General features: G+C 42.9%; 33 protein-coding genes, 2 non-coding genes and 2 pseudogenes across 51 annotated transcripts; 22 read left to right on the top strand and 15 right to left on the bottom strand.

The window, feature by feature from the left end:
• Positions 1 to 1,956: 1,956 nt before the first annotated feature.
• On the top strand, positions 1,957 to 2,044 carry TRNAY-GUA (transfer RNA tyrosine (anticodon GUA)). The gene is given in 2 exon segments: positions 1,957 to 1,993; positions 2,009 to 2,044. It is a non-coding gene; the product is annotated as a tRNA-Tyr (tRNA).
• Positions 2,045 to 5,105: 3,061 nt separating this feature from the next.
• On the top strand, positions 5,106 to 16,396 carry LOC115665589 (ATP-dependent helicase BRM). Of its 2 annotated transcripts, XM_056318520.1 has the most exons (15): positions 5,106 to 5,351; positions 5,382 to 5,394; positions 6,665 to 7,984; positions 8,155 to 9,486; positions 9,638 to 9,750; positions 10,003 to 10,090; positions 10,216 to 10,302; positions 10,519 to 10,611; positions 10,691 to 10,774; positions 10,853 to 11,056; positions 11,778 to 12,020; positions 12,104 to 13,663; positions 13,770 to 14,312; positions 14,594 to 14,845; positions 15,441 to 16,396. In XM_056318520.1, exons 1-15 carry the CDS (start codon positions 5,188 to 5,190, stop codon positions 16,077 to 16,079), a joined length of 6,735 nt encoding a protein of 2,244 aa, XP_056174495.1. In that variant the 5' UTR covers positions 5,106 to 5,187; the 3' UTR covers positions 16,080 to 16,396. The 2 variants fall into 2 exon arrangements, with proteins under 2 accessions (XP_056174495.1, XP_056174494.1); XM_056318519.1 differs by having other exon boundaries at positions 5,106 to 5,394.
• A 1,649-nt stretch (positions 16,397 to 18,045) lies between these two features.
• On the bottom strand, positions 18,046 to 23,179 carry LOC115678156 (AT-rich interactive domain-containing protein 1-like). 4 transcript variants are annotated; one of them, XM_056318476.1, is made up of 4 exons: positions 22,998 to 23,179; positions 22,665 to 22,907; positions 21,226 to 22,443; positions 18,046 to 19,275 (listed from the first exon to the last, which is right to left on the bottom strand). In XM_056318476.1, exons 3-4 carry the CDS (start codon positions 21,943 to 21,945, stop codon positions 18,418 to 18,420), a joined length of 1,578 nt encoding a protein of 525 aa, XP_056174451.1. In that variant the 5' UTR covers positions 21,946 to 22,443; positions 22,665 to 22,907; positions 22,998 to 23,179; the 3' UTR covers positions 18,046 to 18,417. The 4 variants fall into 4 exon arrangements, with proteins under 4 accessions (XP_056174451.1, XP_030457338.1, XP_056174450.1 ...); XM_030601478.2 differs by lacking the exon at positions 22,665 to 22,907; XM_056318475.1 differs by lacking the exon at positions 22,998 to 23,179 and having other exon boundaries at positions 22,665 to 22,981.
• An 8,510-nt stretch (positions 23,180 to 31,689) lies between these two features.
• Positions 31,690 to 33,588, bottom strand: LOC130140066 (uncharacterized). Its single transcript, XM_056318427.1, has 2 exons — positions 33,241 to 33,588; positions 31,690 to 33,198 (listed from the first exon to the last, which is right to left on the bottom strand). Exons 1-2 carry the CDS (start codon positions 33,586 to 33,588, stop codon positions 31,708 to 31,710), a joined length of 1,839 nt encoding a protein of 612 aa, XP_056174402.1. The 3' UTR covers positions 31,690 to 31,707.
• A 9,717-nt stretch (positions 33,589 to 43,305) lies between these two features.
• On the bottom strand, positions 43,306 to 46,415 carry LOC115678151 (G-type lectin S-receptor-like serine/threonine-protein kinase SD2-2). Its single transcript, XM_030601470.2, has one exon. The coding sequence runs from the start codon at positions 46,233 to 46,235 to the stop codon at positions 43,491 to 43,493; it is 2,745 nt and encodes a 914-aa protein (XP_030457330.1). The 5' UTR covers positions 46,236 to 46,415; the 3' UTR covers positions 43,306 to 43,490.
• A 4,099-nt stretch (positions 46,416 to 50,514) lies between these two features.
• On the top strand, positions 50,515 to 53,293 carry LOC115678221 (pentatricopeptide repeat-containing protein At2g46050, mitochondrial). The gene has a single exon (XM_030601565.2). It carries the CDS (start codon positions 50,596 to 50,598, stop codon positions 52,570 to 52,572), a length of 1,977 nt encoding a protein of 658 aa, XP_030457425.1. The 5' UTR covers positions 50,515 to 50,595; the 3' UTR covers positions 52,573 to 53,293.
• Positions 53,294 to 54,235: 942 nt separating this feature from the next.
• Positions 54,236 to 57,032, top strand: LOC115678064 (uncharacterized). The gene is made up of 8 exons (XM_030601368.2): positions 54,236 to 54,489; positions 54,676 to 54,697; positions 55,457 to 55,513; positions 55,600 to 55,681; positions 55,844 to 55,939; positions 56,023 to 56,147; positions 56,239 to 56,257; positions 56,576 to 57,032. Exons 1-8 carry the CDS (start codon positions 54,390 to 54,392, stop codon positions 56,816 to 56,818), a joined length of 744 nt encoding a protein of 247 aa, XP_030457228.1. The 5' UTR covers positions 54,236 to 54,389; the 3' UTR covers positions 56,819 to 57,032.
• Positions 57,033 to 57,157: 125 nt separating this feature from the next.
• On the bottom strand, positions 57,158 to 58,627 carry LOC115678063 (uncharacterized; annotated as a pseudogene).
• Positions 58,628 to 61,022: 2,395 nt separating this feature from the next.
• LOC115678062 (brassinosteroid-responsive RING protein 1-like) lies at positions 61,023 to 61,963 on the bottom strand. The gene has a single exon (XM_056318254.1). The coding sequence runs from the start codon at positions 61,698 to 61,700 to the stop codon at positions 61,224 to 61,226; it is 477 nt and encodes a 158-aa protein (XP_056174229.1). The 5' UTR covers positions 61,701 to 61,963; the 3' UTR covers positions 61,023 to 61,223.
• Positions 61,964 to 64,234: 2,271 nt separating this feature from the next.
• On the bottom strand, positions 64,235 to 66,259 carry LOC115678054 (probable receptor-like protein kinase At5g24010). The gene has a single exon (XM_030601355.2). It carries the CDS (start codon positions 66,242 to 66,244, stop codon positions 64,634 to 64,636), a length of 1,611 nt encoding a protein of 536 aa, XP_030457215.1. The 5' UTR covers positions 66,245 to 66,259; the 3' UTR covers positions 64,235 to 64,633.
• A 706-nt stretch (positions 66,260 to 66,965) lies between these two features.
• Positions 66,966 to 70,883, top strand: LOC115678053 (mechanosensitive ion channel protein 1, mitochondrial-like). 6 transcript variants are annotated; one of them, XM_030601350.2, is made up of 7 exons: positions 66,967 to 68,117; positions 68,218 to 68,495; positions 68,843 to 68,943; positions 69,284 to 69,391; positions 70,035 to 70,256; positions 70,571 to 70,718; positions 70,829 to 70,883. In XM_030601350.2, the coding sequence occupies exons 1-6, from the start codon at positions 67,306 to 67,308 to the stop codon at positions 70,682 to 70,684; spliced, it is 1,635 nt and encodes a 544-aa protein (XP_030457210.1). In that variant the 5' UTR covers positions 66,967 to 67,305; the 3' UTR covers positions 70,685 to 70,718; positions 70,829 to 70,883. The 6 variants fall into 6 exon arrangements, with proteins under 6 accessions (XP_056174173.1, XP_030457210.1, XP_030457211.1 ...); XM_030601351.2 differs by having other exon boundaries at positions 70,812 to 70,883; XM_056318196.1 differs by having other exon boundaries at positions 70,571 to 70,883.
• Positions 70,884 to 72,342: 1,459 nt separating this feature from the next.
• LOC115678059 (protein BPS1, chloroplastic-like) lies at positions 72,343 to 74,831 on the bottom strand. 3 transcript variants are annotated; one of them, XM_030601362.2, is made up of 2 exons: positions 74,691 to 74,831; positions 72,343 to 73,633 (listed from the first exon to the last, which is right to left on the bottom strand). In XM_030601362.2, exon 2 carries the CDS (start codon positions 73,618 to 73,620, stop codon positions 72,577 to 72,579), a length of 1,044 nt encoding a protein of 347 aa, XP_030457222.1. In that variant the 5' UTR covers positions 73,621 to 73,633; positions 74,691 to 74,831; the 3' UTR covers positions 72,343 to 72,576. The 3 variants fall into 3 exon arrangements, with proteins under 3 accessions (XP_030457222.1, XP_030457223.1, XP_056174174.1); XM_030601363.2 differs by lacking the exon at positions 74,691 to 74,831 and adding an exon at positions 74,483 to 74,609; XM_056318199.1 differs by lacking the exon at positions 74,691 to 74,831 and adding an exon at positions 74,235 to 74,380.
• A 2,730-nt stretch (positions 74,832 to 77,561) lies between these two features.
• Positions 77,562 to 80,864, bottom strand: LOC115678057 (probable serine/threonine-protein kinase At1g01540). Its single transcript, XM_056318575.1, has 7 exons — positions 80,029 to 80,864; positions 79,051 to 79,155; positions 78,841 to 78,963; positions 78,554 to 78,724; positions 78,337 to 78,466; positions 78,025 to 78,234; positions 77,562 to 77,905 (listed from the first exon to the last, which is right to left on the bottom strand). The coding sequence occupies exons 1-7, from the start codon at positions 80,649 to 80,651 to the stop codon at positions 77,744 to 77,746; spliced, it is 1,524 nt and encodes a 507-aa protein (XP_056174550.1). The 5' UTR covers positions 80,652 to 80,864; the 3' UTR covers positions 77,562 to 77,743.
• Positions 80,865 to 82,347: 1,483 nt separating this feature from the next.
• On the bottom strand, positions 82,348 to 88,994 carry LOC115678056 (CAAX prenyl protease 1 homolog). The gene is made up of 14 exons (XM_030601357.2): positions 88,863 to 88,994; positions 88,061 to 88,208; positions 87,822 to 87,906; positions 87,650 to 87,745; positions 86,663 to 86,728; positions 86,441 to 86,539; positions 86,143 to 86,256; positions 85,949 to 86,059; positions 85,147 to 85,209; positions 84,592 to 84,681; positions 83,457 to 83,570; positions 83,108 to 83,179; positions 82,942 to 83,007; positions 82,348 to 82,708 (listed from the first exon to the last, which is right to left on the bottom strand). Exons 1-14 carry the CDS (start codon positions 88,891 to 88,893, stop codon positions 82,592 to 82,594), a joined length of 1,272 nt encoding a protein of 423 aa, XP_030457217.1. The 5' UTR covers positions 88,894 to 88,994; the 3' UTR covers positions 82,348 to 82,591.
• Positions 88,995 to 91,312: 2,318 nt separating this feature from the next.
• Positions 91,313 to 95,160, bottom strand: LOC115678058 (sphingoid long-chain bases kinase 2, mitochondrial). The gene is made up of 12 exons (XM_030601360.2): positions 94,628 to 95,160; positions 94,425 to 94,501; positions 94,041 to 94,094; positions 93,893 to 93,952; positions 93,313 to 93,390; positions 93,176 to 93,222; positions 92,998 to 93,038; positions 92,751 to 92,835; positions 92,543 to 92,657; positions 92,277 to 92,399; positions 92,079 to 92,179; positions 91,313 to 91,842 (listed from the first exon to the last, which is right to left on the bottom strand). Exons 1-12 carry the CDS (start codon positions 94,821 to 94,823, stop codon positions 91,713 to 91,715), a joined length of 1,107 nt encoding a protein of 368 aa, XP_030457220.1. The 5' UTR covers positions 94,824 to 95,160; the 3' UTR covers positions 91,313 to 91,712.
• A 492-nt stretch (positions 95,161 to 95,652) lies between these two features.
• On the bottom strand, positions 95,653 to 98,047 carry LOC115678220 (50S ribosomal protein L5, chloroplastic). The gene is made up of 3 exons (XM_030601563.2): positions 97,697 to 98,047; positions 97,104 to 97,304; positions 95,653 to 96,268 (listed from the first exon to the last, which is right to left on the bottom strand). Exons 1-3 carry the CDS (start codon positions 97,955 to 97,957, stop codon positions 95,927 to 95,929), a joined length of 804 nt encoding a protein of 267 aa, XP_030457423.2. The 5' UTR covers positions 97,958 to 98,047; the 3' UTR covers positions 95,653 to 95,926.
• An 899-nt stretch (positions 98,048 to 98,946) lies between these two features.
• On the bottom strand, positions 98,947 to 103,807 carry LOC115667277 (protein REVEILLE 5-like). Of its 3 annotated transcripts, none has more exons than XM_056318589.1 (8): positions 103,394 to 103,807; positions 102,477 to 102,534; positions 102,065 to 102,185; positions 101,818 to 101,985; positions 101,565 to 101,690; positions 100,577 to 100,686; positions 99,571 to 99,630; positions 98,947 to 99,463 (listed from the first exon to the last, which is right to left on the bottom strand). In XM_056318589.1, exons 1-8 carry the CDS (start codon positions 103,645 to 103,647, stop codon positions 99,356 to 99,358), a joined length of 1,005 nt encoding a protein of 334 aa, XP_056174564.1. In that variant the 5' UTR covers positions 103,648 to 103,807; the 3' UTR covers positions 98,947 to 99,355. The 3 variants fall into 3 exon arrangements, with proteins under 3 accessions (XP_056174564.1, XP_056174563.1, XP_030444740.2); XM_056318588.1 differs by having other exon boundaries at positions 101,809 to 101,979; positions 103,394 to 103,806; XM_030588880.2 differs by having other exon boundaries at positions 101,809 to 101,985; positions 103,394 to 103,805.
• A 656-nt stretch (positions 103,808 to 104,463) lies between these two features.
• LOC115678049 (C-terminal binding protein AN) lies at positions 104,464 to 109,826 on the bottom strand. 3 transcript variants are annotated; one of them, XM_056318586.1, is made up of 8 exons: positions 109,054 to 109,826; positions 107,978 to 108,146; positions 107,763 to 107,893; positions 106,438 to 107,238; positions 106,215 to 106,262; positions 105,573 to 105,686; positions 105,234 to 105,307; positions 104,464 to 104,690 (listed from the first exon to the last, which is right to left on the bottom strand). In XM_056318586.1, coding segments are annotated over exons 1-8 (1,932 nt in total). In that variant the 5' UTR covers positions 109,648 to 109,826; the 3' UTR covers positions 104,464 to 104,689. The 3 variants fall into 3 exon arrangements, with proteins under 3 accessions (XP_056174561.1, XP_056174562.1, XP_030457206.1); XM_056318587.1 differs by lacking the exon at positions 104,464 to 104,690 and adding an exon at positions 104,973 to 105,148; XM_030601346.2 differs by lacking the exon at positions 104,464 to 104,690 and having other exon boundaries at positions 104,973 to 105,307; positions 109,054 to 109,825.
• Positions 109,827 to 110,606: 780 nt separating this feature from the next.
• On the bottom strand, positions 110,607 to 113,210 carry LOC115678061 (uncharacterized protein At1g01500). The gene is made up of 2 exons (XM_030601364.2): positions 112,301 to 113,210; positions 110,607 to 111,598 (listed from the first exon to the last, which is right to left on the bottom strand). Exons 1-2 carry the CDS (start codon positions 112,979 to 112,981, stop codon positions 111,368 to 111,370), a joined length of 912 nt encoding a protein of 303 aa, XP_030457224.1. The 5' UTR covers positions 112,982 to 113,210; the 3' UTR covers positions 110,607 to 111,367.
• Positions 113,211 to 113,911: 701 nt separating this feature from the next.
• On the bottom strand, positions 113,912 to 118,162 carry LOC115678050 (uncharacterized). The gene is made up of 9 exons (XM_030601347.2): positions 117,856 to 118,162; positions 117,439 to 117,718; positions 116,600 to 116,701; positions 116,423 to 116,505; positions 116,213 to 116,329; positions 115,932 to 116,034; positions 115,255 to 115,843; positions 114,898 to 115,097; positions 113,912 to 114,538 (listed from the first exon to the last, which is right to left on the bottom strand). Exons 1-9 carry the CDS (start codon positions 117,987 to 117,989, stop codon positions 114,428 to 114,430), a joined length of 1,719 nt encoding a protein of 572 aa, XP_030457207.1. The 5' UTR covers positions 117,990 to 118,162; the 3' UTR covers positions 113,912 to 114,427.
• A 9,003-nt stretch (positions 118,163 to 127,165) lies between these two features.
• On the top strand, positions 127,166 to 128,825 carry LOC115678055 (WRKY transcription factor 22-like). 2 transcript variants are annotated; one of them, XM_056318343.1, is made up of 3 exons: positions 127,166 to 127,820; positions 127,903 to 128,013; positions 128,114 to 128,825. In XM_056318343.1, exons 1-3 carry the CDS (start codon positions 127,168 to 127,170, stop codon positions 128,595 to 128,597), a joined length of 1,248 nt encoding a protein of 415 aa, XP_056174318.1. In that variant the 5' UTR covers positions 127,166 to 127,167; the 3' UTR covers positions 128,598 to 128,825. The 2 variants fall into 2 exon arrangements, with proteins under 2 accessions (XP_056174318.1, XP_030457216.1); XM_030601356.2 differs by having other exon boundaries at positions 127,195 to 127,820; positions 128,102 to 128,825.
• Positions 128,826 to 129,289: 464 nt separating this feature from the next.
• On the top strand, positions 129,290 to 133,200 carry LOC115678051 (uncharacterized). Its single transcript, XM_030601349.2, has 10 exons — positions 129,290 to 129,822; positions 130,879 to 131,015; positions 131,093 to 131,266; positions 131,480 to 131,716; positions 131,797 to 131,897; positions 131,998 to 132,070; positions 132,157 to 132,225; positions 132,407 to 132,514; positions 132,647 to 132,772; positions 132,895 to 133,200. The coding sequence occupies exons 1-10, from the start codon at positions 129,339 to 129,341 to the stop codon at positions 133,087 to 133,089; spliced, it is 1,704 nt and encodes a 567-aa protein (XP_030457209.1). The 5' UTR covers positions 129,290 to 129,338; the 3' UTR covers positions 133,090 to 133,200.
• A 152-nt stretch (positions 133,201 to 133,352) lies between these two features.
• On the top strand, positions 133,353 to 135,727 carry LOC115678219 (probable WRKY transcription factor 24). The gene is made up of 2 exons (XM_030601562.2): positions 133,353 to 134,317; positions 135,429 to 135,727. The coding sequence occupies exons 1-2, from the start codon at positions 133,869 to 133,871 to the stop codon at positions 135,619 to 135,621; spliced, it is 642 nt and encodes a 213-aa protein (XP_030457422.2). The 5' UTR covers positions 133,353 to 133,868; the 3' UTR covers positions 135,622 to 135,727.
• Positions 135,728 to 137,312: 1,585 nt separating this feature from the next.
• Positions 137,313 to 137,985, top strand: LOC115678065 (late embryogenesis abundant protein Lea14-A-like). The gene is made up of 2 exons (XM_030601369.2): positions 137,313 to 137,607; positions 137,682 to 137,985. The coding sequence occupies exons 1-2, from the start codon at positions 137,402 to 137,404 to the stop codon at positions 137,929 to 137,931; spliced, it is 456 nt and encodes a 151-aa protein (XP_030457229.1). The 5' UTR covers positions 137,313 to 137,401; the 3' UTR covers positions 137,932 to 137,985.
• Positions 137,986 to 139,343: 1,358 nt separating this feature from the next.
• TRNAA-AGC (transfer RNA alanine (anticodon AGC)) lies at positions 139,344 to 139,416 on the top strand. The gene has a single exon. It is a non-coding gene; the product is annotated as a tRNA-Ala (tRNA).
• Positions 139,417 to 140,038: 622 nt separating this feature from the next.
• On the top strand, positions 140,039 to 141,035 carry LOC115678215 (RING-H2 finger protein ATL67). The gene has a single exon (XM_056318598.1). The coding sequence runs from the start codon at positions 140,039 to 140,041 to the stop codon at positions 140,711 to 140,713; it is 675 nt and encodes a 224-aa protein (XP_056174573.1). The 3' UTR covers positions 140,714 to 141,035.
• Positions 141,036 to 141,185: 150 nt separating this feature from the next.
• Positions 141,186 to 143,869, top strand: LOC115678214 (probable methyltransferase At1g29790). The gene has a single exon (XM_030601557.2). It carries the CDS (start codon positions 142,283 to 142,285, stop codon positions 143,690 to 143,692), a length of 1,410 nt encoding a protein of 469 aa, XP_030457417.1. The 5' UTR covers positions 141,186 to 142,282; the 3' UTR covers positions 143,693 to 143,869.
• A 4,103-nt stretch (positions 143,870 to 147,972) lies between these two features.
• On the top strand, positions 147,973 to 157,909 carry LOC115678117 (golgin candidate 3-like). The gene is made up of 15 exons (XM_030601423.2): positions 147,973 to 148,433; positions 149,344 to 149,442; positions 150,112 to 150,231; positions 151,087 to 151,251; positions 151,412 to 151,550; positions 151,641 to 151,705; positions 152,297 to 152,464; positions 152,554 to 152,637; positions 152,758 to 152,904; positions 154,555 to 154,851; positions 154,955 to 155,020; positions 155,450 to 155,652; positions 156,193 to 156,247; positions 156,507 to 156,692; positions 157,389 to 157,909. The coding sequence occupies exons 1-15, from the start codon at positions 148,206 to 148,208 to the stop codon at positions 157,725 to 157,727; spliced, it is 2,361 nt and encodes a 786-aa protein (XP_030457283.1). The 5' UTR covers positions 147,973 to 148,205; the 3' UTR covers positions 157,728 to 157,909.
• Positions 157,910 to 158,351: 442 nt separating this feature from the next.
• Positions 158,352 to 159,005, top strand: LOC130140065 (hevamine-A-like; annotated as a pseudogene).
• A 5,688-nt stretch (positions 159,006 to 164,693) lies between these two features.
• On the top strand, positions 164,694 to 166,540 carry LOC115678133 (delta(8)-fatty-acid desaturase 2-like). The gene has a single exon (XM_030601448.2). It carries the CDS (start codon positions 164,982 to 164,984, stop codon positions 166,323 to 166,325), a length of 1,344 nt encoding a protein of 447 aa, XP_030457308.1. The 5' UTR covers positions 164,694 to 164,981; the 3' UTR covers positions 166,326 to 166,540.
• Positions 166,541 to 168,700: 2,160 nt separating this feature from the next.
• On the top strand, positions 168,701 to 172,262 carry LOC115667186 (protein ABIL1). The gene is made up of 10 exons (XM_056318606.1): positions 168,701 to 169,114; positions 169,360 to 169,442; positions 170,548 to 170,698; positions 170,788 to 170,887; positions 171,029 to 171,121; positions 171,226 to 171,310; positions 171,387 to 171,430; positions 171,543 to 171,676; positions 171,768 to 171,824; positions 171,894 to 172,262. Exons 1-10 carry the CDS (start codon positions 169,022 to 169,024, stop codon positions 172,050 to 172,052), a joined length of 999 nt encoding a protein of 332 aa, XP_056174581.1. The 5' UTR covers positions 168,701 to 169,021; the 3' UTR covers positions 172,053 to 172,262.
• A 1,246-nt stretch (positions 172,263 to 173,508) lies between these two features.
• On the top strand, positions 173,509 to 178,829 carry LOC130140064 (BAG family molecular chaperone regulator 6-like). The gene is made up of 4 exons (XM_056318426.1): positions 173,509 to 173,784; positions 174,775 to 176,647; positions 177,090 to 178,295; positions 178,395 to 178,829. The coding sequence occupies exons 2-4, from the start codon at positions 174,917 to 174,919 to the stop codon at positions 178,827 to 178,829; spliced, it is 3,372 nt and encodes a 1,123-aa protein (XP_056174401.1). The 5' UTR covers positions 173,509 to 173,784; positions 174,775 to 174,916.
• An 11,495-nt stretch (positions 178,830 to 190,324) lies between these two features.
• LOC115662940 (uncharacterized) lies at positions 190,325 to 191,266 on the top strand. Its single transcript, XM_030585027.2, has one exon. It carries the CDS (start codon positions 190,325 to 190,327, stop codon positions 191,264 to 191,266), a length of 942 nt encoding a protein of 313 aa, XP_030440887.2.
• A 3,505-nt stretch (positions 191,267 to 194,771) lies between these two features.
• LOC130140063 (BAG family molecular chaperone regulator 6-like) lies at positions 194,772 to 198,778 on the top strand. The gene is made up of 3 exons (XM_056318425.1): positions 194,772 to 195,891; positions 196,051 to 196,430; positions 196,872 to 198,778. The coding sequence occupies exons 1-3, from the start codon at positions 194,772 to 194,774 to the stop codon at positions 198,609 to 198,611; spliced, it is 3,240 nt and encodes a 1,079-aa protein (XP_056174400.1). The 3' UTR covers positions 198,612 to 198,778.
• Positions 198,779 to 210,758: 11,980 nt separating this feature from the next.
• Positions 210,759 to 211,703, top strand: LOC115678218 (F-box/kelch-repeat protein At1g57790-like). The gene has a single exon (XM_030601561.1). The coding sequence runs from the start codon at positions 210,759 to 210,761 to the stop codon at positions 211,701 to 211,703; it is 945 nt and encodes a 314-aa protein (XP_030457421.1).
• Positions 211,704 to 220,929: 9,226 nt separating this feature from the next.
• Positions 220,930 to 221,901, top strand: LOC115662939 (uncharacterized). Its single transcript, XM_030585025.2, has one exon. It carries the CDS (start codon positions 220,930 to 220,932, stop codon positions 221,899 to 221,901), a length of 972 nt encoding a protein of 323 aa, XP_030440885.2.
• A 3,324-nt stretch (positions 221,902 to 225,225) lies between these two features.
• On the top strand, positions 225,226 to 229,376 carry LOC115662941 (BAG family molecular chaperone regulator 6). Its single transcript, XM_030585028.2, has 2 exons — positions 225,226 to 227,019; positions 227,470 to 229,376. The coding sequence occupies exons 1-2, from the start codon at positions 225,226 to 225,228 to the stop codon at positions 229,207 to 229,209; spliced, it is 3,534 nt and encodes a 1,177-aa protein (XP_030440888.2). The 3' UTR covers positions 229,210 to 229,376.
• The last annotated feature ends 2,580 nt before the right edge of the window (positions 229,377 to 231,956 follow it).

Below are 231,956 nucleotides of genomic sequence, written 5' to 3'. Positions count from 1 at the left end.
TAGGATATGGCTTGAGTTTCTTCCATAGTAGTATTTGAAAGGTATATTCTCATTGAAATTTTCTCAATTGTTGAATTCATATCTTACAGGTAAAGGGCAAGATGATTGTGATCAAAACTTTTGGATTGAGCGTGTGGCTTTTTTAGTAATGGAGAAACAAGTCACATTTCTGGGACAGTTTTGTTATCCCTTCGAATCCAGCATAAGCAATTTAGTCACAAGTGAAGGAAACTAAGACTTTGTCCATGAATAATTTGATGTTAAGTGGATCATGCACTACTACAATTTTGGTCAGTTGAATTGTTGACTAGATGAAGAAGAGAAGTGCCTTCTTTTTATTTGTTCTAGTTTCTGTTTTGCTGATTTCTTTCTTCTGTTATTGGCAAGCATATCAAACTCTTACCTTGTCTGTCTCATTATCATTACATCAAGATATGGTATGGTTTTGGGGCTTTATCAGGCACAGTTGATGATTAGGTGGCTCCTATTTAGGTGAAAATGACAATTCTCTTGCAAGAGTTTCTAGGAAATAGGAAGCATGACAAAGAAATGATGTCGCAGCAAGCTGTTTGCAAGTGGAAAGAGAGCAGCATCCATCAGAACGTCCGAGGAAAAAACCCTTCAAGAAGATGCTTACTTTTAGCCAGCATGAGTGACTCAACCAAACCCAATTTCAGGAGAATACTAACCATGTCTTTCTTCGGCTTCCTGGATCTGAGCGGCTTGTAAATTAAAATGAGAAAACCTATGATCAAATGGATGTCGCACCGCCAGTAGACTTCGAGGCTTAATGCGATCCTATCCCAGCTCATAGGAAAAGCTCCTTTTGGCTATGATCCTTTTCTGCATCAAGGATCATGACCAAGGGAGGCCTGCCAAGATACATCAGCGAATAATACCCAGCGCAAATTCATCGTGTTATGAAATGCAATGACGTAGTATTTTTTCGATAATGAATTGGTAAATGCATACTGCAAACAACACAGTCATCGTGTGTGTACAATACCGTTGACAGAGCCGACTTCAGGGAAAATGGGGATTAGCATGGCGTTTATGGCAGCCCTGAAAGGATACAATATGACTCACTGTGCCGTCTTACACAAGCTTGGACCAGGAGGGCAACGATGAGAGCATTTGGCACCGATTTAGTCCTCACCAATCCGACCAAGGGCATGGGAGGAACTGTGAAGAAGGCTTATGAACTTTTGGACACCGGAAACTTTCATTCTTCAACCATTCTCGAACCCAGCCAAAACTCAGCGCTCAGGTAAGGATCAAGCTCCCATAATTTTCAACTCACGTCTGTCAATGACCCTTTTGCTAGAAAAGGGCACAGCAAGAAGATTAAGGAGGTAACCACATATTCATATACTCAACATTCACATAAGAAGGTACCGAAGCAGGAAAGCATGCTCAAACAGGAAATTCTTCCAAAGCATGTTTAAACACGGTCTCCGTGATACCATCAATTGTTCTGGCTATATATATCGAGATAAAACTCTCTTCGTCTGACCGCATATTTCTCCGCAATGCTCGAACTTCTCTTGCCGTATGAATGCCTTTGATTCACGCTCTATATAAGTCTCCTGATCAACAAGTCTTATTGCCTTGCACTTCTGTTCCAGAGAGTTTCTTGTTACTGATGGAGTTGCTTGACATGACAAAATCGAAATTGCATGTTACAGTTTTGAGCACTGAAACCATGATCAATCCTCAACACAAATGAAAATTCTCCAATGATTGATTTACGGTAGTCTTAAGCTGATGCAAGTGGGTTATTCTATCTGATTCATCAACTCACAACAGAAACTAATGTCAACCTTCTTTCGATTCTTACTAAGCTTCAAAAGGACAGACAGACAGACAGAGACAGGTCATGAATTAACAGTTGGCTTCGTCTGATTGGCCAGATCAAAGTAAATATAAAATTAAATAATTGATAGGAAGAGACAAAAACCGGCTTTAGCTCAGTTGGTAGAGCGGAGGACTGTAGTCGTCGAAAGCTGTCATCCTTAGGTCGCTGGTTCGAATCCGGCAAGCCGGAATTTCTTTTTCTGAAAATCAAATTTTAATTTTTTTATCTGTTATCTTTTTGTATTTACTGTTTTTTTTTTTGTCTTTCACTTCCACGCTTTGCTTTGGTATTGCATATGCGCATAGTTCTTTCCATTTTTGTGGAAAAGCCTAAAATATTTCGAAGAGGCTTACCAAAATCGGCATGCTAAATTGGCTTGCTAAGTAATTTGGCTGATTATAATTAGATTTTCAAACAAAGGAGAAAAACCGTAATTTGAATAAGTATAGAAAAACCTTTCTTATTCTTCGACCTCGATAATGCTTTTATATAATTTGAATAAGTATAGAAGAACCGTAAATTTTAAAAGGATGAGCTTAACCAATGTTCCGATGACCAAAGATTGGGTCAAATTTTCATTATTTTTTTCATAGCGACATACATAACATCTCATTTTATTAAAAATTAACCTTTGTATGGATGAATCTACTGGGCTCGCTAGGCGATAGAAGAATGAGTCCGTGACCGCACCTCTGACCGTTCAAGATGCAATTCAATCCCAACTGTACAATATATGCAGAGCATAACAATTGAATCGTTCGATTTTTTTAAATTTCAAACAACAGATCGGTATAAAATTTCCACTTACCATTTGACTTCAAAAATGTTGTATTTTGTAAAAATGAAAGATAATTTAGACAGTATAAAAAACAATCGAGCTATTTCATTTTTCTCCTCTCCCATTAAATCACGTCCTTTCGTCTTTTTCTCTGAATCTCGTTTTAATCGTCTCATAATTAATTGGTACGACTCCTTAAATTTTTTTTTTTTGGTCCAAAGGAAATTTTCCATTTCACATGAAAGAAAATTACATAACTTCAAGATAAAAATACAAATTCCACAAAGCTAAGTTAATTTAAAATATAAATCAACTTGGTACAGCCTGCAGAAACTCGCTTGGTGCCCAAAGTCGGGTTTGTCATAGTATCAAAGCACAACCGGCGGCCAATCACCTAATCTCGCATCATGATCAATGATGAGCGCACGCCGAGATTTCCTTATCCGGTAGCTGCAGCTTTGTCAAAAGTTGGTGCGCGCTTAGATTCGGTGTCCCCAGCACCATCGCCATAAATAGATAACACCAACATCAACATGTTGAAAGTGCATAGAAATCGCCTTGTGAATCTAAATTTATATCTAGTTCGGAATAGAAGAGCATCCAAATCTAGATCTGGCTCTAGATCTGAAGCGAAGACTCGCAAAAGAGATACCGATGGATAACAAAATCACTTTCAAGTAAGCTGATCACAAAGTCAGTTTCAAATAAGCAGGTGGCTAAAGGCCGCGGAAAAGAAAAGGCCTTGGAGACTCGCGGAGCGCTCGACTATGTGGAGCAAGCATTGAAGTAGGAGCGAGCGAGCAAATTCGGAAGAGCATATTCTTCCGAGGCGCTCGTGCTCCGAACTTCTGAGCTCATAAGACAAAACTCTCCACTTTCGTGAAGGATGCCGACCGCAAATCAACGAAAAAGTCTTAAATATGAGGAGATAGACGAATGTCGCTACAGAAAGAGGGGTGGGCGGCGGCTTTAGGAGAAGAGAGGAAACCGTAAAGGAGAGAAATCCTTGTTTTTCTCATTCGACTTCTTAATTGAGTTGCTAAGATCTGAAGCTTAATTTTCAATTTGACACAATCTATTACATTTGGCCTACCTACGGAAGTAAATCCAGTACCTACGGAAGTAAATCTGGTCCAATATGACAATTTTAGGTCGAAATATAATTACAATACGATTTCAGCTCGCAATATTATTGTTTTCCCTGATATCGTAATTCGCTAACTTCCCATTTAGAGAAAAAAGTCACAAAAATCCTAAACTATGTCCATCGTGACACATTTGTCCTAAACTTTTCTTTGTGATATCAAAACTCCTAAACTATGTCCGCTGCGACACGTTTCCCCTAAAAATTTTTATGCGACACAAAAAATCCTAATTTCGTACCTACGCGACACATTTACCCTCTGTTAATGTTCCGTTAGATAATTTTTCATCCAAAATAATGTCGTTTTTATTTCGCTTAATCCGTGTGGGCGTTATATCAACACCGTGTGCTCTCCGGTATCCGTGTAGATAGACGAAGGATAAATGTGTTATGTGGATACAAATTCGGGATTTCTTGTGCAGTAGAAAAAGTGTTTGGGGGCAAATGCATCGTAACGGGCATAATTGAGGGCTTTCGGTACCTTTCGCCGTCGCGCGGGGGGGGGGGGGGGGGAAAAACGGAGCAGCAATGGGCCCGTGGAGCAGGCCCATGCCCCGCGCGCACACGTGGCGGGACGCTATTGGGTGGCGCGCATGGAGAGAGAGGCGGGGTCGTCCTGCGATTGGAGGGAGGGAGTGAGTTGGGGTGGGGGGTTCACGCGTTACGGTGGCCCTCCCGTAGCTTAGCGCGGCTCCGGAGGCATATATCTCAGCAACCAGGGCCCCCACCCATCCCCATGCCCCATGCCCCATGCCCCATCCCCATCCCCATGCCCCATCCCCATCTCTGTCGACGGGAAAAAAAAAAGAAAATCAGGGCTTGGCAAAAGAAAGCAAAAGAGAAAGCGGAGGAAAAGTTCGAGCCTGAAAAAAAAAAAACAAATCCTCCCCCCCACCCCCCCTTAGGGTTCCAGCTTTTGACTGCCCAGACGCAATTCACCCCTCGCGTGACAGAGAGAGAGAGAGAGAGAGAGAGAGAGGAGAGACAGTCAAGTGCCTGTGCGCCCGCGCGCTCGCTTCCTTCCTCGGCCAATTGCCTGTCGTCTCTCTCTTTCTCTTACTGACGGAGGGAACTCGCAAATGCCCCCGTAAATATCGCCCCCTTTGAGGAGAGAGAGAGAGAGGGAGAGAGAGGGAGAGAGAGAGGGAGAGGGGGAGGTGTGTTGGGTGTCGGGCGTTTGGGATCGGGGCTCGAGTGGGGTCGTCCGCTCGAGATTTTGTGGTGGGGGGGATTTGAGGATTCTTTGGGTGGGTGGGAGGGTTTTTGCGGGTTTTTTTCTTTTTTTTTTTTGGTTTTTCTTCTCTTTTTTTTCTCTCTCGTCTCGTCTCGTTTGGGTTGCCCTTTTTGGGGGAATTGATGTGGGGAGTTTCGGGTTTTTAGGATTTTTGAATTTACCCGGGGGAATTGTGCATGCAACAACCGATTGGCGGAGGCGGCGGCGGGGGGCCCGGCCGGGGAACGGCCGGGCGCCCGCCGCCGTCCACGTCGGCCGCCGGGTCCCCGTCCTCCTCCTCCTCGGCCGTGTCCGCCTCGCATTTGGGATTCGACCCGGCGCAGCAGCAGCAGCAGCAGCAACAGCAGCATCAGCAGCATCAGCAGCAGCAGCAGCCTAGACAGGTATGGGCTTTTTATCCGTTGTCGTCGTGGTTATATCGGGCGCTTAGGAAACGGGGTTGAATTCTGCGCACCGAATGCTCCAGTTGGTGGGAGGGAGCGGTTTTGTCATGTTACGAATTGGGTGTCTAGACGTGAATTTTGGTGGGAGAATGGGGCAAAGCTACGTGGTGTTTGGCAAGTGGGATGTTGTGTGCGATTGGATCGGGCAATTAATGCACTTCCTTTGTTTCTGATGGCATTAAGTGTAGCTGTTGGTTTATCGGTTCAGTAGGTTATTTAAATCTCTGATGATCAAGCGAACTGAGGAACTGCCTGTTGTGAAATTTCGTCTTTATATTGTTTATGTCTTTATTGAGGAGAAATGACATATGCAAGAACCCTTTTTATGATTTGCTGTCGCTTGCCACTTGGCAGTTATTGATGACATTGTATACTCCATGCTTTTGGCTATTTGCTCCCTTTCTATCTTGCACTTGTGGATTTTGAGAATCTTCTGGGTATGGACCGAATGAGATGGGATATGTAGCTCTCAGAGCTCTTGCAATTTGTTGAGGGGGGGGGGGGGGGGAAATGGTGCTTTGTGTTAGATACCTTAATGATCTTGGAACTTTTTCTTCTTTGTTAATCGCCAGGGGGGAACTCTTTGTTTTAATGTATCTGTTAAGATTTTTCAATCACTTTTAGATGGTGTATATTGCATGATTCTGTTTTCTTTATTAAGAGGACTTAGTTACGCACACAGTGAATTTGTATGACTGCTGTGAGGTTACTTGTTTCTACAGGACAAAACTTGGTGATATGTGATTTAGTCATGGTAATTGATAAACTTCTACATCCTTGTCAGTGAATCTTTGGGGTGGCTAGTGTTAAAAGCTTTTGATGCATCATTGTGGAAGATGTATTTTGAATTGTTTCCAGTAATGAAATTGTGTTATGCCTTTTCCCGTGTTATTGGGCCTTTTACTTTTCTAAGCTTCAACGCTCCGCGTTGGAAGCTTCAATATGATGAATGAGAAATATTGATACTTAAACTCTGAGATATATGTTGTAAACCGTATATAACATTTTGCTATAGTTTTGTTTTCGGATCTCTTTTATTTCTCTTAGCTTGCAAAGTAAGAGCTAGTTTCTGGATCTGTAACTTGCACCTGAAAAAACAGGTTTTCTATATCTGGGTAGTAGCTTTTTCTGCCATTGTTGTGACTGTCTAGTGTCTACTGCATGCTGAAAATGTATTTTACTTCTTTGCTACATTTTTTTGTGTTTGCAGTTATTGCAGCAGCAGTTCATGCGAAGACCTGAAGGGAATGAAGTCCTTCTAGCATATCAAACAGGTGGACTCCAAGGAACTGGGGGAGGTAGCATGTTTTCTCCATCACCAGGCTCCATGCAATTTCCTCAACAATCTAGAAAGTTTGTAGATTTGGCACAGCAACATGGTTCCTCCCAGGATGGACAGAATAAAAAGCAGGGTGTTGAGCAACAAGTCCTCAATCCCCTTCATCAAGCTTATCTCCAATATGGTTTTCAAGATCCACAAAAGTCTGCTTTAATGATGCAAGCAGCTCAACAAGCTAAACTGGAGATGATGGGGCATGGATCAGGGAAGGATCAAGACATGCGGATGGGCAATATGAAAATGCAGGAGCTTATGTCCGCTCAGGCATCTAAACAGGCTCAGGCATCATCCTCCAAGAGTTTGTCTGAACAGTTTGCTTCTGGTGAAAAGCGCTTGGGACAAGTGTTTCAGCCAGGCTCTGAACAAAGGCTTGAGCCAAGGCCACTTAGCCAGCCAAATGCTACAGGACAGTTTCCTCATGCAAGTACTGCAAGACCTTTACAAGCACTGCCGACTCAGCAAAGCTCGCAAAACGTGCCTCACCAGCTGATGGCTTCCCAGGTGCAAGCAGTGCATGCATGGGCAATGGAGAATAACATTGATCTTTCACTACCTGGAAATGCCAACATGATGGCACAGCTCATACCACTCATGCAGGCTAGGATGGCTGCCCAGCAGAAAGCAAACGAAAGTAATCTTGGTGCACAATCATCAAGCACACCTGTCTCAAAACCACAAGCTGCTTCTCCATCAGTCGTAAGTGAGAATTCTTCCCATGCTAATTCTCCCAATGAAGTATCTGGTCAACCTGGCTCAGCAAAGGCCAAGCAGAACATTCCTGCTGGTCCTTCTGGCCCTGGGGCAGTCAGCAACAGTAATAACATTATGATGCAGCAATTTCCTACTCATGGAAGGGAGAACCAAGTGTCTTCGGGAAAATCTCCCGTCTTTGAGAACGGAATGCTCCCTATGCGTCCCCCTCAACTATCTGCAAGTGCAGTTCAGGGTGTGGATTCATCTTTACAGAATAAGAAGTCATTCAGTGGCCAAGAATCCTTGCAGATGCAATATCTTAAACAGATAAATCGGTCGTCACCTCAGTCTCCGGTTCCTTCTAGCAGCGGGGCCCCAAATAGCCATCCTTCCTCCCATGGTGGGGTAGCTGTGCAGATGTCACAACAACATTGTGGTTTTACAAAACAGCAACTGCATGTGCTTAAAGCTCAGATATTGGCATTTAGGCGGCTGAAAGTACCAATCTCTCTCTCTCTCTCTCTCTCACACGCACGCATGCACGCACGCATGCACACGCACACACCCACGCACATGCACTCATACACACAACCACAAGTGAATGTCAGAAGAAGTTATAAGCATATGCTACTTTTTCATATGTACCAACTTGTATGTATCTCTTGTAGAAAGGAGAAGGAACTCTACCACAAGAACTACTCCGAGCTATTGTCCCACCACCCCTTGAGTTGCAGTTGCAGCAGCAAATCCTCCCTACTGGAGGGAACGGTTTGGAAAAGGCTGCTACAAAGGTTGTAGAAGATGGTGTGAGGTCTTCACATACGGGTGAGAAAGATGCTCGGCCTGTGCCACCACCTAGTGCACAAATTTCTTTAAGAGAGCAAGCTGTTACAGTGGAGGAAAAGGCAACTGTTTCAGCAGTTCACTTCCAAGGTCCACCACCTGCTTTGAAGGATCATCCTCCATCCGTATCTGCTGTCAAGGATGATCAGCAGACTGCTGTCCTCTCAGTCAAGGTGGAGCAAGATGCCGAACGTGTGGCTCAGAAAACTCCTGCCGGAAATGATCTTCCTATTGATAAAGGAAAGGGTGTTGCAGGCCAAGCTGCAATCTCTGAGGCAGTGCAGGTTAAGAAACCTGTGCAAGCAAGTGCAGCGACCCAGCCAAAAGACGCAGGCTCTGCCAGAAAGTATCATGGACCACTTTTTGATTTCCCCTTCTTCACAAGGAAATATGACTCTTTTGGGTCGGCACCGGTGCTTAACAGCAATAACAATCTCACGCTAGCATATGATATCAAGGACCTGCTTCTTGAGGAAGGGCTTGAAGTGCTCAACAAGAAGAGGATGGAAAATCTGAAGAAGATTGGCGGTTTACTGGCTGTGAATCTGGAGAGGAAAAGGATCAGGCCTGATCTTGTACTTCGCTTGCAAATTGAAGAGAAGAAGCTTCGCCTTTTAGATCTACAGGCACGCTTGAGGGATGAAGTTGATCAGCAGCAACAGGAAATAATGCAGATGCCTGATAGGCCATATCGGAAATTTGTTCGCCTGTGTGAGCGTCAAAGGATGGAGCTAACTCGTCAATTGCAAGCTTCTCAAAAAGCTTTGCGTGAGAAGCAACTCAAATCAATCTTTCAATGGCGTAAGAAGCTTCTTGAAGCTCATTGGGCCATCCGTGATGCACGGACTGCACGTAACAGAGGCGTTGCCAAATATCACGAGAGAATGTTGAGGGAATTTTCTAAAAGAAAGGATGATGATAGGAATAGAAGGATGGAGGCATTGAAGAATAATGATGTGGAAAGATACAGAGAGATGTTGCTGGAGCAGCAGACCACCATTCCAGGTGATGCTGCTGAGAGGTATGCTGTCCTGTCATCATTTTTGACTCAGACAGAAGAATATCTTCAGAAGCTGGGAAATAAAATAACTGCCGCCAAGAACCAGCAGGAAGTAGAAGAGGCTGCAAATGCTGCTGCAGCAGCTGCAAGGTTGCAGGTATTTTGTCCCTTCTTTATTTGTTGAATTTTCCTTTTGCATTGTTTGATCTACTAAGCTCTGTACCTCCTTTTGCAACAAAGTCATATTATTTAATTGTGGCTATCCTCTTGATAACTGATCTTTGTTGTCGTTAATCTACTGAATGAAGGGACTCTCTGAAGAAGAAGTGAGGGCAGCAGCATCTTGTGCTGGAGAAGAAGTAATGATACGGAATCATTTCATGGAAATGAATGCACCTAAGGAGGCTTCATCTGTGAGCAAGTAAGGCATTGTTCAACTAAATCATGCTTTAGCTTTCACTCTTCAGAAGTTATGACCCTTCGTAGTTCATATTGTTCTTTATCCTATGCATTTAATGGGGTTCATAGCTTTATGAACATAAAAGTCTTTTTCCAGCAGTAGGTTGGAATGTATCAATGTAATCCGTATCTTTGTCATTGTCCGATTGATCACCCTGCTCAGCTCTTTTTATAGATTTCTTGGGTAATTTTTGTTTCTCGCTGTTGTTTACAGGTATTATACCCTTGCACATGCTGTGAATGAAAGGGTTATGAGGCAACCCTCAATGTTGCGGGCTGGAACTTTACGAGATTATCAACTTGTATGTCTAATCCTGAAATCCGACATGTTGGGTTTTTTATTTTATTTTTTATTTTAATTTAAGCATGTAGCTGTAGTGTTCACATTTGAAGCCAAGTCTTTGATAACCATCTTTGAGTTCTGCAGGTTGGTTTGCAGTGGATGCTTTCTTTGTACAACAACAAGCTAAATGGAATCTTGGCAGATGAGATGGGTCTTGGAAAAACTGTGCAGGTGAACTTTTAGGTCCTTAAAGTTGAAATATCTACTTTAAAGTGTGGAAAAGAGATCCTTAGTTGTGGCGATCTAGCATTCACAGCCTAATTTTATATAGCAGTGCTCATTTGAGACTTTAGTTTTTTTTTTTTAATCTTAGATTGCAGTACAATAAATACTCGAGAACCAATCAAGATTTTTCAGTTGTTTGACTAGCTTGTGTTGTGAGAGCAGGTAATGGCACTGATTGCTTATCTAATGGAGTTTAAGAGTAACTATGGACCTCATCTTATTATAGTACCCAACGCTGTCTTGGTCAACTGGAAGGTTGGTATCATTTGGTTGATCATATGGTTGTCCTTTTATCCTGTTCTCAAGTGTGCTCAATATCTATTTTTTTTTCCAGAGTGAATTCTATAATTGGTTGCCATCAGCTTCATGCATTTTTTACGTGGGTAATAAGGACCAAAGGTCGAAATTGTTTTCTCAGGTGAGTTTTGCTATTTTTTTACATGTAATTTTGAGTTCAATTGCTTCATTGAGCTTAATTATGGTAATTGTGATACAGGAGGTGTGTGCAATGAAATTCAATGTTCTTGTGACTACTTATGAGTTTATTATGTACGACCGGTCAAAACTTTCAAAAGTTGATTGGAAATATATCATAATTGATGAGGCTCAAAGAATGAAGGACAGAGAATCAGTTTTAGCACGGGATCTTGACAGATATCGGTGCCAGAGGCGTCTGCTTCTCACAGGAACTCCATTACAGGTATGTCAAGATATAAAGCAGACGACGTCACATGAAATTTTCCTATGGGAATTTTTGAATTATTTGAAAGTTTATAATGAAAATGTCACTTCTGCTCTTGGGTAGATTATATTTGGCCACATTCCCTCATATTTTTATTTTGATGCGCGGACGTAGTTGGCAGATGGCCCAATGATACAGGCTTTCTGTAGCAAAGAAAATATTCTGTTGTTTTCTTTGACCAACAATAGACAGTAATGTTGCTTATTAATTATGATATTATTGGGCGAAGAAACACAGCCAGGTTCTTTTGTTTGGCATCCTTGTTTTTGACAGCCTCCTTGTATAGCACAGTCCCTTTGGTTTATTACTACCTGTCAGATTATTGAAGCATGATAGCTAGTTAGTTCTTGGGAAATAATAGCTAGTTAACTCCCAATACTTAAAACTTATACTTTTGCTTTGAGAGCAAGGACACTTTTTCATTCTCACATTTTGCATAATTTAGCGATCAGATTTGCTACTTTGAGGGAAAGAGTTTGATATGGTAAAGCTTTAATCAGTTAGCCACTATTTGGTAACATTTGAAAATAGGCGTCAGAAAATAACGGAAGAAGGGCAATTGCTTATCTTAAATATGCATATTTTTGGAAATTTTTCATAAATATAAGCTCCTGCTTGTCTTATGCTTGATATTGCACTATTCTCTATAAGTGTTTAGCATGATATATATTTGTTGCAGAATGATTTGAAGGAACTCTGGTCACTTCTAAATCTACTTCTTCCTGAGGTTTTTGATAATCGAAAGGTGTTCCATGATTGGTTTTCGAAACCCTTCCAAAAGGAAGGCCCTCCTCAAAATGCAGAGGATGACTGGCTTGAGACTGAAAAGAAAGTCATCATTATCCATCGACTTCATCAAATTCTGGAGCCATTTATGCTTAGGCGTCGTGTTGAAGATGTGGAAGGTTCGCTTCCTCCAAAGGTACGGGATGATCAAAAGTGGGTTACTTAATAATGTTTTATTTGTTTGTGGTGGCCTATAAGTGATAGCACCTTTGGTTGCAGGTGTCCATAGTCCTAAGATGCAGAATGTCTGCTATTCAGAGTGTCATCTATGATTGGATCAAATCTACTGGTACTCTTCGAGTTGACCCTGAAGATGAGCAACGCAGAGTTCAGAAGAATCCGATTTATCAAGCTAGGATTTTTAGAACTTTAAATAATAGATGTATGGAACTTCGAAAAGCTTGCAATCATCCTTTGCTGAACTACCCCTACTTTAACGATTTTTCGAAGGACTTCCTTGTAAGATCATGTGGCAAATTGTGGATCTTAGATAGGATCCTTATTAAGCTGCAGAGAACTGGGCACCGGGTACTACTCTTTAGTACCATGACCAAATTGCTGGATATACTAGAGGAGTACTTGCAGTGGAGGAGACTTCTCTATAGGCGAATTGATGGAACAACAAGCTTAGAAGATCGTGAATCAGCTATCGTGGACTTCAATAGCCCTAATTCAGATTGCTTCATATTTCTGTTGAGCATTCGTGCAGCTGGTCGGGGTCTTAATCTTCAGTCTGCCGATACAGTTGTTATATATGATCCTGATCCTAACCCCAAAAATGAAGAGCAGGCTGTTGCGAGAGCCCACCGCATTGGGCAGACGAGAGAAGTCAAAGTTATTTATATGGAAGCAGTTGTTGACAAAATTCCAAGTCATCAGAAGGAGGACGAACTAAGGAGTGGCGGTACAATTGATATGGAAGATGATCTTGCAGGTAAGGATCGTTATATGGGATCCATCGAGAGCCTGATCAGGAATAACATTCAACAATATAAAATTGACATGGCTGATGAGGTGATCAATGCTGGTCGCTTTGACCAGAGAACAACGCACGAAGAGAGACGGTTGACTCTGGAAACATTATTACATGATGAGGAAAGGTATCAAGAAACTTTGCATGACGTTCCCTCTCTGCAGGAGGTAAATCGAATGATTGCTAGGAGTGAAGAAGAAGTCGAGCTATTTGATCAGATGGATGAAGAACTGGATTGGACGGAGGAGATGACCAATTATGAACGAGTGCCAAAATGGCTTCGGGCAAGTACAAAAGAGGTCAATGCTGCTATTGCCACTCTATCAAAGAAGCCATCGAAAAATGCTTTGTTTGCTGGCACAATAACGGAACCCAATGAGCCGGGATCTGAATCAGTGAGAAAGAGGGGGCGGCCCAAGAGTAAAAAGCATCCTAATTACAAGGAACTAGATGATGACAATGAAGAATATTCTGAAGCAAGTTCAGATGAGCAAAATCGGTATTCTACACGTGAAGAAGAGGGAGAGATTGAGGAGTTTGAGGAGGACACTTACAGTGGTGCTCCTGGGGCACTACCAATCAACAAAGACCAATCTGATGAGGATGTTCCGGCTGAAGAAGGTGATGAGTATCCATCGACATCAGAGAGGACTAGGAACAATCATTTGCCTGAAGAAGCCGGTTTCTCCGGATCATCGGCAGACAGTCAGAGAGGAATCAGGACGGCATCTCCTTCTGTTTCTTCACAGAAATTTGGATCTTTGTCTGCATTAGATTCCAGGCCAAGTTCTCTTTCAAGAAGGATGGTCTGTACTGTTTCCCAGATTTTTCTTCTTTTTCTTTGTGATTGTCATGTTTTTTGAGAAAGTTGTTTTGGTTTACTTCAAATTTCAATCTGTTGATGTTTGCCAGCCTGACGAACTTGAAGAGGGAGAAATTGCTCTGTCTGGAGATTCTCACATGGATCATCAACAATCTGAAAGTTGGGTTCATGAACGTGAAGAAGGTGAAGATGAGCAGGTCTTGCAGCCCAAGATCAAGCGGAAGCGCAGTCTCAGGATGCGCCCTCGTCACACTATGGAAAGGCCAGAGGAAAAGTCTAGCAATGGGGCACTACCTGTACAATGTGGAGATTCTGCTTTCTTGCCACTCCAAATGGACCACAAGTATCAACCCCAGTCAAGGACTGCATCTGAGACCAGTCCATTTGGAGAACCTACTGCTCCCAAGCATGGTCATGGTGGTCCATCCATGAAAAGTAGGAGACAAACATCTCTACGGAGAATAAGTGAACCATCAAAGCTACATTCCTTGCCAAAATCTAGCAGATCAAATCAAATTTCGTCATCAGATACTGCTGCGGAACGCTTGAGAGAAAACTGGAATGGCAGAGTTGCAAATCCCTCTGGAAATTCTAGTGTTGGTGCCGGTTTATCTGAAATCATTCAGAGAAAGGTATTTAGTTAGTGTCTTCTATTTCTTCGTTTTCTCTCTTTTCCTTTCTGGGTAGAGGGGGGAGGGGGGGTGGGGCAGTTGTTTTGTCATGGTCTTGAGTCCTTGCCCTAGTCCTATGATTCCATACTGGGAATCTTGTGTCATGGGGATCCACAAGCGATGGATATATTGAGCTTCTCTTACACATGCATGTGACACCGGAACTTTTTGTCTTATTGGTTCATGCTGTTTGATTTCATTCATCTTTCTGTGATTGACTCAACATATATATATATTTTTAGTGCAAGAATGTAGTAAGCAAGCTCCAGAGGAGGATAGATAAGGAAGGGCATCACATTGTTCCGCTGCTAACTGATCTTTGGAAGAGGATGGGAAGTCCTGGTCATATGGGTGTTGTTGGAAGTAACCTTTTGGATTTGCGGAAAATTGATCAGCGCATTGAGAAATTGGAGTATGCTGATGTGATGGATCTTGTGCTTGACGTGCAACTGATGTTAAAAGGTGCCATGCAGTTCTATGGGTTTTCTCATGAGGTATGGTGTATAATTGTGTAGATCTGATGTATTAAACAAATGATCCTGATCTTGCCAATCCAGATAATCATTTGAGCTTGATTTATGCCTTTGAGATTGCTGGGGTACTTGCTGGAACCGCACAATTATAATTTGGATTGAAGATTTTGTTTGATGGACTGTGTTTATTGTGATTTTTTCTGTTTTAATATAGGCGGAGTTGAGTCGTGGATTTTACTTTGCACTTTTTATTTTTGCTAAAGGGATTTTGAAATTGCACTTACGTAGACATTGCATCAAATAATTGATTGACAGAAATTTTGTGCACCTTTAAAGTATTGACTTCATCTTAGACTCAGTTCAGTGGCTATTTATCAGCTTCACACGAACTTATCAATAGCATGGAAGTAAGGATAATACTGATCAGTACTTCGTTATGGGAGTTCAGTACTCAGATCTGAAGCTTTCTAAAGCTAAATTTTTAACTTCTATGTGGTCAATTTATTTGTGAATACTAACTCTCATGCACCTGTATTAATCTTCAATTGAATGCTCTACTTGTTGCTTCTTTTATTTGCTACAAACAGAATCTCAGGTTTTCATTGCATTTTTGCAGGTTAGATCTGAAGCGAGAAAAGTTCATGATCTCTTCTTTGACATATTAAAGATTGCATTTCCAGACACAGATTTTGAAGAAGTGAGAAATGCTTTATCTTTCTCGGGCCCCGGTGCTGCATCCCAATCTGCTCCATCACCGAAACAGCCATCCGCTGGCCAAAGCAAGAGACACAGGGCTATAAATGAGGTCGATGCTGATAAAGACCCTGCCCTTAAGCCAGTGCGACGCGGAGAAGACACTAGGATCAGAGTCAGCTTGCATCCAAAGGAAACTGGCATGGCCAGTGGAAACTTCAACACCCGGGAACAGTCTCAGCGTGATGATTCTCCACTGCTTGCTCACCCAGGGGACTTGGTCATCTGCAAGAAGAAGAGGAAGGACCGAGAGAAAGTGGTGGTAAAATCTAGGACTGGATCATCTGTTCCTGTTTCACCTGCTGCAGTGGCTCGTGGTATTAGGAGTCCTGGTCCATCAGCTCTGAAGGATGCAAAATCAACTCAACAGACCCTCCATCAGCAAGGGTGGATCAATAACTCGGGCCAGCCGTCTAATAGCAGCGGTGGGGACGTTGGTTGGGCCAATCCAGTGAAGAGGTTGAGAACAGATTCCGGCAGAAGGCGGCCGAGCCATTTGTGATTTTTTTTGTGCTGTTTTGTGGTGTGATGGAAAATTCACAGCCATTGTTCAACCCCATGGGAGAGAGGTGACCACCGCCCATGGATAGCTTAGTGTAGGCCTTTGATCCTCGAATTATATTTTCTCGTGCGCAGATTGATATGTGCGGACGCGGTAAAGAAGGGGCAGAATAGAGTAAGAAGATTTATCTCCCTTTTGTATGTACACCTGATAGGAAAGTTTCACTTCCCTCCTGACTCATTTGACTGCGTTGGATGGACAGCCGGGTCTGCAAGAAATCTGTACATGAGTTATGAGATCACATTGCATAGGACAAACTCTTCCTTTGTCTTTTTATATGCCAGTGCTGATACAATGCCTTTGCATGCTTCTTGAGACTTTTAGGAATATGAGGCCATTCAACGAGTCTCGTCACACCTGAACTTTTACATCATCTCGAGCTAAATGTCTTCGTTGCAGCGCATGTCAGACAACTGGAATAGTGACAACCTTCGACGTTTTTAAAGGGGCAAAACGAAAACCTCTGGCGTTACAGTTGCGATGGAATGGAATTAGAATTTATCTATTTGGTTTTTTTTTTGTAATAAAATAAAAAAACATTTCCATCTTACTCACCACGGCTGGAATCTCCAAGTTGTAATTTCATACCAAGGGTTTCAACAGAATTTAGTTTAGACTTTCAAAATAGTGCATTTGTTGGTACAATGTAAATTTCAATGAAATGACAACTTAAAAACATTTTTCTTAACGTATGATAATTTAAGAAAAGGAAAAAGTCACTAAAAACCTCAAACTTTGCCCACTGACACATATTTACCTTGTGCCCTCTGTGACGCAAAAACCCAAACTTGTACTTATAAGACATATTTACGCTCAGTCAAAATTCTGTAAGATATTTTTTTAGCCATAATGACATCTTTTTTATTTTACTTATGCTAAATGAGTACCATTTCAACACCATTTGCTTTCTAGTGTTCATGAAGGTAGACTTTTAACGGTTTTCATTGATGAAATTTTGACGAAAGGTAAATGTGTAATGCAAGTACATGTTTGAAATTTTTAGTGTCAGAAAAAAGTTTAGGGTAATGACACAGTGGACATAGTTTACGATTTTTGTTGGCTTTTGCCCTTTAAAAATCATACAAGTTAAAACTAATATTAATTAGTTTATAAAAATTTATAATCACACTTTCAATGTCCATAACTATAACATATAATCTCATAGATTAGCTTATTAAATTAAGGCTCCGTTCGTTTGGCGGAAAATATTCTCCTTTTGGAAAATATTTTCCCGGAACATAATTTTCCGGTGTTCGGCAACCAATATGAAAAAGTTTTGGAAAATATTTTTCGCCGGCGACCGGCGGCGGCGACCGGCGGGGGCGGCGGCGGCGATCGGCGGCGGCCGGCAACCTTAGTGAAGAAGAAGAAGAAGCTCCGGAAAATGATTTCCGCTTTTGAAGAAGCGGAAGTCATTTTCCGTAGACTTAGGCTATTTTGTGAGGGGGGAAGGAAAATATTTTCCCACGGAAAACATTTTCCGCCCCCCGAACATCGGAAAACCCGGAAAATATTTTCCGGGAGAATATTTTCCGCCAAACGAACGGAGCCTAAGCATCCATGATTATTCTAAGCATACTCAGGGCAACGCAATGAGTAGAATTTTATCTTGGCAAACTGCCATGCTGAAGCTCAACATTGTCACACATCATATAACAGCTTCGATTTGCTCTTGGCTCTTCACATCGAATTAAGAAACCGCATAATAAACATGAAACGATAGCTACAAGCTAGACGCATAAAAATGCTGATGGCGAAGCAAATTCCAAATGGCGTGTGTTTTGCTGAATCTATACAATTAGAAGGAAATCTGCAGATGAGATCAAACATTTGGAAATGAAAATTCGCTTGTTTCCATATCAGTCTCCAACACTTTGCTTAACAAAGCTTTCTTTCATCATCTAGCTAAGGCCAGAAACAAAGCGAACAAGTATATTGAAAAAACAGAAGAAGAAGAAACAGAAAGATCTGTATCCAGTGTTGGTAGTCATGAGAAATCAACAGGAAGTATACCTTAAAGAGCTGTACGCTGGAAAAACAAAATGACTTGACTGCAACATAACTTCTTGCGCTATACAGCTAATACCCATATATCAATACTTCACTTTTTTTTTTCTCTACCAGAGCTAAGCATGATTATCCTGTAATAATACATCATAGCTATGACCCAAAAGAAAAAAATTGTTCTCCAGAAAATTTTTGCCGAGGCACTGAACTGCAGAAGAACAACCAGATTGGCAGCTCTCGGCAAAGTGTATGCTTCAGAAGAAACTTACCATCATCTAAACCTAGAATGTGGCTTTGTTGGTGAATAAAATATGGAGCCCGACGACCTGATCTCTTGATGGCCAACTCCACGAACAACAGAACCAGGTTCCCATTCATCGTCATCACTATCAATATTAAGGGGAGTGAAACTGTTCTGGTTTCTCCTTCGTAGCATGAGAAAGACATTAAAATAGTAGCTCACCAATTCAACCCTGCTTTTGGTCGGAAGATCCTTGAACATTTGATCCCAGAAACACTTACCTTGAGAAGGGGGATTTGACCTCACTATGGCAGCAAATTTCTCCTGCTCTTCGCTTGTCCAGGAATGTTTAACTTCTTCGCCCATTTTGTCAAACTTGAAAATGTGGAAAGCTGGGCCAAGTTCCAGGTTCAGTCTTTTGCTTTTCTCGGCAATGTGAAATCTAACACATTCAGCAGAGCCTCGAACTTGACATCCACATGAATCTTGTCTTCCCTTTCCCATAGGTTCCCTCTCAATCAGAGATCTTCTCTGTGTATTTTTCAAAGGCCAAATTGGGGTTCCCAGCCATTTAGAGTCACTTTCAAAAGTTACCCCAGACCACTCTGGCACTTCAGCTTGAAATTCAGAACCCAGAGGTACTTCCTCTTGTCCCTGATAGTCAAATAGAGAACCTGCAGATGAGGAACTGGAGTCTCCATCCTTGATATTGTTATCAATGTTATCTTTAGTATCCAAGTAACCATGACATCCTGACAAGAAAGTATCTGAACCACTTTTCACCTTCTTGCTTTTGAGGAGAAAACTCTCCTCACACTGTCTCTCTCTCAGTTTATAACCGGATCCATCACGATCTTCATACAAGCTTGGGTGCATCCTCTGATTTTTCTACGAAATAAAACACCAATTATAATTACATGATGTATGAGATTAATATTAAAATGCAATCTTTTCTCACTTAGAATTTTCAACTTTTAATTTAGTCAAAGTCTGAATTCATACGAACCTATAACTTGAACCATTAATATTCCAGAAATCGATGGATTCACCAATGTAACTGAAAAAATCAATGCATCACACGACTTCCCAAGCCATATGTAAAAGAGATGGTCCCAGAAAATATTCCAAAACCTTTTCTCATGGAGACCAATACCAAAAAAATTATCGTCTCACCAATATCGTAAACTGGTACCGGTGACCCAAAAGTACCTTCGTCAGACTTCTGCCCATAATGACTGTTAAAAATCCAATGTAACGGCATTCGTTGACAACGCCAGACAAAAGGATCTGATGTGGCAATGGACTCATGCTACCATGTCGAACAAGAGCGTAGCCACAGCACATTTTTCACGGCTATGTATGCTGCCATGTTGGATATTTAACAGCCATATGGAAGGCATTTTTGGATCATTGGTATACATGGGGGATTGGTGAGACATCAAAGAGTTTGGGGTGTTGGTGTCTCACAGGGAAAAAATTAGGATTTTTTGTGGAATTATCCCAATTTAAAATTGGATATCACATGTCAGTATTCTATGCCAATACAAACTAATTCTTTGTATTGTGGTTGTGCGATCCTACTGTATAGAAGTGCTACATCTCGAACCCTTTATCTATAATCACACTACCACTTGAAAAAGATGACATATTCAAATGTTTTTTCTAGTAAACGGTTTAAAATTAATTGTGAATGGCTAGTACCATCCATGTATTATGTTCTACTTAATTTACATGTGCCTATGCCATGGAACATAGCTCTAGACATTATACTAGATATTAGGATTGAACATGAATGATTAGACAAGACAATAGTAGTGCATAAGTGATGAAGTCTTTATATGTGGCATATACATGCTGAGATACAGCTTATGCAGACGATTTAGGAATTTTCCGCTCCTCTCACTAGTAACTAAGCCCCCACAAAACGAATATAGGAAATAGTTCGGGACACAATGTAGGGGAACTGATTTATCACCAATGATCGACAATCTCTTATTCATATTATGCTTGCATCTACCCCATCCATGAAGTTAGAGGAAGTATACTATATGCCCGAGTGTCAAAGTTGAATTCATTTTTAATTCCTATCTTTCCTTAAGTGTCCCCACATCCATCATCCAACTAAGCATTCTCATGTTTTCTACACTCATTTTGTGCACATTATTTATAACTAATTTAGTTTCAGTTTGATCTCAGAGGGTTTCCAATTTTCTTTATGCATAAAGATTACAATAGAAACAATTTGCTTTGTCATTATTCTATTTTCTTGAAAATGCATTTGATAAACGACAATTAAAACTCTCTTGAGTTAAAAAGTTCCGGTTTGATCTTAGAGGATGTTTCCAAATTTCTTTATGCGTAAAAATTACAATAAAAACAATTTTCTTTTTCATTATGCTATTTTCTTGAAAATGCATTCGATAAATGACAATTAAAACTCTCTTCGAGTCAAAAAGTTCAGATATCATGTTTGGTTGTGGTATTTCTCGATAGAAGTTGTATCTCAATTAAACGCAATAGAAGTTATAGTTTTGACAACTATTGTATTTTATATGAAAGTTAGATAAAACATTTCTTCCATAAAGAATTGCATTGCGTAATGTGATCATTAAACTAGCACCTTAATTTATCAAACACCAAAAGAACTAAAAAAACAAGATACATCCTACGCCGCTATATACTATACATATAGAAGTCATGCACAATTCTAGTTCTACCCATGTAATAAGCCTGTGCAAAGATAAACATTAATATCAGCCAACCCAACTCGGAAATGAAAGAGCAAAGACTGATGCTTTTGGTTTAGTCAAATAGCATTGAGATTTGGCAACCACATACCTGCCAGACTAATCTTTTGGCACTCAGAGATTTGTGTTTATCCAATAAGAGAGCCTCCCGAGACAACAAAACCTGTTTCCACAATTTGTCACTTCCATAGAGGTTCCATTTGGACAGGTCTGGTAAAGATCCAATTTCTGGATCACATGGGTTGTTTGCAATCCCATTGAGCCAGTTAAGCATTGCCCGTAATGGACTCTGGTCCACAACACAAGCAGATTCCTCTCCAGATACTTCAGGATCCAGAATTACGAAATCACCCTGACTGCTATATATGTTGCCTCCATCTGATTCAGCAACTACGCCAATCGACTCGTCATCCCGTTGCCCTACTGGACTCTTCTTTTTCCAATTCGACCCCACTGAATCTTCTTCGTAAATACCGTCACGAGCTCGTTTGAAGGAAGCTCTGGATTTCCTATTCACTGCATCTCCCTCCACTACTTCACTCTCTGCATCGCCTTCATTTCGTGTTCCGCCACCTGCAGAACATGCCGCACTTTCCTTCGAGTCTGAAATCATCAGGTCTTCATCCTCTACACTGATCTTGCTTCCATTGGATTCTAGCTCCATGCTCTCGGTCTCGTCCACATCCCCCATGCCATCATCATCCCCAGAGTTGATCTTGAACGTCAATACAGAGGGCATGCATTCCTCGTCATTATTCTTTTGATTCAAAGTCTCCATGAAATTTCCTCTAAAATCCTTGTCCACCACCATGACCGCTGCAGGCACAACTCTTCTAAACTGCACTAGATATGTTGACCTTCCAAAGCCGTCTTTTACCACCTCTTTAGCAAATCCAAAAACCTTTTTTTTCCCTATGAGAACTCTGAAGCCGAGACGACAAGTTTTGAACAGAGCACTAGAAATTTAGCCACCAAATCACTCAACCCAGTCTCCGGAGAGGAATTATAGCGGTCCTTCTCGGCATGCTGCAATGAAGAGGTTAAGCCACCTACGATAGCTCCGAACCAACATAATGTATCTGTCCAAGCATTCGAGGCAGAGACGGGTCAAGACCATTAGATCAAGTAGCAGATCGCCTGGAAAAAAAAAAAAACCACGAAATCGATTGCAAAAACACGTTGAACTCGCCTTCAGAGGGTTTGTTCCCGGGACAGCTTAAAGCGGGATCTAAATGGTTGCGAAACTCGTTCACCCGGAGCTTGTTTATGTCAGCGCAATCTGGAACCCCATCAGCTACCATCAAACACCCTGCCATTGAATCCCGAATTCACTCAAAAACCCTAGAAGCACATAAAATGTTCGACACTGTCGCATTCTCTTCACCACTCCAAACACACAAGAAAAAACAACCTAAGACAAAAGACGAACAAAAAACGACCAAACCCCGGAACGCAAAGAAAGCCGAAAGCGGTAAATAGAAACAGCCGCGCGACGAACGTGGTAACAAATCAAAAGATCCAGAAGGGTACCGACTCGAAGATGACACCGACTCATGCGTGCTTGTGTTCGTGCGTTTGGCGGGAGAAGTGAGCCCGGTTGAAGTTTCGGGTCGCGCTCATTTCTCGCACCCTGTTCCGTGGATTGCAGGTATTTAAGAATGGGGAGACAAGGGAAATGAAGTAACAGGACAGAGGACAGAGGGACATGTTTGACAAGAATAAGGAAAAAGGAGAGGCCTTTCCAACAGATGCAGACACCCAATGATTAGAACTCTGCCAATATACAATGCAAACACACTAGTATAGAGGGAACAAAGATGTATATGAACTAGAGAGAGAATCTAGAGAGAAATTGTATTGTACCAGTGAGGAGTAGAAGAATGTTGTTGCCTGTGTGTGTGTTTTGGGGCTTTGGGGGCTTACAATTCACCTTCTTGTTGACCTCATCTGGCCTACAATTCCACTACCCACACCACTTTGCCCCCCCCATCCTCTCTCTGTCCCCTCTTTTGTGACCTTTTTCTTTGAAGGGGTGGCTGTGGAGAGGGTATTTTGTACAGGGTGTGTTTTGTGTAGGTATGTTGAGTTTTTTAAGGGCCATCTCTCACACCCCCCACATCATCATTTTTATAGGGGAAATGATTGGCTAACCTTGGGTTAATATATGACTAGAGTCAAGGCTGGGTTAGGTTTGAATTTTTGAGTTATCCTTCTCTTTCCTTTTTTTCTTTTCCTTCCCTTTTCTTTTCTCGAGATATCTCATTAATATCGTCCTGACTCTAATCATGGCGTGCGGTTATCAGATGTAAGATTTGACGAGAATATCTCGCAAAGGTTGATGAATAGATTTCCGAGAATAGGAAGCGATATAACCTTCAACCTATCGAAAATTTTAAGATTTTTTAATATAGGTAATTAATGAACTTTCCTAAATCCAGAACCGAAAGCCGTAGCATTTACTATTAATATTGAGGAAGAGATTTCCTTTCGGTGTCCGTCCCTCTAAAACCATTATTTTTTGAATTTATCAATGAAAAAAAGCTTCCACCGACCTGATGTTTTGATAACCATCATTTGCTATTTCCTAAATTTATATACGTATGCTTGACCAAAAAGAAATTTATATATGGATGTGCGAAAGTTATTACTTACGTAGCAACTGCTATAGTTTAATTCCTTGTGTGTAGCGTGAAAGTGGAGAAAAATTCTTTTAAAAGGACATATTATATAGATCTGATGTGTATGTGAGTCTGCTTGAGAGAGAGAGAGAGAGAGAGAGAGAGAGAGAGAGATGGGGGAGCTCTGGTACATGAGAGTTGGGAGGGCCAAAGGAGGAGGACGAGGATGGAGATAATGGGGTGACACAGGAAAAAGAATCATTATCTGTAGTAATTTGTTAAAATTAGCCTTTAAACAAATTACATATATCCATATATAGAATTTAGATTTTTCTAATGGATGATAAATGGAGTGAAACAATTTTCCTCCATAATAACCCTCCATCTACTTTTCACTTTACAATGTTCATCTGTCAAAAAAAAAAGTACCCCTTATTTGAAATTCAAAAAATGAAGTTCTATATAAAAAAAAGTAGAGACATTTCTTTAACAAAATCGTCATATGTACACACATTACTAAAAATATCTCTCTCTTTCTATCTCTCAACAACCACTCGCCCACTTTAAGAAGGTTGCTTAGCCCATTAAGCCGAGTAGGAAAAGGCTTTCGGCCTAGTAGAGAAATAGAGAGAGAAAGAGACTTGTAGGTATTCCAAGAGGATTACTACTGCCTTTAATCTTAGGAACAAATACATTGAAAATCTTAAAATTTATTACGAAATGTAATTGAGTCATGAAACTTTTAAAAAGTGCAATCAAGTATTGAAATTTATGAAAGTGCAATCGAGTACTAAAACTTTCAAAAAATGTAATCAAGTCCTAAAACTTGTAGCGAAAATATAATCATATCCTAAAACTTTCAAAAGGTACAATTAACGGAATGACTTGCTTGGACTAATTTAACAAGTTTTAAGATTGTTAATATAATTGCATTGCATTTTTAAAAGTTTTAGTACTTAATTGCACTTTTAAAAATTTGAAGAGTTGAACTTTCACAACAAGTTTTAGGACTTCTAATGCACTTATTCCTTACTCTTATGCATTTCATTACTTACTATCCAAAACATGCTATAAGTAGAAAGGATTGGTGGTTACATATATAGAAGGGATAATGTTCTAGTGATAAGTATTGGGATGTGCATGTGAGCAAGGCAATTCTACAAAAACACATACATTTTACAAGCTGAAAAATTACTGTCACCTGCTAAAATATTACCTTTCTTCTTGATTTGGATAATGAACCCCTACAACTCTTCATGTATGAAATGTTAAGAGAAAGAATGAATAAAAAAGGATGCTAGGTGAGAGGCGAAAGATTGTTGTGTTGAGTAGGTTTGTTTGAAGAAAATATTCCATGTGACGGTCCGAATCCTCAAAAAAATAAAATGATAGATCATCGCTTGTCATAATCGCTCAAGCCTATACATCGAATCCATTCGAGAAGTTAGGGAGAACTGGCCTCCCCAACGGTTCTCACTCCGATTTCCCCAAATTTGATCTGTCTAAAACATCTCGAATAGAGAAAAGCCCGAGATTCTCTTACCTATCCCAACTCAAATTTGCACGTAGTTCAACTTGCAAGAACTTTGGAACCTGAGTCTCTATTAATGAGTTAGAGTCATTCTTACTGAGAGAAAAGGGTTACACATTATGCAATTGTCACGACTCGTGATAAAGCCAATGGGTTAGTGTTTGCATGCTGGACAATTGGGAAAGAGAAGGAAAGAGAAAACAAAGCCAAAGTACTTTTGTCTTTAATGTAGTTGCCGCGACTAGTGAACTACCAAGAGAAAACTAATGGACTAGTAAGGCTAAAAATGATCGTTTGTATCACTGGAAATAGATAATTAATGAAGAATATTTTCATTATCGATAATAATTTATTTTTAAATATTTTCATGGATATTGAAAATATTTATCGTTTATTCATTTTTGTAATCGATATAAGCGATCATTTTTAAGAAAATAGTTTTTAAATCAACCATTTTTCACGAAACATATGGAGTCTAAGCAAATACTTAGCACAGACTCTCCTAAGCTCATACCAATCGCAACTTTAGGGTTTTACTTAAATTATTTAAATATGCAATTTAATTTATTTTGGACTTGCCACTAATTTATTATGGGTCAATTAGAAACCTAAGTAAAATATGGAGGAACATTTTACTTTTGCAAACTAGAGATTTCATGGATATGAAGACTTGATTACGCTGGATAAATCTAACTCCCTTTAGGTACATTTTCTCTTTATTTCAAAAATATTTTGTAAGCAGTCTTGGTCAATTTTAATTCTAAACCATTTACATGTGAAGGTTGATCACGTAGGTGTACAAACAAGAATTTAACGCTCAATATATCGGAGCGATAAATGAATTGCTTAGCGAGATAGAAAAACCTTGATACGGCTAAGCAATTTAAAAGCATAGATTTGTTATTGTCCAACACATCAAATGTTATGCAAAACGTTAAGTAGAAACCAAACAATATATGCATGACCTAAACATAATTTGTAAATGCAATGGTGATTAATTCTTTTTTGGTTTTTTTCTTTTATTCAAAATAAACATGAGTTAACTTAAATACTATGACTAGGTGAGTTCTAATCTAGCATGCACGAATGGTCCGTGTATGCTTCTAAATGACATGCAAACTATATTAATAACTTAATATAACTATATGGAATTCTAATGACATGAATTAAAATCAACCGTAAATTAACCCTATTCTTAAACTATATGAGAGATTTTGTGTCACGTCTCGGCCCTTACCGTGACCCGTGGGCTCACTTTGTGACATCCCGATCAATTCTATCTTATCATTATGAACAAGCGGAAACATAAACTGGGGACAATCATAACAACATCAATTAAACAACGCGGTTAAGACAAGCACACAATGAGCAAACCTTATATTTACATGATGTCATATATTTTACAAGCTAAACATTTTTACATGCCCCTTTTTCTTATGAGCCTATTCACATAAGTGTATCCGCTATAACATACACAGTCAGGTTACCCTATCCATGTTACCGTGGTTTCCTCCAAAAAGGTTTCCTTCAAACACGCTCGGTCCCTCCCGAGTTGAATCCACCGCTTAGGCTCTGTTTGCGGCATTTCCGGGCGCCGGTCTATTGGCACCTCCAAAAGGGCCATTGAACCCGCGGAGGAGTCCGAATAGTTTGCCTTCCGTCCACAAATACCAAGCTTTGTACTTATGAGGAACGGGGCCGTCAAGTCCTTCATCAACCATGACTTGAGAAATGACTTTTCGGTAGGCTCTACCTTCCTCCGCATCTATCATGTCCATAACACCAACTATTAATTCTATCGGGGTACCGAAGTGCACAAGCGGAGCCGCCATCCTACAAATCTGAGGAAAAATATGGGGAGTGAGTCATAGACTCAATAAGTAAATTTACTAATTTCAAGTTAGGAGGAAACAATCGTCGTAAGACATGCGTCCGACCTTACCGCCCCAGTGTCGATGGCAAATCAATAGCAAAGATGCATTTACCTTGCCTATGTGCTATCATGGCACACGCATCAACCAAGAAAACATCAAGCATGGTACACAAGCGATGCATGCAAGAACAAAACACACGGGATTCATTTATTCTTAACCAAAATTCATCGGGCATCCGGAATTCACCGGGCATCCAAAATCCATCGGACAACGTCTCGAAATCCATCATAGACGGCTTTAGTCTCTCGTGTGTCCATGCATCACAAACATCAAGCAAACCGATTTCTTATCTTTCTTTAGTAGCCCATGCAAACAAGAGTGCCCGAAAGCGTGGGTGCAAGTGTGAATAATGGACAATAAGCCTTAATCATCTAGTATGTCGGCCATGGTCCAGGGCCCGTGACTTGATCTGACACGCCAAACGTTGAACGATACCGTACTTAGCTCGAATCTGATACGCCTTAATATCGAACCTTTGCCAAGCAAGTCTCGGTCCAAGTGCTATAACGTGCGTACAAGACATATGTTCCCTTTTTCACGATCGAATCGTGCTCAACTTATGACTATGTCTCACAAACAACAAAGTACACAAGCACACAACTAGCAAGTCCCGATTTTTTTTTTTGGTAAGGTAAGTATTGATATAACTTTTCAACGCAATTTACAAAGAATAGCCGAACACAAAAAACCCCGCACATGAAGAGACACAGAAGTGTGTCCCGACTGGTGCAAGGGTGTACCGACTAGCCAACGTAAAGCAATAACACAAGCGTTGCAAAACAAGGCCAAACAATAGCCCACAGAAACGAAAGGACAATAATCTAAACCACCGCACAGGGGTTATACAAAAATAGAAGGCGAGATGCCCCAATTAGATTGGATCGTTCTGTTGCGGGGGGAGTCTTGTACAGTCTTGAAGGACAGTCCTCTGTCCCTAACGAGCTTAGAAAGATGCGCACGAAGAGCCGGCATAAACAGGGGTTTATTCTTGAAGAGAATATGGTTACGTTCTGACCAAATGATATGGCAAATCGCCCCAAGGGAAAAGCGAGCAATACGCTGGCAAAAGCTATTTCCACTTAAGGATCTGACCGCCCACTGTAGGTTCTCTTGCCACGATCTATTGCGCTAAGAGAGATTACAGTTTCTAGCCCAGAAAAGAGCAAGGGAACCCGTGATTGCACATCCAAAAAAAAATGATCGATAGAATCCGGTCTACATCTACAGAATGCACAAAGACCTTCCGAAATTCTACGATAATTCAGCAACACAATCTGAGTTGGGAGCCTGTCTAGAGCCATAAGCCAAAGTAGAAACCCATACCTTGGCGCAATATTGTGATCCCATATGAACGAGCTCCATGGAACACTCGGGCTTTTGATCCTAATCAATTCCCAAGCCGAGGCCGTCGAGAAAATACCTGAGGAATGTCCTTGCCAGATTAAAAGATCCGGCCTCTCCCCGTGAAGAATAGGGATAGGATCTGACCAAGAGTTAAAAGATTGCAGTATATTAGAAGGCTGCCAGTCGGAGGAAAGGAATTCCTGGACTGAGGCATTTCTGGGGATACCAGAACAATATATATCTCTATTAGAGAAGAGCTCATAAAGGGGTCCTTTGGGATGCCAATAATCGAACCAGAAAGATGTTGACATACCATCCCCAATCCGCCATTTAAACTGTAAACGGTATTCCCTTCAAAGGTCGAGGATTTTCTTCCACGCCCAGGAACAAAAGGTTGGCTTAGGCGCAACCCAGAAATTGTTATTCTTGAGAAAGGTGGAATGGATCCACTTATGCCATAAAGATTCTTTGTCCGTGAAAAGGATCCAAATGTGCTTGAGCATAGCCGCCCTGTTGCAGTCAATGAGTCTACGTATACCCAGGCCACCTTCCTTTTTTGGTCGGCATACTTCGGACCAAGGGACTTTAGCCCCGCCAACACCCAGGTCTGGTCCCTTCCATAGGAATTGCCTTAGAATTAATTCGATCCTCACTAAGACAGAGAGGGGGATAGTGAAGACACTAGCCCAGAAAACATGAATGGAGTGGAGGACCGATTTAATAAGTTGTAAGCGGCCGGCAAAGGAAAGAAAACGTTGAGACCAAGACCGAGCTCGCGCAGTAATGGAATTTACTAGAGAGCTACAATCAGTCTTACTTAGCCTGGACGCAGTAACAGGCACTCCTAGGTACCGAAAAGGGAGCGTACCTTCATTAAAGCCAAAGATAAGCCGAATCTGTTCCCGGAGCTCTGTCGACCCACCAGATATAAACATCTCACTTTTGTTGGCATTTGGAATAAGCCCAGACCAACGAGAAAACAAGGTTAGGCCTTCCTTCAAAAGGGTAGCTGAAGTCGCATTTGCCTCCACAAAGAGAAGGACGTCATCCGCAAAGAAGAGGTCGGAAAGGCAAATAGATTTACACCTCCAATAAAATTTGAAGCCCGGGAGCCGAGCCTAAGCATTAAGGATTCCAGAGAGTACCTCTATGACCAATGTAAATAGATAGGGCGACAAAGGGTCCCCTTGGCGGATACCTCTTCCACTAGCAAAGAAGCCATGAAGTTCCCCATTAATGGCTACAGAGAATTTAGGGGATGTAACACATTCCATAATGAGTTTAATGAGCATCAGAGGAAAACGAAAAGTTTCCAGAACCGATTCCAAAAAAACCCAATCAACAGTATCGTAGGCCTTTTGAAAATCCACCTTAATGGCACATTTAGGCGAGTAAGGCTCATGGTGGAAGCCAGCAAAAAGCTCTTGAGCAAGTAGGATATTATCACTTATCCTACGTCCTTTTACAAAGGCATTCTGGGGAGGGCTAACAATCGACGGAAGTACTGATGCAACTCTATTTGCCATAATCTTGGTTATGCATTTATAAACCGTATTACAGCACGCGATGGGGCGAAAATCACTCATAGAAGAGGCATTAGGTACCTTCGGTACAAGTGTGAGAATAGTGGCGCTTACCTCCTTCAGTAAAGAGCCCGAGCGGAAGAAATCCTTGATTGCCGCAATAATAGAGGAGCCCACCGTATCCCAAGATGAAATAAAGAAATTCACATTGAACCCATCGGGGCCAGGAGCTTTTCCTTTAGCAAGGGAAAACATAGTGTTGCGAATCTCAATATCTGTGACTTCCCGAGAGAGGAAAAGTATCTGATCATCAGTAAGGACTCGCTCCACTACAGGGCTGATTTCCGCAGGGGAAGGCCGAATGGTTGTAGAGTTAGCCACGAAAAGATTCTCAAAATGGGAAACAATATGTCTACTAACCATAGGCGGGTCATTAAGGACAACACCATCATTATCAGAAACCGAGAGGATACGATTATGCAGTTGCCTCTTCTTGACAAAATGATGGAAATATTTCGTGTTCCTATCCTCATCATGAAGCCATCTAATCCTGGATTTTTGTTTTAGAAAAGCTTCCTCCTGAAGTCTGAGCGAGGAGAACTCCTGAAGTTGTTCCTTTTCCAAGATTGCCAGTCCTGGATTAAAAGGATCAGAGGAAAGAGCTTGCTGAGTAGAGTTAAGATCTAACCTGGCCTGAACAACACGGGTAGAGATATCTGAATAAGAATCCCTGTTGAGTTGTTTGAGGCGTCCTTTGAGAAGCCGAAGTTTCCGGCACAAGACAAACATGGGTGAGCCAGCAATTTGGGAACTCCATACCTGGGATACAATATCCGAGAAAGATGGGTGTGTCATCCAAAAATTAAAGAATTTGAATGGCTTCCTGGACGGAATAGCAGGAGCGATTCTGATTAGCATAGGAGTATGATCCGATACACCCGGTGCTAGAAAGCTTGCCTCCGAGAAGGAGAAGGTACTGGCCCACTGGTCATTGATTAACACTCTATCAATTTTTCCTAGTTTGCGAGTGAGACCTGACGATGTCGACCATGTGAATCTATGGCCAATATATCTCAAGTCCTCCAGATTGGACTGGTCTAGGCAAATGCCAAATTCATCGAAAGCCGAAATCCAAGCATTGGAGCTACCCAATCTATCCGAGTTACACCGAATAGCATTAAAATCCCCTGCCACCAACCAAGGATCAGACTTAGAGAGATCACTAGATCTTACAAGATTCTCCCAAAGAGAACGTCGAGCAATAAAGGTATGTTCTCCATATACTACCGAAAAGATACATGTCATATTCAGAGCTAAGAGATGAGCACGGTAGTGAATTACTTGGGAAGACATAGAGAGAACTCCCAGATCCATCTCCTGAGGTTTCCAACCGATCCAAATCCTACCCCGAGGAGAAAAATTATAATTGGCAATCCATGTCCAACCCGGTAAGAGACTAGGGGACATATTTTCAAAAAGAGACGGTCTAACCTTCGTCTCAAGGATGCCAAGGCACAAGATATTGTGAGATCTAACAAAATTCCTGATCTCAGCTTGTTTAAGGGGGGCAACGAGGCCCCTAATGTTCCATACCCCAAAAAACATATAAAAACGGGAAAGAGATTACCGCCTCCTTGTGCCGCCCCGTTTTTTAGGTTTCAGTTTGGCCAACTTGGCAGCGGACGAGCTGCTTATGAGGGCAGGATCCATCACCATTGGGGCGAGCAGGAGAGAGTCCTGATTAGGTTCACCAAGGGGGGGCTGAAAGCACACCGTGGGAGGGCCTACGAGACTTGGGATAGGCAGGCCAGGATCCCGACCAACAGATTCAGGGATACCACCCTTATTCACAGGAATTCTCCGACGGGTGCTAAGGGAGGCAGGGGGATCTGAATCCTCCTCCGAGCCACTGCCTATATTGCTCGCCGAACCATCAATTGCAGCATCTGAATCTGAGGAACTTATAGAGGTTGCCGAGGAAGATAAAGCACGGTCAGTGGGCACAAGATGGCCATCCTTCCCAAGATCAGGGAGAGGATCTAAAGGATCAACAATCAAAGCAGGAGCTACAATGCTCGTTGAGGTCTTAGAGCGCCCAGAAGGCAGCGAATGCTGAGAAATCGCTACATCATACGTGGGTTTGATAAGATCAGGTCTTATAGCAGGAGAGGCCGACTTGGCCAAGTTCCGCGAATGCTGTCCAGATTGCTTCTTACGAACAGTTTCCCATTGGCCGCCTTCCGGAAGAGGTTCATTCCCAGCAACACCAACTGGCACGGGGGCCTTATTGACAGCAGAGGAGGTACCAATGGCCGGAGCACATCTATGGCCAAAAGTTCCGCACTTCAGACACGCCATCGGTCTCCATTCATATTCAACCAAGACTGCCCATTTTTCGCCATTCAGAATGATTTCTACAGCCTCTAGCATGGTCTGTGATGCCTTAATCTCAATGCATACCCTAGCATAAGAGATCATTCGCATTCTCTCGGTTTGGATGTCCACATGAAGGGGTCTACCAATAGCACTTGCCACCGCACTTATACCCAAAGCAGACCAAAGAGCAATAGGTATGTTTTTCAATCTAACCCATACAGGTAGAGTTTCATGTTGATTTTTCTCTAGCTTGATTGCCGGGTGCCATTGTTGCAAAATCATAGGAACCCGAAGAATGGTAATGGGGCCCCCATCCACAATTTTACGACGAAACGAATCATCGGGAATATGGAAAAAAAAGAAACCATCACCATTAGCAAGAATATCAACGACTTGAGTACCCCATATATTTTTGACAGCAGACTCCGTCAATTTGAAGGGCAATTTTTTACCAACAAAGTAACCAACAAGGCATTCCTTCCACTTAGGATCGGCGTCCTGGAGGATTTCATCCGAAATTTCGACAGTAGGTTTTCCATCAATCAAAGAGGGGGGAATGTAAGAAAGGGAATAACCTTTCTCTGCAGATTTTGCAATGGCAGCCCATGAACGTTGTGTTTGTTGCTGAACCAACTTATCAGCACCATCTCTCAGTCCTTGATTCACCCGAATAATAGAAGGGTCTCTACGAGTCAATCTGGGAGCGGAGCTTCCTTGGTTACGACCTCTATCATGAGGCTACAAACCTTCCTGAGTCAGAGGACCAGAATTTGTGGTCACTGCTTCAACAGGACCAGTAGTGAGCTTCGAGGGCTCTATAACATTGGGATTACTCCCATTTCCAGCTTCAATCCGACCAGACTTGGAAGAAAATCGACCCCTGCTTCTTCCACGACTACCGGTGCGCTGTGACGGACGGCCTCTAGCAGCGAAACTACCAGCATCCATTGAAGCACTAGGGATATCCACAGAAGGGGCGTTTCTCTGAAAGGCTCTCGAGGGGCCAGCATTAGCGACAGAAGGATGCTTAGGGAGCTTAGGGAGTACCTTGCCTTGCACAGGTTCCACCCCTCCCATAGGTTCCTTCGATTGAGGAATAGCCTCCTCAAAGCTCTGATTTCCAGCCATGGCGGATTTTAAAACAGACGTGCCATGAGCAATCCAAATGGCAAGGCAGTAAGCAGACAATCGAATAGCAAAAAACCCAGATATAGGCGACCACCCACAGCAAAGCTCAGGTTAAATCAGACAGTTAAAATCTACGCACAGTAGAAGCACCAAACAGAAGTGTTCCAGCGAAAACCCAGAAACCCAGCCAAACTAGATCTGTTCGTCCTACCAGGAGAGAGCACCGAATGAAGAGCCCAGAGAGTAAGTTGGGTGGAGTACCTGGCGACCCTAGCCTCAAGTTTCCAGTAGAATCGGACCAGCAAAACACCCTGAATCGCAAAAGCTCCAATCGGGTGTACAGTGGCATCGAGCAAAAAAACCAGAACTGCTCAATAGGCCCAGAGAGAGCACCGAAACCAGAATCCAGAGAGTATGATTGGGAGGAGAACCAGGCGATCCTATCCTCCAATTTTCAGAAGAAACCAACCAGCAAAACGTCCAGAATCGCAAGAATTCCAGCCGGGTGAACAGTATTTCGAGCACCACAACGAGAGAGAACAAGGGAGACTGTAATGAACAGTACCCGGGTTTGAGTGAAAAGTTAGACTCAGCAAGTCCCTATTTTGGCTTGGGTAAAGACACAAGTCAACAATGCATTGTAACATCCTATCCCGAGATCAGGGAATCTACTTACTTTACTTAGATCAAGAAGTGGTCCCAAAAAATGGTGGGGAACAAAAGCCAACAAAGTGGTTAGCGTGAAGGAGAAGGAGTGTGGCGTGAGAGAGGAAGAGAGTGGCGTGAGCAAGGGGTTAGTCGAATGGTGGGGTTGGCGTGGGAGATAGTGATGGTGTGAGGAAAAAGGGAAGACTAAGTGGGGACACTCCTATTTATAGTATGGCCTACCAATCCCCTTTTATGAATAATAAGCCAAAGTCCAAGCTAATAATGGTTGTTGTCTTGAAAGTCTTTAATCTTCATCTACAAGCTTCAATCAAGGCCATTCATTTTTAAACTTGGCCTCCAAGTCTCTAATCTAGGGTCATTATACCCTACTAAGTCATTATGGCTAAAGCTCTCATTATGGCCTATGGTCCTCTCTCTCTTGGCTTGGGCGTGACTCACCTTGTCACCATTATTCTTCCTCAAGACACCTCAATTATTGGCTTTGTGTCATTGGTGCATTCTATGCGAAGTTCAATTATTGGGCAACTTACAAAGGAAATTGTCAATTTGTCTTCTAGCCCATGAAATCCCTTTTGGGCGTGAATCACCTCTCTCATCCCTTTGTCTTCTCATTCAAGACTCCTCAATTATTGGTTCATGATCTCTATTATTGGTTCTTGCAAGATAAGTCCCATTATTGGTGTCTTGAGGGCTAAACTCCATTATTGGCCAACTTGCCCAAGAAATTGCCAATAATGCCATTGACTAGCTAAGTCAACTTGTCCTCTTGTTCAAGAAGCCTTCTAGGCGTGAACTATGCGGTCTACTCAAGGACACTCAATAATTTGGGGTTCTTACTAATTCTAATGGGACATTTTCCTTAAATCTTCACTAAGGCTTAACTTAATAAGCAACTAAGGTAATTAGGGGTTTCAAGTGCCATAAATGATTGACTATCACATTTGGAACCGAGATTCAGTGTAAAAATATGTCCGAGTATGATTGGACACCACCTAGCCAAAGATCGGGCTGAACGGCGCAAGGCCGGACCAGCCAAACTGACCAGGCACAAGGCCTGTTCTGTCGGGTCTGACCGGGCGCAAGGCTTAGCACACGGCCATGCCATACAGGCATAGGGCCAGGCACACGGGTGTGGTGCCGAGCTATATGGGTACAGTGCCAAGCACTTGGACGGGATGCACAAGCGAGGGGCTGGCACATGGACCGAACATATACATTGGCACACGGACGGGCACAATGCCTGTTCTACAGCCAAGTCTGATCGACATTGGACCAGGTTTTAGCCGGTACTGACGGGTACAAGGCCTGGCATAAGTGTCAGGCACGATGATTGGCATACGGCCGGGCACAGGACCGGCTCGTGGCCTGACTGATAGGCACAAGGGCCGGTCCATGACCTGGCACAAGGTCTGGCTTGCACGGCCGGCACAAAGCCTGGTTTGCGACCAAGCAACTAGGTCCTTGACCTGGCTTACCCGACTTAACGCAACGATCTATGGCCGATTAGCGATCGATCTATGTTCAAGCATCAACGATCCATGGTTGACCCTTGGTTGTCATGTAGCCGCGTGGAATCGAACACAACAGAATCGGTTCATGGACGCCCGCGACCGGTGCATGGTTGAGCGAAATCACCCGCGACCGATACATATCCAGGCGGCATCGATCCCTGGCTGTTCGAGATCGTTCCACTGCTAACCCTTATGGTCGAGCGATCGATCTATGGTCGAATCACTCTAATCAACTTGCATGATTGGGGAGTCATTTCACTATCAATCCCTTGGCCTACCCGTGGACGATCCTTCGACTAAACCATGACCAATTCTTTAAATACCCGTTCTGACTAAACCAATAGGTCCATGACCAACCCTCGGATCGATTCACATACCAATTCCCTAGCCAGTTTCCTTGATTGATTCAGGGTTCAAATCGTGGATGTCACATTTATTTTCCCATTTTATAAAAATAAAAGACTAAACTCTAGGACACTAACATGACCTAATGACTTTTAAAGATGATCTAATATACAATGCTAATTATTTTTTTGTATTTTATTTATATGATTCAATGTAAGACATTGCTTAAAATGACTTTAACCAATTAGAAAATACTCTATATCAAATCCTAATTATGCACCACATGAAGTTTATGCTATTACTACATGATTCTTAATGCATCTAAGATATGAATTTCTGAATTAGGAAACATGCATAAATGCAACCTAAGCTAAATGATGTGCAATCTTTTTGACATTTATTTTACATGATGTACATGATTGATATTAATATTAGCACGCATAAATAAGAAAAAAACTTAATTGAGAGTCCAAATGTTTAGTCTGAAAGATCGAATCCCCAATTATCAAACATATATATGAAATGATTCAACTAAGGAAACTGCCTATTGGTAATGCTTAACAATAAAATCAAATCCAATTAGAATCAAATAATACCAATTTAGGTAGTTAATATTCAAATCAAGTGTAGTTTAGAAAACCATATAAATTGGGATTTTTTAATTTAACAAAACCAACACCAAGGGAAAGGTTGTGAAGCATTTGATCACGTAGGTTGCTCCGAGGGTTGATGCTCACCGGGAAAGCTAAGCATTACTATAAGGTTGGAGAGGCCGGTCGCATGCTGCAAGCAACTTCTAGGAGGCGTCGGAGATGCTGTGGTGTTGCGATAGAAGCTAGAGTTGCTAGACTGGTGTCGACGTGGTTGTTAGGGACTCGACGGAGATCGTTGGAGGTGCAACAGTTGTGGCGGCATGAAACTAGGTTGTAGTGGAGGATTGGACAACAATGGAAAACTATATGAACACCGGGAATAGTTAGAGGCTACAGAAGTAAGTGACGAAACTTCGTTGGTTTGCGACAAGGCTCGGTGCAGCTCAATTAGTGTGGGCTAGCTTGCGGGCACGATGTCGAGAAGCTGCTGGTTGCTTAGTATTAATTGGAGACTCACAAACGTCAAGCGGACGTTGCAGTGAGGCACCAAACGGCGAGGCAGCAATAGCAGTGCATGGAGGTGAGGCACGACTCTTGAAAAGAAAGAGAGTGACATCCATAATTTTCTATATGAGGTAGCAACATAAAGTTAAGTATTATTTAGCTTGGAATCTCATATGGCAAGAACGACATTAACCTTGTGCAGTTCATAAGTGTGACGGATGATTTTCCGCAACCGTAGTCACTTAGAGTCTGATGGTTTAAAATTAAAAGAATAGATGTTGACATGTACGATGAGGATGTCAAGTAACGGTAATTAATTTTCCGCCATAGTAGTTGTAGAAAAAGGGTCGATACACTCCATATTTCATATTTACTGATATTCAAATTCTAAATTTACTGAATTGAGATTTTCCTAGTCATCAATATTGTTCATTAATAGTTTCAGCGGGTTCAAAACATTTTTCAAACTTATCTGAATTTAGAACGGGCCTCGATTTCCTTGTTTACATACTAATTTACAAATATTTTGATAACTTAACAAAATATCTACTTAGAAATGAGCTTTTTGTCTCTCTTTAATTGATACACACACCTCTTCATCTTTCTACCGAGTATTTTAAGCAACATGTCCTTAGTTTGTCACATTGAACTTAGTCTAGTGTTGATATCATGCATTTCATCATATATATATTTTTAACTTAGTCAATTAATACTCTTGATAAGCTTAACTCTCAACCATTCATTTCACCTGGTCAATAAGAGCTAATCTTATTAGGCCACTTGTTCCGTAACTACTCATTTAGCGCAACTTGAAGCATTTTTATTGGAATACGTACCTTTTTACTTTTTAGACCTCATGATTTTGACCCAAGAAAATTTATTATTTTAACCTTTATTCATTTCCTTGGCCGAATAAATGGGTTTTTGGAGGTCTTCGAATTTCAAAGTGGGAGTCCGTACTTCATTAACTTCCAATTTGACTCTTCAATCTTTCGTTTTCAAATCTCGCGAGTAAAAGTGAAGGTCTCATACTCGTATTATTAAAGTTTATATCTCAATATTTTCGATGCTGATGAGGTGATTTTTTATTTCACAGTGGGTTTTGTTCTTTTAAAGACAAAAATTGTTAACTTTTGGTTTTGTTTATTTTACTTGAAGGAAAATTAAAGTTTTGAGTTGTCCAGGTATTTAATGAGATAAGTGAAAACTCTAAGGGCTAAGTTAAACTGATCTACTTAGTACTCTTGACTTGGTTGGTTGGTTGATGTTTGTTTAATTTTGCTTTTAGTTGAATTTGATGGTAAGTGTGAGCAAGTTTTAGTAATGGTATGTTGAGATATTGTAATGATGTGATTTGTTTCGATGAGTTCTTACATGCATAAAAGGTGTATGATTAATTTCGTAATGTGTGATGATATGTAGGATGTTAAAAATGTGAAAATTACGAAACTGAGCTTGAAAGCGTTATTTTCGTAAATTATGACTCACTAATCACTGATCATATTTACCTTATACTCAGCACAGCTGCTCATATTTGCCTTATATTTACTGGTGCTGCTCATATTCACCTTATACTCACCAATTGCTGCTTATATTTACTTGCCGGTGCTCCTATTCACTTGCTGAGAATGACCACTTACGACTTATATTCACTTGCTCGAGTATGACCACTTACTGCTCATATCCACTAGTCAAGTATACCATTTGCCGAGTACATCCTCTTACCAAGTATGCCCATTTGTTGATTTGCTAAATGTGTTATTATTGATTGCATGAGAAATGAAAGGAGGTAAGCATGTCATTATTATGTAATCATTGAAAAGCAGCGTGAGAAATGAAAAGAAGTAAACATGCGATTATCATTAACCACAAATGTGATCATTAAAAAAGGCAAGGTAATGATATGCATGAAAAGATGTTTATTAGATGACGATTGTTAAAATGAGTGTTGATTTCGTTATTGATATAAGGGTGATTATGTGATTATAATATTATCCTGGGCACTATTGCTATATGATTAATTATGAAAAGTAAATTTTGTTGTCCACATATTAGTGATGAAGATGCCATGGAGTTGGGATGCCTCAAGGAGTATTTCAAGATGCCTCAAGAGTCGAGATGCCCCATGTGTCAAGATGCCTTAAGAATCAAAATGAGATTGAAATGCTAATAATGAATATTAAGGGTGTGCAAAAGAATCGAAAACCGTCCGAAACCAGTGGTTCCTAAGGGAATCGGTCCGATTCCCTGTTTCAATTTTTGGGAACCGGTGGATACCACTCTGGTTCTTGATTTCAGGTGTGAAACCGCTGGCCCAGATCAGACCAGTAATATAATAATAATATAATATATTTATTTAATTTTTAATTAAAAAAAGAAAAATCATAAATCCCTAAACTAAACCTAACTCGCTCGATGCTCACAGTCTTATACTAAGCCGACAAACACCTTTTTTCGCTTTTGCCTCACGTTCACTCTCACTCTCTCACTCTTCTTGGTCGACGCTTACCTCACCATTTCCGACTCTCCGTCTCTGTCTCCGTCCTTGGCTGGTGGGACCGGTTTCATGGACTTACCCGGGAATCAAACTGGACCACCGGTCCGATTCCCAGGTGAGTCCATGGAACCAACGGGCAGTTTCCAGTTTCAATTTTTCGGAATCGGTCCTTATTGGGCGGTTCCCGGTTCTAGGGTGAAAATCGCCCACCCGGACCATGCTCACCCCTAACGAATATGATACATGTCTCTGTGGATGTATAAATGCATATAATCACACGTGTCTAATTGGTGATTGTCATGCATCGTTATATGTTATGTCATATGCTTGCAAAAATAATCTTATAAAATATAGTTGGTAGTTTACATTGGCATGTCATGATTAGAAAAGATGGTGCTTTTACTTCTATATTGGTTATGCAAGATTCATTGTACTAGTCATGAACTCACGTTATTTGTTGGTACAAGATTAAGTGATAAGCTGATTTCCTACCTTAGATTTAGAGATTTCATTTACTGGGTTTCAGTTCACCCCTTATTTTTTTAATGTGTAGAATGGTTCCCTTGGACATAGCAATAGAAAGGATGAGATGATATCGGAGACCTTCAACCCCTGAGATGGATGGGATGGTAGTTTGGTTGATGTTTAGACTCGCTTTTGGTTTAATATGGGAGTAATGGTGCTAGTAGACCCTAACTTCTTCTTAGGATTCTTGTAATTTGTTTTGTTTGAACGTTGTATCAAGATGGTAACTAGTGGTACTTATATGTTTTAAACTCGTGTGATTTCTTTTTTGGGATGATGTGATTAACTTGTTGTGCTTTCGCATGCATATTTATAATTACAAAGTAAAATGGAAAGAACAAGTATCGCGCGTGACGTTCTGGGGAGTCACAAATAGAGCTTCTCTCCTTTTTAATGTGAACTTCCCTTTAATGTGTATCCTTTTTTTTGTATGCTAATTTCTTCAATTTTGAGAGAAAAGAGAGTTTATATAAACTTTAAGAATGGGGTAATTTTAAGATAACAATGAATTTTCACTTTCCTAATTTGGACCAAAGGGATATATTGACTCTCATATCTTAGGAAAATAAAATATTATCCCCTTGGTAGCCAAGATAAAAGTCAGCATAAGATAAAATTTATCTAGTCTTGTATTTGGTTCCTTTCCAAGATAGGATAAAGTCGGATATAAGATAATACAGCTTGGATAAAAATATCACATAGGGAAGGTGTAATAAAGATTAATAAGATTTTTTATATCCATGATATAGAGCTATTTTTCTTGAATAACAAACTTTTTTAATTAATAAATTAAAATAATAATTAAATATAAAAATGTTATTCTAATATAAATTCATTTATTCCTATTTTATCTATATATATGAATTTATTTCTACTCTATAATATATATTCTATGTGTGTGTGTGTGTGTGTATATATATATATATATATATTTAGTATCTATATATATAACATATTTTCAGTATATTAAAATATCTTATTATTTAATAAAAAATTTCTTAAGGAATGATGGAAAGGAATAAAAAGAAACTAAAAAAGAGATGGAAAAATAACAAAAAAATAAGTAGTATAAATGAAGTAGAAGAATTTATGTTTTAAGTGACCAAATTCAAACTTGAAGAGATGTTTCTAATTCTCGTAGAATGAGGGGCAATGAGATTTAACAAAAATGCCTGCCCCTTTGTCTCCTTCTCCTCCGCATCTCTAGTTCATGTTTAATTTTTATGATTCCTTCATTGTTCTTTAGTTCATGTCAAAGATCCATGAAAACAGCAAGAGAGTCTAAACTCATTCTCTTTCGTAGCTCTATGGTTCACGTCAATAGTCCACGAAAGCAAAAAGAGAGTCAAAACTCCTCCTCTTCTCTTCTCTTCTCTTATCTTCTCTAGCTATGTGGTTCATGTTAAAGTTTCATGAAAGTGGCGAGAGAATCAATGTACTATGCTTTTCAGAATTGTGAAACTGAATGATCATATTTTATCTTTCTTGTTAGATTTGGCATTCGTTGGCTGATCTATCTCGTTGATATTACTGTAACCCATTTATGTTTCTTGTCATAGTCGAACTTGTAGCTTTGAAATGCTTTAATGAGCTCATTTGTTGTGCGACGGTCGTTAGGATTTTTAGTCAGGATATATGAAATCCAAGGATTTTGCTAGATCTTATTTACTGTTTGGGGAATCGTTGTAATAAAATCATACATTTTTATATCCTATCTTGTTATTTGTTTGCTTTGAACGACATATCAGTGAAATTAACTTGAAAATATATAAGAATTTCCCACGATTCACTACTAAAGAAACTAAGTATTTTTGTTTAGGGAACGGGATCAACTCATAATTTTTATACAATAAATAGCTAAGTGGGATTACCAAAATTTATGTGTCAACGGTAGTAATTTCATAAATCATCATTAGGAAATTTCTAACTCAATTATCTCTCAAGTGATATATGCAAATCAGATCAAAACATTTGCTTGGAGACTCAAAGTTAGTTCAAATATAGTGCTTTGGTCCCAACAAGTTGTCTTGCAAACTCATTAACAAGCATAGTCAATCAAAACAGGTCCATTAAACTTATGATGATGTGCTCTCCCTTGCACTGTTCTAACTATGCATTATTTTATGATAAATGTGTTCCACAAGGCTCAGAATACCCTCAGCACGGTTCCGCGAAGACACCGTTCACGCCACAAGGGAAGTCCTTAGCCAGGAAAAGAGATTGCACGTGAGTAGAAAAAACAAACATGAGACTGACTTTTTTTCTAGCTCTTCCATAGCCGTAGCTCGGTTAAGGCTCGGGCCCACCCAGAACCCTGCCTAGTTTCACCCGAGCTTCATCCTGGTCATGGATAGATCACCCAGGTTCGGGTCCAAGGCATTCCACCGAGATCTCTTCGTTAGGTGGGTGAAGAATCTGTCTGAATCGGTTACCTTCGAGAACTATCGGACTGTGTCGAGTGGAACGAACGGGGCTCGAAAATAAGAGTACCGACTTTAGCCTTCCAGTCTCTCTGCGTTTGAGGTTTGAATAGGTTTTGGTTGGAAATACTAGCCGTCGCATTCATAGCCAATCTTTTTCAAGCGGGGAATGTATTTGGGCCCCTCAATGGAGCAGTAATTGACAGATCAGTACAAGAATCCGTGACCTTAAAGCTTTCTGAAAAAAGGCTGTGAAGAGTGGAAAGCCAATCCTATGAATGCTTCAAACTCATAGCCCGCCCAAACTGGCCAGCGAGGGGATGCTAATTACACTCCGTGAATGAGAATAATCAGAGAAGAAAACAAAACTTGAGCAGATGCACCCACCCTTCATTTCCATCTAGGTGAAATGATGAACCCAGCATATCCCTCTGTATCTATCTAACATCTTGCTGATTCTTTTGTCAAACTTGCGTCATAAAAACGTGATGCCAAACTATTTCGCAACCGTACAAGATGTTCGTTTTCGGACAATGATCCATGAGTGCCAGTGAGTAGTGAGTACCAGTTTGATACTATTCAGGAACTCGTTTCAGAGTTTAAGCCTTGTACTTGGAATTTAACCGTACAAGTGATTGACTGTAAGAGAAGGATTAAAACTTTAATTTCCTTGGGCTTGTTTATATTCTGAATCACTGATCAGTATCTAAGCAAAAAACTATATGCATTTTCCATTCTGAATCCTGAAATATGAATCAGGAGGACAACACCCGAACTGCTACAGCAACTATGGCACTAGAGCAGGAGGCACAAAAACCTTGAATTCTTGACACTAATTTCAAACTTGCTCGTTAATTTTGTTAGTAGAAGATTCAGGTAAATCTACATTTGCTGGGGAAGAGACAATACCAAGCAAAGATTCAGAAGTGGCGCTGGCTGCTTCCACGTTGCCACCGGAACAGCTACCAATCATAGACATCCTGATACCGGAATGTTCCCTGATCCCTTGGAAAGATTCACCGGAAACGAGGGCTTGTATCAACTTGGGCGGGGGCGGGATGGGTATTTCCACCACGCCTTCCAACATCTTTACCACAGTCCCCATAGTCGGCCGTGCATCCTCCTCGTCCTGTATGCACCACACGGCCACCATTGCCACCCGCTCTGCCTCTTCCATGTTGTACACCCCGCAAAGCTGCTCATCCATCACTCCCGCCACATTCCCCTCCACGATTTGGCGTCCTGCCCACGGCGGGAAAAACCATTTCTCACCGGCCCCGCCCTCTCCACCTGCAGACGGCGGCGCCTCCACATTGCGGCGGCCACCAATCAATTCCAACAACGTCATTCCGTAGCTGTAAACATCAGCCTTGGTCGTGATTCCTACACCAGAGATCCACTCTGGTGCGACATAGCCCCACGTGCCTCTCATAGTGGCTAGGACTCGGCTAAAGTCCCGGCCAACCAGCTTAGCCAATCCAAAATCTGACACCTTGGCTGAAAAATCGCCATCCAGCAGTATATTTTCTGGCTTGATATCACAATGGAGGATACAGTCCCTACATTCTTCATGTAAATAAGCAATGCCTCTTGCAGTACCAATTGCCACTCTATACCTAACCTCCCAGCTCAAATTCGGACCATCTCTGCGTAAATACGCGCTCAAAGGACCATTTGGCATGTAATCATAGACCAGAAGCCTGTGAGAGTTTTCTGAACAGAAACCTCTAAGCCTTACCAGATTGACATGCTGAATGTTCCCTATGGTGCGCACCTCGGCACGGAATTCTTTCTCCCCACCACCTTGCCTTTCGAGGCGTTTGACTGCAACGGGAGTGGAATCAGGTAAAATTCCTTTAAAAACTCCACCAAAGCCACCATGTCCCAGTTTTTCGGAAAACCCTCTTGTGGCCATGTGAAGCTCTTTGTACGCAAAGACCCTCAAGTTCAATACCTGAAATTCTTCGTCTCCTTCTTTCCCTTTTCCCTTCTCCCTCCTATTCCAAGCAATGGACAATATCAACGCTGAGAACCCCAAAATCGCAATCGACCCAACAATGCTGGCCACCAAGACCATACTCTTTGATATGTTCTTCTTGACAATCCCTCCTTTCTGCACCCTCACGTACAACACATCCTCGAAAGTGGCATCCGCACTCAAGTTTTTGAGATTCAACAGAGACCCATAAATGTTCTTGCACAAATTGCTCTTCTCATTGTGACACAAGCCAATGCAAGAGCAATTGCCCAAACAAGACTTCTCACAGTCACTCCTACTCCCAGAAAATGAAACCACATCGCCTCCTTCAAACCCCATCACACCCACCTCTTCAAAAACGTCATCTTTCTCACATTCATGCTCGCTCATTAAGCGACAACCCGCAGAGTAATCCCCGGAGTCCCAACCCTCACCATCCACAGGCCTAAACCCAGAGAGACACTCACAGGGCCTCAATGTCCTGCTACTGCAGAACCCCAAATTGCCACACAGATCATAGACCCTGCACTGGCTCTCAGGCGCCGACCAGAATGTGTTCCAGCTCTCCGTCTGCGTCGTCCACGTGTACTGCCAGAGCTGGCCGTAGATGTTCACCTGGAACCGGGTCAGTGGCGGATCAAGGGCGCTGTCCAGCGACCTCTCAGAGAACCCGAAAGAAGCTGTCGGCCTAAATGGGTCGGCGAAGTGGAACTGGTAAATGTACGGTATGGTCATCTCCGGCACGCCGGAGAATGCCTTGCCGGTCCAGTTCCCAGTGGACCAGTACACCTTGCCGGAGTCGTAGATCAGCTGGAACGCACCGTACTGATATGGGTCGAGCCTCAGAGAGTACTGACCCGGTGACGGATCCGACAAGCTCCTCCAAGAAACCAATACTCGGTCCTTGGTGAGGTTCATGCCCGGCAACCACGTGTCCGTCGGGTAATCGAAGCTCTGCCATGTGATCTTCCCTTCGCTAGACCACAAAATCAAGTTCCCACTGTCCGAAAACGTGACGTTCGACGACATTTCCGTGTTCTCGCTTTGCCATAAGACGGAATCGGGCGATTCCCTCACCGCCAATTGACCCGTGTCGGTGAACTCCAGCGTCGACGACGTTAAATCCTTGGCGGGTTTGTCGCGATTCGCGACCCAAACGTAGGTCGGAGTTGGGATTGAGGCGTACCAGATTCCCAAGTACGAAGCCGAATCCCCGTTCGCGCTGAAAAACCCGAGCGTGAACGTGCCCTTCTCGCTCTGCAGCGTCGAATTCCTTGCCAAAACGACTCGGGTCGTCTCTAGTTTCTTGCTTCTGGGCAATGCGGTTCGGTTCCCTCCCGGTTGTCCAACGGCGACGATCTTCTTCAGCTGATGACGGGTCTTCGCAGCCTGCTCCGCCGCAGCTGAGTGGACTTCGAGAGGCCTCTGGAGAGTCGGTCCAGCTCTGAGCTCGGTTTCCCAATTCACGCCGAGAGCTGAGGTGGTGATGTTACTGATGTGATTTCCTTCAGAGCTCGACGGCGGCGGGCCATTTCTGGTCAGTGTCGGGAGCATCAGGAGGAGAGAAGCAAGAATGGCGACTGAAGCGATGGCGGGCGGTGACATTTCGTGCTCACTTGATTGCGCACATGCTTCGGTCGAGCAAAGGAGGTGCTCCTTTCGGCTGGCGAAACGACGCGAGCGTTTCGATGGAGCCCTCGAGCGGAAGCGCTGAAGAAGCTCGGGAGGCGAAGAGGAAGACAAGAGAGGAGGAGCTATCGCTGTGAAAGCTCCCACTCCCACCACTGACGCTCACGGACAGCTTGAGCAAGTTCTGCGAATTTTTCTTGTCGTTTTCTGTGAAAAGACACGAATGACCCTGCACATTGTCCTAACTATCAGACAATTCAAATTTTCAGTGAAAAAACCAAAAATGTTTAGGTCCTTTGTTTGGCCGAAAACTCACTATTTGAAAGATATTTTTATTAAATATGATCGCTTAAAAAAATATATTAACAAAAAAATATTTTTATTATCCTCAAAAAAGTTAGGTTTATGTTTTGTTAGCTAATTATTCGAAATAATATATCCAATTATTTTTAGAAAAATATTCTTTAAAATGATTTATTTTCCGTAAAATAAATGGACCCTTATATCAACAAACTAGCTCACATACACACGTATAAAGACCATGTACCAAGATTACCTAAGACTTGCTCCGAAAAAAAAAACACACGAAGCTAAAAATGATTCGCCAACCCGATTCCTAACATCTCCAAGGCCCGACGACCGGCTGAGGAAGAAGAAAACAAAAAAAATTTATAAAAATTTCAGAAAATTACAAAAAAATGTAAAAAATTATTCACGTCAACGTCGGTTATGCCACATATGACAACCGACATTTATGTCAACGATTTTCCAGCCAAAAATTGGCAAATCGTCAAAAAATTTAAGACTGAATTAACATCCGTACAATAAATTTAAGACTTTTTTGGTAATTTTCCCAATGTGTACTTGCATGGCAATCCGCATTGTTTTTATTGTATATTATGGGTTCACCAAATAATTCTTCGTACATAGCATAGGCCAATTTTTGCCAATCCTATGGGATATACCCATATAACTATAGGTTATAAACTAATGGGAATGAATGGAAATGGTCTAAGGTAAGACCGTTTAAGTACAGAAAATTTCTCCACTCAAAATTTTTAAAAATATAAACGATGGTAAGGGTGCTGTTCATGATCGTTATACTTTACTCTCGTGGGACACGTGAAGCATCTCGTTTGATGTTATCTTACTCAATGTCATTGTCATCCCATCGATTTTTATCCTAGTCAATCAAGTGGCTCATGTACTAATCAATCCAACAACACATCGTGATCCATTAGTCAAATTGATAGAAAAATGGCTATCTTATGATGGGGGATGGTGGTGATTATTAAGCAAAGCATACCTAACCCTTGTTTTCTCTTTTTTTTTTCCTTCCTTTGGTGGGCGTTCGTCAATGGTATTAGGCAACCCAACACATAATTGGGAAATATCTGTCACTTCAAAGCAAAGATTAAGAAAATGGATTGAGGATAACATCATCATAAATTAAATATTTAATGGGGTTAACTTCATGTTAGCAAATTCCGTTACCAAATTGATCGGGGGATGACCAGTGACACTTTTTAGAGAGTCAAGGGATGATTTTTGACAAAGAAGAAGTAGAGAGACGGTTTTGAATTCCGAGCAAAAGTAGAAGGGTGTTATTATCGCAGATGAATAGACACTTATGACCTAGATAAATAGCTATTATTGAGACACGCTGCTTGCCAAATGTCAGTCATCAGATCATTCGAGAGTTTCGCGAAAGTCGCGCTTTTTCGATTGAGATGCATCTAAACAGTGTGATCATTTTTTCTGCTTAATTGAGACAAAACGAAGGAAAGGGAAATTCTGAATTTTTGTACACTTTTTTCCACCCCACAATTTCTTTCACTCCACACCCCCCGTAGCCTTTGAAAGCTATGGTTACCTGTTATGGAGATGACCTTTAAAGCTAAGTTGATGATGATGACTTAAGAGATGGCGAGGGGCATTTTCGTAAATGGCCAAGGGGAGGGAGGGAGGGAGATTGAAACGGTGGCGGTGGCGGTGGCGGACAACCGTGGTGGAGTCCGACGTTGGCCACGAGGGGCCATTTAACTTTTTTGGGGAAGATCACAATAAAAAAATAATATATTTTCAACCGAATTAAAAAAAACAAAGAAACTAGATTTTCTCACCTCGAAAGTCCAATTAACAAATTAGAATATCTCCCCACCAAGAATTAAAATAATTCCAAATTAGACATTCGAGACAAATTTACCTATACAAAATTTCAAACCGGTACAATTATAACAAATTTACCTTCCGTTATCGTCAAATTGCTGAGTTGGATAACACATGATAGTTGATCAGTTTGTGATTTTTCTTGTACGAATCAAATTTAACGGAAAATAACACAGGGTAAATTTGTAATAAATGGACCAGTTTGGAGTTTTTGGTGATTTCGCCAATTCGCGGTATTAATTCTTAAAATTATTCTCCCTCACTTATCCTTTTCTTTTTGGTTTCAAAAAGTTAAAATGGGGCCCACGGCGGACGATCGATGGGCATCGAATTTCAAAGACCGCCATCGCAGTCAAACCGCGGTCGGGACAGAGACATCGGACGAGCCCCTTGACCTTTGCTCTCCTCTTGCTGTCGGATAAATAACCATAATTAATTAAAATAAATAAAAAAATAAAAAAAAATGGAATGGAAATATTCTTTAATGAAAAATTGGAATATTCCATTCTATTTTTTACGAGTTTGAAGGTTCTTTGTACTGGTCCCGCGTGCGAGGGTCGATGTATCTTGTAATAATAATTTCCACTGATTTTTTTTTATATGTCGAGCTTCTAGAAATTGAAGCGCACCTAACAAACGGAAAACGACATTTATTTATTGGATTAATACTACCAAAAATCCAAAGGTAATAAATTTACTCTACGCTAATTTTTGAGTCACTAAAAAATCCAAATTGGTACATTTATAACAAATTTTATAAAAAAAAATAATTTTTGTATCACAAAAATCCTCAAACTGTGACAATTTACCCCAAACTGATTTGGGTTTCCACGTGGATTTGCCATGTCGAATGAGTTATTGCCAGGCGTTATCCGTGAAAAATTTTACCGAAGTTAACAGAGGATAAATATGTCACGAATGTACCAATTTGAGATTTTTTGTGATTCAAAAATTAATTTAAAGTTAAATTTATCACAAATATATTAATTTGGGGTATTTCGTGGTATTAATTCTTATTTATTTACGTTACATGTCACGCGAATAAAAGACAAAAAAAAAAAAAAAGATCGGACGTTGACCCAATCATTGCAGCCATGGACTTTTTTGCACGATCTCTTTCTTTAAATCACCTCCATCAAATTTAAATTAGTTGTTTTGCATGCCAAGGAAGCCAAAAATAGTACTATACCTGGATCCCGTTTGCCACACTATCGTTCGCCAAGTCCGCCATTTAAACCGACACGATGATTGGGACAATTTAACGACTGCTTTGAAATCACGCTCTATGCCTTTAATTATCGACCCATAATTGCAAAGAGCCTACTTAGCAAGAGATTATTTCATATTGGTAAAACGAGCGTTTGTGATGTGGCGGAAATTCGCGAAGTGAAATCTAGGCCGTTGGATTTGATAAGCCGGACGCGTCGAGCTCGATAAAGTTGCAGTGAAACTCAGGTTACGGAATATATATGTAGAGTTCGAGTTTGATGGACCTTTGTGTTAAAGGGTTGAAGTTACTAGGAGTAAGTAAAAGGAATCGCTCGGACTAGCAACTGCTTAGATTGGGGAACTGCCCAACCGATTCTAGGCGGTTCTCGAGGGCACTGGTCTGGTTCCCAATTCCATAAAATTGTAACTAAAGAGTTTCAGTCAGATTCCTAGTTTCAAGTATGGAACCACCCACTCTGATCGCACCAAATATTCTTTTAATTCTTAAAACTCTGTAAAGTTTACTCTCCCATTTTACAAAGGAAGGTGCTTCAAGGTTTTTTTTTTTTGGCCAGAAGGTCATTCAGGGTTGGAGCCATCACATTTACTTATTCTTGTGAGTAAGATGACAAAAACAAATCAAAACACAACGGTAGTTGCTCATTACAACCAAATTTTATCACAAATTGAAAAAATTTGCGTGAGAGGAACATCCATTAGTTTCATTGATTTACTGAGCAAACCCAGTCCGATTCTAGAGGACACCGAAATGGTTCCCAGTTCCAGAAATAGGGAACCGGCTCCTTTGATTTGATTCCCGATTCCTAGACAGGAACCGTATCGTCCGGAAACCGATCACCCCTAGTATTATCAGGTATAAAAAGGGCCGGGTCCAAATGCCTCCTCCAAAAGAAAACTGGAACTCTTTCACCAGTGCCTATTCAACAACAGCCATCGGATGCTTGCCAAATGCCGCAGCCGCTCGATCTGCACCGTCCATTTCGAACGGCCGTTAGCCTTCGCGCCAACTAATTCCGCAGCCCCCTGTAAGCCTCGGACCGACCACGATGCCCCCCGAAACGGCGGCGCCAAGGCGGTCTCATCTCCGGACTCCGAGTCGACTCGCTCCGGCGATTCTCGCTTCGACTCGATGCGCGCCTTTTGCTCCGACGCCCTCAAGGGGTCGGCGAAGTTCCGGCTCCTTCGCGAGGGAAAACAAGTGCACGCACTCGTGGTGAAGTCCGGGCTGTGTAGCTTTCTGTCCTTGCAGAATCAGGTCTTGGATGTTTACCTCAAATGTGGGCAGTGCTGCGATGCCCGGACATTGTTCGACGAAATCCCCAGGAAGAATGTGGTCACGTGGAACACATTGATCTGCGATGCCGCAGCTCGTGGCGCTGATACTGAGTTGTTCTCTGACTTGATTTGTTATTTCAGGAGGATGTTGACGGAGTCGGTGAATCCGGACTTCTTGACGTTCAATGGTCTCCTCCGAGCTTGCGTAGAGTCTGATGATATTCGGCTTGGTAGGCAGTTGCATTGTTTTGTAGCGAAATACGGGCTCGGTGTAAATTGTTTTGTCAGCAATGGTCTTATTAGTTTATACGGGAAATGTGGTCGAGTTGAAGAGGCGAGGCAGGTTTTTGATGATGTAGCTTATAGGGATTTGGCCGTTTGGAACACGATGTCGTCTTGCTATGCTTGGACATTCTCAGCTGCAGAGGCTTTTGGGTTCTTCAATTTAATGCGGTTGGCTGGAGTGAAAGGCGACGAGTTTACGTTTTCTAGTTTGCTTAGCTGCTGTGCCACTTCAGGCCAATGGCGATTGGTTGAGCAAATTCATGGTCTCGTGATTAGACTTTCTTTTGACGCCGATAATATAGTGGCGAGTGCGCTGGTTGATGCATGTGGGAAGAACGGGCTGATAGACGATGCTCAGAAGGCTTTTGACATGATGCCCTCTAAGAATGTTGTTTCTTGGACCACAATCATTGTAGGATATGGAAGGGTTGCAGATGGAACGATGGCCATGAAGCTTCTTCGAGCAATGCTCCAGAAAGACTTCCACCCTGATGAATTGACTTTGGCTAGTGTTCTTAGCTCCTGCAGTAATACAACATCCTCATCTGAAATAATTCAAGTCCATGCTCATACAATTAAAAGTGGGTTTGAATCTTTCTTGTCAGTTTTAAATTCTCTGATAAACGCATATTCGGGATGTGGGCACATGGACGGTGCATCTAAATGTTTCAGCTCAGTAGATGAACCTGATCTTGTAACATGGAGCACAATCATCCGTGGATATGGATTTAATGGTCTAGCTAAAGAAGCAACAGAAAATTTTGAGAAGATGTTATCTTGTGGCATACAGCCAGATAAAATTGCTTTTCTTGGGGTTATCTCTGCCTGTGCTCACGCTGGAATGGTAAGCAAGGGCCTTCATTACTTTGATTTGATGATCAATACATATTGGCTTGTGCCTGATGTTGAGCAATATGCGTCTCTAATCGATCTTGCTGCACGCGCTGGTCTTCTGGATGAGGCTTATGATTTGTTGACCAAACTGCCTGAATTACATGCAGAGATGCTAGGAGCATATATAGGGGCATGTAAAGTCTATGGCAACGAGAAGTTAGCACATGAAGCTGCTGAAATGCTACTTTCCATAGAGCCGAACCAGACTGTTAATTACAGTCTTACATCAAATATCTATGCTTCTGAAGGAAAGTGGACAGAAGTAGCAAGAGTAAGGAAAAAGATGAGGGACGGGTGTGACGACAAAGTTGCTGGTTGTAGCTGGATTCATATGTCGGATCACATTCAGGCATTTGTTTCGAGTGACAAGTCCCACCCACAAGCCTTTGAAATATATGCTTTGCTCGGAATGTTGCTCAGGCAACTCAAGGAGGACAGTGACTCCCAATTCTGCTGTTAATTTGGATCGAAAAATGCGTGCTTGAAACATTGGATTGACCCATACTTCAATACCTAGTCGAGAATGAACTTGCAATCAGAGGTATCACCAGAGCTTTTGTAGAACTTCACTAAACTACTGCTCATAAACTTTTAACGTCCAGAGAAATATACCATCAAGTAAAGGTTCTCCGAGGAATCTCTCAATATGATTTCTTGGTGTGACTGGGAAGATGTTAGTCAGAGATGGGAAATCAAATGATGTACACTTAGGTGGCCAATGATGGAGCTTTCCTACTGGAGTGGACCATTGCCACGACACTGGAAAAGCCGAGCAGTTGCTTCTCCAGAGAAAGATGGGATGGTTATGCAAACCATTATGGACAGTAGCAAGGGCCTAAAGTTTCGTCTCTCAAAAAGAAGTCGAGGTTATCCTTCAAAAAGGAGGGTAAATGAAAAGAGTTCGTTTCTTCCTCAATTGGATTTAATGCATCGTCCGTCCAATTGGAAATGATGACAGAAAGCATATGTCATTAAAGGAACTCCAATAGGAAGTGATTTAAAGCAAGCAATGTTTTCTCTTTCCCGAGAAGATAGGTTACCTCATATAATACTAAACCAGAATGAGCCCGGGATTGGAGGTTAGATGGAGAAGAGAAGCGAGTGGAAGAGGAGTGCAGAATGCCTACTGTGGATATCTTGATTAAGAGAAGCATTTTGTTCTCTTTGAGAACATTTTTCCCCGTAGCCTCGAGCAAAGTTGAGGGCTTTTCTCATTTATTCTTGTAATGCGGTCTCATTGACCATGATTGTGCAGTACAAAGTGAAAACCACGATAACAGTGTCAAAGTGGCAAACGAAAAGAATTTCATCGACACAGATAAAGTTCCAGGCTAAGTAGTCACTATTGCTTGTGTGGAGAATCTTGTAGGGAAGTAATATGTAGAATTTCAAATCAGAAAAATTGGTTAAGTTACTAGATAACGTAGATAAGTAGAAGAATGATCTATACTATATTTGCACGAGCACAACTCCCGAGGCATGCTCATAATACTATTTTTCTCCCTTTGTCATATAATTTGTCTTCAGGAGATCTTATGCGGCTCACCTAAATGCGTAGCGAACCTTCGATTCATATGATCACTTGTGGGTAAAGAAGGTATCATGTAGACTTAAAAGATCAAGATGGACCATACTATATGATTAGGGTGGCGGATACACATGAAATCTCATTGACGGTAGCACAGACCGCACACGCTTTTCCCATTCATGCTGTATTTGTCTTACCGCACGTACCGGCCACCGTGCAACGAGCTCATCTATTACCAACTTTTATGTCGAGAAACAAGAAGAAAATTTCTGCTGTCTGTTTGTAATTTTTATTTTGTGGGCAGGACACCATATCCAAAGGGTCATGGAAAACAATAGGAGAGAGGAAGTTTCCAACCTGGGGAGCTTGGTATGATCTATGAAATGTCAGGCACATCTTCACGTCTCCTTGATCTAGAGGCAACCTAAGTTTCCGGATCCGATTAGTATTGGGCTTAGCTTGTAAGGGAACTGAAGATGTAACTGCCAGAGGCAATAATAGTAATTTCAGCCTAAGCTTTCTAACTGACTGGTGCACTTATCTTTTCACACGGAAGGGCCTATATTTGCACTGACAATAACTGCACGTTCCTAACAACCTCAGAAACGTCACTTGCCTTTTCCTCGTACCTCTGTCTCTATCTCTGTGTCTCTCGATCAATTGTCCTCCAAGCTAATAACCATCCCTTGGCTCTGCACATAAAATTCGTTTCGGATTCGATTTGTTCGTCGCGCTCGTACAGACAAACGATGGCACTGCAAATCCGCGCGGAGAAGATGGAACTGCGGCAGCACTACAGGAACGTTTGGCACACGGATCTCCTGAGCACCATCAGCGCCGATTTCCCTTGTAATCATTCTTTTTTCTATCTTCTCCTCGTTTCGCAATCAGTAGGTTCACTACTCGGAGATGTATCGATGTGTCGCAGCTTTTTCTGGGTCATGATTTTCTTTTCTTACTATCATTGTTCGAAATGTCTTGGTTTGATGAGATGAAATGACTGACCAGCTCCGCTCCTTCTGTTTTATTGCGCAGATTGTTGCTTTGCAGTGTGGTGGTACGACTTCTCTATTATATTTTTTATCTTTCTGAAATTTAGATTTTTCCATTGATATATTAGTGTTCATGTCACACTTTTTAATCAAGTTTGTGCATGTGACGTAATGTTTCAGGCTGTTTTTATGCATCATTCTGCAATATAAGACCTGGATCAATCTGAGCTATTTCTGTGACCAGCTGTGTTTTAGGTTTTTTTGTACGAAGAGCATGTGTATGCTTACATTGTACCTTTTGTATGATTATGATAGATAAACATCGATTAGTTGCATCTGATCAGTAACGAGTCGTGATTACGGAATGCGAAAATGGATCAATGTAATCTCAGAATCTCCAGTTCACAACTGGGAAACTGAGAGAGGGTTCGAAAAGAAGATAAATTCAGCAGCTTCTTATTAACAAGCAACATAAGTCTGAAGTGAAATTGTGAATGAGTAGTGATGGGTGTATTAAAAAGGTTTACGAAATTTAATATCCTAAATGATGCGGTATAATTTGAATGGTATGCCTGCGGAGTATCCGACACAGTTGTGGCATATCACTTGGTATGTTAAGTCAGGTTTAACAATTTAGGATCTCATACAGTCTCTCAATTAAAACGCGATCTACTTCCTATTGATCTTATTGTCCTGACATTGTTTTTAGTGACATTTATCATGAATAGTTGGTAGCATCTATCCTGGCCTATTCATCAAGAGATAGTTACACTCAGAAATCTGTATAATCTTCATTGCCAACATTTCTTCATTTCTTTGAGCAGTGGTCCGTGTGCTTCATTCATGCTGCGCAGGCGAGCTCTTTACAATGATATGTCGAGGTAATTGATGGCACTAGAGCCTTTTTCTGGCAGAAATTCATTTATTATTGATACTGAGCCTCGTTCCTAATTCAACTATATTACAGGTATACATGCTGTGCTGGCTTTATGCCATGCAGCGGTAGGTGTGGAGAAAGCCAGTGCCCTGAATTTTGTCTTTGCACTGAGGTATGAGCGCGATCTGATTTCAATCGACTCTCTTGGCTTCTTCTTGATCTGTTTATGAACTTACAAAGGTTCTGCTTGCTTTGTATATTACATGTCCGCTAAATGTTTCCCTTCTACTAATGCTATCAATGTCATGTCTTTTTCACTTCTCGCGTTGTTAAGGTTCTCTGTTGCTTCGCAAACTCGGTCGCCTCAACCCGGTTCCTTTTGCAAGACGAATTCAACATACAGACAACGCAGTGCGATAACTGCATCATTGTAATGCTTCATGCTTCCTCATCTTTCCAACCCGTTGATTGAGCATGTCAACCTCTTTTTTGACTGATCGCCTTCTCATGCAGACATTCATGTTCTGCCTCCAACAACTGGCGTGTATATGTTCCTTGGTTGCTTGTTTGACCGGAAGTGAGGAAATCGAAGATGCTTCGCAGTGCTTGTCTTGCTTATCCGACATGGTTTATTGCTCGTAAGAGACTTTCCCTTTACCCCTCTCAACAGCTCTGGTGTGATGTATCCAGTAGCGTTTTGCTGATTATTTGATCTGCATCATCTTGCAGGGTCTGTGCATGCATGCAGGTACAGTACTATCTACTATCAGTTACATACTAATGAATCAGGAAGTTATGCCATTCCCCTTTATGTTGGTTTCGCTATAAATCAGATTATATTGAAGGAGGCTCTAGGAATGCTATCAACCACCCCCTTTGAGAATCTTTTTCCATTCCTATTCTAACAAACGGTAGCTGAATCATCGGATAGCAGTCTAAACATCCTGGTTCTGAATGACCGTGTCATCTTTAGCGGCCATATATTACCATCCCAGTACTCTATATGTCAAGAAGATTCCGCTAGAGAATTTGACTGCTTAGTTTCTCACTTTTGGATTGTATCCAGACCCAACACAAGATTGAAATGGACAAGAGAGATGGTAAGTTTGGGCAACAACCTGGAATGGTCGTGCCTCCAATGCAGCAGATGTCGCGGATCAACCAGCCAGTTCCTCCTCCAGCCGGACAGCCGCCACAACCAGCTTATGGGCCGCCACCTTATGGATATCCCCCTCCTCCTCAAGTTCAAGGTTATCCGCCTCCGGGTTATCCACCTGCTGCTTATCCTCATCCAGGACATCCGAGATGAAGAATCAGTGCAGCTTTCCGGCAAAATATTATTCAACATGTGCATCTCATTATTTCAAAGAAGTGATTGTACAACAATAGCATTAACTAGTCACATTTCCCTAACTTTTGTTGCTATTGATGGAAGACATTAGCCGACGGATAACTATATACCCAGGTGTGTGTTTTCCCTGTCATTAAGTGAGTGCAGTAATAGACAAATAATCTTATCATCATGTGGCTCATAATGACTTGATTTTTGTCCTACTTTTGCCTTGGTGAGGTTTTGTCATTATGTTATGTGAACTGTGTATAATCAATAGTGGGATGCATAAATTGGGTAGCTCCCAGGACACGCTCAAGTTTTATACCAAGCTCAGCTGTTGGTCCATTATGGGGACAATAATGCGAACATACATCGAATGTCTAAAAGTAAAGAAGACAGGTTTCATTTTTTATAACAAAGTTTCTTGATAAACTTCCAGTGAGAAATTATTCCAATGGCAGGATGAGAGTTTTGGGCTAGAGATGCGAGTCGTCATTGTGCGTGTCTTCTGCAGTTATTTGAACGTCGTCCTCCTCTTCCAATACGCAGTGGTAAGGCTGCATGTCCGATAACTGCTGAGACTTTGGAGAAGTTTTTTGTCTTCTCATAATCCATTTCTGGGCATAAATACCTAGTCCTAGTACAGCTCCTACAGAACATACAACAAGAAAGAGAAACACCAACCCCTGCTTGCAGAAACACAGAACAAATCATATCATAACGTTATCGAGGCTAATGAAGAACATTGAACCAGAAAAAGAGAACGAACAATACTCACACTCATGTCACTATCCCCGCCCCGCTGATCCAATCTGGTCGAAGATGTACTTTTAGAAGAACCTGAAATTTACGATTTTTATTTGACCGCCGATCATATGAAACTATCGAAGTGGAAATCATGGCAAATCTACACAAAGAAATTGGGCTAGACCTGTAGTGGAATTTGTTGGGAGTGAACAATCGGCACTTCCTCTCCAGCCAGGAGGACATTCACAAGCCTCTCCCTCAACCAAGCATTCCGCCCCGTGGAAGCAGAAGATCCCGCCACAACGCGCGCCAGAATATTCACAGCGCTTGCCAGTGTACCCTGGAGGGCACTTGCATCTATATTCTTCACCCTGCACAATCTCCTTGCATTTCCCTCCGTGCTCGCACCAAAAAGAGTTTGTTCCATCGCACATCACCATCTCCTCATTGCAAAATTTTCCACTGTGATCCCGGCAGATAATGTCTTCAGTGCTACTTCAGCAATTCAACTAAGTACTACTAATATGAAAAACTGTTGCATGCCTTAATTGAAAAATTGTCACATTACATTGGATTTATGCCTCTAATATCATATGTGCGATCTTATTGGCAGCGAAAAAGGGAAGGGAACAACATTGAAGTACAAAATGCAATGATAAATAATCACCCGAGAAAGAGCCGATCACCATCTAATATGGTCGAAGGATCTGGGAACTTGCAGATGCAATCTCCGTTGCTGTTGCAGGAACCCATCCTGCACCGAGTGTCCTTGCACTGAAGAGAACTCGCATTGATTGATCCAAGAAACAGATAACATAGAACTAAGCGCCACTGCGTTCTTGGCCTTGTGGCCATCCTCGGTAATTCTCGAGTTATGCTGTGGAAAGAGGAGGAAGAGAGGCATAGAAAGCAGTGAATTGTCTTCACATTTACGGTGCACCCACAATTTTTTTTTCCCAATTTCATGCACTCTATGAGTCTTGCCTCGAGATCAAACAAGAGTGTCTTAAGGCTGAAGCAAAGCTGTGAACTAGAGACAGTGGGTGAGTGCGAGCTTTGACTTTATTAACTTATTAAGCACCGAATACACATTAGATTTTGATTTTGCTCATCCATTTTCATGCAAGGATGCTCGTTCATGGGGGAGCCAAATGTTGGATTATAGAATCATAGAGTCTCGAAGTTCACGAAAGTCAACTTATGGAATCCATGTCAAGTTCGATTTACCTAAGATTGCCCTAAATTTCTGAGAAAAAGGAAAACTCCCAAGACAAATCTCCATGTTCAGATCTGTCTACAACAGCCTAGTTTTCAAGACTAAGTCAGACATGAAGGACCCAACAATTCGAGTGCGCATCTTCAATAAACAAACGTTAAAAAATTGCGGAAGAAAGTAGTGAACTTGGTTCAAAGTTAGCAGCACTTCATAGGACAAATACAATTCATTCTTTGATAGAGCCTATTTGAGTAGTCATAACACTATGGAATTTGAAAGCGGAGTATTCAGGAGATACTTCTCATCTGTCGGCGAGAGGATAGCGAATAGAAATCCATATTCCAACTGAAACCCATTCATCTTTGTAGCTCAGTTAGCCAAAATGTTTTGTTCAGATTATAATAAATTTCTTATCCGAATACCCGAACCAAACTGTTGACTATGGGTCGGGTAATTACTGTGAGGGGCTCGGGTGAAATAAACTGCCTCAAGACATTTGCTTCATGCCGGGTCCGGAGTTGTGCCAAACCCGACCGGACCAGTTGACACCGCAAACTTTGTGCCATCTTGGTCAAGACAATGCTGATTAAGGCATTGCAATTGCCACGGATTCAACATAAGCTGATGCGTGATACTTTCTTTTTCCTCTTTTTCTTGACCATACTTTTGGTTAAACGAAGGTCATATAGATCTTAGGACCAACGAAGAACAATATGGGAAAGTTATTCGGTAAATTGAGTTCATACATTCTAAATGCAACGCCATATTTAGGAGAAAAACCTCTCCCCGTAAATGCATAGGAAGGGATGTTGGTGTCTGGAACATGGTAATTCCATTAATTCCTCCTCATCCTATTTTTCCAGATTCTCAAATCATTCAAGAGAGCGAGACCCGTTCTTTTGACAAACACTTGGGTCGGTGCAGGATAAACCGGATTAACCGTAGCTATTGATCATCTGAATCTCATGTGATACATGGACTCAAGCGAGAACTTCTCGAATCTTTCACAGCCTGGGATTGATAGTTCCTGCACGAACTTCTAATTCAGCATCCTAGGACATCGTCAATGTCTGTTACCATTTCTTTCTTCGTGTTCATGGATAGTTGTTCAGATGACTGCAGACATGGATCAAGCTCATGGACTCATCAAAGTCATCATGCAGAACCCACAATTTCTCTCCCTGGTGTTGTGGCCCGAGTTTGGACAACGAGTGATTCGTTGACCTAACATAAGGAGTTTAGACAGACAGAGACAAGGAGTTGGGACAATTTTAGCAAATTTTGGAAATTTGCAGCCGCTTCATGTATTATATTAGCGTCAAAGTCTTCTTTTTGTAGCCAAATGAGCACAACTTTATCCCATTTAAAAAAAAAGCAGAGTACTAGTATTCAATGCGTGCGGAATATTCATATGGAAACAGCAGAAACTAAATTATCACAACATGAGTGCCGGTCACGTATTGCTCGCATTACAATAGTCAAAGAGACTCCCGACATTGTGGTCCTTCGCATTGATGACAACAAGGTGCCAAATGAGAAGTTTCACACTGCACATTGGCCGACGGTCTTCAACAACCCAAACCATTATCTTAAATCTAAGCTCATGGACTACTACTTCTTGGAATGTTTGGAATGACAGAGTTCAGCTCCAGTTTTCAGTTTATAGGGGTAATATGGGATCCTTAGTAGTAGGTGGGGATCACCCGTTTTGATCCAGGACGCTACCGAGAAATTTTTACCTCCGATTCTAGCGCGTGCTCCCGGAAGAGCTCGTATGCAAGAAGGAAGCTTGAGCTCGATGCAAATGGCTAAAATATTTGTTGCTTTATACTATTATCAATCCCACAAAGATGGAGGGTCAAACCCATTTCTCAATTCCATAGAAAAATGAAAGGGTTCAGTTTGACCGTTATTAGTAAATAACCAGTTCGTTTCCTATGTGTTTGGGCATTTATTCATCAGATTGCTCAAGCATTTTAGCAACTGCTCAAGCCTCAAACTCATTGCAATTGCAACACCCCACAACTTCAAGGTTATTCTTTTCCTATGCGAATCAAATCGATTCAAACATCATTGACACAGAGACACAGAAAAGTGGGAAGCCACGAACACGAAGGAAAGCGATTCTTTCAAAACTCCGAAGCCACGATGAATTCTACCAAGAAAAGGAACGAGCCATGACAGAAAAGGAAAGATCTTCACACCGCAAATCTCACAAAAAAAAGGAGCTAAAAGGCCTAATTGGTATATCAAAACAAGTCATCGTTTTCGGTTCTTCGTGGGAGTAACATCAAGAAAAAGAAGTTGCAAAACCTTCCTTCTTGTTTTGACTCTTATTCTTGATTCTTGGATCTGAAGTAACTTGCCCTTTATGTATACGAGTTCACAGACCACCACCAATGCCTAAACCGATCTGTACTAACTGTAAAGCTCAAGAACGCCACCCCCAGAAGCAGCAGCATCCCACAACCATCCGTCGTACTCTTCCTGCATTCCCTTGGGCAGGAACTGGGTCCTGCACAGGGGACACGTTCGCCGATCGCAGTTCATCCAGCGGTCCAGGCAGCTCCGGTGGAAGACATGCTTGCAGCTCTTCAGCTCCCTGATCTCCTCCCCAACCTCGAACTCGTACAAGCAAACCGTGCAGCTCTCCGGCGGGTCCGACGATTCCCGGTACTTCGTCAGGGGCAGGAATTCTCGGATCAGGACGGCGGACACGGGCGGGCAAACGGGTGTTCGACCCTCGGGGAGAGGAGGGTCGATCTCGAGGAAATCGGAGAAGCCCAGGAGGTGGAGGAGGGAGGAGATGAGGTTCCTGATGAGGCGCAGGAGGGGGATTGTCTGGAACAAGAGCTTTGGTAAGGAAATCTCGGTGTAAGCAACTGGAAAGCCCATTGATTCTGTATCTAAAGCAGATGGAGTGTGCTTTTCAGAGAGATAGAGAGAAGAAGAAGAAGAAGAAGAAGAAGAAGAAGAAGGGGCTGGAAGGGAGTTCACAGGTTCAGCAATGGAGGACGGTGATGAATGATAATATGGTGGAAAAGTCTGAGTGGGATGATGATATAATCAATGGAGGCGGGTGATGAATGATGATACAGTGGAAAAGTCTGAGTGGGACGATGATATAATCACGGGGCTGTGAGTCAAAGATTCTGGATGGATGGACCAGTAGATGCCAGTGATCTGCAGGGAAGGAACTTCCTGTGGATTGTTTTTTTTATTGCGTGGAAAGTTGACCTGAGGCGCATGTGTACAGTTCAAGATATGGAATGGAATAGGCAAATGCCTCGTCATCCCCAAATGGTGATTAAGCAGCAATCGGGGGTGGCATTTTGCTCAATTTAGAAAGGCACGAGACTAGACCAGTCAGTGACAACCAAAAGACAATTAAGAACCAGACTATACAACCATGATTGGTCATGGCCAGCAGACATAGCTTGAGCTTGGGGAAAAACCGAGATTCGTGCATGGGAATCGCTTCATCGGGTCGATCGACGATAACTTGATGGGTCGTGAAAATTGCATTGACCGGCTAATTCTTAACCAAATCTCATTCAGTCCTAGGTAAGTTAAATGCTGAAGGTGGAGACTAGGCATAGAGGAGGCTAAATTCTGGTTGCAAATTGCAATGCCGAGATTGGATGTGCCAGGGTAGGCCAAAGCACTCAGGGCCCAAATGCGCCCCGAGACGAATGTCACAACACTATCAGTATCACTATTCACTAGTTGATGTTAATCAAATCACCAAATGATAGTGCCCGTACAATTGGTGGGAGAACAAATACAAAAGAAATCTATCTAGCTGGTGGGTGACTCACCTATCTATTTTGTGCTCCACAGTCTACAGATCAAAGTGGGAGATTACATGGAATGGCAAAGTGTGTACATTTCTCCTCATGAAGATGCAGCATCTGTGTAATGCTCTGTTTTACCACTAACAAAGAACGCAGCTTAAGTCGGGGGTTTTCCTGCTTTGACTAGCAAATGTTATGTGATTCGATGTATCAGAAGAAACATAAAGCTTAAAACGACTGAAACTAACCTATAGAGGGTAATTACATTATTCCAGCAGCAATTTGTCGCAAGCAAGTTCCATTTCTTATCCTGCTACTATCATAATGCTCGTGACCTTTAATTTCCAATAGGATACACCCTTGTTCCAAAGAAAATTGCATTACACAGATCACTAGACAAAACAACACATTTACAAACATTCGTCCACATTGGCAAAGCTAGCGAATTATCATTTTCGAGAGGAATGGACAATATAGGACTTCTAAATGAAAAAAGACGCATCCCCCTTTTAGGTCAGCTGATGCTCATGATATTTTAGATACATCCTTGTTCCAAAGAAAATTGCATTACACAGATCACTAGACAAAACAACACATTTACAAACATTCGTCCACATTGGCAAAGCTAGCGAATTATCATTTTCGAGAGGAATGGACAATATAGGACTTCTAAATGTTTGAATGACGCATCCCCCTTTTAGGTCAGCTGATGCTCATGATTTTTTAGATACATCCTTGTTCCAAAGAAAATTGCATTACACAGATCACTAGACAAAACAACACATTTACAAACATTCGTCCACATTGGCAAAGCTAGCGAATTATCATTTTCGAGAGGAATGGACAATATAGGACTTCTAAATGTTTGAATGACGCATCCCCCTTTTAGGTCAGCTGATGCTCATGATTTTTTAGATACATGTGCAGAATTTCCCTTGTACAGGCTGCTGAAACGATATGTAAGAAGAAGTAGCACAATAGATGCATGCTATCACTTCTTTCTTGCATTAATCATCAAGCATCTGCAAGTATCCACTAAGGAAAAATATAACTATGACCGATGAATAATGACACTACGTATCTAGACATAAACGAAACATTATAGAGAAGGCGACATAACATACAACACCTCTCCACAGGAAGACAACCTCCGACAAGAGAGAATTTATAAAGCTGGTGTATGATAACAGAAAAACAAAATCGGAAAACTCCAACCGGTTGCAACAGAATAAGAAGATACCACTCCCCCATCCCCTCCATTTTTCAAAAAATTACCCCATACTTCCCATCAATTTGAAAAACCCAAAACACGGGTTGAGATTGTTTTAGTCTACGAACTAGGGAAATATGATTATGGAATCCTGGAAACTAGTAATCGGGAAGGCCTACAACAAACTTCCGTAGGTTTTGGACAACTAGAATAAAGTGCAGCAGGTTCTAATCTTTTTTGGCAAGTCCCAGTATTCTCTGAGATCAAATCTAGATATTCTGGGAAGCAGAGACTACCCAGTTAAGGCATACAGATAGGAATGCCTACAAAGAACCACCCGGCAAACGTCTTTGGCAATTGTCAGGAAAAAAGAAACAACAGTAGCTTCCATTGATCGTTAAGTAACAGAAAGTCATCAAGAGAAATTAGAGAAAACTCACTGGATAAGCAAGGTTTTAGCAAACAGAAGCTAATATCTACAACATACAAGCTCCTTCCCACTCATAAACTCGACAAACTTCGATATGATTCGTATTGCTTCATAGTGCTTTGACATCAGGTAAAATAATGAGGATATTGTAATACCAACAAGAAAGGCACGGACATCTTTTTTCACATTGTAAGGAATACTACCAACAAAACTTACAGGATAATTACAACACATACACTCCAAGCTTATAAACCCTCTTACAGGCCCCAAACTACAACTCGAAATAACAGAAGCCACAGAAGCTGTCGCACACATCGACAGTATACTTTCACTAACAGGCAACAACATTTTGATCCTCCATGACCAATTCCAAGTACATGTTACAAGTCATGATTTATCCGAACTGTTGCTTGGCTTGTTTCAGGCTTAATTCTGTCATGTCTGTCGGCAATCTGGTCCATGCCACAGTGTGGCTTACCCCAGTTGTCCTCCTATGCATGACCACAGACATACTCAGCAGCAAACAAATTACAGCAACCAAAGGAACCAAAACGCCCATGTTTCCTCTTGGCCAGCTTTTCAAAATAAATCCACCACACACCTCACCATCAAGGCTACCCATTGAGTTATTCAACTTCATGACCTCCACACCATTAAGAATGCCATCAATTGCATGCGCCATGCTATAATTTGAAGGTCCAATGCTCACACTCAGAATCCCCGAATCATCTCTTTCAACTACAAAATCTGCATAAAATGGTGCTGCCAGAACCTCATTTACCACATACGAGAGATCGAAATTTTCAAACACCAAGAACCCATCGACATACACGTTGAAGTATAACAACTCAAGAGAAATACTAGCAATGTCGCAGAAATGCAACCGAACAAGATACTTATAATCTCCGGTCACTGGAAAAACCCATGTCATGTTAACATTAGGTACTGTTGCATTTGTGCTTTTAATCACTCTGGCAGAATTGTACATATTGTCAGGGCCTACTTCACGGCTTGCACCTCCCGTTTGGTACTTAATCCTACCACCAAAGGATATCCTTTCCGATCCATAAGTCGACTTCAGAAAAGCATCATCAGGAACCCAAGTCCTCCACAGAGAATCATTAAAGGGAGTAACCTTCGGACCACCGACAGTAACCCTATATAACACTTCGAGCGCTTGCCGGTTCAGTCCATCGAAGTTCACTATTTTGCCACCGTCAATAAGCTGGGCAGTCTCCAAAATCAAATCTTTGGGCGCAGATATCACCTCAATCGCATTGACAAATCCAAATTTCGACCTCTCAGCAGGGACAAACGTAAGAACAAGCTTTTCTGCATCGACCCAGATCAGATACTCCTTAATTACGGGCCTAGACTCGCTCTCGCCGCTAAAGTTACTCAGCACCACATACCCATCCACCAAAACATGAAATCGCGCGTCACACATCTCCATCCTCGAGGAATTGAACCTATGGAAATGAAGGCGCACCATGTGCGTCCCCCTCTCCCGGACCTCGAACACGTACTTGGAAGGTCTGGCGAAGGCCCTCGCCGTGCGGTAGATCTGGGGCGTGCCCAGGGCCGGGCTGCCGTCGTGCAGCGAGATGGTCCGGGACGAGGCCAGGACCCTCGGCGAGCCGGAGCCGGACGAGTCGCCGAGGAACGCGCGGTTGTAGACGGCGGCGTCCGCGGCGGAGCCGCAGTTGACGAGGTAGTTGTCGACCGGAGAGAAGGAGGCGGAGGCAGGGAGCGCGCGGAGGAGGGCGGCGGCGCACGCGCAGAGCAGCAGGAAAGCGCACGGCTTGAGCTTCAGGGGCGCCTCCATCTTCGCGGGGCGGTGCGCGAGCGGCGGAGGAGGAGGAGGAGGAGGAGGAAGAGGAGAGGCCGATTTCAGGAAGGGGAGCGAGTTGGAGGGGGCGAGTCGACTCAGCGAGCTGGGAGACGGCGGGGTCGCTACGCGGTATACAGCTGGAGCGAGACGCGGGCGAGGTGCGCCATTACGCATTTTGATTGATACGTCCCACTCCCCATTTCCTCCTTTGACGGAGTCGTGTCGTCGTTTTCATTGGAGCCGACAGGGATAACGATACGAATGGTCCGTGAAATTTGATCCGATGCCTAACATGATCGTCCCCGTGGACTTTCAATGCGTGGCTAATTTAGTCCCTGAAGCCGTCCCACGCCGGCAATTTCCGATCTGAATTGGCTGGACGGATTTGCCCGTACATCCGTTCTTACGACAACGGTAGGTGTCGCAAAAGAGGTTGTTATTTAAGGGGCCTCACGAGTCAACTGCCTTAAAATCTAACATTACTGAAATATTTTCACATGTTGTCATATTTGATTGATAGGTAGATGAAGATGAGGAAGGCAATGAAGAAGAAAAGGAAGAACAATAAGCTTGCAGTTGGCCATTGACATTTCATGTACAAATCGCAAAATGGTGCCATATAATGCAGGGACTAAATTGAACAAGTGTCAAAAGTTCATGGACGACATTACACATTAGAGTAAATTTCAGGGACGACCACGTTGTAAATTGGACGTACAAAATACCACGGATCGTATTGAACAATTTGGAAGAGAGGCCTTAAAGGATGTGTTTGGACCATGGGCTGAGCGTTTGCGGCCGAGCCCGACCCGAGGTATCACCTGGTCGGGCTGCGGACCCGACAACCCGGCTCTGCGCCTTCCTCACTTCCCTTCCCTTCCCTGTGCTAACAGCCAGAAACGGCTCGAGTAAAGCTCGATTTCCCTTCATTCTCGCCGCGGTCGCGCATCGCCATGCGTAGGATCGAAGCTTTCGCATAAGCTACGGAAACCCGTTTGGTTGCCGAGGAACATGCGGAACAAGGAGGAGCCGAAGGTTCTGGCTATCGAGTAAAAGGTGACGCCTTTTTGACCTCCTCCGATTTTCGTCTGTCAGCAGGTTGCCACCGGTGGCGGTAGAGGCTTCTTTCGATATCGCTGTCGTCCCGTTCTTGGGAGTGTTTTCTTTCTTATGGTGTCTGAGCTTTAGCTCTTCCGGCGGCCCCTTAGAATCCCAGGTGCCGAAAGTTTCGGACGATGGCTAATATGGGCTTTCCCAGTTTGAAACCCATTTGCAAATTCACCGTCCCTTGTTCGAAATGGCTGTCATTTAAATCCCACGCTGCACGTTCGAAGTATCCTGCTCAAGTTCACGTTAGAGCATCGCGCCCATCTCTTGATGCCATCTACTGCTCCAAAGAGTCAGGATCTCTCGAGTATGCGGAAAAGTATCAGAGGTGGCTGGCCCCTGTATCAATCTCTGGCGCTACCGGTTACCTGAGGAAACCCACCACCAATGGGTTCTCTCCAAAACTACCCCGCGCGTGCTGTGGACGTAATTTCTCCCCCTTTTTGGCGAGCCCCGTGTTGGATTCTCGGTCATTTGCGTCGTATTTCGGCGGCAAACGAGATACGCCCGAGGAATCGGAAGTGTCGGCCGTTTCTGGGGCGGGCGAAGTGGGTGATGGGGACAGTGTGGTTGTCTCGAGTGAGTGGCTCGATAAGATTAGAGAAGCTTGGCACGGCGCCGCTGATGTGGCTGGTCACACAGGGGAAAAGGTTAAGGAGGTATCTGATGAATTGACTCCTTATGTGCAGCAGGTGCTCGATTCGCACCCGTATGTTAAGAATGTTTTTATGCCGATCGGCCTTACTTTGACCGGCACTCTATTGGCATGGGTTGTGATGCCTAGAATATTGAGGAGATTTCACAAGTATGCTACACAAGGTCAGGCTGCTTTGCTATCGGGAACCCCTTTGGGAGAAGAAGTTCCTTATGACAAAAGCTTCTGGGGGGCCCTAGAGGATCCTGTGAGATATCTCATCACCTTCATGGCATTTTGGCAGATGTTAGTAAATGCAAGTTTGATGATTGTCTCATGTGTACTTGTGTGTGTTTTTGTTATATGAACCTTAATGTGTACAATGTACGTCTTATTTGAATTGCAGCGCCATGATGGTTGCTCCCACAACTGTAGCATCTCAATACATCGGGCAAGCATGGAGGGGTGCAGTTATTCTTTCATTTGTATGGTTCTTGCATCGCTGGAAAACAAGTGCATTCTCTCGTGCATTAGCAATCAAGAGTATGGCAGGGCTTGATCGAGAAAAAATGCTTGCACTAGACCGACTTTCATCTATAGGGCTGTTTGTAATTGGGTTGATGGCTTTAGCAGAAGCATGTGGGGTGGCTGTGCAATCTATCATTACAGTTGGTGGTATAGGAGGTACGTAATGTGTTCCTTTATCTGCTTATGCCTTCTGTCTGAGAGTTACCTGCAATCTATGGAATCACATAGCTACCAAATCGTTAACACGACATAAAATCTTGTGGAGTTACTTTTGGTAAATGTCATGTTGTCGCAGCATTCATTATTATATGGGAAATCCCAAGCTCCTCTCTTAGACAATAGAGTTCATTCATATATTCATCGCACTCGCACATGGTCTCTCTATCCACTCTCTCCAGATTTTCTCTAGGATACGTCTTGCTACCGCCCATAATGCCAAGAGCTCATATGATGCCTACAAGTCTTGCCATGCTTTAACCTATTTGTCGACTAAATTTATGCAGGTGTAGCAACTGCTTTTGCTGCAAGAGATATACTCGGAAATGTGCTTAGTGGCTTGTCTATGCAGTTTTCGAAGCCCTTTTCGCTTGGAGATACAATAAAAGTATGGTTCAGCATCAACCTGGCTACTTACTACATCTCTGGCATTGCAATTTGTTTTTCTTTTCCTTTCCTCCTGGATATATGGAATGAAGTTTTGTTCTTCCTAACCATTTACTCTGACCAGGAGCATTTCATCTCTTAATGCATCTATTGTGAGAAGTCATCTGATCATTATCCTGAAGTAACTCTGCAGTTAATGACATGTTTGGATGTTCAATCAGTACATGATCATGTTGTTCCTCTTTCCTCTGGCAATCTCATGGGCTGTGAATATAGTGGGGAACAAGTAGCAAGAGAAATGAGCCTTGACTTCTGAACTTAATAAATTTTCTGTATTTTAGGCTGGATCTATAGAAGGTCAAGTCGTGGAAATGGGGCTTACGACCACATCGCTGCTTAGTGCCGAGAAATTTCCTGTCATTGTTCCAAATTCGTTGTTTTCTAGCCAGGTGAGTACTCTTCTGAAGAGGTGGATTACTAGCAGTGTTATCTTTCGTATGTAGTTGTCTGAATTTTGTAGATCTTACTGTATCTTTGTTACAAGGTCTTTCATCAATCTCTTGGAATATTATAATTTACTGTTCTTTGCAGGGGTGCAGTATTACCTTCTGCTTAGACCTGCTTCTGTGCTAGAGTGAGGTGTCAGTTATAGAGTTTAGTAGATTAGTTTTAACATTGCTGATGTTATAACGTGCTTAAATATGCAAAATACTTTAATACTCACTAGTCTTGCTCGAGCTGAAAATTACTGTTGTTTGATATTGATTGAGTGGTTTGACTGTTGATAATCTTCATTTGTATGCTTGAATGCTTAATACTTTGGACCTTTTGCTGGAAGAGGTAGTCCACTATGATATTTGTTCTCACTGGCAATACCTTTTGCTGGTCACCCCATTAAGAAAATGGAAAACAAAATAAACTGCAAGGAGTTGGTGAATATTCCGGATCTTTAGGATTGGTGTATTCGTTTAAATCAAAATTGGGCATTTTTTTAGTTGGATATGTATGTGTCTTTTATATGCTTTATTCCCTGGTAGCAGTAACTGCAAATTTTTGTCAGAAAACCTCATTGTCAGTTCACAAAGTTTGTAGGTGATTGTAAATAAGTCGCGTGCTGAATGGCGTGCCATAGTCACCAAAATCCCTTTGCAAAGTGATGATCTGGAGAAGATTCCACCGATATCAAATGACATTAAGAATATGCTGAAATCACACCCAAAAGTTTTCTTGGGTAAAGAAGTCCCTTTCTGTTTCCTGTCACAAGTGGAAAGTTCTTATGTGGAATTGACTCTTGGTTGTAATCTCAAACACATGGTTAGTAGTTCTTCCTCTTGCGCACACATCTCATAATAAAGCAGTTTTCTACTATCACGAGATAAATGTTTCTTACTCAGTTGTTCTTTTATATGTGATTTTTTGAATTGCATAGTGAGACAACCAATACGCAAGATTTCCGTTTTATTTTCATTGTTATGATACTGGTGGCAGGTATTCTTACGCCGCATGCTTTGATTCTCATGCCACCCAGTCTCGAATTTTTTTCCCTTTCTGAAGCCTCTTACCTGTTCTACCATGCTTTGTTGTCACGCTTATCTCTCACTTACGTAAAATGCTGCGTGGGGTTTTAGGGTAGAGAAGAGTTCTACACCACACAACAAGATATCCTTCTTCAGTCTGTCCAGATAATTAAGCAGCATGGTGCTAGACTAGGCAGCAGAATGCAAGAAATGACTGTTCGATGACACAGCGAGGAAGAATGCGAGTTTCCATTTGGAGGTGAGACACAAGTTATGTAATTGCTTGAGTTATTCATCAAACAGCTCAAAAGAGTTATCCCAAGGTATCTAATTGGTATCTAATTTCTTGAAGCTTTGTCTTGCTGACAGTTCACCTTGCTGCAAGGACCGTGTAAAGATTGAAAGCCTGATTTTTTTTGTGCCCTTTTGCTGCTGGTTCAAGTCATCACCGTTCAATGTTGCATTATTTCATGGCCCGGAAGCTCTACCTTCACCTACCATTTCTAAGGATATGAGCGCGGTTTCCCATTTATGTGGATTTTGTTGAAAGCTGAGACTGGGACTGTGGTTAAGTGCTCTCCAGGGAAGTTGTTCATATTCATGTACAAAGAATGATTGACGACATCACGTGCCGATAGTGTCGTCTCATGCGGCCTTTTCTGTTTCTTTTCACTTTAGGGGCCGTGCAAAAGCCCCAATCCTCAGACTAGTTTGAGGTTTGAAATTGTTTTCTACAATAGCACATCGGTAATCAATTACTTTTACGAGTTGCCACAGCAAATGGCAAAGGACATTGTGTGAATCCATCCACTGTCTAAGAACTTGATCTTTCCGTAGTTTGTTCTCAACCAAATGCCACAAAGAGTACTGATCTTCTGTTTCTATGGCCAAAACCAACCGAAGATATAATTCCATGAATCTTCACAATAATTTCAGGTTAATCTGGCGGAATCGTCCTACTGGATTGGCTGGTTTCTTGAAAAATTCTCTAAGGGAGTGAATATGCTTGCCATTCAGATCGTTGCAGCTATGAACTATGACGTGCATATGAGTGTCTCGGCTATTCCTTTGGCATCAGGTTTTTCCGGTGATCCTGGAATCTTCCTTTGGTCGTCACGTGCATACGAGTGTCTTGGCTATTCCTTCGGCATCAGGTTTTTCGGGTGATCCCAGAATCTTCCTTTGGTCGTCACCCGTGAAAACGACGATGGAGGCTAAAGAAACCACAGGGCATATTACCATCCACAAAATTCTATACAAGTGCTTACTTAATCGATCTTGGTGCATCCGACTAAAAGAACTCAGCTTTGTGAAATCTGAAATGGTCAAACGGTGGATCAAATCAAATGCCCAAAGGATCGTGCGCTGCTCGTTCAATATTCTAAGGGCTAACTTCGCGGGAGACATAACATTCCTGAACGGCTGACTCGACTAAATAAAAGTAGTCGGAGGGCGGCGGTTGGCAATAACCTAACGCAAGTTGCTTTGATTTTAAGCTGTCATAACTTTCCGTATTGGCGAATCGTCTAGAACAGCAAATGCTTGTCTGCCCAGTTATATTAGTATTCGTATTACTTTTTACTAGACACTCCACGCAAAGAACAGAGATTAGAATACAGATTCTCTCTCCCTCCCTCCTCATTTTGTGTTCACACGTCTGCGAGCCGCCTTTTCACGACTGCAAAATTTCTAATCGTGCTTCTTAGTCATACACCCCTCACGGCACGATGATCAAGGGCAAAGCGGAAACTTCATTCGACCACTACCGCGTTGAGTACGCAGCCTGACAAGGCAGTGGAGCACACACGGTTTAGAAACTTATGCGAAGTAAAACACCCAAAACAAAAGAGCCAGACCAATTAAGGAATCAGCACAAACAGAAGTTAAGCCAATATTCTTCAGCATTGCACTGGAACGATTTTACATATATCCCTGACCTTATCTAAGGAGGAGTTGCAACAAACGGTACAAACTGATCTAGTAGTAGCAGCATAGCACACCTTATACTCGCACCAGACGTAATATGTCCACAACATAACATCTTACATACTCTCACCAACAAGACAACAAAATACATAAGTTGATTTTTATACGGAAGCCTACAAATATCTAGAAAACTATCGCTCCACATTGTTTTTTTGCATCAGCGCAGAACCCGGACCGTTAGCTCTAAGGTTAGACAGCAAAGCATCGCGCCCAGTTAAAACTATCTGGAAGAAGCCATCCACTTCCTTCTCGAGAAGATCCAGTCCTTGTGAAAGACAATCGACGCCCCTGTGTAGATTGGAAACAGAGCTCCGGACAGATTCCTCAACTGTGCCCTCCCCAGACCGGATCAGTGGAGACAACTTCTTGACATTTGCATCAACTGCTTCCAGCTCCTTGAAGATGGCCACACTACCACTAGAAGGTCGTTTTCTAATGCTACTATTTACACTTGTCAGCAAATCAGTGAAGGAAAGGCCCCACAGATATGTGTCAGAAACACTCAACTCCAACAGTTTCTTGGCTGAGCCAGAGAAGGCAGCAACAAAGACGCTGCAAACAAACAAAGTCTGCACCTTAACTCCGTACATGGCACGCATCAGAACCTTACCTTTGGGTGAGTTTTTAACCTTGGGCAAATCGAGAGACTCCATCAGACTCTCCAGTATACTGCCACAGTTCTCAAACCTGGGGTTCCTCGAGCTGATGTGCTGTCTCCAACGATCAAGGGAAGCACTAGCGCGGATAAATTGTTGAGGAGATGAAGATTCCAGATTGTGGAGAACGCACTGGAGCATAAGACGGCCTTGGTTCAGGCGTGAGATCTCAGAGCTGAAGGCATTGCATATATCAAGCAGCTTCACACTGATGTCAAGATATACATCAATCCACTTGTCATCCCAATCACATACAGGGAGCTCAAGTGCAGTGATTAGATTTTTTACGTCACTGTGGGTTTCACAAAGTGACTTCATAGCCAGTTCCATCCATGATAAGCTAAGCACATCACCTGTCTCTTTTGGGTCAAGTTTTCTAAATCTCTCTGCCAAGGATTCCTCAAAATTGTTCAATACCGCAAGAAGTTTTGAAGGCAACTGAGAACTCTTTGGCGATATCATCCGAAAAGGATTCCCGAAAGGGAAGAAGGTTCGCTGTGCATCCTGAGGACGGCTCATTTTTACGTATTCACTGCAAACAGACAAATTTATCACAATAAGATATCCTGCCAATCACTTTAAACAAGGAATTCATGTTTCAGTTTTTTTACCAATGTAAACGACAAGGTCAGTTACTATATAAGAACTCAGAAGCAAGAACAAGAAACAGAACCGCAAAACACTTGTATAGAAGCTCCACACTATCATCGACTCCAATCTCAACTTTCTTTCATAAGGAATCTCCCCCAGAAGATGAGGGGATATTCATTTTATATGCACAGACAGATATGTTCCACAGAAATCGAAAAAAAAACAATACAATCTCTTCACCGCATGAAACGTAAAGTGGCAAAACAGCAACGATGTATCCCTTCAAAACACCGGAACCAACACAAAGAAAGAATTCCAGAAACCTACACACTCACCCAAAGGAGACACGCATAAAAGCACAAGACAAGCGGCTAAAAAGCAGTCCAAACTTGTTAACAGGAAGTAATTTCCCCAGACTAGGTGATAAAAAAACCATCTTTACTTCTAGTACGGACGACAAGTTCCTGACAGAAAATCCATAGATCAGCTCATAAACGGCACGAATCTCTCGTGTACAGATGCGCAGCAGCGAAATTCCTCACCTCACCCCTAAATTCCCAAGCGACTAGGTCAACATCATCGACGCCTCCGCATCGCAAGCAAATACCGCTAGCAGGCTAAAAAGACCATCAAACACAGACACAGAACCGAGCACAGGCGCGCGATCGTGCAGATCTATAAAGCAACAAATGAAAGAAGCCAATCGATCAGAAAAGTTCACGGATCAAAAAAACACGGCGAGCGGTCGGCAAAACAAGCGAATCCACGGAGAATTTCGCCGCGTACTTACAGATCTACCGGATCGGCGTGCCAAAAAGGCCGAGAAAGAAACACGCGCACGGCACGGACGCCGAGATGAACCGAACCCCTAGCCCTCTTCAACGCGCAGAGAGGGAGGCAAGCAAGCGAAAATGGAAACCGATTCTACGAAATCAAAGCCGAAACTTATAATAAGAGAGACGACGAGGAGGGAGGGAGGAAGGAAGAACCGATCAAACCTCGAGAGAAATCGCGAGGAAGAAGCTTCGGAGAAAGGCTGCGAGCGGACGAGCGTGCGCGATAGGGTTTTCGGTGTGGGGGAAAATGTGGAGGACGTTTCCAGAGATAGGGTCAAGGAAGACGACGGTGTGGTTGGGGTGGGACACGTGGGGGGAAGCGATTGGAGGCCGAGGTAGCCGGTGGGTGGGAGATTTTTTTCTTTCTCTTTTTTTCAATCTCTAATTTTTTTTTCTTTTTTTCCCCGTTCTCCCTTGCCGGGCGCGCGCGGATTTCCAGTTTTGCCCCTTGTGGTGGGGCCCGCTCTTATCGGCTTCTTGCGTGTGGATTGCTTTGCTTTAACCATCAATTTTCTTTTTTTCTTTTTTTTGGAAGTTTTCTTTTGGCACACAGAGAAATGTGGTGCGATGATGCAATTACTAAGGAGCCCATAGAATTCCCCTTTTACGTTGGGTTAATTCCCAAAAAAAACACAAATTTTAGGTCGAGGGATAATTCTGGCCCAAACTTTTTTTTGTTTCATAAAAAAGCGCCAACTTTAGGTCGAAGGACAATTTTGCCCCGAACTTTTTTTTGTCTCATAAAAAACATAAACTTTCATTTAAATCCCAAATTTGGCCCCCCCATTGATTTTCTGTCTGAAATTACCCTTGTTTGAGAAAAAAAGTTACGGTGGTGAGCCTGGCGAATCTCTTCCATGACCTCTGTCGACAGGCGGTGGTCTACAGCTTCAGATTACGACAAAACGACGAAATTTGGCCAGAAAGATTCAATCTGGAGATATTTTTGACTTGTCGGTGAAGTGAAAGAGACGAACAGTTTCACCGTTATTCTTCAAGCTGTGGTTTAGAGAATAAGACAATGAATAATGCTTTAAATCCAGTCAGCAAGTCACGTGGATTTATTGCTAAGGTGGAATAGTCAAGTTGGAAAATCAATGGTTTTAAGTCAATAAGGACCAGATTTGGGATTTAAGTGAAAGTTGGTGCTTTTTTACCAGACAAAAAAAAGTTCGGGCCAGAATTGTCCCTCGACCTAAAGTTGGTGCTTTTTTACGGGACAAAAAAAAGTTCGGGCCATAATTGTCCCTCGACCTAAAGTTGATGCTTTTTTATGGAACAAAAAAAAGTTCGGGCCAGAATTGTCCCTCGACCTAAAGTTAGTGCTTTTTTTTTAATTAACCCCTTTTACATTGATACGGTGAATTTTACTTTTTTTTATAATCCGGGAACCGCCGTACAGCCGACAGCTGGCGATGTAAACCCGGGGTGACGCTAGCGCAGGACCCACCACCACGGCGCCACACTTAAGAATCCCTAACGACTACGCTGGGATTCGAACTCCCCATCCTTCGTGATTGATACGGTGAATTACTAGAACGAAAAACTCCAAACTTGTATACTTATTATAAATTTATCATAAATTAATTTTTTAACTACGAAAAATCTTAAATTGATATGTCTATAATAAATTTATCCCAGATTAATTTTTTGACCATCAAAAACCCCAAACCAGTACACTCATGACAAATTCACCCTCCATTAAATTGAATTAATATTACAAAAAATCATAAATTGATACATCTGTGACAAACGGAGGGTAAAACTCCAAACTGGTACACCCGTCAACTGCCACGTATCATCCAACTCAGAAATATAACGATAAAATTTAACGGAAACTAATGAAGAGTAAAATTGTCACAGGTGTACCAGTTTGGAGTTTTTTATGGTCAAAATACTAGTTTTGGGTAAATTTGTCACAGGTGTACTAGTTTGGAGTTTTTCGTAGTATTAATCATAATCTTTTCATTTTCCCCCTGATGATTTTAGCTCGTTTAGAGAAGCGCCTCGAAGTTCCTGATATTTGCAAGTCATTGATTTAGCTTCCTCTTTTCCTTTATGATGTCGTAATTGTCGAATCATTCAAGAACTAACTCAATTGCTAAAGCAATCATAACTTTACGCCCTAAGGCACTGTAAAATTCGGTGATAGTTGGTACGAAATATCTTTGACGGAATCGTCATTTCTCTTTTTAACATTGAAAGACTACAATATAGTTGGCAAACCAAAGCATGTGCACAGAGAAGGGAACCATTGTGTAAATTGGTAGCAAATCATGTCCTCAAATCCTAAATTATTCGCTGAAACTTTTTGTCTTGTCCCTCTCATGGCCGCCTTACAATGTTCAATGATTTTCAGCCCACTTTACACCAAACAACAGAAGTATTTTATCTGTCTATTTTGGCCATTGAAATAAACAAATAATATAAAAAGTTTTTCTTTTTTGGAAATTGATGGACATATTTATGGAGACAATTCCCAAAGCTGCAACACCATGTGTCCAGCCACCATGTATTCTAAGGAGATAATTCTAAAAGAAAAAAAGCTGCGTCCAGCGATATTTCGTAGGACCAAGTCAGAGTAATTGCAGAAAGAGGATGGGACAGAAAAGGAGACAGAACAAATTCCATGAGGGAAGAGAAGAAAAAGTCTGGGCATCTTGATAGCGAGAAGCAAACAGCAACACCATGTGTCCAGCCAGAGTTATGGCCGGCCAGCTTGCCTTGCGTACAACCAGTGATTACATACAAGGACGGAGCAACATTGCCAACGCAACGACAAAGTGCAGTTGCTTCCACCCACTGGTTTGGCTGGCCACTGGGTCCATCTCCCCACAACCCTCCAGAGTTCTGGAAATTGGCAGTGTCTGATGGTGACCAATAGAGTTTCTCATTCTCGCCCATCGGAACAGCTGCCGAGTAGGGCCACCCCGCGTATCCATCTCGGCTCGGGGCGTGGCGACGATAGCGATAGGGGTGTAAACAAGCTTTACTATCTATTTGGACAAGGATGAGGAATTGACAAAGAGAGGGTATAGAAGAGGCCAATGAAGTTTTCCAATTATAGCAACAGGATTCTCTACTCGTGGCAGGTACACTGGGGGAAAACAGATAAAGAAGACGAATGGTGTAACTAATGCATAAATCAGATATAAATGACAATTTCCTGAGTAAAATGGTATCTATATTTGCTTGGCAGGTGCACTTCGTGTTTGTTATCTCCATCTAGTTGGCTGATGATAGTTCCTGTCGCTATCACATCTACCCGAATCGGAAGTTACTTCGCTTGTAGCTTTACTTCCTAACCTTGCACCAGCATGGTTGTCCTGTTGGTATTCCCGGTTCGAGTGCGACGAGTCTCTCCCAATTTGACGATCCTGCATTTTATTAGTAAGAAGAGTATCAGAACAGATTGAATAAACAGGAATTTCCTTGTTCTTCCTTTTTTTTGATAATGTGAAGGAGCGACTTATTGGAAAGACGGAAAGTTACATACATCGCGAAACAGCAAGTCATCGGCCTCAAGCATATGGATTACATGACCCATTTTGGGCCTCTTCGTTGCATCAGGGTCAACGCATCTAAGAGCGACCAGAAGAACCCGCTTGAGCGCTTTTGAAGCAGGCATCTCAGGCAGCTTTGGATCGACAACTTCCTCAGCTTTTCGATCTCCAACCATGGCCTTCAACCATTCAACCAAATTCACCTACAATTATTTTGCCATTTAACAGTTAGTTCAAAGTGAAAGAGAAGACAGTGATAGAAGATGGATATCTGCACATTTCATGTTATATGCATCACCACCAACCTCGCTCTTTGGTCGACTATAATCAACAGGACTTCTGCCCGTTATTATTTCCATGATCAGTATTCCAAAACTGTAGACATCACTCTTCTCGTTCAGCATTCCGGTGCAAGCATATTCTGGTGCCACATAGCTGCAGAAATACTTACTTTCAGTGACTTTCTACTTAATAAGGAGCCAGCCGACATAACCTAGAAGAAGCAAAAGAACTTGGACTAACCCAAATGTTCCCATCACACGAGTTGTGACATAACTCATTTCAGAACAAAGGAGCTTTGCAAGTCCGAAATCTGACACCTTAGAGTTCCATTGTCGATCCAGCAGTATGTTGCTGGACTTCACATCTCGGTGGACAACTTTAGGTTCAAGACCCTCATGAAGGTAGGCCAATCTGCCAGGTCGTAAAAAGTAACACACGTCAGTTTGGAGAATGTAAATCACGAAAAGCAATTTTTGGAAATGAAGAACCAGTTGGATGGACTCCAATATAAGTATTCAATCACTCACCCCTTTGCGGTTCCAAGTATAATGTTTACACGGATATTCCACGTAAGAGGGCTGACCTCGCCTACATCCCCATGAAGCCACTGGTCTAGATTTCCATTGTCAACATAATCATACACAAGCATCCTAGCAAAAACAGGAGAAATCACACCTATTAACATTTTCAACAGCATTTACAAGATCAACCTCTGGTGGGAAGGCAAGTATCAGTACCTATAAGCACCCTCAACGCAATAACCAAGCAGCCTGACAAGATTTTTGTGTCTTACGCGCCCAATCGCTTCAACCTCCACTTTGAACTCCTTCTCAGCTTGTCCCCTGATCATTGATAAATCTCGTGAACTCGCATATCGTGCGTGCTTGCAGTGAAGAAAAGAAAGAAGAATCCCATCCAAGTTCCAAGGGTGTAAGGATCACAGAGAAGCCGATGGAGGAAACATGAATAGGAAGATAGTAGTACAAGAATTTGCGGCGTAATTTGCATGAAAATACAGCGGTTTTCCCTGAGCAACCAGCGAAATAAACTTTTTTCTTGTTCTTTTTTTTTTCGGCTTATAAAGCAGAGTGATAACTTGCAAAGTCATTGAGATGCAGAAAAGGACTGTTGAACTGAACTTCAGATTCTTTGAAGAAAGGCCTACAGACACTAAAATAGGATGTCCAATCCACCAAACAATGATAGGTACTTCTGAGCAAATGCAGGTCGGTTTTTCTTTTTTTATACAGCTTACCAAGTTTCTATTCTTCAGCACCAACCTCAAAAGAAAAAGTCAAAAGTGGGAAGAAACACAAAAGCTTGAATCCAATTTTCTCACCACAACTAGCTCGCTTTTCATCAATCAAGTCATTTAACGAACAGGCAGAATTCACTGAAACACATCCAAAATCAATCCGTCTACTATTGCTTCCATCCCAGCAATCAAACTCAGCCAACCCGACTTCAGAAACAAGGAGACAGTACAAAACACAAGCAATTCTCCTTCACATCCCAACCACCTGCACATACATTCTACGACTGATAAATATACACGACAGCACATGGCAGCGTCCGTTCAGGAGGATGGCAATTCACGCCGTTCCATTCGCGTTCTCGTGCTAAAGAATTAACTGGAATTCCCGTTCTAATCATTCCAATGAAGCATAGATTCGCATTACCCAACTGTCTCAGCCAACGAGTACGGGGGATGTTACCTGTTATTCAGGAGATTCTTCACAGCGACTCTCGTCCCATCGCCAAGCACGCCGCTGTACACAATCCCATATCCACCTTCGCCGATCACATTCTCCTCGCACAACCCACCCGTCGCCTCCTCGAGCTCCCTCAGCGTGTACCACCGCCCCCACCCCAGGTGCGACACCTCGGGCCCCGCGTTCCCGCTCCCCAGCGACGCGGTCTCGGTCCTCTCCGTCCCCCTGCTCTCCCCGCTCGAGTAACGATCCGAGTACACCACCCGGTGCTCCACCTTCCCCATGTCGATCTGGATCTCCGGCGCCGGGGCCGCGCGGGGGGCCTCCGACGGCACGATCTCGAGGATCTCCTTCGAGATGGGGGGCGTGGCGGCCGGCGCGTCGTGGGGGCCGACGCCGCCGCCTCCGCCTCCGCCGCGGCGCTGCTTCTCGGCGGAGGCGGCGGCGCCCCCCTTCCCCCCGCCGCCGCCGCGCCGGCGGGAGGTGAGGCAGAGGGAGAGGAGGAAGAGCGCGACGACGATGAGGGAGCCGAGGAAGATGCCGATGACGACCCAGAGGCGGAGGCCGAAGATGGAGGTGGGCTTGGACAGCTCGGTGTTCACGAACGACGAGTTGTAGACCGGCATCTTCGCATCGACCCGCCGGAGAAAATCGGGTCTTTCGGCGAACGGCGGTGCAAAGGGCGAGACTTGGAGTTGAAAACGGGGACCGAAAGAAAGACGCGATTTGAACCGGTGGTGCAGCTAGAGATAGAGAGATAGAGAGAGAGAGAGTATTTATTTTCCCCTGTTTTCTTTTTCTCTCACTAAAAACGTTGCAGTGGAGAGAGAAAGTGAGAGTGAGAGCGTAGCAGCCCGCCAGCAGCACCATAAAACGAGAACGAGGGAGAGGAGGTAAGTGTTCTGTCGGGGGGCCGGATGTCCAGCTGGCGATGACGTGGACGGATTCCTCGTTCCGCTCGGCCAGCCTGGTCGGGTTTTTGGAGGGGTTACGCTCTTCCCTTTTGTCCTGCTCCTCGTTTTCGCGTCATGTTTTGTTGTTTTCTTTTTACAAAAATCGTTCTTACCATTTTCCGCCTGCGAAAGCTAGGAGCGGCGGTGTCTTGGTCCAAAGACGAGACCGATTCTCACACCAATAGAGCAAATTGGGAGGCACCGATTGGAAGGCGTATCCCGAGGGAGGAACGTAACTAACACTCTAAAATTTTCAAACGCGGCGTGATCGCGTTTGACACGACCCTCGTTCACGGGACTCGATTATCATAACGACCTTTAGGAATAACACGAGGGAGGACAGTGTATTGAGAACTAATATAGTTATCTTGACCGGCTAATCAAACACCGCTCTTTAAACGTTCTCTCGACGAAATCCTTAACGGGTAACCGAATACGCGGCATTTCCGTTTTCCTTTTGCAGAATGACATACGGCGCGTATCGATGGTTCGAATTGGTTTCGATCGCGTGCGACGAGAGTCGCTCTTTTTATACAAACACGTATTTTCGCGAGCCAATTTTATCCCGCGCAGAATTGACGCCCCTCTGTGAAAAATTCACCGAAAACGGTTTTCATTCGAAGATGCTCTCGGCGCACTTTTCTTATTAAAACGTACTCAACTTTAGTGCAAATTACCAATCACTGCGCTGGTGGTTACGTGACCATGACCAAAACGAGAAACCAATCATGGCAGAATCGTAACTTGCAAGTCTCTAATTGATAGGATGGGGGCTATTGCAAATTGCAATCAAAGAGAAGTTGGTGCTCCACTTGGACCCTTTTCCTTGTGGCCCGATTCGACAGCAGCTGGTCACGAGGACGAAAGCGAAACCCTTCTCTATTTCTTTTCTTCTGCTCCTCCTTTTTTCTTTCTTGTAGGACTTTCACGCGGCAGGGATGTCACCAAAAATGTGGAACGAGAGCGGCATATGATTAGATTCTGAGCGCATTTTGCCCTGCTGTCCACGCAAGTTGCAAGCTCTCGCCCATCCCTGTCAATAATTGGAGGGCCCTGACAAAGCTTTACTACTATCAAAGCCCAAAGTTTAATCCTAAATGGGATTTTTTTAAAACGCAAAGGGCACCGAGAATGAGTGGGACGGCATAACGACCAGTCAAATGTTGAACATTTTCGCTCTTGTGAATCAGCCGGCTCTCTAGGACCATTTCGATAACCCTTTTCTTTATGCAACATATCAAAAGCTCACCTATTTCCCCTGATGTTTTAGCAGCTTCTTCAAACATATACCTCGAAAGGTCGCGTGAGCGAATATGCACGAGATTTTGGTAAAAAAACCAAAGCACGGCAAACAGATAAACACGCTAACTAGTATCAAAATCCCAAAATTGCTGTATTTATAAGACCCAGGATTTGATCATTCCCGTCCCTCAATTCACTTTCCCAGATTTAAACCCCATCCCCCCCTTACTTTCAACTTTCAGGTATCAAGTTTCTGAAAAATTTGGCTCCATTTGTCATATATCACAGGAGTAACATAACTATGGCTTCATGACCTGGTTTAACGATCACGAACAGGTCTTCCTCTATCTGCTATCCATATGATACCAGAATCAGTCCGCTTTCTTGTCCGATTTATCAATGGCAGCCAATCTTTCAACCAGCGGAGGATGAGAATAGTGATAGGCTGAATACCAAGGATCTGTGTTCATCGCTGACAAATTCTCCTCCTGAAAACACAAAACAGAGCCATACGATTTGAACATTCATTAGTTCAGGCAGAACGCTGTAGACGCGTATTCTCTACGCTCTGTATACTGGAAAACTGTATGAAAGTAGCATCATTGTACTATGCCCCACTCTTCTGATTTTGAGTATATCAAAATCACAACAGTGCTTTTGGGTTATTGACTTAGGAGAAAGCCACTCTAGTTTTTAAGACAAAAGGGGCAGTATGAATCACCTGTAGCTTCACAAGTCCACCACGAAGTTCAGAAGCATAGCCCAAGTTCTTAGCAAAAGCATCAGCCTAGATAAACGCAGGACAGTCAAACGCAAAAATTAGTTTTCAGAACCAGATATATATATATATATACCGAGAAAACTCTGTAACGAAAAAGATGAATTACCTGAAATTCAAAAGACCGGCTCACCAAATTCAGAGCAAAGCTTACGAGGTGCTGAAGAGGTATAACAGTGTGCTGCAACCAAAGCACGAGAAATTATGCGAATACTCTTTTCCTAGGACTCTCTTTCTTGCTCTTGCTCGCATTGAGAGAGAAGCAGAAACAAAGAACATGGTATGTGTTTATAAGACAGAAAGACAAAATAGTTCATTTGTTGGCTATAGCCATCAAACTGTATAATGTTGCCACCGCATAGTGATTCCAAAGTTTTCTACTCGATAGATTTTGGTTTGTTATTGGATTCCAACCAAAGGCAATGTGGGAATAAGTGACATTTTTATCAGAGTGATACCTGGAAAATGATGAGTCCAATGAGCACTGGTTGTGTATCAAAACCAAAACTTCTAAACAGATCACTCGAGTTCCTCACAAGAGTATATCCTCCAAACTGCAGAAACATGAGAATCTGCATCCAAATAGTAGAGTGATGAGAAAAGAAAAATCTCATCACCTAAAATTTTCCAACTAATGACCTGAATATTTCTTAACATGAAGTTCTAAAAATCACCCTTTAGTGATCAGATGCGAAGAGAATTATTTTACAATATTACATCAAGCCAGGCAGTTGAGAGTAAGTACGACACGGACAATAAGTAGATGGAGCAATTTCGTTCAGTCATATTCAATTATCAACATCTTCCCTTCAAAAAAGGAGAGGAACCTAATGTGAAGGAGTAAGTTGCTTCATACAGCTAAATCCGCGCAAAGTAATTAAAAAGCTATATCAACTAACCTATATTCCTGAAAATAACATAAAATTTCAGCAGGAGAAACTTATTATTCACCATCTCCTTTTTACAGTCCCTGGTTTCTGCATATTTTCAAATTTAGTCACCATAACACCAAACAAATTTAATTGTCAACTGAAACAAGCAATACTACAATGTAAATTCAAATTGCACCAGCGAATCGTGCACTTTATCTACCTTGTTGAGGTATAGGAATGTCCAGAGAGTGAGGTTCCACAATTTAGACTAATTACGACCAATTGAGAGCTTTTGCAACCATAACCTTTATCTATGCAGCCTTATCTTTACCAATAACAATTGTAGGGATAACCAATTTATTGATGACCGTTGACGTCATCACTAAAGGGAAAATTTTTATCTTCCAATATCTTAATCAAGAGGAAAAGGCAAGTTCACAATTTCTTTCGTGGACAAGATTAAACGTAAACCCCCTACTATGCTAATGAGTTGTTACATGTAATATGCTACGAGGAACACATTGTCCAGCCCAATTCAAGAAATGTTTTCAAAGAAATCTGCAAATATCTTTTCTTCATTAGAGCACTACACTAGAGTATTCATAAACCTATTCCCTTCTCTACATCAGAGAACTACAGTCCATTGAATCAAAGTGAGGAATGAAAACTTAACCGATCACGGAATTGAAACAGTTTTACCAGGAAGTATAAATCAGTTTACCTGCACAGCAATAAAAGTGTACATAGTGTGATTAAGCTTCCAATGTCCCAACTCATGAGCAAGCACAGCCACAACCTCCTCGGTCTTGCACTGCAAAAAACAAGTTTGGCCAATCAAGGACTGTCAGCTTGAAAAAGAACGGAAAAACTTGAATGGCCATATTCCACCAATTTCACATTCCTAACGTGAAAAATAAAGAAATACTCATCACCAAGTGGATTAGTGCAAAAGGACAGGGTGGGATGCAAAGTCAACCAAATCCCTCACCCAATGGAAAAGGGAAAGAAAATCATCAGAAGAGAAGAAAAATCAAAACAAGTATCACGTGAACATAGGCTTGGGGGGGCCGGGGGAGAGAGCTTATTTCCTACTTTGGACAGACTACCATGGAATTTCACATAAAATAGTCAGAAGAAATGCACCCTATTCAACAAGTAAAAACTTGTTTCACATAAACTGCAAAGTTGAGGACAGCAATTCTCAAGACACTAGAAAAATTGGATCACTAAAAGGTCTTTTAGGCCAGTGTTTTGAAAAATTAGAAATGCTCCATACCTGCTGAATAAGGGTGTCATATAACACAATCCGTTTGTTTTTGAAGAATCCATACATATAGGCCTGCATGAGCATTCAGTAATCAGTCCACAAATCAAGCAATCTATGCATCTGTATGGGCGTGAGCAACAGTAGACACATGGGAAAAAATTTAATAGTTACACAATATGCAGGAACTAGAGAAGTAATGATTCATTCACTTCATCGTCCCTAATTTTTTATAGGTCTCTATCTACATATCCAAAATCCTCTTAACAATTAACCTGCCTTCATTAGCTCACATCTATGCTCTTTAGACCTTTATTTGCATTCTGTAATACCCTCACCACATACCTGGACGGGGACATTAAAATTGCCAAAAATTGTCACACCTTCTTATTAGTAATCGCCACATGCTGTTGATATCATCAAACAACAAGGTTATGATGATCAGCAATAACAAAGGCGACCAAACTTGGCATACTCTTTCAGAATTCAATCTAGCTAGCCTCATTTTCTATAAACCTCCACGTCCTCTCATATGCAAGCCTATGTACTATTTCTGAAGTCCTATGGGTATTTTAAAAAGAAGAATAATACATTCTGAAATTTGACAGTCAAATAGAAAGATGTCGGAGAAACTAAGTGCCCCAAAGTTAAAATCTGAACCCTCGAGGTTGTAGCATCCTTGAAAGTAACAAAACTCAATACACTGATACAATGGGACTATCACTAGCGCAATTTTATACTATAGGAAGACAGAGCAGGTCATACAAGAACCATAAAATAAAAACAATAACTGCATGCATGATATAAATCTCACATTGCTGTGGCTTGACCTGGTTGATCCATCGACCACGAACAACTTCTTGAGAGGAAACTTAAGAGAAGAAGCAAGTTTCTCAATTTTCTCTCTGAGGTCACCATCTGGAAGCTATGGGAACAGAGTAATGAAGAAGAGAATTATCAACAAACAATCCAAAAAATCATGGCAAGATCAGAGTTTTAGAAACTCACTGGTGTGAACTTGTTAAAAAGTGGAGCTATCAGAACAGGGTAAAGTGTCATCATCACTAACGAAAGAACAAACATGAATCCCCAAAGATATATAGCCAGATAAGGGCCCCCTTTCTGCAAGAATGCAAATTAGTGGTCATTAGTAAAAATGACTAGGTAGCGGCAGAATGAAGAGGAGAATTGGACCAATTCGTCAATGTAAACAACATTAAAGGACGTAACAAATATTATACAAAATAATTTTAGCCATAAAATCTGCATTTAAAGGGTACTAGTCAGAAGTAGAGGACCATCAAACCTGTACAATTATAATAATTGCAGCTACTATGGGAGGACCAAGTATAACAGAAAGTAAAATCCCTTTGATGACATCCCAAAAGAACAACCATATTGTTTGCTGCAAGACAACCAATAATAATAATTAGATATATGAAAACATTCACAACCCATAGCTTTATGGAGCAGCAAATCACCAAACTATAAGACATAAGCAAAAAGAGACGATAGAGTGAATACAAACTTTGTTGAAACCATGGCGAGCCTCAATCACAAAGGTTGAGTACAAAGAAAACGGCAAATCAGTTATCTGCAACAAAAATTTCGAAGCAAGTCAGTTAACAAAAATCAAAGTGCACCTACATTCATGTCGACTTTTCTTAAACATGGACATATATTCAGCTATAATTATAAGTTTGGTGTCTATTACCCTAACCAGTTGCTAGTTAAAAATGCAGAGATGGCATGCAAAAGGGGCATCAAGAGCTCGTATCATCACCTTTATCGTTATTCAAGATGTAGAAAGATCAAAAGACCCTTATGTGTGACAACACTTGTATAAATATCAGAGAAACAATTATATACATTATGATGGCATCAGAGCCTTTTTCACCCTAAACGGGGTACATGGACAAATGCCTATCTGTAAGTATAATAATTATTTAAAAGGAAAGTGATGAGGACCAAACAGCTTTATTGGAAGGTTCCATGTAATTTCATTACCAGGAAGGTTCAAGATGCAGAAAACTCCAACACACTAGACAAAGGAATCTATTTCAAGCTCAATTCAACACCAGAAGCATCAAATGAAAAAATCAAGCTCAACAATCACCACAGCCAATAGATTCATTTCAAAAGTCTCAAAACCTTAATGATAGTTAAGTTTTCGACTTCGTATGATGCTGGCCGCATTTGTCATGGAAGCTATCCAAATTATACTTTCACCCATCTATTGAACAGTTTGACAAGTTTAGAGCTACACTGCAAAACAAGGAGCTTCCCCCAATAATTTGCACTCCCCACCCCTTTTCTGCATTCACCAACAAATTATAATCGAAAAAAAAAAATCATACAGCACGATAAACTCACGAGCTTTTTACAGTGACATGTCCAAGCACACTAATATGCAAGTGAAGATATTTGCAATACAAATAGTTAGTACAGTTGTAGAACAGGAGTGAAGTTTTATAACACAGAATTTGCTAGATAAAGAAACCTGCCATTAATATACCTGAGACCAAATCATAACACCAGCCAAAAATGCAAGGGTATGTAATATCTCATTCTCTACGTTGAGGCCAGCTAAAACTAGAAATTCTCCAGATCTCTGCATCACAAAAAAAAGGAGATGATACAACAAGTTCAAATGGAAAGTCGCATAGCAGCAATGACTACCCACATACCTTCCAAAACCAAGGCAATATCCCAAACAACAAAATTGCAGAGTCCATCAGTATAGACACAAACTCATGCACGAAGTGGAAGCAGCTGAAACAAAGGAAAATAAGTCCATCAGATGTGAATTAAGATAGCAAACCTACACTTACCATCATCAAAAGAAGTTCCAGACAAAACGCGGTCAAATGCTACAAGCAGCTCTTTCAGGAATCAGCAAAAGCTGGAGACCACCCAGCACACGAACCTTTTATCGAGACTGTAGGCCCTGGACTTCTCGAACTTCTCTTGGCTAATCACTCCTTCCAAAGTCTTTGGAAGCGTGGGAAGTTTGTGAGCGGCGTGTTGCCTCAAGTCCAGATAAGTTTCGATGAAGTACATTAATATCATGAAACCTGAAGAACATTAAGTAAGTGGAGAACTTGGAGAATCCAACGACAAGAGCAGCAAAAAATAATACAGCACAAAAAAAAAAAAAGAAACTTCGACAAATTTGCGGCGCGTTCAAGCATGCGTCGCGTCACTAAACCACAACCATCTTAGTTTATGACTGATGAACCGTTCCACTGCACACTTTAGTCTACCATGCCCAGCTCCGGAGCTTGAATTAAGTACGGAATTCCAATCAAAATCCTTTTTTTCTTCTTTCTTTCAAATTCGCGCGAAATGTAATCGTCGCTAACAGGGGGAACCCAGCTTAAGAACCCAAAACCCATTAACACGAAGAGCTGATCCGACAGCACTGGAAGGCGAGAGGCCGAACCACGTCGCGACCAGCAGTCGAATAGGAAGAGCCCACATGTACATCGAAAACCAAAATGAAAACCGATTCTCGGTTCCGACCCGCGCGACCGCGGATCGCACGAGCAATCGCCGCATCGGACAGGAGCGCGAAAGACCGCTAAACCTAGGAAAAAACACTGAACTAAAGAATGGACCGCGAACACGCGAGCGGAGGTCCGAGCACGAAAGCACGCACGCACGCACGCACGCACGCACGCGGCGGGCATGGATGCAGAGCAGGCGTGGTCAGGGAGAGCGAAACGTACCGACGACAGCTTCCATGTAAGGGAACGCCATGGCCGACTTCGGAAGAGAGAGAGAGAGAAGGGGGGTTTTGGTGTGGAGGAAGCGTAGAAGACGAAGGTTTTAACAGCACGGAAATAAGGGTAGAAATCCAAATAAGCAGCCTGATTTTCTCAAATAAGAGCATAAAATTACCGTGTTAATTTAAAAAAACAGAGCATGATCGGGCCCTCGCCGGATTGAGCGAGGACCTGGGCGAGGCGATCCTCACCGGAGGCCGACGAGAGCCTCTTGCGGGCCCTCGCCCGTGACTCTATTTTGTGTAAAAATCTAGTCTTTTCACCTAACGAAAAATACCGAAATATTTTTTTTAAATCTTTAATCTCTCTCACATGACGTTAAGGTTAACTAAAGCACTAAAACGGCATTGTTTTGATCCGAATCTTTAATTTTTACACAAAATATTAATTAAATTAGGTTAAAAAATTTAAAATGTTTCTATTAAAAAAATCTAAAAAAAAAAAACAAACACACAAAAGGCGCCCCGCCAGTGATGAGGCAGCGGCCACATGCGAGCCCTATATTTTTTTTTTCTTTTTAAAAAACTTTTAGCTTTCTTAATTGTTAATTTAATTTAATTAAAATTTAGGTTAAAATTGTCTTTAGACGAAATGACCTTAACTAGTCGGAATATTTAGTCGGTCGGCCAGGTCAAGCCCTTATTCGAAACTATCATGGCCACGTCAAGCCCTTTTTTAAAACACGATCCACTTCAAATCCTTATTCAACTAAAATAATGGTATTTCAGGCCTTTATTTATAATTTTCTCGTGATGAAATTAAAAATTCATGAGCATTTCTCTATCGAATTATGAATATTATTTTCTTTTTAATTTGCATATCTGGTTGTTGCAATTGCTTAAGCCCGGCCCAGAAGGCGCTACTTTGGTTTTTAAAATTTTATTATTTCATAATTTTCTGACTCTTACTCCAAATTATAATTTTTTTTTTTACTCCAAATTATAATTTTATATTCAAAAGACCGAAGATTTTTCTATTGTGACTATTTAAAAATGAAGATATTTATTATTGATAGGAAAGGAAGAAAAACGACACTTCGGAAGCAAAAACAAACAACTTAATTTTTTCACTGGTGTCCCTCTATGATCTTTTGAAGGTATAAGTATATGAGTGCTACATGCGCATCCAAATTCGTAGAAATTAGGAAATTCGTCGTCGATTTGGTGACTTCAGAGCTTACTCGAGTGGAAATAGTTTCCACTGTCTTTTCAATTGCAATTCCTCTGAATAAGTTTTTTTTCTGGTGATGATGTTGAACCGGTAATTTCTGGACTCTTGTCTGAAATCCAAAACTGTCCGTATACATGTTTTTTTTTTTTTTTTGTCTAAGATCATCCCTTTGCTTTTTCAAATGTGCCGTCACTTGCCCTTCATTCATACCTTTCTATTGCCGGTCGATTTTTGCTGAAGTGGACACCTAGACTGATGAGTTGGACATCGCAATACACATGTTCTATGATGATTTGCGAATTTTTTTTTTATACGCATCGCCGCTTAGTCGAGCCCGACCTTGATCGCTCAAGCTTAGTCGAGCTCGTGGCCATGGCAACTGAAATTTCTTTTTGCCCGTGGAGCTCGGTCATGGCCACTAGAGCTTCTTTGAGCTTACGGCCATGGCCCCTCGGGTTTCATCAAGCTCATGGCCATAGTAGCCGGAGCTTCTTTAAGCTCGCGACCATGTACATCCAAGCTTTGTCAAGCTCGGTTATGGCAGCTGGAGTTTCTTCGAGCTTGAGGCCACGGCAGCCCGAGCTTCGTCGATCTCGAGGCCACGGCAACTGGAGCTTCTTCGAGCTCGAGGCCATAGCCGCTCAAGGTGCAATGAGCTCGATCATAGCGGTTGGAGCTTCCGGCCACTCGAGATATTGCATTGATGGGGATGTTCAGTTTTGTGGGTTTTGGCTTGAATTTGGAAGGGTTCAAGTGGAAGAACAAAATGATGATTTGCGCGGAGAGAGACAGAGATAGAGAGGAGCCAAGTCAACAAATTACAGAAGGAGTGAGCTCCACGCCAACAAATTGCGTCATTGGCCCGACCGGTAACCCATTTTGAAAAGTACGGGGACGGTTTTGAACAAAAAGAAGGTATATGGACGATTTTGATTTTTGAACTAAAGTTTAGGGACCGACAGCGACATTCCACCTAGCTTTTTCCTCCAAGAATATTGAAGCTCGAGGGGATGGCGAAGTACCAACGGAAAGATCCAAACATATGTTGAAGTGAGTTTACTTCTTTGGTAAAATGCAATTTGTAGTAGGAACTAGCAATTCCTACTACAAATGCTCATACAATTGTTCCAGATTACATTCCGCAGAACACTTTTTTCTCCCAATTTCTATGGAAGCATTCGAAAATTCACATGCATGATTTCTGGTCAGAAAACAGGAGATCCGCAAAAGGTGGATACCATTCACTTGGGACTTTGAAGATGCCGAACAAAAAGCAACATCCTCTCAAAATTGTTCTTTTTCTGTGGCAGATCATACTCGTGTCCCTTTCCAGGCCATCTCTCTAACTTTATGCACAACGCTAAAGACTAATACAAGGTGAAAAAGATCATCAGAAAAGAACTATGGCTTTGACCTGCTAGATGAATGTACGAAACACATCCAGCAAAAGCAGAGGCGATATGCTTCGGTAATGAATTGATCCCTCTCTTCAGAAAGCTCTGCTCTGGCCTCCTCTTGCATTTACGTTAACCGACCAACAAGGAGTTCTTGGTGAAAATTTGTCACCCTTGTATGCAATCAAGCAAATTATTTGACCTGATTCGGTCTTGTAAAGACGCCACTTCAGTGAATCATCTCTATAACAGAAGGTAAAACACGAAATTTCCGAGGTAGGAACCCCAAATGTTCCCCATCTGATTGGACAAATATGCTGCCAGTGCCTGACATTTCTTCTACTTCGATTGAGAGCGCGCTGGATTTGAAACAGATAAAAGAAAAGAATGACACCATCAAATCACAAAGTCTGATAGTAGAAAAAATTCTAAAGAAAACTGCTAGTGCCCCAAATCCAAATGCCTCAGAATATTATGACTGCCCCTACTTGATGTTTCATTTCAAACTTCAAGAGGAAAAAAAAAGAGCAGTTTCTTCTTTTCTTATGCTGATGAACGATAAACATGAGCAATAAACCAGTAGAAGTATCTTTACCTTCTTGAAGACACATTATTTACGGACAAATGTGTCCCATTGTAGAGCCGATGCAGTTTAAAGATGAAGTCATACCACTTGAAATCCTGAAGAATTACAACCTGCAAGGAAGATGTGGATCATGACGAAGTCGGCACAGGAGCAAAAAAGAAGTAGACAGACGATCATTCGGGTGCATAAGATCTTTAGAGACTTCACCTCGAAATTTCCACTGCAAGGATCAGCATTTGGTGTAATCTTCATGCCACCACCAAAGAATTTGGCATTACCTATGCAGAGCGCTGTCACTTGAGGGTAGTTTTCCCATTCATTGTCATTCACCTAAATATACAGCCGACTACAACATTGAGTTCCAAGATCAGCAAATTGGAAAGACATCGAATAAGATAAAGATGCCCCATAACATTATGATTCCAGATGAAGATTAGGTTACAAGGTTCTCATAGATTTTCAGAGACAATGACCTTGATTCGAAAATCTTGGTTACGGTGCCCAATAAAGGCTTGCAATGCGCCAAAGATGTAACATAAGTTTCCGAATCGCTTGTATCTGGAAGCATAGTAACCAGCTTTTGCACTCCTGTAAATTTTAATATAGGTGTGACAAATGAGTAAATTCCCAGTATAGCATGTACTGTCATAGTCCATACCAAAAGTTTCTAGTTAACCTTACAAATGAATGTCCGCAACATTCAAAAAGTAATGAAGCTCTTCATTTTCTCCCCCAATGACACCAACATCTATTTGTGATCTTTGCCCTGCAAAATGCATCAATCACACAACGAGCAATGAGAAAGTGGATCCTACAAAATAAATCAACATTCCAAGGCAGGAACTAATTTTATATATGTCCCAAAAACATATTTAGCCAAAACTGCATATGTTGGATAAACAAAAGAGATAGAAGCTTAATGAATAACCTTTGGCTATGCGTTCAACAGCATCATAAGGATCATTTTTCCTGAGAAAAACAAGTGCCAGCCAGAACTTTTACTATAACTACTATTTAGCAATTAAAAAGTACTTACTTAATCTCAAGTAAAAGAGCGACCAAAAAAAAATCTCAAGTAATAGCAAATATGATCATGAAGAACTAACCAGCCAAATGTTCTGGCGAAATCAGAGCCTGTGCCCAAGGGAATTAGCTGCATGAATGAAACATCTCAGTAGCTTTCCCAGGAACAGTTCATACAATCGTGAAGAGCAAGTCTAACGAAGCTTAGGGAAACACTTACACCAAGAGCAGTGGAGCGAGCAGACGCTGTATCTTGATTGGTGATAGGTTTTCCAGCCCAAAAGAAGCCATTGACTACCTTCTCATTGAACATGTAATTTATAAGAATGAATGTATAGAAACCAATCACGTCGGAGGCTTTCTATGACCATATAATGGCATATTGGGCCATGATTTGTTTTTCTATCTCATGTTACAAAAGAAATAACATTGATGGGTTTATGAAAAGTGTGTCGCGTAATAAATTGATCATTTGAGCTTCAAAATCACATAGCAGCCTCTCCTAGTCCTCCACCCACCCACCAAAATAATACTAATTACAACACCAATAGATTAATAAACATGAAAAAAGTCTTCTAATCCAAGCTATCCTGGCAGTTGTGAATCCTTACATCTGCAACACTACCTATATGTGAAATGTCTCATATATAAGTTCATACATGAGTACCCATTTCACCTACTCTAGTCCACTGCAATTAGTCTCGTGTTACCAGGAGGCTAGGTGAGACGATTTTATATGTAATAATAAAGAGAATTACAAATCATGGACATGGACATGGACAAGGCTAACGGCATCTCACCTCATGAAGAGTTCCATCGCCCCCAACTGCAATTACAGCATCAGCACCCTCTCGTATAGACTAAACAATGTTCAGACAACATCAAACCGATGGTTCATAAAGTCAATATGCATCCAAGTTGATCCTTTTTTAGGGTTGAGATGCCTACCTCCCTCGTTATGTCAGTCGCATGAGAAGGACCAGAGGTGAAAGATTCACATATCTGCGAATTCAACAAAAGTATACCACACTTCACTTGTTTGAATTCAAGAGGGGAAAGCGTCAATCTGTCCGAGTAGTCTTTTGTAATTGAGTCCAAACATACATGGTACTGCAGCTCAGACATGGCAAGCGGAAGCTACTTAAAGCAAGGAATGAGTAGAATCTAGCCAATTGCTCTCTCTAGTATCAGTGTCATACAATGAAACACTCCAAAACCATCTCCCACCATCTTTGCAACAAGCGAATAGCACATGCAGAGTCCCCTTTCAAGATCCTAGTAAAAGCTATTCAATGACAGGTGAAGATTGGCGGCAACGTTTCAAGGACTCACGTTCCAATGTTCACCGAGGCGAGACCTGAGATAAGGCAACAGTTTGTTCCACTCCTTCCAGGTCTTACCATTCGCACCTGTCCACAAAACACACCCAATCATCACCCGTATACTTCCAACGTTCATCAATCCGACGCCATTACAGAGAACGAGACGAATAAAAATCTAAACTTTCGAGCGCGCGGGGGAACAGAGAGACCAACCTCGAGGATTGACGACGAAGACGAGATCGCGGCGGCGAGAGGCGGCGGGAGACCCGCCCCTCAAGAGGGTACGGTCGAAGGGGAGATCTGGAGGAGGAGCCATGGGGCGCCGCTCTGCTCTCGCGACGGCCCACGAATTCGCCATTAGAGACGTCTGTGCTCTTCCCAACGCTATCTGATAATAACAGCACCCCATGTTTTTTTTTTCTTTCACCGCCTCAGGTTCGTGAACAGGAAAATCAACTCTTCTCTTCGGGCACTGTCTGGTCTCCTCCGTGTCCCGCCGCCGCCGGTGGTCGCAGAAGCGGGGACGGCCGGTGTTGTTCGTCGTCAGTTACGAGACGCAGGAAATCAGGAGAGATGGGGGAATGGGGGAGGCGTACCGAAACGAATGTGTACCGAGATGGGAGAAACGATGGATCGCGGTTGCCTGAACGAGAGACCAGTGTTGGGTTTTGATTAAACAAAGGTCTAGAGGTGAGGGGGGAATCGAGACACGACGACAGACAAGACAAGTCATGCGATACGGTTTCCTCTTCGTCGTCGTCGTCGTCGTGCCTTTTTACATCGTTTTCGACGACCACGACAACGACGGTGAAAATGAGGTTCTTCTCAGGGTCGGGCCGGGCCTCATGCGATGAAATTTAGCTATGTTAGAATCATTTTATCCAGCAAAAGTGTCTAGGGGCAATCGCCACGTTTATTAGGAAGGATTAGAGTTTAGGATGAGAGAGGAAACGTCCTAAAATTATAATCGTATTTGGACTGGCTCTGCTCAAGTTCGGAATCGATCCTAGACCTATCTATATGTAAGTGCCCCAAAACCCGCTCTACGCCCGGGGGCAAACTGGATCAGCTCAAATTATTTGAAATTGGTAATGTTTAACTTCATGTAAAACCCGGGTGACGTCAAGATTGCTAACGTGAATCGGACTCGTCGGGTGAAACTCGAGCTACCTTGGGAGGCCCTTTAAGGCACGTCATAATTCTTCTTAAATGGCCCAACCGAATTGATCCCACACAAATGCAGCCAAATTCCATCATAGCCTAAATACAAAGGGTATTGACATATTGTCGATCTGCAACTCGATGTGATTTTGCAAAGCTTAAACATGTTCAAGGGAGCAGGAGAACAAGAAAAGAAACAATTAGTTCAATTAATCAGCATTACAAACTGACAAATCTAATCATTTTTCAAGAGGATCACCATTTGCTCCAACTGCCGAAGGCACGAACTTGAAAGGAAATCGATACGAACGACTGTTATACAAAATTCCAAGCCACTTACGCCAAAGGATCCTATCTTCTGGACCTCCCTTTTGATTTTGAATCGAAGTGATGTTTCCTCAGCTTCTTCTTCCGGGGTAAAGCTGCCGAACCGCCGCCTTCTCTAAACGGCATTCCCATCAGAGCCAACAGCCTTTGAGCCTCCTGATCCGTCTCGGCGGTAGTTGTGATGCACACGTCCATCCCCCTCGGTTTGCCTAGAGCATCGTACCTGATCTCCGGGAAGACACTCTGATCCCGGATGCCAACGCTGTAATTCCCATGCCCATCAAAGCTATTTGGGTTTAAACCTTGGAAGTCTCTCGTCCGGGGAAGCCCCAAGTTGATTAGTCGGTCCAGGAACGAGTACATGATCTGTCATTACAGAGAGAGACAAAAACGTAGCAGTGTCTTATCAATAATATTCATGGCCGCAGATGGCAATTGATTGAGAGTGACTAAAAGAGCGCAGGACCCAAATTGTTATGCCGGCACTCGGTAGAACAAAAGAAGAGAATGGGAATGTGGAAACAGTATAACCGAAGTTTGCAGGGCTTATACAGCTCAGGATGCCGAGCAAAAGACGCAACAGAAAACCTCAAACGGAAAGCTCCAGTTTCAAAATAGTCAGTCCAAATGAGCAGGCTACTTCTACAATGATCCTTCGCCACAGCATACATAATCTCAGCAAATTCAGTGAGCACAGTCTAAACATATTATCAAACGACACAACAACTATGACAAGATCCGGATGAAATGAAAACCAACAAATCATAAACTACCAATGCTAGGATCCTGCGAAGTGTAATAAAAGGCTTCGCATTCCCTAGCGACGGTGAGTATAGGAGATATAATGCAGCAGCAGACAAAACTTGTCAATGTAGCAACCTCAAAGTAGTACAATTTTGATGGACATATAAACAAGAGGCCTACGTTAAGATGCAAATTAATTTTCTAAATTGTGCTGCGCATCTCTAGCAGTACCGCTTTCGCTAAAAGAAGGCATTGCATACTCTGACAATTTTAGACAAGCATCAGTGCAGAGCTAAGAATCAAGAAGTAAAATCGTGAATATCAAGTGGCTATGCATAATATTATGGACACTGCCGACATCGATTCCTTTGCTATAACTTCAAGATACCGCTAAAAAAAACACTTTTTTGCCTTAAAGCAGGATAGGAAAAATGACTAAAGGATCACTTGCGCTCACATTTCCTCGGAGAGTAACTGCGATACCGAGCGGCTGACCTTCTCTGATCTTGAAGGTAGCAAGGGAGACCCTGGCCCGCGTCTTGATAGGCCTCTGCCCCGTGATAAGCGCCATATCGTTCATGGCTGCATCCAGCCCCTTTGCATTTTGAGCAGCCTCTCCAATCCCGCAATTCACCACGATCTTCTCGACCTTCGGCACCTGATCGATTCCAAGTTCAAAAGCTGAGAGACCGAGCTAATTCATTGCCAATCGAACACCAAAAAGATGAACTCGTCGTAGCAGGTGGCCAGGTAAATGCGCGAAAATTGCTAAGAAATGGAGAGTTGAAATCACGGAACGCGTTCCGAGAATCGTAAGAGATGGTGATGATATTTCATTTTCTGATGACAGGCATTCATCACGAATGCGTCGAATCGTACGCACTGCCGCTTCCACCGAAAACCCGTGCGACCTCTATCAGCTATGGCGAAATGCGCGCACCTCCGGCCAGAATTTCCGGTACGATGACCTGCTGTACACCGTGCGCCGGGGTCGATTCCTACTCAGTCGTTACCGCGACGAAAAGGCTCGGCCCAAATCGGAATCGTTACCTGGTGGATGTTGGCGTAGGAGAACTCGTCTTTGAACAGGGGCACGATCTTCTCGAGATAGACGGCCTTGAGCCTGTACGGCTTCTCCGCCTCCGACTTCTCCACCAACACTGTCCCGTCGGAGGCCCTCACCGAGACGGCGCCGCCGCCGCTGCTCCTCCGGCTCGGCCGGGCGACGGGCGGCGGGGCCGCGGGGCGGAGGAGCTGGCCGTGGAAGGACGACGACGCGGCCGCGGCGGGGAAACGCGAGGGGCACGCCATGGGAGAGGGGGGAGGGAGGAACTAGTAACTCTTTGAGCTCCGGCTTGTTGTCTATCGAAGTATACAGATAGGGAGCGGAGCGTCGAGGGAGCGGGGATGGCGATATGCCCGCGGGATTGAGCTTATTTACATGAGTGCCACTGAGGGAAAATGGAGGGGCTTCGATGTAAATATCGGAAGTTCTGAGGGGTGGGGGGGGGGGGGGGGTTTGATCCTCGGTCGTGGTCTGAAATTGCGAGTAGATAAGGCTCGTCCGTTTCGAGGAGGAGGAGGATGTCCTAACGTTCTATTTTCACCGGTAGAATGTAATTGTACTTTCGGAAAAAAACCACAGAAAAATATCAAATTATGAATCATGCGACATATTTACCCTGAACCTTTTTATTGTGATATAAAATACGTCAAATTGTACATGTCGCAAAAGATAATTAAGATGAAATATGTCACTGTGAGTATAGATTAAAGTCCTTAATGATTTTTGCCCTCATACTTTTCTACTTTTTCTAACCACTCGCGATTTGGAGGTTTGAGACCGGTGCACCGAGACGTTCGTAATCAGTAAATCTCTTCACGTACTCGTGATCTTATAGAAGATGACTCCAAAATTCCGGTATGTACAAAAACCGCAGCCGTCCACGTATACTCCAACCCACCCTGCTCGCGTCTTTCATCGTTGATACGAGAACTGATCGATGCATCTTTCAACAAGAGAATAATTCGAGGTAGAATTTAACATGGAGTCGAGGGAGAGAGAGTGTGTGAGAACGGGGTGCCGAGGACCGATCATTTAATCATAAGATCATGGATGAAGTGCCTTGCTCTTCACAAAATGTATGACCATATAAATTTGTATTAGAAACGGTAGGCCCTCAAGGGTCAGGATGGTCAAAATAATAAAAAAAAAGGAAGTGTTTATGGGCGTGGCCCCAATGAAATAAGCAAGAGAGAGGGGGGAGAGAGAAAGAGAGAGCAGCCACTGCAATATGGTGTTCACCTTAAAACCGTAGCCTGATCAAGCACTCCCCACTACTTCTCATCTTCGATTTTTACACATGCGCATGTACATGAACACACCCGACGCCAAAGTTTTATTCTAGGTCGCACGACATCTCTTGTATCTCACAACAGCCATATACAAAGTCCGATAAAAACTCTGTACAAAGCCTATAAGAAGTACCAGCTTCCGACGATGTCTCTCAATGTATATCCACAAACCGCCGTTTCCATTTCACAGGATATCTACAAAGCTACAAAAACCACAAGCCCAAACTTCAGTGACTGACCAACAGTTTGCAAGTCCCACAGCTCGGCCATCCTTGTGCATCTTATTCTCCACCACTGTGCAGTTTTCCCCAACGATGCCTGGCTTGAAGGGGTCGAGTTTGTTTAAGTCACAAGTTACGCGGACAGAATTACGCTGCCAGAATTTTCGGGGAGGAAATTGACGGAGCCACCAGATTTGGACTTCTCAGGACCACCCACGTATGAAGCAAACAAGCTTCGGTGCTACAAATAAAGAAAGTCCATTGATTCTCCAATAAGTAACCCAGATCTCTCAACACAATAAACCATAAAAAATAGCTACTAAGATCAACATGATAGAAAGCACTTACATATTTCTCAAATTCAGGACTTGTCAAATTTGCGCAGAGGTTTTTCATCAAGAGCAGTACCTGAGTAAAAGAAAGAAGAAGAAATGGATGAATCAGCCAGATAATGATAAATAGCAATACAAGGGCACGAGTGCAAACACCATCCTCCAGAAATGTGGCACAATTTACTAAGATATATCACTCCAGTAACACTTCCTAATCCCAAACATTACCAAACCCTGCAGCTAGTCCACAACCCACAGATAAAATGGATAATCAATATGAACACAATCAAGAGAATCAGCCACCACTCATAAATACAAGTTCCAGGGCCCATGCGAGGGATGGGGACTCGCTTTTTGCGAGAACAATATTTTATTGGAAAATTGCACGGCCAGCCCTCGATATAATTTATGTGCAATGAAGTCTTAAACCTTTTGAATAGTGTAGTCAAGCCCAAAAACCTTTTTAGAAAGTATAATCAAATATTTTCGCTATATAGTATGTGAATCGCCTAATGGCTCTAGAACTTGCCAAAATGGCAGCCTAAATTAGTGTAGGTTTAGGAGTTGAATACGAAAGTTCAAGAATTGATTACGCACCACACTGAAATTTGGTATATAGTTAAGGATCTACAGTTCCTTCAAGTGAAATCACAATCTTGAGGCCAGAAAAGACTTGATACCAACCAAACCATGGCAAGATCTTAAAGACCAACAAACATCCAGAACAAATATACAGCCCAGCATTTGCATTAGGGGTCTATAGACAAGATTGCTGCTTTTCTATTCCATATTGCGGTTTCAAAAATGTCTCTCAGATAAAATTATGAAAAAATCTAACGCATAGACTACTTAACACAAAACACCAGGAAAAGCACTGCAGCAATCAAAGTCATAGCAGCATAAGCTACACAAGTATGAACTTGCTTTCAGAAAACACTCCTAAAAACATTTCCTGAAGGACCAAATCCCAATACATAAGTAAATGTGCTCCCAACATAATGATTTCCAGATTAGAGGCATACCGTTTCCATATTTATAGGGTCCATCTGCTTCAATCTCTGTAGGTGACCACTGGTATCTGGGTCAAAAACGCTGCCGATGAACCTATAAACTTGTGCGAAATCTGGCATAACTGAATCGGGAAAGGCACATAAAGTAAGAAAACCCGTCTAAAAATTCGAAACACAGCATGCAAGTCAATCTGAACATTTTTGCATGGGACTTATTTGCTTCATAGTCTAATCAGACCGTATCTCATGATCATCACAAATGACAAACGCATTTTGGCTAGCAAACATTCCAAAGCATAACATGTGGAAGGATTGAGTAAAAGAATAAGATCTCTATCATAACTATCCATGACAAGAAGTTACAACAAGAGTCATTGACACTGACACTCTCCGAAAACATGACAGCAAGATGAGAAACATAGCAATAACAAATAACGTAAACAAGTAAACCTAGCACCAGTAAATGTATAAACAGACATAGCTATGGAAATTGAGAACTCCTTCATAACTGCCTTTCTAACATGGGATTATGGCTACCGATGCATTTCGTTTACTCAAAATTAGTCAGGCAACTTTATCTAATGCATGGCCATCCAACGTTTAATATTTTCAGAAAATCAGGCATAGTGAAGCACGGTGACTATGGACGTGCATAAAATCCGCACATTTCTATTAAAGAAGAGGACAAAAAAAATTTAATAGCTTTTGCATGGATAGCAAATGGCTACACAAGGTCCTATTTGTTAGCTTAAATATCAACCTGAAATTTTCCAATAATCAGCAATTCGTTCACTGACTTTTCAGAATACAAATAATCCAAAGGGAACTAACACAAGTCCCACTCAAATTCAAATAGCTTTATCTCTTTCCCAGTTTAGTTTTCCTTCTTCCATAAAACAACCAAATGGAAAACTCTTTTTTCGAAAAAAAAATAAAAGAGAAAGAATATCTGCCCAATAAACCGGGGATGAACAACCATATTCAAATCTCTGATACTAACCTCTAAGATGTTTGTGTTGATCCACAGGTTCAATCGCTTGACCATTTGGCCAGGACCTCGGTGTACTGTCATTACTGCTGCTCTTGCAACAATTACTTGGAACTGGTGGGCCAGAAATTCGTACATCTACATCAAAAGTAGGGAAAAAAAGGAAGGCTGAGCATGAAATGAAGTCTATATTCAGTAGGAAACAGTAACTGCAATACCACCTATATAAAGTTACTGCGAAAGGTAATGAAAAAACCTTTTGTACCCTGCGATGCACTCATTGCAGGTACAGAGTTATGACTCCATGAAGACAAGGCTACACCCGTAAGGGAATTCCTAAGCAATGCTGATCCATCAGGTCTGACAACATGCCCAGGTTCCAAAAAATCAGATGAAACTTGAAATGGCCCGTCGACTTGGGAAACAACTGGAGCTGCAAGAATTGAATGTCAGTTCATCGTTCATTATCGTAGTAAACAGCACTGAAAAGAAAGGCTCAGCATCTGTAAAACCTTTAGGTGCTTTCTGTGGGTAAGGATGGGCAGCTTTCCTTTTTGGCCGTGGCGGTGGTACTTTCTCGCTTGTCCCGTTCTTTTGAACCTTTAGAAAGTACTTTTGTGCATGGCTACGAATCTGCAAAGGCAATAAAACGAAGTTAACTTCCTCAAAAGTTCGCAGTCTTCAAGATGAATATCCAGACACAAAACCAAATATGTTGATAAAATAGGAAACGAGATAAGAGCTTTTGTGCCGATATGGAAGAAAGCGCCACCGCATAAACACACTGCATGAGATGACAAGCTACAAAGCAGCAAAAGCTCGAGTGCCAACTTGTACAAACAGTCACCATGCTGAAAGGATATCGCATAGCCCAGTAAACTGGGATTATATGATCAATACAGTTTTTTCAAGTTAATGCATTACCTGAATAACTGTTTTTGATCCAACAAAAGCTTCAATCTTCTTCCAATCCCGATCAAACCTAAGTCAGGTCAAAATGTCAATACGAGAAATGACACTCAAAAGGAATTCAGCTGTGTGCATAAACAAGTTAATCTTGTTTCTCAGGGATCATGAACAACGATCTGTCGTATGCCTTTGGAAATCAGATGTTAAAAATCATTGATCCACAAAGAATGGAATGTGGATCAATCAAAATAGACACAGTTGCTTGTGGTCATCAATTGGTTAAAAGCAGGACGGAACAAACGAAATCTACGATGAAACTATTGCAGATTCAAAGCGACCCTACTGAGGCAGTTGAAATATGTCTACTTTCCGAACATGAATGTGACCCTTGCTGACCAATTAATATCAAACAGAGGCAGACCAAACGCAACGTAATCACATTCCACAGATACAAGTTTGATATCCCAAACCCACAGTCCCGGCTGCTCAATCACATATTCGGAGATGGAACACTCAAAAATAAGTTGAAGCGACAGTAGACAGTCGCGTCATTCATCTCAACAATGATCCTCTGTTATTATGGCACAACGAGACAAACATGATGAGTCCTGGAAACAAATGTGATGACGTCCTAGCTAGAACAGCAAAGAAACTTCGAGAACTCGCTCGGACACAGTGCAGACAACCAAGTTACAGAAACTGACACCGTTTGACAACTAAATCAACAAAATCGATTACAGAGTTCAACAAAGAAGTCTCGATTCGAGTAATCCGAATAACGAAGAACCAAACGGAGAGCTGTTCTCCCTCGGTCCACCACGCAAGCCAACGAGATCGTCTCCCGGAATCACCAAACATGAACTCGACCCCGACATCTCGACTAAGAACTCCGATCAATATAGCCTTAAAATACTCTCGCCCACATTACTTACAGGTGAAGCGCTTCCAGAAACTTGTCGTGCTCCTGCTCCGTCCAGCTCTCCCTGGACTTGGTGACGGTGTACGGCTTGCGCACCTTCTTGCTCGGATCCTCCGCGTACGGCGGCGCGGCGTTCGCCGCCGAGCCCGCCGCCGCGACGGCCGAGGGTGGCGGCGGAGAGCCGGCGCTGGCCCCGTGGTGGATCCCCATGTTCGCGGGATCGAAGAAGTAGAACCCTTGCGCCGGGTTCGGGCTCACGGACACCATAAAGCTAAGATTCGTCTGTCTTCTTTCCGCCGATTCCGAGTGCGAATCTGCTCCGGCGATTGATGTTTCGTAGCGGGTGGAGGTGGTCGCCGTCGTCGTCGTCGCTGTCGCCGGCGTCGTCGTCGTTTATCGAGGGAGGCGAGAAACGTGGTCTGCAGGTAACACGTGCGAACCGACTTTTATATGTGGATGGAGGGAGAGGATGCAGGAAATGATCCGACCGGGCCTCGGGCCGTACACGTGGCGGAATCGGGTCGCGAGGATGGGTTTTTTAGGTGATGCTCGTGGCGACAGCTGGCGGTTTCTTACTGAGGAGTTTGCGAATTTGAAAAATGGCTGGCTGTAAAGGCCGAGGTTATTGCCCTTTTTTCCTTTTTTTTTTTTTGGGGGATTAACGGGCGTGGCTTTAGAAATATATTATTTAGCTTTTAAAAATGTTAAAAAAAGACAAATTAACTTAATTTGGTATTTGTGTTAATTATCCACTTCATTTCAACGTCCCCGACATAGAGCGCGTCGCATGTAGTTGGCTTAACGTGTAGGCCACGATAGACTGTTTAGTCATGTGGCTCGTAATTTTTGCCTCTCCACACGAGCGTGTATTTATCGCTCCCTCTACTTACTAAAATCTAAGTATCGATATAATAGTAGCATATGCCTATTGGTGAATTGAATTGGTGACGACAGATGTTTCCAGATATGTCGAAGCAATGGATTTCTTTACGTGGTGGTGTCGTAAATTGAAATTCTCTACTGTCCGACTGTTATGGGACTTCGAAGTGAAGTACAAAATCGAAGGAAGCTTGCAATTTGCGATGCACCGGAATATTCAAGCCCAATTTCAAATGGGTAGTCATATCCCAAACTTCAAAATGAAAGTTGATCTCGACTTCTTACAAAGGGTACCGCTGCACTTGCGACTCTCTCCTCCGTCGATTACCACCTGCAGCATCATCTTTTGCCAGAGGGCTCGGGAAAAAGAGAGCGCCACCCCAAGCGAACGTTCTAGCGTGGTCGAGATCTCATTGTAACCGTCGCTTTTCCGGGTAAATGGTAGTTAATTACAAAGGTTTAATAGATGGAATTGTTTAAAACAAGCACAGTTTGCACGACAAGTAGGAAGCAGCCAATGGTAAGAAGACACCCCGGAGAAAACAATTCAATCTACATAACCATCATGCCCTTTATACTTTCGGACAAAAGGGCATCATCTATGGATTGGCCTGCCGAGGTGATTGTAATTACAGGTACCATAGCATCAAAAGGAATCTTCCGAGTTCGAATAAAGTAAAGAGAGAGAGACAGAGACAGAGAGAGAGAGGAAGTGAAACATGAAGATAAAACACTTTCGTACTTGTAAAATTGCAGACTCATCTCATTTGGAAGCTGGAACAACACACAACACAATGAGTAGAGATGCCGATATCCTTCCCCCAATAGAAGGGAAGCACAAGCGAAGAGGCAAAAGGGAAATCGATGCATGGACGCTTTACAAAATGATCTGTAGAGAATGCAACCGAGAGGAAAAAATATAAAAAATGAAGAAAGAAATAAAAAACGCCAAGATCCGCTTCAGAAGAACTCACTAGTCGATCCACCGGGTGATCCCGTCATCATCTCCTACAACTGCCAAAATTTCGACGCGGACTTCCAGCACCGCCTGGAATGCAGTGTAAGAGAAATTGAGAAAGGGAAGGAGAATTCAACCATATGGTCTGGTATAGTAGATTTACTCCGCTATAATTGCATATATGTTGACTACTGGTATATATCCGCAGAAGCAGCATTTGACAACTAGGAAGTATTTAATAATGAAGATTTCCGAAATCTCCATTAGTTGTTGACAGAGGAGAAAAGTGGAGAACAGTTTGTTCATTCCCATATTGACTACAAGCTGTAAATAAAAAACAGCAAAAGGAACTTACCTGAGGATTCCGACAATTAACTAGCTTGCATTCGTCCAGAGAACCTTCCAATGTCCAACTTTCCCAAACATCGAAGCTGTGACTGGCAAACACGAATTCCATCCGTCTATTGATCTGCACATCAGAATGAAAATGAAGAACCCTCTTAAAAGTCAAGTAAAAACCGTAAAAGTTCTAGCAGAAAACCTCGCTCTCACAACGGTCAAAACTCTTAAGCAAAGGAGAAAAAATAACAAAAGATCTAAAACAAGTTGGGGATTGTAAGAAAAAACAAAAGCAGAAGATAAAGTTAAATGCCATACAATCCCTTGCACAGGAAGCTCAACGTCCTATGCATACACTTCAGAAGCTTCAGTCGGCTCATTCATTTACGACTACTCATTCTTTTTTTCGTTTGGCTAGAGAATGACTACCCCTAATTTCGAGTAAAGGATTGGCGACTCCTATCCAGACCCTTCAATGGTAAAACCATTTGATCAATGCTCATACAATTGTATGGCAGTCGGTTTGAACTGAAGCACCATTACCATGTAAATGACAGTAGAATTATAATATCTCACAAGCAGCATCAGACTAAACACAGCAAGCATCCCTGCATAACATCTGCAATTAATCAGCAAAGGTGGTAAATGTTTCCATTACCTGCAATAACTTCCCGCCAGCAGCAAACGATCGCAAACCAATTGTCTCCTGAATCAATAGTACCCATGCTATCATGTCAGCACAACTTTTTTTTTCTAACCAGAATGTCAGCACAAACTTAAGCACTAGCAAAATATTTCTTCCAAACAGCAAAACGAGTCTGACTACATTCACCAAAAAGTAAATTAGAATAATTGGGAGCAAAGGGTTCTTCTCAACAAACCTTGCCTCTTAGAACAACAAGAAACTGTGCTGCGGGATCTCTTTTAGTAACGTTAGATATAGTATCTAGGAACCAGCCACCACCTTTTACTCTTTGCCTGGAGACATGGAGCGCAGGATGATCTTTGGCATATAGAGCTACGACATACCCATCTTTCAGCAATTCCCCAGGCCTCCCAGAAAGATTCCTGATTGACTTATGAGGTTGGCTCAGAGTAGAATCTTGCATTGAATCGAGAGGCGTCTTCCTACTTCTGGAGTCTTCAGGAGAAGCAAAACGTGAACTAGAACTTAGAACTTGATCTGTGCCACTCATAGCAGTGTCATCTTCTCGATTGGATGCGCTTTCTTTTCCTAAAGCAGAAGGGTCATCGAATTTTTGCCCCGACTTTTGACGACCGTGCCTCTTCTTCGCTTTCTTACCCGATCGAATACGCCTTGCTTCAGGTCGTGCGACCGTGTTTTGAGACAAACCTGAACCCTGATTGTGGTTTGGAGACTCTTCTAATTGACTAGTGCCCACTTTCTGTGCGCTTTCTCGACTTAGTTGGACAATATCTGTCACTTGTGCCACTGAAGAAACCTGAAGAACACTTTCTTTGTCTCGGGAGCCAAACTTCTGATTTTCATCTGCTATTTCACTTTCTTCCTCTTCCTCATCAGATACAGCATCTTTCGGAACAATGCCATCAAAAAAGTATGTCTGCAACATTGAGATGGCTTTCTCCCGTATCTCCATCCACACTTCTTCGCTATAATCAGCACTTCGTGGTAGTATCAACACATTGGGCATTTCCCTTACCTGAAGCAGAGGATAATTTTCTGAGTAAATATTGCGATTACATCTAAATTATTAGTAGAGCAATATCAAAATAAGCCATTGCAATACGCAAGGACAATAACTTTATCCTAGCAAGCTTTGTTAGGATAGAAAAGTGATCAGACAAGTTACGAAAGATGCAGTGTAGATGCAATATGAGAAACTGGAAGCTTCATTAGTCAGACTAAGATATTCCAGGGGACAATGCTTCAGACAAAACAATCTCAAAAACAAGACCAATAAATTATAAAACACCATAGCTTTCAGACTGGAGATCCAAAAGTAAACTTAGTAATCAGTCCTAACTGCAAAACATAATGGCACTATATAAAAGCTGTATTCAGAGGGTTACTCATTTGAAGAAGACATGTAACCAAATGCTAAAAGGAAATTTGGACAGTAAAAAACTAGAATTCTGCATGAACAAGAAAATCATAACCCAGTGGGCTTTCAAGAAAAGAACTACACACATGGTACCATACATTATACAAAGATAAAAATCATACCCATGCTTCCATCCATTGTGGCCCTTCAGCGCCGTCCAGAGCACATCCAGCCAGGGTACCATCAATGAGAAGCTGCTTTACCACACAATCATCCAGCAACTGACAGCTGCCCGTATTTACAAGAAATGCCCCTGCGCATAGACAAAAGATATCAATCTACAAGAAGATAAGGGAAGTCAAACTTGTTCAGAGAGACATTTCAGACAAAAGCGTACCAGGCTTCATATGCTGCAAGCATTCTGCATTAAGAATCTGGATAGTTTCGTTTGTTAGTGCACAGTGAAGAGAGACAATATCACTGGCCGCAAGCAAATCATTAAGAGTTTCCATTCTCCGGGCGGAGGCAGGAAAGGATACGGATGGCCTGAGCACGTTCCCATTTCCCTGTGTTTTATGGAGGAAATTAAATGTGAAAGAACTAATCTTTGTGACCATATGTAAGATTAAAATTTCAAGATAACACTGCAGTTGAGGACTTCAGTGGGCTGCTCTTGCGATAATGAAAAGATTGCAATGACAATTTATACTTCTAGAACAAACCCAGCTTCAATTTCTCAGAAAGAACAACTATTATGCTCAAGTTACAATTTTTAACTTCCAACATTAAGCCATGCTCCCAACTTTTAACACAACTCTAGTTGCATGAAACATTGACGCTGTCGTACTTCAGTAAGACATGATGGTGATTATTTTGATATATCATGAAGCAGCAACAAGCTAATATTCTAAAGCAACTGATGAACAACCCAGTAAGTTCTCCCATAAATTGAATAGCTAATGCTATGAAGTAAGCATAGCTATAATAAGACAGATTAAGTACTTACACCCAGTTCAACACGCATTTCATTCACTAAAATAGCTACAAAAGACATCACATCTTACTGATAATAGAGGGGCACGGCAACATCCCCTCTAGCCACTGACAACGACGCAACCCGAAATAACTTAAGGAGAAGATATCCAACTGACCAAACCACTGAATCATATAATCCTTTTCGAGCAGTCTAAACAGAAATAAAGAACCAGCTGAAGGAGATGGAACAGCAACTGACCAGCTCAATGCAACAAGAAATCCCCAAACTTCAATTAATCTTAACATAGACATTGTCATGACTAGAGCCATTAGCTCATCAAATGTCACGGTCAAAATGCACTTCGACTAGCTAGGTTAACCCTACGAGTTCACATTGCAGCCGAATGACAGCATAACGTTACCCCTGAACGATCGATTGAAGGCAGAGGCACACACATTCAAGCCAAGTGAAGTGCAAAAGATGGCAACTTCACTTACATCGACGACATCGAAGTAGAGCACGCTCATCTTAAATGCCAATCCACGCGTAGCGAGTGACTTAGCGGAGCTCGATCTACCGATAATCCCGAGCACCAAGCCGCGGCACCTCCTCATCCCCCTACACAGAGGCTGCACCGATCCGAGCCACCCGGAAGCCGAGAGCGCGTGCCGGGCCAACAAGTGCGTCCGCCGGAGCAAGCTGAGGACCAGAGCCATGACCGTGTCGGCGATCTCCTCGGCCCGGGAGGTGTCCACGTGGACGAGGCGGAGCCCCAGCTCGGCGGCGAGGGCGGAGTCGACGGCGCGGTCGGCGGAGCCGAGGCAGAGGACGAGCTGGTAGGGGCGGAGGCGGCGCTGGGCGGCGCGGGGGAGGAAGGCGAGGGAGTGGAGGAGGACGGCGGAGGCGGAGTCGATGGTGCGGTCGGAGGAGGCGAGGCGGCTGAGGGGGACGTGCTCGACGGAGGCGACGCCGGCGAGGGAGGACAGCTCGAGGGAGCAGTCCTCGATGCAGTTGAGGGCGACGACGAGGGGGAGGGAGGAGGAGGGGTCGTCCGGCTGGTGGGGCACCACCGCGAGGGAAGATCTGGCCATTGCCGCGGCGGTGGTGGTGGACGGTGGTCGAGCAAGATTAGGGTTTTAGCGCTCGAGGATTTGGGGCATTTTCCTTCAGGTTCGATGAAGATGACGATGGTGGTGGTGGTGGTTGTTGTTCGGATCTTGTTCGAACGCTAAAAAGCGTTCCAGGTGCAGGTGCGGAGCCGTTTTCGTCTCTCTCTCCTCGGGTTGAGGGAAAGCGTTTGCGAGTCACGCGCCGTCCGACGTTTTTGCGTTTTTCTTTTAATAATTGCATTTGAGTCGCGACAACTTAAAAAAAGTGCGATTAAATCTTAAAAACAAGTCACGAAATACGATTGAACCGTTAAATTTTCAAAATATAAAATTATCAAATTAATTCAATCAAAAGTTCCTTCGTTAATTGTACTTCTTGAAAATTTTAGAACTTAATTATACTTTTTTAAAATTTTAAGACTCAATTACACTTTCGTGAAAAGTTTTAAAATTTCCATTACACTCACCTCTTTATTTTTTAAGTTTTTCTCTCATGGGATTTCTTCTTCATTTTTTGCTAGCTAACAAAGTCATTAGTAATTTCTTTCAACAAAAAAACAAGTCGTCAGTAATTTTGACCCCAAAAAAAAAAAAAAGGCCAATACGAACAAGATATCATGTCTTTCCGCATCATTGTCAAAAGTTGCCGGTCCTGATCTTTCAGCTAACGTTTTGAAATCGACGTAATGCCCAAATTAATCCGTCGTCCGAGGAATATTCTTCATGAGCATATGCTTCCTTAGGCATATAGATAGATACGGAATATTAAGGTTAGAAGTCCTCCTGCCCATCACCTTCAAATTGACGAATGGGGCAGCCTGCTGCTTGAAGTGCTTTCTCTCCAGTATAAAAATTCGATTAAAAAGAAGAAAATCACGAGGGAAAAAAAAAAAAAAGCTTCGCCAAAACAAAAGCACGTGCAAGCAAACCCTCGATTCATCTTGTAAAAAGGTAGCTTTTATTGTGTATATATTTCCACATAGAACAAGCGAAATCGCACAACTGAGGAAACAGTTCACAGCTTATTAAGAATGAAAGATGCCTAGACAGAGAGAGTCTGAGACTAGATAAATGCAAACGACCAAAGCTAACACCCATCGAATATCACAATAAGCTGACGAATCTACATTTCCCAAGTACCCATCCGCACACTTGAGCCCAAAAGATGAGAACCGTTCTCCAACACGAGGACCCGGATAATGCGAAAGCTATACAACGAGTGCGCGCGCACTCACGCATACCCTCTCCCTCGATACATCCTCACATTAGCATACAAAACATCTACTGCTCGATAAAGCTCACAAACGGGACCTTAACTACACGAGTCGGATCGCCAGCAAAATTTGAGTAAGAGGACCAAAACTGAAGTTTACGACACACCAGCCGCACTGCACCAACAACTGCAGCAAACGTCGTTATGTATGTTACGGGATCGTTTGAACAGCTGCTGGCAGTCCAGATGTCAGCTAAAGGAAGTTTATTGGACAACCGCTTCAGCTCTCTTGAAAGCTTCACGAGAAATAAATTGCTATACAACTTCCGAAAGAATCGCCATGACTTGCTCTATAACTCTAGTTCACTGACCGATGCCATACGTAACCAAAACCTTGGACAGTCCAAGCTACTAACCAGAGTGAAATTCCTGAGCTCCAGCATCCCTTTACAGAAACCGATGCGAGTTTGACCCTCATGCGGACCAGATTCAGAAAAACCTTCTCCTGAAGTTCCTGGTAGTTGCTTGGTATGAGCGCATGAGCAGTCCAACACCTATCCCGATCCCAAGGCACATACCCAGGCCAATTCCAACACCAACTCTTACACCGGCATTAAACCATGTAAGCTGTCCGTCCTCGCCAGTATACATGTCTTCTGAGTAATATGGGTGCCCAAATTTACTCTCTGGTCCATAGTCATCAAATTCCCCATCTACCATCTGCATAAGCCCCGAAATTATGGGATATTAGAATCATAACAGCAACGCTCGAAACATAACTATAGCGAGTGAAGAAGGGTATAATATTAAACATAGCAATGCTGATTGAAAATGAGAGATGATAACCAGCCAACTGCACCAGAATGACAGTTGACCAGAGGAGAAGTCCCTGTAAATCGAAACTACCGGTGTATATGCTAAATTTATCGGAACCTCTTGATGTTCATCGAATCAATCTACATTGAAACCGTGGCACCACTCGCAAATCAAGCAAACACTCCGAAAGAACGAACGGTTATAGTAAAATTCAGTGTACTGAATCCCCTTTTGGAAAGGTAATGGTTTGAAAAGGAAAACAAATCCAAGCTCCAACACGCATCAGCAGTTCCTGCTAAAATCGCCCCCGAAATCCTATGAATAAGCCCCATCTCAACTATTTACGCAGCACTCGTGCTCCTAAAAGTTCCAAACATTCTAAATCACCCAGCAGCTCCACAACCTCTTGACCTATAAACCAGGTGACCGAAATTACCACCACCATGTTCATGTTCTTCAAGCGATCATAATAAATTCAATGAGAAATTTTGCCTTCGCATCAACAATATTGCCATACGCACGCACATATCCAAGCTATATATAAGAAGAACGGACTGCAACACAGTGAACAACAGCTAGGAATATTCGCGGCACTTTGTCATGTACCTGCAAATCTCGATGTCGAACCAACCCATTCCCAATGTTCTGCTCCTTCCCGATCTCTTCATCCTCCGGTATAGCATCCAAAGTTCCGTGCCGCGACCCCTTCCTTCTGGGGCTCACCTGTATCGTCTTCGTCAAAATGACCGGAACGCCCGAGCACCGCCCCGCGATATACACCTCGATGGACGGAGAAGACACCCCCATCTTCGGTTGAAAGAAGGCGGAAGACGACGCCGACGACGAAGAACCGCCCAAATTCGCGACGTAGCAATCCATGAACCACCCTTTGTTCGAATCGCTCTCCAGCCCCGTGCCCGCGTTGCTCCAATTGTCGTCCACCCTCTCCAACGACCCGCACAGGACCAGGTCCTCGCCCTCCAGCACCTCGAACTCGACCCCGCCCGTGATCCGCACGCTGTCGGTGCTCAGGTACGTCACCTCGAGCGCGTCCTTGTCGACGCGGTCGCGCCGGAGCGCGACGGACGCGGGGCTCAGCTCGGGGACGCGGGCGCCGTTGATCTCGAGGGCGGCGCCGAGGTCGCGGCGGGCGTGGCGGAGGGTGAGGTGGTCGGGGACGAGGCCGGGGACGCAGGGGGAGATGCGGACGTAGAAGAGGCGGATCTCCAGGTGGACCGAGTAGCTCAGCGACGCCGGGTAGGAGTTGGAGGTCTTGGGGATCGCCATGGACGGGCGGCCGGCGATCGATGATTTCTGGCCGATTCAGCTTCGATTGCCCGGCGATGGAGATCGAGGATCCGGCGGGGAGGAAGAAGAAGCTAGCGTCGCATGGGGGATTGCGATTGCAGCGATCGGGGAAGACGGAGAAGGCATGCGGGGGTGGTGGGAATTTTTTATTTAGGGTTTTGAAAAGAGAAAATTTACGATGGAAGGAGAGAGAGGTTGAAGATGGGTAGAAGGAGCCAGATATTTTTTTTTTTTTTTTTTTTTTGTCCTTCTCTCTGTCGGGCGGGCGGGGATGCGGGTCGGTTCGGTCGGGCCGGGTTTTCGGGTGACCGAGAATTGACGGACGACACTAACTACTATCGTATTTATTAGAAGAAAAAAATTTACCCTTTCAATTGAAATTCACTGGTCATGAACTAAGCATCAGTTATTTGAGTCGGGGATGTATACGATTTCGCGTTTTATTCCTCGGCAATGAAATACATTTATTTCGGTAAAAAAGGATATAGATTTATTTTACGCTAGAAAAAAAAAAGAGGAAAAAAGAAGAAACACGACGAAGACTATCCCCTCGGCTGTCCAGCACGGTTTTCTATTTTGAAAATCAGACCAGGTCGACCAATTCAATCTTGTACTAGTCTAATTCCCATGGGGTCTCTCTCTTGACTTTTTTGTTTTCTTTTTCCGGTTTCGGCCGGCTTAATCCAATTCGACCAAAATACCACTTAAGAATCGGATCTAGTATCCGATGCGATTTTAGCATTTGATAGTCTCATCGATCCCTCTAGACTAAACAAGTTTACCTATCGTCATATCAAGCAATTTAGTAAAGGCAAAATGACAAAAAGGCTGTCACCTCTTTTTCCTCTTTTCAATTGATCCCCACCTTTTCTAACCCAACAAAATAAATTCCGGCCTTTCGAACTCGTATCAAATATATCCCAAAGACTAACGAAACCTCCATAATGACAACAAAGCAAATTGTTCCGGCTGTGAAGACTGCTAACTCTAAATCTACTTTTGGATTCACAGCCTCCAAGTATTCTTCCCATCTGCAAGCGCTGTACTATTTCATGGGAAGCGACAAGGCAGATTGGTGTAGTTCTTCGGACAGTTGATGGCATGCTATAAACCGCGAATCAATGGAGACAAAATGAGATTGCAGGAAAAATGAGTCACTATTGTCAAATCCTTATGAAACACGAGTCTTCTTCGATCACCAGCTGTACAATAATGCAACTTTGCTGCCATTCAGAGCACTTCAAACGGAATCGAGTTTTTACCATGCTCGCAACTTCTTTTTTTCCGAACAATAGTGGCACTTAATGAGTGCGCAATCGTGCAACTTAGTGCCATTTAGAGCACAGTCCAAGGAATCGAGCTTTTACCTTGCATGCTCGACCACAGGAACCTCGCCAAAATGTACCCATGCATCAGTAAGTGTACTTAGTGACTCGTCTTTGCAAAGAAGTGTTCTATTTGCAAGCATGGTTTCGATTGAGAGATATTTGTCTTGGATTCAGATTTGCATCTCTTCATTGGCATCTCCTTACCATCCTGCACCAAAGAACATACCCCTTTGGCATCATAAATAGCTTCTTTTTTTTTACTTAATGATAGGAAGATATAACCCAAAACACAATTCTAGCATAGTGTGGAACTTCATCAGCATTCCTGAGGGACTTGGAAAAAAATGCAGTGCCAACTTGAGAATTTCCTAATTGTGAAAAACAGGCCTCCAACATTAGGCAGATGAATATGCATGAAGGTAGGAAAAAAGCCTCATTGCCCTTGAATACAGTCTGGCTATGCTTTAGCAAATTTACCAAATATTTAGCTGACACCAGACCATAACCAGACAAACTGTTTTAAGCAATGCCAGATTGCTACATGAAAGAATGGGTGTGCTAGCATACCACTGAAGTTTGCATGGAAGACCTCAGGGCTTTGATTCTACCACCTCTTCCATCAGATCCGACAGCTATTAGACCACCATTACTGATGCTTGAGCTCTGCACGGCCTTCAATGTCTCACTCTGTCCCCGCTTACACCATTTTCCCAAATACCTTGTTGTTCCATCTGGAGCAAGCAATCCACCGGAAAAACATATTCCTCCTAGTGGATTATGTAAGTTAGATGCCAGCCAATTTGTTTTCAGGATATGCACGCAAAAGTTCTAACAAAAGTATTTATATGATAATACTTGGTAGCACAAGCTCCGTCAACTCATTGACAAAACACGCGGATACCAATAAAGGCAGAAGCTAATTACCTGGCCTGCCAAGCGGAAGCTGCGGGGAAGTCTCTTTTCTAATGTTCAGCACTGGCTGGCCTAGGTTATGGTCATTCATAATTGCCACATCATCATCTATGGTGACAATATCCACCTTATGAGATCCACTGTCAGTGGGGATATTTGATGCTTTAGGCGCCACAACTTCCTGATTAAAGTAAGAAGAGTTCTCTGATTTAAATACTTCATTTTTATTGATGACATTGTTTGCACCAGGCTGAGGAAGTTCTGAGGCATCCTCGTTGATAAAAATGAATGCGTCGACTTGTCTTGAGGTAATGGAACTCGGTCCATTGTTATTTGCACCCACATTTCTCACGGTTCTGAAACCTTCTTTTGCCAAAGAAGCATCTGACTTTGAAACTTTACCAAATAAATTAGAGTCTGGCAATGGTACAGGGGCTGGCGCTGATTGATCTTCAGGGGACGATTTTCCTACTGCTGAAGTTGTATAACAGGTAGCTTCAATTTGATTGGTAGCATCAGATTTATGTCTCTTTTGCTTCAGAGACCTCAGGACTTCATTATCTTTTGCTTCAATAGATGCTTCTAATTCTTGGACCCTGATCTGACAACCAGACAACAGATGGTCACTTTTTTGGCCTGAAAGTATATCATCTCACGAAGAAACACTTGCAAATCGTGCATCGACTTACCTTCAATTTACTTATCTTTTCTTTTGCCTTCTCAAGCTTCCGCGTTGAACGAGCCTCTCCTCTCCCAAGAACATTGCACTTAGCCATCAATTCTTTATAACTCCTGTAAAGGTGCAGCAATAAACAATTTGACAAGCCTAAACGAAAGGAACAAATTGGAGCGGGAGTAGATAAAAATTTCAGAAGAAATAATGGTTGACCAATTTTGCCATGTGCATGCCTAGAATTATTGACTTCAGAAGTAATCAATTTATTTAAGGATTCAGATGGAAATAACTCACTGATTTCGTATGACTAAGGACTTTCTAAGGATGTCTATGGTATCTCTGGTGTTGCCCTCGTTACCCAGACTGGCAAGCTTTAGGACTTCACCTTCCTCCAAGTCCAAGTCAGACACCCTATCTCAACCATCATAATACATGACATCAGTGTCCCGAATAGAAAACAATCCAAAATTAATAAAAAGGTTGCCTCTTCCTGAATCTACTTACAATTTAAGTGCGGCAAGCTCTTTAGCCAATGCCATGTTTCTTTCTTGCAACCTTAAGCATTCCAAAGTGGTCTTATCAAGCTCCTGTCAAATTTGACCAAGAAGTACCCAAAAAATTATGGAAGGATATTTTCATAATTTGGTAGAGCAGAATAAAGCCTACATCACTCTCTACAACCTCAGATTTCAAATGAAGCAACCGCTGAATGGAAGCTTTTTGTTTTAAGACATCATCCTTCAGTGCCGCCTCCCTTTTTGCCAGTTCCTTGGAAAGGCAAAGCTGGGACAAAAAATCCACAGAACAAAAGATTCACATGAGAGCCAAATAGGAGATAGTCAAGACAAAGCTCTAGCTGATGACACCTCAATGAGATATCCAAAACTTCTTGGCCCTTGCTGTCTGTTCATTTAAGGCAAAACGGATGTTTTCAGCAGTACATACTTTAGGAAAAACCGAAGATGAATGGAGGTAAAAAGTGATTTGCATAATGCTTTCATTTTTGCAGCAGGTAGGTCCAAAATTGCCGAGATGACATGAGCAGAGTCGATCTGGTGGAAGAGAATGGCGGGCTCCATTTCTCTCCTCTCATAAGCAGTGAAAAGAGCCACCACGGTTCTATGTATTCTACAGTAACACATTTACAATTAAGAAAGCCAAATCAGTATCTTAAATCTCTGCCAACCTATACCTGTGAGGTTCGGCTTACTTCTGCAGTGGGTATTACCTGATTTTGTTTACATGCTCAACATTGAAACACCGTCTCAACCGTAGCTAACTCAGTAAACAGAGAGGGAACACGCAATCTATTGTCCGAACCACATTGCAACAACATTATCCACCCATATAAGCTTCAACTGCCAAGAAGATCTCGAATATGCCTAAACACGTTTAGATGAACAAATTACTCGTTGGCGTTCTACTTGAGATAACTTTATCAGAACACAAGAACTTCTCTTCCATCCTTTCCTTCGACCGCATGATCAAAACCAGTCACGACCGGGTCGAGAACCTCGTACCTCCTCGTTGAGCTGTGCGAGATCCTTGGCCTGATGCTCCATAGCAGAAACGAGCCCCGACGCTTTCGCCTCCAGTCTCCTCACCTCCACGCGCAACACCTCGGGATCGACCTCGAGTCCGCGCGACGCCGGCGGAGGAGGAGGAGGAGCGGCGGCATCGCTCGCGTCGCCGACGGATTGGAAGTAGAGCCGGCAGACCTTGTTCGCCTGGCAAGCCTGCTTGCAGATGGGGCAGCTCCGCTTCCTCGTGCTGGGGCAGTACTCGAACCACTGCTGCAAGCTGCGGATTCGACATCGAAAGGGGAGAGAGAGAGAGAGGGGGAAAAAAAGTTAGAGATCGACTGTAGCGACTGCAGCGATTCGCTCCATAGCGATTGCGAAGCGGAGGGACAAGGGAGGGAGGGAGGGGAGATGGACCAGAGCTCGTGGAAGACATGGCCGCAGATGGGGATGGCCTGGAGGTCTTCGACGATGGGCTTCAGATCTTCGAAGCAGATGGAGCATATCGTCGTGCTCCTCGCGTCGCCGCCAGCGGCGGCCATCTCCGCCATCTCTCCGCTCGCTCATTTCGTGGGGTGTTTTCTTTTCTATTTTTCACTTTCCCGGGAAAATGAATTTGGGGGAATTTCAAATTTCCCGGAAGGGCATCGGATTGGAAAATATGAGCGCGCGAGGAGAGAGATTTTGGAAGGGAACGGGCCTACACTTGAGTTCCATCTGGGCCCCTTCCTTCTCCTTTTTTCTTTTTTATGTATGACAACCAATAGCCATCTCTATAATATCAACTTGGATAAGAAACGGTCCCGAACTTTAACTTAATATGCAATTTAATTTCCAAATTTTTAATTTATTCAATATAATTTCTGAAATTTGGCCTAATATTCAATGTGTTATCTGAACTTTAAATCTGTTCGATGTGGTCCCCGGATTTTTAGTACATGTTCAATTTAGTCCCTGAACTTTATGAAAAAGTTCAGGAACTACATTGAACATTTTCATATAATTTAGGAACTAAATTGAACATGTACCAAAAGTTCACGGATGACATTGAACAAATTAAAAATTCAAGGACTATATTGAACATTAGACTAAAATTCAGGGACTATATTGAACAAATTAAAAATTCAGGGACCAAATTGTATATTGGCCCAAAGTTTAAGGGTTGTTTGTGTCGTTTTCCCATGTCAACTCATTTACTTTACACATGGGTATTGTGAGCGAAAGAAACAAGAAAACTATAATAAGGGAGAATGGCATGTGAGAAAGTAATGATTGAAGTATCGATGAAAAGGATTTAGGATTAAATTGGTACAATTTAAAGGTTTATGACTGAATTGACAAACGCATAATAGGTCTAGGACAATTTTCCCTATCATCAAGCGAGCAAGAACATTCGCAAAAGTTTTGTGAACATATTTGAACAATTATCCGGGATAAAAATGAATGGAGCTATTTAGTAATTATTCATACTATAAATTAGAAATTGATCACAGCAACGAGTAATCATTCACAGCATAAATTAAGATCTTATTCCCCTTGATGCGTGTGTTAATTCTAATTTTGCAAGGATGATCAACAACAAAAATTTGGAATCAACCTATAAGTAGCTGTCTTTGGCGTACAATGTGACTGCTAGGAGGGGTCTGGCTCTTCGATTAGCTTAAGATTTAGGGAAAATGACACAAACAGTTCATGAACTTTGATTTAATGTGCAATTTGGTCCATGAACTTTTAATTTGTTCAATATAGTCCATGAACTTTAACCCAATGTTCAATGTGATCCTTGAACTTTCAATTTGTTCAATGTGGTCCCTGAACTTTTTGTATATGTTCAATTTGGTCCCTGAACTTTATAAAAATGTTCAATGTAGTCCTTCTATTAATTCAAGTTCAGGAACTATATTATGTATTTTCATAGAGTTCAGGGACTAAATTGAACATGTACCAAAAGTTCAGGGACCACATTGAACAAATTAAAAGTTCAGGGACTATATTGAACATTAAATCAAAATTCGGAGATTATTTGTGTCATTATCCCTAAGATTTAAGACGAGGGTCGCCCATTCACCAACCCCACCACCCCCCCCCCCCCCCCTTTTAAAAAACAAAGAAGTGATCCGCTTCCAGGCCACATCCAATAACTCTAGGCCCTTGCTAGAGCCCGCCAAAAGAAGCCTTCAGACCCGTGTGGCTCGAGCCAGATCAAGGCAACCGTGCTGGCCTCGCGCCGCACTCGTAATCAGGTTTTCTTTCATGTCCGGAGCTTATCCTAGATTTGAGAGCACAAGAGGCCCAAGGCCACAGTAGAGACAAAATATTAAGTGGTTTGTGAGTGCCACGTCATCAGCTGACGTGGCAAGTATCAACTTGAATTGGTGCAATTAAAAATTGACGCGTGTCTTTAATAGAAAAAATCAGAATTACGAATTTTCTCTCTCTTCGTCTCCATCGCACCCACCACCTCTCCACCCACTTGAGAATCCACCCCCCAATTCGGCCATGTCCACTGCTCAGGGCGGTGTAACCTCCATCTTCAACGCCCACCTTCCCACCATGGTTGGCCGCAGCAAGTTTCCTTCCTCCACCTCAAACAGTCATGGAGTCTCTATCCCTTGTATCCCCTTCCATTGTCCTCCCTTCAAGTTCCCTCCGGTGAGTTATCTCTCCCGACTCCGATCTGGAACCATGGTCGTGTCCAAATCTGGAGCCTTGCCCGTGATAGATATGGAGCATGGCCGCATTCGAGTCAAATGTAGGGGCAATGGCCACGGACGAGCGAGGACGATTGAGAACTTTCAAATCTGGCAAAGATCCTTGATGGAGGCGAGCACAAAGATTGCAAAACTTCCATATTTGAAGCTTGTCCATGGCCGCGAGCCTTGACGGCAATGTCCATGGCAACTCTGCCGGTAGCAACAGCATAGGGAGGCCCCGATTACTCCGCCGGTGTGGGCTCAAGTTGGCTACAATCGCAGATGGAGGAGGAAGAGAGGGGTTGGATAGAGATTTTTAATTTGTTTAATCCGAGTCCACGTCAGTATACACGCGTCAATTCCTAATTGGCTCGAAGTAGGTGTGAGCAACTTGGACCGCCCAAACCGGGACCGGACCGGACCGGACCAGACTGACGAGTTTGGTCCGGTTCTCGGGACTATCGATCCGGTTCCCGGTTCCTAAAAGCGGAACCGGTTTCCGGGCGGTCCGGTTCCCGGTTCCAAGGGGGAACCGGACCGGACCGGACCGACTATTTAATATATATTTTTATTATTTTTTTCTTTAAAAAAATTAATTAAATGTGAACTAAACTCTAAGTGAACTTCATTATCATAAATTCATTGATAAAAAATAGTAAAATGTGAATTAAACTCTAAGTGAACTTCATTGACATAAATTTATTGACAAAAATTAGTAAAATGTGAACCAAACCTTAAGTGTTTGACAAAAAAAAAACCCTAAACTCTAAGTAACCGGTTCCATTGAACCGGTTCCCGATCCTAGAACCAACTGGTCCGGTCCGCGGTTCCCAAAATTGGGAACCGGTTCTCTCGGTCTGGTTCCCGATTCCACCTTGGAATCGGACCGGACCGGGAACCGCTCACCCCTAGCTCGAAGTGAATAAACGCAGGTCATATTAGCCGGTGACGTGGCGCTCGCAAACCACCGAATATTTTTTTTCATGGTCGAGGGACCCTTCACTTTTCTCGGCCCCATTCCCCATACACACTGTGCAAAAGAATCTGAAAAAAGATGAATACATCATAACCATCGCAATTTACACAAAAACGTGCAGACATCTACCTCTAAATTCAAATCTCTGTGGATTCTCTGAACTGTATGTTCGGTGGAGCTCTCCAAGTCTCCATGAAAAAGAGAAAAAACCACCATGCTAAAGAAGACGTAAGCAATCATTCCTTTTCTCGTTCCATTGTCCCGCTAGAACTTCACAATGACCCAAAGGAGGCGAACCGATGATGAGCACAGCATCAATCCACCTTTAATGGAAGGGAATCGCCAACCCCACCAACCCAATCCCCACCCCTCCTCCCATCAATCACCACCACCACTCGCTCCCACACACGCACCCCAAACAAAAACAAACGCGTCGATGCATGTAGTTCGAGGCATCGGTCGGTTCATGAACTCGGGCTCGCGAGGGAAGGGGAAAAACCGCTCTCGGGAAAACCCCCTTTTTTTCGACTCTTCGGTATTTGGAACGACGGAAAGGCGGGGCTACCCGGTTTGGTTTGGTAGAGGTGAAAAGTGGTGGCGACTGCTGGTGGCGGGGTCCGGTTCTGGAGGCGCATCATCTCCTTTCTTTGATCTGATGAAATCACCATCATCACGCTCCTGTCCTCCACTCGATGCTAGAGAGAGAGAGAGAGAGAGAGGAGAAGAAGAAGAAGAGAATCGGGAAAAGAAGGGAGGGGAATCATCACTCCTGTGTCAATTATTCCGCGACACCGATCCGCCTCGGTGGGATCCGAGGAACGTTGTGAACGAAACGAAGAGAACCATCAAGACCCAACCCCCGACCGGGAGAATTTTCATGATGAACGATTATGACGGATTCGGTTCATTTGAACTCGAGTCCGAGCCCGAGAGCGCGATCGATTTGAAGGGGAGACTTAATGTCGTTTTTTGTTTGGGTAATTAAATATCAAACCACCGCTTCATTTAATAGTTTAAGAATTGAGGTCCCGAGTTTAAATCTTTCCAGGCTCCTAACAGATCGGACTAAGCGTGAGGGCGAGTTTTAGCTTATTGTGATTTTTTTTTTTCACGCAATTAATTTTGAGGCAACATTTAATGTCCGGATTCGGATTAGGATAAGATGGAATTAGAAATCATGTTCGGATAGAACCATCGTATGTTTGGTGCAATTAAGATAGGATTGAAAATCTTTAAAAATCCTCCGTCGTGTGATGTTTTTATTTATTTATTTATTTTGTTCAAAAGCGAAAAAAAGGAAAACGAAATCAAACACAGAGGCTATACCTTTGGGAAGATTAGTCGTCGACATAGTTTTGGGTTTCCTTAGAACTGCAATTTGTCATGATAGTGTGAAGTTGCGAGACAGAGGTAGAAGAAAACCTAAGGATGGCGGAAGCAGAACGAACTATGCTATGTTGTAGAGGCCCTATTTTTTTTTTTTTTACAATTAAGAAATACCCCGATTGATATGGCTCACTTCGGCCTCCACCTACCACTTTCGACGCTCATATAATGCCTTGAATTTGCTACCCCATCCATTGCTCTCTCGATCAATTTCATGATAATTGGAATCTTCTCCCAATTCCACAATCCCAGTTACCAAATCACTCTGGACATCGTCATATTTACATCTCTAAATGTAGAAATTCTAAGTCGCAACTCTAAATCGTTGGAAAATGAAGCAAACTCTCGTGCGGGTGTTGACCGTACCTTTCTTTCACCTCCTAGATTCGACGGGCTTAGTAGTCCAAGTGGTTAGAGATAACGGCAATCGTCTTCGGACTTCTTTTCGCCATCAATCGTTGAAGCACGATCGGTTGCCCAGCGATGATGATCGAAGGGGACAACGATCTCGTGGTGGTTGGGAGTGGCTCAATGATCGAGTGTCGCAATGGCGACCCTCACACGGTGGTCGTCGAAACAATATTCGAATGCATCAGTCCAACATTCCGTCTTTTAGAATATAGCAGGATTTGCCAAGTTATTTTTTTATTCCATCCGAATTTATCACATCTTTTATCTAGGATTTCTTATCTCGCATTTTATCCCTATACGGCCGGATCACGACGTGAAAGACCGATAGGATAATCATTAAACTAAGTAAAAGTCGAAAGAGATATAACTTGCGAAGAACGTTAGGAATTTTATGAACTCGCAATCATGACGAGGAAAAGTAACGAGAAAACCAAGCGCCACGAAAGAGAAGATCCTGGGCGATCATGACGTGGCATTGTGATCACGTGGCCAAGCAATTGGACTAAAACTCGCATGTCTTTTTTTTTTTTTCTTCTCTTGGGCCTTGTAAAAGTCAGTGGACATATATGAGTCAACATGTAAATAAAAGTAATTACATAAGACTTCATTTATACGGCGAAAAATGAATAATAAAAATAAAGATTAATATCATGAAAAACCTAAAACTAATACACCGATGATAAATTTACTTCTAATTAATTTTTTAACTACCAAAATCTCCAAATTTGTACACTTGCGAAAAATTTACCCTCCGTTAATTTTCGTTAAATTGGATTAATACAAAGAAAAATCACAAACTGGTACACCTGTGATAAATAGAGGGTAAAGCCCAAAACTGGTATATTCGTCAACTGCAGCGTGTCATTTAACAAAGCAATTTAACGGTAAAATTTAATAGAAATTAACGGAGGGTGATTTTGTCGCCGGTGTACCGGTTTTGGGAGTTTTTGGTGGTCAAAAAATTAGTTCGGGGTAAATTTATCACGAGTGCACCGGTTTGTGGTATTAACCGCAAAAAATCCTACGTATTACTTAAAAAAAGTCGATCAATGAAAATTAGTCTTATTGTCGATAACGGTTCATATCTAAATATTCTCGTGATCCATAAAAATATTTTTCATTTATTTATTTCTATAAATCATACGCGCGATTATTTTTAATAAAATATATTTCGAAAATTATATCCTCCGCGAAAACTGACGCACCCTAACATGGTAAAATGAAGTCGTGGCATGCATTGGGTCGTAGCTAGATCATTCGATGTCAGCATGGGACACGCGTGCATGATTCACGCGTGGGATGTCTCGTGTGAGGGGGGGAGCATGAAGCATCGCGTGCGTGTACGTCGCGCGTTATGGCCGACTTCGCTTTAGCGCTCGGCACGGCAGCTTCGTTAGAGAATTAGATACGGCGGAGAACATTGAAAAAAAGGGGCGAGATGCGGGACGAACGATGACGTGATCCGCGCACCTCGTCCCAGGCCCCCGTTCGAGTACCCGAATCCTAGGACTCGAGCACGTGCGGCGCACGCGGCTAATCCCGGTCCACGGCCGCTCCTTTATGGAGAATTTTGCGTTCCCCCCCCCCCCCCCCCCCTCTCTCTCTCTCACAAAGCAAAGTAGCGAGGGACAGCTCGGCTCCGCGTGGGCAAGAAATTATTCGACGGTTAACACCACCGAAAATAGTAAATTATGTTGGATTAATATAACGAAAAATCCAAAAAATTTTGATCTGACAAAAAAAAAGATAAATTTACTTCGAATTAATTTTCTGACTACAAAAAAAACTGGTACGTTTGTGATAAATATACCCTCCGTTAATTTCCGTTAAATTTTACTGTTAAATGACAAGTAGTGGTTGTTCTAATTTTGGGTTTTATCATTCGTTTGTTACATGTGTACTAGTTTGTGATTTTTCGTAGGATCAATCGAATTTAACGGAAACTAACGGAGAGTAAATTTGTCACAAATATACCAGTTTGGGGTTTTTTGTGGTAAAAAAATTAGTTTGGGATAAATTTATCACATGTGTACCGGTTTGGGGTATTTGGTGGCTAAAAAATTAGTTTTTGATAACTTTGTTTTGGGTTTTTCACAGTATTAACCCTAAATTATTACATCCGTGCGTAGTTATCCCAAACTACGTTTCGTATTACAAAAAACCTTGAGCTAGTACATTTGTAGTGCGACATTTAACTCATTCAATGTCGTGTCACAAAAAGCCCCAAACTAATACGCTCGTGCCACATTTACCAAAAGTTATGTGTTTTAGTAAATTTTCGATACTTGATAGAGCTCTTTGGCCAAAATTAGCAGATTTTAGCAAATTATGCAATCAAATATTTTGATGATTTGAGATTTTTTGTGGCACGAAAATTTGTTAAAGGTAAATGTAGCACTAGCGTGACGATTTAGGATTTCCTATGACATGAAAATTAGTTTTGGGTTAATGTGACACGGGTGCATTGCTTTTGGATTTTTTGTGACTCGAAAATTACTTTGGGGATAAATATGGCACGAATGTATCGATTTGAGATTTGTTATGGTAGTAACACGTTACTCAATGAATTCATCATGCACGTTAAAACGGATCTAGATCGTCAAATTTGATAAAATTCACACGGGCCTTACATAGAATTCACAATCCTGGATGATCTAGATTCTACTCCTAACAAAAATCACACTTGCGCAATAATTTTTCCGGCCGGCAAATCCTATATCGACGAGTCGTTACGTTCAGCTCTTATATAGGCCAACTGCCTTAAAAGCTACTTACAAAGTGTCACGTCGTTTAATAAAATAACATGGATTACGTCCTTAAGGTTGTGGATGTGTATATGTACGTGTTTGCTGATTTGTAGCCAAATATTTCTCTTGTAAATTATGTCGAGAAGGACCCTCTCAAATCAATGGTGGTTTTACAAGTCAATGATGATGGGGTTACGTGTAAGGTGTATGCATCCAAGCACCCCTATGATTTAAGTAGTGGGTCCACATGATTTCAATGTGCATACACGTAATAATTTCTCCAATCTGACTACCTCTGCATCACACGAACGAGTAATGCAAGATATACTAAAAATTTTAAGTTTCAAATGGATTTAAGTTCGAGACTTGAGAGTTTTGTCGCATTCGAGACTTTGTAAGAATCAGAGCTATGATCAGGTCTAGACAACACGATTTAGTACTCGACATCCACCGTTCTTGTCTATGGACAATTCGATATTCAAGGAGCTTGATTGGGCTCTCGAGTTCGATATCAAGGCCGAGCTTAATTTGAGCAAGCCTTTTCGCGAGCTTGAAATTGCTCGACTTGTTCAATCGGTAATTTCGATTGTAAGCTCGAGTCGAGCTCGATCCCAAACTCAAGTTATCGGAACACAACACGATTTTAAAAGGCAACGATAAGTAAATGTTTATAATATTTACCAATGCGCGCACATAATTAAGTTGCACCATAATTCCAATACGGGGGTCGTGAGCTACTCAAATCAAGTATTTTCGAATTCGAACTCGAAAGAACTTCAAGCTACTCGAGCTTAAGAAATTGGAGCCGAATTCAAATCACGGGACACACGACACAAAATGGCCCTTAAACTTTGGCCCAACGTGCAATGTAGTCCCTAAACATTCAATTCGTTCAATATGGTCCCTAAGCTTTTTGTACGTATATGTTCAATTTAATCGCTAAACTATACGAAAATGTTAAATATTGTTCCCAATCTCGAATAAATGGAAGGAAAATATTAAACATTTTCACATAGTTCACGGACTACATTGAACACGCTTATAAAGTTTGGGGACCATATTAAATAAATTAAAAATTTACGAATCACGTTACGTATTATATCAAAGTTTATAGATTATTTATCGCATTATTCCTCGGTAGCTCCTCGATAGAATAATTTCATTTACAATGTCGCTACTCGCTAATGAAAGTCTGTCACGTCGGTTATTATTATATCGATGGAGTAAATTAGCCCCGATAAAACCTTTCTATTCTTTCCGGCTCCTTTTTTGTCGGCAATTCACGAGCCCACCCCTCCCGCCCCCCCCACTCGGCGAAGCGTGGGCCCCCCGCCGGCGTGCGTGGACCATTTCCGCCCATCGTGCCTCGCGAGGCGAGCAAAACCCCTTTTGACAAATGAACAAAAGTCAAACCCGAAACCACCAGCGGTTTTCCCTCGTGTTCTTGCAGGAATGGGAAAGCAGGATTGGGGGGGCGGCATCGAGATGCCAACCCCCTCGATTTCTCTCTCTACTCATGGACGTGTCGTCTATATATGCGGCTGCAGATCCCCCCCTTTCCTCTCCCCCTCTCTCTCTCTCTCCCCAGCAAAAGTCAGCGCCTTCTTTTGTCTCTTCTCTCCGTCTCTCTCCGCCTTGCAATTCTTCTTCTGACAGCCGCAGCAGCGCGCGCCTGCCGTGGTGGCTGCTGCTTTCGGTGCGCAGATTTCCCTCAGAGCTTCCTGTCTCTGGAACGGCCGAGCGAGCACTTCAAGGAGCTTTGGGAGAGGCCATGGAGGTCGACTGGGATCTGCATGCGGTGGTCAGGGGCTGCACAGCCTCCTCCTCCTCCTCCGCCGCCGCCGCCACATCATGGGTGACGGAGCATCGCCTCGAACCCGCTTCTTGCACTCCGTTCCCTGCATTGGGAGGGTCAGATCCGGAGCCCTTCGAGGCCGGAAGAGGCGTCTTTCTGGAGGAGCTCCACGAGCTTTACAAGCCCTTCTTGCCCGCGTATGAACCTCTGTTTTCGCATCGCGACAACCCCGTCTCATCTCCTCTTGCTGTTGAAGGCGGGAAGAGCTCGTCGAGTGCTCATCTGATGCAAAAGAGGCCGTTTCAAGGTGCTTCGGCAATTGCTCCTCCGGCTCCGTTCAAAGCTAGCTCTCACGCTCCCAGATCCAAGAAAAGGTACCGTCTTTTTTCTCCTATTTCTTCCGAAAATCTCGTGTTTCGTTACCCGCTCGGTGACTGACTATGGAGGACAACACAGGAAGAGCCAGATGAAGGTGGTTCGTCAAGTTCCTGCAGAGAAAGTCTCTTCGGACGAGTGGGCTTGGCGGAAATACGGTCAAAAACCCATCAAAGGCTCTCCATATCCAAGGTACTTCAGGAGATCGAATCTTTCCGTTTCCAGAATTCTCTCTGTTTTTTATGACGAAAATCCTTATTTTTAATGATTTCTGAAACAGGAGCTATTACAGATGCAGTAGCTCCAAGGGGTGCTTGGCCCGGAAGCAAGTGGAGCGGAACAGATCCGACCCGGAAATCTTCATAGTCACCTACACGTCGGAGCACAACCACCCTGCGCCGACGCACCGGAGCTCACTCGCCGGCTCCACGCGCCCCAAGACCTCGACGCCCGAAGCCGAGGCCAGCGTCGACTCCGCTGCTACTGCAACTACAAACCCAGTAACTTCAGCGGAAGAGGAGGCGGTGCTTGTTCCTCAGAGCACCAGCAGCGAAAGCGGAGAAGAGAAGGAATATAGCCAAAGCAGCAGTATGCAGGATAATGACGGAGAAGACGAGTCTGGGTCGTCTGGTGCGGCTCTGAGCGATGATTTCTTCGTGGGTCTGGAGGGACTACTAGGTTCTCACTACGGAGATTCATCTCCGGATCCGTCTCAGCCATGGTTCGGCTTTTCTTGGTCCGCCGGCGATGCGGTCACCGCCGCCGGCGGTAGCTGAGCTGCCGGAACACTTAAAAGCACTTCATCAGGAAGTCTATTGTCCTCTATCATACTCTTGTTCTTTCTTTTCCTCTTTTCGTGCTTTGTAGAGAAAAGCTGAGTGCTGCAGCCGTAGGAAACGTGCTCTGTTTTGTAAAATGATTTCGTTAGCCCTGAAGCCTGTCCCGATTCCCGAAAGACGAGTATAAGCTGTTTTAAAGTAAATTATTGCTCTGTTTCTGTTCAACGAGAGTGGGGCATGACTTATCGGTATAAAATTGTTTAGGTACTCGCAATTTATTATCGGTTGATTGTAGCTAATGAAGCGGATCTTCGAAACCCACTCGAGATTTTGTTCGCGCGACACCCCCCTAGCTGGATCTGTCCATTTTTACCCCCTCGAGATTCCATCCGAATTAGACCGTCGGGTTCGTGTTTTGCGGGCATCAAATCGATCGACTTGCCCAAGTTTCTACATAGAACAAGCATATAGTGAAATGGGACATATGGTTGACAAATGGGAGCAAAAGTTCTCGACGCATCCGGCCTAATGGAACGCATTTCAGGACAATCATGCCCAAAGCGCGTTAGTCAAATGGCTCCTCCACCAGTTCGTCCATCCCCCCCCCCCCCCCTCCCTCGCCAATAAGAAGTCAACGGTCCATCCCGCGGTCAAAGCAAACGAGCCTCGCTCGCGCGCCTCACGCGCCCTTCCTCGCGGCTATCGTCGCGCCCTCCCCTCGGCGCATTGAGTGCCGACATGACAAAACAACGGCATTCCAAATCCAACGGCCGAGATGAGCCGAGCAACGCCGCTCCCGAACCGACGCGCGTCCGATCCGCCACGTCGCGTCGCCCCGCCGAGATAAAGATCCTCCACTCCCACGCGCGCTTTTATTCCGACCTTTTCGCCCCGCCTCACTCGCGCCCGACAATGCTGATCCTCCACGCGCCACCTTCTTTGATAAAGCCCCTCCGCATCCTCGCTCTCCCGCACCCCACCGCATTGCCGAGCCTCCGCTCTCACCTGACGCTGACGGTGATCAGATTAGCTCGAAGATTCGCGGCCATGGCGAGTTCTGGCGCCACCAACGGCGGCGCCCCGGCGGAGCACGCCGCCGGAGAGTGGTACTCCGTGCCCGAGCTCCGGCTCCGGGACCATCGCTTCGCCGTCCCCCTCGATTATTCGGCTGATCGAGGCGTCTCGCAGAAGATCTCCGTCTTCGCTCGTGAAGTCGTCGCGGGTACACTCACGATTACGAACTCAGTTCCTTCGTTTCAAATTGCTGCAAATTCTTTTCCCCTGATTCCGAGGCTTTGATTGTTTTTGGAAATGGAACTTGGTTTTCTCGAACGTCGATTCTTGTTCAGATATCACGTCGTAGTTCTCGATGCTGGAATTGGTAGATTCAGCTTGGTCGAAGCATTCTCGGGCTTGGACGACAGTGATGACTTATGGTTTCTTCGTTTTAGTGCAGCTGTTTCGATGAGCGAATCTTGTCGAAGCTCTGTTTGTATTCCTTTACTGAGTTCCTTTCGGCAATACGAAGCTTAGACATTTAGTCGACATCTGTTGACCCTACCAATGTAGAAAAGCCTTCTCTTGTCTTTACATTGTGGGGGCGTCTCGTCACTGTGGTTTGTGACTGTTAAAAGCATCCTATGTATCGGCGCACTAGTGCGACGACGAGGACCACGAGCACACAACAAGGGGAAGAAAAAAAGCAACCGTAACCACTAGGTCTGTTCGAACTGAGCGAGATCGATGCGAATGTATGGAAGTCTACTGGAAGTTCCACACCTTGTAGTCATGAATACTGTTCATGCCTCCACTATGTTGGTAGTGCAGGATAGTGATCGACTGTCTCCAATATATGACAGAGTGTTCAATTTTGTGGTGGTGCCACATTCAGTGAGATGTGGTGATTCTTCGTTTTCATGGGTTGTTCCTAGAAAGTAATTTGAACAGGATTCGGATTGTTTGACTAGCGCGTGTTTGTACTATGACCTGCTGTACCGGTTTCTCAACCATGGAGCTGTCATGTGTGTTCATCTTTAAAACGACAAAGTCAATGCACATATGTACTGGGTTTTTATCTTTAAGCTCCTTAGAAGCACACCCAATGCTAATGCTTCGTTTAAGAAATTCGATATTTTTCTCACATATGTGGACTTGTATGAAGAGAGAAGACCCCACTAATGCAAAGTACAGTATCTTTTCATTGTATTGATTGGCCTAAACAATCTTTAACTGTATCTGTTTTGACTCGTTTCTACCATTCTAATTTTGTTTGCTTCAGTTGGGAAAGAAGAGCAACAACTGCCATACCTGTTGTTTCTACAAGGTGGACCTGGTTTTGAGTCCCCAAGACCCACTGAATCCAGTGGATGGCTACACAGAGCGTGTGAAGAATTTCGTGTAATCTTGATGGATCAGGCATGATGTTGCAGGCATTATGTACAAAATTAGTCAATATTTCAGCGCTCAATCTCATAAATGTCGTTGAACTGCAGCGCGGGACAGGCTTATCTACTCCATTGACTGCTTCATCGATGTTGCAAATAAAATCTGCAGAGAACCTGGCTAATTATTTGATACATTTTCGGGCGGATAACATTGTAAATGATGCTGAGTTTATTCGAGCGCGTCTTGTTCCGGATGCTGGACCTTGGACCATTCTGGGTCAGGTATTTCAGTTTTTCATTCGACTGCTCTAGACTTTAGTGGACCAAGCATTTAGTGACAAGAATATTGCATTCTGAATTGCTGAAATGCTCATGCTTACTCTCGATAGTTACCAACGAAATGTAATCCGTTCTTCAATTTGTTTCCCTCTGTTCTCTCCCCCCGTACTTTTGGGTCATGATTAATTTTAGTGATACTCTTTTATCGTTTTGCAGAGTTTCGGTGGTTTTTGTGCAGTAACTTATTTAAGTTTTGCTCCTCAAGGACTCAAACAAGTTCTTATAACTGGTGGAATTCCACCCATTGCAAAAGGATGCACTGCAGATGCTGTATATAAAGCAGGCTCAGAGCAGGTTACTCTTCAAAGTGAGAAGTACTACAAGAGGTATCCACAGGATGCAGAAGTTGTTCGTGAAGTTGTAAAGTATTTGGCAGAATCTGAAGGTGGTGGGGTGAGATATCAAGTAGATTAACAGAACCCCGGTGCTGTTAATGTTTGTGCTGAATTTCTCTTGTTTCTATTGAATTGCAGGTGATTCTTCCTTCTGGTGGCATCTTAACGCCTAGGGGTTTCCAAACTCTCGGTCTTTCTGGCTTAGGATTCAGTGCTAGCTTCGAGCGATTGCACTACATGTAAGAGGGCATATTTTCAAGTTCTAAACACGTATACTTTGCAAAAAGTAATAGTATGTATTGATTATACGATCATCCTCTCTTGTGGACTTGAACACAGGCTTGAGAGGGTTTGGGATCCTATTTTAGTACCCGGTGCATCAAAGCAAATTAGCTACTTCTTCTTGAAAGCTGTAAGATCTAATGACTTGTGACTACATGATTTGTTGGTTGGTTACAGTACACATCAAACTAAACCTTAGTCATTTGATGTGTGCAGTTTGAGAATTGGTTGGCTTTTGATACAAATCCTCTTTATGCTCTTCTACATGAGCCCATATACTGTCAGGTAAACATCTCCTCCCTTTCCATATTGATTATGATTGAAGCTTGCCATTTTCTGCTTGCCTGACCAATTTTTAATATTATTGTGGTGAAGTTAAGTTAGTCATTGAATGAGGTAATTTAGCGCAATAAAGAATTGCCACAAGTATTCGATGCAGTCGACTTATTGCTTCATTTATGTATAGGGTGCTTCATCAGAGTGGTCTGCTCATAGACTGATGTGTGAAGATGAAAGCAAGTTTGATGCCATAAAGGCGGCAAAAGAGGGTCGTCCTGTTCTTTTTACAGGAGAGGTAGGAGGAAGCTCTGTTATATTGCAATTAATGGGTTAATATATCTATTCATGCCTGTTCTGTTGGGATGTATGACTTACTTTCCCACATTTTTGTGTTAAGAACTTAAGATGGCTTGTGTCTATGCTCCAGATGATTTTCCCATGGATGTTTGACGAAATTCATGTCCTAAAGCCATTCAAAAAAGTTGCTCAGATATTGGCGGAGAAGAAGGATTGGCCTCAACTATATGACATCGTCGCTCTCAACAATAACAAGGTGCCTGGAAATTCTCTCTTAAAACAAGATCTAACATCACACCTACAATGCAAAGAAAGCAATTGGCTCCCGGATACAGATTGATTCTGGTTATCAGTTGACTTATTCATCTTTGTTGACAGGTACCTGTCGCAGCTGCAGTCTATTACGAAGATATGTATGTTAATTTCAAGTTGTCGATGGAGACAGCTTCTCAAATAGCTGGTATCAGACTATGGATAACCAACGAATACATGCATTCTGGTCTACGTGATGGAGGTGGTCGGGTTCTGGAGCACCTGATGGCCATGTTGAACGGAAAGAAGCCTTTGTTCTAATCTTTACTGGTCATTTAGTTTTCTTGTCAAACTCTTCCATTTGAGTATATTCCCCTCTACTAGAATAACAAGTTGGATCACCGAATAAAGAAAGCTTTCCGTTTGGCATTACCCCACTACGGATTGCATATTCATGAGTCAAATGATTTCATTCTGAACACTTTTAAAGACTTGAATGCTGTACTACCTTCACCAGACTATTCAGCTTATCGACATTTGAAATGTCATTGTTTGGTGAACAGCGTTTGATCAGAGCCCGGATTTGGTACCTCTCAAGTGGGCATGTGTCTTTGACTCTTGCTTGGCTCAAACACGGAAAAGTCAAAAGGGTTTGGACCAACGTTGTACCTGGTGGAGGTGTCGTGCTTCATAATCTATACATGACAATACGTCAGCAAGCATGATAGAGAAAGAGGGAGGCATGCGTAGATGGTGAACGCATTGCCTACATGTTTCGGCCTTCCCTTCACTTGCAAAGATTAGTTGAACAGAAACAGGTGGATGTTTTGGTGGCTTTTACCTCACCATTTCTAGGGCATTCATATCAGGGAGAGATTATATACCTTTTGTTCTATAAAATTATCTTTAATAAGTTATGAAACTTTATTTGTGTATATGGTTTTAATAAAGTCGAATTCCCGTTGAAGGAGTTCCATATGTTCCACCTCTATATATCCTTGCGTGTGCGTGGGTCAGTCCAACCTATTCACCATCCATGATCCTTTCCAGGCCAATATTTTTTGAAAGTCCTGTGCCCTTGACACAATCTGAAATCTCCCATGATGGAACGACAAGAAGCTCCTCCTCCTCCACCTCCGCAACGAGTCTCGTTGCCGCTGCTGTTGCCTCAGAACCCTCCCTATCTTGTTGCCGATTCCTCGTTGCACCCGCCTCGTATAGACGACCACCAAGTCTTCACCGACATAAACGATTTGGCCAGTCTTGCTTCTGGTAGCAATAGTGCTGGGATCAATGGAGGTAGTGCCATTAATGGGGACGACGCGAGTCATGAGGCTCCTTTAGTGATGTTCGAGTATGGAACAGCCACGGAAGGGATCACGGGGAGGAGATTGGAGAAGCGATCTAAGGTCGCCACGAGCAGCAGAACTCAGAAGGCGGCAAGTCCGAGGTTTGAGTTCCAGACGAGGAGCGAGGACGACGTTCTCGACGATGGCTATCGTTGGAGGAAATATGGGCAGAAAGCTGTCAAGAACAGCACACACCCCAGGTCTGTATTCGTGATGGCTAAGACAACATACATTTGCATATTCATACGTAGTTTGTATCAAGGTTTCGTTTGTTCCTTCACGTAGCTCAATAGTTCCCTTGGAGAAAAGCCAATGGCAAGCATATTCTTTCAAGAAGATTTCCATGCGCTGAGAATATATTCGAGCTGTCTTTCTCTTGGGATCACGAGTCATTATGAATGCCTACGCACAAAATAATGATGTGAAACATAAAGCGTACAGGTTTGAACATCAATAGTTATGCGCAAAAAGGCAATTTTTCGTACATGAAAGCATCATCACTTGTATAGATGAAGATACATATTTACGGACAGATCACATGATAAGCAATTGTGATGTGTCTGTCGATGTCACTGCAATAATATGGGTCTGTAGCGACCAAATGGAAACTTGGTCTCCAGAAAAGACTTCCTGTGACCAAATTGGAATTGGTATACCTGCACGGTAACGGTATTTTAATAATGAAGATTGGCTGGGTAGCTGACCCTCTTAGTCCGTTTTTGCAAGAGTATAGGTATAAGATTTCGGCTTTGAAAATATGATTTTCCCGCTTGATGGATAACTGTTTGTTACCAATGAGGAAATTTTTCTCATCGGAAACCTGCGCAGCTTAGGTGGAAGGCAAAGAATTAAGGCCTCCTTCCGAGGGAGCCCGAGCCATTAGTGAGATACCATTGGAACGCGAAGAAGGCCTCCTTCTAGGCCTTCTAGTTATAGACGGTTGTGGTATATATATATATATATACCTCGTATAGATCATGCAGAAGAGAAAATTAGGCAATTGTGTATGCGTCCTATAAGAAACAAACTTCATACAATTTTAATTGACTTCTCTATGATTTGTTCTCAAAATGATATATTGTGAACTATCGGGTTTTACTAATAATATCAAATAATCATCACCATCACCATCTCCGTGCATGCTTATATGTCCAAGATCAACAATGGGACTTAAGCGATCGGCGATGCGATGCACGAATTGATAATGTCCTCCTCCTTGTCTTTTAAGAATGTACATTGTCCTATGCATTTGTTTTCGCAATCCATCTCAAATCTAATGTGATCGGGTATTGTGTAACATGTTGCCAAAAGGAGCTACTATCGCTGCGTGCATACCACGTGCGACGTGAAGAAGCAAGTGCAGAGGTTGTCCGAGGACACGAGCATCGTCGTGACGACTTACGAAGGCGTTCACAACCACCCCTCCGAGAAGATAATGGAAACCCTATCCCCCCTCCTGAGGCAGATTCAATTGCTCTCCAGGTTTTCGCCCGACAAGCAATGATCCCAATTCGGTTCTTGGGCAATTTCTCGGTTAATCCATACATATGTACATGTGCCCCTTGACTTCATTCCACTTCTCTTGGTACACGAACGGCTCAATCTTAACATGTGATTAACGGGTCTTTCGTGAGTCGAATTCTCTTAATTATCGCCGGTGCTCTCATCTGCAGTAAATGCGTTATTCGATCGAGCACGACGCGAACCTTCTCATGTATGCACAAAAAATAGTTTTTTTGTTTTTGGCAGGTCGCTACTTTGACCCGAAATGAAGCCCATCGTGAACTAGTAATACCCGGCCCGAATCCATGGATCGTATTGCGAATTGTGATGATCTGTCTCTTTGGAAAAAAATAAAGAATTTTTCCAAAAGGAAAAAATTCGTTTTTTTATTCCGCCTTTTTATCTTTTGTTTTTATCTTATGAAGCATGACTCCATCATATTCTCCATTTTTCTCTTTATACGATGCCGCTATCTTCTTTTTACTATGGAAAAGGAGAATCTCGGGTCGCTCGATTCGGATCCAAGATGTGACGGGCATCTCGCACGCACGCACCTATGAAAATTATTGCTATTTTTATCAAGTTCATGCTAAGACCTCACGTTATATAACCGTTAAATGTATTTTAAGTAGACCATATAAGATGGTTTCACTTTAAGAAAAAAAAAATCCCACTAGCCAACATTTATTTCGTAAAAGATTTGACATTTTTGGAAAATGTTCTCTAAGAAGTCATGGCAATCTTTTTCAGTATTTAGTTTGTATCTAGGAAATAAATTTGAAATTATTTTCCAGGAAAGGAAAATTTGCTTTTATTTTTCTAGATAAATGTGCAATATTTCGTCTCTAGCGACTTTGACATGAGCAATCGGAAAACCAGATATGGGTTCAAGGGGCTCGAGCCTGACCTCTATGGATCCGAGTCTGAGCATTATTACCGAAGTCTCACGCTTAGCCTCTGTAGACCCTAGCCTAGGCTCGAGGAAGCTGGGCATTGGTATCGAGGTCCCGGGCCCGGCCTTGGTGGATATGAGCTCGAGCACCATGGCTTTGAGCATGGCTTCAGTGGACTCGGGTGCCGAACCTCGATGGATCCGAGCTTGATGCCGAGGGCCCGAGAACGCGCGTTGAGGTCCTTAGACCCAAGCACAGAACCTCTTGTCCAAGTGTCGATGGATACCTTCGGCAATAGTTTGTGGAAGTAAAATCAATTAAGTGTGCACCCGATAACCATCTAGTGCAAGGTAGAACTTAATGCTAACTTCGCGGCCACATAAAAACAACCCCCCCCCCAAATCAATCCGACCCACTTTTGCATCTCTCAAAGCAAAAAAAAAAAGCATCGGAGCCTCGATCCGATCCGATCCGATCCACCGACCCCAAATTGACGTTCGTTTTACGAGATTCCCGTCCGACCGCACCACCGTCTCTCCACGGGCCGTTCACGACGGAGACAGCGAACGGGACAGCGAACGTCCCACAAGCTCCGCATCTCGCTCCGTAAATCAATCGAACAAACACCGTCGTTTGTCCCTAAGATCTGTTTCACACGGAAGGAATTCCCACGACGGCCCACACGCGTAAACCTCGCCACGTGTCGCCGCGTCGCCCGCCACAACCGGCATTAAGCAAAGACAAGACCGCACGTGTCACGGCCTCTCGTATGTAATAAATTGCGGAGGCCGATCTCTTCGGGGGGATCGAAACCATATTTGGCCCTTCGAAATCCTCCGCGAATTCCGGATCGATCGATCGATCGAAGCTCGCTCGAGAAGCGGAGACATGTCGGAGTTGCTGGACAAGGCGAAGAACTTCCTGGCCGAGAAGGTGGCCGCCGTCCCGAAGCCGGAGGCCAGCGTCACCGGCGTCGATCTCAAGCACGTCACCCGCGAGTGCGTCGAGTACAACGCCAAGGTCTCCGTCAAGAACCCCTACAGCCACTCCCTCCCCATCTGCGAGATCTCCTACTCTCTCAAAAGCGCCGGCAGGTAAATCCAAATCGCGCGCGTCGAGTCGTGTCGGTTTCGTTCGATTTTCTTAGTTTCGAATGCGGTGAAACCAGGGAGATAGCGTCGGGGAAGATACCGGATCCGGGGTCGCTGAAGGCGAGCGACACGACGGTGCTGGACGTGCCGGTGAAGACGCCGTACAGCATACTGGTGAGCCTGGCGAGGGACATCGGGGCGGATTGGGACATCGACTACCAGCTCGACATCGGACTCACCATCGATCTCCCCATCGTCGGGGACATCACCATCCCCGTCTCCACCAAGGGCCAGATCAAGCTCCCCACGCTTTCCGACATCTTCTGATGCGGTTGTGACGATGGTACCACGAGAGAAATAAAAGTTTTTCTTTCAACGTGATTTTTCATCTTCTCCTAGTTTCGTCGCAACGGCTGTCATGCACAAACACAGATGATGGATGAATTTTGATTAAAGGTGTGACGTGGACTTTGAATTGGTTCATGAACTTTAGCTCGACATGCGATGTTGCTTCTAAATTTTTTATTTGCTCAGTATGATCTTTGTGCTTTTTGTACATATTCAGTTTAGTCCCGATTGTCCCTGAATTTGAATTGATAAAAGGATAATATGGATGATTTCATGTAATTTAGGGACTGGATTGAATATTTACAAAAAATTCAAGGATCATACTGAATAAATTAAAAATCCAGAGATCAAATCGCACATTTGACCAAAATTTACATACTATTTATATAATTATTCCTATATATAACGATGGTTGTCGCTGCTTTACTTGGAGTGTAAGATGCGTGCAACTTAGCTTGCTGTTCCCAATTAGGATCGACAATCCGCGTATTCGTACATTTCACGTCATCGATCACGCGTTATGTATAGAATTTAGTCAAGACGCGTGGTATTTTTTAAAATCACGATTTTTGAGTAAGGATAAGAACATTTCATGTCTATTGGAGCTCCTTTTTCTTTCCGGGTGGGACCTTCCAATTGAATTTTATTCCCGAACATCCACTTTCTGAATTTTAGAAAAAGAAAATCATTTGATTCAAGATCCATGACTTGTGTTTCTTTGAACGAGCAATCAAAGGGATTCTGAAGCATCCTCGGGTATTATGCTCTGGATTATACATGGTAACATCATCTATCTATAGGGCTAGATAAACTGGAATCTGGAGGGGGCACCTTGCGAGAAAAGACCTTATCTTGACAAGTGTCGGTATGATATAACTCTCTCTCATTATTCTATAAGGCCTAATTCCCTTAAATAACTCTAAACTTTAGGTCCAATCTCAATTTTGATATGAACATTTTCTTTCGTCGAAAAAAGATCATCAAATTTTACTCTAATCCCAAACCTGTCCCGTGTCCAAAAAGTCACTACTGTTTTCTTCAAAATTATCAATATTGGTACGAAGGTGAGAGCATTGGTGAAGACACGGTTTCTTATAATAAATCTCTAACTGGTCCTGAACCCTGAACAAATTCTGGATGCGGGGTAGACGTAGGATTATGGTAAAAGTTTATGATTTTTCTTAGATAAAGAAAAGTTTGGGGGGGTAGAATTGGGTTTAGAACTTGGAATTAAGGTTTTTTCGGGAATGAAGCCGATTCTATAATGCTAGATAATGCTGCGCGGGCTTTGACGTCATTTGGGCCCATTAGGTTGGGGTCGCCCGAGTGGTCGGATTGTTTAGAAGCAAAAAATTATTTTATTTTATGTTAATGAGAATTGAATATGCAAAGGGGATGTAGCTCAGATGGTAGAGCGCTCGCTTAGCATGCGAGAGGTACGGGGATCGATACCCCGCATCTCCATTTTATCTCTCCTTTTTTTACGCGCCAGCTCTTATACCTTCTAGAAGAATTTACTCGATTGCCATAACACCAACATAAGCCTCCTCTCCTCTCTCGAGCGCCGCCGACAGCCTCATCCTCGGCTTCGGCTTCCGCTTCGGCTTCCCCGAACGTCGAAAAGGGAAAAGCATCGAAGCAAGAGCTGATCCATGGCACGTTCAGAACTTCAGCTGTCCCTAGATCATCCATACATCATCATCATCATCATCATCAGCATCGATCCTTGGACAGTTGGACTCTTGATGTGGACGGACTCGAGGCCCCTAGCGACCACGCCCCCGTGCAAAAAACAGCCCACGACCGTTCGTGGCCGAGAAGAGCCCAAAAGCTTCCCGAGTGCGTCGGGGGGCCTTTCTTCTTCTGCTTTGCATCGTCGCCGTCGTCATCATCGTCCGCAATTCAATCCGACATTGCCAAGAATTGAATGCTCCGTCTCTGTTCCCAAACCTAAAACTATTAAATGCACCAGCTGCATCATCACCCACCACCACCCTAACCCCTTCCCCTTCCCCCTCCCCCTTTCCTAACTCCTCCTCCACCCCTCTTATGGATCCCCCTCCCTCCCCCTCCACCCCGCACCTCCATGTCCTCCGCCGCCGCTGCCGCAGCCCCGCCTCCCCCACCGCCGCCGCCACCGCCGCCGCTGCCGCCCCCCTCCTCCGCCAGCTACCTCACCAACCTCGGCCTCGGCTACGCCATCGCCGTCGCCCTCGGCTTCCTCGTCCTCCTCTCCTCCGTCCTCCTCGCCTCCTACATCTGCTGCCGCTCCTCCCGCCGCCGCCGCCTCCTCCGCCGCCAGCAGCACCAGCAGCAGCACCACCACGCCGCCGGGGCCCCGGCGTCCGCCCATCGGGCCGGCGACCCGGGCTCCGACGGCATCATCCTCCCCCGCATCATCTTCGTGGCCGAGGACGACAACGAGGGGAGCGACGCGGACCAGGGCGCGGCGGTGGGGCTCGACCCGAGCGTCATCAATTCGTACCCCAAGTTCGCCTTCTCTAGGGAGGGCGTCGGCGTCGGCGTCGGGAGCAGCACGACGTGCTCGATCTGCCTGTGCGAGTACAAGGATTCGGAGATGCTGAGGATGATGCCCGAGTGCCGCCACTTCTTCCACCTGCTCTGCCTCGACGCCTGGTTGAAGCTCAACGGGTCGTGCCCCGTCTGCCGGAACTCCCCCCTTCCCACCCCGCTCTCCACCCCCCTCTCCGAGGTCGTGCCGCTCTCTCAGTACGGCGAAGACCGCCGTAGACGGCGCTGATTATTCCTCTCTTCCTCCTCCTCCTTTTCTTGGGTTGATTTGGATGGTGGGTTTTGGTTTCCGCGAGTGTTCTTGGTGGGATTGTAAATTCTACAGCAAACGAGGTTTGAGAGATTGTTTTGGGGTGGGGGGCTACTTGTTCTCTTGTTTCCCTGAATTTGTCATTTTGATTGATGATAGTCCTTTAGAGTCAAGAAGAGATAGCAAAGTTGGGAATTTTGACATGTTTTTCGCCCGTAGCGCTTCGCTGTTAGATTGAATCTTCAGATTTTTTCGTCTGCCGGGCTTCTAATTCAAGCTGAGAAGGTGACGACTGTTTCCATTTTCTGGGTACTTCGTAGCTCGCACTGATCGGACCAGTTTGTCTCCGTCAACGCTCTTCGCAGTCTGCGCCGTTGATTCGGTCGCCACCATCATTGGCGACCCGGAATTTGGGCTTTCCGCAAGATTTGTATATTCACGTGAAATCCAATGTTTAATGGGTTTGGTTCGATTCGGAAGTGTGAACTCCTCTCCCAGATTGAGATATTTCCGTGTTTAAAGTCAAAAGTCATCCAACACGTCCAAGTTGACCGACCGACCACTATGGCGTTGGCACCATCCATCCCTGATGCTCATTCGCATTTTCTAATCCGACGACTTATGGCGCCCTGAATTGCGAGATGCCATCGCTTCAAGCGCGCTCTCCGCCCTCCACCTAGTGGATTTTAGTACTGTCAGCAACTCCTAGACCTTGCTTAGGACGCTACGCTCAACACCTACGTGCAGTCAAGGAACAACTTAACCTAATTAAAGACGTCTAGCTTTAGCCTTTATCTGCTCAGATCTAAGGAAGTATCCCAAGCCCACTTCCAGATGCACCGTCCAGATCACGATGGAAAAGGAAAAAAGAAAACTTGCAGACTGCAGACGCCTTCCGTTTCTAAGGTTATATGTCATGTGTTCTGTCCCACAAGCCTGTTTTTGTGTTCCCTAGGCTTCTATGCCGGCCCTGGGATCCCGCAACTGCGGTCAAAAGTCACGAGATTGACATATGCGCACGCTTCATTTTATACACGGTCGCAATTAATTATGGACATCGATGTGACTGGAAGTGCATGGATTTGAGGACCCGGGGGTTCTAAAAATATTGGAGGGCGTTGACTCGACCATCTCGAGCTTCTCCAGGTCTCGGATTGCTGAATCTCGGAGCTCCTGATAGCCCTCATAATTATGGCCCCGCAGATTAAAGAAACGAATCTAGGAAACAGAAAATCCTGGACTCCAATCGCAAAGCATCTCCGACTCCTCAATCTCTCTGCTTCGTTTCTCAGTGGCCATACAGGTGTCGACTCCAAGATCCCCCCTTCTCTTCTCCTGGCCAGAGCTTCAAGGGGTCAAGATTCAGGTACTTTCAAAAAGCAATTTCCCGTTATTTTCTCTTTTCGGGGCCTTTCGGTAATACTAGTATACGGAAAAAGCGAAGCATTGTCGTTGTCCGATTGGTTATTTATGCGCCGGATATTATGATTAGCTCTAGCTAGATCGTGACCTCAGAAGGCGGTTGTTTTTGAGCTTGAGAGGTGGAAGATGCGGAAACCGAATGTTCTTGTGAAGTTAGGGACCTGGAGGGCAATCCCTAAGTTTTTCTTTGTATTGGGCGGCTTCGGCGTTCTCATCTACGTCGCCACTCTGTTCAACTTCTACTCTCTTAGATCTCTTCATATTCCCGATACCTTCTGCAATAACATCAACCAAGACAGAGCTGGGACTGAGGTTAGAGCAACCATCGACACGGTCATTCGCAAAATCCAGGATGAAATTAGCACGGTAGGGTATATGTCCGCCAACACGTCATTGTCGGAGTTCGCGTCGCGATACAGCCACTTTCTTGTGGATATCTTGGGGCTTATTGAGTCGGTGGAAGCCTCGTTGCCATCGGATCAGGGGACTGGTCAAATCAGGACTGTCCATCCTCTGGCAAAGCCGAAGGAGCGATCTGATGAGCCGGTCGATTACTTCCTTATTGAAGAGATACGCAAGTACGTGAAGATTAAGCCCAACAGGTTGGGGAAACAGAACTTTATGGGAGCAAATGGGACTTTCACAAGCATTGGCCATGCTTGCTTTGCCATGAAGAAAGATTTGGAGGAGTACATGGACTATGATGTTGGTGAGATCTGCAACGATGATTGGAAACTAGCTCAGAGGCTCATGGTTCATGGGTGTGACCCGCTCCCCCGGAGGAGGTGCTTCTCGAGGGCACCGCAGCTATACCACAAGCCGTTTCCCATCAACGAGTCCATATGGAAGCTTCCAGACGATCGCAATGTTCGTTGGGGCGGGTATCGGTGCAAAAACTTCACTTGCTTGGCGAGAAATTCTACTGGCAAAGGATTCTTCAAATGCGCGGACTGCTTCAATCTCACCAGTCATGAAATGCCCAGATGGGTTAAACCGATCTATATCGATCCGAACAAAAATCTAACTACGGATTTCGTCATACCTGAAGTGCTTGCTATCAAGCCTGGAGAGATCAGAATTGGATTGGATTTCAGTGCTGGGACCGGGACTTTTGCCGCTAGGATGAGGGAGTTCAATGTCACTATCGTCACAGCGACGATAAATCTTGGCGCACCTTTCAATGAGATGATCGCTCTGCGTGGTTTCGTGCCTCTTTACTTGACGATAAATCAGCGGCTGCCGTTCTTCGACAATACTCTCGATTTGATCCACACTACGAGGTTCTTGGATGGGTGGATCGACTTCATTCTTCTGGACTTTGTGTTGTATGATTGGGATCGAGTGTTGAGGCCTGGTGGCCTTCTGTGGGTAGATAGCTTCTTCTGCTTGAAGGAGGATCTGGATGACTATTTGGAATCCTTCAAGATGCTGAGGTATAAGAGGCATAAATGGGTTGTGATACCAAAGTTGGATAAAGATGACAAGGAGGTGTTCTTCTCCGCCGTGCTCGAAAAGCCGCCGAGACCCTTCCGATGAATGCATTTTCCAGACAGTTCCCCGATTCATGAATGTCCACTTCGATCGCTTTGTTTTGTAAGGGCCGATGTGTTCGATTATGCAATGTTGAAAGTAGATAGGCCTTTGTGCTTCAGGAAAATCTTTTGTTCTTACACATGATGAAGCAATTAGCTGATCAAGGCGTTGATTTGGTTTCTTTGTTAGGAACCGAGAGGGTGAGAGTGTGTGGTTCTCTTGTAAGGTGAAGCTCGAGTTTTGAGCCCCGCTAGATAGTGACTGACTGGAAATAGAATACTCATCCAACAATCAATAAAACTTACCTCCTTGCCAAGATTTTTTTTCGATCATTATCGCTCCGTTTATTTTGTAGAAAGAAAATATATTTTTTTATTTTTCGGCGTTTAAATCGTTTAGGAAAATGAGTAAAAGAAAATATTTTTCCGGTTAACGGAATATTCATACTTAAATTCAAGAAGATGATTTCCTATTTAAAAAATCAGAGAAATCATTTTTTAAATTTTGACTAGATTTGACCCTTTGACTACACCTTAATGCTCATTCTCAGGTCTTCGACATCTAATATTGGGTTTCTTGCGCCTAGGCCCAGCTCCATTAAGATCAAACCCGCGACCTCGGTGCAAGTGCCCGAATCCTTGCGCTTAGGATCAGGTCCTCGGTGCCTAGAGTTGGGTCCCTTGCGCCATGCATGGGTCCATCGAGGCCGGACACGAGACCTCGGTGCTGGTACCCGTGCCCGTGCCCGATTCCTGGACATTAAGGTCAGGTCCACAAAGGCCAAGGCCTAGACCTTGGTGCTCGTGGTCAGGTCCCTGTCACCTGGGCCCATGTCCATCGATATTGGGCTTGGGTCCTGGTGACTATGGGGTCCAAAGCTTGGCCTCGATGGGCTGAAGCCTGGTCACCGAGGACCCGGGCTTGGTCGTTGGGGACCCGGCCATGGGCACCAGCGTCCTCAGGCCAGCCTCAACAGACCAGGGCTCGACAACGATTCAACTGTGCCTTTACCGCCACTGATCTGCTAGACTCCTTCTTAGCTCTGATACTATGTTAATGTTTAGAGTGAGAGAAATCCACAATTAGGGTTATATGATACGTATTTATAGGAGTAACTAATTACAGTAAGGGTACAAATAGAAACATAATTACGGAAAAATCTCATAATACATATAAATTACACATCAATAGTTGTCACTTACCGTCGCAACTTCAAAGAAATCGCGGCTGACCACCGTGAGAGAACACCGCCACCAGTCGATCGCGTCCCCTCTACCCTCAACCACCACCGTCGCCGGGGAGCCGCCGCCGGCGAGTCCGCGAGGGGGAAAGAGAGGAGGAGGAAAAGAGCGCGAACGAACAGTGCATGCAAGAGAAGAGAGTTACAGTTCGGCAGAGGAAACGGCGTGGACGCTGTCGCGTCTTGTGTCGTACCTTGACTGGTCAAGTTTTTAAGAGGAAAAGTGTCCCTCCGACTTCCTTTCCGGGCGAGGGAAATGGCGAGACTGCCCCCGCCGGGGGGGGGGGGCGCGCGGGGACGACGTCGCGTCGGGAAGCGAGGGGGGCGTCGTGGGTGAAACTGAACGCGAGCGTCCGTGTCGGTCGTGGAGGATAAGGAAGCTTTAGGATTTTGCCGAGAAATTACCGTCTTCGGACCAATTGCTATAAATAGGAATCCTGTGGTCTAGCCCCCTTGCTATAGGTAAGCAGTACCAATGAATGTTTCTGACCAAAAAAAAGGGCAAAAACAGTCAAGGGTTTGACTTTCGAGTTCACCAATGTTAATTTGTCCCCAAAAAAAAAAAAATTAAGTATCACTCCTTACCTCTAATTGGCCAAAAAAAAAAATTTCATAACATCGATTACGATGTTTGGTTGACTGAAATTAACCTCTCTTAATTAGCTCCTAGGCCAACATTATATGAACTCACTAATCGATACCATTTGCCCATTTGGCCGTACACCATTGCTCACGATAGATTTCAAGGCCTTTTCGACTCTTTGGTGAAAGGAATGTCTCATTCGATGTTTCAAAATATATTGAGCAATCGGTATCGACGGGTCGATGGTATTTACACAACTATCGCATGGGGTCCATCAAGATTCACGTCTTGTTTGTTGAGATTTGTGCTCACATGTTTTCCCAATGATACTTTTACACTGTCTACTTCAGATGTCCAAGCGTGGACAAGACGAGGAAGATAGAACTCGCCAATGGAAGTGGAAGCCGTGGCTCTTCTTTTCGTATGCAAAGCTACTCCATCCCTCATAATCCACACAACAATCTTTGAAAGTGATTGTAAGATACTAATTGACATTATTCAACAAAACGGCCTTTGCTCTTAGTATATTCATCCTTTCGTCTCGGACTCTAGTTTCCTACTTAGCAACAATTCAAGATAGAGTTTGAAGTGGACAATAGAACTAGTAATGTTATTGCTCCTGAGCTTGTAAAATGAGCTTTTCATGGCATAGGAATTGCATCTTCTTTTCTAGTGGAGTCTTCTTTAATTTATTATTTTTTGTAGGCTCTAGTTCCTTCTTGAACTATTTGGACGGCTTTGATGGAATGGAACGTTTGTTTTAGAAAAAAAGAAAAAAAATATCCTAGTTTGAAATGATACCGACCCCTAATCCAATTCGTATAAGGTGAGTCATGAGACATTCTAGTCTTAGTCGAGTGCGACCTTTTTATTTTCGGAGAGTACAACCATTTGGTTTGGTATAATATAGAATATTTTTGTTCCCTCGAAGATTATTCATAAAAAAAGAATATTATTTTGGTCATAGATAATTACTTCATATGCTAGTGACAATAAATTAAGGCCAACTTGATTAATATTTCTCCTAGGTACTTCTCCTCGTCAAATTTAATTACAGATGGATGATAATTTTGGATGTCGAGGAAAATAATTCATATAAAAAGATAAGATGAAAACATAAAAACATGGAAAAAAAAGGACAAAAACAGAAGAAAAAAATTAGTCGGCGGCGTCAAGAACCAAAATTTTTTATTATTATAATATTTTTTATTGATAATTATTCATGAGGAATAGCTTACTATCACTAGTTTACGGAGTCATGCATCACATGGTTTTATCTATAGAAACATGTGTATATATATGTGTGTGTCAATAAACTATTTTCCTACAATATTTATCAACACATTTAATCAATTGTATTTATGTTTAATTTTATACATTAAATCGATGTACTTCCTTTTCCTCCTTCCTTTTCTTTATAGAGTTTTATTTTATATTTTCCTTTATTAAGTTGATTTTTGGTTTATAATAACTTACTTTACTTAATTTTATTTCTTAATGTCCATCACATCAATATAATACGATAGTGTTTAAAGATGGAAAAAAAATCAATCGCACACAAATCACGCATCTAAGAAGGCACAAATTTTATAAGTGTGTAAGGATCCAATTGCTATTAGGGGTGTGCAAAATGGACCGTCTAAATCGATAACTGCCTAGACTGGACCGAACCGGCCAATTGGGTCCGGATCCTGGGAGTGTCGGTCCAGTTCCCTATTCTTAAAAGTGGAACCGGTGTTCGGGTGATCCGGTTCTCGATTCTAAGGGGGAATCAGATCGAACCGGACCAATCGGACCAGACTAACTACATATATATTTTTTGTTTTTTAAAAAAATTAGTAAAATGTGAACTAAATCCAAAGTAGACTTCATTGACATAACATAAATTAGTAAAATGAGAACTAAACCCTAAGTGACCGGTTCTATTGGTCTGGTCCGGTTCTCGATCCTAGGATCAACCGGTCCAGTCTTTGATTCCCAATTTAAGGAATTGGTCCTCCCGGCCCGGTTCTCGGCTCCATCTTAGAACCGGATCGGGAATCGATCACCCTTAGTTGCTATAGACTAATTAAGTTAAACGACATGAAAATAAAATCACCTCAAAAGTAAATTCTCTCTTCCAGTTCCAAGCGACTTAATTTCGAAGTAAATACCGAAAGCATCTTGATTCGAAAGCAAAATACACAACACGCATAATGAATATCGCTCCACAAAAACTATAACAACTTTAGAAATCTCGCGTTCCAAACGATTATAAACTTATATTTACAGAAGATTGTTTAACAAATATTTTAATAAATTCAGATTTTTTTTATTATCAAGAACCAAGTATATATATATATATATATTTTTCTAAAAATGCGATTGGTTTGCTTACGTCATAAATCAGAATGCTCCGTGCCGATAGCAATTCCTTCCACGGGCCTCAAAAAGGCCCTGAAAACGGTTGAGAAGTCTTAACTTGAGCGAGCGATCTCTCCCCTTCCAATCTCGCACTGAAAAACGTGTCTTTTTCGATTTTTACTTCTTCTTCTCCTGTTGCTTCTCCCTTGGATCTACCCTCGCCGCTGCCGCAATCCCGCCGAAGGGGAAACCGTCCGACGAGCTGGTCGGCGGTCGGCGGAGGCGCCCTGATCTTCGCTCGCGCCGGAGCTTTTCGCGCAATCCGCATTGATCGGAGCGGCCGGAGGAGGATGCTGAGCCCGCTCGCGAATTGGAGGGAGAGCTTGGAGAAGATCGCCCTCGCCGTGCACGACGGCGACGACGACGGCGACGACGACGAGGGGCTCGAGATCTACGGCCGAAGCAACGGGGGCGATTCCTCCGTCTCTGATCGGAGGAGCTCCCACGGCCTCGCGCATTCCCCGTCCCTCTCGCGGTCTCCCGTGGCCAATGGATTCGGCGCCGCTCATGATTTCGAGGTGCGCTCTCGATTAAGCTTGGTTGTTGGCGAAATCTGTTGGGAGTTTGGTTGCGGAGCTGTTGCTTCAGCTCACTGCGTCTCTTCTGTTGTGTTCGATTTCGGTTCGATTTCTAGGCAAGGTTCGATCAACTTGTGGTGGCTAATATTGTTGCTCAATTGGTGAGATGCGCCATTGGAATCTCTTTCCCGACTTCGAAGACGCGTACCCTTTTATTGATAGGCATGCATGCTTGAGTTCCCGAGAGATTTAAATCTAGATTACAATCGTCTGTACTGCAAAACTTCGAGCTTGTCTTACAAATGCACAATCAAAAAGGAGTTCTGTTGCTCGAAATTGGGACTTTTCTCACTTAGATTAGAGGTTAAGGCATGAAGACCTCCATTGTTGAAGCTTGAATAAACTGCTTCATCATTAAGCATTGGAAGCCTGAATAAATTACTTCATCATTAAGCATTAAGCACAAAGAAAATTTAACTACTACTCAGTTTGGCTATTATCATGTGGCCTATGATGGTTCCTTGCGGTAAACTCTTATAGATAGCATTCGACTTTTGGTCCTGCAGAATGTTGTATGTGCTTGAAGGCATTCCAACTGAGGCATTCTGCAACTATACACTGTCTAGGCTGTCAGGAGGTGTGCTATTGTTTTTTTTCTCCCTGTTAAAAGTAATTTTTCTCCTTGATTCTGTGATTTTCACTGTAACGTGTTGATATGCATTATCTTTCCTGCTTCACGAACTGATGCCTTTGGATGCAATCAGAGCGAAACAGAATACTCTAGAAAACAGATGCTCTGAATACATGTCTTAAGCATGGTCTTTCTGTTGAACTTACTGTACTTTTTTCTTTTTTGTAATTTCATTTGTGAGGAGTGCTTAGACGAATCACGATCATTTTTATTTGGTAGATTGAGCAATACAAAGCAGAAATCAAAAGGCTTCAAGAATCAGAAGCAGAAATAAAGGCCCTATCAGTCAATTATGCAGCTTTGCTAAAGGAGAAAGAGGTAAGCTGATGGACGATTTGCTGCTCTTATTAGTTGATAATTGATGCACACGACTTGCATCATTAGAATCGACGCTCCAAAGTTTTCCAAAGCTATCAATTTGGTATGATGGCTCCACGTCTGGGGTGGTTTCATTCTTCGTACCGCTAGATATGTACTCCTGATGCAATTTCTTTCACGAGACGCGGGTTATTGTGTTCTTTATTAGCTTGGATCCAAACTTGTGTATAGCTGATATCCTGAAACATGCAGATGTGATTGATCCCTCAATAAAGATTCCCTGGAAGTTGTTCAATTGTCTTTTCTTTCTCCCCAGTTAACCTAGTAGTTAAGGAGTTTGAGATTGGACCTAGTCCATTCCTAAAAAATTACTTTACTGCATCTCATCTGGATGCACTTTTAAAAGGTTTTTGCCCTTTGCTCTTGCTTTCAAATATTCAAAACTAATTAGTTTTTCAAAATATCTTCATTTCGGTGCAATCTTTGTTTATCCTACTTAAAAAGAATATGACCGTTGGCGCATATGTGCAACGAACATTCTATGATTGAGCTACTTGTCACGACTCCTTGTCTGTCGTGATGGATTCACTGTCTTATTGGTCATTTGTTATTTTCTCCAAGTTTGCTAAATAGTTATCTCACTTATTTATGACTTTAATTATCGAGCAGGATCATATTTCTAGACTGAACAAAGAAAATGGATTATTGAAGCAGAATCTGGATGTGACTGTCAATGGTGTTAGAAATGAAAGCACGAGAGCATCTATAAATAGTACAAATGCGCTCAAGGTAGGTCACTGAATGTAGGTTGGCATGGAAAAAAGACATATATTGTCAGGAAATTTTTTCTGCTTTTATATAACAATGCATCGTTTGCTTGAATGTTGTAGAGAATAGTTGGTACTGTCATTCTGACTTTTCTACTATGTTTGCATTGCTCTTAACTGGCGCAAGTGGTCACTTGAAATTGCTGTTCTTTGTTCAATGTCAGACCCCTCATGTCACATTATTCTGTTACATCAGAAATTCTAGCTGTATCAATACTTTACGCACTTGCTCATGTTTATAGACGTGTTCTAATCTTGGATCAGCAGATGCTGATCAGAATGACTCAAGGGTGTGTTTGGGCAACTTAACAGCTTTTGGTCACTAACAATTGTTAGAGATACAAAACAGTGACACGAGAAAAGCGAACTCGCGGATTTGCCAGATATCTTTCAGTACTTGCCTAATTGTGCCGTAGCATCTCTTTATAATATCACGAGCTTTCCAGTAGTCTGAAGACTGGTCTCCTGCTTTAGTTCTAGCTCTCTGAACTGTTAAAGATGCAGAAGGACAACCTTGGTTCTGTTAGTATTTTATCATCCTGTGCTATGAGGAAAGTCATATAGAGAACACATTTATGAGATGACATTGTACCATTTTGAAAATGGCAGATTACTAGAAATGACAGTTGGACTAATAAAAGCTAAACTAGTTGGCTTCCACGTTGTCTTTTCCTGACCAACGGCAGTTTGGTATTGTTCTGCTATATTATTGTTTGGCATGAGTGTTTTATTCCTCTATAGAAATTCCAGATTCTTTTGCCTGAAGAATATAAATCTTAAGATGGTAATGAGCCTGAATATTCTTCACTTTGTTTAGGAGGCTAATGACCAATCACCAAACCGGCAACACAAATATGCGACGCAATTGAAAACACGTTCTGGTGTAAATCAAGGACAGAATGGTATTGTCTCGAGACTGGACATTAATGGCAACGGAACTAGGCATGCTGGAGAACATGACCGTTTTTGGGCTAAAGAAAAGGTAATGGCGCTTTGTGCTCAATCTTCCTTTGTTGTATGGATGCTTGTGTTTCATAGAATGCATGGCTGAGGTAGAACTTTTTGCTGAATTAGTGTATTCCTTGTCACTTGAATATGATCTTAATGGATAACCTTGACAAAGATCTATGAATGCCCTTTAGGAGCTTGCAGATTTGCTAGAAGAAAAAAACCGGTCCCTTGCAGCAGTACAGGCTACTCACCAATTACAAATTGGAGAACTCAGGACGGAATTGGAGAAGGAACGCAAAAGATTAGCAACTGTAGACATTGAATTGCGAGGTTTATTCCAACTCTTGCGATTATTATGCATCGTGAATTAGAGTGCATGTGATTTTTTTTGGGCTTCTCATATATTGATCTCATTTTCAGAGGAACGCAAGTTAAATGAAGCATTACAGACCCAACTTCAGTCACTGAACGATGAGAAGGACAAAGTAAGTGCTTTAGGTATTGTTTTGATTTCCTAGTAAGCCTTATGGTTATGCATCATTATTCTTTGTTTGTAAGCATCACTTTACCTGTTTATTTTGTTCACTGAATCACTTTTCAAAATGTCTAGTTAGGTTTGGTACTTCTAAAATGATGTCAACTAGGTCTTTCTTCAAACATTCCTGAAAAACTAAGGGGACCTGGCCTAGCACTTTACCTAGAGTGATGTGACACTTTTTACATGTGCCAACAGCCACGTGGGCTACTTCACGTGAAGTTTCCACTCTATTTTTCATGGACTCCCGGTGAATTGGCCCAATCGAAGCCATTTCAGAAATACAACAATCTAACCAAATGAAGATTTGTAATGTAGAATGATTTGGAATAAAAGAAGCCCAAAATTCGATGACCAAAAATTTGCTGTGGCTACTTCTCTGGCCAAAATATCTTCTCTTTTTATTATGGCTCAAGTCAACGCTGATGTCAAAGTAATTATCAATGGTACCCGTTATTTTCTTTTCCTGACTTGGTGATGCTGACTCAGACGTCTTCTGTTTTCTATTTTTTTCTTGGGTGGTGTCATCCTGTATTGGCAGATTTTTGTGGAGATGAATCAAGTGCGCAACGAATTGAATGAGAAATTATTGGAAATAAAAAGATTGCAAAACGGGTTGGACAGGCATGAGAACAAAGATGTTGATGCGACTTTTGAGAGACTAAAAAGAGTCATTGCCTCCCTGGAGAAGGAAAATAACAACCTCAAGGTTGTGATCTGCTATCAGTGTCTATAATGTTTAAATATATTTTTGGTTATTTCTCCACTGTCAAACTGTGTGGTAAATGATTTTTGTAGGTGGAGAAAAGTGAACTTGAGGTTGCTTTGCAGATGACCAGGAACTCTCCAACTATCAAAGGGACCCAAAATAGTGTTAATGAGGTGATCTTTTTGTTAAGAAATTTATAAAGAGCTACGGCACCAGTAATGATGACATTATGATACACTTTACTCTTTATAACCTTTCTGTGCTACTTTTGCTGAGTAAAGATACTTGTACAGGATGTAGTTCCCTCCAGAAGTTCTAGTGAAAGAGACGGATTAAAGCAATCCCTGCAAAAATTGGAGAATGATTTGAAGGAAACACGGAAAGAGAGGGATAAAGCATTGCGAGAATTGAGCCGGCTTAAACAGCATTTGTTGGATAAGGTTACAATTTCATGCTTTTGATTTGCTTTCGGCAGAATAAATCCTCATTTAATCAGATGTTGGTACAACAGTGGTCAATAAATAATTCATGCTAAATTAGTTTTGACATCCGGATAACTTGTCTGCTGATTACTGAATATGCTGGCAGCCCCATATGCTTTTTTTCATTTTAGATGTTTGATTATTTGTGAGAAATGTCTTACAAGTAATGAGCTGAAAGTACTAGGCCTCACTGTACTTTGTTCAGGTTAGGGAAAATGACACAAATAGTCCCTGAACTTTGGCCCAATGTGCATTTTGGTCCCTGAACTTTTAATTTGTTCAATGTAGTCCCTAAACTTTAATCTAATGTGCAATGTGGTCCCTGAACTTTTAATTTGTTCATTGTCATCCCTGAACTTTTGGTACATATTCAATTCAGTCCCTGAACTATATGAAAATGTTCAATGCAGTCCTTTCCATTAATTCAAGTTCAGGGACTACATTGAACATTTTCATATAGTTCAGGGACTAAATTGAACATGTACCAAAAGTTGAGGGATGACATTGAACAAATTAAAAGTTCAGGGACCACATTGAACATTAGCTTAAAGTTCAGGGACTACATTGAACAAATTAAAAGTTCAGGGACCAAATTGCACATTGGGCCAAAGTTCAGGGACTGTTTGTGTCATTATCCCTTCAGGTTATTGATGGTTCATGTCAATGCTAACACGAATATGAGGAGAAAAGGATAAGGAAAATAAAAATAGAGGTTCCAATTGTGTTGAGCATAATGTTTTAATTTTCAACTTATGATTTTTGATTTTTGCATTTTCTCTCCAATTATCTGTTCTGCATATTTTTACCATAGCCTAATGATCTTCTCACTACAATGACAATAGAAACTACACCTTTTTTCCCCTGTAAGTGGATTGATCACATACATGCATCTACTTCATCATTTCCTATTAAGTGTTGTGTCCTCTTGAAGATCCAATAAATTTGAGGTTCTCTCATTAGAATTTACGATTTTTTATTCTTAGGCCTTCTCTATGCCCTCAAAAGTTGCCCTTTAACCATAAGGTCATTTCTTCTCAATTGAGCTTCTTTAACTATGAACAACCAATATTTTTAAATTGTGAAGGGTATCTTGTAATATCTAAGATTCATTGCCTCGGTTTTCCAGTTTATCTATATGTGGCTTTTTTTTTTTTGTGCTTAAATTTAGCTTTAGTGTGATGGTTCATCAATGTCGAGTATCATTTCTCTTTTTTCTACAGTTCTCCCCGGTCCAATCATTATTGTAAATGTTGCAGAAGTGTGCACATCAGTCATTGTCTGAACTTTACTTCACTCTCCACCAGTGTGATTAAGTGAATATAATTAGTTCTTTAAATATGACTCAGAGTTCCATGTTCATATCTATTTTTGTGCACAAAGATTCCTTTTCTTTCCCTTTTGCTTTAATGTTGGCTAAGGTTCATCATGCCCATAAGTCCTTCAGCAACCTGTCTGCACGGATGGGAATGGTTAACCTGCTCTAAGAATCACATCTCATTGCTGCTTCTGCTAGACTTAGTGAATATGGCTCATTACATTATCAGTGCATATAATTTTCGATTTCTGCAGTCAAAATTGAGATAATTTTTCTTGCTGCAATTCTTATAGGAATCTGAAGAATCAGAAAAGATGGATGAGGACAGAAAGGTAATTGAAGAATTGCGAGAAACCAATGCAACTCTGAAAACTCAGATTATACGCCTTGAGAAAGCTCTCAACCAAGCAATAGCAAATCAGGATGAGTTACGGATGAATAGTAGCAATGAAACTCAAAAGCAGAAGGAGATCATTGAAGACCTGAACAAAAAAATTGCAAATTATATGAGCATTGTAGATGGCAAGAACATGGAGCTGCTGAATCTTCAGACTGCCCTCGGTCAGTATTATGCGGAAATTGAAGCAAAGGTAAATGAAATGCGGCAACATTATGAAAATATCAGGTTTTTGTGCTTCAGAAATAGGGTTCTTAATCTTCATATTACTGTTTTCTATCCTTTTTTCTACTTAGGAACGTTTAGCAAGAGATCTGGCTTTGGCAAGAGAAGAATGTGCAAGATTCTCGGAGCTTTTGGATGTAATTTCTCTCTCCCTTTCATCATTAAGATTGATCTTACATACAAACTTCCATTTTCTTTTATTTGCACAGCCTTTCTCGTAACAACAATCACAGTTTATGCACTTGTTACTTCTTATAAAGACTGCATGTTTGAAAGCCTCCAAAAGTACAGAAGTCCCTTCCTGCATGATGTTCTTACTTCCATGTCCTTGCAGTTTTTGATAGGAAATGGTGAAATTTCATGAAAATTAATGTTCTCAATTAAAGTAAATGTTAACTTTGGGTGACAAGTGAACTTTCTTATCGAGCAAGTTATACGGGCCTTCGTACATATCCCGAAATAATTTTGAAATGCTTGTGCTTGTTGTCTGGTACAGGGTTTATACTCGTACTCCATTAGTTACTTATTTGCTAAAATGAGTCTACTAATTAGCGCACTTGTTACAGAATGCACACAAATCTGCAGAGGTGTCCAGAAGGGAGAAGGAAGATATTTTGGACAAACTCTCTCAAGTTGAAAGGGCGCTGATTGAAGGGAATAACAGAGTGAACAAACTTGAGGAAGATAACGCAAAACTGCGGCGTGCACTTGAGCAGAGCATGACCCAACTTAATAGAATGTCCATGGACTCAGATTATCTAGTTGACAGGTTGGCTGGCTGTGATTATGTTGTTGAACTTTGTGTTTTGTTTCTCTGATAGTTTTACTCATTTTAAGTATCTGCTGCTGAAATTGGGACATTTCTTTGTTTGACTCTGCTGGCTAACACGAGTTAATCGTGCTTTATAGTGGATGGCTCTTGTTTCTTTGTTTTTTTTTTTTTGGGTCAGCAGCAGAGGAAAATTCAGGAGAATTCAGGAGAGGCTTATTGAGACTTTACTCTTTATGCATTTAATCGGAGTTTGTCTTTAAGTTCAATATTTCTGCTAGAAAAGAAGGGTCATGCATGCCTTCATTAATGTGTCAATATTCCAATGCTCGTAAATCCGATTGCCAAAGCAGATGCCTTTGTGTTGATTAGTATCTAGGCCAGATGAATAATTTGATGTTGGTATTCTATGAATAATCTGCATTGAAATCCTTTGCGTGGAGAAAGCTAAATATTTGATGACTTGCTATCTCTTTGAACTTTGAATAGTACTTAGTTGTTGTCATCTGCTGTTTCTAATGATGTGGGTGACATCTGCAGGCGTATTGTGATCAAATTGCTTGTGACTTATTTCCAGAGGAATCACAACAAAGAGGTAAGATGACTCCTTTACACATGTTCCGTGATTTTGCACTTCATATGCAGTACCTTGAGAAAGGTCAGGTTAAGTATCCGGGGGACTTGTAATATGCTGAGAGCAATGCTCACTAATTAGAGTGAACTAAGTCCGGAAAATTTGAAGCTGGGTATTGCTAGCTCCATCCTGCTGCACAGAGTTGCTGCATCATACATATGATTTCTCAATTGATACCTTTTGATTGATTTATTTAGTCACCTTCTCTGGAGATTTTCAGGTTCTGGATCTTATGGTACGCATGCTAGGATTTTCAGATGAAGACAAACAGAGGATTGGTGTTGCACAACAAGGTGCCGGTAAAGGTGTTGTTCGGGGTGTCCTGGGTATTCCTGGCCGTCTAGTAGGTGGTATCTTGGGAGGAAGTTCGGTTGAAGCACATGCTAATATGGCATCTGACAACCAGGTTAGTTTTTCACTTTTGAGATTTAAAATCACGCTGGGTAAATAAAAGCCTTGCGCTCTCTCTCTCTCTCTCTCTTTAGAATTTCCTATACAAAAACTTTAAACTATTAAGTGAGGAGAGATTGTATGTATTTATGGCCAAAACAAAACCCGTAGATAAGCATGTGGAGTAATTCAATTACTCATCATTCCAAAAACTGATTAAGAGTTAATACTTGATTGACCAGACCGGTTTACCCGTTGAGCATGGTCATACTTGGGACTGGTTTGGTTCTCAGTTCAACCAGTCGAATTAGCAGATCTGGTTCTGATCTAAAAACACTTTCTCTTTGCATGTACGAGATTGCCACATTCGCATCTAAAACTTGCATTTGTTCCCTTTTCTGAAAGAGTTTTTCCACCGAATGAATTGGTTTCCATCTTGTTTCTAGCTATCTGCCTCGCCGCCTGAATTGCCGGGCTGATTTAGTTTCCATCAATGCTTTACTGATGCATCTCTGGTGCCATCAGTCAGTCCTTTAGTTCTTGGGTCCTAGATAACTCGCGCCTCATTCCTTAATGTTCAGTGCGCCCAAAAAATGCAGAGAGTCTTCTTTCCCCCTGAAGGGTGTTGATTTATTCATCTCATTTTTCTTCACAAAACCATTTTAAGTGGGTAAAGTATCAACCTAATGCTATTTCCGGCATTCCTTTTCAGTCCATTTCCGATCTTTGGGTTGATTTTCTTCTCAAAGAAACCGATGAAAGGGAGAGAAGGGACCGCGACGGATCAACAGCCGAATCTGCAGTTGATACAAGTGGAAAAAGTCCAGACGCAGTTGGCACTACTCCACCTTCATCAGATAGCAGATCATCCGCAGCAGCTGGAGCCCCACCCAGTTTCTCAAGATTTAGTCCATCCATGAGCCAAGGTTCCAGTCCCCAGCAATTTCAGGGGAATACACGACCACCCGAACGCTACGGGTCCGAGTTCTCCACAGTTCCTCTATACAACTCGGATAGTACATCATGGACTTCTAGACCTTTTCCCAGATAATTAATGCCGCATCATGTAATTAACCAAGTATAGGAAATTCTGCTGTGCAGTCTGTGCTACTTTTGTCATACCACCCTGTTGCGATTCGTTTGAATACAAGATTGTTCGCCCAAATTTTTGTGACATCAATGTGAATAATAAGAATGCACCACAGTGCTTATTTGCCGTTGCGAACTCCAAAAGCTAGTTGCATACACACGCAAGAATTTCTCTGTGTTTTTTTGTCTCAAGAAAAAGTAGACATGTTGCAAACATGATAGAGCATGCTTTTGACAGAATGGCTCTGTGTACGGCTTTAGTTGCTTTGCCTTGCTTTCTGAACATTATGCGGAACGTGAAAGCAAAGCAAACGTGGTGAATGACCCCAAAATAATTTGTCGAAGTTTCTATGCTCACGCGTGTGTATTTGTCCGTCATATTGGCTCCTCAAGCGCCAAGAAGAAAGCAAAGCAAAGGCCATTTGGAGCATTCTTGTTCTTTGCAGGGAAAATGCAAAACTAGCCCGTGAAGAAAATGGTTCTCAGATCGGCAATGAACTTGTCCCTACTCTCGTGTATGTTTCTCATTGTCCGAGAGTCAGTACTAGTGCCGGGGAGATTGCCATCCATTTGGCGCTAAAACGGAATTGAAGGTACTTTGGCCGGGACTTGCGCCGCCACCAGGAAAGTATGACTTCGTTAACATAGCATTCCTTCCTGTCCTTGGCAATGGCCAGACTACGGTGGTCAACCTAGTGGGCCATTGCCATCCTTACAGTAATGGGCGCGCGGGTTCGAGGTCCGAAATCAAGTCCTGTCGAAGTAAAGGCGTCCAGGTGATTCTCTCGATTGGAGGAGGCGCGGGGAGCTATTACCTTGCCTCTAATGAGGATGCCAGGCAGGGTGCGACTTATTTCTTGGAACAACTTTCTTGGAGGCCACTCCTCCTCTCGCCCATTTGGAGACACGGTCCTAGTGGTGTCGATTTCGATATAGAAGGTGGGACGAATCAACACTGGGATGATCTTGCGTGGTACATGTCCTCGTACATCGAGGAAGGAATGAAAGTTCACTTGGCCGCGGCCCCTCAATACCCTTGCCCCGATGCCTGTGTCGGAGGCGCCTCGAGACGGGTTTGTTCAATTATGTTTGGGTCCAGTTCTACAACAATGCCCCATGCCAATACACCCCGGGGAAAATCATGAATTTAGCTGATGCTTGGAAATAATGGACTTCGAGCGTCCCGGCTATTAAAATTTTCTTGGGATTGCGAGTGGCTCCCCGATGTAGCAGGCAGTAGGGGTGATCGGTTCCTGATCCGGTCCGGTTCCCAATTTTGGGAACCGCGGACCGGATCGGACCGGTTGGTTCTAGGACCGGGAACTGGACTAGACCGCCGGTCCGGTCCGGTTCCGGTTCGGTCCAATGGAACCGGTCATTTAGAGTTTAGTTTTTTTTTTTTGGTTAAACACTTAATGTTTGGTTCACATTTTACAAATTTTTGTCAATGAATTTATGTCAATGAAGTTCGCTTAGGGTTTAATTCACATTTTACTAATTTTTATCAATGAATTTATGATAATGAAGTTCACTTAGAGTTTAGTTCACATTTTATTAATTTTTTTAAAGAAAAAAATAACAAAAATATATATTAAATAGTCGATCTGGTCCGGTCGGTCCGGTTCCCCCCTGGAATCGGGATCTGGACCGCCTGGAAACCAGTTCCGCTTTTAGAAATCGGGAACCGAACTGATAGTCTCGAGAACCAGACCAAATCCGTCGGTCCGGTGCGGTCCGGTCCGATCCCGATTTAGGCAGTCCAAGTTGCTCACCCCTAGCGGGCAGCGGATTCATTCCCACTGGAGATCTTATCTCGAAAGTACTCCCGGCGATTTAAGGCTCGGCAAGGTATGGAGGCGTGATGCTCCGGTCGAAGTATTATGACGTTCAAACTGGATAGCATTAGGCTGTCAAGTAATATGCTTGAAAGTGTATAGAGACACATAGTTACGTTACTTCTCGAACTAGTGAATCAATCTAGTGAGTCGGTCTTGATTAGCACACCTAGCACAGCTCATGTTACCAAATGCCAGTTCTACATTGCAAGACTTCTTTTTCCGGTAAACTCGACAAATAAATCCGACGAAATAGCAAGAGCTAGATATCGATTACAGTCCTATACTCCGATCGAGACGGCTCGAACAAAAGGCAGAACAGCAACAACGGCTGAATGAAAGCGAGACGCTTCCTGTGTTTTTACTCAAAAAGTCTGCTAGCACGGTCATCTGCAGACAATCGCTTCCGAACAAAACAGCAACGACAAAAGCGAGGCACGTGAAAGATACCTCAGAGCCCCCCCGCCCCCCACGAAAACACTCTCGCACACGAAGCCATTCGAATGGTCAAAAACGAGGGACAACGCGGAGGAACAGGAATCCTATTCCGAGAGAAAGGAGGGGAAATTCCCTTTGCTCGGTTGCTGTAAGTATCAACCGGGAATGGGATCGTTCCGGAACGGAACGCTCGCCTCATGTTTGGTCGCTAATGATATTCCATTACTGCTAGTAGTGGTGGTGGTGCTAGTGCTAGTGCTTGGTGGGGAGACAAGACCCTCTGGAAGATAATAACTAGAGCTTTTCTTGATTGTCCGTTTTCCAAAATGTGTACCACGACAAAGTTCTCTAAAGGTGTCGAGCGAGGAAAACGATGTCCCGAGCACGAAACCCGACAGCATGCATGCTAACGGGTACCTAGTTGTTTAAAGTATAGTGTTAATCGCTGAACTTTGACTTGCTACTTGCTGTTTTTTTTATTTTTTATTATTATTTTGAAAGAAAGTGACAGCTACATGTCGTCCGAGAATTTCTTGGGAATCCTACGAAGATCCTCTCCGTCTTGTGACGAGGGAGCTGTTGCGATCGCCGATCGTTTTGCGTTAGAAACCAAAGGATCCGGATAGGCGGCGAAAGGGACTTTGGCCGTTTGGGAGGCTGTCGTGCTGTTGGTTCCTTTGGTGAAGCTCTTATGCTCAAGAGTTCTTCCCGCCTCGGACCGCCTATCTGCGAGGTCGCGAGTGATGGAGTGGGTCCTCTGCCCAGTCTTCACGCATTTATTCGGTACGTGCGCGCGCGTCGCGATCATAGAGCTATTTCGGTGATGCACTCGACGTTGGTGCGGCCTTTCTGTTTCGTTCGACAGATGATCCAAACAACGCGGAAGGAGTCATGCTCTGGAAAATTCGATCACTTGGAACGGGATTCCCTTTCCCCACGATTTGAAATTGGCGGACCAAGCGAACCCTAAAAAGTCGATCGACCTATTCGGTAAGAATTCGAAAAAGAAAGCCACCACGAAATCTCCAATCGACCCGATAAGAGAATTCGAAATTCGAAAGAGTTGTATGGAGATGAGGAAGATAGGGAATACCAAGAAAGTTTGGGACCTTCAAAGGAATAGGCATTTCTTACGTGGCAATTACCATTTTGCCCGCGAAAGCAATGCATGGTAGTTGCGCGAGAATATGCAGACATTCTCGTACCAAACAGAGAAAATTGACAATTTTGGACCTACGAGGCTCAGCTGGGCAAGTTCGGATTAGGAACACGGAACGGTCACCTCTTGCTCGGGAAAATTGTCCAAAAAATCCTAAAACTATTGTACTTTTGCCCACGTCAAAGCCATCCGTGCCACGTGGGATGGCCGGCCGGCCGGCGTCTACATTAACGATTTCCTGCCAAAATTGGCCGGATGGACTCAATTGGCAAAAATTGAAAAGGTTCAGAACTCAATTGGCAAAATCGAAAGGTTTGAGACTGAATTGGCAAAAGTATAACCGGTTCAGGGCTTTTTGGGCAAATTTTTTCCCCCTCTCTCTTGGTTCCAGCTATGATTTAGATTGGTACCATCTTAGCTTACACACAGAACAGACACGAATTAGAGACCTGGAAATCACCAAATCCTTACAAACGAAGGTACTAGGAATCACTAATGTAGACATATACACAATTATATGGAATTTATCATTTTTTTTTAATCATGTTCCTCCATAAGAAAGCAGCTCATCCACGTGGTTTCATCCAACCACTTTGTTTTACGGCTGATTTTTAAATTTTCCGAATAATTCCGAATTGTTATTTTATCAACCGAAGATATTATTGGGCGACAACGGAAAGGTCGTCTTTGCACATTTATCGTTGGATTAAAGTTTCGTCCCTTTGCGATCTGCGAAGTATTTAGGAAAGTGGCGGGCAGTTTCCTCCCCTCACCCACTCCCACACTCTTTCTCCTTTGCTGCTTCTTCTTCTTCTTCTTCTTTGGTCTTTCCCCATGTTTTAGCCTCTTGGCTTTGACAAAGTCTCACTTTAGCATTTTTCATTTTCTTACTCCCATTCGTCTCTCTCCCTTTTGCCCTTCTTTTGGTTAATACCACGAAAAACTCAAAACCGGTATACCTGTGATAATTTTACCCCAAACTATTTTTTTGACCACCATAAACCCCAAACTGGTACACTTGTGATAAATTTACCCTCAGTTTGTTTCCGTTAAATTTTACTGTCAAATTGCTTTGTTAAATGGCATGCGACAGTTAACTGATGTACCGGTTTTACGTTTTACCCTTCAATTGTCACAGGTATACCGGTTTGTGATTTTTTGTGGTATTAATTCAATTTAACGGAAACTAACGGAGGGTAAATTTGTCACAGGTGTACCAGTTTGGGGTTTTTTGTGGTAAAAAAAAATAGTTTTGGATAAAATTGTCACAGGTGCACCAGTTTGAGGTTTTTCATTGTATTAACCCTTTAGCTTTTTTGTTCATTGATGCATATTTTATCTAGTTTTATTTTGGTTCTTTCTTCTTCTTTTTTACCTTTTTTTTTTTTAATTTGTTCGCTCCTTTTCAAGATACTACTTTTTTTCAAATACTAATATATATATATATATCGATGTACACGACTTCGCACATGACTAGAAATACGATAGTATAACGGTCATATACCTATTGGAATCTTGTATTTAACAAAACCCATATCATATACTGTTATTGAAATCCCATTCGCATTTTTCGTTTGTATTTCTACTCTACTAATTTTGCCTATTTATGCTCTAACCTGGTTTTATCTATTCTTTTCTTTTTTTTCTTTAATCAACTAGTATAAGTAACCTATATAGCATACCCCCGATTACGTATATTATTTATCTTAAATATACACGTAATAAAGTCTATATTTTTAGCTGGGTTATACCCTTAATTAATGTAAAAAAATACCATATACGGTGTATTTGTGATTACGGAGCATATGCGCCGTGTGGAAAACATAGCTCAGCTCGAACCCAATATCTGTTTTGCAGTTCAAAATTTATCTTAATTATGTTCAGATTGAAATTACATGGAGCCAATGGATACAAATCAAATTTGTGATATGGATTTGAATTAAATGTCATCGAAAGTCCATGTTTGTGAAAAAGGGGAAAAAAATTAATATTCAGATTAGCTATCAAGCATATAACTTGAGTTTAATTGGTGCACCAATTGTATCCGCTCACATGATGATCTTCTAGAGGGTTTTGGTGAGGACACGTGTCACTCCCTTAATCACCTTTTAAATATTTTTATTTTAAATTTAAATATAATCGAAAAACTCTTTTACTATTACCACAGTATATTTAACTGTTGAAAATATAGTAATAATCTCGAAGTGATTTTAAGATCTTAATACGTAGACATCTATCTTCGAAAATTTAGAATCATTAATACAATTAATCGTGCTCAGAAAATCAAAAGATGATGAATTTAAAACTTACCTAAATAAAACTATGATGATGTCGAAAGAATGTCGTGAAAGTGCTAACACTATCTCAAATATAATCGGATAGTCAAATTCAAAACTCCAAGATTTCACGTATATACGCTAGTGGTTTTCAATTAAAACTTAGGTGATAATGTAAATTTAGGATTATAAATCTGAGTCGACTCAAAATAACAACGAGCGATAGCAAACGTGGATTGATCATTAAAAGCTCGTCATATTTAGTTACGGCAAAAGAGTTATACCTTGCGAAAGACCATAGGAACTCAAGATGCTACTCATGCTCACAAGATTTCAGGTCCGGCGCTTTCTATCATCGCGCGCTCGCGCGTGACCTAAACTTGTGCTAGAATTATCACCGCTTATTCATTTCTTTTTCCCCCCCCAGGAAAATATAATAACGCGTTCCTCACTTTAAATAACCTTCTGTCATAACTCATTCCACGGCGAAGCGCGAGACACAAGGACCAGCCAATCGATCAAATCCAGAACGGGGGCTCGGACGAGAGACCTCGAACGGGTATTTCGTTTAAAGGCAAGTAGGGAACACTCCTTCCCTTTCTGGTCGATACAATGCCTCTTGTGCTCGGACAATTCAATTTTTGCACCTACACCTTAGAAAAGGGAACACTTCCGCTTGTTACCGCTAAGAAACATCGGCGACATGAAATGGAAACCGGGGTAACGAACTGCTGGCGACAATAATTTTTCCCCATTTGGGAGGGAGGTGGGGGGCTCAATCGGGCGTGTCATGTGGCGTTCATTCGAGTTTTAATTTCGGCCGTCTTCCAAGGCGCATTCCGCCGCACGTCGACACGATGCATCCGAGGTGGGTGGGTGGGTGGGGCGGGCGGAGGAAAAGACCTGGCAAGAGGCGACGGCCCGTTTCCTCCCTCGGTCGTGGCCATTTCATTTCCGAGGGTCGCCGTCGGGAGGGGGGCCCCTGTCCGCAAAGTTTTTATAAAAAAAAAAAAAATTGTTTTCGAGGCCAAAGATATTTTTCCACCACCACCACCACCCCCACCGAGCTCGCAACCAAACCGCGTGCTTTCGCTGTAAATTGACGACGAAGGGGGCCAAGGGGAAAAAAACAGAAGAGGAGAAGAGAAAAAAAAAAACGGGGGGCCTCTCCTTAAAGCCGCAAACTTATACGAACCTCACAAAAAATCGACAACTTCTAAAAACAGAAGCGGTCCGCCGATGCAACCAGATCCTCCGGATAAGAATAGCGTGCGGGATTTGATAGATTCTCTCCCTCACCCCCCCCTTCAATTCGTCCCGAATAGACGAAGGGTTTTTCTTTGATTTGATCGGGAATTGATCCGGTTCCGAGCGGCGGTGGTGTTCGTGGGTTCTTCGCTGCGGATTTCGATTTGCAGACCTCCTCGGCCAGATCCGCCGCCGACGCCGACGACCAGCAGCAGCAGCAGCAGCAGCAGCAGGGGACGGGGGTTTTCCGCCTGCCGCCCATGGAGGCCGAGAAGAAGTACATTACGTCGGAGGAGCTCCGGAAGCACAGCTCGCCGGGGGATCTGTGGATCTCGATCCAGGGGAAGGTGTACGACGTGAGCGAGTGGGCGAAGCAGCACCCGGGCGGGGAGGTGCCGCTGCTCACCCTGGCGGGGCAGGACGTGACGGACGCGTTCCTGGCGTACCACCCCGGGTCGGCGTGGCAGCGCCTGGAGGGTCTCTACACCGGCCTCCGCGTCCGGGACTTCGTCCCCTCCGAGGTGTCCAAGGACTACCGGCGGCTCCACGCCGAGTTCGCCCGGCTGGGGCTGTTCGAGAAGAAGGGCCACGTCGCGGTGTGCTGCCTCGCGTCCATCGCCCTCATGCTGTCCCTCTGCGTGTACGGCGTGGCGGCCTGCGAGGGCGCCGCCGTCCACTTCGTCTGCGCCGTCCTGCTCGGCCTGCTCTGGATCCAGAGCGCGTACGTCGGGCACGACTCCGGGCACTACCAGGTGATGACGAGCACCGGCTTCAACCGGGTCGCCCAGATCCTGGCCGGCAACTGCCTCACCGGGATCAGCATCGCGTGGTGGAAGTGGACCCACAACGCCCACCACCTCGCCTGCAACAGCCTCGACCACGACCCGGACCTCCAGCACATCCCCGTCTTCGCCGTCTCTTCCAGGTTCTTCAACTCCCTCACCTCCATCTTCTACGGCCGGACGCTCAAGTTCGACTTCGCGGCGAGGCTGCTGGTGAGCTACCAGCATTGGACGTTCTACCCGGTCATGTGCTTCGGCAGGATCAACCTGTTCATCCAGACGTTCCTGCTCCTCTTCTCCAAGCGGAGAGTCCCCGATCGAGCCCTCAACATCCTGGGCATCCTCGTGTTCTGGACCTGGTACCCTCTGCTCGTGTCCTTCCTGCCCAATTGGCCCGAGCGCGCCATGTTCGTGGTCACCAGCCTCAGCGTCACCGCCATCCAGCACATCCAGTTCTGCCTCAACCACTTCTCCGCCAACGTCTACATGGGCCCGCCCAACGGGAACGACTGGTTCGAGAAGCAGACGGGCGGCACCATCGACATCTCGTGCCCGACCTGGATGGACTGGTTCCACGGCGGGCTCCAGTTCCAGCTGGAGCACCACCTGTTCCCGAGGCTGCCCCGCTGCCAGCTCCGGAAGATCTCCCCGCTCGCCCGCGACCTGTGCAAGAAGCACAACCTGCCCTACCGGAGCCTGTCCTTCTGGGAGGCCAACGTCTCCACCATCCGGACCCTGAGGACCGCCGCCCTGCAGGCGCGCGACCTCTCCAGCCCCGTGCCCAAGAACTTGGTCTGGGAAGCCGTCAACACCCACGGCTGATGGGCGGGCCGCCTCCTCCGATCCGCACATTTACCGCTTTCGCGCATTTCGATTAATTTTCATCGCCCGGCCTTTAGTTTCGCGTTTTTCGCAAGCCAATCGATTCAAAATTCATCCCCGGAGTTTACTTGCGAGGTTGATTCTATGTTTGATCTTCTGCTCTCTCTATATATGATTTGTTTGTTTCTTCCAGCAATTCTTGTTCTTTGCTAAAACTATCTTATGGCTCCCGTTTCAATCTTTCCCCCGTAACCCACCCATCAATATACCCCGCCACCATCTTTGTTGCTACAAATCTGTCCATCAATTAGTTACTACTAAGGTTCTTCCGTCTGTTTCCCCTCTTTGAAAATATCAAAGGGAGAATGATTTGTCAGCCTCAATTTGAAACCTCCGCCTTTCGATCGGGGTCTCTCTCCGTGCACAGCCGATGAAGAAGAGGAGGGACTTTCGAGGCAGTTGGCGATTGATATTTTTTTCACGAGGGAATTGACGGGGGGAGGGCAACCAGGGCGACAGAGATGTCTGGGATTGGGGGAGAAGGGGTCGTCGAAATTGACCAATCTGACGGTCCTCGGCATCTCTCCGGATCGATCCATGGCCGATCGTGTAACGGAGGACAAATGCGCATTGCACGGTGGAAAGGGATGGGCCATCCCTCTCGATCGTTTGATTGATTCGTGGTGCACGATGCACAGAGCACATGATGCGGCCATCGAATGTGGCCCCCCACCCCACCTTTCGCTTTCACGCCCGCCCACCCATTTGTCTTCAGGAGGTGGGGCCCCCGCGACTTTTAGTTTTTGCTCTGCAACCTGATAAATATCGGGTCGTGACTCCTTTTCCACCGGGACTAAATTAATGCCGGCCACCGTCGATGTGACCTCGAAGGCAGAATGAAATTCGAATTGAATTTTAGGTTAATATCACGAAATTTTTTTAAATTAATATATTGATGATAAATTTTTTTAAAATTAAATTTTTAATTATAAAAAAATTTAAATTGATACGTCTGTAGTTTAAATTAATTTTTCGACCACTAAAAATTTTAAACGAATTCATTTGTGATAAATTTACTTTTTATTAGTTTCCGTTAAATTGAATAAATATCATAAAAAACTCTAAATCGGTAAGTCTGTGACAAATGAAGGATAAAATTATAAATTAGTTTACTTGTTAATTGTCACATATCATCAAACTCGGTAATTTAACAGTATAATTTAACTGAAACTGAGGGTTTTTCGTTTACAAAAAATTAATTTGTTGTAAATTTATCATAATTGTATCAGTCTGAAATTTTTTTAGGTCAATAATCCTAAATTTTTTTTTATCACTTTTGACGAGAGAAATATACGACCCACGTCCGAAATCGGTCAAAGACGTTACTCTTTATTAGAGAGGGTCGTGCGGTGAGAAAAAGTTTCTTCCTTGGTACTTACAAGTACAGCCATTTAATGTGCCCTTAATATAATCTGTTAAAACGTATCATGGTACATTAATTAAGAAAAAAAGAGAAGAAGAGGGTTGTTGGCCACGTGATCGTATTAAATTACGTTAACTCATCGTTGGGGACTCATTAGTGCCTTAATTAATACATGGGTGCAGATGATGGGCATCAATGCGGTCCGCTGTCCAATGAGCCATCGCAATTTTTTGCGGTAAAGCCCAGAAAAAAAATCATGGACCCCGTTTCCTTGTCGTGATTAAGCTGATCATGGGCCCCCCCGCTCGGCCCACAATTACGAAACGGGCCACGAACGTCCACCCCCTCCCCCGGGGGGCTCACCCATCATTTTCTAAGTGCACCCAAGTGCTGGTAAATGTTTTGAAAGGGATAACGACACAAGCAGTCCTTAAATTTTGACCGAATTATAGTGTAGTTCCTGAATTTTAGCTAATGTTCAATGTGGTCTCTGAATTTTTAATTTAATCAATGTGGTCCTTGGACTTTGATATATGTTCAATGTGCTCCTTCAATCTGAACTAATGAAAGAACTATATAGTTCGGTAAATAAATTAAATATGTACCAAAAATTCAGATTAGCTAAATCAATAGTTCAGGGACCGTCAGGGACTACATAGCTCAGGACCGTCTGCTTTGTCATTTTCTACGTCCCGAAAAAGCCCCCCCCCCCACCCCGCGGACCCGACACAGTCCCTGACAGTAGGGGCAGTTCTGACTTTTCCGCTTCCTTTTGTAATATATTTGCTGGGGACAACCACCGCCCCGGTCGCTTGGGGAGAGAAGCCCGTGCACTGTGCAAATGCCAACTACCGCGAACGCCCACACACACCCACCCACACACCAAATATAAAACAGCTTCTCTCTCTCTCTCTCTCTCTCTCTCTCTCTCTTAAACGCTCGCTCTCTGTGGCTGCGTCATTTTCCCTTGCCATTCACTCCAAATCGCACTCCTTGCATCCTTGCTTCTCTCTCACTCTATCCCCTCTCCCTCTCTCTCTACCGTGAGAATTTGTTTTTGGTTTTGGTTCTTGTTGGTGTAGCCATCTCACCAAAGGAGACTCCGGAATCTCGCCCGCCTCCTCCTCCTCCTCCTCCTCCAATCCGCCTCCCCCGGGCATTGTCAGAGGATCCTTCCCGGGGGTTCGCGCTAGGGTTTCGCGGCGATCCCGATGCGCCCTGCTTCGAGGCTGAGCTCGGTCTAGTGTGGGTGGGGGGGGGGGCGGCGGCCGCCATGGAAACGGAGCGGCCGAGGTCGGAGAATCCGGCCATGACCTTCGACGAGGTCTCCATGGAGCGGAGCAAGAGCTTCGTCAAGGCCTTGCAGGTTGGTTTCCTTCTCTCTCTCTCTCGTTCGAATCCTTACTTGTTGCGGTTGCTTTCCGCGAGGATGCTGAGGATTGAGGGATCCGTTGCTTGTTTTGGTGCTCGAGCTCGATCTGTTTCGAGAGGTTTTGGTCGCCGGTTGACTTTACAGCTTTGTGCGCAATCGCTGAGAGTTTGATTGCCAGTTGTTGATTTTGTCGGGAGTGATTAATCGAGGCTTGTATCCGTGTTGGTGCTGTGTCGCAGGAGTTGAAGAATTTGAGGCCTCAGCTCTATTCGGCTGCGGAGTACTGCGAGAAGTCGTATCTCAATAGCGAGCAAAAACAAATGTACGATCTCATCGTCGCACCGTTATTACGCCTGTTAGTATTAGTAGTGGCAATTGAGGCGTTTTGTGATTGACTTCTTGGAACCTGTCGGTGTATGGCCGACGGCCAGACGGTCTATCTGGTTGAAAGTGTAGAATCCGAACAGCTGATGATTTGCTTGCGGTGGTGCCTTTAGATGATGACCCTAAGCAGTCCCGAACTCGGATGGATGGCGACTGAACCTCACCTATTCCTGTGTTTCTTAGATAAGGAAGTGCTGCTGTTCTCCAATTCATTGGGAACATGCAGATTTGATGTTGCAAGGCTGAAAGACTTGAAATGTTAGATACGAATAACTTGTTTACGACATGATACCTATTATGCTTTCATCTTACCGCAGAAGCGTTCTTCTTGCACTTTTGCCCATTTCATTGTTCAAGATAATATAGTGCTTATCTTGCTATCTATAGAAAGACGTATCTATTTGGTTGTGGGTCATGTCAAGTGGTCGTGGTTATATTGTAATGTAGTGTCAGTCCATGTAAAAAGACCTGGTTCATGGAGCTGGAATGTTTGGGGTCTGTATGTCAGATTTCAGTTTTGTCATTCAGGAAGTTAAGAACTTTTTTTTGGCTAATGGCTCTCGAAATGATCATTTATGATATGTAAAACATGGAGTGGTGAGTCTCACTTAGAAAGAATGGTGGTCTTTTATTTTGTGTTGTTGGTAAATTTTAGGAAGGTGATCTTCATTCTGTTCTTATTTTAATAATGTCGTTTCCTAAAGATTGTTTTTTAATTTGATGAGATTGGAGATCTAGAAAGTGCTCCATCGACCAACTTTGCCGGAGGACACAACTTTAGAGTAGATTCTTGCAAAATAATTTGAAAACTACTATTCTCCGTTTACAACGTTAGAGTAGATTCTTGCATTTGATGTTCTTGTCTCGATCTACATCACAGGACACAACCTCCTGATGATTTGACAGCCATATCTATAGTTTTGTTGAACATGGATTCTCGAGCTAACTTCTGGACTGCTGTGCTTGTCTTTGTTTTCTCAATGTCTTATCCACAATTAAGCTCGTTGGTTAATCTATGAAATTTGGCTCACTGGTGAACTTAGGGTATTGGACAACCTGAAAGATTATGCTGTACGAGCCCTGGTCAATGCTGTCGATCACCTTGGAACAGTGGCTTATAAATTAACTGACCTTATTGAGCAGCAATCTTTGGATATCACAGTCATGGAGCTAAAGGTCACTAGTTTTGATCAGGTAAACTATTTCTACCGTTAGATCAACAGTACAATCATGTGCGACTGACTACATGATAGAGATGTAATTGATCTTTTTGTACACCTCAGCAACTTCTTACATGCCAAACATACACGGATAAGGAAGGCCTCCGGCAGCAGCAGTTGTTGGCGATTATTCCCCGACATCACAAGCACTACATGTTACCAAGTAAGACTGTTTACAATCCTGAGGTGCTGACCTGGATTATGAGAAATTTGTTAATTTTGTGTCTCTTCTGTTAGCTTATCTTAATCGCATACTCTCGATCTTTGTACAATGTTTAACTTTTTCGTATTCCAAATGAGCTAGATTCTGTCAATAAGAAAGTGCATTTCAGTCCACAAATTCAGAAAGATGTCAGACAAAATCATTTTCAACCTAGATCTCGTCTTCAGCCTTCAGGTATGTGGACCTTACAGTGTTGCACTTTAGCTATTTACTTTAATCTTGTACGATTTTGCACTACTTTTCTTTTCCAACATGAAGCTGGATCATTTTTATCCTAGGTACCCCTGCTGCAAAAACACTTTCTTGGCATTTAGCGTCAGAAACAAAGTCCTCGTTGAAAGGAACTCAAAATGCTTCAGCAAGGTAATTAGTCAGCTTGTGCTTTACTAATTCTCTTGCTTAAGAACAGGACGGTGCTTAATTTCTGCTTCATTTGCAGCACTGAAGATTATGTAAAAAAGCCCGAAGTCTTTCATCTGCTCGGTGTGTCCTGTGTTGCTATTTTTCTTCTATCAAGCTTTTTGTGATTTCATCCTGACATTGTTACTGCGCACAAGAAGGATCTCCCATTGTGTTCATTTTGTCATCTGTGTAGATAATGGCGAGAATGCTCTGACAAGATTCTCGGCGGGTCATCTGCAAGTTCTAACAGGAGGTCCTACTTATGGTGCAGTCCCGCCATCAATCGGTGCTGCACACAGGGTAATTTGTTACTTTACAAGATTGAAGATATTCCTGGGTCTGTTTAGTAGGTTACGCTGTAGTCTGTCTCTGGTAGATATGTTGACTGGTGTGAATTGTTTTACCTCTCATCTATGAGGTGGTGAGTGATGATGTACGAAAGGTCATCTTGTGGAGCTCTTCTGCTGCCACCACGGTACATTGGGATTTTGAAGAATTGTTCAAAGCATCAAATTTACTCACAGAAGACTCTGTTCTCTTTCAGGATTCTTGGGAGGGCACCAAACCATTGTCAACATTCAGGTCATTCGATAATCCAAATCGGCGGGAGATTGTTCGTGCCCCTGCTCGCAGCAAAAGCATGCTATCGGCCTTCTTTGTCAAAACAAAGACGCCTAAGATGAAGGCTAGTGCTGTATCATGAATTCCAAATAAACATAGACACTGGCCGTCACCATTCTCGTCTTGTGGTCAAGTCGTTGTAAAGTTTCTTCTTTCTATGCAATTATCCTCTGGTATTGGAGTAGTCTTTAGATGATATGTACCCCTCTAGGATCTTGATCCAAGCACTTTACAGTGAGCTTGTTAATAAGGGGTGATGTTTGGCTTGAATGTACGGTCTTCATTCTGTTCATTCCTTTTGGATACTGATGCGATATTCTTTTATCTCTGGAAATACCCATTGTATGCTGTTTGTACTCGCTCTTAGGCAATTGATTGATCATTTTAGTCACCACAACGGCTTCATCTTTTTCCCCATTCCTGTTAGGCTGGGTTTCGACCCCCCTGTGATAACCCAGTTTGTGAAGGGTTGGTAATTTCTCGCCCAATTATTCATCTCCCTGGTTCATATGCAGTTTTCGCTCCACTCCCAAAGAATCCAGAACCAATTTCATATATAATCAATTAGCAACTGTCTAGCGATCTTTTGGGTTGCGTTTAGTTGAACTTTGCAAATGGGCTTTTAGGCTCTGGTTTTCAGGCTTTAAAGGGCCTTGGACAAAAGGAACAATTTTTTTTAGAGAACTTTTTAGAGATGCATTGCATTTTCAAAGAATGCAAGGCCAACCCAGTTTTGGATTTTGAGCATTTTCCGAAATGCTAATTCAATTTTTTTCTTTCTGCTTTGCCCACGCTATAGCTTTTGAAATTCCATTTTTACCTACGTTGCCGGTGAGTCTTGTTCGAAGGGCAACGACTGCCTCTAAAATCGCGAACCTCAGGCGAGCATCGCATGACCCTAGTGACCTCAAAGTTGAGGCTGTGCGATCCTCACCTAAGGTCATGCAACCTTAGACGCCGGCAGCCTAAGTTCTCCACTAGAGTTCGGTAAAGGGTTTGAGGATTTTTTTTTTAGAAAAAGAAAAAGATAGGTAAAGTACTTTATAAGTTGTAGTTTGTTTCCAAGAACATTTTAATCAAAATTGTATCCCAATGCTCTAAATTACACTCATTTCGAAAATACCCTTTAACCTAAAGTTTTTTTTTTATATTTCCCAAAGATTTTCCTCAAGAGCCGAATTGAACGCAGTCTTAACCTTTCACAGGCACACCAGAAATGGGCAATACGCGAATTGGAAACGGCGGAGGTGGAAAATTGGACCGCTAAGAATTTTTCAGACTTGCAGGGAAAAAAAAAAAAGTCTAATCACTTCTTTAATCGTATGAGGGCACTAAATGGAATGGAATGGAGCCCATATTATCCGGGGCCCACGGAAGGAGCAAGAAGCTAAGCTTGGGTGAAAGGTCAACAACCATTGGCACACGTGTCGAGAGAAGATCCACCTGGCGCAGGAAATGTCCAGACGCTTCTCCAGACTGGACCGGAAGAAGAAAGGGCGCGAAACATCTCGATTTGTCTACTTACTCTGTAACTCTGTTCTTCGTTCTTCCTTCTTCCATCGTCGTCGCTGGTTCCTTCCATATAAAGCAGAGGAGGTCTCTCGAAGCCGAGCAACCCGAAGCGCGACTTCGTAACTCGATCTGAACTGCAAGAGAAAAAAGCTCGAAAAAGGAAAGAGAGAGAGAGAGGCAGAGAAAAACAACGATCCGTCGTCGTCTGGGTGGGTGGACCGACCTGTGCCCGGTGGATCTTCGCAACTTACGATCAAGCCTTCAGTCTTCGTTTCCCGCTTTTTACGACTCCTTCTCAAGCTGTAAGTTTGCGGTTTCCTCTTCTCTTCCTCTTCGCTCCCCTGCTTCCCGTTTTCGCGTGTCCTCTCGCCGGAGGAGGACTGGATATGTGTCGTACGCCGTCGCTGTGTATTGCGAAGTCCATCTGATGGTGATTTTCTTTTTAGGAATGTTGTCCTGTGAATTCGGTCTTTGTCTCGTGGTTACGACAGAGTCGAAAGCAGGAACTGGTCATCGTTGGGGGGACTGCAGCATCCGCTTGGATGTTCTTTATTATTGTCGCTATCGCCGGTGAAGTGATCTAGTCGAATTAGAGCATGTTGTTGGCTAGCAGAATTAGTAAGAATCGAGTATCACGTGGCACCAGGTACTCCGTGGGATCTCGTGATTGTCCGTGCTCTTGGTAAAGGCATTGGTAAATGTTGAGGGCACGATGACCTTCCCTTTGTTGTCCAAGCATTTCTGCGGACCATCTCGTAGGACACTCAGAATTATGCGGAAAAGAGTCCCTTCTAACTGATTTCTGCTTTCCATCAATTTTTTTTAGTCTTCTGAAGTTTAAGGTTATGGCGAAGTATTATACGCCGGTGCCTTTCTCTCATTCCTGTTTCGTGTCCGATAATTTCTGCAGCTCTTTCAACCTATATTACTTGGAAAACTGTTCAATAGTAATTTTGGAGGTGATCATTTGTTATTAGATACGTCGTTCGAAGAAGAGGCATGCAAAATTGCCATTTTCCATCTTGGTTGTAAGGCATGTCTGCTTCTCCAGCTAAACTTGGCTCCATAGAATTGTAGGATGATGATGTGCTGCTTTAAATACTGTGTATGTATGCATTACCTTTTACTGGTTCGAACGATTCTGCTGGAACATTACGTAGGACAGGTGTTACTACTAGCAGCGCTATCTTGCTTTGTTCTGCTTGTCCATGATCAATTTTTGACATCTTCTTTTCCTTTTACTTCGGCAATATATGTTATTTTTCTGATGGGTTTTATTCTTCATTGCACAGAATAAAAATTCGATATCGGTGACTTCCGAGTGAGAAATGCATAAATTTCCACTCAAGATGTCACCTGCTTATGGATACACGGATTCTCATCCCCGTCAGAGCTACATAACGCCTTGCAGGCAACATCAACAGGCAATGCCAGATGAGATTCCACCTCAACTGGGGATCAACCCGACCGTATTTCCTGTTCCACGTGAGCCCTTGCCATACCCTTATGCCGGTAATTGCAGCTATCCTGCGCCATGCCATGCTTGCTATAACCACACGGCAACTCCCAGCTACTATCACAGACCACCCTACCCTCACTTTTTTCCAGCCACCACCGTTTCATGGTTGGGGACCTTATCCTGGGAATGCCGAACCCTTTGCTAGTCATTATGAACTGCCCTACCCACCAGCTTATCCATTGGAACGACCATATGTGGTTCGACAACACCATTGCTGTGGATGCCCTAATCATGTATGTGACCCAAAGAACGAAAAGGGTGTCAAGATAGAAGAGCAGGTGCCACTAGATTCAGACAAGAAGGGTGAGAATTATTCAGAGTCCTTGGTGCCAGCGAACTGGAGAAACTTTCCATATCCGATTGTTTGGATCCCACCTGAAAATAACAGGAACAAAGAGCAGGGAATCGATGCCAAACCAAGGATCATAGATCTTGATACTGCTTCCCAGGAAAAGAAACCAGCTCTTTCATCATTGCAGAAGGAACCTGGGTGGAATAGTTGGTTTCCTCTCTTCATGGGTGACCATGACCATTCAAAACCAGGAGGAGAAAAGAAAAGATCTCATAATCAGCATGTGCGCGACAACGAAAGTAGCTATCCATTTCCTGTCATCTGGATTCCTTCTTTTGATAAACAAGAGGAGGCAGGGGCTGAGAAGGACCAACAAGCCAATACACGGGAATCTCCTGAATCCAATTTCACGGTATTCCCGATGCAGATTCATAACAATCATAATAAAACTTCAGATGGAGGACCGCAAGAAAACTATGAAAATGATGTTGGGTCACACCATCAGGATGCGGAGAAGAACATTCATGTGAAAGACATAGAACCTTGTGTGGGCAAGAATAACTCGCGAGACTCTCAAGAAGCAGCAGCAAATGCCTTGAAAAAAAGAGCTATAGATACCCTCGTTGATAGAGTCCCTGGATCTGATGCCAGAAAGTCATCATCATCCCCGACGAAAACATCAAAGTTGCCCCCAGTTTGTCTGAGAGTTGATCCCTCGCCGAGGAAGAAAGGCCGCAATGGTAGTTCAAGATCTCCTAGTCCTCCAAGTTCTGAAACAAAATCTCGCAGTTCAAGTGATGCATCTTCTACAGACAGTAACGAACAAAAGTCACGCGCCCAAAGCATAAACAGAACTTCAGAGGAGCACCCGAAAAGGAAAGAAGTGAAAGTCATTGAGGTGAAGGAGGAAACTCCTAGTCCTAGCAACAACAATAACGGAGACTTACAAAGCAGTTTGCAGGTTGAATATCCAGAAAAGATTAAAGAGAACAAAGACCACAGTGAGATGGAGGAGGTTTGTGAAATTAAAGAGGACGAGGGAGCTACAATTGCAGGTGATGAAATCACCGAAAAAAGATGTAAGGAGTTGGAAGCCTCAAGAACTCTATCTGATGAAGAAGCTGCTATGCGCATTCAGTCTGCCTATCGCGGTTTCCAAGTGAGGAAATGGGAGACCCTGAAGAAACTAAAGCAAATGGCGAAGGTTCGTGATGAGGTGACTAAGGTAAGGAAGAGTATCGAGCAGCTAGCATCTTCATATGACACTTTGCCTGATCAAGGGAAACTTGACAGGCAGAAAGTACTCATTGGAGAATCTATAATGAATCTTCTTCTACGACTTGATACAATTCAGGTAAGCCAGTTGATATAATGAATTAAGTTGTTTACATTTTACTTAACTCTGTAGGTAGAAGAGAGCAGGGTAGGAGCCCTGCATTCATTGGTAATCACGGAATTGTCGGAAAATGGGAATCGAGATGAGAGAAGGGCTTCATCATGCTGTGGCTTTTCAAGCGTCTCTTTTTTTTATTTCATGAATATTTTGGGTTTATTAGATCTTGAAGTGCCTTTCAATATTTGAACACCTTTTTATTAATCTACACAACCCTGTTATTGGTTATCACAACTTGGATGCTAGGACACTGCAACTGAAGATTTTACAAAAGAGTGCTCATCTTAACCCTTTTCAACTGTATGTCTTTGAGTTTGCTTTTTGCTATGGATAGCTGAAAACTTTTTATGGACTTATTTCTGTGAGATGCTTCTAGTTCTCTTTGTTGATTCTAGAGCTCCAGGGATTACATCCTAATTTGCGAGATATTCGAAAATCATTGGCGAGGGAGCTAGTTACTTTGCTGGAGAAACTCGATTCTTTGACAATGAAGTGCCTGGAGGAATCTGTTGATAACTCTGATACTGCAAGGAATGATGAATGTACGGTCAGCAAGAAAGAACACCATGAGGAAGCAAAGAGACAGTTTGAAGAGAGCCTTTCAGTTAGTGAGAACATTGGCGGTCAAATTAAATCAGACGAACTGCAACTTCTCAAGGCTGGAAATTCGGTATCTGAACCCTCAGAGAATGCATGCTCGGGTATCATTGATGGTCAGACACAAGTGGCAGTCAAGGATTTGAAAAGGGAAACATCAGCATCCTTGGATGTGGAGTCGCAACAAGCTGCCTTGCAGCATTGTCCTGTACAGGACTTCAGACATCTAAACGAAATTGATGATGGCGAACCATCTGTGGTCAACATTATAAAGCCTATAGAGACTAATCCGGAGCATCCTTCTGGAGGAAAGTATGAGAGACTAGAGGTGGCCACGGTGGAGAAAAGTATCTATGATTCTATGGTTGAAGATGAGATTAGGCTGGCATCCGATTCAGGAGATGGAAGCAGCACAAAGATGGAGTTTATGATCAAAGATCAAGGAACTTCTGCTCTGCAACCGTTGCCACAAGCAGATGAGGAGAAAGTAGCCATGGCGTCGGACAGTGCGGGAGTGGAGCCGGATACTTTTACTGGCCCAACCCTGTGCACTGGAGATGATGACTTGATATCTCATGGAAGAGAACCTGAAGTGGAAGCAACAAGCAAGATTCATATTGCAGAAGAAGATGTTGCGGATTCTGTGCTTAGCATGCATGATAAGTTTGGCAAAGTAGATTCTGTGCTCAATGGACATGATAAGTGCGATGAAGGTAGCGATGCTGTTACTTCTCCAGAAAATTTTGGCAAACTGACCATTGAGACGCAGCAGCTGGAAGTGCCCAAAGCATTGACTTCAGATTCGGAAGTAGTTGACAATGTGCATCTAGAGCAACTGGTTGCACCAGGACCAGATGATTTGTCACCTGCTGGCTCTCTAAAGAGTGAGGATTCTTCTCAGGATGCATCCATTGGAGCGGAACGTGGCCAGAGACATGAAGAGGGTATCAGCGATGAAACTCTTTTGCCTCCTCGACCAGAAGAAGCTCAGCTAGGGATGTTAGGACCCGCAGTGGAAACTTGTCGAGATGAAAATGAAGATAAGGCCATTATCTCTGCTGATCTTAGCTGCAATTGCTCTGAGATGTTGAACGTTGAAGCTCTAGCTTAGGAGAAGGAAGAATTGATTGCAGCAAATGTGAAGGATATCGACCTGACAACACATGTTGGAGAGCAAGTGGATGAACAAGGAGATAATCGCGAGGAGGAGGTGGTTGTTGCTCTGGAAAAATCTATCTCAGATGAAGGTGCTGAGCAAGTCGGGCAGTCACTGCTTAGTCTCGATGATTTAAATGGGAGCAGGCCTGTGGAGGAGATGGACGGCAATCAGAAACTAATCAAAGAGAACGAGAAACTGAGGGAGATGATGGAGAAACTGATGGAAGCGGGGAAAGAGCAGTTGAACTTGATATGTGAATTGACTGGAAGAGGGAAGGATTTGGAGAGGAGACTGGCCAGGAATAAGAGGGTGAAATCAAGGTGCAGAACGGTGGCGGCAAAGCCTCGATCTGTGCATGCCAAGTCGTGCGCGGATTCTATGAATTGAGAGGGTGGCTGATTAATGTCTCATAGGCAAGTCTTCACATAAGTTTCTGGGAGATGAGATAGTGTGGTGATGTGTGTGTACGTTGGAACAAATACAAGTTTATGTCATGGAATAACTGTCTGTTGTAAAGCTTGTCCTCTCTGTTACTGGCTTATTGTTTCAATTAGTGTGTCGCATGATGACCGTGTGTTTTCTGTCTCTGTTGCATAGATGCACTGATGCATGCTTTAAATAGATCTAGCTCTCTGACGAGAACAAGATGAACTTATAGTAAATTTCCTCGACTCTTTCCCACAATGCAAGAAGGCCTGGCCCAAGAAATGCAACACCAAAAGGCCAAACTGGGCTTTGAAAGAATCAATCCGCTCTTGTGAATACATTATAGATGCGGAAAGCCCAAAATGGTGGAGCCATCAATCTTTGGGCCAAGCTTGTGGGTATCATCTTTTTTACCAAATCTGCCGACGAACGAATCATCTCCTTAACGACATTTCCTTTTGCTCTTAAGCTGTCCTTACGTCCAAACCACCTGAAGGAAACTAAATTGATTACACAGCCTGCAATAAGTTCCCTTTGCCGATGCCCAGAATCGTGCCATTTATAGACACCTGCAAAACGTCATCTATTCACACACCAAAAGGAAGAAAGTAAAAGGGGAACTTGCATGAAAATGAACGGGCAAAAATGCCCAAGTGAAAACCTGTTTTCACGAGTCTGGAATCACAAAAGAAAAACCTGTCATCACCATCGAAACACCAGTCACTGACCAAATGGTGCAAATCTGCTTCTTGAATCTTGCAGTGCGCGACAGCCACTTACGAAACACGAGTAAAATTAAGGCTCCGTTCGTTTGGCGGAAAATATTCTCCCGGAAAATATTTTTCGGATTTTCCGGTGTTCGGGGGACGGAAAAAGTTTTCCGTGAGAAAATATTTTCCTTCCCCCCTCACAAAATAGCTTAAGTCTACGGAAAATGACTTCCGCTTCTTCAAAAGCAAAAATCATTTTCCGGAGCTTCTTCTTCACTAAGGTCGCCGGCCGCCGCTGCCGGGTCGCGGCCCGGCCAGCTGCCGGAGCGCGCCGCCGCCGCGGACGTTGGCCGTTGGTTGCCGGCCGCCGCCGCCGGACGCCGGACGCCGGACGTTGGCCGTTGCCGGCCGCCGCGCCGGACGCTGGACGCCGGACGTTGGCCGTTGATCGCCGGCCGCCGGACACCGCCGCCGGCGCGGACGCCGCCGCCCGCTGCCGGCCGCGGCGAAAAATATTTTTCGAAACTTTTTCATATTGATCGCGAACACCGGAAAATTATGTTCCGAGAAAATATTTTTCAGGAAAACAACTTCCGGAAAAATATTTTTCGGGAAAATGACTTCCGGAAAAATATTTTTTAAAAAGAGTATATTTATGGAGAAGAGCAAGAGCAGGAAAGATGGCACGAAACACGATGACAGTGACTGAATTGACGTCGAAATGTAAAGCTAAAATAATCTTTCTTTTTCCTTTGCATGGGGATCGATACATGGCTCTGATGCCTGCTCGTCCCTCGTCTCTACTCCATCTGCTTTCTTTATTTGATTTTACCCTCTTGACATCTCCAGATTTCTCGCCGACTCTGCAACAAAGTGCACGCACACAGACACAGACACACACCCATTATTTTATGCATTTTTGTTTGTAAACCAAAACAAGAACCGTCTCTGCTCTCGGAGGTGATTGTGACTTCTTTGTGGGGTCATATTCAACTCAACTACACCTTTTGTAATCACCGTTGTCTATATTTTAACTTCTATCTGTCTGGTCTGGTCGCAGAGGAAATTTGATCTGCTGGGTCTCGTAAAGAAACGTCCAGTCTTCACTTTTCGTCCTTTTTCTTCACCTTACCTCCATTAGGGTTGACAAGGGTGAGCTTGCACGAGTTTTGCATGCGCCCAAGTTTAGCAGAGCGGTTTCAGACCTTGTGACACCCCTACAAACGTTTGAATCCATGTTAGTACAGAGTGAATTCATTGTGCCCGGTCTAATGTACAGTGTACGTAGTGATGATGTTCTGTCCTTCTTGTTGAAAACTAGAAGCATTAGTTGTCACGCTCGCATCTTCACTGAGGAAATTGGTCTATGGACGTTGTGATCGACGGAATCAAGACACATCTCCAAAGCTCGTGCCTTTTGATATACAAACAGCTTGGCCTACTCGGACGATTCGATGAGTTTAAATACTTCCTTTTCTCGACGTGCATGACCAATCGTTCCGTGACTAGCAATGAAATCCATCGGACATATTTAATCCGTGGAATGGACCATGGGAAGATCCAAAATCTTCATCTCGTCACTTGGTGATGGGCTCTGCAATGATTGAATGGTCCATACTCGCCTTGTTACCAAGCTTTGCACGCTTCCAGTTCCCATGCTTGGACGATGTCCTTGTTTTGGTCACTTGCCCCTGATTAATAAGTTAATTAATTGATTATGATTGATTGATTATTATAGAGTGCATAAGCTTCTGATCTCGCTCTTTTCTATAGTTCGATTCTGATGTCCATGAATGACATGTAGTTCAGTAGTGGTTGATAGTCATGGCCTCCTAGTTCATAGACCATAGTCGGGTCATTTTCACAACTGCTCTGCTCACCTAAACATGCTTTATGAGCTTTCATGCCCTCGTCAAACTTCGAAAATATATACATAAACGTAAAAAAAAATCTGATTTATTTCTTCATATTCTTTTTTTGGGTCAAAAGCAAGATTCCATAATACTCGACAGGCACATTGAAGGTTTTCAAGCCTAGCAAAGCAAATACCGAAATGCAAATAACAAAGCATAGTTTGCAACTAGAGGTACGCTCTCATCCCTCAATAATAGATCCGTCACCGTTCGGTAGTCGATTATCAGATTCAGTGATGAGCACGTGCTTATATCTCAAACTCCATTTGTAACAGCTTGCGGTTCGCGTCTAGATTCAATGTCCTTATTATCATCGTTGTGTAGAAACATCAGAAAGAATACAAATCGAATACTTGTAAGGAACTTCCATGTTTATATTTAGATTTAGTTTGGGAGAGTAAAACCTCCATATCAATCTAGACAGGAGAGTGGCCTAATCTTGAAGAGGTTGTAGAGCCATGTCACAAACATCCTCATCAGTGATTATCGACCGGACAAATGGCCAAACTAATCTCCACGTTCATCCAATATCAGTTGCAAAAATTTATCACACACAAACTCCCAAAATAGAGAAAAAAGAAAAGACAATCAAAGCAATAAAAAAAAAAGGACCGGGAGAGCTTCAAAAAAGTGAAGAGTTTTTGGGAGGTGAGAGGGATTTGCCGATAGAGAGAGAAAAGAGCGAAGCCCTAGGACTCTCCTCATAGTCAATAGTATATACTCTGCCATCATTAGCAAGATTTGAGCATTGGCTAGGTGGGAGGACATCAATGTTTTCATGTAGGCTCTTGCTATAATAGCTCGCTTCGCAACATTATGAAAATTGAAAAATTGCATGTCATAAGCATACTACATGCCAAAGAAGAGAAGATTGTATTAGGACGGGGCGGCTCATTATAGCCATTACATAATGATCTACGTGCACTCTTTCAAGTTTATTCTCTACTTTGTAACATATAAGATTATTGTTTTTCTAGCAAAAAAAAATATAAGATTATTGTTTCAAAACGCAAACGCATTCATTCTAGTCAATATTATCGGTTCCAATAATGTTGATACATTAAATAATGCTATGTTCGAGATTTCTCTTGTATTTCATAATGTCATGTTTAATAGTATGCGCAACTTTTTTTTTATGTGTTTACAATTATATTACCGTACTTTTATATACATACACACATGGAGACCTACAAATAGGCTCATTCATTGGAGCTCCTTTTTTCTTCTATTTTCTCTTTTTTTTTTCGAACGGTTGATTGAGTTCTGTAAGAATCAATAGAGGAAATATGAGACTAATTTCACACCATTTTTACTAAAAACCACCTATTGTAATGAATCGGCCAGGATGCCCTTCAAAACCCTATTCGAGCAAGCATTATCCATTTTTTTTCTTTCCTTCCTATTTTCTCTTTCTTGTTGTTGCACATTGTTTGAAATCAAAAGCCATCACGTTCATCCTCCGAAAGGTTCTCGTCATATTTTTTCTTGCCATGCTAATTAGGGAAGAATTATCCAATTGGTCGTAAACCTATTGGACGGATACCAATTCAATTTTAAACTTTTTAATTTTGCCAATGTAGTCTTAAGCCTTTGCGAAAAATTTTAATGTAGTTCTTCCGATCAATTGCCATAGGAAATTGTTGATGTGATGTCCAGTCATCGCTAACCGTCCTATATGACATGCTGAGGTCAATGGAAAAGGAAAGCCCAAGTTGATTGGTTACTCAGATGCATATCTCGAAAGTCCACGTCAGGTTACATTGTAACTTTTGCCGAGAAGGCAGTTTCTTAGCAATCAAGATTATAAAAATGTGTGATATTGTCTATGACTGAAGTAGACTACTAAATTACGTCAGGTATTGCTATTACAGATTGAGGTAAGGAACTCTCGTGGATGAATGAATTCCTATAAGAGTTGGGTTTGAAGCAAGAGAAATTTATTTTGTATTGTGATTGTATGAGTATTATCTACCTTAGTAAAAAATCCGAGTGCTATATTCAAGATCGAAGGACATTGATGTGAAATGTCACTGGATTTTCGAGAAATTAGAAAAGAAAATCTTTCTACTTGAAAAAGTCCACACCAATAATAATAGATTTATATGATGACCAAAATCTAATCCATGGTAAAACTTGATTATTGTATAAATAAAGCGGACATGAGGGAGCTTCCCTTACAAGGTGAAGGAGGAGATTTGTTGGGCCGGTCCCCCTCTGGGACCCAACTCATCATTATTAAAGAAGCAGAAGAAAGAAAGAAAGAAAAGATGAGAGATTTGAACGGGCAAGAGGGACCACAGAAAAGTTATAAAAAAAAAAGAAGAGGGAGAGAGTTCGCCGATTTGGAGAGGAGAAAAGGCAGCCAACTACCAAGAAGATTCGACGGTGAAATATTGTCAGAATTTGCTATGTTGTTCGTGAAATCAAGAGTTACAATGCAAATGCTCTAATAATTGAAATCCTTCTCCAAATTATCTCTCATTTTTTATGACAGTGGTTAGATTTTTCTTAACCCTTTGTGTTAATCCACTATTATGATGATGATATATTGTCATATTATGAGAAATGTATACTACAAGTCCTAAAACTTGTCGCGAAAATATAATTTGATCTTAAAATTTTCAAAAAATTCAATCAAGTCATAAAACTTATCAAATTAGTGCAATCAAGTCCTAAAGTTAGCACCATCAATTTGTCTAATGGAAAATGTTGACGTGACATTTTTAAATTAATTTTTCTCTCCTACGTGGCATTTTTTAATTATTTGGGTGATACCTCGCCAAGCCTTGCTTGGGGCCAATGCGGCTTGCCCAGATCTAGTCGACACCTCGCCTGTGGTCGGCGAGCCTAGCTCAAGCCTAGCGAGAGTTGCCAGCCACCCTCGCCCAGGGTCGGCGACCTTCGCTGACCCCTCCAACAATGGGCGGCGACAGTGCCCACCAGCGAGTCCATGCCCTCTTTTTTTCCATTTCTCTTTAATTATTTTAGCTTTTTTAAGTTTGTAAAATTATTTATATAAGATTTAAAGGAAAAAACAATAAAAAAAAATTTGCACGTAGGAGAGAAAAATTAATTTAAAAATGTTATGTCAACATTTTCCGTTAGAAAAATTGACAGTATTAACTTTAGTACTAGATTGCATCAATTTAATAAGTTTTAGGATTTAATTGCAGTTTTTAAAAATTTTAGGACTTAACTGCATTTTCGTGACAAGTTTTAGGACTTGTAGTGTACATATCCCTTATATTATTGATGTTTCGAGCCTCTAATTGTATATGACTCGAGATGAATTATCGTGTATCCTATTGATTCTTGGTGATTAGTGGAAGTTTCTCGAGCGGTCCATAGTTTTTATTGCATTGGGTTTTCCACGTGATATTCATGGGCCTTGTTGCTACCTTGTTTCGAATTTTCCAACACTATAATTACTGTCTTTGGGGCTTATATTGCTCGAATACAGTGGCCGGTTGGTGCCGAGGTTGAATTGTTTAACTTTCTCCCCAACTGTTCCTTCATTAAAAATTCAGGAACCACATTGAACATTAGGCTACAGTTCATAGACCGCATTGAACAAATTAAAAGTTTATGGATCATGTAACATATTGAGTCAAAGTTCAATGACTATTTGAGTCATTATCCCTTTGATTTTCTCATACCAAATACCTTTCAGCTATCTTCTCTGGATAGTCAATTCACATGATAGGAGTTATGGACAAGGCAAAACCAAATCAGCATAAATAAAAAAAATTACTCTGCGAAGCAACGCACATCAAACATGAAGGAATGATGAACCCGAGTATTAGTCTCAGTAGAAACCCCATGACACTTAGATGAAGCACAAGAGGATGAACATCTAACACTTAAAAACCAACAACATACAAGAAAAAACCATCTATGAATGAGAAGATTACAGGGGCGAGAGAGAAGTCAGATGCAATCTAGAGATTCACTTAAAAAAATGTGCATTATCAACCAAAACGGGCATGCAAATAGGCCGCCTCTGGCGAAGATGCTATACCGGCACGGTTTTCTACCCAATCACGACTTGAAAAACATCGCAAAACCAGTCGGCGAGGTTCACCGAGAGCTCCCTCGATCGTCTTTCTTAAACAGCAAAACCCTACGAATAACCAAACTTATCAATCCATCTAAGTAAGCCAATCGCTCCTGCCTTAAACCAAGACAAGGAAAAAGTCGCGGAAGCCAAAATCAACCTGCTCGAAGGGTCTAGGCACGCATAGGAAACATGGAGGCCGCCCATACATACCGACCAACAAGGCCAAGGTGGCACGGACAACAATTTTCTCGAAGACGCCGAAAACTCCACGGAGGCGAAGAGATGTCAGGATTGCACTAATGAACTTGGCAATGATTCCACGTTCTTGTGAGATAACGGATTGAATTGCTCGATGACAAGCTGTCCTTCCGCTGGCAAGATTTAACTAGATTTAAATCTCTCAGCAACTCAAGCATGCATGCCTATCAAAAAGAGGGTACGCGTCTTCGAAGTCGGCAAAGAGATTCCAATGGTGCATCTCATCAATTGAGCAACAATATTAGCCACCACAAGTTAATCCAACCTTGCCTAGAAATCGAACATAACAGAAGAGACGCAGTGAGCTGAAGCAACAGCTCCGCAATCAAACTCCCAACAGATTTCGCCAGCAACCAAGCTTAATCGAGAGCGCACCTCCAAATCATGAGCGGAGCCGAATCCATTGGCCATGGGAGACCGCGAGAGGGACGGCGAATGCGCGAGGCCACGGGAGCTCCTCCGATCAGAGACGGAGGAATCGCCCCCGTTGCTCCGGCTGTAGATCTCGAGCCCCCCCTCATCCGATCAAGGGCATTTTCGTTCAAAAATAATTTTAATATAAATTTTAATTAAAATAAAAAAAAATAAAAAAAAAATACGGGAGGGCTGGTAGCCCTCACCCGCTTGTGGCCGCCGCCCCATCGCCGGTGGGGCGGCGGCCATGGCCGGCGGGGTCGCTGGCGCTTTAGCGAGGACCGACAACCCTCGCCGACCAGAGCCGAGGGCTGGTGGCCCTCGCCAGAACCAGGAGGGTTGGGCGACCCTCTCCCAGATTTGACGAGGGTTGCTGGCCCTAGCCCCGGTCTGGGCGAGCATCGCCGACCCTCGCCCAGGTTTGGGAGAGGGCCGCTAGACCTGCGCGAGGGCCGGCGGCCCTCCTGCAGACGATGATTAGAGGTCTTTCCCGAATTAGTAACGAAATAATCGAGTATGGATTGCTTTGGTAATCGTAGAACAACAATCGAGAGGCACATTCCTTTGTATCGGTTGTACGTATGGTGCATTGAGTAGATCTTCGACTATGTAGATTATCAGGTGTCATCTTTCGCTTTTCCAATGTTACCGTCGATTCTCGACTAACAAAAAGCATTACGATATATTTACTCGAAACACCACAATGTTAAATGATGCTGAAAATTTCGTATTTGCTAGCCACAAAGGCAGCATTGATGGGAGGATTACAATTTATTGCGCAAAAAGAAGATTCACCGTTTGGAGAGGTTGATACATCGGTGCCACAACGCATTTTTATACTCCATTACTATAGAGGATACACGGGCCACGTCCCAAAATATTTGCTTTGAAGATATTAAAAACGAATTATCTCTCCCAAAATGAAGGTGGACAGAAAAAAACAACTTCGTGAACGTACATTTGAATGCGGTACAGCATTAATGTCATTTAACACAGGTCCTAGTTAGATTGGCGGGAACAAGGGAGACCGGAAGCTTGAAGTAAAAAGAAAATATTTGAATGAATATGATAGAAAGCTATACAGGTAATCAGTACATAAACACGCATTGACACGAATTACGAATAAATACAGATGTGATTCGTAAAATGAATTCCGACCCTTTTTATACTTTATAGTGTACACACCCCTTTCGAACACTGCAGACGAGTTGTTTGCGAAGCTGATTATGAGTAGGATGAGATTTCTAATGGTACACGTTTTTTTTAAATTGACGATCTTGCTCATTGATATTAATTCTCCAGGGTATAAGTGGGTACCATCTGGTGGATGGCAAGATATGGGTCATGTAATTTTTATGAAATTTTAATTGTCACATGATTACGTAAGCTTTTGGGGGCACATTTTCTTTTTCTTATTGTCTTATTTAGCTATGGCCACTAATATCATTTTCAGAATAAAAATCCGACCCACTCTTTTCCTTACTATTTTTGTCCATGTGCTCTTGTTTACTGATGGGGAAATTTAATAAAGAAAGTGAGACGGGGATCGGGCAGGCAGGGAGGTACAAGAAGGGGGATGGCGCCATCATCCCCTTTTATCGCCGACGAGGGAGGGCGGCCACCCTCAACAGGAGCGCGCCTTCGCTAGGTGGTGGCTGCAACACAGCCCTAGCCGAAACCGTGAAAGGGTCGCCCTGGCCCAAGCGTGGCGGTTGCGATGCCTAGGCAGCCTTTGCCTGGTGGTTGTGGGAGCGCCATGGCTACCAAGCACTTGCTCGTGGAGAGGGCGACGACCCTGGTTGGCGGCCCGGGGAAGACCTCCAATCATCGTCGACAACAAAGGGGGGCGCGCATTCCATTATTTTGCTTACCTGTTCATGATTCTCTGCAATCAACCAAGAAATATTTTGCTTACCTGTTCTAGGTTAGTTGATGCGAACCAAAGGTAATCTGCGGAATCTGAACATATGTCGGTCGAAATCACGTGCAGACCATCGGAGCTGCTAGAAGCCAAGGATTGACTGATTTTCCGTGGTGCTATCCTTGGTAATTATCATATGGATAACCATATCGATCCATAAATCAATGCCTTTATGAACTACAAACCCGGCGCTGTTTCTTCAATAACACTAGTTCTTCCGCATTCCTTGTATATTTCATAATAAATCGTGTTGACACCTAAATTTTGGCTAACCACATAGTGATTAATTGCATACAAAATTAGAAATTAAATTTTAACCCCTAAATAAAAATATTAAGATTAAACATACAAAATTAGGGATTAAATTTTAACCCCTAAACAAAAATATTAAGATTAAATTGCATAGCATATAGCTTAGGTTCATATAGGTTAATTGCATTTCACATCGGACCGACGGTAGTGAGTAAGCTAAAAATCCATCGAATAAACCGAGCTCGGGCACCAAACGAAACTCAGCTCACTTAGGGGATAGGAGCCGAAAATCACAAGTATAAAAGGCCTTGCTTATCTTAATTTGAGCTTAAATCAGTCCATTGTGCTCAATTAGAGAAAAAACCCAAATTAATTCAGCTCATTGGAAGTTAAAGTTAGATGATAAAGCCTAAGCCAAAACCCACTAGGATTAGGAAAGCTCGGCCAATTATGCGATATAAATATGTCGATATACCTCATAATTTGGGGGCTCTGATAATATCCAAAACGCAACTCTTGAGATCACGAGGGACATACGTGAGATTGAGAGTGAGAAAAAAAGTTGATCGCGCGTGTGCACAACGGTGCCTCTCGCGCCCGGCCACCCGTATCCGCACGCTTGTCCGAGCCTGCTGCCGTCGGCCCCCTTGGCTGAGCTTCCCTTAGCCGCGGCTTCTGCCACGCTGTGCCCGAGCCGACCGCCCGCTGTCTCGTGCCTCGCCGCGCTGCCACGCCACGCTCGAGTCACCGCCAGTGCTGCTGCCACCCCTGCTGCCGCTCCTCCTGCTGTCCGTCGCCAGCCCTCTGCTCTCGGCCAGACCTGTGGCCGTGAGCCGCCGTCGCTGCTTCCATCGACGACGACGCTGCCGCTGTTGCTACCGCCGCGGCCACCCGAACCTCGGACCCCCTGCTCGCGCCGCTGCTGTTCTTCCCCAACGCCTACCATCGAGTCCAGGCTTTTCGACGAGTTCCCACCGCGCACGATCTCCTCTGTCCAGTTCGGGCGGAGCCTTATCAACTCGGGTTTTGCATACTGTCCTGGCAAGTTCTTGGCAAGATCCACGATTGAGAAAAAAAAGGATTCGTGGACATTGCCATCTCATCCACGTGGGAGCTCACTGGACTTTTCACGCCTCCACTTCCACAATACATGAAATATCACAGGAGAGAATGCCGAGAGGGCACCAGTGAAATCTGAGCCTTCAAACGCCAAGTCTTCTCCGCCACGGTCTTCACGTCCAGGATTAGAACTCCGCTGTCGATCACCAATCCGAGAAGTCGCCTGCGATCTCCCCCTCTTGCCGCTCATCACTGAAAGTCTCATCGTCGCCGCCGTGTCCGCCCGTCATCGGTCACCCGCCGCCGGTCCACTCGCCGCAATCCCAATCCACCGCAAATTCGAATTTGGGAATTATCCCCCAATCAAGTAAGATTATCCGAATATTAATTTCTTTTAAATATTTAATTTCCTAGTTTTCGGATAATTTAGATATTTCGTGAATATTTTGGTGGATAGCTAGATATCTTAAGATAATTTTGTGATATCCGCAATATTCAAAAATACCCAAGATAATTTTGTGATATCCGCAATATTCAAAAATACCCAAAATTAGGAATAAAACATATCTCCCTATGTTTTATTTAGGTTTCTAATCGACCTACCGCAAATAGATTAGTGACGACTTCAAGCATGAAAACTTTTGCATGTTAAAAACTTAAACCTTAAGTCGTGAATTGATAGGACTTAGGAGGGCCCGAGTTAGGCTTAGACTTAATAATTCATTAGCCGAACCCTAGGTAGTGCAGACCCGCGGGAGGTTTAGGTTGCGACAAATCGACAATAAGACAAACGACCTTAGAAATATTTAACACTAATTTTTATTACCGCCGTACGAATTTGCAATAAGATTGGTGTACGTATTTGCCAGAAGATGGAAAAGGATGCCTCGGACGTTGTCAAACAAGAGCAAAAGAGCTACCGAAATCCTCCTCCCGGCAATCCATCTTGCCCTTGGCTCGTGATATGCCATGGACGGGAAGGGCAGAGGCAAACTTTCTACGACATTTCGGAGGACCGCCGCCATACGAGGATCATTCCCGACCTGCGCAACAAGTGGATCTGCACTACTTCGAGTCGCGAATGGTTGTTCGTGGAAGATCAAGATTCTGGCGATTGCTGCCTTTGGAAGCCCGCTTCTCTGGAGAAAATCCGACTCCCGCCTACGGAAGACCTCGTGTTCTCTTGTTGTTTCTTGTCGTCTTCGCCGAGCGATCCTCAATCACATGTTCTGTTGGTTGATCTGGGAGAGGACGTTGTCGCATTTTGCAAACCCGGCGAGGATGCATTCAAGAGGCACAAGGTCGAACCTTACATCAGTTGTGCCGCGATGTTCAAAGGGCAAATTTTCTTGCTGCTCAAGTATTGTGAATTGGCTGTTGCCGACGTAGAGAACTCGGAGCTGCGAATCCGAGCATTGGGGAACAAAGGCATTAATTGGTCAAATCCCGGAGGCATACCGGCGTCGCGCAGTTATCTGATCTCGTCCGGCGAAGACCTGGTAGTCGTGGAAGAGATGATCTACGCCCTTCCAAAGGGGCGGATCTACGGATTTAAGGTCTTCCGGATGAATTTTGCAGAAGGGACATGGGAGGAGCTGAAAAGCATCGGCGACCGAGCAATCTTTCTTTCTGCTCGTGGAGGAATTTCTTGCTCTCCAAAAGACTCGAGAGTTAAGAAAAATGCCATATACTTTGTGCAGCATGACGATGGACATATTGGCATGTATGACTTGGAAGATCAGAGCATTTCGAAGGTGTCGCCTTGCTCAAACATCGATTACCGTCCATCATATTTACGTTGGATCATGTTGTGACACATGACGTCATCCGATATGAAATAAAATCTAAAGAGTTGATGTATGTTTTGAGTAAGACAATACAATAAAAGGGTACATCTCAGGAATGGTGCCGTACCACATTCTAGCAAGATTAGGATTGTATGGGAGACATACGAGACATTAGTGTCCATAAAATTTCTCTGAATTTCTTGTAAGCATAAAAGGTTATGGAGATTTCACAAGAAGGATTAACTTAAAGTAAGATTGTTCGGGTTAAAGTTGCTTGACATTTGTAATCATGATTGTTTAGCATTGTTGTTCCGGTCATCGGAAAAATCAAGTGTTTGTCGGTCAGCGAATTAGGCCCTTATTTGAGATAAAATCCGCATTGAGTAGGGGTGTGTAAAGGAATCGAGAACCGTTCAGAACCGGACCGGAACCGGCAGTTTCCGTGGGGACCGGTCCAGTTCCAGATTCCAATTTACTAGAACTTGTGAGTATCGGTCCAATTCCCGGTCCTCGACGTAGAGCCGTCCGCCTGCCCACTTGGACCGGACCGGTAATATATATATGTGTAATTTTTAAGAAAAATTCCCAGAAAAAAAAAAAGAAAACATTTTAAGAAAAATGAAAACCCTAAAATCCCTAATATAAAGCTCAACACTCATCAACTAAGTACTCGTCTTGTCTCATTCAATCTCGCTCTATCTGAGTTGTCTATCTATCTCTCATTCATAGTCTCGGCCGTTAACTTATCGCCTATTGACTCACGACCTCGCTCTCAACTCCTATCTACTCACGGTTGCGCACCTCCGGCCATTCATCGACTCCCTCTCTCGCTCTTGGCCAACTCCATTGGGACCGGTTCCATGGATCCACCCGGGAACCGGCAGTCTAGTTCAGTTCTTGGGTGGATTGATGAAACCAATGGACGGCTTCCGGTTCCATGGTGAAAACCGTCCACTCGGGCCATGCTCACTCCTAGCATTGGGTCCTCATTTAAGAAAATCACTCTACTTTGGATTTTTTTTTTGAATTTTCCCTGAACCAAGCTTAAACTCCAAATATACGAAGTTTTTAATGTATGCACTTTTCGAAGTTTAGTGTTGCGTTTTGCTTCCATTATGTCTAAAGGGATTCACATGGTTTCACCTTTCATTTTGTTCTTTTTTCTTCAGCTTTTATTCGTCCCTTCCATAAGCCCATTGACACTAAAAAGAAATGACGGTATATACTTAGTGGAGACATTAATTACCCAAAATCAGCAATCGAAATTGTGCCAGCGTGGCAGGAAGTAACGATATATATATATCGCACTTTCTCTCCCTCACATAATCAGAGAGAAAGAAAAATTAGAAAGAAAAGAAAAGCAGAAGGAGAAGGAGAAGCGGGAAAAGGAGGAGGAACGACGCACGCAGCCAGAGAAGACACGTCGAAGAAGATGGCAGGAGATCCCAAGAAGAAGACTGGCAAGAAGGGCTCGAGCTCTGTTCCCAACCCAAAGAACAAGAAAGGGATCAGAGAGGATTTGCAGAGAAGCGGGTTCAAATGTCGGAGATGCCCTCGGGGGTTCAACACTCTGGATCAGTTGATACAGCATGTGAACGATAACCATAAAACCTAAAGGGAGTAGAAGGAGGAGACCAATCCTCCTTCAAACAACAAAATATAGCAAGTTAGCTTTTAGTTTCTGTGCATTGTTTAATACGTGATCGCTTTCCTTAACGTGTGCTTTCTTTTTTTGTCTGCAGGTTTCCATCACGTCAAGAACTCTTGACGTCAAGTTCTTGAATCAAGAACTCTTGAACCCACATTTTCTTTTTTTGAAAAACAGAATTTCTTCTTGTTTTGATTAATTTTTAACATTGATTCTTAACGAGCCTGATATGGATGACTGTGATGGCTTTGAAAATCAGGGAGGATGCGGTTGCAATGGTTGAAGAATCACCATTAGGTACTAAATGTTTCTTCTGTGTGCGTGTCCTCGTTAGTTTTCCCCTTTCAATGGTTTCCCTTCACATAAAGCTAGGAGATCAAAGATTCAAAAGAATATATTAAATGGTCGGAGAAAGAAGATGAGGAGATCGTTGTGATATAGGAAACTGGGTTCAGGATCCTGCATTATATTGGGTGCGGATCCGAGGTTGTATACTGCAATCCATCTTTTGTCATTTGACACTAAACCCGTCTTGGTAATCTGTTAGGCGATGAAGCGGCAAGTAGTAACGACTCAGGCTGGAGCATGGACTCTTCCACAGTTTTTCCCGCTTTTTACGACTTATTCTTAAGCTGTAAGTTGGGTTTGTCTTCTCTTCCTCTTTGCTCCCCTGCTTCTCATTTTCCCGTGTCCTCTAGCTGGAGGAGGACTGGATATGTGTTGTACGCCGTCGCTGTGTATTGCGAAGTCCATTTGGATTCTTGATGGTGATTTTCTTTTAGGAATGTTGTCCTGTGAATTCGGTCTTTGTTTCGTGGTTACGACGGGGTCGAAAGTAGGAACTGGTCAGCGTTGGGGGACTGCAGCATCCGCCTGGATGTTCTTTATTATTGTCGCTATCACCGGTGAAGCGATCTAGTAGAATTAGAGCATGTTGTTGGCTAGCAGAATTAGTAAGAATCGAGTATCTCGTGGCACAAGGTACTCCGTGGGATCTCGTGATTGTCCGTGCTCATGGTAAAGGCGTTGGTAAATGTTGAGGGTACGATGACCTTCCCTTTGTTGTCCAAGCATTTCTGCGGACCATCTTGTAGGATACTCAGAATTATGCGGAAAAGAGTCCCTTTTCACTGATTTCTGCTTTCCATTAATCTGCTTTCCATTAATTTTTTATCTTCTGAAGTTTATGGTTATGGCGAAGTATTATACGCCTGTGCCTATCTCTTATTCCTGTTTCGTGTCCGATAATTTCTGCAGCTCTTTCAACCTATATTACTTGGAAAACTGTTCAATAGTAATTTTGGAGGTGATCATTTGTTATTAGATCGTCACCCTCTCATGTTTGTGTGATTAGATATGTCGTTCGAAGAAGAGGCATCCAAAATTGCCATTTTCCATCTTGGTTGTAAGGCATGTCTGCTTCTCCAGCTAAACTTGGCTCCATAGAATTGTAGGATGATGATGTGCTGCTTTAAATACTGTGTATGTATGCATTACCTTTTACTGGTTCGAACGATTCTGCTGGAACATTACGTAGGACAGGTGTTACTGCTAGCAGCGCTATCTTGCTTTGTTCTGCTTGTCCATGATCAATTTTTGACATCTTCTTTTCCTTTTACTTCGGCAATATATGTTATTTTTCTGATGGGGTTTTATTCTTCACTGCACAGAATAAAAATTCGATATCGGTGACTTCCGAGTGAGAAATGCATAAATTTCCACTCAAGATGTCACCTGCTTATGGATACACGGATTCTCATCCCCGTCAGAGCTACATAACGCCTTGCAGGCAACATCAACAGGCAATGCCAGATGAGATTCCACCTCAACTGGGGATCAACCCGACCGTATTTCCTGTTCCACGTGAGCCCTTGCCATACCCTTATGCCGGTAATTGCAGCTATCCTGCGCCATGCCATGCTTGCTATAACCACACGGCAACTCCCAGCTACTATCACAGACCACCCTACCCTCACTTTTTTCCAGCCACCACCGTTTCATGGTTGGGGACCTTATCCTGGGAATGCCGAACCCTTTGCTAGTCATTATGAACTGCCCTACCCACCAGCTTATCCATTGGAACGACCATATGTGGTTCGACAACACCATTGCTGTGGATGCCCTAATCATGTATGTGACCCAAAGAACGAAAAGGGTGTCAAGATAGAAGAGCAGGTGCCGCTAGATTCAGACAAGAAGGGTGAGAATTATTCAGAGTCCTTGGTGCCAGCGAACTGGAGAAACTTTCCATATCCGATTGTTTGGATCCCACCTGAAAATAACAGGAACAAAGAGCAGGGAATCGATGCCAAACCAAGGATCATAGATCTTGATACTGCTTCCCAGGAAAAGAAACCAGCTCTTTCATCATTGCAGAAGGAACCTGGGTGGAATAGTTGGTTTCCTCTCTTCATGGGTGACCATGACCATTCAAAACCAGGAGGAGAAAAGAAAAGATCTCATAATCAGCATGTGCGCGACAACGAAAGTAGCTATCCATTTCCTGTCATCTGGATTCCTTCTTTTGATAAACAAGAGGAGGCAGGGACTGAGAAGGACCAACAAGCCAATACACGGGAATCTCCTGAATCCAATTTCACGGTATTCCCGATGCAGATTCATAACAATCATAATAAAACTTCAGATGGAGGACCGCAAGAAAACTATGAAAATGATGTTGGGTCACACCATCAGGATGCGGAGAAGAACATTCATGTGAAAGACATAGAACCTTGTGTGGGCAAGAATAACTCGCGAGACTCTCAAGAAGCAGCAGCAAATGCCTTGAAAAAAAGAGCTATAGATACCCTCGTTGATAGAGTCCCTGGATCTGATGCCAGAAAGTCATCATCATCCCCGACGAAAACATCAAAGTTGCCCCCGGTTTGTCTGAGAGTTGATCCCTCGCCGAGGAAGAAAGGCCGCAATGGTAGTTCAAGATCTCCTAGTCCTCCAAGTTTTGAAACGAAATCTCACAGTTCAAGTGATGCATCTTCTACAGACAGTAACGAACAAAAGTCACGCCCCCAAAGCATAAACAGAACTTCAGAGGAGCACCCGAAAAGGAAATAAGTGAAAGTCATTGAGGTGAAGGGGGCAACTCCTAGTCCTAGCAACAACAATAATGGAGACTTACAAAGCAGTTTGCAGGTTGAATATCCAGAAAAGATTAAAGAGAACAAAGAAAACAGTGAGAAGGATGAGGTTTGTGAAATTAAAGAGGACGAGGGAGCTACAATTGCAGGTGATGAAAGCACTGAAAAAAGAAGTAAGGAGTTGGAAGCCTCAAGAACTCTATCTGATGAAGAAGCTGCTATGCGCATTCAGTCTGCCTATCGCGGTTTCCAAGTGAGGAAATGGGAGACCCTGAAGAAACTAAAGCAAATGGCGAAGGTTCGTGATGAGGTGACTAAGGTAAGGAAGAGTATCGAGCAGCTAGCATCTTCATATGACACTTTGCCTGATCAAGGGAAACTTGACAGGCAGAAAGTACTCATTGGAGAATCTATAATGAATCTTCTTCTACGACTTGATACAATTCAGGTAAGCCAGTTGATATAATGAATTAAGTTGTTTACATTTTACTTAACTCTGTAGGTAGAAGAGAGCAGGGTAGGAGCCCTGCATTCATTGGTAATCACGGAATTGTCGGAAAATGGGAATCGAGATGAGAGAAGGGCTTCATCATGCTGTGGCTTTTCAAGCGTCTCTTTTTTTATTTCATGAATATTTTGGGTTTATTAGATCTTGAAGTGCCTTTCAATATTTGAACACCTTTTTATTAATCTACACAACCCTGTTATTGGTTATCACAACTTGGATGCTAGGACACTGCAACTGAAGATTTTACAAAAGAGTGCTCATCTTAACCCTTTTCAGCTGTATGTCTTTGAGTTTGCTTTTTGCTATGGATAGCTGAAAACTTTTTATGGACTTATTTCTGTGAGATGCTTCTAGTTCTCTTTGTTGATTCTAGAGCTCCAGGGATTACATCCTAATTTGCGAGATATTCGAAAATCATTGGCGAGGGAGCTAGTTACTTTGCAGGAGAAACTCGATTCTTTGACAATGAAGTGCCTGGAGGAATCTGTTGATAACTCTGATACTGCAAGGAATGATGAATGTACGGTCAGCAAGAAAGAACACCATGAGGAAGCAAAGAGACAGTTTGAAGAGAGCCTTTCAGTTAGTGAGAACATTGGTGGTCAAATTAAATCAGACGAACTGCAACTTCTCAAGGCTGGAAATTCGGTATCTGAACCCTCAGAGAATGCATGCTCGGGTATCATTGATGGTCAGACACAAGTGGCAGTCAAGGATTTGAAAAGGGAAACATCAGCATCCTTGGATGTGGAGTCGCAACAAGCTGCCTTGCAGCATTGTCCTGTACAGGACTTCAGACATCTAAACGAAATTGATGATGGCGAACCATCTGTGGTCAGCATTATAAAGCCTATAGAGACTAATCCGGAGCATCCTTCTGGAGGAAAGTATGAGAGACTAGAGGTGGCCACGGTGGAGAAAAGTATCTATGATTCTATGGTTGAAGATGAGATTAGGCTGGCATCCGATTCAGGAGATGGAAGCAGCACAAAGATGGAGTTTATGATCAAAGATCAAGGAACTTCTGCTCTGCAACCATTGCCACAAGCAGATGAGGAGAAAGTAGCCATGGCGTCGGACAGTGCGGGAGTGGAGCCGGATACTTTTACTGGCCCAACCCTGTGCACTGGAGATGATGACTTGATATCTCATGGAAGAGAACCTGAAGTGGAAGCAACAAGCAAGATTCATATTGCAGAAGAAGATGTTGCGGATTCTGTGCTTAGCATGCATGATAAGTTTGGCAAAGTAGATTCTGTGCTCAATGGACATGATAAGTGCGATGAAGGTAGCGATGCTGTTACTTCTCCAGAAAATTTTGGCAAACTGACCATTGAGACGCAGCAGCTGGAAGTGCCCAAAGCATTGACTTCAGATTCGGAAGTAGTTGACAATGTGCATCTAGAGCAACTGGTTGCACCAGGACCAGATGATTTGTCACCTGCTGGCTCTCTAAAGAGTGAGGATTCTTCTCAGGATGCATCCATTGGAGCGGAACGTGGCCAGAGACATGAAGAGGGTATCAGCGATGAAACTCTTTTGCCTCCTCGACCAGAAGAAGCTCAGCTGGGGATGTTAGGACCCGCAGTGGAAACTTGTCGAGATGAAAATGAAGATAAGGCCATTATCTCTGCTGATCTTAGCTGCAATTGCTCTGAGATGTTGAACGTTGAAGCTCTAGCTTGGGAGAAGGAAGAATTGATTGCAGCAAATGTGAAGGATATCGACCTGACAACACATGTTGGAGAGCAAGTGGATGAACAAGGAGATAATCGCGAGGAGGAGGTGGTTGTTGCTCTGGAAAAATCTATCTCAGATGAAGGTGCTGAGCAAGTCGGGCAGTCACTGCTTAGTCTCGATGATTTAAATGGGAGCAGGCCTGTGGAGGAGATGGACGGCAATCAGAAACTAATCAAAGAGAACGAGAAACTGAGGGAGATGATGGAGAAACTGATGGAAGCGGGGAAAGAGCAGTTGAACTTGATATGTGAATTGACTGGAAGAGGGAAGGATTTGGAGAGGAGACTGGCCAGGAATAAGAGGGTGAAATCAAGGTGCAGAACGGTGGCGGCAAAGCCTCGATCTGTGCATGCCAAGTCGTGCGCGGATTCTATGAATTGAGAGGGTGGCTGATTAATGTCTCATAGGCAAGTCTTCACATAAGTTTCTGGGAGATGAGATAGTTTGGTGATGCGGGTGTACGTTGGAACAAATACAAGTTTATGTCATGGAATAACTGTCTGTTGTAAAGCTTGTCCTCTCTGTTACTGGCTTATTGTTTCAATTAGTGTGTCGCATGATGACCGTGTGTTTTCTGTCTCTGTTGCATAGATGCACTGATGCATGCTTTAAATAGATCTAGCTCTCTGACGAGAACAAGATGAACTTATAGTAAATTTCCTCGACTCTTTCCCACAATGCAAGAAGGCCTGGCCCAAGAAATGCAACACCAAAAGGCCAAACTGGGCTTTGAAAGAATCAATCCGCTCTTGTGAATACATTATAGATGCGGAAAGCCCAAAATGGTGGAGCCATCAATCTTTGGGCCAAGCTTGTGGGTATCATCTTTTTTACCAAATCTGCCGACGAACGAATCATCTCCTTAACGACATTTCCTTTTGCTCTTAAGCTGTCCTCACGTCCAAACCACCTGTAGGAAACTAAATTGGTTACGCAGCCTGCAATTAGCGCCCTTTGCCGATGCCCAGAATCGTGCCATTTATAGACACCTGCAAAACGTCATCGATTCGCTCACCAAAAGGAAGAAAGTAAAGGGGGAACTTGCATGAAAATGAACGGGCAAAAATGCCCAAGTGAGCCTTTTTTCACTAGTCTGGAATCACGAGAGAAAAACCTGTCATCACCATCGAAACACCAGTCACTCACTGACCAAATGATGCAAATCTGCTTCTTGAATCGTGCAATGCACGACACCCACTTACGAAACACGAGGAAAATTAAGAAGAAGAAGATGAAGAAGCGCAAGGGCAGGAAAGATGGCACGAAGCACGATGACACTGACTGAATTGACGTCGAAAAATAAAGCTAAAAAAATCTTTCTTTTTCCTTGGCATGGGGATCGATACACGGCTCTGATGCCTGCTCGTCCCTCCTCTCTGCTCCATCTGCTTTCTTTATTTGATTTTACCCCCTTCACATCTCCAGATTTATCGCCGACTCTGCAACAAGTGCACGCACACAGACACAGACACACACCCATTATTTTATGCATTTTTGTTTGTAAACCAAAACAAGAACCGTCTCTGCTCTCGGAGGTGATTGTGACTTCTTTGTGGGGTCATATTCAAATCAACTACACCTTTTGTAATCACCATTATCTGTATTTTAACTTCTATCTGTCTGGTCTGGTCGCAGAGGAAATTTGATCTGCTGGGTCTCGTAAAGAAAAACGTCCGGTCTTCACTTTTCGTCCTTTTTCTTCACCTTACCTCCATTAGGGTTGACGAGGGTGAGCTTGCACGAGTTTTGCATGCGCCCACGTTTAGCAGGGCGGTTTCAGACCTTGTGACACCCCTACGAACGTATGAATCCATGCTGGTACATAGTGAATTCACTGTGCCTGGTCTAATGTACAGTGCACGTAGTGATGATGTTCTGTCCTTGTCGGAAACTCAAAGCATTAGTTGTCACGCACGCTTCTCCACTGAGGAAATTTGTCCATGGACCATGTGGTCGACAGAATCAAGATACATCTCCAAAGCTCGTGCCTTTTGATATACAAACAGCTTGGCCAACTCGGACGATTCGATGAGTTTAAATACTTCACTTTCTCGACATGTATGACCAATCGTTCCGTGACGAGCAATGAAATCAATTGGACATATTTAATGCATGGAATGGACCATGGGAAGATCCGAAATCTTCGATTCGTCACTTGGTGATGGGCTCTGCAATGATTGAATGGTCCAAACTCGCCTTGTTGCCAAGATTTGCATGCTTCCCGTGCTTGGACGATGTCCTTGTTTTGGTCACTTGCCCCTGATTAATAAGTTAATTAATTGATTATGATTGATTGATTATTATAGAGTGCATAAGCTTCTGATCTCGCTCTTTTCTATAGTTCAATTCTGATGTCCATGAATGACATGTAGTTCAGTGGTCGTTGAAAGTCATGGCCGCCTAGTTCATAGACCACAGTCGGGTCATTTTCACAACTGCTCTGCTCACCTAAACTTGCATTATGAGCTTTCATGCCCTCATCAAACTTCGAAAATATGTATAAATGTAAAAAAAAAAATCTGTTTTATTTCGTCATATTCTTTTTTTGGGTCGAAAGAAAGATTCCATAATACTCGATAGGTACATTGAAGGTTTTCAAGCCTAACAAAGCAAATACCGAAATGTAAATAATAAAGCATAGTCTGCAATTAGAGACACGCTCTCGTCCCTTAAGAATAGATCTGCAACCGTTCGGCAGTCGATAAACAGATTCAGTGATGAGCACATGCTTATATCTCAAACTCCATTTGCAATAGCTTGCGATGCACGTCTAGATTCAATGTCCTTATTACCATCGCTGTGTAGAGACATCAGAATGAATACAAATCGAATACTTGTAAGGAACTTCCACGTTTATATTTAGATCTAGTTCGGGAGAGTAAAACCTCCATATCAATCTAGTCAAGAGAGCGGCCTAATCTCGAAGAGGTTGTGGAGCCATGTCACAAATATCTTCATCGGTGGTTGTCGACCGGACGAATGGCCAAATTAGTCTCCACGTTCACCCAAGATCAGCCGCAAAAAATTATCACACACAAACTCCCAAAATAGAGAAAAAAGAAAAGAGAATCAAAGCAATAAAAAAAAAAAACAAAGACTGGGAGAGCTTAAAAAAAGTGAAGAGTTTTTGGGAGATGAGAGGGATTTGCCGACAGATAGAGAAAAGAGCACAGCCCTAGAACTTTCCTCATATTCATTAGTATATAGTCTGCCATCATTAGCAAGATTTGAGCATTCGCTAGGTGGGAGGACATCAATGTTTTCATGCAGGCTCTTGCTATAATAACTCGCTTCGCAACATTATGAAAATTGAAAAATTGCATGTCACAAGCATACTATGTACCAAAGAATAGAAGATTGTATTAGGATGGGGCGTCTCATTATAGCCATTACATAACGATCTACATGCACTCTTTCAAGTTTGTTCTCTTCTTTGTAACATATAAGATTATTGTTTCAAAACGCAAACGCATTCATTCTAGTCAATATTATCAGTTCCAATAATGTTCATACATTAAATAATGCTATATTTCTCTTGTATTTCGTAATGTCATGTTTAATAGTATACGCAACTTTTTTTTTATGTGTTTACAATTATATTACCGTACTTTTACATATATACACACATGGAGATCTACAAATAGGCTCATTCATTGGAGCTCCGTTTTTCTTCTTCTTTTCTCTCTTTTTTTTTTTGAGCGGTTGATTGAGTTATGTAAGAATCAATAGAGGAAATATGAGACTATTTTCACACCATTTTTACTAAAAGCCACCTATTTTAATGAACCGGCCAGGATGCCCTTCAAAACCCTACTCGAGCAAGCATTATCAATTTTTTTTCTTTCCTTCCTATTTTCTCTTTCTTCTTGTTGCACATTGTTTGAAATCAAAGGCCATCACGTTCATCCTCCAAAAGGGTCTCGTCATATTTTTTCTTGCCATGCTAATTAGGGAAGAATTACCCAATCGGTCGTAAACCTATTGTACGGATACTAATTCAATTCTAAACTTTTCAATTTTGCCAATGTAGTCTTAAGCCTTTTCGAGAAATTTTAATGTAGTTTTTCCGATTAATTGCCATAGGAAATTGTTGATGTGATGTCCAGTCATTGCCAACCGTTCTATATGACATGCTGAGGTCAATGGAAAAGAAAAGCCCGAGTTGATTGATTACTCAGATGCATATCTCGAAAGTCCACGTCAAGTTACTTGGTAACTTTTTCCGGGAAGGCAATTTCTTAGCAATCAAGATTATAAAAATGTGTGGTATTGTCTATGACTGAAGTAGACTACTAAATTACGTTCGGTATTGCTATTACAGATTGAGGTAAGGAACTCTCGTGGATGAAGAAATTCCTATAAGAGTTGGGTTTGAAGCAAGAGAAATTTATTTTGTATTATGCCTGTATGAGTATTATCTACCTTAGTAAAAATCCGAGTGCTGTATTCAAGATCGAAGCCAATTAATGTGAAATGTCATTGGATTTTCGAGAAATTAGAAAAGAAACTCTTTCTACTTGAAAAAGTCCACATCAATAATAATGGAATTATATGATGACCAAAATCTAACTCATGGTAAAAATTGATTATTGTATAAATAAAGCGGACATGAGGGAGCTTCCCTCACAAGGTTAAGGAGGAGATTTGTTGGGCCGGTCCCCCTCATGGGACCCAACTCCTCATTACTAAAGAAGAAGAAGCAAGAAAGAAAGAAAGAAAGAAAGAAAGAAAGAGGAGAGAGTTTAACGGGCAATAGGGACCCTAGAAAAGAAAAAAAAAAAAGAGGGAGAGAGATCGCCGATTTGGAGAGGAGAAGAGGCAGCCAACTTCCAGGAAGATTCGACGGTGAAATATTGTCAGAATTTGCTATGTTGTTCGTGAAATCAAGAGTTACAATGCAAATGCTCTAATAATTGAAATCCTTCTCCAAATTTTCTCTCATTTTTTTATGACAGTGGTTAGATTTTTCTTATCCCTTTGTGTTAATCCACTATTATGATGATAATATATTGTCATATTATGGGATATGTGCACTACGAGTTCTAAAACTTGTTTCGAAAGTGTATTGAGTCATAAAACTTTCAAAAAGTACAATCAAGTCCTAAAACTTATCAAATTGGTACAATCAAGTCTTAAAGTTAGCACCGTCAATTTGTCTAACGAAAAATGTTGACGTGACATTTTTAAATTAATTTCTCTCTCTTACGTGGGATTTTTTTAAATTATTTTTTCCTTTAGATCTTATTTAAAAATATTAAAAACTTAAGAAAAATCTAAAATAATTGCAAAAAAAATGGAAAAAAGAAGAGGTAGGGACTCGCTAGTGGGCTCTACCATCGGCGACCTTCGCCAACCCCACCGCCGGAGGGGCTGGTGAAGGTCGTTGGCCTAGGGCGAGGGTGGCCGGCCTTGGCGAGGGCTAGAGAGGCTCACCTAGACTGGGTTAAGGGACCCAGATTTGGGCGACGCTATCCCTGGGCCGGCGACCATCACCCGCATTAGGCGAGGCCTCATTGGCCCTAAGCAAGGGCCGGTGACAGTTTACTGGGCTCGGGTGAGGCTTCGCTGGCCCTACCCTTGCCTTGGCCAGCAAGGCTTGCACGCGTAGATTTGGGTGATACCTCACCAACCCTCGCTTGGGGCCAATGCGGCTTGCCTAGATCTAGGTGACACCTCGCCTGTGGTCGGCGAGCCTAGCTCAAGCCTAGCGAGATTTGCTAGCCACCCTCGCCTAGGGTCGGCGACCTTCGCCGACCCCTCCAACAATGGGCGGCGACGGTGCCCACCAGCGAGTCCATGCCCTCTTTTTTTCCATTTTTCTTTAATTATTTTAGCTTTTTTTAAGTTTGTAACATTATTTATATAAGATTTAAAGGAAAAACATTAAAAAAAATTTGCGCGTAGGAGAGAAAAATTAATTTAAAAATGTTACGTCAGCATTTTCCGTTAGAAAAATTGACAGTATTAACTTTAGGACTAAATTGTATCAATTTAACAAGTTTTAAGATTTGATTGCACTTTTTGAAAGTTTATGTACTCAACTGCATTTTCATGATAAGTTTTAGGACTTGTAGTGCACATATCCCTTATATTATTGATGTTTCGAGCCTCTAATTGTATATGACTCGAGATGAATTATCGTGTTTCCCATTGATTCTTGGTGATTAGTGGAAGTTTCTCGAGCGGTCCATAGTTTTTATTGCATTGGGTTTTCACGTGATATTCATGGGCCTTGTTGCTACCTTGTTTCGAATTTTTCAACACTATAATTACTGTCTTTGGGGCTTATATTGCTCGAATACAGTGGCTGGTTGGTGCCAAGGTTGAATTGCTTAACTTTCTCCTCAACAGTTCCTTCATTAAAAATTCAGGAACCACATTGAACATTAGGCTACAGTTCATGGATCACATTGAACAAATTAAAAGTTCATGGATCATATTACATATTGAGTCAAAGTTCAATGACTATTTGTGTCATTATCCCTTTGATTTTCTCATGTCAAATACCTTTCACCTATCTTCTCTGGATAGTCAATTCATATGATAGGAGTTATGGACAAGGCAAAACTAAATCAGCGTAAATAAAAAAAATTACTCTGCGAAGCAACGCAAATCAAACATGAAGGAATGATGAACCCGAGTATTAGTCTCAGTAGAAACCCCATGACACTTAGATGAAGCACAAGAGGATGAACATCTAACACTTAAAAACCAACGACATACAAGAAAAAACCATCTGTGCATGAGAAGATTACAGGGGCGAGAGAGAAGGCAGATGCAATCTAGAGATTCACTTAAAAAAATGTGCGTTATCAACCAAAACGGGCATGCAAATAGGCCGCCTCTGGTGAAGATGCTATACCGGCACGGTTTTCTACCCAATCATGACTCGAAAAACATCGCAAAACCAGTCGGCGAGGTTTACCGAGAGCTCCCTCGATCGTCTTTCTTAAACAGCAAAACCCCACGAATAACCAAACTTATCAATCCATCTAAGTAAACCAATCGCTCCTGCCTTAAACCAAGACAAGGAAAAAGTCGCGGAAGCCAAAATCAACCTGCTCGAAGGGTCTAGGCACGCATAGGAAACATGGAGGCCGCCCATACATACCGACCAACAAGGCCAAGGTGGCACGGACAATAATTTTCTCGAAGACGCCGAAAACTCCACGGAGGCGAAGAGATGTCAGCATTGTACTAATGAACTTGGCAATGATTCCACGTTCTTGTGAGATAATGGATTGAATTGCTCGATGGCAAGCTGTCCTTCCGCTGACAAGATTTAACTTAGATTTAAATCTCTCAGGAACTCAAGCATGCATGCCTATCAATAAGAGGGTACGCGTCTTCGAAGTCGGCAAAGAGATTCCAATGGCGCATCCCATCAATTGAGCAACAATATTAGCCACCACAAGTTAATCCAACCTTGCCTAGAAATCGAACATAACAGAAGAAACGCAGTGAGCTGAAGCAACAGCTCCGCAATCAAACTCCCAACAGATTTCGCCAGCAACCAAGCTTAATCGAGAGCGCACCTCCAAATCATGAGCGGAGCCGGATCCATTGGCCACGGGAGACCGCGAGAGGGACAGCGAATGCGCAAGGCTGTGGGAGCTCCTCCAATCATAGACGGAAGAATCGCCCCCGTTGCTCCGGCTGTAGATCTCAAGCCCCCCCTCGTCCGATCAAGGGCATTTTCGTTCAAAAATAATTTTAATATAAATTTTAATTAAAATAAATAAATAATAATAATAATAATAAAATAGGGGAGGTCTGGTAGCCCTCACCCGCCTGTGGCCGCCGCCCCATCGCCAGTGGGGCGGCGGCCATGGCCGGCGGAGTCACCGGCGCTGTAGCGAGGGCCGACAACCCTCGCAGACCAGAGGCGAGGGCCTGGTGGCCCTTGCCAGAACTAGGAGGGTTGGGCGACCCTCTCCCAGATTTGACGAGGGTCGCCGGCCCTCGCCTCGGTCTGGGCGAGCGTCGACGGCCCTCACCGAGGTCTAGGAGAGGGCCGCTAGACCTGTGCGAGGGTTGGCGGCCCTCCCGCAGATGATGATTAGAGGTCTTTCCCAAATTAGTAACGGAATAATCGAGTGTGGATTTCTTTGGTAATCTCAGAACAACAATCGAGAGGCCCATTCCTTTCTATCGGTTGTACGTATGATGCATTGAGTAGACCTTGGACGATGTAGATTATCGGGTGTCATCTTTCGCTTTTCCAATGTTACCGTCGATTCTCGACTAACAAAAAGCGTTACGATATATTTACTCGAAACACCGCGATGTTAAATGATGCTGAAAATTTCGTATTTGCTAGCCACAAAGGCAGCATTGATGGGAGGATTACAATTTATTGCGCAAAAAGAAGATTCACCGTTTGGAGAGGTTGATACATCGGCGCCACAATGCATTTTTATACTCCATTACTATAGAGGATACACGGGCCACGTCCTAAAACATTTGCTTCAAAGTTATTAGAAACGAATTATCTCTCCCAAAATGAAGGTGGACAGAAAAAAACAACTTCGTGAACGTACATTTGAATGCGGTACAGCATTGATGTCATTTAACACAGGTCCTAGTTAGATTGGCGGGAACAAGGGAGACCGGAAGCCTGAAGTACAAAGAAAATATTCGAATGAATACGATAGAAAGCTATACAGGTAATCGGTACATAGACACGAATTAACACGAATTACATATAAATGCAGATGTGATTCGTAAAATGAATTCTGACCCTTTTTTATACTTTATAGTGTACACACTCCTTTCGAATACTGCAGACGAGTTGTTTGCGAAGCTGATTATGAGTAGGATGAGATTTCCAATGGTGCACGTTTTTTAAATTGACGATCTTGCTCATTGATATTAATCCTCCAGGGCATAAGTGGGTACCATCTGGTGGATGGCAAGATATGAGTCATGTAATTTTTATGAAATTTTAATTGTCACGTGATTACGAAAGCTTTTGGGGGCACATTTTCTTTTTCCTATTGTCTTATTTAGCCATGGTCACTAATATCATTTTCAGAATAAAAATCCGACCTGCTCTTTTATTTGTCTCCACGTGCTCTTGTTTACTTATGGGGAAATTTAATAAAGAAAGGAGAAGGGGATCGGGCAGGCAGGGAGGTACAAGAAGGGGGATGGCGCCATCATCCCCTTTTATTGCCGACGAGGGAGGGCGGCCACCCTCAACAGGAACGGGCCCTCGCTAGGTGGTGGCTGCAACACAGCCCTAGCCGCAGTCGTGAAAGGGTCGTCCTAGCCCAAGCGTGGCGGCTGCGATGCCTAGGCAGCCTTTGCCTGGTGGTTGTGGGAGCGCCATGGCCACCAAGCACTTGCTCGTGGAGAGGGCGACGACCCTGGTTGGTGGCCCGGGGAAGACCTCTAATCATCGTCGACAACAAAGGGGGGCGCGCATTCCATTATTTTGCTTACCTGTTCATGATTCTTTGCAATCAACCAAGAAATATTTTTGCTTACCTGTTCTAGGTTAGTTGATGCGAACCATAGGTAATCTGTGTAATATGAACATATTTCGGTCGAAATCACGAGCAGATCATCGGAGTTGCTAGAAGCCAAGGATTGACTGATTTTCCGTGGTGCTATCCTTGGTAATTATCATATCGATAACCATATCGATCCATAAATCAATGCCTTTATGAACTACGAACCCGGCGTTGTTTCTTCGATAACACTAGTTTTTCCGCATTCCTTGAATATTTCATAATAAATCGTGTTGACACCTAAATTTTGGCTAACCATGTAGTGATTAATTGCATAGAAAATTAGGGATTAAATTTTAACCACTAGACAAAAATATTAAGATTAAATTGCATAGCATATAAGCTTAGGTTCATATAGGTTAATTGTATTCCACATCGGACCGGTGGTGGTGAGTAAGTTAAAAATCCATCGAATAAACCGAGCTTGGGCACCGAACGAAACTCAGCTCACTTAGGGGATAGGGGCCGAAAATCACAAGTCTAAAAGGCCTTGATTATCTTAATTTGAGCTTAAATCAGCGTTCAATTAAAGAAAAAATTCAAATTAATTCAACCCATTGGAAGTTAAAATTAGATGATAAAGCCTAAGCCAAAACCCACTAGGATTAGGAAAGCTCGGCCAATTATGCGATATAAATATATTGATATGCCTCATAATTTGGGGGTTCTAATAATATCCAAAACGCAACTCTTGAGAGGACGAGGGACATACGTGAGATTGAGAGTGAGAAAGAAAGTTGGTCGCGCGTGTGCCCGTCGGCGCCCGGCCACCCGCATCCGCACGCTTGTCCGAGCTCGCTGCCGTCGGCCCCCTTGGCCGAGCTTCCCTTAGCCACGGCTTCTGCCACGCCGTGCATGTGCCGAGCCGACCGCCCACTGTCCCGTGCCACCTCGCCACGCCACGCTCGAGTCACCGCCCGTGCTGCTGCCACCCCTGCCGCCGCTCCTCTTGCTGTCCGTCGCCACGCCCTCTACTCACAGCCAGACCTGTGGCCGTGAGCCGCCATTGCTGCTTACATCGACGACGACGACGCTGCCACTGTTGCTACCGCCGTGGCCACCCGGACCGTGGACCCCCTGCTCGCGCCGCTGCTGTTCTTCCCCAACGCCTACCATCGAATCCAGGCTTTTCGACGAGTTCCCGCTGCGCACGATCTCCTCTGTCCAGTTCGGACGGAGCCTTATCAACTCGGGTTTTGCATACAGTCCTGGCAAGTTCTTGGCAAGATCCACGATTGAGAAAAAAAAGGATTCGTGGACATTGCCATCTCATCCACGTGGGAGCACACTGGACTTTTCACGCCTCCACTTCCATAGTACATGAAATATCACAGGAGGGAATGCCGAGAGGGCACCAGTGAAATCTGAGCCTTCAAAAGCCAAGTCTTCTCCGCCACGGTCTTCACGTCCAGGATTAGAACTCCGCTGTCGATCACCAATCCGAGAAGTCGCCTGCGATCTCCCCCTCTTGCCGGTCATCACTGAAAGTCTCATCGTCGCCGCCGTGTCCGCCCGTCATCGGTCACCCGCTGCCGGTCCACTCGCCGCAATCCCAATCCACCGCAAATTCGAATTTGGGAATTATCCCCCAATCAGGTAAGATTATCCGAATAATTCTTTTAAATATTTAATTTCTTAGTTTTCGAATAATTTAGATATTTTGTGAATATTTTGGTGGATAGCTAGATATCTTAAGATAATTTTATGATATCCGCAATATTCAAAAATACCCAAGATAATTTTGTGATATTCACAATATTAAAAAATACCCAAAATTAGGAATAACAACCTATCTAGACGACTATCTGACCTTTAACCCTAAGGTACAATACGTGGCGATACGGAAATCGTTATCTTATCCATAACCACTTGGATATAATAATATTATCTGCTTTCCAAATTCAAATAATTGATTTTCCGTCGATATCTATGACCTTATAAATAAGATCGTTAGTCCGATTTCCTTTCCTAATTCGAACATGATAAGAAAAATCTTGCAGATCGCGTGGATGATTGATCTTTGATTGTTATCTTGTGTGTGATTTATTTTCCTTTTAAAAAGAAAATCCAAAAATATGTTAGTTAGGATTTAAATTAGAAGTTTTGCATGTCTAGGGAATCTAAATATATCCAAAAGAATAAGATAATTATTTGATTTAAATTGGGATTTAGGGTGGTTTATTTCCTAGTTTAAATTAGAGATTGTTTTAATCTTAGTGGATTATTTAGGATATTTAATTATTTCGAATTTTCATTAAAAAAACCAAAAAGAAGTACTTTAGTATAGGTTAAATTATATTTTTTAGAATGGATTGCATGTTAATTTAGGTACTTTTATTATTTCGAATTTTAATGAAAAATACCAAAAATACATAGTTTTCCGTCATTAGAATTAGGTCACGTTGTCGTATGACATAGAGTTCGCATGCTAGGTTGTTTTGTAGGTTAATTTGCATTTTAATAAAGCGCAAGCCCTAAAGAACACCTTGTGTGCCTTGCCTTGTTAATTAGAAATCATATTAGGGTTGTCTGTGTGGTTTTCTACTAACAATGTAGATGCTTACGTTGTTCTCCAATACTAGTAATTTATTTACTGCTTTTTGGGTATTAAATTGATGATTTGCGTACTTGATTATGTAATAAAATGAATCCAGACTACCTGCTTAAACATTTTTTGAAAAGAAAAGGTATCGAAAGGGCGTTAGACTAGATCTAGCGTAGCCAAGTGCCCGAGTTTAGGATATCTGGTTCGTAGGAATAAAACATATCTCCCTATGTTTTATTTAGGTTTCTAATCGACCTACCGCAAATAAATTAGTGACGACTTCAAGCATGAAAACTTTTGTATGTTAAAACTTAATAATCCATTAGCCGAGCCCTAGGTGGTGCAAACCCGTGGGAGGTTTAGGCCGCGACAAATTGACAATAAGACTAACGACTTTAGAAATATTTAACACTAATTTTTATTACCGCTATACGAATTTGCAATAAGATTGGTGTACGTATTTGCCAGAAAATGGAAAAGGATGCCTCGGACGTTGTCAAACAAGAGCAAAAGAGCTACCGAAATCCTCCTCCTCCCGACAATCGATCTTTCCCTTGGCTCGTGATATGCCACGGACGGGAGGGTCAGAGGCAAACTTTCTACGACATTTCGGAGGACTGCCGCCATACGAGGATCATTCCCGACCTGCGCAACAAGTGGATCTGCGCTACTTCGAGTCGCGAATGGTTGTTCGTGGAAGATCAAGATTCTGGCGATTGCTGCCTTTGGAAGCCCGCTTCTCTGGAGAAAATCCGACTCCCGCCTACGGAAGACCTCGTGTTCTCTTGTTGTTTCTTGTCGTCTTCGCCGAGCGATTCTCAATCACATGTTCTGTTGGTTGATCTGGGAGAGGACGTCGTCGCATTTTGCAAACCCGGCGAGGATGCATTCAAGAGGCACAAGGTCGAACCTTACATCAGTTGTGCCGCGATGTTCAAAGGGCAAATTTTCTTGCTGCTCCAGTATTGTGAATTGGCTGTTGTCGACGTAGAGAACTCGGAGCTGCGAATCCAAGCATTGGGGAACAAAGGCATTAATTGGTCAAATCCCGGAGGCATACCGGCGTCGCGCAGTTATCTGATCTCATCCGGCGAAGACCTGGTAGTCGTGGAAGAGATGATCTACGCCCTTCCGAAGGGGCGGATCTACGGATTTAAGGTCTTCCGGATGAATTTTGCAGAAGGGACATGGGAGGAACTGAAAAGCATCGGCGACCGAGCAATCTTTCTGTCTGCTCGTGGAGGAATTTCTTGCTCTCCAAAAGACTCGAGAGTTAAGAAAAATGCCATATACTTTGTGCAGCTTGGCGATGGACATATTGGCATGTATGACTTGGAAGATCAGAGCATTTCGAAGGTGTCGCCTTGCTCAAACATCGATTACCGTCCATCATATTTACGTTGGATTATGTTGTGACACATGACGTCATCCGATATGAAATAAAATCTAAAGAGTTGATGTATGTTTTGAGTAAGACAATACAATAAAAGGGTACATCTCAGGAATGGTGCCGTACCACATTCTAGCAAGACTAGGATTGTATGGGAGACATACGAGACATTAGTGTCCATAAAATTTCTCTGAATTTCTTGTAAGCATAAAAGGTTATGGAGATTTCACAAGAAGGATTAACTTAAAGTAAGATTGTTCGGGTTAAAGTTGCTTGACATTTGTAATCATGATTGTTTAGCATTGTTGTTCCGGTCATCGGAAAAATCAAGTGTTTGTCGGTCAGCGAATTAGGCCCTTATTTGAGATAAAATCCGCATTGAGTAGGGGTGTGTAAAGGAATCGAGAACCGTTCAGAACCGGACCGGAACCGGCAGTTTCCGTGGGGACCGGTCCAGTTCCAGATTCCAATTTACTAGAACTTGTGAGTATCGGTCCAATTCCCGGTCCTAGACGTAGAGCCGTCCGCCTGCCCACTTGGACCGGACCGGTAATATATATATGTGTAATTTTTAAGAAAAATTCCCAGAAAAAAAAAAAGAAAACATTTTAAGAAAAATGAAAACCCTAAAATCCCTAATATAAAGCTCAACACTCATCAACTAAGTACTCGTCTTGTCTCATTCAATCTCGCTCTATCTGAGTTGTCTATCTATCTCTCATTCATAGTCTCGGCCGTTAAGCTTATCGCCTATTGACTCACGACCTCAGCTCTCAACTCCTATCTACTCACGGTTGCGCACCTCCGGCCATTCATCGACTCCCTCTCTCGCTCTTGGCCAACTCCATTGGGACCGGTTCCATGGATCCACCCGGGAACCGGCAGTCTAGTTCAGTTCTTGGGTGGATTGATGAAACCAATGGACGGCTTCCGGTTCCATGGTGAAAACCGTCCACTCGGGCCATGCTCACTCCTAGCATTGGGTCCTCATTTAAGAAAATCACTCTACTTTGGATTTTTTTTTTGAATTTTCCCTGAACCAAGCTTAAACTCCAAATATACGAAGTTTTTAATGTATGCACTTTTCGAAGTTTAGTGTTGCGTTTTGCTTCCATTATGTCTAAAGGGATTCACATGGTTTCACCTTTCATTTTGTTCTTTTTTCTTCAGCTTTTATTCGTCCCTTCCATAAGCCCATTGACACTAAAAAGAAATGACGGTATATACTTAGTGGAGACATTAATTACCCAAAATCAGCAATCGAAATTGTGCCAGCGTGGCAGGAAGTAACGATATATATATATCGCACTTTCTCTCCCTCACATAATCAGAGAGAAAGAAAAATTAGAAAGAAAAGAAAAGCAGAAGGAGAAGGAGAAGCGGGAAAAGGAGGAGGAACGACGCACGCAGCCAGAGAAGACACGTCGAAGAAGATGGCAGGAGATCCCAAGAAGAAGACTGGCAAGAAGGGCTCGAGCTCTGTTCCCAACCCAAAGAACAAGAAAGGGATCAGAGAGGATTTGCAGAGAAGCGGGTTCAAATGTCGGAGATGCCCTCGGGGGTTCAACACTCTGGATCAGTTGATACAGCATGTGAACGATAACCATAAAACCTAAAGGGAGTAGAAGGAGGAGACCAATCCTCCTTCAAACAACAAAATATAGCAAGTTAGCTTTTAGTTTCTGTGCATTGTTTAATACGTGATCGCTTTCCTTAACGTGTGCTTTCTTTTTTTGTCTGCAGGTTTCCATCACGTCAAGAACTCTTGACGTCAAGTTCTTGAATCAAGAACTCTTGAACCCACATTTTCTTTTTTTGAAAAACAGAATTTCTTCTTGTTTTGATTAATTTTTAACATTGATTCTTAACGAGCCTGGAAAATATTTTCCCTCAATAGATAAAATACCTTCAAAAGTGAAGAAAATGTTTTCCACTTTTTTAAAAGAGGAAAACATTTTCCGCCCTCCTTTTGTCATCATTCATTATAATTATTTTTTTTTCTTTTTTTAAAATTCTAATTCCTTATTATTTTTTAATTATCTTTTTTTTTTTCATTTTCTTTTCTATCTTCTTCTCCAGTAGGTCACGGGCAAGCTTGAGCCTCACCGGCCTGTGGCGAGGCTCGAGGTCGCCTGATCCGGCGAGGCCAAGCTCGCTCGAGGCCGGCAAGCTGGGTGAGGCTCGAGGTCGCCAAAGCCTCATCGACGTCTAGAGACCTCGGGCAAGGCTTGAGCCTTGCCCAGCTCGCCGGATCTGGCAAGGCTCGAGCTTGCCTGACCAACCTTGGGCAAGCTCGGCCTCGCCGGCCTGTGGCGAGGTTCGAGCTCGCCTAAGGCCGGTCGCCAGCGACTGGCCGAGGAAGAAGAAGAAGAAGGTAAAAAAAGAAAAAGAAAATTAAAAATAAAAATAAAAAAATATTAAAAGTAATGCAAGGAGGAAAATCTTTTTCATAACGAACAACGGAAAATATTTTTCGAGATTTTTTCAAATTTCAGCTGAGCACCGGAAAATTATGTCATTTTCCAGGAAAATGGCTTCTCGGAAAATAATTTTCCAGAAATGTAACATTTTCCGCAAAACGAGCAGAACCTTAATAACCAAAAGTAAACATTCACTCGAAATTCAGAAAAAAAAAACGAGATTGTGTGCACTATAAGTACAATTAAGAAATTACAGAAAGTGTAATTTTTAGCGGGAGGTGGGTAGTTAACCTTTTTCTTTTACATTTTAATCCTTTCTTTTGGCCAAATTTGTTTTTTTCTATTTAAAGCTAAATTGCTTTATAATATTAAAGTTGTTGTAAATTAAGTCGGATCGCAACCGATCGTAGCGGAATTCTAACTGTTAGAATCGTGCAATATGCAGCCATATATTCTCTTTGTAGAAAAACGTAAATAACACAGCATTCAAGAGACAAGAAGAATGATACATCCAAAGTTTTACGTGGATAACGAAAAATGGGAAAAATCATGGGACACTGATCTAGGAACTGCTCTACTATAATCAAAGGATTATTATTAATACTCTAATGTTGTTTCTCTCACAATAGATCCTCATAACTGTCACAAACACATCTTCACTTGATCAACTCTCAACATCTCTCGTGTTTACGCACTATCACTTGAAGAACTCTCAAGATCTCTCGTGTTTACGTTGTTGAAAACTTTTGTGATCTCTCAAGAGTGTTTTTTGGTGCACTAAGAAGCCTCCACCCAAGTCATTTTGTTTATAGTGGTAGACCTCTTAGGAATGCTTCCTAATTGATTGACAATCACCTCCCAATTAGAAATCTCTCCGATTGATTGGAATTCCTCTAATTGGGCAATTACCAAAATTCATTCCATCCCGATATTCTTCCTAAATAGGACTCCTTAATTATTTAGATTTCTTCCTTTTTAGTGTTCTACTATAATAGGACTCCTTCCTATTAGGTATTCTCGATGATGAATATTTCAAATCAACTCCTGAACATGTGGGGCTGCTCCCAACATAAGTAATATGTAGATGAGGGCTCGTTGCGAAATTTAAAAGTGAGTTTTTTGTCCCAGATATATAGATAAGGTCGCACTTTTCACATTTCTTCTATGGCTAAAATACTTCTTAACATAGTGTTCTGATAATATTGTCCTTTGTGGGTCCCATATTTTAGCATCTTCTTGTCCTTTTTTTTATTGATTTCCTATTTCTTTTCTTGTGGGTCCCACATGCACTTTTTTAATCTTCTTCCTTCTCTCGTTTTGGTCGAAGTCTGTTCTCTCTCAAGAGGTAGGGAAATAGAGAATCTGCTCATCTTTGTGCTCGCAATTTATAGGCAGGGCCACATTAACCGATCACCGAGACGTCGATGAAGCCCTCCTCCTTGACCACCTCCATCTCCGCGGCTACCGACTTAACTCGCTCAACCTCAATGTAATTCACGTTTTTTGCGAGGAAATTTAGTAAATTGGTCAGTGGATATTTTTGACAGTTAGATGGGGAGAATGCGAGAAAATTAATTGTCAGAGTCTGGGAGATAATAAAATGTCAAGAGGATTTGCTTGTGAGAGACCCTGCTTTTGAGAATTTCGTTGATTCCTTGTGCAGAAAAGAGTTTTTCGATGAAGTGTTTTAGATTGCGGAGAGTATGCCCCAAGGCCACCACCCTCAGCCTCCTCATCACCTTTCCTATCTCCTCCTCATTGGCGCAAACTACTCCACCTTCGTCGGGCTCATCAAATCCTCATGCCCCGCTAGTATGTGCCACTCTTTGTGAACACCATCCCCTTGATGCCGTAAGACATGTGGTGTAGAGCCATCACTCAAGTGGCTCAAGAAGGTGCTGTCGCGAGTCATGAGGACTAGTTCAGTTGTTTCCGTCTACACAAGCGTGGAAGTTTCTATTTTCTCTACCTCTCTATTGTTGTAAGTAATTATATGAGAGAGAATGTAGATAAGGAAGAAGACAATGAGAGTAAACATGGGACCCACAAGAAAAGAAATAGAAAATTAATGAAAAAAAAAGAGATCCAACTAGAAAATATGTGACAACACTTTCTTAAAACATTGACAGATAAGGGATGTTAAAAAGTGGGATCTGCAAAGGGCAATATAGTCAGATTATGATGTTGAGGAGTGTTTTAGCTAAAGAAGGAGTGGAAAAAGCGCGACCCTATAGATATATGAGATAAGTGCATTGGAAGTCATAAAACTTGTCATAAAAGTACATTCGAGTCCTAAAATTTTCAAAAAGTGCAATTAAGTCCTAAAACTTGTCACGAAAGTGCAATCGAGTCCTAAAACTTTCAAAGAGTGTAATCAACGGACAGACTCGATTGGACCAATTTAAAGCCTCATGCTCAATGCATTGCTCAGACAGCTTAGGATCCTCCTCCATCCCCGACTTGGGGTCATGGAACATTACCTTGTTCTGCACGTTCAACCTCATCACCACCTTGATGAAAAAAGTTTTGCAAACTATCTCTCTTTGAGGTTAAGAACTACCACTAAGGCGGGGGAAAGCTAATTCAGTAGTTGATTTGGGAACAAGTCGAGCATTGAAACCCAAATAAATTACCCACAATGGAAGTAAACATATTAGTAATAGAACCTTCTTCAAAAAAGTCTAAAGGGTAAGTAAATGGTAGATCCCGAGTGCCACAAAAATGACTCTTGAAGGGCGTCTAAGAATATATAGATTTTGTAATTAGTCATTATTGGTAAGCCTAAGAGAGGAAGGTTTCAATTCAATTTATTAACATATTCATTCATACCTGATCTATCCTACAATGTCTTAGTCGTATAGTATAGAAGGCAAGGCGGCCGACCACTACATACATAGGTGCGACGCGAAGCCAAAACCAAGCTATTTTGCTAATCAACTTCATTAAATTCACAATATCTGGAAGACAACGGCATTCGAGGAGAACTTGACGAATTAGATCTTGACGAATTAGATCCACCGGAAAGAGAACTACTTTTTTTGCCACTGTAATTTTGAAAATGAACATCGAAATGTACCAAAAACATTGTATGTCCCAGAATAGGTCCCATTCTTCTAACCTTTCTCGGGAATCAATGACTATATTTTTGCAACTTTATCCGCAGCTTATATAGGCAAATCCATGGAGGGTCATCATTACTCATTTTCAAAATAGTCGTTTTTTAGTTTAACCCAAGGTAATGTATATGTTACACTGATAAGGGATGTATGGATTCTCGAGAAGAGAGGAGCGATGAAGGTCCCCTCGAATTTTCTAATTTTTTTATTAATTTTTTTTGTCCAGGGCCGGTAGAAGGGTAGCTGGCCAAGGCCTAGCGACCCCTGCCAGACATTAGGCAATGGCCTGGCGACCCCCGTTAGCTGCTAGCGAGGATCGCGGCCCTCGTTGACCATTGGGTGAGGGCTCGAGCCCTCACCAGCCGCGATCCTCGTCCAGTGGCTAGCAAGGGCTTGCCACCCTAGCTCAGATCTAGGGGGGAGCTCGTGGCCAATGCCGGCTGCGTGCGAGGGCAACGGGCCCTCACCGACCACTAGGTGAGGGCCATGACTCTCACTAGCGGCTGGCGAGGGTCGTGGTCCACGCCCTGTGGCCGGCGGGGGTCACCGAGCCTTAATCAGTGGCCCCCTATCGACCCCTATAAATAAAAAAAAAGAAAAGGAAAAAAGAAAACATTAATAAAAAAACCCAAAAAAAATAAATTTAAAAAAAATTTCACGTCAGCGCCAGCCATGCTTTGTAGAACGCCAGAAGTCCATGTCATCAATTTCCAGCCAATTTATGGACTACATTAGTAAATTGTCAAAAATTTTATGACTAAATTAATCAAATTGAATGGTTTAAGACTGAATCCCCAAATTAGTACAAATGCAATAGATTTAGGACTTTTTTTTATATAATTTTCCCCTTAGGCTAGTGATATGCCATGGATGGGATGGGATTAAAAGGACAAAAGGCAAACTTTCTATGACCTTTTGGAGGACTGCCACCGTATGAGTCGCAAATGGTTTATTCATGGAAGATCACAATTCCACCGAATGCTGCCTTTTGAAATCCTGCTCCTCCGAAGAACATCCAACTCCCCCCCTTTAGAAGGCATCGCATGCTCGGTCGTCTCTCGTCGCCTTCGCCGAGTGATCCTCAATCACATGTTCTGGCGATTGATTGGTGAGGATACATGTATTGATTTTACGATCATCTTTGTTATTTACTGGAACGATAATGTTAAGGATATATATGACGTCATTTCAGGACTTTAATGTATGATTCGAGTATGACAATGCGTCGAAAAGGTCTGCCTCAAGGATGGTAGTGTACGATGTTCTCGCGAGGTTAAGATTGGATGAAGAGATGTATAAGGCATTGGAGTCCACAAGATCTTTTTTGAATTTCTTACGAGCATAAAGGTTACGGAGGTTTCATAGAAAGGACTAACTCAAGGTACTAACTCAAGGTATGATTGTTGGGGTTAAAGCAGCTTGATATTTGTACTCGTGATGAGGGATGAGCAAGATGAACCGCCCAAACTGGGACCGGATCGGACCGACCAGTTTGGTCCGATTCTCGAAAATATCGGTCCGGTTCCCGGTTCCTAAAAGTGAAACCAGTTTCCGGGCGGTCCGGTTCCCGGTTCTAGGGTGGGAACCAGATCGGACCGGACCAATAAATATATATTTTTCTAATTTTTTCATATATAATATTTAATATATATATGAAAAATATTTAATATTGGTCCCATTGGAACCGATTGTTCAATTTTTTCATATATTATATATATTTTTCCAATTTTTTACATGGCCTTATGGGATCAAATCAAAACTAGAAAGGAAAAAACGGGATAATCGGTTCCCGGTTCACAAATAATATTTAATATTAGTCCGACTGAAACCGAACCAGACCGGATCGAACCATCGGTCCGGTCCAGTCCACGGTCTCAAGATTAGACGGTCCGATCCCCGATCCTAGAAATTGGGAACCGGTCCTCCCGGTTCGGTTCCTGATTCTTGGGTTGGACCGGACCGGACCGGACCGGAAACCACTCACCCCTACTCGTGATTGCCCAGCATTGTTGAGAGGGGTCATGATGGATATAGTTCTATCCGTGATTTAAAAAAATTTATTTTTATTCTCCTTTTAGAATTCTGGATCAAGCAAATGTAACCTTTTATTTGCATAAATAAAATTATAGGAAACTTAAGCATTAACCTAATTGATGATATGAGTCGATATATATATTGTGGTAAAATATTTTTTTAACATATACATATATACATATATATATATATATATATATATATATATTTCTACAAACAAAACCTTGTAATGTAAACTAGCGATAGTAATATGTTTCTTTTGCATAATTATCGATTATAATATCACGATAAAATAGGTTCAGTCCTTAATAGGGGTGTGCAAAACGAACCGCCTGGACTGAGAACCGTGTAATGTAAACTAGCGATGGTCCGGTTCCCGAAAGTGTCGGTCCAGTTTCCAATTCCTAAAAGTAGAACCGGTATCTGGGCTGTTCGGTTCCAAAGGGGAACTGGACCGACTACATATATGTTTTTTTATTTTTTTATTTCTTCAAAAAATTAGTAAAATGTGAACTAAAGCCACATATAATGTTTTCCCCTTATCGTCGCACCACAATGACTCTTCACTTATTGCCGCTTCCATCAATATGTTGAGATCTATCACTCTCTCTTGTTGTGGTGATAAAAAAAATAAAAAAGTGATCGGTTCCATTGGACTGAATCAGTCCTCGATTCTCAAAATTGGAAACCGGTTTGGCTGCCGATTCCACCTTGAAACTGGACCATATCAGGAACGAATCACCTCTAGTCCTTAACGCCTCCAACTAGCTCTTTTATTCCGTTATTTTTTTTCTCTTTTTTTTAATTTTTTTTATCTGTTGTCAACTTTCTTTCTTAAATGCACTGTATTTCGCTGATATCCAAAGTATTATCGAACTATAATTAAAATTTGACAAGGATTAGTACCACAGAGAACATTGGTGGCCTCCTTGGCCCACTATAGATTTGCAGATAAAGATTTTCAAAACAAGGCATATCCCTTAATTTTTTGTCACCGTACTGTACTTATGGCCCAAGACAATACTTTCTATTCAAAAATAATTTACGGTGGACTTTTGACTTACAGATAATTTGAGCGGACAATTTTATTGGCTATTGAACTGAACCAAACCAAAATTGAATTCGACAAAAACTAGGAATGATCCCTTCAACTGACTCACATCTTACGAATTGGATTAGGAATCGGTATACTGTCAAACTAGGATACTTATCCTATATGATGAGAGTGACTTATGTATACAGAGTATCAAGTTAGATGGCGAATGCATGGACCCAAGCATCAAAGTATTCGTCCCTTACTTCACTTCCCATCGGCTGCCGCCTGGCACTAGCAGCCGTTCTCTTTCGTTTCCGCCCTAGAATCGCTGCCGCTGGCCGCTGAGAGTACGGTACCGCCTCAACGATTCTCGATCGCCATCACGGGACGGCCGCGACTGTCGCGTGGATCGAATTGTGGTCGGGTAAGTACCAATTCCTGTCTCGTTTCTTCTTCTTCTTCTAAAATAGCCTATTGGTTTTTCTTTGCTATCGTCTGCGTCCTTCGTCAGGAAGAGATTGTGGAAGTTGATGATGGTTCTGGCTATTTAGTTCTTCCGCATTCCTTGTACGTTTCATAATAAGTCGACAATAAGACTAACAACTTTAATTTAACGATTAAAAATAACGCTAATTTTTTAGGGGCCATGCAGATTGGTGTACGTATTTGCCAGAAGATGGAAAAGGATGCCTCGGACGTTGTCAAACAAGAGCAAAAGAGCTACCGAAATCCTCCTCCCGGCAATCCATCTTGCCCTTGGCTCGTGATATGCCATGGACGGGAAGGGCAGAGGCAAACTTTCTACGACATTTCGGAGGACCGCTGCCATACGAGGATCATTCCCGACCTGCGCAACAAGTGGATCTGCGCTACTTCGAGTCGCGAATGGTTGTTCGTGGAAGATCAAGATTCTGGCGATTGCTGCCTTTGGAAGCCCGCTTCTCTGGAGAAAATCCGACTCCCGCCTACGGAAGACCTCGTGTTCTCTTGTTGTTTCTTGTCGTCTTCGCCGAGCGATCCTCAATCACATGTTCTGTTGGTTGATCTAGGAGAGGACGTCGTCGCATTTTGCAAACCCGGCGAGGATGCATTCAAGAGGCACAAGGTCGAACCTTACATCAGTTGTGCCGCGATGTTCAAAGGGCAAATTTTCTTGCTGCTCAAGTATTGTGAATTGGCTGTTGTCGACGTAGAGAACTCGGAGCTGCGAATCCGAGCATTGGGGAACAAAGGCATTAATTGGTCAAATCCCGGAGGCATACCGGCATCGCGCAGTTATCTGATCTCATCCGGCGAAGACCTGGTAGTCGTGGAAGAGATGATCTACGCCCTTCCAATGGGGCGGATCTACGGATTTAAGGTCTTCCGGATGAATTTTGCAGAAGGGACATGGGAGGAGCTGAAAAGCATCGGCGACCGAGCAATCTTTCTTTCTGCTCGTGGAGGAATTTCTTGCTCTCCAAAAGACTCGAGAGTTAAGAAAAATGCCATATACTTTGTGCAGCTTGGCGATGGACATATTGGCATGTATGACTTGGAAGATCAGAGCATTTCGAAGGTGTCGCCTTGCTCAAACATCGATTACCGTCCATCATATTTACGTTGGATTATGTTGTGACACATGACGTCATCCGATATGAAATAAAATCTAAAGAGTTGATGTATGTTTTGAGTAAGACAATACAATAAAAGGGTACATCTCAGGAATGGTACCGTACCACATTCTAGCAAGATTAGGATTGTATGGGAGACATACGAGACATTAGTGTCCATAAAATTTCTCTGAATTTCTTGTAAGCATAAAAGGTTATGGAGATTTCACAAGAAGGATTAACTTAAAGTAAGATTGTTCGGGTTAAAGTTGCTTGACATTTGTAATCATGATTGTTTAGCATTGTTGTTCCGGTCATCGGAAAAATCAAGTGTTTGTCGGTCAGAGAATTAGGCCCTTATTTGAGATAAAATCCGCATTGAGTAGGGGTGTGTAAAGGAATCGAGAACCGTTCAGAACCGGACCGGAACCGGCAGTTCCCGTGGGGACCGGTCCGGTTCCCGATTCCAATTTACTAGAACTTGTGAGTATCGGTCCAATTCCCGGTCCTAGACGTAGAGCCGTCCGCCTGCCCACTTGGACCGGACCGGTAATATATATATGTGTAATTTTTAAGAAAAATTCCCAGAAAAAAAAAAAGAAAACATTTTAAGAAAAATGAAAACCCTAAAATCCCTAATATAAAGCTCAACACTCATCAACTAAGTACTCGTCTTGTCTCACTCAATCTCGCTCTATCTGAGTTGTCTATCTATCTCTCATTCATAGTCTCGGCCGTTAAGCTTATCGCCTATTGACTCACGACCTCAGCTCTCAACTCCTATCTACTCACGGTTGCGCACCTCCGGCCATTCATCGCCTCCCTCTCTCGCTCTTGGCCAACTCCATTGGGACCGGTTCCATGGATCCACCCGGGAACCGGCAGTCTAGTTCAGTTCTTGGGTGGATTGATGAAACCAATGGACGGCTTCCGGTTCCATGGTGAAAACCGTCCACTCGGGCCATGCTCACTCCTAGCATTGGGTCCTCATTTAAGAAAATCACTCTACTTTGGATTTTTTTTTTGAATTTTCCCTGAACCAAGCTTAAACTCCAAATATACGAAGTTTTTAATGTATGCACTTTTCGAAGTTTAGTGTTGCGTTTTGCTTCCATTATGTCTAAAGGGATTCACATGGTTTCATCTTTCATTTTGTTCTTTTTTCTTCAGCTTTTATTCGTCCCTTCCATAAGCCCATTGACACTAAAAAGAAATGACGGTATATACTTAGTGGAGACATTAATTACCCAAAATCAGCAATCGAAATTGTGCCAGCGTGGCAGGAAGTAACGATATATATATATCGCACTTTCTCTCCCTCACATAATCAGAGAGAAAGAAAAATTAGAAAGAAAAGAAAAGCAGAAGGAGAAGGAGAAGCGGGAAAAGGAGGAGGAACGACGCACGCAGCCAGAGAAGACACGTCGAAGAAGATGGCAGGAGATCCCAAGAAGAAGACTGGCAAGAAGGGCTCGAGCTCTGTTCCCAACCCAAAGAACAAGAAAGGGATCAGAGAGGATTTGCAGAGAAGCGGGTTCAAATGTCGGAGATGCCCTCGGGGGTTCAACACTCTGGATCAGTTGATACAGCATGTGAACGATAACCATAAAACCTAAAGGGAGTAGAAGGAGGAGACCAATCCTCCTTCAAACAACAAAATATAGCAAGTTAGCTTTTAGTTTCTGTGCATTGTTTAATACGTGATCGCTTTCCTTAACGTGTGCTTTCTTTTTTTGTCTGCAGGTTTCCATCACGTCAAGAACTCTTGACGTCAAGTTCTTGAATCAAGAACTCTTGAACCCACATTTTCTTTTTTTGAAAAACAGAATTTCTTCTTGTTTTGATTAATTTTTAACATTGATTCTTAACGAGCCTGATATGGATGACTGTGATGGCTTTGAAAATCAGGGAGGATGCGGTTGCAATGGTTGAAGAATCACCATTAGGTACTAAATGTTTCTTCTGTGTGCGTGTCCTCGTTAGTTTTCCCCTTTCAATGGTTTCCCTTCACATAAAGCTAGGAGATCAAAGATTCAAAAGAATATATTAAATGGTCGGAGAAAGAAGATGAGGAGATCGTTGTGATATAGGAAACTGGGTTCAGGATCCTGCATTATATTGGGTGCGGATTCGAGGTTGTATACTGCAATCCATCTTTTGTCATGTTACACTAAACCCGTCTTGGTAATCTGTTAGGCGATGAAGCGGTAACGACTCAGGCTGGAGCATGGACTCTTCCACAGTTTTTCCCGCTTTTTACGACTTATTCTTAAGCTGTAAGTTGGGTTTCTCTTCTCTTCCTCTTTGCTCCCCTGCTTCTTTCACGTGTCCTCTAGCTGGAGGAGGACTGGATATGTGTTGTACGCCGTCGCTGTGTATTGCGAAGTCCATTTGGATTCTCGATGGTGATTTTCTTTTAGGAATGTTGTCCTGTCAATTCGGTCTTTGTTTTGTGGTTACGACGGGGTCGAAAGTAGGAACTGGTCAGCGTTGGGGGACTGCAGCATCCGCCTGGATGTTCTTTATTATTGTCGCTATCGCCGGTGAAGTGATCTAGTAGAATTAGAGCATGTTGTTGGCTAGCAGAATTAGTAAGAATCGAGTATCTCGTGGCACAAGGTACTCCGTGGGATCTCGTGATTGTCCGTGCTCTTGGTAAAGGCGTTGGTAAATGTTGAGGGCACGATGACCTTCCCTTTGTTGTCCAAGCATTTCTGCGGACCATCTTGTAGGATACTCAGAATTATGCGGAAAAGAGTCCCTTTTCACTGATTTCTGCTTTCCATTAATTTTTTATCTTCTGAAGTTTAAGGTTATGGCGAAGTATTATACGCCGGTGCCTCTCTCTTATTCCTGTTTCGTGTCCGATAATTTCTGCAGCTCTTTCAACCTATATTACTTGGAAAACTGTTCAATAGTAATTTTGGAGGTGATCATTTGTTATTAGATCGTCACCCTCTCATGTTTGTGTGATTAGATATGTCGTTCGAAGAAGAGGCATACAAAATTGCCATTTTCCATCTTGGTTGTAAGGCATGTCTGCTTCTCCAGCTAAACTTGGCTCCATAGACTTGTAGGATGATGATGTGTTCCTTTAAATACTGTATATGTATGCATTACCTTTTACTGGTTCGAACGATTCTGCTGGAACATTACTTAGGACAGGTGTTACTACTAGCAGCGCTATCTTGCTTTGTTCTGCTTGTCCATGATCAATTTTTGACATCTTCTTTTCCTTTTACTTAGGCAATATATGTTATTTTTTTTATGGGGTTTTATTCTTCAGCGCACAGAATAAAAAATCGATATTGGTGACTTCCGAGTGAGAAATGCATAAATTTCCACTCAAGATGTCACCTGCTTATGGATACACGGATTCTCATCCCCGTCAGAGCTACATGACGCCTTGCAGGCAACATCACCAGGCAACGCCAGATGAGATTCCACCTCAACTGGGGATCAATCCAACCGTATTTCCTGTTCCACGTGAGCCCTTGCCATACCCTTATGCTGGTAATTGCAGCTATCCTGCGCCATGCCGTGCTTGCTATAACCACACGGCAACTCCCAGCTACTATCACAGACCACCCTACCCTCACTTTTTCCAGCCACTGCCGTTTCATGGTTGGGGACCTTATCCTGGGAATGGCGAAACCTTTGCTAGTCATTATGAGCTGCCCTACCCACCAGCTTATCCAATGGAACGACCATATATGGCTCAACAAGACCATTGCTGTGGATGCCTTAATCATGTATGTGACCCAAAGAACGAAAAGGGTGTCAAGATAGAAGAGCAGGTACCACTCGATTCAGACAAGAAGGGTGAGAATTATTCAGAGTCCTTGGTGCCAGCGAACTGGAGAAACTTTCCATATCCGATTGTTTGGATCCCACCTGAAAATAACAGGAACAAAGAGCAGGGAACCCATACCAAACCAAGGATCACGGATCTTGATACTGCTTCCCAAGAAAAGAAACCAGCTCTTTCATCATTGCAGAAGGAACCTGGGTGGAATCGTTGGTTTCCTCTCTTCATGGGTGACTATGACCATTCAAAATCAGGAGGAGAAAAGAAAAGATCAAATAAAAGTAACTATTCGTTTCCTGTCATCTGGATTCCTTCTTATGATAAACAGGAGGAGGCAGGGGCAGAGAAGGACCAACAAGCCAATACACGGGAATCTCCTAAATCCAATTTCACGGTATTGCCGATGCGGATTCATAACAATCATAATAAAACTTCAGATGGAGGACCGCAAGAAAATTATGAAAATGAAGTTGGGTCACACCAGCAGGATGCAGAGAAGAACATTCATGTGAAAGACATAGAACCTTGTGTGGGCAAGAATAACTCGCGAGACTCTCAAGAAGCAGCAGCAAATGCCTTGAACAAAAGAGCTATAAATACACTCGTTGATAGAGTCCCTGGATCTGATGCCAGAAAGTCATCATCATCCCCGACGAAAACATCAAAGTTGCCCCCAGTTTGTCTGAGAGTTGATCCCTCGCTGAGCAAGAAAGGCCACAATGGTAGTTCAAGTTCTCCTAGTCCTCCAAGTTTTGAAACGAAATCTCACAGTTCAAGTGATGCATCCTCTACAGACAGTAACGAACAAAAGTCACGCCCCCAAAGCATAAACAGAACTTCAGAGGAGCACCCGAAAAGGAAAGAAGTGAAAGTCATTGAGGTGAAGGGGGAAACTCCTAATCCTAGCGACAACAATAATGGAGACTTACAAAGCAGTTTGCAGGTTGAATATTCAGAAAAGATTAAAGAGAACAAAGAACACAGTGAGAAGGAGGAGGTTTGTGAAATTAAAGAGGACGAGGGAGCTACAATTGCACGTGATGAAAGCACCGAAAAAAGAAGTAAGGAGTTGGGAGCCTCAAGAACTCTATCTGATGAAGAAGCTGCTATGCGCATTCAGTCTGCCTTTCACGGTTTCCAAGTGAGGAAATGGGAGACCCTGAAGAAACTAAAGCAAATGGCGAAGGTTCGTGATGAGGTGACTAAGGTAAGGAAGAGTATCGAGGAGCTATCATCTTCATATGACACTTTGCCTGATCAAGGGAAACTTGAAAGGCAGAAAGTACTCATTGGAGAATCTATAATGAATCTTCTTCTACGACTTGATACAATTCAGGTAAGTCAGTTGATATAATGAATTATGTTGTTTACATTTTACTTAACTCTGTAGGTAGAAGAGAGCAGGGTAGGAGCCCCACATTCAATGGTAATCATGGAATTGTCGGAAAATGAGAATCGAGATAAGGGAAGGGCTTGATCATGCTGTGGCTTTTCAAGTGTCACTTTTTTTATTTCACGAATATTTTGGGTTTATTAGATCTTGAAGTGCCTTTCAATATTTGAAAACCTTTTTATTAATCTACACAACCATGTTATTGGTTATCACGACTTGGATGCTAGGACACTGCAACTGAAGATTTAACGAAAGAGTGCTCATCTTAACCTTTTCAGTTGTAAGTCTTTGAGTTTGCTTTTTGCTATGGATAGCTGAAAACTTTTTATGGACTTATTTCTGTGAGATGCTTCTAGTTCTCTTTGTTGATTCTAGATTGTATTCCTGCTCCAGGGATTACATCCTAATTTGCGAGATATTCGAAAATCATTGGCGAGGGAGCTAGTTGCTTTGCAGGAGAAACTCGATTCTTTGACAATGAAGTGCCTGGAGGAATCTGTTGATAACTCTGATACTGCTAGGAATGATGAATGTACGGTCAGCAAGAAAGAACACCATGAGGAAGCAAAGAGACAGTTTGAAGAGAACCTTTCAGTTGGTGAGAACATTGGCGGTCAAATTAAATCAGACGAACTGCAACTTCTCGAGGTTGGAAATTCAGTATCTGAACCCTCAGAGAATGCATGCTCGGGTATCATTGATGGTCAGACACAAGTGGCGGTCAAGGATTTGAGAAGCGAAGCATCAGCATCCTTGGATGTGGAGTCGCAACAAGCTGCCTTGCAGCATTGTCCTGTACAGGACTTCAGATATCTAAACGAAATTGATGATGGCGAACCATCTGTGGTCAGCATTATAAAGCCTATAGAGACTAATCCGGACCATCCTACTGGAGGAAAGTATGAGAGACTAGAGGTGGCCACGGTGGAGAAAAGTATCTATGATTCTATGGTTGAAGATGAGATTAGGCTGGCATCCGATTCGGGAGATGGAAGCAGCACAAAGATGGAGTTTATGATCAAAGATCAAGGAACTTCTGCTCTGCAACCATTGCCACGAGCAGATGAGGAGAAAGGAGCCATGGCATCGGACAGTGCGGGAGTGGAGCCGGATACTTTTACTGGCCCAACCCTGTGCACTGGAGATGATGACTTGATATCTCATGGAAGAGAACCTGAAGTGGAAGCAGCGAGCAAGATTCATGTTGCAGAGGAAGATGTTGCAGATTCTGTGCTGAGCAAGCATGATAAGTTTGGTGAAGTAGATTCTGTGCTCAATGGACCTGATAAGTGCGATGAAGGTAGCGATGCTGTTACTTCTCCAGAAAATTTTGGCAAACTGACCATTGAGACGCAGCAGCTGGAAGTGCCCAAAGCATTGACTTCAGATTCGGAAGTAGTTGACAATGTGCATCTAGAGCAGCTGGTTGCACCAGGACCAGATGATTTGTCACCTGCTGGCTCTCTAAAGAGTGAGGATTCTTCTGAGGATGCATCCAATGGAGCGGAACGAGACCAGAGACATGAAGATGGTATCAGCGATGAAACTCTTTTGCCTCCTCGACCGGAAGAAGCTCAGCCGGGGATGTTAGGACCCGCAGTGGAAACTTGTCGAGATGACAATGAAGACAAGGCCATTATCTCTGCTGATCTTAGCTGCAATTGCTCTGACATGTTGAACGTTGAAGCTCTAGCTTGGGAGAAGGAAGAATTGATCGCAGCGAATGTGAAGGATATTGACCTGACGACACATGTTGGAGAGCAAGTGGATGAACAAGGAGATAATCGCGAGGAGGAGGTGGTTGTTGCTCCGGAAAAACCTATCTCAGATGAAGGTGCTGAGCAAGTCGAGCAGTCACTGCTTAGTCTCGATGATTTAAATGTGAGCAGGCCTGTGGAGGAGATGGACGGCAATCAGAAACTAATCAAAGAGAACGAGAAACTGAGGGAGATGATGGAGAAACTGATGGAAGCGGGGAAAGAGCAGTTGAACTTGATATGTGAATTGACTGGAAGAGTGAAGGATTTGGAGAGGAGATTGGCCAGGAATAAGAGGGTGAAATCGAGGTGCAGAACGGTGGGGGCGAAGCCTCGATCTGTGCATGCCAAGTCATGCGCGGATTCTGTGAATTGAGAGGGTGGCTGATTAATGTCTCATAGGCAAGTCTTCACATAAGTTTCTGGGAGATGAGATAGTTTGGTGATGCGGGTGTACGTTGGAACAAATACAAGTTTATGTCATGGAATAACTGTCTGTTGTAAAGCTTGTCCTCTGTGTTACTGGCTTATTGTTTCAATTAGTGTTTCGCATGATGACCGTGTGTTTTCTGTCTCTGTTGCATAGATGCACTGATGCATACTTTTTTTTTTTGGTCAGACACTGATGCATACTTTAAATAGATCTAGCTCTCTGACGAGAACAACATGAACTTATAGCAAATTTCCTCGACTCTTTCCCACAATGCAAGAAGGCCTGGCCCAAGAAATGCAACACCAAAAGGCCAAACTGGGCTGTGAAAGAATGAAACCGCTCTTGTGAATACATTATAGATGCGGAAAGCCCAAAATGCTGGAGCCATCAATCTTTGGGCCAAGCTTGTGGGTATCATCCTTTTTACCAAATCTGCTGACGAACGAATCATCTCCTTAACGACATTTCCTCTTAAGCTGTCCTTACGTCCAAACCACCTGTAGGAAACTAAATTGGTTACACAGCCTGCAATAAGCGCCCTTTGCCGATGCCCAGAATCGTGCCATTTATAGACACCTGCAAAACGTCATCGATTCGCTCACCAAAAGGAAGAAACTAAAAGGGGAACTTGCATGAAAATGAACGGGCAAAAATGCCCAAGTGAAAACCTGTTTTCACTAGTCTGGAATCACGAGAGAAAAACCTGTCATCACCATCGAAACACCAGTCACTCACTGACCAAATGGTGCAAATCTGCCTCTTGAATCGTGCAGTGCGCGACACCACTTACGAACACGGGGAAAATTAAGAAGAAGAAGATGAAGAAGAGCAAGAGCAGGAAAGATGGCACGAAGCACGATGACACTGACTGAATTGACGTCGAAAAATAAAGCTAAAAAAATCTTTCTTTTTCCTTTGCATGGGGATCGATACACGGCTCTGATGCCTGCTCGTCCCTCCTGTCTGCTCCATCTGCTTTCTTTATTTGATTTTACCCCCTTGACATCTCCAGATTTCTCGCCGACTCTGCAACAAAGTGCACGCACACAGACGCAGACACACACCCATTATTTTATGCATTTTTGTTTGTAAACCAAAACAAGAACCGTCTCTGCTCTCGGAGGTGATTGTGACTTCTTTGTGGGGTCATATTCAACTCAACTACACCTTTTGTAATCACCCATTATCTGTATTTTAACTTCTATCTGTCTGGTCTGGTCGCAGAGGAAATTTGGCCTGCTGGGTCTCGTAAAGAAACGTCCAGTCTTCACTTTTCGTCCTTTTTCTTCACCTTACCTCCATTAGGGTTGACGAGGGTGAGCTTGCACAAGTTTTAAATGCGCCCAAGTTTAGCAGAGCGGTTTCAGACCTTGCGACACCCCTACAAACGTATGAATCCATGCTCGTACATAGTGAATTCATTGTGCCTGGTCTAATGTACAGTGCACGTAGTGATGATGTTCTGTCCTTCTTGTTGGAAACTCGAAGCATTAGTTGTCACCCTCGCATCTTCACTAAGGAAATTTGTCTATGGACGATGTGGTCGACAGAATCAAGATACATCTCCAAAGCTCGTGCCTTTTGATATACAAACAGCTTGGCCAACTCGGACGATTCGATGAGTTTAAATACTTCCTTTTCTCGACGTGCAAGACCAATCGTTCCGTGACTAGCAATGAAATTAATTGGACATATTTAATGCATGGAATGGACCATGGGAAGATCCGAAATCTTCATCTCGTCACTTGGTGATGGGCTCTACAATGATTGAATGGTCCAAACTCGCCTTGTTGCCAAGCTTTGCGCGCTTCCAGTTCCTGTGCTTGGACAATGTCCTTGTTTTGGTCACTTGCCCCTGATTAATAAGTTAATTAATTGATTATTATAGAGTGCATAAGCTTCTGATCTCGCTCTTTTCTATAGTTCGATTCTGATGTCCATGAATGACATGTAGTTCAGTGGTGGTTGAGAGTCATGGACGCCTAGTTCATAGACCACAGTCGGGTCATTTTCACAACTGCTCTGCTCACCTAAACCTGCATTATGAGCTTTCATGCCCTCATCAAACTTCGAAAATATATATAAATGTAAAAAAAAATCTGATTTATTTCCTCATATTCTTTTTTTGGGTTGAAAGAAAGCTTCCATAATACTCGATAGGTACATTGAAGATTTTCAAGCCTAGCAAAGCAAATACCGAAATGCAAATAACAAAGCATAGTCTGCAACAAGAGGCACGCTCTCGTCCCTCAAGAATAGATCTGCCACCGTTCGGCGGTCGATCACCAGATTCAGTAATAAACACGTGCTTATATCTCAAACTCCATATGCAACAGCTTGCGGTACACATCTAGATTTAATGTCCTTATTACCATCGCCGTGTAGAGATATCAGAAAGAATACAAATCGAATACTTGTAAGAAACTTCCATGTTTATATTTAGATCTAGTTCGGGAGAGTAAAATCTCCATATCAATCTAGACAGGAGAGCGATCTAATCTCGAAGAGGTTGTGAAGCCATGTCACAAACATCTTCATCGATGGTTGTCGACTGGACGAATGGGCAAACTAGTCTCCACATTCACCCAAGATCAGCCGCAAAAAATTATCACGCACAAACTCCCAAAATAGAGAAAAAGTAAAAGAGAATCAAAGCAATAAAAAAAAAAACACAAAGGCTGGGAGAGCTT

The sequence above is a fragment of the Syzygium oleosum genome, unplaced genomic scaffold, assembly GCF_021117445.2.
Source record: "Syzygium oleosum isolate NSW1041296 unplaced genomic scaffold, Sole_v2.1 Sole_v2.15, whole genome shotgun sequence".
Classification (NCBI taxonomy): domain Eukaryota; kingdom Viridiplantae; phylum Streptophyta; class Magnoliopsida; order Myrtales; family Myrtaceae; genus Syzygium; species Syzygium oleosum.
The sequence above is the reverse complement of the archived record's forward strand: the minus strand, read 5'-3'. Positions and strand labels throughout refer to the sequence as shown.

What these genes read in the sequence shown, in the direction of transcription:
- LOC115678133 (XM_030601448.2), top strand. Translation starts at nt 164,982, where the DNA reads ATGGAGGCCGAGAAGAAGTACATTACGTCGGAGGAGCTCCGGAAGCAC.
- LOC115678057 (XM_056318575.1), bottom strand. Translation starts at nt 80,651, where the DNA reads ATGCCGGTCTACAACTCGTCGTTCGTGAACACCGAGCTGTCCAAGCCC. An exon ending in AAGAATCTCCTGAATAACAG is followed by an intron (nt 79,156 to 80,028) that starts GTAACATCCCCC and finishes ATCAATGATCAG; the next exon opens with GGGACAAGCTGAGAAGGAGT. An exon ending in ATAGTCGACCAAAGAGCGAG is followed by an intron (nt 78,235 to 78,336) that starts GTTGGTGGTGAT and finishes AAATAATTGTAG; the next exon opens with GTGAATTTGGTTGAATGGTT.
- LOC115665589 (XM_056318519.1), top strand. Translation starts at nt 5,188, where the DNA reads ATGCAACAACCGATTGGCGGAGGCGGCGGCGGGGGGCCCGGCCGGGGA. An exon ending in GTCTTGGAAAAACTGTGCAG is followed by an intron (nt 10,303 to 10,518) that starts GTGAACTTTTAG and finishes TTGTGAGAGCAG; the next exon opens with GTAATGGCACTGATTGCTTA. An exon ending in AAGGTTCGCTTCCTCCAAAG is followed by an intron (nt 12,021 to 12,103) that starts GTACGGGATGAT and finishes CTTTGGTTGCAG; the next exon opens with GTGTCCATAGTCCTAAGATG.
- LOC115678221 (XM_030601565.2), top strand. Translation starts at nt 50,596, where the DNA reads ATGCTTGCCAAATGCCGCAGCCGCTCGATCTGCACCGTCCATTTCGAA.
- LOC115678056 (XM_030601357.2), bottom strand. Translation starts at nt 88,893, where the DNA reads ATGGCGTTCCCTTACATGGAAGCTGTCGTCG. An exon ending in TTGGACTCATCATTTTCCAG is followed by an intron (nt 83,180 to 83,456) that starts GTATCACTCTGA and finishes CTTTGGTTGCAG; the next exon opens with CACACTGTTATACCTCTTCA. An exon ending in GCCGGTCTTTTGAATTTCAG is followed by an intron (nt 83,008 to 83,107) that starts GTAATTCATCTT and finishes GCGTTTATCTAG; the next exon opens with GCTGATGCTTTTGCTAAGAA.
- LOC115678054 (XM_030601355.2), bottom strand. Translation starts at nt 66,244, where the DNA reads ATGCGTAATGGCGCACCTCGCCCGCGTCTCGCTCCAGCTGTATACCGC.
- LOC115662940 (XM_030585027.2), top strand. Translation starts at nt 190,325, where the DNA reads ATGGAAAAGGATGCCTCGGACGTTGTCAAACAAGAGCAAAAGAGCTAC.
- LOC130140063 (XM_056318425.1), top strand. Translation starts at nt 194,772, where the DNA reads ATGCCGGTAATTGCAGCTATCCTGCGCCATGCCATGCTTGCTATAACC. An exon ending in TGATGCATCTTCTACAGACA is followed by an intron (nt 195,892 to 196,050) that starts GTAACGAACAAA and finishes TTGAATATCCAG; the next exon opens with AAAAGATTAAAGAGAACAAA. An exon ending in TACGACTTGATACAATTCAG is followed by an intron (nt 196,431 to 196,871) that starts GTAAGCCAGTTG and finishes CTAGAGCTCCAG; the next exon opens with GGATTACATCCTAATTTGCG.
- LOC115678061 (XM_030601364.2), bottom strand. Translation starts at nt 112,981, where the DNA reads ATGGCGATCCCCAAGACCTCCAACTCCTACCCGGCGTCGCTGAGCTAC. An exon ending in TTCGACATCGAGATTTGCAG is followed by an intron (nt 111,599 to 112,300) that starts GTACATGACAAA and finishes GGGCTTATGCAG; the next exon opens with ATGGTAGATGGGGAATTTGA.
- LOC115678064 (XM_030601368.2), top strand. Translation starts at nt 54,390, where the DNA reads ATGGCACTGCAAATCCGCGCGGAGAAGATGGAACTGCGGCAGCACTAC. An exon ending in TGTTGCTTTGCAGTGTGGTG is followed by an intron (nt 54,698 to 55,456) that starts GTACGACTTCTC and finishes TTCTTTGAGCAG; the next exon opens with TGGTCCGTGTGCTTCATTCA. An exon ending in AGTGCGATAACTGCATCATT is followed by an intron (nt 55,940 to 56,022) that starts GTAATGCTTCAT and finishes CTTCTCATGCAG; the next exon opens with ACATTCATGTTCTGCCTCCA.
- LOC115678215 (XM_056318598.1), top strand. Translation starts at nt 140,039, where the DNA reads ATGTCCTCCGCCGCCGCTGCCGCAGCCCCGCCTCCCCCACCGCCGCCG.
- LOC115678059 (XM_030601362.2), bottom strand. Translation starts at nt 73,620, where the DNA reads ATGAGCCGTCCTCAGGATGCACAGCGAACCTTCTTCCCTTTCGGGAAT.
- LOC115678053 (XM_030601350.2), top strand. Translation starts at nt 67,306, where the DNA reads ATGGCTAATATGGGCTTTCCCAGTTTGAAACCCATTTGCAAATTCACC. An exon ending in TTCATGGCATTTTGGCAGAT is followed by an intron (nt 68,118 to 68,217) that starts GTTAGTAAATGC and finishes TTTGAATTGCAG; the next exon opens with CGCCATGATGGTTGCTCCCA. An exon ending in CGCTTGGAGATACAATAAAA is followed by an intron (nt 68,944 to 69,283) that starts GTATGGTTCAGC and finishes TCTGTATTTTAG; the next exon opens with GCTGGATCTATAGAAGGTCA.
- LOC115678156 (XM_056318476.1), bottom strand. Translation starts at nt 21,945, where the DNA reads ATGGTGGTGGACAAGGATTTTAGAGGAAATTTCATGGAGACTTTGAAT. An exon ending in CCAAAAGATTAGTCTGGCAG is followed by an intron (nt 19,276 to 21,225) that starts GTATGTGGTTGC and finishes TTTATTTCGTAG; the next exon opens with AAAAATCAGAGGATGCACCC.
- LOC115678218 (XM_030601561.1), top strand. Translation starts at nt 210,759, where the DNA reads ATGGAAAAGGATGCCTCGGACGTTGTCAAACAAGAGCAAAAGAGCTAC.
- LOC115678051 (XM_030601349.2), top strand. Translation starts at nt 129,339, where the DNA reads ATGACAAAACAACGGCATTCCAAATCCAACGGCCGAGATGAGCCGAGC. An exon ending in TTCGAGCGATTGCACTACAT is followed by an intron (nt 131,898 to 131,997) that starts GTAAGAGGGCAT and finishes ACTTGAACACAG; the next exon opens with GCTTGAGAGGGTTTGGGATC. An exon ending in ATGAGCCCATATACTGTCAG is followed by an intron (nt 132,226 to 132,406) that starts GTAAACATCTCC and finishes ATTTATGTATAG; the next exon opens with GGTGCTTCATCAGAGTGGTC.
- LOC115678055 (XM_056318343.1), top strand. Translation starts at nt 127,168, where the DNA reads ATGGACGTGTCGTCTATATATGCGGCTGCAGATCCCCCCCTTTCCTCT. An exon ending in GCTCCCAGATCCAAGAAAAG is followed by an intron (nt 127,821 to 127,902) that starts GTACCGTCTTTT and finishes AGGACAACACAG; the next exon opens with GAAGAGCCAGATGAAGGTGG. An exon ending in AAAGGCTCTCCATATCCAAG is followed by an intron (nt 128,014 to 128,113) that starts GTACTTCAGGAG and finishes GAGCTATTACAG; the next exon opens with ATGCAGTAGCTCCAAGGGGT.
- LOC130140066 (XM_056318427.1), bottom strand. Translation starts at nt 33,588, where the DNA reads ATGGCTGGAAATCAGAGCTTTGAGGAGGCTATTCCTCAATCGAAGGAA. An exon ending in CTACTGGTCCTGTTGAAGCA is followed by an intron (nt 33,199 to 33,240) that starts GTGACCACAAAT and finishes GAAGGTTTGTAG; the next exon opens with CCTCATGATAGAGGTCGTAA.
- LOC115678117 (XM_030601423.2), top strand. Translation starts at nt 148,206, where the DNA reads ATGCTGAGCCCGCTCGCGAATTGGAGGGAGAGCTTGGAGAAGATCGCC. An exon ending in GCGCCGCTCATGATTTCGAG is followed by an intron (nt 148,434 to 149,343) that starts GTGCGCTCTCGA and finishes TTTATTTGGTAG; the next exon opens with ATTGAGCAATACAAAGCAGA. An exon ending in TGTAGACATTGAATTGCGAG is followed by an intron (nt 151,551 to 151,640) that starts GTTTATTCCAAC and finishes TCTCATTTTCAG; the next exon opens with AGGAACGCAAGTTAAATGAA.
- LOC115678049 (XM_056318586.1), bottom strand. Translation starts at nt 109,647, where the DNA reads ATGGCCAGATCTTCCCTCGCGGTGGTGCCCCACCAGCCGGACGACCCC. An exon ending in TTGTTGTTCTAAGAGGCAAG is followed by an intron (nt 106,263 to 106,437) that starts GTTTGTTGAGAA and finishes CTATTGATTCAG; the next exon opens with GAGACAATTGGTTTGCGATC. An exon ending in TTAATTGTCGGAATCCTCAG is followed by an intron (nt 105,308 to 105,572) that starts GTAAGTTCCTTT and finishes ACTGCATTCCAG; the next exon opens with GCGGTGCTGGAAGTCCGCGT.
- LOC115678058 (XM_030601360.2), bottom strand. Translation starts at nt 94,823, where the DNA reads ATGGGGTGCTGTTATTATCAGATAGCGTTGGGAAGAGCACAGACGTCT. An exon ending in CTCGCTCCACTGCTCTTGGT is followed by an intron (nt 93,223 to 93,312) that starts GTAAGTGTTTCC and finishes TCATTCATGCAG; the next exon opens with CTAATTCCCTTGGGCACAGG. An exon ending in AATGTTGCGGACATTCATTT is followed by an intron (nt 92,658 to 92,750) that starts GTAAGGTTAACT and finishes TAAAATTTACAG; the next exon opens with GAGTGCAAAAGCTGGTTACT.
- LOC130140064 (XM_056318426.1), top strand. Translation starts at nt 174,917, where the DNA reads ATGAGATTCCACCTCAACTGGGGATCAACCCGACCGTATTTCCTGTTC. An exon ending in TACGACTTGATACAATTCAG is followed by an intron (nt 176,648 to 177,089) that starts GTAAGCCAGTTG and finishes CTAGAGCTCCAG; the next exon opens with GGATTACATCCTAATTTGCG. An exon ending in TAGGGATGTTAGGACCCGCA is followed by an intron (nt 178,296 to 178,394) that starts GTGGAAACTTGT and finishes GCTCTAGCTTAG; the next exon opens with GAGAAGGAAGAATTGATTGC.
- LOC115678065 (XM_030601369.2), top strand. Translation starts at nt 137,402, where the DNA reads ATGTCGGAGTTGCTGGACAAGGCGAAGAACTTCCTGGCCGAGAAGGTG. An exon ending in TCTCTCAAAAGCGCCGGCAG is followed by an intron (nt 137,608 to 137,681) that starts GTAAATCCAAAT and finishes CGGTGAAACCAG; the next exon opens with GGAGATAGCGTCGGGGAAGA.
- LOC115678220 (XM_030601563.2), bottom strand. Translation starts at nt 97,957, where the DNA reads ATGGCGTGCCCCTCGCGTTTCCCCGCCGCGGCCGCGTCGTCGTCCTTC. An exon ending in CCTACGCCAACATCCACCAG is followed by an intron (nt 97,305 to 97,696) that starts GTAACGATTCCG and finishes GGAATCGATCAG; the next exon opens with GTGCCGAAGGTCGAGAAGAT. An exon ending in CAGTTACTCTCCGAGGAAAT is followed by an intron (nt 96,269 to 97,103) that starts GTGAGCGCAAGT and finishes CTGTAATGACAG; the next exon opens with ATCATGTACTCGTTCCTGGA.
- LOC115678050 (XM_030601347.2), bottom strand. Translation starts at nt 117,989, where the DNA reads ATGGCGGAGATGGCCGCCGCTGGCGGCGACGCGAGGAGCACGACGATA. An exon ending in GAGCTTGCCGCACTTAAATT is followed by an intron (nt 116,330 to 116,422) that starts GTAAGTAGATTC and finishes TGGTTGAGATAG; the next exon opens with GGTGTCTGACTTGGACTTGG. An exon ending in GCTTCCGCTTGGCAGGCCAG is followed by an intron (nt 115,098 to 115,254) that starts GTAATTAGCTTC and finishes ATAATCCACTAG; the next exon opens with GAGGAATATGTTTTTCCGGT.
- LOC115678151 (XM_030601470.2), bottom strand. Translation starts at nt 46,235, where the DNA reads ATGTCACCGCCCGCCATCGCTTCAGTCGCCATTCTTGCTTCTCTCCTC.
- LOC115667277 (XM_030588880.2), bottom strand. Translation starts at nt 103,647, where the DNA reads ATGGTGTCCGTGAGCCCGAACCCGGCGCAAGGGTTCTACTTCTTCGAT. An exon ending in TGCATCGCAGGGTACAAAAG is followed by an intron (nt 101,691 to 101,808) that starts GTTTTTTCATTA and finishes CTTTTGATGTAG; the next exon opens with ATGTACGAATTTCTGGCCCA. An exon ending in ACCCTATAAATATGGAAACG is followed by an intron (nt 99,631 to 100,576) that starts GTATGCCTCTAA and finishes TCTTTTACTCAG; the next exon opens with GTACTGCTCTTGATGAAAAA.
- LOC115678062 (XM_056318254.1), bottom strand. Translation starts at nt 61,700, where the DNA reads ATGGGCTTTCCAGTTGCTTACACCGAGATTTCCTTACCAAAGCTCTTG.
- LOC115678219 (XM_030601562.2), top strand. Translation starts at nt 133,869, where the DNA reads ATGATGGAACGACAAGAAGCTCCTCCTCCTCCACCTCCGCAACGAGTC. An exon ending in AAGAACAGCACACACCCCAG is followed by an intron (nt 134,318 to 135,428) that starts GTCTGTATTCGT and finishes TGTTGCCAAAAG; the next exon opens with GAGCTACTATCGCTGCGTGC.
- LOC115662939 (XM_030585025.2), top strand. Translation starts at nt 220,930, where the DNA reads ATGCAGATTGGTGTACGTATTTGCCAGAAGATGGAAAAGGATGCCTCG.
- LOC115678214 (XM_030601557.2), top strand. Translation starts at nt 142,283, where the DNA reads ATGCGGAAACCGAATGTTCTTGTGAAGTTAGGGACCTGGAGGGCAATC.
- LOC115662941 (XM_030585028.2), top strand. Translation starts at nt 225,226, where the DNA reads ATGTCACCTGCTTATGGATACACGGATTCTCATCCCCGTCAGAGCTAC. An exon ending in TACGACTTGATACAATTCAG is followed by an intron (nt 227,020 to 227,469) that starts GTAAGTCAGTTG and finishes TTCCTGCTCCAG; the next exon opens with GGATTACATCCTAATTTGCG.
- LOC115667186 (XM_056318606.1), top strand. Translation starts at nt 169,022, where the DNA reads ATGGAAACGGAGCGGCCGAGGTCGGAGAATCCGGCCATGACCTTCGAC. An exon ending in CGAAGTCTTTCATCTGCTCG is followed by an intron (nt 171,431 to 171,542) that starts GTGTGTCCTGTG and finishes TCATCTGTGTAG; the next exon opens with ATAATGGCGAGAATGCTCTG. An exon ending in GTTACTTTACAAGATTGAAG is followed by an intron (nt 171,677 to 171,767) that starts ATATTCCTGGGT and finishes CTCATCTATGAG; the next exon opens with GTGGTGAGTGATGATGTACG.